Below are 256368 nucleotides of genomic sequence, written 5' to 3' on the forward strand. Positions count from 1 at the left end.
GTAGCTGGGAGCCCCGGGTTGATTTAAAGGCCCTGGGGCTCCCAGCCACAGCTGGTGCCCCAGGGCCTTAAAATCTTGAGAGGCTCCGCCTCTTCTGGTTGAGGCCACGCCCCCCCGGACTCCGGCAGTACCGGTAAGTCCAGTAAGGCCTGGTCCCCACTAAGCCCCCACCTCGGACTAAGGTACGCAAATACAGCTACGTTAATAACGTAGTTGAATTCGAAGTACCTTAGTCCGAACTTACCGCGGGTCCAGACGCGGCAGGCAGGCTCCCCCGTCGATGCCGCGTACTCCTCTCGCCGAGCTGGAGTACCGGCGTCGACGGCGAGCACTTCCGGGATCGATCCGGGATCGATTTATCGTGTCTTAACCAGACGCGATAAATCGATCCTTGACATCGATTGCCTGCCGCCGGACCCTCCGGTAAGTGAAGACGTACCCTAAGTTACTTTCACCCCTGCCGTCCCCACTGCTGTGTGCTGCTCCTGGGAGCCTCCAGCTTGTTGTGCACGGGGTGGGGGGGAAGAGGGGTGCTGATGTCAGGGTGTCCTGCTGTGGCTGCTCTCCTCCTGCTCCTGTATCCATCTCCACAGAGGAGTGGGGGACATGACAGGGCTCAGGACAGAGGGAGCTTGCAGGCAGCAGCTGCTGTGTCAACTTCTTGATCTACTTAAAAAGGCAGTGTACTTAGAGTGGGATCAGTGTACTTAAAGGAGTAATGCATCTCCCTCCCTCTCACACACACACTACGTGTCCCACACGCACACACACACGGCGCTTTGGAAAGTAGAGGGAGTGGTGTGCTCCAGTGGGATAGGGTGGGCTCATCATCACGTTCAGTTTCCACAGGGAATGATGGCAGCCACTGCCATGCGTCTGTTGTGTCTCCTCCCTTTATTTGTGCTGCCTTGTAGAGTGTGAGGCTACATTAACAACGTGTTAACCCTTGAGGGCTCAGTCAAATACTAGTTCATCATTTAGCAGCAAGGCATTTCCACCCTCTGCCACTGACAAAGCTCCCGCCTCTCATTGGGGGTGGAACATTTTTGTCAGCGGCAGAGCTCTCTCCTGCCAACAAAGAGCGGCTACGCAGCACGCCTTTTAGCGGCACGGCTGTGTCGCTAAAAGTTGCGTAGTGTAGACATAGCCTTGGTGTGTGTCTCACTCTGTAACAGCAATGTTGAACTACTGATACAAGTTAGAGTGTTTACTTTCTTCTTAAAGGTGCAGTAGTTATCCCTATATACAGCACAGTACTCTCTTCCAAGTTTCTACCAAAAATATAGTGTCTCTAAAAATAAAAATTATTCAAATCTTAATATGCATATCAAATATTGCAACAGAGAGCAGAGTAGATGTTTCTCCTATACAATTAGAAACTAACTAGCAACATACTGTTGCTTTCAGGTCAGTGCAAAACAAAGCTCATAGCCTGCATCTACACTAGAAAACATTGCAGCTGCAAACATTAGCCAGCCCTGGCAGCAAGAGAAACAGTGGAAGAATTGAGCAGCAAAAAGGTAGCGTGGCCTACTAGATAGGACACTGGACTCAGTTAACTCTCTTCCCATGCATGACTCCAGAGATGCTAAGTAGGGCTAGATGATAAGATAGCAAAAATGGCTGAGTCTCGTCTGTACTATAACTTCCGTCATTGCTGCTAATGGTGGAGCAGTATGAAGCTACAAAGTTTGCTACGATAGACAAGGCTACGTGCAGCATAAAAGATCTTACTATCGCCAGTGAAGGAAAGTGTGTCCCCACCTGTCTTTTGTTATGATTCTACAGTCTCCAGAAAGTGGAAAGGTATGCAGCCAATCTCTCTCTGTACCTACAGAGGTAACCAACACCAACTTCCTCATTGTAAATGTGGTAACTTTGTAGTAGGGAAGCCAGCCACCAGCAGCCTCCTCACACAGATCTTAGCTGCCAAAGAACCTAATGACATTTGCCTACTCATCTGAATTTTGAACAGAATATTAGGATACTGCACTTTTTTTCATAACTACAATCTGCCTGAGTCATTGTGTTGGAGGCTGACTCCAGTAGGCTGTTAAGTTAAACTTTACTGCAAATGAAAATGCTCCCGATTACTGATACAACAGAGCCTATAAGCAGCATTTAAGAAATCGGGAACATAAAGCCTATGGTCCATTTGCTCCTGCATCTGCCTTTGTCCTTGGCCAGTACCTACTGTTTAGGGGAGGAATATGGAATGCTTGAGAATGGAAGATGATCTGGTGGCACACTCCAGCAGGAGTGCCAGAACCTCCCTGGTCCCACCTCGTCCCCCCAGTGTCCTGCCCCCATCCACTCCTCTGACTGCCTTTCCCCTCCTACCCCTGCCCTGGATTTAAAAAGGGCTGGGTCATTTTATGACCAATTGGTAATAACTTTTGTCCCGGTACCAATTAAAGCTAATCTCTTTCATTGCAGAGCGTAAATTGATCCCCTGCAGCTGTTGGGAACAAATCCTTCTCTCCAGGGCACAGTTGCCCCAGTAGCCAGCTGCATTGCAGTGGAGTGTGCTTTGCTCTAGTCTGAAGAATTGCCAATAATACATACACCTTCCAGCCAAGGATCAGGGAGAGTTTAACAAACGTGAATTTATCCTCACGGTCCCCTAGTGCAAGATAGACCAGTGTTACAGTCTCCAGCTGACATACATGGAAGGTGAGACACAGAGAAGCAACCTGCACAGCATCACACATTGTCAGAGACTGGGACATGGGCAGTCATGCCTAGTGGTTGGAACAGGAATTGGTAGCCAAGAATGGGAGCTGAAGGTCAGAGCTGACCCAGCCCTTTTTAAATCCAGCCCCAGTAATTAGCTCTGACCCCTTGGAGCAGGGAATGCCACAGGATGGCTATAGCTTTTGTGAAGTATTTCCCTCTATTGCAGTGTTTCCCAAACTTGGAACGCCGCTTGTGTAGGGAAAGCCCCTGGTAGGCCGGGACGGTTTGTTTATCTGCCCTGTCTGCAGGTCCGGCCGATCGCGGCTCCCACTGGCCACAGTTCATCGCTCCAGACCAATGGGGACTGCGGGAAGCGGCGCAGGCCTAGGGATGCACTGGCTGCTGCTTCCAGCAGCTCCCATTGGCCTGGAGTGGCGAACCGCGGCCAGTGTGAGCTGCGATCGGCCGAACCTGTGGACGGGGCAGGTAAACAAACCGGCCCAGCCCGCCAGGGGCTTTCCCTACACAAGCTGCGTCCCAAGTTTGGGAAACACTGCTCTATTGGTTCTAAATTGGTGGAGAGTTAACTTCATTGAGTGTCCCAGGGTTCTCATATTATCAGACATTATCCACGGGATGCACTGTTTGACTGATTGTTAATGGAATACAGAATCATTCGCCTCTAGGTTATTGTTTCATATCCAGCCTAGGTCAGTGGAGACTAAAAGTTCTTGCCAGGCGTTGGCTGTTCAGTGGCCTTTGTGAAATGAGTTTGGGGAAGTAGGGGTTCGGTCTCAGTCCAATTGCAATGTAAACAAATGTTCACATAGGGAAAGTCACCGCCACAACTGGATTAATTAGCTGCCTCAGCAGAGAGGACTGACTGACTGGGAATGAAGAATGAGGAACTTCTGGAATTGGTCCCTCCAGGTCAGAGGAGAGGCACATACATAAAGCTGCCTGATGTCTTTATTCTGTACAGAGAGGAGTTCGGTTTCCGGGGTTGTAACAGAAATAGGGCTAGGTCCTCAGCTGGTGCAACTCAGCACAGTTCCACTGAAGTTGCAGTAACAGATTTAAATTTTATTAGAGAATATTTAAAAAATAAACGATACAGAAAGTTTGAAGCATCAATTATTGGTCATTGGGGGTAACATACAGAGTATAGGGGTATGTTGGTGTTTTGGAGTTGGGCAGCACACATAGTATATACAGACTGCAATGTCCCCAATGAGGGGTGGGTAACCGGTGGGCGGGATCAGGAAACAGTTGATAAGCGGTGAGGGTCTATCACCCATACGGAAAGTAGAGACAGTCATGGGTATAAGTAAGCGGGCTGGGTAATGGGGATGGGGTGACCCTCGCGTGGCGGGATTCAGTTAGGTTTGGTGTGTTCAGGGCTCAGGGGATAGAGTCCAGCGGGGGGGGGGGGTGCATGAGGTCTCCCCGGCTCACTCTCGGTATTGGCGGTGGCCGGTGATGTGCTCGATGTAGATGTCCCGGGACCAACGGATAGTGTCCGAGACCATTAGGCGTCTCATGAGCCGTGCGTAATGACGGCCCACCCCACAGGTCCTCAGCACGCGTTCGTTACACGGGTCCCAGGCACCCAGGGCCCCAACGAGCAGAGCGTCGACGTGCACCTCGTAGCCCTTAGTCCGCAGGGTGTCAGCCAGGGGGGCGTATTTTTCGAGCTTGCGGGCTCGGGCTTCGCGGAAAGCCGGGGTCCTGTTCTCGAACGGAATCGTTACGTCGACCAGGATGATCTTTTTTCCAACCTTGTCCGTGACGACGATGTCTGGGCGCAGCGGGCTGTCGGTGCCGGGGACGGCGTGGTTGACGGTGATCTCTCCCAGACGCGGGTTGATGGCCTTCACTAGACGGTCCTGGATGGCGTTGTGGTGTAGCTGCCAGGCTCTGGCATGGGGCTTGCAGCAGCATAGGACGTGGGGCAGGGTTTCGTTGACGTACCCGCACTTCCTGCAGCGTTTGTCCCGGTTCCCGTGGCGGATGGCACCGTTGAGAGGGACGCAATTCAGCCGGGCGCGGTGAATGAACCGCCAGTCGGCGAACCGGGTGAAGCTGCCTGTGGGGAGGAAGTGGTTTTGCTACAACACTGTCCCTACCCATGACAATATTTAAATCAAGACTTAACCAGTTACAGCAAAGTCACACTCAGGCAAGTCAGCTTCCTGTCTCAATGTTCCCAACTGCATATCTTGCCTAATAATAAAAATGCTGTGCCCGTACCTGGCCCTGTCTACACTACACTACATTTTAAGGGGTGTTTTTAAAATGAGGTATCCCAGCATAAGGCAGTGTCTTTTTTTCTTTTTTTTTTTTTTTTAACCTCAATGTAGCTTTGAACCACCACCTCAGCTGTACTCCTCCAAGACAATACAGCTCACAAAGTCCAGGCCTAAGCACTTGAGAGCTAGAGACAGCATTCTCAGTGAAGGGGATCTGGCTGTGGAACAAACTTCTGGAGCTCAGATGAATACAGTTTGACCAAAGTGAAGGAATGCTGTAAAACTTTCCTCTCTGCAAAATCTTTTCCCCTATAAGACAGACATTCACAATACCGACACTCCCATCTGTCCTTGACCCCTACCCCAACCAGCCAAAAACCAAAACCTGACCCCAAAGATGAAGAAAAGCCAGAGACTCCAGGAAGTGGACTCAAAATTAGCTTTCGCTATTGATCTGATGTGGAAGATGGGTGGTGAGGTAAAACCCTAAGACAGATGTGGCTGGTTGAGGGACACCTTCCCCTCCCCCCGTAACTTACCATCCACATCAAGATAAAATGACAACTTGCCTTGTCTATACCAGGATTTTGCACCATAAAAAAACCACTTTTTCCTGGTGTAAGCACAAGCCATGCCCTGCACCTAGTGCAGTCATTTACTGCCTTGCAAAATGGGGTGAAATGCTACCAAATCAGGATGGAAGCATTTAATTCCCTCCTGGTGCCGGTATAAATGTCTGGACAAGGTGCAGGGTAAGAGAGAATCGGGGCCTGCTGTTTCTGTATCTGTAGATCTCAAAGCACCTGACCCAGTTGAGTATGTTTTACAGATAACACAAGCACCGTTAGATGTGAAGCTGTTTATCTGAGAGGGACTGTGGTTCTGTGGATGCAGGTGGGGCCTATTGCCTCAGAGAGCGGTGCTCTCTTCCCAGCTCAACCACAAACTTCCCGTGTGACCTAGCACAAGTCACTTAGCCTCCCTGTGTGACCTAGCACAAGTCACTTAGCCTCCCTGTGAACGGGGGAAGTACTGTTTGCACTATGTTACCTTCCTCCTACACGGACTGTGCAGAGAAAAATGAAAGTAAAAATAGCACCTTCTTATTTAGCCGGACTGTTCCCCATGTGGAGTGAGTCACATCTGCTGACTTAAGAAACAGAGCCTGATCTAGGTCACTTTTTCCTCATGTTTATCTTGCAGAGCCAATGCAGAGTGAACTGGAGTCTGTTCTGACTCACACGCCATCCACAGAGTCGTTAACTAATGTTCCTGCTGCAGAATCATTATCATTGGTTGCCAGCGCCCCGACTGCACTCCCGGCCAATGACATGCAAGATAACTGGAAAAATGTAAACCTGGAAGCTGACAGATCTAGAGTTAAGTGCAGCACAAGGGAGTACACAAACTCAGGAAACAAGATGGTAAACAGCTTGGGAGTCAGGAAGAGGTGATGGGGACAGGATCATCCAATGGTCACAAAATAGTTTCTAAACATAAGCAGGCCTGACTGTCTGTCATTCACAATAAGGACTCTACACCACATGTAGAATAAAAGGAACTTTAAGTCCTAGAATCGGACTTAAATCTGGAGATATTTAAGAGTAGGTTAGATAAATGTCTGTCAGGGATGGTCTAGACAGTATTTGGTCCTGCCATGAGAGCAGGGGACCGGACTCGATGACCTCTCGCGGTCCCTTCCAGTCGTAGAATCTATGAATCTATAGATGCTGCCATAAATCAGCAAAGCTTAAATTAAGTCAGTGGAGCAACCCCTATATACCCCAGCTGAGAGTCTGATCCTGAGTCAAGTTCAGGGCACTCTGAAATAATGGCCGTGTAGCGAGGCGGTGGGATACCCCACAGCGCCGCTGAGGGCCGAACCTCCCCTAACACCAACGTGGGCGGAGCCACTGGGTCCAGCGCCCACCCCTCAGAGGTCACGGCGCGGACCCGGAAGTATAAAAGCCCGCCCGCAGAGCTCAGTGGAGAACAAGCTGCCGGAGAGAGCAGACGTCTGTGTCTGAGCTCCCGCTTGGGAGACAGCAGCAGGCTGCGACCGGCCTGAGGACTCACCAGGCCAGCCGAGCAGGCCTCTTGCCCGTTACCCCGAGGAGGAGCCGAGCCTGCCCCTTTCCAGCTATCCCGAGGAGGAGCCGAGCCTGCCCCTTTCCAGCTATCCCGAGGAGGAGCCAAACCTACCCTTCGCCACCTACCCGGAGGAACCGATGCTGGTGGAGACCATCGAGGGCACTAGTATGGCCTAGGTACCCTACGAGGGGGAGTGTGGAAGTAGCCCAGGGAAAGCCAACCCCAGTCTGGCTGCTGCACTGCCAGAGCCTATGTCAGTGTGTTGCGGCCAGGATCCCCACTGACAGCAGCGAGTTTCCGCCGCTGCTAGGGTCCCGGGCTGGGACACAGTGGAGTGGGAGGGCCTGCATCCCCCCTGCCACCCACTCCTTGGGTGGCAGACTCCCCCTTTCCCTGACCTAGAGAGGCTGGGACTACAAACCCATTGACTTAGCCCCTGCTTAAGGGCCTGGGTTCCTGGCTATTTGATAGCTGCCCTGCCCTGACCTAGGGCCTGGGCTGCTACAACCCCATTGGCTCAGCCCCTGCTTAAGGGCCTGGGATCGTGACTTATTGGCTCAGCCCCTGCTTCAGGGCCTGAGCCCCTAACCGTGTGTTTGCTGTCCCACACTACCGCCGGACCAGGACTGACGGCGGACCAGAGCGAGGCGGTGGGATACCCCACAGCCCCGCTGAGGGCCGAACCTCGGCCGAGACTTCTACAGGCCCTTTTGCAGTCTGATTCTCACTGCAGTAGAAAGAGAGAGCCTGGAGCACGGCGCCTGGTGCGAGGCCTGAACCAAAGTCCGCAAAAGTTATGTAATGAGCAAAAGTCAGGCCCTGTCAAAAAAGCAGATGCTTGTCTGCAAGTTCACTGTCTGGTACATGAACTTGGCCCAGGTAATGTTAGCATTGCTAAAACAAACCGAATATGTAAACACATTCCAGACTAGCACAACTACACCCCGACCAAACACAAGATCAGTGGTTTGGCGGAAGTGATGAATACTGATGTTTTGTCTGAAACATCAGGAGTAAAGTGCAAATTCAGGTGGGGGGAGGGGGCGATCTCGCCTTAACCCTTTTTCAGCCAAGGGGTCAGCAAAAAGTTCCATTGCTGACTGAGCAGAGTCCTTGCCACTGGGTACTCGTGTGCTAGTATACCTGCAGATATTGATCCAGGAAGCTAGGACTGTATCTTGAGGGCAATAGCTGGCTGAGCGCCTTTGCCACTGAACCGAGTCTGTGGTCTTTCTGGGTAATACTGTCAAGGTCTGTTGGGCTAGCGATCTGCCTAGAGCTGAGACCGCACACAGAGAAAACACACACACATGCATGCCAACTGACAACAGTCACAAGCACTCTATAACACAAACCTGAAAGCCAACCATGACCAGCTTATTTTTTTTAACTCTGCTTTCACTATCTTTACTATGCCCAAAATCCTGTTTGTTTGTTAGTTAAAACATGTTATGAACACATTCTAACACAACTTGTTTTCCTAGTCTGGATGCAACCTTTGCATTGTCACTTACATTGTACAAAGTGAGTGCCAAGTGGGTATATGATTTGCAAATGATTTACACCCATGTTGCAAAGGGGTAAAAGTCTACAGAACATGCAAGTCAGTGGAGAATTGGGCCCAGAATTTCTAGCCTATGTTAGTCACAAGCATATATGCTCTTGAACAAGAATTTTGATGGAAAATTAATCTGATGCAAAATTTGATTGATACAAGCAATTCACAAGAGCGAGTCTATTTTCAGAACTCCAGCAAAAACAGCGGGTCTCTCAGCAGCTTCAGCTGTAGTTAAATCTATCTAACCCCTGGTGTAGATGCAGCTAGATAGATGCTTCTGTCCTTCTAGGTACTGTTGCTTGGGAGGTGGTGTTCTAACAGAGACAGATAAACCCCTTTGGTCACTCTAGGCTGAATTTACACTATGAGGTTATGACAGTATAGTCCCCGTAGTAGACATGGCCTGAGTCAGGGGACCCAATTACCCCACAGTTGGTCCCTGACTCAACTGCAACAGGGTTAAAATATTGCAAGGACTGGCCAAGACTTTAGCCCAGTTACAAGGACAAGGTTAAATCCTGTCTGTGCTCACGTTCGAACTGTAACTGGGTCAGAGGACAACAGTGTTGTAATGAGACTAGGGAACAGCAGTGTTTGTAAGCAGGTCTCCTCACTGGGTTAAAGCTGAAGTGTAGATGAGCCCTTTTTGTTTGGGACAATTTGGACAGAGAGCGGATGGCTCAGTTACAGGTGTATTGTAGACAAGGGTTAGGCCTCTGTGAGTTTAACTCGGCCCCAAACACATTAACAGTCACTAGAGCTGGTTGAGAATTTTTTGCCACGATATTTATGTGTTGGAAAACATCAATCTGTCTAAACAGACACTTTCCACGGGAAAGAGTCAGTTTTGACGAATTTTTCAACTTGAAAAATGAAATAAAAGTTTTGAAATTGTCAAGTTGGTTCCTTTAGACACTTCCAAAATGAAGAATTCCAGCTTTCCACTTCAAAGCAAATTTGTTTTGAAATTTAAGCTAATTTTCAAAATTGAAAGAAGACTGTTGAAATTACAGAAATAAAATGTTTCAATTTATCTGAATTGATGGTTATTTTTTGGTTAATCACATTTTTAGAGATTTCAAGTCTTCTTCCTGATTTGGGATGGGAAATTTTTTCAAAATCTTGTTGTTTTTTTTTTTTTTGGTGGGACAGGAAAATTGTTTCCAGTTCAGCTAAAAGCCAGTCTTGTCACAAAGCCAGCTTTACTACAAGAACTACTACTTGGCTTTTCCCCCAGAAACAGCTACCTTCCCATGGCCTCAGTCTTTCATTCTGGGTGTTGAGCAAGTGGCTGGCCCAGTTGTTTAGTCATTGCCAGTATGTCTGTGGTTAAATTGCAAACAAAGAGGAAGTCAGTTCAAGTTATTACATTAGAAAGGACTTCTTGTCTCTTACAGAATGGTGTTGAAATGCTCCATTGAAATCTTAAACACTGGTCATCAGCCCAGTGCCATTCTGATACTGAGGGCTTATCTATCTTAGTGCTGCCTACACACAAAAGTTACAGTATATTGGTTTAGTTAAATCAACAGACCTATTTGAGCTGAGTGCATTCACACTGTTAAGCTTGCATTGCACAAATGACATTGCATTTCAAGGCTTGTGTTCACAGGACATCATGCAGCATTAGTTTAACACTCTGAATGGGTAACACGAAGTCCCTTGCACTGCCTCTATGCCCACTGCATTTTGGGAAACTTGCTGTGGACTGTGGGATACTACAGTATCTGAGGGAATTATGGGAGCAGAGGTCAAATGTCCATTCTCACTTTCACAGGATTCCAGAATTCACTGGTGGCTGAACTATTTCCAAATTGATCTCTGCCCCCAAGGATGAGGGCCTAATCAACGTAGTGCTTGCTAGAGGAATCTGCAGACTGGTAGAAGAGAACCTGTGCTTTGATGTTGCTCAGGTATTCCTATAAGATCTAGCTTTGGAGTAGTTCTACTTGGTGGACCAATACTTTTGGGCTGGCCAATGAACACTGAATGGTGGAACTAGATCACTTTGGGGGCCAACAGCGGCTGCAGAAGGCCACGTTCCTGGATTTATGGGCTGAGCTTGTCCCAGCCTTGAAGCACAAGAACACCAGAATGAGAATATCCGTCTGCTTGGAGAATCCTAGAATATCAGGGTTGGAAGGGACCTCAGGAAGTCATCTAGTCCAACCCCCTGCTCAAAGCAGGACCTAATCCCAACTAAATCATCCCAGCCAGGGCTTTGTCAAGCCTGACCTTAAAAACCTCTAAGGAAGGAGATTCCATCACCTCCCTAGGTAACCCATTCCAGAAGCAAGTGGCAATCGCACTATGGAAGCGTGTCACCCCAGATTACTGTCAGTACTCGGGAACCAGTTTCAGTGACGCAGTTGCAATCAGGGCCGGTGCAAGGAAGTTTCACGCCCTAGGCGAAACTTCCACCTTGCGCCTCCTGCGGCAGCTAACCACGCCCCCCCGCCAGAGGAGCCCCCGCCATGGCAACTAACCCAGCCCGCCACACAGGGAGCCCGCCACCCCCCGCTGCAGCAGCTACCCCCCCCCGCAGCTAACCCCGCCCGGGGAGTCCCCCTCTACGGCAGCTAACCGCTCCTGGGTAGGCCGCTAACCCTGCCCGGGGAGCCCGCCCCAGCTCACCTCCGCTCCGCCTCCTCCGCTGAGCCCGCCGGTGCCGCTCTAATTCTCCTCCCCTCCCAGGCTTGTGGCGCCGATTGGAGGAGAATTAGAGCAGGGGCTGTGCACTCAGCAGAGAAGGCAGAGTGGAGGTGATCTGGGGCGGGGAGCGGTTCCCCTGTGTGCCCCCCCCCTTACTGCAGGTGGCCCTCCCCACGCCAGCTCACCTCCACTCCACCTCCTTGCCTGAGCGGGCTTTTAGGCGCCCTCAACCACTAGGCGCCCTAGGCGGCCGCCTAGTTCGCCTAGTGGTTACACCGGCCCTGGTTGCAATGGATGTCTACAAGGCTATTCAGCTCCTCTGGGGTTCATTTTGACCAGCTAACACATTTTCACATACAACTTGCCCTGTCTACATTAGAGTTTTACAACTTGTTTGTTAAAACATTTTGACATGTTTAAAAAATACACTTATCCTAGTCTAGACATGCTCTGTCTTGCACTGGGTGTTATTTCCCTCTGTGCAAAGTGGATGTCAAATGCTACCAAATCAGACCCTGTGACATTTTACACCCTATCTGCATGCACTTTGCACAATTATAAATGGTGGCACATTTGAAAGAGCAGGGACGAATCAGGAACAGAAAGTTCTTAGGTAGTACAGTGCCCTCACTATGACTCTGTTAGGGCTGGTCTACACTGGGAACTTTCATTGGCATAGCTACGTCTCTCAGGCCTGGTCTACACTACAGATTGAGGTTGACATAAGGCAGCTTATATTGACCTAACTCTGCAAGTGTCCACACTACAATGGGGCTCCCACCGATGTAAGTCGCCCACTACATCAACTTAACTCCACTTCCGCAAGAGGCATAGTGCTTAGGTCGATAGAGTTAGGGCAAGACAGTGTCTGTGTAGATACTGCGTTAGTTACATCACCTGACAGCTCAGAGCCCCACCGCCAGGGCTGAGAGCTCGCAGTGGTGCTGCTGCCTTTCGTTGAAGGAATGAAAGGAGAACCTGAGCACTCCCCCTGCCCCAATCCCTCACTGGGAAGCAGCTGGGCTCAGGCTCTCATTCCCTCCCCCCAATCCTTCACTGGGAGGCAGCAGCGGGGCTTCCGGCTGGCAGCTGGTGGGGCTCCAGTTGTCAGTGCCCCACACGGTCAGTTACATTGGTGGAAGAGCTCCTGGTGAGGACATGCACCGCCGACGGAAGGAGCTAGTGTGGACGTGAAAAACTGCAGTAATTACTGCGGTGGCTGTCTGTCAGCCTCATGTAGGTCGACTTAATTTTGTTGCGTAGACAAGACCTCAGGTGTGTGAAAAATCCACCCCCCCCCCCCAAGAAATGTAGCTATGCTGACCTAACTCACAGTATAGACCAGGGGTCTCAAACATGCGGCCCACCGAGTTATTTCCTGCGGGCCGCCAAGCTCCCCTCCCTTGCCACCCCCCATCCCCCTCCCCCCAGTGCACCGCGGCCCCACTCCTCTGCCTACCTCCAGGTGCTTCCTGCCACCAAACAGCTGTTTGGCAGCGCTTAGCACTTTCCAGGAGGGAGAGGGGAGGAGTGGGGAGCCGTGCGCTCAGGAGAGGAGGCGGAGAAGAGGCGGGGCAGGGGTGGGGATTTGGGGAAGGGGTTGGAATAGGGGCAGGGAGGAGGCAGAATTGGGGTGGGGACTTTGGGGAAGGGGTTGGAATGGGGGGCAGGGAAGGGGGGGGAAGAGGCAGGGCAGGGCCTCATGGAAGGGATGGAGTGGGGGTGGGGCCGGGGGCAGAGTGGGGGGCTTTTGTATCTTTATATTAAAAGGTGTTAGTGATGCAGCCCTCGGGCCAATGTACTAGTCCTCGTGGTGATTTGAGTTTGAGATCCCTGGTATAGACAGTGCTAGGTTAATGGAAGAATTCTTCCATCAACCTAGCTACCATCTATCTGCAGTGACGGGGGAACCCCTTTTGTCGGCATAGGTATGCGTGTATACTGAAGCCCTACAGAGGCGCAGGAGCATTGGTGCAGCTGAGCCACTGTCGTGTTTTCAGTATAGATCTACCCTTAGCATGGCTGTTGAGGCCTTCAGCATTGGAGCTAGTTGAAGAAAGGTTTTATTTTGAGAAAAAAAATTGAAAGCGATGAAATGTTTTTGTTTCATTTGAAACTTTTCATTTTTTTAAACAAAAAATCCAAACATGTTTTCAGAAAGTTTCACTTCAGCCATTTGTCACTTTTTTTTTTTTCACCTTGGGAAAAAAAGGAGGTAAAGGGTAAAAAAGTGAACGAAAGTAGGGTGCTTTTTCCCTCCACTGATATTAAAACAATTTTTTAATGTAAGTGAGACAAGGTGAGTGAGGTAATATCTTTTATTGAACCAACGTCAGTTGGTGAGAGAGACAAGCTTTTGAGCTACACAGAGCTCTTATTCAGGTCTTTTAATACTTATTTTTTTCCACAGAAAAACTTGAAATTTCAAAGGACCTAGCATGATTCCACAAAACATTTTCATTTCTTCAAAACACTTTCTTTTTTTTTTTTTTTTGGCCAAAATTTGTTTTAAGTTGAAACATTTCAACCAGTTATATTGAGCACACATTATCCAAGGGACTAGATTTTACTCACATTACAGGTCACTTTTAGAGAGAAGTGTGCCCTCTTGTGTCTGACTGGTACAACTGCAGTTAACTATCCAGATACAGGGTATGGTCTGTTTTATCTACCCCCGTAGCAGGAAGATCACTGGGTTATCATTAATAATTTTCTAGAAGTAGAAGACTTTCATTAAATAGATGTTGGTCCTGAAGGGGCTGGAACGGAAGTGATAAGATCTGGCTTATGCAACAGGTTCAAGAAATGGAAGAATTTACTATAGTGACCAGCTTGACACACAATGAAGAGCTTTTATTTAAAAATGATTAACAAACCTATGATTACTACCCAGTTCCCAGCAAGAAATTGGCTAACATCCCAGGCTTTACTGGAGGGATTTACTAAGGGATTGTGTGCTGGACATAAGGGAGCATTTCTGGCTATTACGAGGCAGGATGGGGCAGGGCAGGTGCCCGATTCTCCTCTACCTTCCATCTCATGCAGGGGGTACAAAATGCTACCATCTCAGGATGGAAGTACATGTAGATATGTCTACACAAAGTACAAAGCATGCTCTGAGACTAAAGTACCATTTACCCCTGTTTTACTAGGACAGACCCAATTTTTCATAGTTTTTCACTTAGGTGCCTGTTCCATTATAAAAATGACAAAGGCATTTAATTCACTTAGGCATTTTACCCATAATAGCCCAGTGTCCCAGGAACATCTGGAGCACCTGAAATGTCCCACCTGTTCATTTCATCAATCACAACATTTGAAGTTTTTCCTAACCCAAAATACTTATTTAAGATGCACGGCTATAAATATGGAGAACATGTTCTGTGTTTGCCTGGAACAAACGTGTTTGGGGCAAAGAGAAAACCTGAACAAGTACATACACTATCAGAGCTATTTTGTTTTCCAGAGTGAATGTTAATGATACTTGTTCAGTGCTTCATGATTAAGACTGCATGTCTGTAACGGAGGTCATGGAAGTCACAGATTACATGACTTTCCGTGACCTCCGTGACTTCTGCAGCAGTTGGTGTGGCTGGCTCCGCGCCGCTTCCCGCAGCCCACATTGGCCCGGAGCAGCGAACTGCAGCCAGTGGAAGCCGCGATCTGCCGAAACCGCGGACGCAGCAGGTAAACAAACCGGCCCGGCCTGCAGGGGGCTTATCCTGGTGGGCCGCGTGCCAAAGGTTGCCGATCCCTGACCTAAAGTATGTCTACACTACGAAGCCTATGTCAGCATAGCTGTACTGGCATAGCCCCCTTTCTCTCCCCCACCCTCCACCCCTCCCCGTGCACATGTAGCATATGCCAACAGAAGGAGTTCCAAACAATGTTAACGGACACCCTCTTCTGTCAACATAGCTGCATCTACACTGGGAGTTTTGTCAGCATGCCTACGTAGGTCAGGTGTGTGGTTTTTTTCACACCCCTAACATAGCTATGCTGACATAACTTTTAAGTGTACACCAAGCTTGACACAGCCCAAAAATGTGGAGAGTACAAAAGTGGCTTAAAGCTCTGATCACAGTTCAAGGCAACAGCACTTGTATTCCCCTTCCATGGCCCAGCAAGGGCACCCACTCCTAGGCTCCTCAGCTGTCACCTTTTTTGGGCAGAGACTAGGGTGATCAGATGTCCCAATTTTATAGGGACAGTCCTGATTTTTGGGTCCTTTTCTTATATAGGCTCCTTTCACCCCCATCCCGATTTTTCACACTTGCTGTCTGGCCACCCTAGCGGAGACCCACGTCTTGTTCTGTCCTCATCAGGGCTTTTTCCAGGCTGCACAGTTCCCTGCCTATGCTGTGAGAGCCCCAGAAAGCCAGACTGCTTAAACCGACATGCAACTCCCATTTGCTTTCTCCTCAGAGACTATAAACAGCATAATTGTCCACAGTTGTGTTCCCACACAGCTTTTTCTAAGGAAGCACATTTATTCTTAAGGAGAAAGTAGTACTGAGAAAACAACAACTAGGGATGTAAAATATTAAACGGTTAACCAGTAAGCATTAGTCTTACCAGTTAACCCACCTTAACCATTAACCCCCAGCCCCGGGCCAGCCAGCCCCTCTCCCTTTAATTGGTTAACTGATTAAACAATATAATTTTAATCGTTTAAATGGTTAGCTTTTAAAACATCCCTAATAAAAAGACCTACATACATACTAGAAAGCTTACCAGATGTCTCCTCAACTTCAGTCCTTACGACCCTTCTCAGAAAGGATTGAGGCCCTCCTGGACAGAAGGTCCTATCTGTTTGCTGGATCAGAAAGGAGGCCTGCCTCTGAGTCAGTTTAAATTCAGGCTATTTTATCCAAAAGCCATTTCTTTGTCCGTTGGTCTCTGGAGAATCCAGTTTGAACCAGCATATATGAGCTTCCCCAGCAGTGGTACTTCTCTGGAGGTGTTACAGCCTGAGAAAATTTGCTAATCACCCCTCAATGTTTTTAGTTCCTGGAAGGCTGTGGTCCACCTCCCCCGTGGTATTACATACAATCCCTGGCCCACAATGATACATAAACTTAATACAAACAAAATCTCCCAAAGATATTGCAGGAAATTGCCATATCTATCACAGCTTCCAAACCCAAACACAGCAATGGAGCACCTGAGAAGGTTCACCGACCTTGTTCGCTGCGTGTGTGCGCGCACGTGGTGGTGGGGATGTCTTTCAGAGAAGACTTCAAAAATTAAGGGCCTCTGTCTATACTGCATGGAGATTAAAGATTCCAGGTCCTGACTCTCCATCATTCGCTACCTTGTGCGGTCATTTAAACCGTTGCAATGCAAATGTAAAATGCTACACCCACTTTACATTTGCTTTGCCTGTTAGAAAGGTCTTCGTAAGGTGCACTGCAACAGAGAATCAGCCTCCACTTCCTCCCCCACTTTTTTAAAGCTAAAACTCCATTTTCCTAACTCCGAAGGATGAAGCTCTGAGTCAGCCCTGCTGGAATTACAGCTTGCAATTCCCTGGCATTTAAGGATGTCAATCCTGATGTCTAGGGTAAGCCACCAGCCTTGCTGCACATCAGTGTGTGTACGTTTTATAACATGGAATGAAGAATGGGCTATCTGCCATCATTGAAAACTATGTAACAGTGACTTTACAGATCTGATTTAAGATAACAAATTAAGATAATATTGTCCCCAGGATGCTAAATATGGGACAATTATGCATTTGGGCAGTTCTGGAGCAGTTATGTTTGATTTGTCCCCATGGTGAGGCAGTACATGTTCCGACTTATTTTTAAACCAACCTACATTTATAATCTCTGCTTTAAGAGCAAAACTCAATTTAGCCTTAACCATGAAACCATGACTAGTGCCTCCATAATAATAAGACTATAAAGACCCCTTCATTGTAGAGAGAAACTTTTCAGAGTCTAAACCGGGGTGGGCAAACTTTTTGGCCTGAGGGCCACATCTGGGTATGGAAATTGTATGGTGGGCCTTGAATGCACACGCAACTAGGGTTGGGGGGGGGGTGAATGGGGAGGGTGCGGACTCCAGCTGAGGGTGCAGGCTCTGGGGTGGAGGTGGGGCTGAGGATGAGGGGTTGGGGGTGCAGGAGGGTGCTCTGGACTGGGACCAAGGAGTTCAGAGGGTGGGAGGGGGATCAGGGCTGGGGGTTGAGGCACAGGAGGGGGTCAGGGGTACAGTCCCCAGGTGGCACTTACCTCAAGCAGCTCGCGGAAGCAGCGACATGTCCCCCCGCTGGCTCCTATGCGAAGGCGTGGTCGGGCGGTTCTGTATGCTGCCCTGTGCACAGGCGCTGCCCCTGCAGATCCCATTGGCCGCAATTCCCAGCCAATGGGAGCTGTGGGGACGGCACTTGGGGCAGAGACAATATGCAGAGCCCCCCTGACTGCCCCTACACATAGGAGCCGGAGTGGGGACATGCCTCTGCTTCCGGGAGCTGTCCAGAGCTACAGCACATGTGGAGCGGGGCAAGTCCCGGACCCCGTTCCCCAGCGAGAGCTCGAGGGCCGGATTAAAATGTCTGAAGGGCCGGATCTGGCCCCCGGGGCGTAGTTTGCCCACCCCTGGTCTAAACAGTGGAACCATTTTAACCTTCCCAAGGGTTTAAACCTGCCACGCATCATGAAATATAAAGGAGAATGACAAAAAGCAATGTCAGTGTTTCCATCAAAGACCTCATTTCTCAGGGAACAGTTAAGAAACTGCAGCTCAGGTGAAATAACAGAAAATAAGGAAATTTGGCCATTCGTTGTAGAAACTCAGAGAATGTTCCCAGAACATTGTTAGGGTCCCTTCCTCTGCTGTGCAGTGATGGTCTATAAATGGGTTATGGGCTATTCTTTGCCACTAACCTGTGAGACTGCAGAATCTAAAGAAATCTGCAAAATGGTCCGGAGGTCCATGTTACATTATCAGTTGGGGGTGGGTCTCAGTTCCAGTCCTTTTCTCTCCAAAGCCAGCATGAGTTGGGAATGCTGCAGGTGGTCAATATTAATAGCAATAGGAGTTACTCTTGCTACCTGGAGAGGTCTATGCCTGCTGATTTGTTTTTATAGTGAACAGAATGCTAATTTCTGTCCTGCTTAGAGGATGCTGCCAGGGTGGGCATGTTCCAAGAAGGAACAGGACTTGTGTCCTGCCTTATTGCAACAATATTTTTCCCTCCCAGGAAGAGGGAGTATAGCCTGTTATTATGGGCCCAAATCTTCTAGTCTCCATGCACTCAAAACTCCCAATGGTGTCAGTGGAATTTCTGGAGGTGCACTGATTGGAGGACTGGGCCCTAAGGTGTTAGGTTAAGGCTTCAAACAGCCCTCTTCCCATTTCACACAACGAAAACCTGGCCAGTCTCCATGGGGGGATAGAGAAGATCCTCAGGAGGTAGGAGGAGTGCAGTGTCAGCAGCAGACTCTCCTTTCCTTTGTGGCAGTCCCATCATGGGCACTCCATGGGGATGGGGCACCTGTTCAGTTTGGGGGGTGGAACAGGGGCAGTCTTTGCCATTCTGCCCTCCCCTGGAAGGGGAAATCCACACTTAGGCTGTTATTGTTTGAAGCAGTGGTATCTCAGGCTGCATTCACCTTTGAAGAGAGATTTGCACAGGTGAAGGCAGCCTGCCTAGAGAGAGAAGGGTCCAGAGAAGCAGGAAGGGGGGATTCCTGGGATCCAAAGAGTGGGCTCTTGTGTCCCCATTTGAGGATGGGGTTTCAGGGGAATTCCATGTGATGACGACCTCTGAGTTTCCAACCTCTTCAAGGAGAGCACAGGTTAGCCTCTTGTTGGGTAACTTCTACACTTACACTCAGTGCAGAGGAATTTGTACATTAAAAATAAACAAGAATAAGAACCAAGGTGACTTCAGCTTTTGAGAATCTCTTTGTCCAAAGGTTAGAGATTTAGGTCCTGCCTGTACAGTTTGGTGTTTGTGGGTCTGTTTTTCAGCCCCACAGTGCTAGGCACTGCACAAACATATAAATAGTCCCAGTGAGCAAGCCTCATTTTGCAATGGTGCAGTATGTCTACATTAGGTGTTTTCATCAGGATCGTTATACTGCTACAAATTTTCCTAACTCTAGACAAGCCCTTTTGAAATGTGCCTTAGAAGGCATTGTGCAATCTCAGCCAGCAGATGTCTCCTTAATACACACTCTAGCTCAATTCACACACACAGCTTAACAGGGAAATGGACTTTCCATTAAAGCCATTCAAATTATATAGTCAGACATTCTGTAGAATATTTCCTGGCTGGCTCATGAAAACCCATAATGCATATTCCACTTAGAAACAATTCTGCCGACAGATCATTTGTATCAAATGATAGTTTACACATTTCATCCAGAAAGAACCCTAAACCAAATTATAAACACCATGCGCTGGATGTGCCACACCCAGTGCTGAAATGCAGCCTTCTCTGGGGTGAGAATGGCAGCTGTTTAACAGCCTACAGCAACACTACACAACAGTATTTGCTCAAATGTTATTTCTAAGGACATTTGCATTAATACAGATCTCTGCTTTCTTTCTACTTTGACTGCTTGGCCTCAACTCAAACTAATCCTCTGCTTGTTGTTTGTGACTTCACAATCGATTGCTATGGAAACAATTTTGATGTCATGGAGAATTATTAGTTCAGGTAGGGAGAAATAAGCAGCAAGAGCAAATACATTCTTAAGAAACAAAGAGCCTGTTTACATGCAAATGCCCATGTGTGGTAAGGGGGTGAGGGAACAGAAATGCAGCTAATCTATAAGCAGACCGTTTCCAGAGAGATTTGGCAGTTTCCAATAATGCAACAGCAGCTCTTTAATATTTAACTGGCAAGAATTTCACTTGTAAAAAATGCAAACAAACTGAAAGGTGAAGATTCAAATATCTAGTCAAATCTATCTATCCAACAAGCTTATCCATCAATAGTCACTGACCTGCTGGGTGACTTTGGGCAAGCAAGTCCCTTCCACTCTCTGTGTCTCTACTTTCCCCCAACCTGTTACCTGTCTTATCTATTTAGACAGTAAACTCTTCAATACAGAGACCATCTTTCACTATGTTCACATACTGCACCTAGCACAAGATCTTGGCTGAAGCCTTTATGTTACAATTTGTAACAAAACAGATGAATTTAGGGAGAAAGGTGAAAAATCATAGTCAATAAGGGGAAATTAGGACTCATGGCTGTAGGCTGAGAACTTTGCATGTCTGACAAGGTAAGTAGGGGTCAGTTCTAGTCAGTGCGTGGGTAAAGGAACACCCAGGTGGTGCTGGTTATTTAGAAGGTGATGCTCAGCACTGAAGCTAATGCCACAGCATGGTGATGGAGGAGTGTGGAATGGGCTGTCTTTTGGATGAGAAGGGAAATTGAAGTCCTCACCACTTATCATCATTAAACAGCTTGCGGTTCTCTTCACAAGAATAGGGGCATGAACCTGTGTCCTAGAACAAACGCGGGTTCTGTCTCTATTCCCCAGCCTACTACCATCCACTTCAGTGCCTGCCCCATTTTGTGTTTCCCTTTCAGCCCCCAGAGCATCCTCTCTCCCAATTAGCCTGTACCCCATTCTGCTCCCACAGCCCCAGACCTGCCTCCCTATGGCCTTGATTAGTCCTCACCATTAATTAGCCCCCACCAGCTCCAAACCCCATTACCCCCTCATCCTGCCCCCACCAGCTCCAACCCCCATTACCGCCAGCCCCACCTGCTCCAACCCCCATTACCACCAGCCCCGCCCCATTACTCCCCCACCCTGCCCCCTTACCCTCTCACCCTGCCCCCCTTATCCCCTCACCCCCTAGTCCCTGCCCCCTTACCCTCTCACCCTGCCCCCCTTATCCCCTCACCTCCACTAGTCCCTGCCCCCTTACCCTCTCACCCTGCCCCCCTTATCCCCTCACCCCCACTAGTCCCTGCCCCCTTACCCTCTCACCCTGTCCCCCTTATCCCCTCACCCCCACTAGTCCCTGCCCCCTTACCCTCTCACCCTGCCCCCCTTATCCCCTCACCTCCACTAGTCCCTGCCCCCTTACCCTCTCACCCTGCCCCCCTTATCCCCTCACCTCCACTAGTCCCTGCCCCCTTACCCTCTCACCCTGCCCCCCTTATCCCCTCACCTCCACTAGTCCCTGCCCCCTTACCCTCTCACCCTGCCCCCTTATCCCCTCACCCCTAGTCCCTGCCCCCTTACCCTCTCATCCCTACCAGCTCCAACCCCCATTACCACCCCATCCCATTACTGCCCCCCTTCCCCTCACCCCCACTAGTCCCTGCCCCCTTACCCCCTCACCCCCTAGTCCCTGCCCCCTTACCCTCTCACCCTGCCCCCTTATCCCCTCACCCCCTAGTCCCTGCCCCCTTACCCTCTCACCCTGCCCCCTTATCCCCTCACCCCCTAGTCCCTGCCCCCTTATCCTCTCATCCCTACCAGCTCCAACCCCCATTACCACCCCATCCCATTACTGCCCCCCTTCCCCTCACTCCCACCAGTCCCTGCCCCATTCCCTTCTCATCCCCACCTGCTCCGACCCCTATTAGCCCGTTGCCCTTTCTCCCACAGCAGCCCCACCCATTACCCCCTCAATCCGGCCAGCTCCTGCCCCCATGACGCCCTCACCCGCCCCAGCTGAGGCTGTTGCCCGGGGGGAGGGGGGCAGCAGCCGACTGGCTGAGGTGACTCCCCGGTTCCCGGGGCTCCGCGCTCACTGCGCGCCGCCGCCCCCGCGCCGGGCGGAGAGGAGGCGGGGGGAGGGTCATGCCCCAGAATGACGGCTGAGGTGACCCCGCCCCCTTTTGGCCCCTCCCGCCCCTGAACGTTCTCTCCTCCCTCCAATTGAAGCGCCAAAGCGCGCGCCAACTCCCGGCCCCACCCTTACCCCCACATGATTGGCCGGAGCCCGCCCCGCCCTCTATGTGAGCGACAGCCCTAGGGCCAACCAGGGGCCGCGGAACCCAGGCCGCCTCCTTTCCTCGGGAAGAGGGCGAGGCCTGCATGTGACGTAAGACGAGAGGGTAGCAACAGTTGCCTCGAGACCCCGCGCGAGGCGCCATAGTGACCGTAGTCGTGGAGACTGTTACTTGCCAACGGTAGCAACACGCAGCCCCGGCAGCCGGAGCCCAGCGCAGCCCGGGGAGCCCGGCGGGGAGGGCAGGTGAGAGGGCAGGGATGGGATGGGGTCCCTGAGGGGAGGCGCCCCCATCCCCTTTGGGGTGCGACCAGACTGGCCCAGGGGCTGGAGTGACCCGATGTACGGACTGGAGTGAAACTGGTTTGGGGGGGGGGGGGGCAGGAGTGACTCCGATTTGGGTGAGGGAGGAGGGGGCAGTGGTGGCTCTGGTTTGTGCTGCGGGGCTGGAGTGACTTTGGTTTGGAGGCATGGAGGGGGCTGGAGTGACTGGACTGAGGTAGACTAGTGTGAATCTAATTCGTGGCAGGGGGCAGGAGTGACTCCAGTTGGGGGGGTGGAGGGGGCCGGAGTTGCTGGATTGGTGTGGACTAGTGTGACTCTAGTTCGTGGGAGGGGGCTGGAGTGACTGGTTAGTAGGAGAGGGAGGCTGAAGAGCCTGTGGTGGGACAAGGAGGCTGGAGAGATTCTGGCTTATGTGGGTGGGCGCTGGACTGACTGATCTGGAGGAGTGGGGCTGGAGTGAATCTTGTTTGTGTGGCAGTGTGAAGGAGGGACCTGGAGTTTATCTGACTTTAACTCCAGTCCCACCTCCTCTAATCTAGTTTGTGCCATGGCTTCTCCCCTGGCTTTTGGCTGCATGCTACTTATTATTAATGTAACTTATTTTCCTGCTGCCTCTTTGCAAACTTTTTCCTGTGGGTGTTGGGAGCTGTTGCTCAGAGGTTTCTCTGCCCAGCCCCTGCCTGAGGTATTTTTGATGGGGGAGGCTTATTATCAGATGATGTACACAACACACTGGCCTCTTCTCTGTATTGGAGGGAGCCTGCCACAACACCACTCTCCTCCCAACACTTTCTCCTGCCTTTTCCTTTTAGTGAAATGTTGCCTTTAACCAATTGCATAGCGAAGGTGAATTAATTGCTCTTACCCTTTCTCATAATACAAGATCAAGGGGACATTCAGTGAAATGGAAAGGTAACAACTATAACTTTGATTAAATGCTTTTTTTTACCCAATGCATATGTAACCCGTGGAACTCACTACCACAAGAGTTTAGCAATATTTTACAGAGGATTTGACATGTATGTAGATATTGAGAGCATCTGCTGTTTTCATTAGATAGGATAAGATTGTATAAAGTATCTATACCCTTGTGCTTCTGGGCATAAATAAACCTCCACTGATCGAGGTTAAGAAGAAACTTCCCCTGTGGGTAGATTATTCCTTAATTGTCCACTACAGAGTTTCTTGCGCTTTCCTCTGAAGCATCCAGTTCTGGCCACTGTGAAAGACAAAGATACTGGATGAAATGGAGCCATGTTCCTCTGAAACATTTTTTCCAAGGGTTTGGGTTTTACATTTTCTCTCATTTATTTTCTTTCTTTCTTTCCATTTAATTTTAATCTCTTTACTTCCCTTTCTTTTCTATCACTCTTATTCTGTAACTTTTCCAGTAACCACCATCATGCAAAATGATTTAATAGATTTCTTTTAATCTTAGTTACCTTCTCTTTAAAAAAAAAAAAAAAAAAAAAACAACAAATAAAAATCAGCCTTGGGACTCCAGTGTGGCAGTGAGTTGTGTTTCTTTACCCACTGGTTATCTTGGAGGTGGGAGAATGGATACAAATGTTAGGGAGTTCAATATCTCTAATGATGATAAATTATTTCTTCCTATTTTTGTGCCCTGAATTTCACATTTTGATGTTTTGTTTTGAACAAAAGTATTCCCTGAAAGAACAATTAGTTGGTATATAGCACTGGCCAAAGTAACCCATTCCTTCTTCTCCTTTTCACATTGTAAGTTTCTGGATGCATGGCATGAATGTAAATTAAAAAGAAGGAAAAATGGTAGCTGATTCAAGTAGCTTCTTTTTAAAGAACTTGCATAAGCTTTGCTCCCTATTTCCTCCTCCCCTTTTTCTCCTGGGCTTTTATATTAACTTCACATGGTTTCCACCTGTCATTTATTTGATTCAATTCTCTGGAACTAGCAAGTCTCACTCTCTGTTTTCCCTGCAGTTTGAGTAATATGTGAAAATCTAAATAGGAACTTTGTGAAGCAGGTGCAGGCTATTCTTCACTTGATTGCTCCTGTTTATTTTGAATAACACATGTTGTGATACACCAAATATCAGTGTAAGAGAAGATCCACCTCAAATGGGTCTATTTAAGACTGAGTTCCTGTAGACTGACTACATCATTCCATTCTTTAACTTAGATACTAATCATCCTACCTTTTAATCTTTTTTGTTGAAAGATGCAAAATCTTGTTTGTTTATAGTACTTGAGGTAGAGTTGAGCGAATACTTCACAACAAATGATATACATTATTTTTCTGCACTTGGAATATCCACAAACAGATTATGGACTTCTTCAATTACATTGTTCAAGATTATTTAACGTGTTTTTGTTCAGTTTGTTTGAAAATGTATGAACTCTGGACTAAGAATAGTTTCCTGTGAATATACAATAATCGCTACTCAAAATAACTTGATTAGTGGTGACTGGTCAGAAGGAAAGATAAGCTTGTGCTTACAGCTTTGGACTTGGACTCCAAAGACCTTGCTGTAGTCCCTTAGGGCCAGGTTTTCAGTATCCACAACTGGAAGCAGACTTTTAAAAGTACCTAGCACTCAGTAACTCCTCCTGTGATACTTATAGCCAGGGCCAGCTTTAGGACGTGCGGGGCCCGATTTGAACAGTTTCGACGGGGCCCTGGCAGGGATGACTTAAAAAAAAAAAAAAAAAACACGTACAAAAAAACACGTGGGGCTTGTACTCACCGGGCCGTGCTCCTAGTCTTTGGCAGCGGGTCCTTCACTCGCTCCGGATCTTCGGTGGCAGTGAAGGACCCGCCACCAAAGTGCCGCCAAAGACCCGGAGCGAGAGAAGGACCCACTGCCAAAGTGCCGCCAAAGACCCGGAGAGCCGCCGGGTGAGTAAAAATTTAAAAAGCGCCTCTAGCCAGGGAAGAGATTCTCTGCCACTTGCCCCCCCCACTCTGGGTGGCCCTGCCACTGGGCACGGGGCCCTGTTAGGCACAGGGCCCGATTCGGGGGAATTGGTGGAATTGGCCTAAAGCCGGCCCTGCTTATAGCTACATTTTGAAAACTTGGTGCTGAGGTCTTTTTGAAAATCTTGATATTGTCAGCACTGTGAAAAAGTCATGAGATTAATTTAAAAAGAAACCAACATTTATTGTTTAAAACGTGCCTTCTGTTTTTAGAGCCTCTAGACTTCATGTTTTCAAGCTCCTCTCTGAAACCATGAGGGCTAGAAATGGACTCTTTTTAAAGGAAAGGTAAGAGTCTCATGTAATTATTTGACTGAAGGAGCTGGGGCTTTAAGAAAAACAACAAATATAGTGAGAGTTGGCAACACTGACGTATTTCTCTGTGCCTTGGCTCCCAGTCTGTAAAATGGGAATGACACTAGTGCTGAAAGGATAATGAGAGGATGAATGTTTGTGGGCTCTTCCAGTACTACAGAGGACTGAGGGAGGGGCATAGAAGGTTGCATGGTATTGTTTCTGTTCTCTGAAAGTCTGCACAAGCCCTGCTGGCTTGGCTATGCACAAATTAGAAATTCATTTTCTATATAATCTTGGGTATGACTTGGAAACTTGTTTTCTGTGAAGTTTTGTGCCAGTTCCATATATCTCTTAAATCTCTGCTTTATCACAATAATATAGGACCAGACACAGGGAAGTTCTGAGCACCCACAACTTCCACTGAAATCAAAGGACGTTGGGGTATTTGGTATCTCTCAGGATCAGACCCTTACATTGCAAATTTATAACATCAGTGCTAAAGGGAAATAAATCAGTTACTTATATTTAACCGAGGCTGTTTCTTTTTATCCTCCACTCATATGATTTCTAAGCCAAACTTGTTCAGGACTGATATGAGAGTGTCTAATCTCAATGGTTAACAACTGTTTCTTTTCTTGCTGGTTCAAAATTAATAATTGCATAGAAAAACAAATTACTTTGGTAGTTTTTAAATAGCTTGATGTTTGTAAAACTCCAGAAGACTGACAAATCTTAACTTTAATAGAGATCTGGTTTCTTTTTTTAAATACAGTCTGAAAACATAGATGACTGAATTTATATTTTGCCCAATTGTCCAGAATTAGTACTGAAAATGTTCTCTGAATCCAAATGTATCTTATGGAGCTCAGAAACATATAATGAAGAGGGCCTTGCTGATTTAATAGCATATCTTAATGCTACGCTCTTCAGCAAAAGTTTCTGGTGAAGACTGCTGAGATATATTTAAACCAGTTTTCCCCCTCTGCTTTTCTAGAAACAAATGCCAGCACAGTTAAAGTCTGGAAGCATGCCAGCTGGAGCAAAAGGGCTGTCCTGACCAGCATGCCAGGACTTGAAGTGGGGTGCTGAGTAGACAGTCTAACTTACTTGAGCATTGGTAACTGCAATCCTGTGACTTGAGATTATATTTCTGATATGTGAAACATATGGATTTTTCTTTTGTTCTGTCTGTGCTTTGAGACTAGGTATTTTATCTTATTCCTTTATTCAGTTCTTTATTTCTGTGTTCAAACACTTACAAATCCACCTTATTGTCTGAGAACGTACTGGCTTTCTTCAGTTAAACTGTCCCAGTGTCGGTGTAGCATGTGAACTAATTATGATGTGAATCTGTTAATGGGCAACATAATATATCTTTTCAGGCTGAACCATGTACACCTTAATACATTAGGTAACTAGGAATCCTAATGTGCAGGGAACCCACTTACAGGGAATTTGTGTTCATAACGAAACAATGCAAGACATGAATGATTCCAGTGCACTGCACTGTGCAAATCATATTTCCAGCTACAGGGAATCCTCAGCTTTGAATGAAGTTGTTCTATGAAAAACTGCTGTACTTTTGTCTTAACTAGCTATTAAAGAACAAATAGAAAATACCAAAATTCTGCAGACACCACTCAGCTGTTTGGTTTTTTTTTAAGCGTGTTGAGTTGTGTTTAGACATATGATTTCATCTCTTCGATCAGTGAAGGAATTCTGTTACTTCCCCTTGTTTAAAGAATGTGCTTTCTATTCTGTATGAAATTGAAGAGCGTGGGACACTTTTGAGGTATGGTGATGAGAATAGAGGGAAACACTTCAGGAGATTTCTGTTCAATGTAAAAGTGGTAGGACTTCTGCCAACCATGACCTTCAAAATTTTTTGATTTGTGTTCTGTTGATTTGGTGCTAGGTAGGGTTTGAAGATCTGTACCAATGCCAAATAAGGGCATTTGTAAAGTAATTTACATATCATAATGGGTCTAGATTCTTTTATTATTGTTTAGAAGAAAGAAAGTTTATTCTCCTGAGCATAACGTTGTCTAACATATATACAGGAAGACTTCCCAGCCTAGTTGACTTCTACTATACTTGTGTTAATCTCTGCTAGAAATTTTGCCTTCTTAATAAGTGGGCATCGCAGTTACACTTTCAAAGGGACCAGTATCACAAAACACTATGGTGAAGATGAGTGTGTGGAAGACATGTGCAAGTGTAATGAATCATCTATGGATACATAATGCAATCATATGTGGCTACACACCCTATGTGGGTATTTACAAAGTAACAACAGACAAAGAAAACTGATGTTCGCACATTCATCTTGTTCTCTTTGGGACATTTGTTAGAAGAATTATTTAAACGAGGAATAGCTTTTGGGACTGGGGATAGACTGTATAGATGTGATAGCACATGTGTCCTCACCATCACCATGTACTATCACTCATGATGAAGATGGACCGACTCGACCAGATTCATCCCTGGTGTAACTCAGTGATGTCCTTGGACTTATCCTATGGGTGAATCGGGCTCACTCTTATTAACAAATATCTGGGAGCTAACTTCCAAAATCTTGCCCTATGTGTGGGGAAATACATATAGATGTGTCCTAGGCCAAAATTGAATGTAGTCATGATCTTTATGTCAGAGTTAGTATGTTATCCATTCAACTTCAAAGAGTACAACTGATGAGACTGGTTTTTATTACCATCACAGTTATTTGCATGTTACAACTAAATCTTCTGATGGGCTTATTAGGTTTTCTTCTGATATTATTAAAAAAAAAAAAAAAAAACCTGGGAAGCTCTGATTTTTTTAAGGGATGGCTGGTTCCTTTGAAAGGAATGTGTTTATTTTAGTATCTTTTGAAAATGGCTTATTATGCTGAAATGGGCTTTTTAGATGAGATGATCCTATATTAGTGAATTTAGGCTGGAGCAACTGCACACCTCTTAGCCACCCACGTGTATCCAGAATGGCTAGTAAATATAGACCCTTGAACCCTAAACTAAGAATTAGTTACAGGAAAAGACATGGGCAGGATGCAATATTGACCTTATGAAATTTTAAGTCTGCTTACTGGAAACAACCTTCAGTGTAGTAAAACATGTATATACCTACTGAATATATATGAATATGCTCTCTGTTGCTTCTGCCTTAATGGAAATGTTAATTTTCATTGTCTGATTCTTTGTCTGTATTTGTGTGGTTTATTTTGATACCCATTTAGTGTGAATCATGTAGCTTTGGCTGCATCTGGCTCTAAACACAGATGGCTTCCCATTCCAGGACTAGATTTTAAAGTGTGCCCAGCTCGTATGCAAGTCGCAGGATGGAATTAAGATGGGTCCTGCATTAATGTACAAATTGCTGATGGAACTTTATTTCTGCAGAGGTACTAGAGTTGCTAAAAGAAAGTGTCCTGGGTGACTTCATTATCTGTGTGTCTGACAATTCTTAATTATTTGGATTATGGTAATGCCTACAGGCCTCAATAAAGGATCAGGTGCCCCATTGTGCATGGCACTGGTACAGAGACCTAACTAAGGCCATGTCTTCTACGCTATGGGCACTATGGGGCTGTAGCTATGCTGTTGTAACCCTGTAGCGTAGACACAGACTACAGCAATGGAAGGAGTTTTTCCATCAGTGTAGGAACACCACCTCCCTGAGCAATGGTAGCTAGGTTTACAGAAGCATTCTTCCATCAACGTAGCTGCGTTTACAGCGGGGGTTAAGTCTGCAATTTTTACACCACTGAGCACTGTACCTATGTTGACCTAAGTTTTAAGAGTAGACCAGGCTTAAGAAAGTTCCTGCCTCAGAAACCTGACAGTCTAGGAGTGTGACAAGATACAGCAGATAGAAAAGGATAGGGGACAAGGTGAAGTAATGTTAAAATGAACATGGTAAGCATACTAAGTAGTAGCCGCAGCTCACCACCTGCCTAGGCATTGTCAGACAGCTCTTCAGAGTTAGCTTAAGATCCTATGGCCACCATGACAACCATGGGACTGTCCCAGGTAGTTTCTGGCTCAACATTCAGCTGGCCAAACACTGGAATTTGGGTTTTGGGATAGAATTAGAGGTAACAGGGTAACTAATCTGTGGAATTTGCTGCTGGATGACATTGTTGAGGTCAAGACTTTTAGTAGGATTCAAAAAAGGATTGGCCATTGATGTGGTTAAGAAGATCCATATTTATGTTAGATGGGGTGCAAAAAGGGATATATATATATATATATATCTTTCTGCTTCAGGGCATAAGCCAATTGTTGACTGATGGGGGTTGGGAAAACAAGGATTCCCCTACGGCAAATTATTCCATAGTGTTGAACTTTGGGTGGGGAGGAGGTGGTAGTTTGGTACTCTTCTCTGGAGCACTTTATACTCACCAGTGTCAGAGGCAGCTACCAAATTAGATGGGTAACTGGTCTGACCCAGTATAGCAATTCTTAGAGGTCATAGGCTGACCACCATCTCTTCAGTTCTGGGACAAGGGTAAAGGTCTTCTTTTGATAGCCCATCCTCAGTGACTAATGGGATTGTGCTAGGTTTCAGAAGTCTCTGAAGGAGAGAATTACCTTATCCACAGGCCACTCAGCCAGTGGATGGTGAGGCATTTTATAATGAACTGTTAACCTAAACTATTGATGGAGTGGGTGTTGAAGTCAGGGAAGTAGCCATTTAAATTTGCTGGTCACAGTGGTATTTTGATTGTCTCCTGCTGATGAAACAGGAGGAGACAATGATATGGCATTGGTGGCAGAAGTCTTTCTCACTGTGACCAATGGTATCCAAAAAGGTTTTGAAAAGATTATTCCCTGGCTTTGAAGAAGAGTAACTTCACCTTCACCATAGCAGAGCATTTGTTGGGCAGAACTGTACAGGGTGGTTAATCTAGCTAATTTGCGTCTGGTGATGGAGTATCTCTCACTGAGGAATTTTCATGTTATTTTGCAGGTAAGGTTTCACAGAGTCTGCTTGAACTATCTACCACTAACTTAGTAGAGCCCTGGGTGGCTGGCATAAAAGCTTTCTGCTTGGGTTTCAGCAGTGCCTCTCACTGAGGTTCTGGCGATGATAGAGGATGTGTGGGCTGAGAGTTGAGAGGGACAGGGATTTGGCTGGGGTAAGCCAACGTGGAGGTTCCAGGGCTTTACTAGAGTTGATTTTCAATTATTCCTCAAGGTGGGGAAAGATGTAGCATCTGGTAATGGAACAATTTTAGATCTTTGTTCAGTTAATTGCTTGAGGTCAGCAACCTCTCCAGTTATCATCTTGTCTCAAATATACCTTATCAGATTGAAAAGGTGAGTGTGAAGAAAGTCTAGAGTCCTTGGATTTCCTTGGCCCTATTTAATGTGACCTTCATCCTGAGTATGGTACAGAGATAAAGCCTGTTTTCATTATTATTATTATTATTATTATTAATTTGTATACCAGGGATAGGCAATCTATGGCATGCGTGCCGAAGGTGGCACGCAAGCTGATTTTCAGTGGCACTCACACTGCCCGGGTCCTGGCCACCGGTCAGGGGGGCGCTGCATTTTAATTTAATTTTAAATGAAGCTTCTTAAACATTTTAAAAACCTTATTTACTTTACATACAACAATAGTTTAGTTATATATTATAGATTTACAGAAAGAGACCTTCTAAAAACGTTAAAATGTATTACTGGCACGCGAAACCTTAAATTAGAGTGAATAAATGAAGACTCGGCACACCACTTCTGAAAGGTTGCTGACCCTTGTTGTATACTTTAGCACCTAACAGCACTAGTCATGGACCAGGACCCCATTGTGCTTGGCTCTGTACATACATAGAATCTTTTCCTAGTGATAAATAAAGATCAGATATTTGTGCTGATACTTTTAGGTCTGTCAGATGCCTCTAATACCATTAAAAAGAACAGGAGTACTTGTGGCATCTTAGAGACTAACAAATTTATTTGAGCATAAACTTTCGTGGGCTGCAGCCCACTTCATCAGATGCATAGAATGGAACATATCTCTAAGGTGCCACAAGTACTGTTCTTTTTGCGGATACAGACTAACACGGCTGCTACTCTGAAACCTGTCATCTAATACCATTGACCATGAAGTATGGATGATGAGTTTGTAGAACCAGCAAGAGAAAATGGAATTGCTTGAGTGCTTTCTCTTCTTTGTGGGAGATCTGAGTAGTATTGGCCAACTTTTCTGCCTCTTCTTCTGAGTGTGTATGGGATTTAAGAAGGTTAGCAAGAAAGTGTGGGCTGCAGTATTTTCAATATGCAGATGACACTCAACTCCATATTCTCCGATCTGTCATTTGGGGTAGAGAGACTTACCTGATATCTATTAGAGATTAAAAGCTAGCTGACTGAGGCTCAACCTAGATAATGCTGGATAATGCTGATAAGGTGAAGAAAGCACCAGAAGGAATGGGAGAGATTATATCAGTCCCTCTGACTGCAGGAATTTGTCTTTTGTTATTCTCCAGAGGGTCTTAGTTATGGACAGTCTGGGCCACAACTCATTGAGGGAAGCTGGAAGAAAGATTTAGCAAAATGTGGCAGGTGGGTAAATCATCCTCCTCCTCTCCCCCTCTCCCCGCTCTACAGTGGCATTCACAAGGAAACTAAGGCAGGCAGCCAGATCCAGATTTAATTTTTCTCTTAGGCCAGATGTAACGGTCAATGAATCTATCCAGGTTCAGGAGTCTTTCAGACAGGCAGTAAATTAATAAATTTAATTTATCAAGATTGTTTTTGCTTGGCTAGAAAATAGAATTCTACACTAGCCTCTGATTAAGGTGAAGATCACGAAAAACACAAAGCAAGGAAATTCTGAGATAAGACAGCACTCCTTATCTCAGCTACTTTGTGCTTGGGCATTGCAGTTCTGAAGGTTCTGTGTGAGAATGCCCTTCTTTTTTCAACTCCTTCCTCCTGAGTTGTTTTGGGATGTACTGACAATAAATTAACAGAACTTGAAATCCTCTCTGTGGCCTAAAGACACTGTGTGTGTGTGTGTGTGTGTGTGTGTGTGTGTGTACGTACACACACTCTACTCATCTCTTCTTCAATCTCTGAATTTAAACATATTTCCTATTTTGTTTCAAATCAAAATCCACCCAGCACACGAAATGTGGATCTTATCAAATATGCATGACATCAGGGCCGCCCAGAGGGGGGCAAGTGGGGCAATTTGCCCTGGGCCCCGCAGGGCCCCCCCCAAGAATATAGTATTCTATAGTATTGCAACTTTTTTTTTATGGAAGGGGCCCCCGAAATTGCTTTGCCCAGGCCCCCTGAATCCTCTGGGCTGCCCTGCATGACATTCAGGATGAACAACCACGGGGGGAGGTATTTCTTTAACAAGTGCAGATAATAAGAGGCAATAATGGCTTTTGGTCACCAAGTTAATTCTACAGAGTTGCCTTCTGCCTGACAAATATTTATTCTTTTTAATGTGATAGACACATTGCATTGTTCTCAAGGTTTACACCAATGAGGAAGATGAAACTTCCTTGCTTTCACCCAGGTCTTGAAACCTTTACAGAAGTAGCAGCCTGCCTGCTGACTACATAGTTTCCACAAAGGATAGGAATAAATGGTCAGATTTCACAATGGAGAGAGATGAACAGCGGCGGGATCAGCCAAGGATCTGTACCGGGACCTGTGCTGTTCAACATATTCATTAATGATCTGGAAAAGGGGATGAAGAGTGAGGTGACAAAATTTGCCGATGACATGAAATTATTCAAAACAGTTAAGTCAAAAGCCGACTGCGAGGAGTTACAGAGGGCTCCCACAAAACTGGGTGACTGGACAACAAAATGGCAGATGAAATTCAATATTGATAAGTGCAAAGTAATGCATATTGGAAATAATAATCCCAACTATATATATACAATGATAGGTTCTAAAATAGCTGTTAGCACCCAAGAAAGAGATCTTGGAGTCACCATGGATAGTTCACTGAAAACTTCTGCTCAATGCGCAGCAACGGTGAAAAAAGGCTAACAGTATATTAGGAACTGTTAGGAAAGGAATAGAAAATAAGACAGAAAATATCATAATGCCATCCATTATATAAGTCCAGGATGCATCCACGCTTTAAATACTGTGTCCAGTTCTGGTTGCCCCATTTCAAAAAGGACCTAGTGGAAATGGAAAAGGTGCAGAGAAGGCTACCAAAGATGATCAGGGGCATGGAATGGCTTCCATATGAAGAAAGACTAAAAAGATTAGGGCTATTCAGCTTAGAAAAGACATGACTAAGTGGGGGTATGATAGAGGTCTATAAAATTGGGAATGGTGTGGGGGAAAATATGAATAAAGAGGGATCACCCAGTGAAATTAATAGGCAGCAGGTTTAATACGAACAAGAGGAAGTACTTTTTCATATAACGCACATCTAGCCTGTGGAACTCATTGCCAGGGGATGTTGTGATGGTCAAAAGTATAACTGGGTTCAGAAAATACCTGGTTATGTTCATGGAGGTTATGTCCATCAGTGTGTAACCAAGATGATCAGGGTTGCAACCCCATGCTCAGGCAACTTTAAGCCTCTGACTCAGAAGCCGTGACTGGACAACAGGGATGGATCACTCCATAATTGCCCTGTTCTGTACACTGACCCTGAAGCTCTGGTATGGGCCACTGCCAGAGACAGGATAAAGGGCAAGATGGAGCATGGTCTGACCAACTGTGGCAGCTCTTGTGTTCTTATGTATTTAAAGTGGAGGTTTTCCTAGGTTTACTTCCTTTCCCAAACAAATACAAGTAAAGTTAATCCCTCTTCATGGTCCAGGCACCATCTGTGCCATTTGTTGCCTCCTGAAATTGATGATGCACAATCATTATTTATTAAGCACTGAGAATATGCTGGGCACTGTAAAAGTAAAGACAGCCCTGGCTTTGCAGAACTTACAGCCCAGGGTATTCAAACATTTGCTACCAGGCATAGAGTTTACTGTTGCAATTTTATTGTCTTTTATAAGATTCCTTCCAACAATAGACTCAGCAGTGTTTACAGATAGGGCCCTAAAAGACAGAACACTCTGGGAGATCCAGAGCAGGGAGATAACTTGATTTTTTTGTCGATTATTATAACAAACTCACTTTTTGCTTGAATCACAGAATTATTTGCTCGTACACTACAGCTATTAGATATAAGTTACTGGGCTTTAGGAGAATTTTTATATAAGTTACTGGTCTTTTAGGTGTGTTAAAAGTTCATTATTATAATAGAATTGTTATAGCTTTAAAAAAAACTTCAGATATTTGCATTTCCATTCTTTTTAGTTGCTTCTAGATGCTGTTCATATTGGTATGATGCCTGTAACTTTAAGAGAAACCATTTCTACTGGACAAAGCAGTAGTCTTCAAAATTCCTATGGAATCTCCTTGACCCATTAAATGCAAGGGCTTTTTTTTTTTTTTGGTTCAGTATTGACTTGGTTTACTTATTCATAGTACAATTTTAATAAAGTGAGTTGTTAAACAATTAAACAACTGTCCTTGGTATACATTCCTTAAAATGATGGAAAGACAAGTTGTCCATTAACACCTTCTCTAGTGAAGGGGGTGAGATTTCAGTGCAGTCAGTGCTAGATATTATTATTAGTATTTAACAATTGTATATAGATTGTGTATTAGGTTTGCCTGGATTCTGGAATTTTGAAAGCAAGTCCAATGCCTAAGCATCATATATGAGAGGGATGTAACAAGCAGGAATAACTTTCTACAGATTCATTCTTTAGTGCTAATTATTAACTCAAATAAATAGCATTATCATTTTGTTATCATCGTGCTGAGAGGCTCCAATGGGGGATTGAGGCCATGTTCTACTAAGCGCTGTACAGAAATATAATGAGGCATCGTCCCTGCTTCAAAGAGTTTGCTATTTAAATGGACAAGATAGAGAAAATAAATTCTTTGTCAGAGATGCTGGTTAATTCCCTTGTTCTAGCAGTCGTGTTTTGTTGGTCAGAGAAGCAACCTTATGGGATTGCAAGTCTCCATCCAGTGTTCTGCCTCTTCAACTGTGCTTAATCTTCCCTATTGATGGGGGTAACAGCTACAGACTTTTAGTTATAAGGAAATCAATGCTCCTCTACCTCCTGGGAGTGGGAGGTGGAAAGAGGAGATGGGTTGGTTTGTGAAGGATTAATTGAAGTTTCTAAAATACTTTTGAGATCCTTGGGTGACCGATGCTTTATACATGCAAAGTGCCTTGTAGCACCTAATGACAAAGCCCCAAGCCATTTGAATGACCAATCCCTCTTTTCACACATTTGTAGATTTCTGAAATATTTACATTTTGGGCTGAAACTTTCCAGCTATATAATAGAAGTGTGTGTGTGTGTGTGTGTAAGTGAATATAAATATTATAAATGTTTGAGAAAAGTTTATAGCAAAGTTTACAGAACATAATATTGTATGGACAAGCTTTTTCAAAAGATGAAAACAAAACACTGGTACATGAAACCATTCCAAAAGCAATCTAAATAGAGATAATTATTTCCAATCTAGAATTATTTTAGATTCCTGCCCTAAAACAGCAGTATTTCTTTTTCTAAATGTCATCAGATAACTGTATTCAGATATCCTTCATACTGTAATCATTATTCATATTCCCTGAAGACTTATCTAATGCTTTGACTTGTGATAAATCTCCTATTAGTCTATTGTTATGGAATTTGTTATCATAGCTTTCTTTTTGGCAGCTGTTTAGTTGAACTTGTGTTCTGATCTCAGACATGCAGAACATTGTTCATGTTATACATTCTGTGAATCCCTCTTCAAATTCTCCTCCACCATTATATAAGACTACAGAATGTCATATGTAGTCAATTTCATTCTAAAATTTAGTTTATAGCACCTTTTGATTTTTATATCTCAGCTGTTATGGAATATAGACCCATTTTCCACTAAGTCTCTAGTTCAAATCAGTCCTACACTGGCAGTGACTGAAAGTCATTATTACTGACTAATAACTGGTCTGTTTGAAATGAGTTGATGATTTTCTACCAGGTTCCTAAGTGCCACTTATTCACATCACAAAACCATGTTTATAGCACCATTGTTGGTACCCTCAGCAAAGCATGAATGGGTGCGGAGCTTGAGCAACCCTCTTGCCTTTGGAGATGGTGCTTCCAGGTCAGCACTGAGACATGCTAATGGGTTACAAAGCCCATGACTCACTAAGAGAGGTATGTAAAAACTAATAAGATCAACTAATGTAATAAATATTGTATGTACATTGGAAGTTCTTTTTCCAGAAACCTTAGTCTAGTAGAGTACAATGGGTTAGTGTATTTAAAGCCAACAGTGAGTTGAAAACAAATTTTGGAAGGTAAAAAATTCTCTGTATTAATCCTGTTTTATGAGTTTATAAGAATACTTTTATTTTTCTCCTGTAGAAACACAGTGTACACACACAAAGAGGGATTTACAGAACAGGAGATCAAGGCTGTGGGCCAGACTTTTCTGTTCTTCACAAACTGCTTCAAGCATCATTGCTATAATTTTCTTTAAGGAAGAGAGCCAACAAAGACTCTTATAATAAATCACTTAAAATGTTTCCATGCATCTCTTTCTTGAGTAGCACCTTTGAGAAATCTCTCCATAGCTTTCTGAAAACATGTCAGAGGTTGAGACTAGCTGGCTTTGTGGCACATAATGTACATGAAAAATACATCTTATATTAATACTTTCCCCCAACAATGTGTCTATTCCCACTGGAGTATCTGTCGTATGAGCAATTTAACTGAGAGTGCAAGCTAAAGAAGACTGGTGGTTTTGTCTCTATTTCTGGTTGAATATATATAGGTGCTTCTAAAGTTCACATCAACACTATATGTGTGATGAATGACTGACATTCCCTAACGCCCATTTCTGTTACCGTGCTGCAGTTTATATTTAGCTGTGTGGATCTGTGTCTTGGGTGATTTGGGATGTGAGAAATGGTCTGAAGAAAAGAATTCTGGTGACTAAATCCATCCTTGAAATATACTTATGTCCTTTCGATCTTCAGCATCCTAGATTAGAATGACTAATTTCTATGCTTCTGTGCTGAGGTCATGATGTCTTTAATTACAGATCAGATCTTTGAGTTCACATGGTTTTATTTTGTCTTCTGCTAGCTAGCAGCTTACACCAAATGTACATGCAGTCTAAAGTCATATTAACATATTACATATTACCTGAGTTATGTTTTAAAAAAACCCCTCTCCTCATTAATAATAAACGAATAACATAATTTGACAGTCTGATTTAATGATCTTGTCAATTAAAAATATACACTTGATGAAAACTGTCACAGAAGTAAAGAAAGAACATAGTTTCCCACAGGCATGTATAGAGCAGTTTGTCACATTATTTGACAATAACTTTACCTTTTCTTTAAAATACTAGCTTGGGACTACTTCACAAGCCATATAAACTTTAAGGTTTGACTACTATGCATGTATGTAGGTAGGCAGGCAGTGTGTGTGCCTAAACTGTACCAGCTTTCATTATTTTATTGTGAAACTCATTATATTTGTTGATTTTTCATAATTCATTAGCTTCTCATACCATGTGATTATATAAAAATGCAGGATTCTAACTCCTGTGGTTGTAGAGAAAAGCTTGAAAACATGTCCTGAGTATCCTAAAGCGCTCATAAGCCAGAAGGCAAATTTAAAAGAACCCAAAAATGTGTTAACTTTTTTAATTCTGATTTTTTTTTGGATTCTGGTTCATGATTTTTGAATGCTTTAGGTTTGGCAATAGTAGGTTCTGTTTCTGACTGACTCTGACTTGCTATTTGAATTTTAGGCTATTAGGTATTGTGTCTGCGTTTAGCAGAATGGTTTAATGGTAAAACATAGTAGTCAAGGAAAGCCAAGCAATGGTGGGTAAATAGTATAATGGCTAACGGGGTCGGGCTGGAGACTCTTGCCTATATGCTCGGGGTCTTACTGATCGCCACATTTGGGGTCGGGAAGGAATTTTCCTCCAGGGCAGATTGGCTGAGCCTCTGGAGGTTTTTCGCCTTCCTCCGCAGCATGGGGCAGGGATCTCTAGCAGGAGGGTCTCTGCCGATTGAAGTCACTAAAAACAGGATTGGGGACTTCAACAGCAGAGTCCAGGGAAGGGGTAGGGACGGTTTTATGGCCTGCAGCATGCAGGGGGTCAGACCAGATGATCATAATGGTCCCTTCTGACCTTAAAGTCTATGAGTCTGAGTCTATGAGCTTCCCCTAATAATGGGGATATCTACCTCATAGGATATTGTGAGGTTGAATTAATGTTTGTAGATTGTTCCTCACATGAAAAGTGCTAGACTTATTCTTAGACAAATTAGCATTATGACATTATTGGTGAATCTGTCTAAAATCTCATACTAAGACATTCATATAATGCTACTTCTCATACCACAGCACTCTATATGTGACTTCTGTATATTGTGCACTTCAACCTAACACAAAAGATATTCTGGCCTTTGATCCTGCCCAGTGCAGGTGCAAGGTGCTGCACATATAAGTGCAACGTAAAAATGCTATACAAGACATGGAACACAGCGGGCTCCAGTCCTGCCTGAATAGATTGAGAGCAAATGTGTGATGATTGAGAAGTTACTTCTGCTTAGTAGCAGGTAGGGTGACCAGATAGCAAGTGTGAAAAATTCGGATGGGGGTGGGGGGTAATAGGAGCTCATATATAAAAACAAACAAACAAAAACCTCCAAATATTGGGACTGTCCCTATAAAATCGGGACATCTGGGAGGACAGAAGTCCAACAGGAGTTAAGTCTCCCCACCCCCCATGGCTCCATCGTGTAGACGCACAAGAGTCCAGGATGGACTTGTGTGATCGACTCTCCTTTGTGGTGGTGCTGTTTTAAACGCAGGATAATCGAGAACAATTAACAATTAGATGGATGCCACCATTCTGATAGGTTGCAGAAGAAGGTTGAAAGATTTGACTTCTCCTTTCATGAGCACTGGAAATCAAAACTGTCATGGGTGTTGTATGGTAAGTACTGTCATTTGGCGTTGGGGAGTTAGTTTAACAGTATTTTCTTTATTTAAAAAAAAAAGACAACCTACCTTACAGGCCATGTGGCCTAGTGGATAGACCACTAGATTGGGAATCAGGAGATTTTGGATTTATTCTAATCTCTGCCACTGGTTTGTTGGGTGACCTTGGGCAAGTCACTTCCCCGTCCCATGCCTGAGTTTCCCCATTAAACCCATCTCTAAAATAGGGGTAATCCCAATAGGGAGCCCTCCTTTACAAAGCATTTTAAAATACATTGACAAAAATTACTACGTGAGAGCTAGGTAATATTATTATTATTTATTATTACAATGGTGAAAGATTTTAATTTTCAGTGCCTTTAAATGATAAAGCCAGTTCTTTGTGTTCCACTTGTATTCTTATTTTAATTACAATGGAGTAAATAACTTGACTTCAATTAATTTACACTTGATTTTACATCATGTTAAAAAGATCAGACTCTGGCTCTTCTGTTTTGGAAAATTGAGCTGGAAAAGGATTAGAAAAATCTACCCATTTGCCTACCAGAAATGGGAAAGGCAGCTGGCGTCATCTGACATATCTCTTACTACAGTTTATTTTGACTGAAGTCTGATATCAAGTAGCATCCCAAACAAATATTTAAAGAAGAAATTACCATATTGTTGATTTATAACTCTGTTGCGATCCTTCGCTTGAATTAACAGTGGTTCTAAACTTGTTCTTATTGGCATGAGTTCTATTTTATATGTTAGTTGTTAACAGCAATTATTTGTGTGTAGTATTTTAAGCCAGTTGTTTCCTGCTATCACATTAATGTGAAGCATGTTTTCACTTTTCCTCCAGCTCAATGACTAACTCATCTCCGATTTGGAATTGTTTGTAAGTGGCTGCAGTGCAGTAAATATCTTTCTTTCCTTCTCCCCCCCGACTATTTTTCAATGTGGAATGCCTTGAATCTTTATCTCATAATCCATAATGGCAGGGGGGATTAACATATAAAAGCAAACTAATAATTTTATTTTAAAACTGATAATGAAGTTGATGTAGCCTGCTACTTGCAAAGACAGACAACTGGGCTGAAGGTCTCCAGAGAGATGTGATACTCATAGTTTAAATATCCTACAATTCTTGAAGCACACTTAGTACTCAAATTCACTTGTATTAGATCAGAGTTTCTCAGCCTGTGGGTTGCGACCCAAAACTAAGTCACTGGAATATGTCAAAGGATTGCAGGGCTGGGCTAGGCTCAGTTCCCTTCTGTAGGTGTTGCGACCTGGTGCACAGGATCACAGCACTTCTTAGATTTGGCTCAGCCGTCCCTATGTCATGACAGGGGGGCCAGCTGGGCCAAATGTGAGTGAGTGCTGCAATCACATGTGCCAGCTCATGACTCTACTCTCACAAATTTGGCCTAGTCGGCACTCCATCAAGGGGACTGGACCAAACCTGAGCAGCGCTTCAATCCCAGATGTTACAATGCCTGGAGTGGGGAGTTGAGCCCAGCCAGCCCCATGGGATAGGGGCCAGGAGAGAGCAGTTTGTGTTGCATTCTCCAGTAAGTACCAGCCCCTCGATGTACCTCCCACCCTGCAGCTGTGTGACACCCCATCTTCCATACCCCCTGTCCTGTCCCCCCCCAACCCCAGCCCCCCAGTGTGCCTCTTCCCCATAAGTAGGCAACTTCCCCTCTGTCATCCCATGCATCCTAGCCCCCAGCCCCCCAGATTTTCCCCCACTGCACCTCCAGCCCCTTCTGTTCTCCAACTCCTTCCCCCAGCACACCACCTTTATCCCTAGGACCCAAATTCTCCCCACCTCTTTACTCTCTGTCCCCCATGGACCATGTACGGGAGCAGTGTGGTTTTTTTGAGGGTGTTTTAGCTTGCTACCCTTCCCCCTCAGTTGCCAGTTGGGGGATTCTCCAGCTATTCACATCTGGCTGGAGCATCTGGAATCCTAGCTCTGAGCCCCTTTCCCTGCCGAAGGATCCTGCAGGAGAGGGATCCAGGTCTGGGACCATCTCAGGGGGTCGTGACAGGTCATCAAGATTTACAAATGGGTCCTGAGCCCAAAATGATTGAAAAACCACTGTATTAGATTACAGTGATCTCTGTGTCAATGACAATAGAAAAGGGACAAATATGAAGTTGAGAGGAACTGAAGTCTAATATTTTCATAAATTGATTGAATTAATGTTTCCTTTGACTGTCCCAAAAAAGATACTCTAAATTCAACACTCCTTTTCTTCCCCTCCTCTTCCTTTCATCTTCTTTGCCTTTTTGGTGCAGAACACAAAGGTCCATGGTTTGACTCCCACTGATCACCTATGTTGATTGGGGGGGAATTAATGCTTTCATGTCATAGAATTCTCTTCCCATTTTCTTTTAAAAAATGGTTGATTTCAGAGTAGCAGCCGTGTTCGTCTGTATCCGCAAAAAGAACAGGAGTCCTTGTGGCACCTTAGAGACTAACACATTTATTTGAGCATAAGCTTTCGTGGGCTACAGCCCACTTCTTTGGATGCATCTTTTTTTAAAAAATGGTTTCTTTAATGCACCCAATGAGAAAACATCCTTAAAATGAAATTTTGAATGTAGAGAGTATAATAAAAGCTTTCCTCCTAAGGTCTTGTACCAACTGCACGGCACAGAGGGAGCAGAGGAACAACAGCTAGTTCATGCGGGATGGAAAGGGGAATTAGGTGACTGGGGTAAACTCTTTTGTAGCAAAAAATGCATTGACAGTTTTAAGGTCCACACCAAAAGAGACAGAACCTTGGTTTTTCAAATCTCCTCTGAAAGGACCTCCCTTCTCACACAACCACCAAACTTCATGGTACTCAGTTTATCAATAGCAGAAGAATGGTTGTTCAAGGGAGTCCAGGTATTTCTAGCCCAATGCTTGCACAACAGAAGGAACTGCATCGGGTGGTGCTGAATACAGTTGTGGAAGATGCCTTCAGATCCTGCGTCTGATGCTACCAGTCTCCAGTTGCCACAGCTCAGATGAACATCCTTCTACCTCGTTTCTTCTTCCCAGAATGAATGTACCACTCACAGATTCATCCAGCTTTGATGTAGATTTTGTGACTCCCTTTTAAGCCAATGCTGATGTCATTTCTTCGAGTAACACTGAACTTCCTTCTGCAGGGAATACAACAATAATCAGTTTGACTGACCTCTGAACTGTGGAATATGTTTCTGTTGTAAACTTGCAATCCCTTGGCCAGACTTTCAGGAGAGTTCCCCTTCCCTTCCAGCACCTAATTTATGGTTGCTCCATTTAGCTGCCCAAAAGGGGAACTGAGCTCTTGAAAGAGCTGGATTCTTGTTCCTGTTCACGACATTATGCAGATGTCCCAGTTACACAAAGAAGGCTACCGTGTAAAGTTGAGTCTCTTGACTACTGGAGTGATCTGAAGTTGCCAAGCTGTTATGTTTAAGTAGGTGAGATGGGGTTCTAGCATAGCATGGCAAAGCCAGCCCAGCCCATGGTGTTCAAAATGTAGGAGACAGTGCCAGAAACTAACAGCTATTGTGACAGGCTGTTGCTGTCTGAAATATGTATTAAAAAAAGAAACAAGACACTGTCCCAACAGTCATGTTTTGAATTATTCAGTGCAATTTTCTTTAGACATGTTAATTTACGGCGATCACCAGGTTGACGTACGCTGTTTAAGAACTCGCTTCTTACTGAGCCGCCTTTTCCTTCTGTTTCCCTGATTAAAATGCACTATCAGTGTTTTTGTTGTTAGTCTCCATCACCGAAGGAGTCTTTTTTGTGAATGTTGCTGTGCTCATCCATTGTTATCAGCTCTGCTGATTAGTTGTTGCTGCAAGTACAGTAACTTTGCTTTCAGCAGTGTAAGGCTAGTCTCGCCGGGGAAGATTAGTTTGCTTTTTCTCCCTTGCAAAATTTAGTTACTGCACTGCTTATAGTCTTCAAAAATGTATTCTGCAAGGTAACTATAAGTACTTATGACAGACTGCACATGAATATCCGCTTCCAATGCCATCTCCACATGCAGTTCCACAGAAGTAATTTACTAATGACCTAGTTTAGAACTATATATTAGATTTTAGTTAACACCGAGACAATTCATTTTATGAGTGGGGGGTAATACTTAAATCTACAGGTTTGTCGACAGCACCATTTCATAAATAAGCAAACAAATAAAAATGATAGACTGTTCTGGTTCCAAATGTGTCACTATGGCGTGTTTTATTAATGATTGCCTCTCTTTTCCCATCTATAAAATGGGCGTAGCACCACCTACTGCCCATCACTTGTGATGAAGCTTGTTTAATTGGTACTTTGTGATCTGCTGCTGCAAATTGCTATACAGGTGCAAGATACTGTAATTGCTTATTAATTCAGACACATAATCCAGGAAATGTCTCTCTTTATTTGTAAAAGAAATTTTTTGGTTTGCCTTTTAAAGGAGTAGTATAGACTGCAAACTTGCATTAAGATTGTGATCCCAATAGAACCTAGGATACTTGAAAGTGAAGGCAAATATTGCATCTTTATCTTACTTTTGCGCCAAGGAAATAGGACATGTATGGTGCTACGTAATGGCACCAGTGGGTCCCTGGTGTTTGGGGCACAATGCGGGGAGTTAACAGAATGTTAGGAGCCATTAGGAAAGGGATTGATAATAAGACAGAAAATACCATAATGCCAGTATATAAACCCATGGTACATCCACACTTGAATACTGCGTGCAGTTGTGGTCACCCCATTTAAAAAAAGATATATTAGAATTGGAGAAAGTACAGAGAAGGGCAACAACATTGATTAGGGGTATGGAACAGCTTCCATATCAGGAGAAATTAAAAAGACTGGGACTGTTCAGCTTAGAAAAGAGATAACTAAGTGTGGGTGGGTGGGTGTAATATGATAGAGGTTTATAAAATGATGAATGGTGTGGAGAAAGTGAATAGGGAAGTGTTATTTATTCTTTCACATAACACAAGAACCAGGTGTCACCCAATTAAATTAATAGGCAGCAGGTTTAAAACAAACATAACAAAGTACTTCTTTGCACAACGGCACAGTCATCCTGTGGAACTCCTTGCCAGGGGAAGTTGTGAAGGCCAAAAGTAAAACTGGGTTCAAAAAAGAACTAGATAAGTTCATGGAGGATCGGTCCATCGATGGTTATTAGCCTAGATGATCAGGGCGGCGACCCCATGCTCGGGGTGTCCCTAAACCTCAGACTGCCAGGAGCTGGGCCTGGACAACAGATGGATCACTCAACAATTGGCCTGTTTTGTTCATTGCCTCTGAAGGATCTGGCACTGGCCACTGTCCTAAGACAGGATACAGAGCTAGATGGACTTTTGGTCTGATCCATTATGGCCATTCTTATGAGTTAAAGACAGAATTTGAGGATTGCCTTTGGATTGCTTTTTCTTATTGGTTTGTATTTTGAACATAGTGGGGTTTTGTGTGTGTGTGTGTGTGTGTGTGTTAGGGGGGAGGGAAGGGATATGCGCCTACTAGTAACATCTTCAATCTGATTCCTTTTAAAACTCTGTAGCGGTGCATGTGTGTACATTCTTTACAACTCCCAGAACACATGCTTCAGCTTGTGGTCTCTTAATGTTGTTCCTCTACTTGTAAGCAAGTACATTCTTAGCATTCTTTCCAGTTTGTATCGTGGCTACACAACATCTAATTATATTTCTTGACAACAACTAGCCAGGGAAGCTAAGAATTAACATTATAATGGGCCTTAAGGTTTTGCAATTACTCAAAAATGATCTGTGTGGGGCCTGTAGAACATTTGGCTAAGTCCTGTCAACATCCTTTCTTTGTGGAGAGAGAAGTCTTTCATTCAGATTTTTCTGGTCACTCTGCTGTGTTTCTGCATTGGAAAATTTACTTGCAAATTCTCCATGTGAATTTATTGCAGTTACTATTGAGCTAGTAGTATATAGTTGTGTTGTGACTGGGTCTGATCCTTTAATGATTTCACACATGCGAATAGTCCCACGGACATTTAGGGTTACACTCACCAGTGAATTTATTCACATGTGTAAATCTTGGGGTGTTTGCAGGATTGGGCCCTTTTGAAGTAAAGTGTGTGTTTGTTAATAGAATTCCTTGCTGTTGCGAAGCATTTGTAAGACAAAACTTCATTCAAATGACAGACTGCTAGATCCTGTACAAGGCTCTCTGACTCCACGGCTGTTTCAGCAGACTCCCAGTTATGAAAATATTTAGCACAGAGCCTGTTGCTTAAAGCCGGAAAAATCCATTTCCTTTTTGCTTCAGAGGTAGCAGCTGTTTCACTTTCCAAAAAGCTGTTTAATTTTGTTGTTAGCTAAAGAGTTGGGGTTTGTTTGTTTGTTTTTTATTCTCCTCTGTGGGGAGAAAAGGAGTAAGGGTAGATCTGTTGGACTTGATGTGTGATCAATCAAAGTGTGATCTCCTAGAAATGCAGCCGTGTAAGTATATTAAAGTGCATAAAGAGCTGGAAAGATACTAGAGAGGGCTGAAGGAAAGGTAAACAATGAAGACAAAAACATTTATACTAGTATTGATTTATTTTATAGTTCATATAGTGCTACATAAGATCTTTACCATAAATGCTATGCAGTAACACTTATTATTCATTTGTTTCTGGTAGGACACCATTTAATATTTCTGACTATAATTTGTATCTGAAGCTGCCAAATAATTCCAAGATTGATTACCATGTAAGCCTACTGTTCCTAAATGGTACGATATCTAGATATTTCTGTCTTCTAACTCAGTTTAATGCCATAATTACATGATAATGCTGGACTGTGAAATTGCATAGTGAGTATCTAGGAATTTATCTTTGCTCTGTATAAAATGGCACTAGTACTTCCAAACATGGGCAGCCCTAAACCTAGAAGACGCTTTAGGTGCCAATCCTTTGATCCTTACTCAAGCAAAACTTCCACTGAAGGCAACTGGAGTCTAGCCTGAGCAGGGCAGCTTATTGTAGCTTATTCTTTATAATGCCTATATCCATATTGTTAGATGTACAATTGTACATCTATCTATCCCTCCCCCTCAGTTTGCAGGCTTGAAGGTGCTTCTAAAAAGCATATGCTGACTAGACATGAATGGGCAAATCCAAACTTCCGGAGCCTTGCCTGAATATCTTGGTTGCATGCTGAGGCACAATTCATGGGGAGAAGACGGGAAGGAGACCTCCGCCCAAATCTGCAGACTGGCATCAGATCTCTTTCACTGAAAGAAGGAAGGATCTGACTCACCAACCCTCCTGCCCCCCTTCACTCTTTATGCAACTCCCCAAATTCTTCCCTTACAAGTCTTTGGGTAGGGGAACTGCACTGATGTGGCCTGGGCCTCCTCTGCATACCAGCAATGAGGTAGTACCAGCATTGGAATTTAGAAACAAAATCAAAACAAAGGTAAAAATCTTTAATGGATGCTTCCATCAAAGGGCTGCTGTATTGTGGCCCTTGGAGGCAATCCACATGGGCAGCACCCACTGGCATCAGTGTGCCCACACTATAGGCAACATGTGGGCTTGAATGATCAAGGTAACTTACCAGATGCATCTGGGGGAATCTCAGCAAACTTTAAGTGGCCTTTAGTTTTGGTCTTTCCAAATTAGCCTACAACTCCGCTCACTTTCAGGAGAGAGCACATTCTGCTGTAAATCGATGTTGTCATCCTTTAAAAAAAATTGGAACAAAATAATAGTTACTACTTAATGCATATGAGCAACAATGCTGTTCTGGTTGCCTAGCAGCCAGCTAGACACACTGGAGAATAAAAAAGCCTGTCTGACTAAGCAATGTGGTTGGAGCTGGTTTTTAGGTTTGCGGGTGGAACCTGACCCAGGGAGCTCGTATTTTAAGGATGGGGAGGAGGTGGGTGGAATTTACCATTAATGGATATTTTAGTTCTAGCAGGATCATCAGTCTTCCCCTCCCCCCTGTTTCTCCTCTTCAGTTTTTAATGCTTTAGAAAAGGAATGAGAAAAATCTCCAAATTCGGTGCAAGAAAAAGCCAAGGAGACTCTTCCTTGTGCAGCCTGGAGATTATTAGTATTTCATATTTTTTCAAGATACAAGTCCGCATTTGCTGCAAGCTCCATGTGTGCTAGGAAGTGGCTGCTGTAGTCACCTTGGCCTAAACCATCCACCCCTTTGCAAAAAGAAAGGAAAAGAAAACGGAGACTCTTTCATCTTTGTCTTTAGAGCATCTTTGTCTAAGAGCATATTTTCCTCCTGCTTTTATATACACAAAAAGTTGGACTGACATGGTACATGCATAGACCTATTTCAGCACTGCCAACCCCAAGCCTTTAAAATTCATGAGTCGGACCCCAACAAATCATGTGACTGGTTTAGAAATCATGAAATTTTAAAAACAATAAATGTTTGTTATCAAATTTGCAAATTAACTGAAGCTCAGCAGTTTCTCTTTGGAGTCTGGTCCTGAAGTTTTTTTTTGCTATAAGATGGCTACCTTTACATCTGCTATTGTGTGGCCAGAGAGGTTGAAGTGTTCTCCTACAGGTTTTTGTATATTGCCATTCCTGATATATGACTTGTGTCCATTTATCATTTTACGTAGTGACTGTCCAGTTTGGCCAATGTACATAGCAGAGGGGCATTGCTGGCACATGATGGCATATAGAACATTGGTGGACGTGCAAATGAATGAACCGGTGATATTGTAGCTGATCTGGTTAGGTCCTGTGATGGTGTTGTTGGTGTAGATATGTGGGCAGAGTTGGCATCGAGGTTTGTTGTATGGATTGGTTCCTGAGTTAGAGTTGTTATGGTGCGGTGTGTGGTTGCTGGTGAGAATATGCTTAAGGTTGGCAGGTTGTCTGTGGGCGAGGACTGGCCTGCCTCCCAAGGTCTGTGAAAGAGAGGGATCATTGTCCAGGATGGGTTGTAGATCACTGATGAAGCGTTGGAGAGGTTTAAGCTGAGGACTGTAGGTGATGGCCAGTGGCGTTCTGGTGGTTTCTTCCTTGGGCTTGTCTTGTAGCAGGAGGCTTCTGGGTACGTGCCTGGCTCTGTTGATTTGCAAATTTGATACCATCAGATCAGGATTAAACAAAGACTGTGAATGGCTAGCCAACTGCAGAAGCAGTTTCTCCTCCCTTGGTGTTCACACTTCAACTGCTAGCAGAGGACCTCACCCTCCCTGATTGAACTAACCTCGTTATCTCCAGACTGATTCTTGCCAGCATATTTATACCTGCCCCTGGAAATTTCCATTACATGCATCCGACGAAGTGGGCATTCACTCACGAAAGCTTATGCTCCAATACTTCTGTTAGTCTTAAAGATGCCACAGGACTCTCTGTTGCTTTTTACAGATCCAGACTAACACGGCTACCCCTCTGATACTTGATACCAGAGAGTTGTCCATCTATTGGCACCCATTACCCTGCTCATTGGTCGAGAGGCTAAGAATTAGCTGGAGATAGAGGGGGAGTTTGCTCTCTCTCTCTCTATGAGCTGGCTCTTCCTGGTCAGAGCTCAGGCACGTTGGTGAGGGCAGCATGATGGAAGGTCATGCCACTTTTGCCTTCTCTCCTTCAGGGTTAAATAGAGGTCTCTGTTCTTCAATTTTCAGTCTAGCACCTTTCATAGAGTTGTCAGAGGTTCCCTGTTCTGCGTTACCCTTTGGATCCCTCGTTTTGACGTTATGACTTACACCTCCATTCCTCTTTGTTCAGTTTTTGACTCCCATACTAGTTAAGTCATGTTAAATCACCTGACCGAAAGGGCCTTTCCTTGCTTTGGAGTGGGCTCTTAACCATTGATCAAAGTCATCAAATAGGCTGGCACCTTTCACCAAAGTTCAGTTCCCACCTCCTCCCCAACAAAAATCAGCTATCAGGGCTGGAGGCTCTAGCGATAAAGATGTCCACTGCCCACTCAGAACACTTTTAAATAATGTTTTCTAGGACTTGGCATTTGACTGGTCCAAAAATAATTGGTCAAATATTGGTCAGATAATGTAAAAAAAAAAAAAAGTCAGATTATTTTAAACCACTAATTAATTTGTAACAAAAAAGAGTAAGACTTTTTGATCTCCATTAGGCTTAGCCTTAAATAGATATGAATGCGGAATTACAACACAACATGTAACTCAGAAAAATGTGAAACACAATGAAATGATGTTCTAAAAAATGAAAGAATGGTACCATGATGCAATCAGAAAAGTAGGCTGCTGCCTGCATCAGGGCATTTTTGCTGGAATATTTGATAATATTTGACTGTTACCAAAGAATAGAGGGTCAGTTGACATTATTTGATCAGTCAATTGAATGGCTTGCCAACCTTAGCATTTTCTTCTTCACACTCCAAGTCAATCTGCTGAAATAACCTGAGCAACATCAGGCCTGGTTACAGCTGATTTATACATGGCTGAATATTAAAATGCTAAAGGATCTTATTCATAGATGACCCTAAGTTTTTAACATCTCTGTGCTGTCCTGTATTGCTGGATATTCTATTTCAGTACCAAAATTTACCACTAAGGTGAGTGTTAGAGATTAGTTCAGGATAATATATCAGGCCTGATTCTCCATTACCCTTCACCTTGTGTATTCATTTACACCTTTGCAAAGTGAGTTTAAAAAGCATATTGGTAACCGGCCCCAATATGCATTTTGTCCCATTGCTGGTTTTATGCTTTTGGGGTATGTCCTCCAGTTTTGTCACCTCTTACTTCTCTCTTGCTGTTTCAGTGGCCCGGAGCTCTGCTGACCTTCTGTCTGATTTACAGAGATAGGATGAAAGTCACTCCAGTTTCTGTTAACGCCACTCGGAACATCAACCAGAAAGTGGTCACATGCTCCCTCTACAGTGCCACTAGGCCAAGTCATCTGTGGGAGCAAAGGACTGAACTCGGATTTCCCCCTCACATGGGATTGAACACAACTAGATGGCAGAAGATTGCTGAGCACGTTGATTTGTGTCAGTGATAGTATTTAAAAAAGCCTATACAGTGCAAGCACAAAATCTTAGTTCAAAGCATTAAAGCACAGGTTTTTCTAGGGAGTTTAATGCAATGATTTACGATCCTGTGGATTTCATTTCTGCTACTTTTGATTTCCTGTTGCAGAAGACAGAATGCCTTACTGTAGTTCTGGCACGTTACATTGGAAGGCTGAGCTATCATTGGATAAGAGTCTGAAAAAAATCGGTTCCATTTTCATGACACATTCTTTAAAAACTCATAAAAATCTCAAATATTTAGAAGTAGCAACTTTTCCTATAAACTCAGTCTTTAATGAGTGTGAAGATGAGCCAATGTCATGGTGACCTTAAAAGTGAATGAACTTTGGCTTCAAAGTCTAAGCTATGGGACAAATGCTGCAGACACAGCTCCCACTGACTTCGGAGCATCAAATAGCAGCCTGTGGCTTTAATAATAATTAGCAAGTGCAGCAGAACTTTTATGTTTCGGTTCATGCCATCGTACCTATGATCGTGTTCTTATCTAGCAAAATAAAATTTAAAAAATATCCTGTATTTTTATACCAGCCATCTTAGCTCTTGCCTAAAACACTTGACTTATTATGAGCAATGAATTCCAGCTTTAAATCTCACTACAATAATGCAGAATGTGGAGTTCAAATTAGTTTCACATGTTCACAGAATTCTGAAAAAAATATTTTCAGTGCATTTTCTCTCCGAAGCATTACGGTTACAGGACACAAAAACAGGCGAAAACTTTCTCCTCTAGGGTTTGTTTTGCATGGTAGTTCTGTTTTTGCACTACACTTGCTGTGTTGTAGCCTATACTGTATACTTCCTGTAGAAGCTAGAAGAGGAGACAACTGCTTTCATAATGACTAGTTATTATCACCTCAAAGAGAGGTTAATTTGTTGATATTTTTAAAATAAAAGAGGGATTTAAAAGTGCTCCTTTCCTCGACATTTGCTTCTAAGAACACGGTCTGCCTGGACTGTTTTATTATTTCAGAATAAATAGAATAAACCTCTCCCCTCTCCCCACCTCCTTAGTTACTATAGAAAAGAAATTATTTATCAGTCCTCCCAGGGCTTCTGAAAATAATCACTGACATATTAAGTGCGTTTTCGATCTGGTTAATGTGTGATGCGGGGGGGTGGATAGGCTGGGGGATAGCATTGTTTGGTTTGGGAAGTATTCTCTCCGTCGCTGAGCAACCAGCCCTTGGAAACGGGAGTGGACTGTGTCACCCATAGCAACCGTTGTTACTCGACAAACAATGTGGGCCAGTGCAAACAGAGCCAAGACTGTAGGCTCCAGTTTTTAATTGAACATCTGCATGTGTTTTTCTCTGATTAAATGGTGTTTCAGTTTGATTTGTCCGTGACAGATATGCTTGGGCCAGTTTTGTGTGGTTATTTACAAGGTGCATGATTATCTTGTCCAAATTAATACCTTTTGTTTATTCTTATGTGAAGTCGAGAGGGCATTTCCCCCTCCCATCTCCTGCAATCCATAAAAATAGTCTCAAAATAAGAACTTTTATCTATTTCTACCAAGAAATGTCTCAAGTTTCCTCCTCGCTGGGTATGTATTGCATAATTACTTAAGGTCTCTTAATCAGCTTGATAAATTATCAGCACAATCTTGATATATTAACATTGTGACATATGAAACTTTTATTTCTTTTTTAATCCCAGTTTTATATGGCCCTTTATTGGATATATAAAATGGAAGGGGTTTTGGTTATCTGAATCCCTCTTCCCCTCCACAAATTTGGAACCAGAGAGGTGAATGGGTCAAGGCTCCTCTCGTAACCCACAAAACATTAGCTAGAAGAATTTTTTGCCTGGGTAAATGATACAACACAGTATTTACTTCAACCTCGGTGACACAGTTCATCCTTTTTTCTGTAGATGACACAGCTGTTAAGGGAGGACTGTTAGACCAGTGCACAGTCTCACAGGTCTTTTATCTTTTCTTGTTCATCTGGAATGCAGTCGGTCTTACTACCATCCTAACCCAAAAGGCTACACTGGCTTCTTCTAACTGAACAGCATTAGAATGTGCCCTGCAGAACTGCATCTCTAGTGTAGCTAAAGCAGCCCTTCCATTCTATCTTCCTTCCACGAAGGATCACATCTCAGTTTATGGCTAATACAATAAATAGCCTTGTATTTTCCTTTTACTTGGGTGGGTTTTGTTTAGCCCTGAGTGTTACAGCACATGCCTAGTTACCAAAAGCCTAATGAACAGCTCCAAGGATCTAAACAGGCTTTAACTTTCCCTCTGCTTGTAACGGAGCAACAGTCTGGAAAGTGATTTCTCTTGTGGCATTATTCGCATTTGGTCCAGCAATGAAACAGGTTAAGGAATTAGCAACCAGTTGTGACTGGTGCCGCTGGGACCACAACACACAACCTGGGATTCTGAGATGAATGCACTTTTAAAAGTGATATGTACTTTCTCCAGCTGAATTTATCGCAGAATTATTATTAGTTAATTTATACATTAAAAAAAAAAAACAAAAAAACCTCTTACAAGAAGAGTTTCTCTTCAGCATCCTATTGGTCTGGTCTGATACCAGCCCCAATTCCCTGGATGGACTTTACCATGCACTCTGATATTCTTTTAGTTGGTTGGATGTGTTTCTTTGAACTGGCCCACCCCTTCCCAGTTCCACTCCATAATGGAACTGTCTCTGCTTGGTTTGGGCCACACCTGACAAATGGGTTTTGAGCTTAGTTCAGGCTTCAAGAGGAAGCACATCTATGTGTTATGTGCAAGTGGGTAGGTTGAGAAAGAAGGGACAGAGAAGTCACCCAGGCAATTTAAATGGACAAAGGAAAGAAACTTGCTCCCAGTGTCAGAAAGTAAACAAGACGGCTTACCCTGCCTGGAAAAGGGGCTTTAGGAACTTTTCTCTTAAATAAAGCAGTTCCTTAATTGATTCTATCCTTGCTTAGTCTGCCCTGACTGACTTTTGAAGCTGTCCAGCACAGGCCCAGAGTTTATGTAATAATAATACTGCTGCCATTTGCTCATCCCAAATACCATATTTTTCAAACCTTTGCTGCCCCTATGGTAGAATCTCTCCCCAGAGAGCTCCAGTTTGCTGGGCCAGTTGCTATTTTAAAATCTAATTTGAAGATTTCTTTTCATGAATGACCACAATTTATGTTTGTGGTTTGTTCGCCCGAACTCTGAGCACTCATGAATGGTGCTATATAAATATAAATAACAATAATGTGTTGGCAGGAGATACTTCTGTGTTTGTTATTCACCAGATAGGCATGACAGGGACAGCTGCTGTTGCCCACATCTAAATTGAAATACAGAACTGAGCCTTCCGCTTCACACTTAACTTGACCAGGGGCTGGCCAGCTTTCCTGCTCACTTAAAAAAAGATTGTCTGACCTAAACAAGCATAAACCAAGTACAAATGACCAGATAGGTTTAGATCAAGCTGGACTGTTGGACTCAAAATAAATAGAGCAGCAGTTGTCAAACTTTTGGACTAGTGACTCCTTTCACATAGGAAGCCTATGAGTGCGACACCCCCCCCCTTATAAATTAAAAACACTTTTTAATATATGTAACACCATTATAAATGCTGGAGGCAAAGTGGAGCTTGGGGTGGAGACTGACAGCTCGCGACCCCCCCCCATGTAATACCCTCGTGACCCCCCCGAGGGGTCCCGAGCCCCAGTTTGAGAACTCCTGAAATAGAGTGACTACTATTTCTCACCATGTGTAATCATCCTATAGAATTCTCTGCCATAGGAGAACCTAGAACAGCAGGGTTTGAAAAGGGGCTCAGTTTTATAGCCAATATTTGTAGTTATGCATCCTAAAATGAGGGTAATCAAATTTCACGTTTAAGAGGATAAGTTGACCACCACATGGCTCAGGAAAGAACTTTCCTCACCTTGGGTAGTGCATTGCTCAATTAGCCAGGGCCATTTCCCCCTCCCCACTTCCCTTTGAAATATCAAGTACTCTTCACTGCCTAAAGCAGGATACTAGACTTGAAGGACCAATGGCCTGATCTGTGTTCCTGTCCTGTCAATATCTTCTTGTAACATGTACAATGCTATTCTGCTTTCTCCTCTTGTCTCATTGTGATGTGATAACAGTTCCTGTGTAGTTTGTATTGAAGTTAAATATTATTACCAGTATGAGGATCTGAAACCTACTCATTGGCACCTATGTATCCCATGTCCCCTTCCAGATATACTGTATATCCAAAAATAAGGTTTCCCTCCAGGATTTTAGTAAAGGAAGGAAGGCAAGTCACAACACAGTCTAATTGTCCTTTCCAAAGTGGGAGATGTTTAGAAACGTGAGAGGCAAGCCTGTTCAAATTGCTTAGAGTTGGTACTGTGATTTGGGAATGCGGAGGGGCAAATAAGTGTATGTTAATTTCTTTGGGCGAAACCTTGGAGGCTTGGAAAAGGGAAAGAACAACCCAATTACCTTGAGCTTCATTGTTTCTGTAAACTTTCATCCCAATCTATTTACTTTCAATGCAGTATGTGTGGCTATGGTATGGGACACTGTTGGGTAGTTGGGTCCAAAGTTCTACAGAAGCTAATCATTATTAGACATGTTTGCAAGTGTATAATCAATAAATTCCATTTGTTTGTATTTAGACATTCCTCTGCAGTATTTGCAACCTAAAATTGTGCTAGTGGAGAAAAAGGTAGAAATTGAGACCGACTAGCTTATTTTTCTTTGTCTAAGATAAGAGAAGCTTAAAGAAAAAGAGCATGAATGGTGAAAAGTGAATTAGATCTTTAAAAATCTTCCAATATGAATACTTTTCAAATGTTTCTCGTAACGCAGGTGAGCAATTTTTAACCCGACAATGTGTCTTAAAGATGTATAAAAGTGTATTTGAAGAGTAATATGTTGATTTATAAACTGCTCTTGATTAGTAGCTGTGTCATTATCATAGATACAGGATAAAGAAACTATACTGAAAAGAAGCTATGCCTTAAATATAAATGTATGGAAACAAAACAAAAAAAAATTAGTTTGAGACTGCAGCACTTTCTCCATCTGCGAACTTTCTCGTTACCAGTAACTACAATTTAAAGGTGAACTGAAAGGCCTAGGCATACTGTACATCTGAGTGCATGGTTCTGGTTTCCCTAGCTACAGCTGATAACCCCACTGACACCCAGTACAGCACAAGAAGTTGCATTTCTCATGCTACATTAGTTGCCTTCAGTTGTAGCAAAAGAAACCTCTCTCTGAAATCAGGACTTGGCAGGCCTATAGAAAAGGAACAGACTTATTCATGTATTCATTTATCAAACATGCTCAAGTCTGCGTATGTATTGTATTAGCAATTTGGGAATTGCTTCTGTGTCTATCTTTAAAAAAAATAATTCAATTTTCCTTTAAAATTAGAACCCTTAATTTTCTGTTACTTAAAATATCACTGTAACTTTCTTTTAAGGGCACTTCGTTTTAGTCAGTGGAGTACTGTGGTTGGATGAATGGTTGGACAGCACAGTGGTGAGATAGACAATGAGCGTTTGGCACCTGATATCTCTTGCAGTATCATTTTTGAGTCTTCTGAGCCCTGGAGTTCAGATAGTTTAGGGTACTGATAGCCTAAGGTTGAAACTCAGCATGGTAGCAAACTGGGTGCTCGTTAGCTTCTGTACTTCTTACAGCCACTGAAGTGGTGTGTTCTGAATATGGCTACTAGAATTCAGGTCTGAAGGAGTTAAGTTCTCCTTCTGACATTTTTAAAGTTCTCGTCCTCAAAAACGAAAAGCATGTAAAATGGATCACTTTGTGTATGGGAACTTCCTTGTGATTTGACTGCAGCTCATAGTTACTCTCCTTGCATTTAGGTTTGAGATACCACACGTGGGGAGTCGTCAACCATCCTCCTGGCAGCATATGCTGTTGCTACTTCTGCCACACATTCAACTGACTCATAAGGAAACCCCTTTTAAATTATCAACACAAAAAAGTTCCTAACACTCTTCCACATCAGTGAAAGGGAAACTTAAAGAAAACAATGAAGACCATTAAATTTCCCTGGCTGCATGATAATAGAATATCTATATTGCATGATTCAGTTCCATGAAATCCAATTCAAGACTGAGAGTGTATTTGTAGTATTAACTATTGCTATAAAAAGTTCCTTCCAAGTTTGTATTTTTCCATGAGGACCATGTTCCTGAAATACAGATATACTGCTTGTTGTCCTTGAAAGCCTTGAAACCTGTGTTTTGGGTTCATCTGTGTTTCCAGGTAACTAGAGCTCTTACAGAAGCAGTGTTTTGTCTCTTTTAATTTAATTTAACTTAATCAGTGGAAGGTTCTGGTGCCTTCTGTCTTTATAACATTCTGAAGCAATTTAATCAATTAAAAAGCAACGATTCCAGAATCAGCTCATTATCAGGTTCCTTGCCATTTTCACCCTCCACTTACCTCAGGCTGTTGAAAGAGTAAACGCCATAACCCATAATTCACAAGAGCCCTTGGATGAGCCTGTTTTGCATGCCATGATAATGCCACCTAATTTCTGATTTTGAGGAACAGAGAGGGAAAGATCAGCTACAATTGAGTGAACGATTTCAAACAACATAACAGTGTGCTCGGATACCATAGTGAAGGGCACGTTAAAACCACATAGATATTTATAAGTGGCTCCAACCTTCACCCAACTCTTACGGTGAATCAAGGGAAGGATTAAGGAAGAATTGTTGGGACCTGGACCCAGTGGTCAGGGCCGCCAGATGCAACCATAGGTCTGTGAATAGCTGGTGGCACATGAGTGCTGCTACTGTAGGACTTGCAGACAAGGATCTTGGGTGCCCTCCCACAACAAAAGTTGTGCGATCTGATGAAAGTAGAGAAGCACTGGCCAATGATTGTTCACTGCAGACACGGTTGACTGGGCTGGGGTTGGGGTGGCAGATCTTGGCATGGAGGCCAGGATTCTGATGGGCCTAGATTTAGTATGTTCTTAACGTACTGCTGCATTTCCTGGTTTTATCTGAAAGGAGACATAGGAGAGGCTATTCTTTCCTGTTTTTTTTCTTCAGATCTGTCCATAAATCAGGAAATACTGTAGATCTCGTGAGCGTACCTGATCTTAGGATTTTCAGGCACATTGTGTTTTGCAGAAACATTAAACCTCAGATGCTTAGCTGCCAGACTTCCAAATATTTTGAGGTGTGCTTATTACTAACAACCATGCTGGGAGCCTTGTCTCTTTATAGGCACCCTCCATGTTCTCTTAAACTGGAAAGTAACCATACTGATTAGCTTTTATAGATTGGATCCATAGGTACCGAGCTTTGGCTTACTTCAGCTGTCAGAAAGTAATAAGGGTTTCGTTTCAGGTCAATAAGCTTTTAGAAGTGGGTAAACTGGAGCCAAACTTTGCTAAAGTTTTGGGGGTGGGGGATTTGGCCCTGGATTCTGGTTCAGAGTCATTTGTTGGCAGTTTGAAAGTATTTGCTAATGTGCTCCTCCTGCTTTTAAGTTCTATGGACTGTGGAAAAACTTTCTTCCCTTGATCTGAGTTTTAGGGAAACTCCTTGTATTTTTGTGACTGTGTGCCCTGGAGAAAAAGACAGATGAATGTGTTGGGTTGAGGATGCAGGCAGGGAATAATCTATTTCTGATGCAGATATCTTACATAGCTCTGTCTTAAACTGGCTTAATTACTTGAGCTGATCTTGGTTTCATCCATTGCAAAATCATTGAAGAAGGTTTATCTCCTATACTTTATATGCTTCAGTCAAAATGCAATTAATTCCATTTCAGGGCAGTTTTTTAAATAGAGCGCAGGCCAAAAGTGGCAAGTGAAGTGGAAAATATTTGTCCACATGATACCTTCTTAAATAAGTGTGGCATAGTTGCTGTTGGAGATGCATAGTAAGCATTTATTGGTGAAGGAATGGAAAAGCAGCAAACCTCTGCTTCCTTCTTACTACATATTTTTGATTACTGTGGAGGGTCTTGAGAACTAATATCTTCCATGTAGCGTATATTTTGAAACCGTTTTAATACTTTTCATTTTTATATATGTACATGGCTACAGACACACACTTTGGAGAAAATACCCTCTTAATGCCTGTTGAGAACATGATGGCCTGATACTTGAAGTTATTTCTTCTGATTTCAGCTGTAACTGGTTCCTTCTTTACAGAAATAAAAAAATGCTCTAAGCAAACTAAACCTGGATAAAAACTGCAGAAGCTGAATAGCTTAGGGGTTTTTTTTGTTTGTTTTTTGTTCTTTTTAAAATTTACTCTTCCTTAAAAGTTCCATGCAAAGCAAACCCTGGTGTTAGTTTAGATTCTAGCAGCCAGTGTTAACGGTGAGACATCGTTCAGGTCAAGTCATTCTAAAAGTTAAGGCTGTACTTTACATCCGTCTACATATACTTTTCAAATATGATCTTTTAACATAATTTTATGGTTTTTGTCAAATGATATGGATAATACAGACTCGGTCTTGCTGACTCCAAGCATTCAACATCCATGAGCCAAGCCCCCTGAAAATCATGACATTGGCTTAAAAGTATTGAGATTAAAATATATTATTTACCTTCTGGCTTTTTAGCATGCACTTGAATCACATTTTCAAGCTTTTCTTTGCAACCATAAGGGCTAGAAATCTTTAATATATTTTTTTTTAAGCGAAAGCTGAGATTCTCACATAACCCACTTGTTTCCAAGAACTGGGGCTTTAAGTAAAATGCCAAATATTGTGAGACTCAGGATACAACCGGAAATTCTTTATACAACCTTGCATGCAGTGAGCATACTGGACTAGAAGTTTAACTAGACTACTTTAAATTACATTGGGGCCGTTTTGGTCTCTGGATGGCTCAGACTCAATGAAACAGCACAGGCTCTGCACAGCTGAAAATCTGGTATGTACCTTGCAGTTAGGAAATATTACTTTAAATTAACCAATGTTAATGATAAAGACAAAGGTTATGTGCAGCATTGTTTTAAAGAGAAATTGAATACGAGGAGGTGTTCGGAAATGCTGATCTTGACCTTGCATTATTGAATATGGATGCTGCTGAACTGTTACATCTTTTTGTTGCTCTGTCATGTCTACCTGTCCAATTTTCCTTCCTATTAATGTTTATTTAACATGGCTTATGTTTTTCCTTGGGACTCTATTGTGAACTGAAATTAAAAATAGGCAAAGGTCTGTGTCTGAGAGCCTCTGCTGTCAGCTACAGGTGGAGTACAGCACTTCATGTGAATAATTGTAATTGGGCTGTTTTTCCACTGTTCTATCTTAATTTGAAATCCTCAGATGAAAGGCATGAAGTGAAGACTTAGTATTTTTTTAATATTCTACAGTTCTAAATATTTAGCTTTGCTACTGGCTCACTGTGTTTCATTGGGCAAGTTGCTTAACCAACTGCTTTTTATGCCTTAGTTTACCATCTGGTTATAATAACTTGTCCTCAAGGAGATATTGTGAAGCTTAATTAATAGTTGTGAAGTGCTTTAAAATCCTTAGGAGAAAAGAATGAAATATAAAGTAGTGGCATTCTTTAGTATTCTGTAAAAGTTTCAACCCAAATCTGCCCTCCCACTACTGAATTGTCCTTTATGTGATGTTCCACTCTACAAACTTTTCTTTAAACATTTGCCAAAATGATAAGAAAAGGATTAAAAATATCCTAGAAGTTTAAAGAAAATCTGGTCGCCAAATAAACTTTAACATAAAGGTGAACTGAATTTTTTCCCCCACAAAATAGTTTAACATAAATTTTGTCTCCCAAAATGCTCCAGTAACTTTCTGAAAAACAATATTAATTCTTGTACTTGATAATGTGATATCTACATTGATTGATTGTTTTGGATTGGGGAAGGGAGACATTCTCTCTACTGCTTGATTATTTTTCCTTATGTATTTCAGGTTAAAAAATAATAGAGAATAAATTAATACCGTTGCTAAGGTGTATGTCAAATCTCCTATTGGTACTCTGGTTTCCACGGGCATCAGTGTTAGTGCCTCCCAACAATATATAATCCTTGATCTCTTTTGATATTTATATATTCAGTACAAATGGCAATACCACAACTTTTTTCATATGCTTCTTTGTATACAAATAGTGTGTAAATAGGCACACCATTAAAGGAGTACCACAACGATTCACTTATGCCCTGGTTGCGAAAGGAGCTTAAGCGAATGGGACTACTCTCCTGCTTAAAGTTAGTCATGTGGTTGCATATGTTGCTGAATCAGGACCAGAATACTGGAGTTAAGTGAATGAAATATTTTCTTATAGGCAGACTCCCTGCCCTGCCTCCAATCAGCAGTGATATTATAGGTTGGAGGCCTCAGCATGTAGCTTAGGCTAGGTCTACACTACCCGCCTGAATCAGCAGGTAGAAATCGATCTCTCGGGGATCAAATTATTGCGTCTCGTCGGGACACGACAATCGATCCCCGAATCGACGCTCTTACTCCACCAGCGGAGGTGGGAGTAAGCGCTGTCGACGGGGAGCCGCGGAGGTCGATTTTGCTGCCGTACTCACAGCGGGGTAAGTCGGCTCCTATAGGTCGAATTCAGCTACGCTATTCGCGTAGCTGAATTTGCGTATCTTAAATCGATCCCCCCCTGTAGTGAAGACCTGCCCTTAGAAACTTTAGTTTGGGTATTTGGGAGCTGATGCTCTGTTAAAACATTCTGTAGACAGATCCTTGCAGTTCTTCTTTAAGGCCCCAATTCTGCAGTTGGGTATCCCCACACAGAGTCCCATTGACTTCAGTGGAGCGCTGTGTGGGTGCTGGGGTGCACCCATAGACCGTCAAGTGTAGGAGCAGGGCTAAATTTACCTTTTTGTTTGTTTATTTGTTTTTAAGCCTGGGAATTGGTAGGGAGTGGGGTTTCCCTTGTTACAAAGTTAAAATAGACATGCATGAGGAAAGCTATGTAGTATTTACTCCTGAGTAGTCTATTTTTACTTTTATTTTTTCCTCACTGCAACACTGTGTGGAAAGTATTTTGAAACACTCATCTTTGTTTTCCTAGCGTTTTAAGGCACACCCAGACAAGATGGATTAAAATCGACAAGACCAATCATACTAAGGCAGTGTGGTTTATGAATTAAACAGTAAAAATTGGAATGTATGAAATCGCCCTGTGTCAGCAATTTTTGAAGTTTTTAATATTACTAGTCTTTCTCTAATGCCTTTGGGTGTTAACATTCTGAGGTGGATACCTTAAAAACACCTTAGATAGGAAACTAATTATCCATTTTTTCTTTACAAATGGGAAAATTGAGACATAGGAGAGGGGAAATGACTTGCTCAAGGTCAAAAGCAAGTTGGTGCTAGAACCAGAAATAGAACCCAGAAGTTGTTAGCTTTTTCTGTATTTCCTTTCCTGTCACTGCTGTTTGCTTGGATACCAAGATAGCTGTGTGTAAACAGAAGGTTTCCAGAGTACAGCAGCCTTCTGCATCTGCCTTATTCATTTAACGATGTTGCAATCCAGAGTTTAGACCTTTCCAATCACTTCCATAGTGGGGAACTGTGATGTCACAAGCACTGTATTGTCACATCACTTGGTGAATTGGACAAGCAGAGTTTTAAAGCTTGCCTTAATCTGAAAATGAATATTTTTAAAAAGGCCCCTTCTTACTACAGAGCTGTTCCCCATGTGAGTGCTCAGAATCTGGTCTGCTGACTTTACTGACAACAATAATTGACTTCTTTTTACTCCTTAGCCATGCAAGAGCCAACACAGCTGAGAGAGTCAGTTTTGGATTCTATTCCTTCTTATGCATCATCAACTGATTGGAATTACAGTTGTTAACAAATCATTTTCACCTGTACAAATCTATTCAGACAAATGGGATTGCATAGGTGTCACTTCATTAGTTGGCTACCAGGGTCCATCGATCACTTTAAATAGTCCTGTTACTCTTTTCTGCTGATAGCTAACTTCAGTGTCCTCCTGATATCAAGATCATATGGCTAATGTGGCTTGGCTGTGTGCACCTTTCTATTCTTTATGCCAAAACTAATACGGATAGTAGCAAAATTTGCATCATTGAAATGTAGCAGAATTTACATTTGAGCAACTGAGTCTGCATTAGGCACAATTGATCTAGAATGCCATGGAATTGGTGCGCCGAGGACAGGTCAGAAACCAGATAGAGGGATAAAGTGAGTCCCTTTGCAACTTGTAGCAGGCATCAGTTTGATAGAGGTGAGCAGAATTTCCAAAGGCTATGTGAGAAGTTAGCAGCTGTACTCCTGCTGACATAAATCCGGGTAGAGCTGTGGTTCCCAAACGGGTTCGTGAACCCTTGGGGATTCGCGAAATGTATTGGGGGTTCTCAGAAAAAAAATTCTGTAATGGCAGACAAAGCCATCCCTAGGGACCCCAAGCGCCAGCAGCCCGAGTCCTGTGACCATGACTTCCTGGCAGAACAAGTTTTAGCTTTGTTGTAGTTGTGCGTTGTTTGCCTGGACTGCTCAAGACCCGAATGCTTGTGGGAGGAACTCTTTATTTGAGTTGGCTTCTCAAAGACCTTCATGCTGTTTCATGTCTGGTACTCCTTGATGAAACATGTAGGAGGCTTAATCGAAGTGATATGAACTACAAAAGTGAAATCTTAGAAGAGTGTTGCCATTTTCATAATGTAATAAAATTAATAATGTAATGATAAATAATAATGTAATAATAAATAGTGTGTAATAAACTTGTCATAAAAAAACCAAATTATTTCCAGGATCACTATAATTTATGCTCAGGTAAGGGAGAAAATCCCTGGAAATATTCATTTTTAGGAGGGGGTTCATGAGATTTGATATTTTCGTGAAAGGGGTTCGCGGGTTGTTAAAGTTTGGGTACCACTGGGGTAGAGCATCTAAGACGAGGCTCTTCCCTTTAACGCTTAGGCTTTGTCTACACTGGGAGATGGTGTTCCGACAGTGACAGAAAAATTTCTTCTGTTGGTATATGCTGCGTCTACACTAAAAACATAGAATCTCAGGGTTGGAAGGGACCTCAGGAGGTCATCTAGTCCAACCCCCTGCTCAAAGCAGGACCAATCCCCAACTAAATCATCCCAGCCAGGGCTTTGTCAAGCCTGACCTTAAAAACCTCTAAGGAAGGAGATTCCACCACCTCCCTAGGTAACCCATTCCAGTGCTTCACCACCCTCCTAGTGAAATAGTGTTTCCAAATATCCAACCTAAACCTCCCCCACTGCAACTTGAGACCATTACTCCTTGTTCTGTCATCAGGTATCACTGAGAACAGTCTAGATCCATCCTCTTTTGAAGCCCCCTTTCAGGTAGTTGAAAGCAGCTATCAAATTCGCCCTCATTCTTCTCTTCTGCAGACTAAACAATCCCAGTTCCCTCAGCCTCTCCTCATAAGTCATGTGCTCCAGCCCCCTAATCATTTTTGTTGCACTCCGCTGGATTCTTTCCAATTTTTCCACGTCCTTCTTGTAGTGTGGGGCCTAAAACTGGACATAGTACTCCAGATGAGGCCTCACCAATGTCGAATAGAGGGGAATGATCACGTCCCTCGATCTGCTGGCAATGCCTCTACTTATACAGCCCAAAATGTCGTTAGCCTTCTTGGCAACAAGGGCACACTGTCGACTCATATCCAGCTTCTCGTCCAATGTAACCCCTAGGTCCTTTTCTGCAGAACTCCTGCCTAACCATTCAGTTCCTAGTCTGTAACAGTGAATGGGATTCTTCCCTCCTAAGTGCAGGACTCTTCCGTCCTAAGTGCAAACACTAGCAGGCTAGGTCAGCAAAGTTATGCCAACAAATCTATGCCAGTTGAGGCTCTGTAGTGTAGACATAGCATTAGCTCTAAATGACGAAGGGGGAGGGCGGGCTTTCAATGGCATAAATGGGAGTTACGCATCCAGCCTGTATTGACTTTCAGTGGAAATTGGGTGCTTGACTCCTATTTGTGCCTCTGAAAATCTCCTGTTTGGCGCTCGATGCTTCTTGCCGCTGCCCTGGAACATCCAGCTCCTGTGAGTGCAAATGTCCTCCCAAGATACAGGGCAACATTTGTGTACAGCTCTTCAGAGAGTAGGAATCATCACTCCGTGTAGGAGTCTGTTTATGTTCTAGCCTTGTCAGCAGCACAAGTGAATCTTAGCAGCAGGCATCAACATATTTGCCTCTTCCGTTCCCAAGAAGCATGGAACAGCTTTGAAGGAAGGTGGAAATTATCCAAGGAGGTTTTCACTCTGTTTAAAAAAAATCACTATGTAAAATGTCATTCTGGAGCTCCAGATCACATTTGCTCAATTTACATATCAATGGCTTTTCTAATGGCCAGTGCCTCAAACTTCACTTGGGATCTGAAAATCCTGCTGGGTTCTCTGTGTTTATGGCATCATCCTCAGTAGTAAAGAGTCTGCAGTTGTAACAAATCTGACAGTGTTGATCAGGGCCGGCTCTAGGCACCAGCATTCCAAGCATGTGCTTGGGACGGCACTTTTCAAGGGGCGGCATTCTGGGGTTTTTTGTGTAGATTTTTTTTTTTTGCTTCGGCGGTGGCTCTCCGGTTGTTTTGTTTTTTTTTGCTTGGGGCAGCAAAAAACCTGGAGCCAGCCCTGGTGTTGATGATGCAAGTGTGAGGAAAATAAGATCCAGCTCCCACCCTCCTTCCTATCCCTTTTGGATGTTCAGAGTCACTGGGAGAGAAAAACTTTTCAGTAAAGGAGAGTACATGTGACTTGAAGGCACAGGGAGTAGCAGATACTTGAGATGGTGCCACTTTCACATGGTTCCTCTTACAACTGTATCTACACTTTACAAATATTTCTTATAGACCGGGTGCTTCAGGATCTGACCCTGCCAAGGTCCTGAGCATCCCCTGCAAGCATCAGGCTCATAGAGGGCAATTTGATACTGGAGCAATATACTACTACTCCACTTGAGACGTAGGCTCATACAACACTGTGAAAAGTCCTTAGGAAAAATGGAAATGAGATTAAGGTGCATTTCTGATCCTACTGCATTATAAAGGAGCTCACAAATGAGATTGTTTCTTCTCCTTGAGACAGTTTATTCCCCTGTTTGTATTAATGTATACATTTATCTTCTTCACCAAAGGTCTTGTGCTGGCCAGCTGTTTACTTGCAAATAACGTGGGCCCCAGGACTAGTACAGATGTGATGCTATTCCGTAACTTCGGAGAGAGAATTATTCTTATATCTATAAATTTGTCACATTGTACTGATGCAACTGGAATCTTTTTATAAATAAATTTTTTAGATACCTTTCAAAAATACATTCAGCCAGGGAGGCAAAGCAGCAGATACTTGATATAATGGAGTTGTATGTAGGGTTGTCAACTTTCTATTGGCACAAAACCGAACACCCTAGCCCCACCCCTTCCCCTGAGACTCTCTCTCCCCCACCCTCACTCACTTTCACTGGGCTGGGGCAGGGGGTTGCATTGCAGGAGAGGGCTCTAAATGGGGGTGTGGGCTCTGGGATGGGGCCAGAAATGAGGAGTTCAGGGTGTGGGAGGGGGCTCTGGGCTGGGGTAGGGAGTTGGGGTGCTGGAGGGGGTGAGGGCTCTGGCTGGGGGTGCGGGCTCTGGGGTGCAGGAGGGGGCTCTGGGTTGGGGGGGATGGAGGTTGGGGTATAGGAGGGGGTACAGGCTCTGGGCTGGGGGTGCAGGCTCTGGGATGGGGCCAGAGATGAGGGGCTTGGGGTGCACAAGGGGGCTCTGGGTTTGGAGGTGCTCAGGGCTGGGGCAGCTGGCTGCTTCTGGGGCGCAGCGTGAGACCCCAGGACAGGTAGGGACTAGCCTGCCGTGGCTCTACAGCACTGCTGACAAGACTTTTAACGGCCCAGTCGGCAGTGCTGACTGGAGCCGCCAGGGTGCCTTTTCAACTGGGTGTTCTGGTCGAAAACCGGACACCTGGTCACCCTAGTTGTATGCAGGGCCGGCTCCAGGCACCAGCTTCTCAAGCAGGTGCTTGGGGCGGCCGCTCCGGAGAGGGGCGGTACGTCCAGGTATTCGGCGGCAATTCGGCGGACGGTCCCTCACTCCGCCTGGGAGTGAAGGACCTCCCGCCGAATTGCTGCCACAGATCACGATCGCGGCTTTTTTTAGATTGCGATCGCGGCTTTTTTTGTTTGTTTTTTTGTTTTGGCTGCTTGGGGCGGCCAAAACCCTGGAGCCGGCCCTGGTTGTATGCAAACCTATTCTGCACACATTTCCCAAGGAGAATGGAGTGTATATATGACTTGGTGCCTAGGAAGAGAATATGAACTATGATCAAGAATATGACTTGGCCATCTCTTGTATCTGCAGTATTTGGTTCTTGGTCCTTTAGCTGTATTTTGAGCAGTGAGCTGAGAATATATTATTCCTGTAGCAATTGTCTTGTCCTGTCCCTGTCCAGGAGAAACATAAAAGAGAAAATGACTCACAAGCTGTTTGGGGCTGGGTGGAGTTGAGAGAGAAAAAACATGATTGCGCAGGGTCAGAGCTAGTTAGAAAAATGGAAAAATAACTCTGAAAAATATTGAAGTTGTTTCTATTTTGCATGGTCAAAACAGAACAATCTCTTGTTCAGTTCTCCAGCTTCCCCAACTTTTCTGTGACATTTTTGAATTTTTTTTTTCATATTAGATATTTTAAAATGTCAGTGTCCCATCCTTCCCCTTGCTTTCCTTTTTTCCTCTTTGTCATGGAGTGCAATAAAATGAATAATATCCAGAGTTTGGGTTTTTTCCTCCATTTTCCTTTTTTTCCTTTTGCCTCAAACTTTTTTTTCCAGAGTTGAGGAAGTTTTGAGACGTTAGTGTCCGACAGAAAGATCTAAATAAAGGGGAAGAATGAAAGAGTGTTTGTGTGTGAAGAGACTCTAGAAGTCTTCATTCTGTTGCATTCAGTGGCAAAAGGGGAAGAAGAGAGAAAAAACAAAACCTCAGGATTTGGAATTTCTAAATCTTTGGTTTTGATAAGAAACCCGAAAGGAAATATTAGTGTGGGTTTTTTTTATTTATTTATTTGAAGCTTTCAGTTTAGAGATAAAAGATCACTTTGAATTTTTTTTTTTTTAAACAAAATCTGCTCTAGTCAGGGTATCCTCACCATTGCAGGAACATATTACTGTCAAAAGGGGCATGGCTCTAGTACATGTACCCCAGAGGGTATGCAGAGGTCTTCCAGGGGGTCCATCAACTCATCTAGATATTTGCCTAGTTTGACAACAGGATACATAAAAAGCACTAGCGAAGTCAGTACAAACTAAAATTTCATACAGACAATGACTTGTTTATACTGCTCTGTATACAATACACTGAAATGTAAGTACAATATTTATATTCTTATCGATTTATTTCATAATATGGTAAAAATGAGAATGTGAGCCATTTTTCAATAATAGTGTGCGGTGACACTTTTGTGTGTTTTGTCTGATTTTGTAAGCAAGTAGTTTTTAAGTGAAGTGAAACTTGGGGTATGCAAGACATTAGACTCCTGAGAGGGTACAGTTGTCTGGAAAGGTTGAGATCCAGTGCTCTAACCCACTGTGTCATTGTTACATTGCTGGGTATATAATCAAATTGTTTGGCACTTGGCTTTGTTTACACACTTAGCGGTAGCTAAATGTGCTAAGACCGGGTAGGAAAGAAATTGTAGTTCTGGATCTTCGAGTATACTTCTGTCCCAGTGAGGAGTAGTTGCACTTCTGCTATGACACAACAATTTCCCAATGCTATTTTTTGTTGTTGTTATATTTATATTCAGAAACACATTTTCTGCGCCTTCCCTTTTCTTCTTTCTGTGGAACAGTTGTGTACATTTATCTTAATATAATACAGCAGTAATATAAGAACCCAAACTGAAAAGAATCCTCCAAGTAGGCTGGTAGTTACCTTTCTCTGACTGGTCGTAGACCTTCTCCTGGGATTTTATTCGTTTGGACTTTGATTACATGAGCTCCTTTTCTTTGAGAACTGCAAATTAGTGAAGTTGTCTCTTCTCTATCTGATCTCCTCTGTGCTCTCTCTTAGCAGTGAGCATGCAGAATTCAGAGGGCGGATCAGATTCAGCGACTTCTGTGGCATTGCGTACTTCTGCATCTGCTCAAGCTCCGGTAGTGCAGCCAGTGCCAGCCTCCCAGCAGGTAACGTTGCTACAGCAGTTAATGCTGTCTCCATGGAAAATAAACCTAATTTTAATGCTGAATATGCTTTAACTCTTGGCTCAAAGGATTTTGTTAAAAAATCAACCTGAAGTGTGTGTGTGTGTGTGTAAGTGGTGATGAAGCCTACCTAGATATTGCATTGATAAATGCCATCGAAATGTTTTTAATAAAAACATACACTTTGATTTAAGGCATGAGACTTGGATTTTAATTTAGCCACGTTGCCAAGAAAACTCTTTCCTGCCAATTTGGGTTTTTGATCCATTGCAGTGTCCTGATGTCTTTATTTGATGTGTCAATAAAAGCAATAAAGATGCAAATTGTACCACGTCGTTTAAAAAGGCATCTCCTGGAGTTGAGATATATCAAAATCAGCAGAATTTTGTATATGTGTGTGTGTGTGGGGGGGGGAATCAGAAAAAAAAACATAGTTGGGTTTTTAGGTGGAGAGGGGGTGATTTTGGAGGTATTTTCTTCACTTTTTGAGTGTGTATTGCTTTTGACATGTTTACATACATATAAAATGTCTGAAAGTTTTTGTGATACTAGAAATATTAGGTTCTAATTTCAATCTGTGAATTAAAATTTTATTTGAAAATATTAAAGGGAAGTGATGAGAAAATTGAGGGTCCACTTATGTCTCTTAGGGAACCATGAGAAAGTTTTCATAGAACTGTTCAGAAAGGATGGGGAACAGGTGGAAGGATGGAGTGATTGATTGGAGAGTGAGGTGTAGCTAGTAGGTAAAATTAACTATCATTGGATGTTGAAGAGGGGAGTGGATGGAGTTGGGGACTGCTTGGAGTCTTGCTTGGCTAGAATCTTGCGCTGCCCACGTTGCAGAGTATAATGTGGTCCTGTTATGAAGTTGGCTCGCTCATCATATTTTTTGATCTTCAGTGTTGATTTCACCAGAAGGTTGTTTCTCATTCTAACGATTAAAGGATAGGAATATAATTAATGCCGTTGACATGATTTAATGGAAAATAGCTCTTGTCAAGCAAACCTGACTTCATTCTTTGAGATTACAGGTTTGGTTGTTAAAGGTAACTGCGTAGATATAATAAATGTTTGTATGGCATTTGACATAGTGTCACACAAAATTCTGATTTAAAAAATTAGCCTGGTAGAATATCAATCAAGCACACATTAAAATGATTAAGAACGGGCTAACTGACCGATCTCAAAAGTAGTTGTCAGTAGGGAATCATCATCAAAATGTGGGGTTGTTTTCTAGAGGGGTTCCACAGGAATTGGTACTAGACTTGACGCTCTTCCACATTTTCATCAGTTGTGGAAATAAATATAAAATCGATGCTGATAAAATTTGTGGATGACACAAAGACTGGGGGAGTAGTAAATCATGATGAGGACAGGGCAGTCATGCAAAGCAATCTGGCTCGCTTGTGGACCTGTTTGAACAAAATGTGTTTTAAAACAGCCAAGGCAAAGGAACAAGGAATACAGGCCATACATACAGAATGGGGAACTGTATCCTAGAAAGCACTGAACAGGATTTAGGGGTCATAGTGGACAAGCAACTGAACATGAGCTCCCAGTGTGATGCTGAGGCAAAAAGGGCTAATGTGGTCCTTCAGTGAATTAAGAGGGGAATAGTAAGTAGGAGTAGAGAGGTGATTTTACCTCTGTATATGGCATTGGTCAGACCAATACTGTTCACACTTTTGCTGTCCATATTTGAAAAAGGATTTTGAAAAATGGGAGGGCATGGGGAAGAAGAGCCACAAAAATTATTTGGGGGCTAGAGAAAAGGTCCTAGAGTGAGAGACAGCAGAGTTCAGTCTCTTTAGTTTATCAAAAAGAATGAAGTGACAAGATCAGTGTATAAATGCCTTCACCAGGAGAAAATACTGGGTACTAAAGGGCTCTTTAGTCTACCAGAGAAAGGCAGTACAAGAACCAATAACTGAAAGCTGAAGCCAGACAAATTCAAATGATGATAAATAAGATAGAAATTGATGACGGTGATTAACCATTGGAACAAGCCACCAAGGGAAGTGGTGGAGTCTCCATTTCTTAATGTCTTCAGATTAAGACTGGATGCCTTTCTGGAAGGTATACTTTAGCCATATGTACGTTATGCCTTAGTCAAGCACAAGTTATTGGGCTCAACACTGGGTAACTGGGTGAAATTTAATGGGCTGTGACATGTGGCAGGTCAGACTAGATGATCTACTGATCCTTTCTGGCCTTAAACTCTATGAATCTATGAAACAAGTGTTTGTATGGAGTGAAGTCATGAAAACAGATGACTCTTCTTAAGTAAAATGTAAACTTTGTCAAGAGTCCAGCAGCAAGATAGAAAAGAATCACGCTTCTCTTGAAAAAGCCTAGTAAATCAGTTTATTCAGATTAATTCAGTGGCCCATTTGACCCGGAAGAAACATTGCTTATTAAAGGATCAGCAGAATATTGCTCTGGAGGAGCAGAAATATTGAGTTTGATCCTGGAACATTGATTTTGGATGCCACAGATGTCGTCGAAAGATACCCACACTAAACATGTAAATTCCTCTTCCAGGCCTTCCAGCAGCTCTTCAACATTAGTTTCTTTCTCAAGCAATCTCTGTTCATCATCAACAGTTCAAATGTGTCACAGGTCAATCTGTGATTATGCCATTAAGAACAACTGAAAGGCAAAGCCTTAAAGGTTTCAACTTCTTATCGAGTTCTTTTATGCTAACATCACTTTTAATGTAGCACAAAAAGAGCAATTTGAAGAAGTGATTGTCCAGGTCAAATTGCTTCAATCTCCTCCAGACAGACTTAAACTTGCAGACCCACTACTAGCTTCTGCAAGCGAATAATAAGAGAAAAAAAATTAAAGGAAGCGGTCGGAAAATCAACTTTGACATTAGTGTAGAATGGCTGTTCGGACATGGCAAATTATGCAATAATGGCTTCAAGGATCCAGAATTAAAAATGCATTTCAATTTAATGTTGTTGGCTTTACATCTGAAAAGAGAGAACTCAGAAGGGGTTAGTGCTCATCATGGCACTGAATGGAGATCAATAAATGTATTTGCTTTGTTCCTTGTAGGGATTATGGCAGAAGTGAACTTTGAAAAAGGGTAGTGGCCTGGGGTAGCAGCTTTTGAAGAGTTTTCCCTGCATAGGAGAAATGCAGGCGTGGGGAAAGATGCAGAGATTTTCCACCATAGTTGTGGTTGACATTTTGTTTTAAGACCAGTTTCTGCTAGTCCCTGGGGTGGCTGCTTAAACCAAGTTTCACTTAAAGATGGGCCCAACCAAACCATTTGGATCCACATCTGAGCTCTCCTCAAAGTTTAGGGTATTGGGTTTGGGGCCCATGTCCAGTTTAACTGTAGTTTAGACTAAATGGAAAATGCGTGGAGGCTTTAGGAGAGGGAGCGTATGTGGGTAGCCATAAAGTATGGTGGGGCTGCTGCCTTTATTTGGGGATTTGGGGCAAATCCTCTAGTAAGTGTATTGCAGGAAATGGCCTAGACAGAATGGGGTGTTCTTGGTCTAACTGTAACACTGTGTCTAAATGCATATGTCTCTTATTTATTTTTTCAGAGGGTTTTGGTTCAAACAACAAGCTCTCCTCCCAAAGGAGCACAGATGCAGCAGATCTCCATTCCCAGAGTTCAGCAGGTGTCACAGCAGGTAAGATTAATGGAGTTGGGGAGCAAATGCTATTGCTATGCAGTCATTTGAAAGCAAAAACAACCTGCAGCCCCTCCCTTACCCACATGTCCAGCATGGGCTGCTTGAAACTGTATAGGCTATCTCTTTAATCAATTAAAATATGGATTTTTTTTGCAGGGAGAGCTGTTTCCTCTGTTATTTCATGTGATTATTCTCTCAAAGTTGTTTAAAGTTTAAAATCAAATTCTCCTCGTCACCTGTCTTGCATCAGGTTTTACTTTATAGGGAGAGATTTATTTTAAAATTATTTTTATAAATATTAAAAAATAATTATTTCACTCTTCTGTAAAGGTGACTGTCTAGAGCCAGTGGTTTTTAAAAATATCCTGACTTGCATACACATAGTAGGCCCAAACAAGCAGCTGTGTTGGCGAAGTGTGTGTTTGCATGTACAGAACGGATGGGTGTGAGAACAGTGTTGTTTGTGCAAAGAATTGTCCATGTGTATTTTAGTTGTGTGAACTTTGATGTGAAATTTTAAAAAAGGAGGGCTTTAAAAAAATACATTCCAAAAATAGGACAAATATAAAGTTAAAAGTTAATATTCATTCTTAAACAGCTTTGAGTGCTTTTTAAATGCTAATTGCTTGTGTGTGCAGTGTCTTCCATAACTGCTTGTCAATAATTCATCTATAAACCCAGGATTGTCACATTTGTTTCAGGTGCAAACTGTGCAGCATGTATACCCAGCCCAGGTCCAGTATGTGGAAGGAGGAGAGGCTGTCTACACCAATGGAACCATGTAAGAGTCTCTGTCATTCACATTACTAGGGCCAATGAATGCCACCCTGACAGATGTAAAAGTTCATTTTTCTTTCTTTGAGAGACAGAGCACAATTGTGTCTGCCCTGAACGGTGGAGAGAGAGTACACAAAAAGCCTTATTCTCCACTTCATACACCCACCTTGCAGCTGGGTACAGTGTCGGTCCTTTCGCTCGCCCCTGTAACAAGGTTTGCTCCGTTCTAGTGCTGCTGCAGGCACTAGCTCCCATAAAGGGGAGAGTGAGCAAGAGGAGAAGCAGCACGCACTACCCTGTGTAACGGGTGTGGCAGTGGTCATACTGCTTCTTTGATGCTGGAGACATTGTGTGTGAGAGAGACACAATTCCTCAAGGAGATCCCACCCTAAACCACATGGAGCTCACTCTATGGGCTGGTCTATACCACCTTGGTAAATCGATCTAACTTACGCAACTTCAGTTACGTGAATAACATAACTGAAGTCGACATAGTTAGATCCACTGACCGCGGTGGCTACACTGTGCTGTGTCGATGGGAGAGCGTCTCCTGTCAACTTCCCTTACGCTTCTCGGGGAGGTGGAGTACACAAATCGATGGGAGAGCACTCTCCCATTGATTTAGCATGTCTTCACCAGATCCTCTAAATCGACACTCGCTGCAATCTACTGATAAGTGTAGACATGCCCTATGTAAATGGATCCTATATTCCTTCTCCAAACCCTTTTGTATCTGTTAGGGAGCTGGGGTAAATAGAGCACCTAAAGGACTTAAAAACTTCAGTCTCATTTTCGAAAGAGACTTAGGAGCTTCAGGCCAGTTCTACAATAGAAATTTTTGCCAGGACAGTAATGTTAGTTAGGGTTGTGAAGTTTTGTTTGTGTTTTTTAAAACAACATTTCTATACCAGAAAAAGCCCTGATATAGATGCAATTTTTGCCAGTTTAGTGTATTTCATTTGGGGAATTGATACCAGAATAAGCCCTCTTTTGACTTTATATAAACTGTGTCTGCACTGAGGGTTTGTTGGTAGCAAACATTTGTCAGTGTTGACTAGGCCTCAGTCTCATTTAGGCATTTTTGGAAATTTTCCCCTAATTTCTGAAGAGCCAGGCTGTCAGAAGGCTCCTTCTTGGGCTCTGTGCTCTCTCATGCTGTACCCAACATTCCACCGCTGACAAAGCAAATGTTCCAAAGGGCTCTGGCGTGATGCCTGCTTCAGGGCTGTCATTGGAGAGATTAATGTTGTCAACTGACTTCTATATCTGAACTAAATTTTAGTAGAGCAAATCCCGTCTGCAATGGAGTCGAGGCTTTTTAAAAAACTTACTGAAGATCACAGTGTGAGAGTAAATTAGATATTTAAGCTCCTCTCCGTTCACGTGTGCTTCACATCCTAACCGTATTGTTCCTTTGACAGCCGAGCCGCCTACTCCTACAACACCGAAGCTCAGATTTATGCCCCCAGCAGCGCAGCTTCCTATTTCGAACCGCAGGGAGGTGGAGCACAGGTGACTACAGCGGCATCCTCTCCTACAGCCATTCCCTCTCACAGCATGGTGGGCATCACTATGGACATTGGGGGAAATCAGATCCTCTCCGGCTCAGGAGCCTATCTCATTCATGGGGGGATGGAAAACACTAGACACTCTCTGTCACTAACTTCACGCTCCTCTCCAGCAACGGTATGTAGCCCTGAAGGTATTGTCACTACAGGGCCAGGAATTGTTCATGGGAAACTGAAAGGACTTCAGAAAATAAATAAGATGTGTGTGTAATATATATACTATATAACATGAATGAGAGGAAGAGAACACATGCTGGTGTGGTGCAAGTGTTTTATTAGCATGAGCTTGGGATGTCTCCTTACTCATGAGGTTAAGGGGGTAACTTGATTACAGCCTCTAAATATAGACTTGGGGAAGAAATATTTAATAATGGGCCCTTTTTTCTGGCAGAGAAATATATCCCGATCCAATGGCTGGAAGTTGAAGTTAGACAAATGCAGGCTGGAAATAAAGTGTAAATTTTTAACAGTGAGGGTAACTAACTGTTGGAACAATTCACCAAAGGTCGTGGTGGATTCCCCATCACTGATAATTTTTAAATCAAGATTGGATGTTTTTCTAAGAGATCTGCTCTAGGAATTATTTTGGGACGTTTGATGGCCTGTACAATACAGGGGGTCAGACTAGATGACCACAATGATCCTTCTGGCCTTGGAATTTCTGAGTCTATTGGTTTGTTAAGTAGATCATCTCAAACACATGTTGATATCATCTTTATGCTGCCCTGTGCCATCATGTCGTCTGTATATGCCATATAGCAAATACAATTTCAGGATATTTTAGAGTTTTAAAACATTTTTTATTGGGACTATATTTTTTGTGTTCCTCCACCTTTGAAGTCTCGTGCCGAGTTCCCATGAGGCCAGCTGTACTGGACTCAATGGGATAAAAAAGCTTTTTTCTTTAATATTTAAGAATATCAGGGGTGATATGTCAGAACTTTCCAGTCTTAAACGCAAGTGCTAATTGGGTGCTAATGTCTTGTTAGAACACCGGTCATCTCCTTTCCAAACGGCTGGTGTGTGTATATAGAAATATGTAGGTTTTATTAGAAATGTATAAGGCTAGCACCCGCTCCATTGAGGAAAAATGGGAACTGCTAATTGGAGAACGCTCTTGAAAACATGGCCAATAAAATTCTCATTTCTAGCCCTGCATAGTTTTGAAATAAGACTTTAAATTTTTTGCCTTTTCATGCCTAGAAGAGCTGTTACTGATCCACGGCTGATTTTTGCCTGGTCTGGACCTTGGCAGGGGTAACTTCTTTTTGTTTTTTGGTGGGAATTTCCACATTTCTGGAGAAAGAAGGAGGAAACTTCTCCGGCAGATTGTTTTTGAGATGAGGGGGGGAAGCCGTTGTTGGAAGCTGTTAGAGTAAATGCCAGGTGGAACAGGAATGGTAGGAATTCATTTAGCACATGGATAATCGCCTCCACCTATGTGGCTTGTAGGTGTGTGTAAATACATAGATTTAATTTCAAATGCATTTGAAAAACAAAATACAGGGCCTTCCACTTATTTTGATCATGTCTGTTCTTGTCATTTTGAGTCAAATAAGTGCTGATCTTGTCACCTGAGTAGGGATGTATTTTAGTCTGCAGAGCAACATGGGATTAGTCATGTGTCAGGTGCTCTGTTACAATGGTGATGGATACAGTACGAGAACCTTAATAGAATTAAATGTCAATAGCATCATCTCACTGACAGGTCTAATTGCTGTAGCTGTCTTATTTTATGGGATTTTTCTTGGCTTTCTCTCTTCTTCTTTGGCTTCATTCAGGATTTAGGCCCCTTACTGTTGAGACAGACCAGCAGGAACAATTCCTGCTCTAAATAGCTCACGGTCTAAGGACAGATAGACAAGAAGGCAGGTTAGCAGGAAGAAGAAACAACAAATAATTTTTTTAAAAGCGAATATCCATGCGAACTAGATTCACTGTAGGTAGCACAACAGAGGTGGGGCTTCAAAAGGGATGTAAGTGTGGCCAGGATAGGAGCCTTGCAGAGGGGCTCAAGAAGGGAGCACTGCATATGGAGCAGCAAGGAAGAAAGTGCAGAAATGTTCATGTGGATGGTTGAAGGTAGGAAAATGAGTGTAGTGGATAGATGTGAACAACACAATGTGAGACAAGTGAAAATAAGTGGACAAGACAGAGTTCCCTAGAAGTTTGAAAGCAATGACAAGGAGCTTGGATTTCCTGCAATAGAAGGTGAGGAGCCAGCAGAAGGATTCAAAGGAGGGAGTGACCTGATCAAATTGATTATCAAGGAAAACTACTTTAGTTGCACCATTTTGTATAGACTGAAAAGAAGGCAGCGTGGATGTTAAGGAGGAAGATAGGATATCTTAGGATATAATGAGGCCTGGCATAAGAGATTCAGCTGTGGGGATGGAAAGAAAAAGGCAGCTCATGGTCATATTGAAGAGGAGGAAGCAGCAGAATTTGGGTGTGGCCTGGGTGAATGGGAGAAGACTAGGAGGGTAGTGGTGCTGTCAACAGTGACAGAACGGGGGAAGATGAGTGTTTGGGAGGGGAGATGAATGAAGCCGACAGCAAGACATTCAAGAGGAGAGGACGAATTATCTTCATACGTGAGATCTGTGGTCAAGAGCCAGCAGTCCCGAACTGGTAATAGCATAAGGAATGTTTCTGGTCTTAACTTGATCTTTGCTAGTAAAGCCTACTGAAATCCTGGCAAAGGGTTTACTTGTAAAGATTTTTGTGAACCTAAAAAACAAATAAGCCTGTAAGCCACCCCCCCACACACACACCTCATAAGAACAGCCATACTGGGTCAGACTAATGGTCCATATAGCCCAGTATCCTGACTTCCAGCAGTGGCCAATGCCAGGTGCTTCAGAGGGAATGAACAGGACAGGTCTTCATCAAGTGATCCATCCCCTGTCGCTCATTCCCAGCTTCTGGCAATCAGAGGCTAGGGACACCAGCCATTGATGGACCTATTCTCCATGAATTTGTCTAGTTCTTTTTTGAACCCTGTTATAGTCTTGGCCTTCACAACATCCTCTGGCAAAGAGTTCCACAGGTTGACTGTACATTGTGTGAAGAAATACTTCCTTTTGTTTGTTTTTAAACCTGCTGCCTATCAATTTAATTTAGTGACCCCTACTTCTTGTGTTATGGGAAGTAAATAACACTTCCTTATTTACTTTCTCCATACTAGTCATGATTCTATAGACCTCTATCATATCTCCCCCTATTCCTCTCCTTTCCAAGTTGAAAAGTCCCAGTTTTATTAATCTCTCCTCATAGGAGTATAGAACAGTTTCCATATCATTTTTGTTGCCCTTTTCTGTACCTTTTCCAATTCCAATATATCTTTTTTGAGATGGGGTGACCACATCTGCACGCAGTATTCAAGATGTGGGTGTACCATGGATTTATATAGCGGCAATATGATATTTTCTGTCTTATTATCTATCCTTTTCCTAATGATTCCCAACATTCTGTTTGCTTTTTTGACTGCCGCTGCACATTGAGTGGATGTTTTCAGAGAACTATCCACAGTGACTCCAAGATCTCTTTCTTGAGTGGTAACAGCTAATTTTCATTTATCAACTTCTCTGCATGACTGTGATTATGGCTGGAATAGTGATATTTTCCATGGTCTATAGCTAGAAGCTCTACCAGATGGGCTGAAAAGTAGGAATCAGGGCCGGCTCCAGGCACCCATGCACATGCTTGGGGCGGCACCTGGTAAGGGGCGGCGGGGGGAGCGTGGCGCGGCATTCCGCGGGGGGGGGGGCGCTCCAGCAGCGCGGCGCTGGGGGGGCAGGCTCCGGTTGCGCGGGGCGCGGCGCTGGAGGGGGGTTCCGGCGGCGGGGGCGGGCTCCGGCGGCGCGGCGCTCGGCGGGGGGGGGGCAGCGCGGGGCTCGGCGCTCGGGGGTTCCGGCGTGCGGCGCTTGGTGGGGGTGCAGCGTGGCGCTGGAGGGGGGGTTCCAGCGGTGCTCGGCAGGAGGCGGGGGTGGGCTCCGGCGGCGTGGCACGGTGCTGGGGGGGAGGGCGGCGCGGGGCTCGGCGCTCGGGGGGGGGGGTTCCGGTGGCGCTTGGCACGGGGGGGGCGGGCTCCGGCACTCGGCAGGGGGCTCGGGGGGCGGCGCTTTTTTTTGCTGCTTGGGGCAGCAAAAAAGCTAGAGCCGGCCCTGGTAGGAATCATATGAAGTCATATGATGATGCCTATTCTAGGACAGGGGTGTGTGATGTCTGTTGTAGGAGAGGGTGTGTGTGTAATCAGATGTCCAGAGGCAAGAGAGCCTGATATTTTCATATCCATAGCTCCCCAGAACCCTTCTCTTCCTCTGGTCCTTTCTGAGCCCTAGTAATCTAGATGATTTTGCTCTTTGCTCAGGAAATGGGTTTGTACCCATTTTCACTCTCCACCAATTAGTGAGTAGCAGTTAATAGAGAACTGTCGTCACCTTATACACCAGTGTTCATGAAGTGAACCAGCAAAATCTTAAATAATGCATGTCTCTGGCTTGCCGGTTGATCTTTCTTGTTAGATAACAAAGATCTAGTTCCTTTCTGTCCTGGGCTAAAGCTGGGATGGAGGGAGGGAAAGATACAGCAGCCGATTTTCTTAAGGCGCTCTGCTGAACCACATTACCTTACACAACATATTTTTGGTGGCCGCACTGTGGCCGCTCTGAGAATTTTTCCTAAAATACTTAATTAACTTTAGGAAAAACAAATAAATATGCACATGTACATGTCCAGATCATTGTAATTAATTTATGTAGGTTTTTTTGCAGACTCGATAATAAAAATAATGCGCAGTTGTCTCTGCTCTTTATTTTTGTTTCTATTCTGTTTAGTTTCCAGTAAAGTGCTTTGCATGCTTTGATTTTTTTTTAGATTGCTAGGTAATACAGGTCTGTCTCATCTTACGCTGGGGTTACGTTCCGCGGTCAGCGCGTAAAGCAAAAACCGCATATAGTCAAAATTACATTGAGTGTAATGGTGGGCGGAATCGCCCGCACTACAGGAACAGTATTTAAATTGTTATTTTTCTCTTTTTTGTTTTGTTTTTGCCGACCGCGTAAAGCTGAATTCGCACATGTTAAATGCGCGTAAGATGCGACAGACCTGTAATTCTGCTACTGTGAAAAGCGATATTTGTATATTTGTTAATATCACTTTTCACAGCACACTTACTCAGCCCTGGCATGCTGGGGGACAAATTAAGCCCTGGATGAGGAGGTGGGTAAGGAGGCAGGGGGGCCAGAGGCATTGGGGGTCTGGGGGAGGCAGCAGGGGTTGAGGTGATGGCCGGGGGTGAGTCCAGGGATGGAGCCCAAAACCCTGCGGTTGGGGGACAGAGCTATGCCGCCTGGCCAGAGTCTGCCGCCCACCACCCCAGGGCAGAAGCCTGAACCCCACCACCCCTGAGAAGGTGGGGAACTCTCACTGGTTGCCTGTTCCTACAGTGTTTGTGGCTCCGGAAGGGGGGTAGGAACCAACCCCTGCAGGCAGCCCCAGGGGAGGAGCCGCCATTTTGCTGCCTCCGCCTCCCCATCACAGCCCAGGAGGCTGTGGCTTCAAGAAAAGCCCCTGGTGGCCGCATGCAGCCACGGTGGCATTTGAGAAACGCTGCTTTAGGCCACAAAAGCCCTGTGGCAGCCCAAAGCAATTGATATTTCGAGTTGCCCGAACTTCAGTGTCTCTTCCACTAAAGTAGCAAATCATGGCGGAGCTGTTGTTGCCATTCTGATTAAAAGCATGCACCTTAATGCGGGGCTGTAAATATATCTAGGCACTTCCTACCAGCCTCTTCTTTTATTTATTTTTTTGGAAGTGTAAAACGTAGCATGCACACTTCTTTAGGGCTGCGTTTATCACGGCATGCCTTTGAGAGAGACTTGCTGCTTGTCTCTGCATTATGTGGGTGCATATACAATACAGATGCTCCACTGTCTCCCTGTCTCGAACAGGGGAAGGAAACAGTGTCTTCCTATGACATTTTGACTCATTTCCTCAAGGCTACATCAGCAATCTGCCTGTGCTGATGAGTTTTGGTTCTTCCCAGTTATCACAGGATGCTGGAAATGTGTCTTAGAAACCACTGAAGCCTACCGAGTCCTTGAAACGGGCCCTTTTTTGAGCTAGATAGTATCTTGTTAAGCTAAGAAGCACCGTAGTCTGCATACTTTGTACTGTATGTCACTATTTTCTGAGTGGAAACAAAGGAATTTATTGTGCAGGGTAGTGTACAGGAGGGAGGGGAGAACACCTAGGCACAGACGTTGTGGAAACCACCTCTTTGGCTACTGAAGTAACCAGATCCATTCTGCTCATTTAGGACTCTGGCAGATTTTGGCTTTGAAAATGGGTATTATTCTACTTTACCTTATGGCCCCCTTCTAGCATGCACTATAAACTGCAGCATAGGGAGTAAGCTAACATAGATAAAGGAGACCATAAGCTGGGTGATCTCCATTCGGATAACAAATGCAAGGCAACAAATGGAGCAAGTGGGCTGTCAGCAACATGGTAACATTTACACCTGCAGTTTCACCCCAGCGATGTTCTGCATGTGTGATCCTGTAGAATTCTCTGTACCGTACGACTGCTAAATGGTGGCAGATGCAGGATTGGCCAAGTCACCTTTGGGAAAGAGAATTTGGTAATGATGCTTCTTCCCTGGATATGTGTTGTTAGTTATTATGATGACGTGTGCTGCCTTATCCCATTGCCACTAATGGGCCAGGAATAGGGCCCTACCAAATTCATGCCATGAGTAACGCAACGCAGACCATGAAATCTGGTGTTTTGGGTGCTTTTACCCTATACTATACAGATTTCACGGGGGAGATGAGTGTTTCTTGGGGATCCTGACCCAAAAGGGAGTTGCAGGGGGGTTGCAAGGTTATTTTAGGAGATTGTGGTATTGCCACCCTTACTTCTGTGCTGAAGTCAGAGCTGGGCGGCCAGAGAGCAGCAGCTGTTGGCCGGGCGCCCAGTTCTGAAAGAAGCGCCCTGCAGGCAGCCGCGCAGAAGTAAGGGTAGCAATACCATACCATGCCATCCTTACTTCTGCGCTGCTGCTGCTGCTGGCGGCGGCTCTGCCGTCAGAGCTGGGATCCTGGCCAGCAGCCACCGTTCACCAGATGCCCAGCTCTGAAGTCAGCACTGCCGCCAGCCACAGCGCAGAAGTAAGGGTAGCACTACCGCAACCCCCCTACAATAACCTTGCAACCTTCCCCCCCCCCACAACCCGTTTTTGAGTCAGGACCCCTACAGTTACACCACTGTGAAATTTCAGATTTAAATAGCTGAAATAATGAAATTTATGATTTTTAAAACCCTATGATTGTGAAATTGACCAAAATGGACCGTGAATTTGGTAGGGCCCTAGCCATGAATAAAGAGTTGCTTGGCCCTTCTCTACTACTGCACATCTAGCGGGGGAACTGGAGGGTGTGTACCTGCCAAGACCTAAGCTTGGGTCTTATTTGCTTCACTTGTAAACAACCAGTGCCCTCTGTCACTGACCGCTTATACAGCCCAGGGAGCTGCATCCCTCTGTTACCAAGGTCACCAGTTGTTGCAGAAGATCCGAGAGCCCTCTGTCCAGGTCTTGGCCGGTGCATAAAGGGAGGATGCTTTTTGACTATTTTGTTTTAAAATGTATTTATTTGTAATGTTTGGCTACAGTTTACATAGGGGCTTTAGGAGGTCCCCATGTGGTAGAAACACCACAGTTCAGTGTCAGTGGGCATGCCAGGGCCACACATGTGATGGAGCTCGGCACGTACGCCATCTCTGTGTAGTCTGGGTGCATGGGGAGGTGGGGATGTGGCCATGAGGCCCATGATTACATCGATCCAGGTTCCAAACCCTCCTGGGCATTCTGGGACCTGGAATAGCAGCTACGGAAGTACGCTGTGATCCCCTGGCAGGCTAGGAGCGGTGGACTCTGCTCCCTGCCCTAAATATCTGTGCCATTCTCCGTCTCCCCCCGCCCACCCTCAGCCTGTTTCTTTGGGATTGGCAGGAGGGGTGAATTTGACCCTCCCTGAACTGGGCTCTCGAGCAATTGTCTTCATTGTTGATTTATTTAAACGCCTTTTCTGTTCCCTTTAAGAAAAGGCCCTTAAAGCAGCTCCAGCCCCACCCCATGAGGAAAAATCCAAAAGGGAAATAGAAAACAAGCTGAAAAGTATTGTCATCTGACCCAGAACGAGAACGGTGAGATCTCTGTTGGAGGATGTATACAGGAGCAGTAGCGTCGGCCTGACCCCTCCCTGTAGGATTGTCTCACGAGGCACTGAAATCATTTGGGATAGGCTGGGCAGATACCCTTAATCCTGGCTGCATTTCAATCCCTGCTTACACCGTGTTCACGGCTAATGGCATCCCCCACCGTTAGGGAGAGCATGGCTACCAACATGGAGGGTTATTGAAAACGTGGGTCCCAATTCTCCATTGTGTAGTCAGTGACTCCAGCGCAGAGGTGCCATGAGACACCAGATCAGAACAGCAGCATTGTCCCCCCACTTTGCACTGATGTAAATGACTGCACAAGGTGCAAGGAAATGGAGACTCGGACCCGAGATGGCCAAGATCACCGGTTCTCAAACTTTTCAGGTTGACGATTTCCCCTACCCGCCCCCACATTGACTGTGAAAGTGAGAGGAAAAAAATGTATCCGTGAAATAAGCTCATATCATTTGTATGTATTTTGAGAGATTGACAGATAGTACTTGGCCTTGAAGGGCAAGGGAGAGGAAGGAACAAGATTTTATTTGCTTTAGATTGTAACAAATTTTTCAGTGCCTCATGACCCCACCCCCCCTCCCCACATGTGCCTTTTGTAACCCCTCTGGGCGTTGCGACCCACCAGTCGGGAAATACTGGTCAAAGTGGCTGTTTTCCTTCCCCAAATCCTGAGGAATTTTGTCATCTGGTTGGGGTCTCCCCTTGCAGGAATACTCAGAAAAATGTTCTAGGAGATTTGGGTTCCTCTGCTGCCTGTGGTGGGAAACGCAAAATACACCTTTAAGTAACCAAATGAAAACTGCAGAGCCGCTGTACAGACCGTGAACCTGAGTATTCCAGTCTATTGCTGGATAGATTGCCATCCCCAAAAGAAACAGCTCTCACAATTAAAGGTGAATTGGCCTCTACGTCAACTACTGGGGGTCTGCCTGTTCTTGAGCTTAATAATAGTCCCCTATAATTACATAGCAGCTTTCATGCTGAATGCTTTACTACAGACTGTCTAAAGGGGCTCCCCCGCCGTTGGTTTGAAACCAGCAACACTACACAGCAGTGTATTAAATGAGGAAATGAAGGATAACTTCTTTAATTAAATGTGCATGGACATCAAGGTAGGCGGAATGTAAATACTCAAGGTGGAATATGGTCAGGGTACCAGTGCTAATGTGCCTTCTGGTGGGTAGAGTGCCATGGGATGGTGACCATGGATGGTTGAGACATTGGTTTAAACTCTCACCCAAGGGCTGACACCATTCTGCAACTCTGATTCAAAGGGGAGAGTGCCCCATACAGCATGCAGGTCTTGCATCCAGCCACTGACCAGGCCCACTTCTGGTTAGCCAGTAAGATACAATATGGCGTACCACCAGGCTGTATGATTTTAGAGTGACACCTTATGCCCATTAGTGCATTATCTGTAGTAGCTCTGCTGGATTCAGTATTTTGTTCAACTACTCTTCGTTTGTTGTTTCTATTAGTAGTTTAGGAAATGCTAATAAGCAAAGCTGTTAATTTGGGTTTCACAGAGATGGGTCTGATGATAGAATGCACCATCTTTATGTGGTTCTCTATTTCATGCAGTAGCTCATTGCTACCAATGAGAATTTTTGGAGGAGTGATTCGCTATATTTGTGGAGGGAAAGGGGAATTTAAAATGCAAGTTCTGAAATGATCCTAGCTCCGTTCTTTCATCCTTAATGTGTGTCCCAGCTGCACCGTTAGTTTGCATGTGTTATAATAACATTTCTCTGCTGCACCTTCAGCCCATAAGGACTGTACCTTATCTCCCTTGCATCTTTGTCATGAACCTATTTATAGAAAGCATTAATCATTATTCAGATTATTAATAAAGACAAATCTTGGCTGTTGCTAACTATCTGATTTCCTTTCTTTTCTTTTTTCTCGTGCACGTTTTCTTTAGCTTGAAATGGCGATTGAAAATCTACAAAAAAATGAAGGGATTACATCACACAAAAGCAGTTTGCTCAACAGCCATGTAAGTTACTATTGGACTTTACAACCTCTTCCCTGCTTTGTTAGGAGCATTATTTATAGCCGTTTTGTACACCAGCTAATCTGGGCAAATCAAAGCAGCCTATGGTTTGGTTGCCAGCATTCCCCATGGCAGCCCTGTCCATAGAAACAATAGTGTGCAAAAGCCTGCGATGATTTTTATGTATGTTTGTCAAGATGCTCTGGATTCTGTTATCTGTCTCTGCCCCATGTTTGTTTATTTAATCTGCCTTGAAATGGAAACTGCAGGCACTTAAATAAATGCATTGAGAGGTTTGTCTCCCTTCACTGGAAGTTTGCTGGAAAACAGTTTTGTAACGCTTAGCAGCAAACCCTCTGTATTGAATCCTAACAGATGGCCCCTACACCTGTGTAACAAAAGCATAGTGTGTGTGTCTGTGTCTTGGAGTGCGTGAGCCTGTATTTCTTCTTTATATAATCAGGAAAAGCCTTGACTGTTGCAAAGCTTTGCTAAACCCACTTGCTGGAACTTTCTATTTCATGCTGATAGCAACCATTTCTTTGCTTTGGGTGAAATTCACCCCAGTCTTCTGGGCCTATGCAAGGCCTTCTGTGTTATGTCTTCCAGCCTTGATCCAGCAAAGCTTAATTTTTAAGCACATAATTATTTGGGGCTAAAAGGCTCTAATCCAAACCACGCTGAAGTCAATAGGAAGGTTCCCATTGAATTCAGTGGGCTTTGGGATCAGGCCCCAAGTGTGGTTCTACACGGAAAAGTCCTGGTATAAAAATGGCGCCTTCACCCACAGTCCTGGTCTCTCTGTGCATTTAAAGTCAGATCTGTTGACCCTGTTGGGGAACAAAAGGATAACTACCCCCCACCAGCCCTGGAGCAGTGGTGTAGCCAAGATGGGACATTTGGGTGGGCCCCGACTTCAGGTGGGCGGGCAGCGATGGGGGGAAGGAGGATCAGGGCCTACCTCCCGCACCACCTCCAGCCGGCCTTGGGGGTGGGGGGGTGGATGCTCTGGCCAGGGGATCTCTGGGGCCCCTGGCACACACCTAGCTCTGGGAGGAGATGCCGCTCTGCAGCGGCAACGGCACGCCGGGCCTGGCTCTCCAAGCGGCAGGATTCCTCCGTCGCTGTGGAGTCACCTAAAGCCCAACCTCCTCCCACTGGCAGATTAGTCACTGGGCCAAAGGGACATACCCAGGGGCCCCAGCCAATTGGGGGGGGTTCTAGAAAGATGGACGCCTCCACCCAGTGCTCCTGCTGGAGAGCGGGGTTGGGGTGCAGGGCTTGCCCCGCTCTCCAGCTGGAGCGCCGGGAGGAGTGGGGCAGGATCCCACGACCCAACCCCACTCCCTGGCAGGAGCGCCGGGCTGGCAGAGTGGGGCAAGCGCCCGACCCTGCTCCTTAGCTGGAGCACCTGGCAGGCGAGCAGAGTGGGGCAAGCTGGGGCCAGATCAGAGCTGGGGCTGGGGTGTGGGCCTGGATGCTAAGTGGGTGGGCTGTGGCCCACCCAGGCCCACCTGTGGCTATGCCCCTGTCATGGAGAACCAGCACAGTTCTGCTGTAGTGAACTGGACTTCTTTTTGGTTCACACATCAATGAAACTGTTAATTTAATGGTCCAGTCCGTCAAGGTGCTGAACTCCACCCTTTCGGCTCTGAGCTACCTCAACTCTCGTTTGAGTCAGTGGGAGCTGAGATCACTTAGCTCCTTGCAGGATCAGGCCTTCAGATTCCTGTGTCATCAGATTATATTCATGGTCACACCCATGCAACTCCACTGAAGAGCAGCATAGATGAGACTATGAGAACATTTGCTGTACAGAGTTAGCCTTATTGATGATGGTGCATAAGCTGGAACTAACCCAGCTGTTAGAGCACAGGGTGGTTTAGATGACCTGGCAGTAGGAAAAATACACACTTGTCAACTTGAGAACATTTTGATGTGGAAAAATATTGCAATAAATGTGGAATCCCACTCTGACCAATTTTTAAACTAGTCATGTCTCTGAGTAGAACAGTATTAATTCTGTGTAGCCTTTGGCCAGGCCTGGCTATTCTGCACTAGGGTGAATTTCACCAAAAAATAACAAAAAGAAAATAACTCTACCAGTTTTTGTCAAGTATATCAACTTTATTTCTGAGTTATTGTAGTTAGTGTTCTGTTTGATCAGATTTTAGAAAAAAATCTTCAGAATTGCCTTCCCTAAGTGATTGTTTAAAGCAATCATCAGATTTTTTTTTTAATTGATTCTTTTTGTTGGATTTTTCGGTTTGAACCATTAGGAGTCACGTTTTTAAGCTTATTTCTGCAACCACAGGGTTAGAAACGTACTTTAAAAAGAATGAAAGCTGAGATTCTCCGAATCACATCATTCCAGGAACTGGGGTTTTAAGATAAACACCAAAAATCATAAGTCCTGCGATAAAATCATGGGAGTTGGCAACACTGAATCTCTTCTAGTATTTCTGGGAATTTCTAAAGAGCACTGCTGATATCATAATTTTGACTCTGTGAAGTGCTGTAGGAGGACAGAAGGCCAAAGGGTCAGAAATTCCAGCTACCCAGCTGTGTCTGGTGATGATTTAAATGTCCATTACCACAGGCATGTTCCTCTTTTTTTCTGTGTGGAGGCTTCTGACCTCCAACATTAAAAATAAAATAAAATAAATTTTGAATCAAGAATCCTTTGATAGCTTCCTTGCAAGCAGGTCTTTTTTTGAAATCCCTGGTAGAGTAGATAAAGTAATTGGCTGGTTTGAGTTTCCGTTTTCCTTCTCATGAACAAACAATTGCTGTTTCTGCAGAGACTATGTTAAATGGAATTACCGGTACTTTACAGTGTAGAAGTAAAGAACAAGAACAAAGATTTCTTTAAATTGTCAGTAGTTTATTTAGGTTCTGTTATAAATAAGTTTTTACAAAACCTAATATGTATAAGTGTTTTCATGAAAACATATATACATCTTAGTGTTTGCATTACCCTGCTGTTAGAAACCCAAATACAACAGCATTGGGCTTGTGCATGAGAATCAGAAAGTGAAAGGCAAAAGGAGGCAGCGGTCTGCCCAAGCTGAATGGGTTGGGGAAAAAATGAACTTGGCATAAATCATGCAAATAAAAATAGATTTTTAAAACTCTTTGTTTTGCTTATTCCAAGCACTGTTAGTATCATGAACAAGGATTGGATTTTTCTCTTGGCAGTTTGCCTCGGGCCTCCTATTTTAGCGAGTCCCCAAACCAAATGGTATTGCAACCTGGTGCACAGAGTCACAGCACCACTCACATTTGGCCTGGCCACCCCATGGGGAGTGGAGAGCTGGGCCAAACCTGAGCAGTGTAGCCACCCCCTGCACTATGTTGCAGTGCCTAGAGTGGGAAGTTGGGCCCAGACCTATAGAACAGGAGCTGTCACTGTGGAGCAGTGGTTCCCAAACTGGGGTTCGCGAAATGTTACAGGGGGTTCTTGGGGGGGGGGGAAATCCCTAATGGTGGACAGAGCTGTCCCTAGGGACCCCCTAGGACTTCCAAGAACTAAGCAGATCAAAGCAAGCATATCTATCACACTGAGGAGATTTAAACTTTGAGACTCCTTATATGAAATGGAAAAGGAGGTGGATATTTTTTGCTGTTTTTAAAATTAAATAGGTAGCTAGTATTGTTTTTAAAATTATTATGAAGAACAAGTTTAAGCTTTGTTGTAACGTGCGTTGTTTGCTGGACTGCTCAACACCTGAATGCTTGTGTAGGAGGAACAATTTGAGTTGGCTTCTTAAATACCTTCATGCTGTTTCACATCTGATACTCCTTGATGAAACATAGGAGCGTTGTCTTATAACAGGCTTATTCAAAGTGATACAAGCTATGAAAGTGAGACCTTGGAAGAGTGTTGCTGTTTTCAGAATGTAATAAAAATACTGTAATGATCAATAATCATTAATAATAAATGGTGTGTAATAAGCACGTCATAAAAACAAATTTTATATTTCCAAGATCACTGCTTTTATAATTTATACTCGGGTGAAGGAGAAAATCCCTGGAAACATTCATTTTTAGGAGGGGGTTCACGAGACTTGACATTTTAGTTAAAGGGATTCGTGGGTTGTTAAAGTTTGGGAACCACTGCTGTGGAGGGAGCTCACTCTCCACCCTGCCCTCCCAGGGGGCCTCCCCTTAGTGGTAATTTTTTTTTTTTGAAGCTGGGGGGCCTCAGTTTCAGATTTTGCCCCGGGCCCCCAAAATCTTGGTGTGGCCCTGAGTGTGTCTCTAACAAGGAAACAAGCTCCCCAGGGAAGTTGTTAGCGAGTGACAATTACAGTATTAGCTAGGGCTTAGTTGCTTTCTTTGTTTCCTCTGCAAAGTTTCATTAAGGTTCTAGAGAACGTTGCAGAGGTTTTCATTAAGTTCATTAAGTATTCTGTTGAGGTTCGTTTTACTTCTTCATCCTTCATGTTACACAAATCTGTAAATTGCTAGGATAAAGATTCCTATATTACCGGCAGCAACTGTATCATGTCAAGATTTCAAAAACCAGTAAGTTTTATTTATCGGGCGATCATTTTATCTACTCCCTTAGGCCCATTCCTCTAAAAACCCTTCTTCACACAATTTATGCTATTGAAGTCAAAGACACTGTTCACATGACTAAGAGCTGCTTTTGGTAGCAAGTCTTTTTGGGATCAGATCCTTGCCCTCCAAAAAGTTCTTGTTGCATATGGTTATGTATACTTGATGGATCAGAAAGTTAGAAACTGAGGCTAAAGTTATAGCTGCAGTGACACATTAAAGTCTTTTATGAAATGATGTTTCATATAACTATATAAGCTATAACTATTGCTGAGACAGCACTAATCACATGCGTAGCATAAGACAATTAGGTCAGCGGGAAGGCTCTGTGGAGGTCAGTTATATGAATTTTCAGATGATGGGAAGAGACTTAAATGAGGCTACAATTTTCAAGTGTGAGTATCTGAAGTTAAGCACCTAAATCCATATTTAGGCACCAACTGGCCTAATTTGCAGAGGTTCTCATAGACTTTAAGGTCAGAAGGGACCATTATGGTCATCTAGTCCGACTTCCTGCACAACGCAGGCCACAGAATCTCACCCACCCACTCCTGTAACAAACCCCTGACCTATGTCTGAGCCATTGAAGTCCTCAGATCATGGTTTAAAGACTTCAAGGTGCAGAGAATCCTCCAGCAAGTGACCCAGGCCCCACGCTGCAGAGGTTCTGAGCAGCTACAGGTTCTGAACACCCACAACTTTCAGGGGTGTCAACAGGGGATGTTAGTTCTCTGCATCTCTGAAAATCAGGTCATTTCTTTAGGCCCCCAAATATAGATTTGCTTGCTTAGTGTCAGCCAACCCTATTTGAAAATCTCCTGCTGAAACCTTTAAGGCGAGGAATCACGTAGGGTTCTATAACTGGGTATAACTAATGATGGGATAAAGCTGAGCAATGCAAAATACGCAGTGAATATCAGGAAATGTTTCATGGCCATGAAATTAATCTCCTATGGGAAATGGTAGAAACTGAAATTTTGCCATTGACTTCAGTGGGGCCAGGATTTTACCCCAAATTCCTTTTAAAACTAGACTGGACAAAGCACTAGTAAAACTACTTCAGGGAATAATTCTCCATGGATAGAGTAGGAGGAATGCAGTGAGCTAAAGAAGAAAGAATCTTCACTTCTGTGACAAAAAAATCAGTAGATCTAGTCCTTGAGACAACGTCTCAGCAAACAATTGCGTAATTGCAGGTTGCCGCCCCCTATTTTCGGTTACTTCTGACACATGAAATAAATGCTAGGACTTTTCAGGAGCTAAAAAAGAGAAATGCCAAAAATCTTTGTAACATCTGCTTCCCGAGGCAAGTCCTTAGAAGTTATTAGCAGCTAACTTCCTGAGTGAGTTCCTTGGAATGGAACATTTTTAGAAGGTCAAACCTAGTTGTGGGGGGAGGGATAGCTCAGTGGTTTGAGCATTGGCTTGCTAAATCCAGGATTGTAGGTTCAATCCTTGAGGGGGCCATTTGGGGATTTAGTTGGGGATTGGTCCTGCTTTGAGCAGGGGGTTGGACTAGATGACCTCCAGAAGTCCCTTCCAACCCTGATATTCTATGATTCTGACACCTAGTTGGGCCTACAGGACAAATGGAATTAATGAAGAAAAAGGTTAACTTATGGCCAGTGAATCTTCTAAATACATGGGACGGGCTAAAATGAACATGGATACAGACTCATTTAAAACAGCACTACTTATCTGTGTGCTAGGAGCGCTTGGGTTCATCTCTTGTTCTAGATGGCTTAATCAGTAACTTAATGGCTTCAGAATTGTAAGAATTTAGTGTGCCGTTCTTGTTTCAGGGATCCATGGAGATAGGACTCCCTCTGCAAATAAGGGTGTGAAGTGATGTAGGTCACCATACTCTCAATATCCTTTTAAAACAGAGCTTGAGCCTGAAGGTTTAGATTTTGAAAAGTCTTTATCTGTGGGATGTGTATAAAAGAGCAGATAAGAGGTTAATGGGAATGATGTTCCAAGCGGCCCTCCAAAATACAGGGTTCAGAGCAAATGACCCAAGTAGTCTCTTCTGCCCCTGGTATCTAGTGATCTGACCCAAAGCTCATTGAAATCAATGGAAACAGTTCACTGAATTTCAAAGGCATTTGGGTCAGGCCCTAAGATTTCCTGTTAATATAGAGAAATAAAGCCTAAAATATAGCGTTTACATTTTTCTTGTATGCAGTAGCTCATAACAGGCTGAAGTTTCAAATTTTAGGCACTCAACTTGCAGCTACAAAACATGTGCATAGATGCAATTAGCTCATCCTGTGCATAAAAGGAGCATGGTGCATACTTCAGGTCTGATTCTGCTCTGACAGAAGCATACGTTGAAAATACCTCAGTTGAAATAAATGGGCCTGCTTCACCACTGCACACTTGAGTTCTGATTTCAGTGGAGTTACTGCTGTAAAACTTGAGTATCAAGTAGTGAAGTAGGCTGCTAGAGATGCACTGCTGTCAGGAAGATACAAGCCTTTTTGTGTGTGAGCAGGTATGTGTTTGTTGAACAGAGACCTGCATGCACAAGTGTACACTTGGCATGTGCTTTAATACCATTGACTTCAGGGACAAAGCATCTGCTTAAGGTTAAGCTCATACTTGAATGCTTTGTTCTATCAGGGTCATATTTTGCAGCTATGATTTTGACACACAAGGCTTGATTCTGCTCTCCTGTTAGCTTTACATCAATGTAACTCCATCTGCTTCCATTGAGTCACTCCTGATTCACACCAGTGTAAAGGGAGATCAGAATCAGGCCCTAGTTTTGAAAACGTTGGCCCAACGTTTCATCAGGATTCTCCTCATTTTTATTAAAGGAAGTACCTTATCAATATTTACTCCTGGTTGTACATCTAGCTTTTCGCTTGCTTTTTTATTTTATGAGTCAATATTTGCTTTAAAACTGTACTTTTTTTATTTTTCTGAATCTGCCATTTAGCCAATTAGAGAGGCTTTACAGTCTAATTCATGAACTGCAGTTGTGTGACTGACCTGCCCTTTCAAATTGGCTGAACGTAAATAATTTATATCTAATTGCAAACTCTGATCAAGATAAATGTCAAGAGAAGTAAAGTTCAGACAATACATTTTGAAAAATAGCTGGTAACGTGCCAGATTTTAAGGTAGGGTTTGGCAACCGTTTCTTTTGTTGTGAAGCGGACAGTTGTAAACATTTCAAGCTTGAAATTAAGATACATTAACTCAAACAAGCTTTGCCTGCTGCATTAGCAGTTGACAACTGTGAATAGACCGAGAAGCAATGTATTCAGATTCCTCTGAGATCTTTCTTTCCTCGTAAATAGCATCAGGTACCATAGCCCTTGTTCTCCTTAACAGTGAGCTAATGAGATTTTTTTTTTTTTTTTGGGCTTTCCATGATTCGTATTCCCCTTGCATTCATGTAATTGAGTGAAGGGAAGACACCAGCATAAGTGGCAATGTATACTTGGGTGCTGTATGTGACCGCCTTTTTTGATTTCACACTTTTCCGACATCATGGAGGACATAAATATCAGATTGAAACACACCAGAGTTAGCTGCAGTTATGTACTAACTACCAACCACTGAAGTCCTCTTGAACTCTGATCACCTCAAGAAGGTTCTCCTCCCTTTTAAATGTTGTCAACTTTTTAAGCAGGCCATTTTAAACATCTTTAGTCTTTCACGTGTGTGGGTTTTTAAAAAAATTACATTTTTGTACATAAAGCTCCAGTGGCTGTTGGACAATTATGAGACTGCTGAAGGTGTGAGTCTTCCCAGGAGCTCGCTGTATAACCATTACCTGCGGCACTGCCAAGAGCACAAACTGGATCCAGTGAATGCTGCTTCCTTTGGAAAACTGATTCGTTCTGTGTTCATGGGGCTGAAAACTCGGCGCTTGGGAACAAGGTTAGTACAAAGGGGGTTGAGATTAGGGTTCAGTGGTAGCAGAAGCACATTCCCACCTTTCTTTGGCCCCTGTCTGTTTCACTTTACCGCTGTTTCTGCAAGGTCATGGAAAGGCCAATGAGCGGAAATGCCACTTCACTCAATTAGATGCTAAATACCATTGACCTGGACACTCGCTGCATTCAGTGACGTTGCAATGAGTAATGGATGAATGTGCAACGACTTGCCATCTTTTTTTATGGTTATCACCATTGTAATAATGTGGTGTGGATTACTTAAGAGGCTTTGTTGTTTAGTGATCGGAGTATCAGGGCCGGCGTTTCCATTTAGGCCACCTAGGGGGTTACCTAGGGCACCAGGATTTGGGGGGGTGGCAATTCGGCGGCGGGGGGTCCTTCCGCGCTCCGGGTCTTCGGCAGCAATTCTGCGGCGGGTCCTTCACTCGCTCTGGGACCCGCCGCCAAAGTGCCCCAAAGACCGGGAGCACGGAAGGACCCCCCCGCCGCAGAATTGCCGACGACGACCGGGATCGCGGAAGGACCCCCACCTAGGGCGCCAAAAACCCTGGCGCCGCTCCTGCTGAGTATTAGGAGTCATGGATAATTCCCAGCTCTGCCATAGACTCGCTATTGGGGATTTAGGCGAGCTCCTTCACGTGCCTATATATATTTTATCCATCTGTAAAATTGGTTTAATACCTCCTTCAGAGGAGTGTGTGAGGCTTAACTGAAGTTGGTAAAACCTCCGAGAGCCTCATAAAAGATGTTACAATAATTCAAATATTAGTCGTCGTCATAGTAGTAACTGTTTTCAGTGGTTGCAGATTGTCCTTAAGAACAGTGGCTCTTGACTTTACGTTTTGCAGGAGGGAGAACTACTGCCCTGTTCTGCCGCAATCTATACCACAAAACGCTCCTTCCCTCCTGTCACTGGTGCTGCAGACCCACCCAACATTATTCACCGGTAACAGCCGTTTATTCCTAGGTCTATATAGTAACAACCAAACAATATCTCAAATGGAAAATTGCTACTTTAAGCAATATAAGTAATCTTAACATGTCATAAGCTGTGTCAGGTATTTGAGGACAAAGTTTAATTACTGTGGTGTTCCTGAAGCTGCTCCGAGGCGGAGAGGCAGCCATTTTGCTGAAGAGATCTCATTTGGGATGCCTGACCATGTGGGGAGTGAACAGAGCTCATAGGCCAGTTTCTTAAGCAGTCTTTATTCTGTTTTGAATTTTGGCTTACCAATAATAAACCCCATTGTTTTAGTAGCTAAACAGTCAGGTTTAACTTTGGCTTCATGGTTCAGTGTTACAGCAGATGAGGAAACTGGTTTCCAATCTCACACTCTGTTCCACTCAACCCAATCCGTGTCACAAATGAGGTCCCTTTTCATCAAGATTGCTATCAGGAGCTGGAGACTTAGAGAATCGTATTGCAATTAAATGATTAGATTCTGATCTCACCGAAAGATTACACCAAAAGAATTCTGTTGATTTCAGTAACGTTACTCCAGGTTTTTACTCCAGTGTAACTGAGATCAGAATCTGAGCCCAAACCTTTAGACACAGACATGCTGCTCAGAGTTTTCTAATGCAGAAGTAGGCTTCTTACCTATAAAACTTCCAGGGTGCTGGGCTGAGTCTCGTGAGCGGAGTGTTCTTCTTTTTAAAAAGTGGGAGGGCCCTAACTAAAACAGAATAGGTTGAATATTTGTGCCTAGAAGATAGTTAAAACCCCAAATATGCATAGGGTGACCGTATTTCCCTATATACTGAATACGGGACACCTGTAAAATTACTCGTATTCAAGCAAGTTCAATGGCAATCAATCGTACAAACGTTCAAATTAACATCAAGTTGACTGAGCCCCTGTTAAAAGGAAATACTATATAGTTGGATTCTTTTTATTTACCTTCTTATCTTTAAGACTTTAGGGTTCATATGGGAAGGGGTGACACACACACACCCTTGCCCCCCGCCCCCACACACACACTGGGGGAGGTGACACACACACACACACACTCCTGTACACCTCTATCACACAGTGGGGGTGACCGACTGACCCTCCCTGCCCAGCGCTCTCTGCCCTCCATGCCTGGCTGTGCCCCCAGGACGGACCTGCCTCTCCTGGTATCTGGCATCGCTTCTTCCCGAGGCAACATATGGGCAGGGGGCATGCAGGGTCACATGCCCACCCTCCCCAGATTTCTGCCAGGGTTCACAGCAGAATGTGGCCAGCAGCAGCCTTTCGGCATTGTGCAGGAGGGAATGGATGGGAGCTGCTTCCAGGTGCAGGGAAGGAGGAGGAAGGGAAGGGATGACCTGGCCCGTGTCTTTGCAGAGCTCGTCTCTTCCCCCTCCCCCCCAGCTTGTCCCCTCCTGCCCGCACAGTGTTGAAAGGCAGCTAACATCTCCAGGCTGGCCACCGACATAACCCAGCCACCTCCTGTGCCCTGGCTACTGTGCGGGCAGGAAGGGGTTAAGCCCTAAGGATTCATTGTGCACCAGGGCCCAGGGAACCTGACTGCAGGGGCTTCAGCGAACCGGACCAAAGAGGTGGCTCAACAGAGGAGGGTGCCTAGGGGATGGAGCAGCCCCATGGTCCCTGGGGGCAGGATCTAGGGTGAGGGGTGGGTGAAGAGGGTGCTAAGCCCCTGCCCCAGGGGCTGCTGTGGCACCTACAGGTTTGGGGCGTGAACAGGCTGGAAATTACTCCCCCTCCAGAGCTTAGCTGTGGGGCGGAGAGTCTTCCTCGTGCCAGCGCTGAGCAGGGCTTTGGCATATGCCAGGCGTGGCTCCTCCTGACCATAGTAGTTCTTTAACTTCGAGTCACAAGTTTAGGTCCACTGAAATGACTCCAATCCCTTTTTAACGGGTTAAGACAATAGCTATGTAAAACATATTACAATAGCTAGGCAGATAACACAAAGCTTGCAAAATCCTTCATTTCAGCAACAGAGAGGGCTAAGCATTCCAAAATCTTTCCTTTATAAACCTGAAGAGAATAATTCCTACCCCAAGGAGGGTTCCATGTAGAAAAACAGTTGTCAGACAACAGTTCCTTTTTCTAAATTCTCTGTCTGTGGTTGGGCTGTGAAATCATCATTAAATTCAAGATGTGTTCAGACTCTTCAATACAGTGCAAATCATCACACTTCTGAAGAGCACCAACGCGGGTGTCTCTGAGGCTGTAATGAGTGCTTTCCCAGCTGTTTATCCTGTCCCAGTGAGGACCTGCTTGGCCATCATTAGTTCCAAATTGACAACTCTTGCTGCCGTCTGATTGAGCAGAACTACTATCTTCGGACATCCAGGCTGTGTAATTATCATCCTCATTCCTATAGCCAAGCACTGGGTAGATCTAAAAGGAATTCTAGCTTAATGGGGATACTTTAATTGAGTCATCCATGTGCAATGCTGAAAGCTTAGGAGACCCTACAGATCTGCACTGATCAGCCAGAGAAGAACTCACAGCCATTCTTGCTCTTTCGAAATCTTGTGTAGGCTTAATTCAGCCTCGCAAAACTATCATGAAAATTAACTAGTGCAGGTATAAAATCCACCTTCTGCCATGGTGACTGAAGATAATTTGGGGGCATGGGGTAAAAGTTAGGGGAACCAGATTTTTCTCACCCCCTGGTGAGGGGTCAGTTAGGATGGTTTTATCCAATTTTATGTGCAGAAATCTAACCCCTACAGTGAAGTTCTGTTGCTGTATAAAGCCAATTCAGATTGAAGGGTAGAATGACTCCAAGATCTCTGTGGCATTCTATATAAATAACAGTTTGTATTCTGAAACTTACCTCTTATTCTCCAGTTGCCACTGATCACTTAAAAGACAAGTCTCACCGGAAACCACCCTGTAATTAAAATGAAAGAGTCTGTGACCTGAAATGTCAATTGCAATTTTAAAAAAGTAGTTACATTGATATCAAATGTGACACTTTCAGTTCCCAGTTGATACAGGAGCTGAGAAGATCAGAACAGTTCCTTTTTGAGTGAAGAGGTACATTTCAGCATCACTGTGGCTCCAGAGTGCAGGCTGAAAGCCACAGGTGAGGGACCACGGAGGGCCACCAGCTAAGAGCATTTCTCACTACAACGGTCAACTCCTGGAGTGATATCTTGGCCCCATTGAAGTCAATTGGAGTTTTCCCATTGACTTCAGTGGGGCTGGGATTTCCTTCTTGGTGCTTTAAAGCACAGTATATTTCTGGATACCACAGTGAGGAGCATGTTATAAATTTTTATACAGAAAGAAACCTTCACTCCGTCACTACAAACGGTCATGTCTGGCTACCACTGAAGTCAATGGTAATATTTCCATTGCTTTCCATTATTAAACGTAGATTTGGCTCAAAGTATTTTGACTTGGATAATCCCTTAGCTGCCTGTGAATAAGGTTTTATGACTAGATTGAAAACAAGGCTGAAATGGGTCTAGGCTGCAAGATTTTCAACGTAGATGTCATTGAACTGTGTTTTGAGACACATGGTACCATATTTTCCCAGAGATAAGTGCCGAGTTCAAACAAATCTTGTAAAAGGGATCCTGGACTCTTGATTGCTTTCAAAGTTTGGGGTATAAACCCTCATCTCCAGGAACTTAGTTTCAGCAAGATTTGAAAATAACATGTACACCTCTGAATGTGAAATTAGGTTCTCAATATGCTTATTCAGCAAAGTAAATCCATGCTAAATTGGCATCTGGGATTAGACAGAAGTTATAACGCATATTTATGATCCACAAACCATTAGCACTGTCAAATGTTTCACTGAAGCCTAAAAGTAAATTGCAATGCTTGTGTGTCATCTCCATTAAATATCTGACATCTATAGATTTTAATGTTATGCTTGCAGGGGAAACTCCAAGTATCATTATTATGGGATCCGTCTAAAGCCAGAATCTCCACTGAATCACTTACAGGAAGACACCCAGTATATGGCGATGAGGCAACAGCCCATACACCAGAAACAAAGGTATGTGCCCAGGGCTTCTCAGACCTGCTAGTTGTGGCAATGGAAGCTGCGAGGAGTGGTTTCCCCAAAAGAGCAAAACACGGGGTCCCACCTCAAACAGCAGCACCAGGAGCTTGAGACTTTTAGCGCTGGTTTATTTGCAAAGGGGCCATGTGCTGAGGGATAGCTCATGGCATAAATTAAAAAGCAACAGAGGGTCCTGTGGCACCTTTAAGACTAACAGAAGTATTGGGAGCATAAGCTTTCGTGGGTAAGAACCTCACTTCTTGCATCTGAAGAAATGAGGTTCTTACCCACCAAAGCTTATGCTCCCAGTACTTCTGTTAGTCTTAAAGGTGCCACAGGACCCTCTGTTGCTTTTTTACAGATTCAGACTAACACGGCTACCCCTCTGATACTTGGCATAAATTAAGAAACTTGGTGATAAGGTAAAGTACATTCTATAGGGAAGGAGGAAGGCACTGCACTTAACAGAGCTTGAAGTGGCTGATACTGAACAAGGATAAAGAAGGGTCAAAGAGAAATTCGGATTCCACAAACTATTCCTCTTCGCCTTTTTTTGTGCAGCAAAGGCTTGGACTTGGGCTGCCTGTTGCTATGGTGAACACTACAGAATATCCTTTTCACTGTATCCCAATGACTCAACATTTTTAAGACCTTAGCTGTACAGTTATTTGTGTTTAACCAGTGGAAGGGGTCTTGTTTTTCTTTTCATAGACCAGCTAGTGCAAGAGGTTCAGATGGGGCCCAATCAGACTCGCATCTGGTAATTCTGGGTAAAATTAAATGAAGGTCATGATGCAAAGCAACTCTTGAATTACCTCTTGGCAGCTTCAGCACTCTTGCTTCTGGTTGGAGTGAAGGCATGGAAAAATCTCAACTTTTTTAGTTCCCAAACAGCAAAAAAACAAAACAAAACACCTCTGCTGCTTATTTCACTGTCTGACCTTGAGCAAATCATGTAACCTTTCTCTCAGCCCCGGTTTCCTTGTCTATAAAATGGGGAGGATGATACTTATCTCAGATGGATGATGTGAGGTTTCATGAACATGTGTATATAAAGCATTTGGAGAAGGTGCTACAGAGACATGAAATATTTATTGTTGTTTCCATCCTATTTTTGCCTGAAGCTTCCATAGTATTTTTGAGTATTTTGAGTATTGGTATTAGGCCTCATTTGCAGTGAAATCTCGCTGCTATTAAAGAACAGTGTTTTTACTTGGTTTAAAAATAACCTGTGTGTAAAACAGTGTTATTTATCTTGAACACTTTTTTAAAACATTAACCTACCCGTGTTTGGCGCTCTGTTAGAAACAGGCTTGTGAAACCATGCTTAAACATTGTTTAAAACACAATTATAAATAAGTGGTAAAGCTCTAATGCAGGCAGCCGTTAGACTTTTACTGGTACTGCCTCACTTCTTTAACGGATCATCCTAACATTTATTGCATATCTGATACGTTCGGAGCAGTGGGGAAGGCCAGCTCTCCGTTTTACACAGCCCATTTGTAATATGAAGGAGAAGTTAATGTGCTTCATATTCTGTCTTGTAAATGGCATCCCAGGCACTTAAGACACATTCCTGATTGTTGACCCTCAGAGGTACAGTAAAAGCAACTAGTGCAAATAAAAGAAATACATATCCGAGCCCCAGTCCCTTCACTGGAACCAAATGGTTTTATTCATTTTAGCATTTCCGTCCCCCAAGTAAATGTAGGCAAACCATGAATGCACATGACGCAAACTGGGACGTCCGTTTCACATCAGCAAAGTGTAGCAATAAGATGTTAGGCCACCAAACAAGGTTGGCTTCCCCACCCCAATGTGAAATTGATTGGTCATAGGCCATTCCTAGTGGGAGCTGTCATTGTCACCAAACTCCACACCACAACTTGCTTTGATTGTCCCCTTCCCTCACTAGCAATATCAGCAGAGAAGCCCAGGGCTGCCCAGAGGATTCAGGGGGCCTGGGGCAAAGCAATTTTGGGGGCCCCTTCCATTAAAAAAAAGTTGCAATACTATAGAATACTATATTCTCATGGGGGCCCCTGTGGGGCCTGGGGCAAGTTGCCCCACTTGCGCCCCCCCACCCCCGGATGGCCCTGGGGAAGCCAAGAATCAAATAGAGCATAGGAACTGAATTACCCACAAGCCCTAGTAGCTGTTTCTCTGGGTCAGGGGGCTGAGGGGGGAGCATCTACTCTTCTGCTTGTACTCCATGGATAAGAAGACTCCAGGCCCCAGGGCAGTCAAACGAGAGACATCCACCTGCTCTACGTTCTCTTCGACATCTAACAATTAAAACAAGCAGATACAATGCTTCTCTGAGGTTAGTCAGGAAATGGCCAGTACTAATATTTATTATTTGTGTTGGAGTAGCACCTAGGTGCCCCAGACAGTCGTGGATCAGGACCCCACTCTGCTAGGCGCCATACAATTGTGTATCATTTTATTTTAAAAGCAGAGCAATATAAATGACACTGTTGCCTTCCTGTTATTAACTCTGTGTAGAAACAAGCTGCATTTGATGCCACTTACACAATCTATTTACCTCTTTGGGATTATTTGAGATGGATAATTTGACCACATTTTATACTAAGAATACGTTTATAAAGACTTAATAAATGCTGAATAGATGTCATAAGCATATCACAGATATGAATAATATGTGTTATAGTTACAAGCATTTCAGCAGAAGGTTTGCAAACCCCGTGATTATAAACCACCTGTTGATCTAACAATTGATTAACCATTTATTAAAACAATTATTTAGAATTTATTAACCCTTTAGAAGCTATTTATAAATGTACGCTGACATATTAAGCGACTTGTTTGTTTGTTTAATGCAGAAGTGTTATATGGTATATGACTTTGCCAGATACCTCTTTCACTGTGGGTGTGTTTGCACATTTTAAATGTGCATACTACCAAGCTGTAGTCTGAGGGTTTTTTATATTCCTAGGTATAGACCTGCACAGAAGATGGATGGCATAAGGGAGAGTGGATCCAACAGTAGCCTGCACACTACTCCAGAACAGTCAGTTGCAGCTCAAAGTCAACACCATCAGCAGTTTATAGGTGAGGAAATTCAACTCAAATTCCATTCTTCCTTTCAGTTTTCTCATTTCTAGGAAATGCAACTGATTTCTAACTTGAAAAGGCTTCACAACCCTGCTCAGCAGGCCCAATCTATTGCCGTTCTAGGTGTCTGTTTATTTTCAACATTTGCCAAAGATATCCTAATAAGTGCTTAATATACCGTATCTTTTATTTTTACATTTGCAACTTCCCTCACTAACCCTATTACACCCACAATCTGCACAGCTTTCCTCAGGCATGCTGCGAAGATGTCATGTGTCGCATGCTTCGGTTCTTAAAAATAGCATTTATTTATATATATTACTTAGAAATCGCCATCTTTTCTTGAAGAAAGAAGAACAGGAGTACTTGTGGCACCTTAGAGACTAACAAATTTATTAGAGCATAAGCTTTCGTGGACTACAGCCCACTTCTTTGGATGCATGAAGTGGGCTGTAGTCCACGAAAGCTTATGCTCTAATAAATTTGTTAGTCTCTAAGGTGCCACAAGTACTCCTGTTCTTCTTTTTGCGGATACAGACTAACACGGCTGCTACTCTGAAACCTGTCATCTTTTCTTGAAAATTCTCCCTGCAATCTTAAGAGTCTACCTCTGCTGACTTCTGTGGGGCTTCCCAGGGTGGGAAGCACTACAACCAGAAGAATGGAGCCCTTAACTAGTATTTTTTTTAATTATATTTGCTTGCAGCTAGGTTTCCCATTCATTGAACTTTTCTGAGCCTCAGAAAGGCTCCGGTTTAAGATGAGTTGGGGGCAAAGGTTAAGATTAATTTTACTGGAAGTTTTTATCCTGTCCTTAGTGTTGATGTTATGGCATTCAAATCAATAAGCTCCACGTTCTCTTTTGGATCAGGGGGATAGCTCAGTGGTTTGAGCATTGGCCTGCTAAACCCATGGTTGTGAGTTCAATCCTTGAGGGGGGAGGGGCATTTAGGGATCTGGGGCAAAAATCTGTTTGGGGATTGGTCCTGCTTTGAGCAGGGGGTTGGACTAGATGACCTCCTGAGGTCCCTTCCAACCCTGATATTCTATGCTTCTATTCCTCTTGATAATGGAAAAACTAGCAGCCCTGCAGAACAAGGGTAACAAAAGTCTTAGTCCTAGCTCTTTCTGTGCGGATGACTCAAATGAGAGAGCCTCCAAGATGGTGGATTTGTTGTGATTGCAATGCATACACACATGATAGAAGCATGCACCTTGCAAAGTTTGCATTCAATTCTTGGGGAAGCTCATATTTCCTATGACAAAGACATACCATTCAAGTCCCACTACTCTGGGTGAGGATCATGTCCAGCAGTGCACGCATCTATTACATCGAAACCTTAAGTAACCATTCAAGAGATCAACAAATATTTACTGCTTAATGGAGGTGGCCTTCTAATAATGGTGAATCCGAACTGTACTCTGTATATTTTGGGCAATCTTTTAAGACGGGAGGTTGCCTAATAAGGCTGGCCTCCAATATATAGATTTCCATATGTGTGGGAGGAGAACTGGATGCAAGACACACTGCCTACTAGTTGCCACAGTTTGCTGCATTTTTTCTATTTAAGGAAAACTGTGTTAAGAATTTGCTGGATACCAGCTCCTCCTTCAAAGGAACTTAAGAGGAATGAAAGTGGGCACAAACAAGTGAGACCAACAGTTTACCCAGTTACTTCCCAGTCCAAACTGTAGGTGCGGGGTTGAGGTTTTCCACCCCAGTGTTTCTGAGTAATGACACACAAGAACATGGACCTCTCTGAGCAGTCTCTAAAATGCAGTTGTGCCTGTGATGTCTGCCATCCAATTAAATTTTCCATTGTACTCTCAAAATACCGAAAGGATGTAATTCAGACTTCAGAGAAAATCTAATGGGAACGCACATTATAGTGGTACAAAGCATTCATGTTTCTTTCCTCCTAGTTGCAATAAAAACATTTTCTTTTCTACAATGAATAATTGGGCAGTGGTGTTCTTTTTTGGAAGTGACATGTTGAAGTATTGGACAATCGGTCTCAATTCACTAATCTCATTGTTCGTTATCTGAAATATGAAATGTAGCAACCGGCTGCTGCAAAATTGCATCCTAATTCATAGTCTTATAAAACTATGAATGCCTGTTAAAGTTTGCCATCTTTCCCAACTTTTCTCCTAGATGTAACCCATGTCTTTCCTGATTTCCCGGCACCTGATCTAGGAAATGTCCTCTTACAAGAGGGGATCACCATGAATGATGTCAAGACGCTACAGCTTCTTTACAGACGACACTGTGAGGTAACTATATAGGCTCTGTTTGCTTGATCTAGGATCTGATTCCATAGTGTGCTCCTTCTACCCCAGTCCTGCTCTCTTGAGGAGTGGATTCTGAACCGGAATGTTTTTGATTGGCTTGATAACTTGAACTATGCTAGTTCCTCCCTGTGTGATCTGCTTATATTCTGTGTGTTAAAACAACACATTGCAGATTGTTCTACTTTTGTATCTAATCTAATCCAGGTGGTAGGGTATTCCACTTAATGAAGAAGCTGTGTGACTGAATGTTATCAGAGCATCTTATGAGCTGTCATCTTTAATTCTTAGGCAACTTTGGATGTTGTAATGAACCTTCAGTTTCATTACATTGAGAAGCTGTGGCAGTCCTTCTGGAGTTCTAAAACACCATCTAGTGATGGCTCTACCACCATGCCTTCCAGGTAAATGGTTACACACTTATCCTTGCTAACCTTTGGATGACCTAAGTTTTACTAGTGTTTTACCTTAGAGATCATGAGTGATACTGTTTTCAGCTTCATGATTGTATTGATCTGTAAGAGTTAAGGATGTTAACTACCTACCAGGAGAGGACCCTATCTTAGGGATAGAGATAGAAGTATACTATTGTAATTGTACACCAGATGCAGAGGATTTTAGTATCTGTTTATTTGATGTGCTGTCACCTTTGATTACAGATACTAATCTAAAACGTGTTATTTTGACTAACAGGAATGGGTCACTGCTTTTGTAGAAGCCCGGTATAGACAGACATTTAGAACTGCATGTCATTGAATGTTGTTACAGAATGACATCAGAGGAAGCCAATAAGAACTTAATGACATTCAGCTAAATGGGGACTCGTTCTTAATCAGGTTGCCATGAAAATTAAAAAAAAAAAAAAAAAAAAAAAAAAAGCCTTGTGTTCTGGGGCATAATGACAAAATGTGCTGCTTTGATCTTTTAATTGTATTCTTGCCTAGTTCTCTGTTATTTCCTATTCTTCCCTGTTTATGCGTTAGTAACCTGCCGCCAAGGGACAGGGAAACGGACAGTGAGTGAAAATAGAGGAAACTGAAATAGTTGGAATGGTAATGAAAGTCCAAATAGTGTCCACTTTCACTGACTGTATATAAGGATTTCAGGTCCTAATGTTTTATATTCAGAGCAAGGACTGTAAAAATTTGGGAAATGGGGAGAAAATCCCCTCCTTTCTCCTAATAATCTTCAAATTCTAACCCGATTATCCTCCTCAGATAGTGCCCAATGGATGGATCGCTGCAAAGAAACACTGTAACTGTAGGTTTCTTTTCAGATGTTTAGTTTAGAGAGTCAGAGATAGGAAACAAAAGTAGGGGTGCATCGTAATTGAGATACAGTCATGGAACATTAAGGTATTGTTAAAAATCTTACATCCCCGAGAAAATTATTACAGGTGGGCTGCACAATCAGGGAAGACACAAACATCAGTTTCATGCATTGGGGCTGCAGTCTCGCAAGATTTTACTCCTCAGGAAATTCTGCGCCAAAAATATTAAAAATTCTGCACACAATGAAATTCTACATATTTTATTTGCCAATAAATAAATGTGGAGGCTCCTGCATGGCAGTGGGGAGCACAGGCCACTGGCTGTGGAGATGAGAGGTCATCCTGCATCCCTCCCCCGGGACACGGACTTGGCGGTGAGGCTGTATCTGACCCTAACACAGCGCAGGGCCGAGCCTGTCCCAGAAACCCCCTGGGGTCCTGCCCCTCTGCACCAGGCACACCAAGATCATAGAATCTCAGGGTTGGAAGGGACCTCAGGAGGTCATCTAGTCCAACCCCCTGCTCAAAGCAAGGCCAATCCCCAACTAAATCATCCCAGCCAGGGCTTTGTCAAGCCGGGCCTTAAAAACCTCCAAGGAAGGAGATTCCACCACCTCCCTAGGGAACCCATTCCAGTGCTTCACCACCCTCCTAGTGAAAAAGTTTTCCCTAATATCCAACCTAAACCTCCCCCACTGCAACTTGAGACCATTGCTTCTTGTTCTGTCAACTGCCACCACTGAGAACAGCCTAGCTCAGGGGTGGGCAACTTTTTGGCCCGAGGGCCACATCTGGGTGGGGAAATTGCATACAGGACCATGAATATAGGACTGGGACAGGGGGTTGGGGTGCGGGAGGGAGTGCAGGGTGTGGTAGGGGGTGCGGTGTGCAGGAAGGGGCTCAGGGCAAGGAGTTGGGGCAGAGGAGGGGTGCAGGGTGTACGAGGGGGCTCAGAGAAGGGGGTTGGGGTACAGGAGGGGGTGCACAGTGCAGGAGAGGGCTCAGGGTGGGGGTTGAGGCGCAGGAGAGGTGCGGGGCAGGGAGTTGGGGTACAGGGTGCAGGAGTGGTTTGGGGAGTGGGCTCCAGCCCGGCGCCACTTACCTGGAGCTGCTCCGGGGTGGCAGCAGCACGCACCGGGCCAGAGCATGTTCCCTCAGCCTCTCCTCGTAAGTTATGTGCCCCAGCCCCCTAATCATTTTCGTTGCCCTCCACTGGACTCTCTCCAATTTGTCCACATTCTTTCTGTAGTGGGGGGCCCAAAACTGGACGCAATACTCCAGATGGGCCTCACCAGTGCCGAATACAGGGAATAATCACTTCCCTCGATCTGCTGGTAATGCTCCTACTAATGCAGCCCAATATGCCGTTAGCCTTCTTGGCAACAAGGACACACTGTTGACTCGTATCCAGCTTCTTGTCCACTGTAATCCCCAGGTCCTTTTCTGCTGAACTGCTGCTTAGCCAGTTGGTCCCCAGCCTGTAGCGGTGCATGGGATTCTTCCGTCCTAAGTGCAGGACTCTGCACTTCTCCTTGTTGAACCTCATCAGATTTCTTTTGGCCCAATCCTCCAATTTATCTAGGTCACTCTGGACCCTATCCCTACCCTCCAGCGTATCTACCTCTCTCCGCAGCTTAGTGTCATCCGCTTAATAAATGATCCAGCACTCACCATAGCTCCTCTCCCACTAGCAAGCAAGTGGGACAGAGTCTTGAACACATGTCCAGCCCTGGCCCCCGATCCAGGTGTGGGGCAGGCAGGTTCAGCCCGGCAGGATCCAAGTGTGGAGGGCTTAGTGTGGGGGGATCCAGGTGTGGAGTGAGAGGGTTCTGGTGGGGCAATCTGGGTGCGGACAGCTGGGGGTAGATCTGGATGCACAGGGGCTCATTGGGGGCTTTGGGTGCAGGGGAAATGAGACTGCGGGGGGTCCAGGTGAAGATGGTTGGACTCAGCGGGGGCGGGTCTCAGTGTGTGGGAGGATGGGGGCTCAGCAGGAGGGGTCTCGTGGGTGGCTCTTGCAGGGGGGTCGGGGCTGGGGGAGTGGGGCCTAGTGGGGTGGGGGTCGGGTTCGGGGGGCTCGGCAGGGTGGTCCAGATGCAGGGGGGTGGGGCTCACAGGGGAAGAGGAAGGCCTGTCCTCCCCAGCCCAGCCCAGCCCAGCCCCAGCTGGGGCTAGCAGCTGAGCACAGCGCAGGGCATCCTCACCCCCCCAGCGCAGTGATTTCCTCCTCACCTGCTGCTCCAGGCGCCTGAAATGATGTGTCCGCGCCGCTGGGGAGGGGCACGTGACCACTCTTGCAGCTTCCCTTTGCTTCCCATCAGAAAGTCATTTTTCTCACCTTTTCCTAAGATAGGGTCTTGTATTTATGAGCAAGATAATGTACGGTTTCCAGGGTGCCATCTCAGGAGAAATAAAGTTACTTAAAAATACTAAAAAGAAGAGTAAAGACCCTTCTGCCCATGTGTAAAGAGATATTGAGGCAGGTTAAATTGACCTCATTCACTTGAAGACAATGCTGTGTCCTTGTCACAGCATGGGACTGGCTTTTCCTCCATGAAAATGTTTTCAGTATTTGTTTCCCGGGCAAATTTGGCACTGCTCGTATGCAATACCGGGCAATACAACACGTCACAGCAGTCCGCTCAGTGGCAATGTGATAGTCAAAAGGAGTAGGTTGGACAGCAGAAAGGAGAGGTGTGGATGTCCGGGAATGGCCAGCCTCACCGTGAGGAACCAGATGAGCACTTGCTTGTTGAAAGGAGTGGAAAAAAAATTGGGTTTTGAGCTGCATTTGTTTTAGAAAGAGGGGAATGGGGAATCACTGAGCCAGAAGGAGGCAGGCAACTGTTGTGGGTGGTTGAGTTGATGGCAATGAAGGACCAGCCTCTGAGAGAGGACTGGAGGAATGAGAGGAGGTCCGGACGGGGTGTGTGGATAGGAGGTGAGATCCTGGCCAGAACGAGCAGAGACACGATACAGAGAGCTGAGCTCCCAGAGCTGATGAAGTCCCTACAATTGATCAAGCACCACTTCCTCAGAGAGACTCCAGAGGTTGTCTTTCACTAAAACCCAAAATGTGTTATTCTAATGAGAAATATGGAACAACTGTACGTGCATAAAGTGAAAGGTGCCGTTAACACTACATTACTCTTTGCCATGTAGTGAAGAAGAACACGAAGGGGTCATCTCAAAGGACAAGCTCATCACTCTGTGTAAATACGATCCTATCCTGAAATGGATGAGAAGCTGTGATCACATCCTGTATCAGGCCCTGGTGGAGATCCTCATCCCTGACGTGCTGAGGCCGGTGCCTGGTAAGTATGTTGTGAAGTGATCAGAATGGCATGGGGAGCTCTGACTCTTGACCAACTTTCTTCTTTCTTGTGTTTTTGTTGTTGTTGTTTGTTTTTTTACTGTTTCACTCCATATTGTGCAATAGAAATAGATGGTTCACTGAGGTTGGCTACCACTTGCCATAAAGGCTGGCGTAGAAGGGTTTTGTTTTGTATCCGAGCTTGTCTGTTATGGCAACAGTCGTCTCCTCTATATGGAATGATTCCCATTTGGGCATCGTATCATGGCTCCTAGATGTATTTTTCCGTCTTTTAAAAATTCAGTTAATCACATTATCACAGCCTCAGGCTTTGGCCAGGAACCAAGTTGGAAAATGTAGGCTTAATACGCATAGAATGTATTTAAGCATAATTAATCTGTGCTGAATGCTTCCTTAGAGATGTGTGTCTTTCTGTTCTGTCACATCATTCTGGCCCAGACTGCACATTATGGATTTTTTCTCTCTCTGTATATATTGACACTGGTTTGGGAGATTAGCACAGGATGCAGAGGCTTTTACCCCCAAGGCCCTGATTCAGCAATCACTGAAGTCTCACTGAACGCACCGGGAGTGAAGCACATGCTTATGTTCTTTGCTGGATCAATTCCTCATTCACTAGCTCAGACTCTGTTCAGGTCAATAGTGACCTAATGGCCTCAGTGCAGTCCCTAGTGGCAGAAAACCACCACCGTGTGCCCTCCTGTTGGCAGGAGGGTCTGGAGGGTCTGGAGGCTTGTGTGCTAAGCTGAGACTCAGGAAACATGAGTTCAGCTCTCAGTTTTGCCACAGACTTCCTGTGTGACCTTGGGAAAGTCACTTGAGGCCAGCTTTTTAAAAGTATTTAGGTGACTAACTCCCATTGAAATGAGTGTGAGTTAAGTACCTTTTGGGCCTTTTGTCTCTCTGTGCCTTGGGCCCCGTTCTGTAAAATGGGGATAATAGCACTTCCCTACCTCTGAGGGCGGTGAGGATAAATACACAAATCATTGTGAGATGCTCAAATACCACCATAATGGGGGCCAGGTAAGTACTTTAAGTGTTCAGTTTTAATGGAAGAAGCAAGGACCAAGTGGGCTATAAATGGCCCCTGTATAGGTGGGGTTGTATATGTCAGGATTGATATCTAGGCGGCATGAAGAAAACTCTTGCTGTCACTGCCTTGTCCGGGAATGAACAAGAAGGTTTGCTTCTTTAGCACTGCCAGGCCCGCCCCTTTCACAGCATTACATTTCCTGAAAATGAAAACTTATTTTTTTGAATGCCTCTTTTTCCTGTCTGTGATTTCTGTTGTTCACCACAAACCCAGCAAAAATACATTAAAAAACATGTTTATTTGCTATTGTGACCTAGTAAATAAAAAGGAACAAGTTAAATTTGTTTTGATGCAAAAACAACCAAAAAGGCACTTTAAGAAGGTAGCTTTACAATGGAGACGAGGCTCAACATTTGCAAACCTGGGTACACCAAGTTGGGCTCTGAACTCCATATTTAGGCAACTGAATAAAAGTGACCCAGTTTTCGGAGATGCTGAGAATTTGCAGCTTCCACTCACTTCACATCTTTGAACACTGGGCTACTTTTGTTTAGTTGCCTTAATATGGATTTAACAGCCTGCCTTCAGGCACCCAGCTTTGAAAATGTTAGCCCAGGTGCTCGGTAAAAGCCTGACTCCACAAGTACCGATAGCACGGAAGCTTAATTGTCCTTATTGGTCCATTCTGCATGATGTTGGGCCTTATTGCTAATGACTATACTATACATGTGCATATCAAACAAAAGAGATTCACAGATTCCAAGGCCAGAAGGGACCATTGTGATCGTCTAGTCTGACCTCCTGTATAAGACAGGCCACGGAACTTACCCAAAATAATTCCTGTTTGAACTAGAGCATATCTTTTAAAAAATTATCCCATCTTGTTTTAAAAAGGCAAATGATAGCTTCAGTGCTATGAACTTCTAGTTGTCTGTGATTTTCATATCCTGGCCCACACATGCACTTGAACATTATTATTATAGATGCCAGTGATCTTAGAAAAGTTTCACATATGCCTCAAATAAGAGGGAGCTATTTAATTTGTTGGACAAAAATCACAGCCCGATGAATATATTTCAGTCTCCATTTTTTTTTTTTTTTTTGCAAGACCCCAATGGACTGCATTCATCTGATTAATCTGTAACTGCACTAGGCTCCCATGGTACAATTTCTGATCCAATAGCTATTATCTTGATTTAGTATCTCCCAGAGTAGATCTAGGCTGACAGGTCTCATTAAAGCAATTTGGAAAAGCCTCTCTAACTATCCTGACTTCTCTCTTGCAGGCACCTTGACGCAAGCCATCCGCAATTTTGCAAAGAGTTTGGAAGGATGGCTGATGAATGCAATGAGCGATTTCCCCCCACAGGTAGTCCAGACAAAGGTAAACAGCGGGAGTTTGTTATAAACAGAGGGGAAGTGTTTTGTTACAGTTTCGTGCAGTGGTTCCAAGCCACTGGAATTTCAGGCTTTGGTGACTGGCATTCTGGGCCCACCTTAATGACATGCCTCTGCTGGGCCTTGTTACACCATCACTGCTCACTTGGCCAGTTGGGCATATTCCATGCTCAACTCAGCAGAATAAACAGGCAGTGTTGAGCCAGAATACAAGATCTGGGGAGAGGTCCATGTCATGTTATCATGGACCTACGGATGGGGCGATATCTCCTCATGGAATATATGGTCACAGCCACTTCATCTCATGAAGCATGTGTGCTGGGGCCTGGATTTGCTATTTCTAACTCCAGGCTTCAAATGCAGTACTCAACAGCGATGATTAATTGTTCAGATACTGTGTTCATCAAGCGCTTACCACACCCTGTAGTCGCAGATAAAACAGTCTGCAATTAGGCATCTGCAGTGGAATGATGCTCTACTGGAGAGGGAGCCGGAATGCCGGCAGTGACCAAGGAGCATTGGCGGGCCTTGTTTAACTGCAGTGTCTCCTCTACTTGTCAGTTCTGCCAGCCTTTGATTTACATAAACACTAAATTGTCCAAGCTGATAAACATGATCAAAGCTGCTCATTTTCCTCCTCCAGTCATATGTTTCTGTAACACTCTCCCCTGCTGCTGACGTGGAGCCAAGGGTTCCACTCTGGCAAATTGCCTTGGGAGGATCACAGAAATGTAGGGATGGAAGGGACCTTAAGAAGTCATAAAGTCCAGCTCCTGTGCTGAGGCGGCATCGACTATGTCATGTCTACTCCTTCTCCTCTATCCATTAGGCCAGTACCCTTTCAAAGAAGAAAATTAGGTTGATACGAGGTAGCAATGAGCTATTACAGTGAAGAGTGCTAGCAAAGATTTATAAGTAGCAGCATCAATAGAAGAGTGTTGTGCCTTTACGCAGTAGCGAAGAGTGGCTTAGTGCTTATGTCCTAAGTGTTTTGAAAGGGGTGTGTGTGTGTAATCGGTATGGCCCTGTGGTGGGTGTACCTTTTACAGGTTGGAGTAGTGAGTGCCTTTGCACAGACGTTACGGAGATACACTTCCCTGAACCATCTGGCTCAGGCAGCGCGCGCTGTGCTCCAGAACACCTCCCAGATAAACCAGATGCTCAGCGACCTCAATCGAGTGGACTTCGCCAACGTGCAGGTGACTTTGTGATGTTTCAGTTGAGGCCATGTGACGTGGTGCAAGGATTCCTAAACTACAGTGGCCCACAGAAATCTAGCTGGTCCCCTAGTGCTCGCTCCTCCTTAGTGCCAACTACCAGATTGCACCACAAGACAATGAAGCATCCATTAAATGCTTTCCCAGGATCGCTTTTCTAGGAAAGCAGTTGTTATAGGTGTCAAAGGGATGTCCTTCAGTGGTGAGCAGGAAAGGAGGTGTCCACAAGACCATCACTTTATAAAATGGGGCTCATGCTATGGACACATTTGAGAAGCCTGGATTTTAGTGATTTGGGCAGGGGACTGGGAGTCTCCGGAGTCTCAATCCTGATTTTTTAGCAGGTCACAACCTCTCTGTGCTTCCGTTTCCCACCCAATGAAATGGGGACGCTAGTACTGACCTGCACCATAGGGTGGGTTGAGAGGCTTATTAATGTTGGAAAAACCACATTGATATTGGTTGGTGAAAGGGTGAATGGGTGGGATTTTCAGAAGTGCCTGTGTGATTTAGGCGTATAGGTCCCTTTGAAAACCTACAGGACTTGTGCTCCTAAAGCTTGTAAATGCTTTTGAAAATCTCACCCAGGACTAAAGAGTTAGGTGCCCAAATCCCATTTAACTCAGTGGCAGTTTAGAACATAAGAACGGCCATACTGGGTCAGACCAAAGGTCCATCTAGCCCAGTATCCTGTCTACCGACAGTGGCCAATGCCAGGTGCTTCAAAGGGAATGATCAGAACAGGTAATCATCAAGTGATGCATCCCCTGTCATCACTTGATGATGCATCCCTGTCATTCCCAACTTCTGGCAAACACAGGCCCCATCCCTGTCCATCGCAGCTAATAGCCATTGATGGACCTATCCTCCATGAATTTATCTAGTTCTTTTTTTTAATCCTGATACAGTTTTGGCCTTCACAACATCCTCTGGCGGAGTTCCACAGATTGACTGTGCGTTGTGTGAAGAAATACTTCCTTTTGTTTGTTTTAAACCTGCTGCCTATTGGCACCTAATGAGGCATCTTTTGAAAATCCCAGATGTTGCTGGTACATACAGAAGATCTAGTCATGGAGTCCCGTGAGCCAGAACGTTGTTCGGCTGACTTGGAGTCTTTTCCTTTGCCAGATACATGAGTCAGGATGCACCAAAAGCCATGAGATGGAATGAACAGCCGTTTTGCTCAGGCATGTAAATATCAATTTCTAATTTCCTCTTGTGCCCTTGGCAGGAGCAAGCCTCCTGGGTGTGCCAGTGTGAAGAAGGCACGGTGCAGAAGCTGGAGCAGGATTTCAAACTCACCCTACAGCAGCAGAGCTCCCTCGATCAGTGGGCCAGTTGGCTGGATAACGTTGTCACCCAAGTTCTAAAGCACCATGAGGACAGCCCCAGCTTCCCCAAGGCAGCTAGGCAGTTCCTGCTGAAGTGGTCCTTCTATAGGTACACCTCTTTTTTTTTTTTTATCCTGGAAGTGTATATGCATCTGCTTGGGACATCTAAATACCTTTGCTGCTAAATTTTGTCCATCTGCAGGCCAGACTTCAAAAAGCAAAGCCATCCAAGGTCAATATCCTAAAACCTGGCTGCCGAAAGTTTGGGTCCTAAATCACTCTACCCTGGCATGAATGACTACATGAGTGTTTAGGGCAATGGAAAATCAGGCCCTGATTCTCTGTCTTAGTTCCCCATCTGTGAATTGGGGATAATAATCCGAATCTCCTTTGCTAGGGGCTTTGTGAGGCTAAATTAACTAATGTTCCTCAAGTGCTTTGAGATTTTTTGGGTGAAAGGAAGAATTTAACGATCGCGTATTAGGTACTGCACAGTATGACTCAGCATTTCCCATGATTCTTCCCACTCTAGAATTCACACCAGCCAATCTGTGGTTCTAAAATGTGTCCAAAATGTTTTGTTTCCTAACCGTTCTCTAGCTCTATGGTGATCCGTGACCTCACCTTGCGCAGCGCTGCCAGCTTTGGTTCCTTTCACCTGATTCGCCTGCTTTACGATGAATACATGTTTTATCTGGTAGAGCATCGTGTTGCCCAGGCAACAGGGGAGACACCAATTGCTGTAATGGGAGAGGTAGGTGAGCACTATTTATGCCCTAGTAACAGAACCCAAACTGAGCAGTGGTTAAAGGGACACCATCAGCACAAGCTACACTGTGCTCTGAACATGTTGTATCAGCCACTTTTTCTGAAGGATTCACTAATTTTTGGCACCTCTGTTTTTGGCACCTAACATAAGACACCCTGACCTTTCAGTTTCTTCCTATTGAATTACTAGGAGTTGTGAGTGCCCAGCACCTCTGAACATCACACACAAATTGTCTCAAGTTGGGTGCCAGAATATGGAAGCACCCATTTGATGGCACTTTGCGGGAGTGTGTCTAAGACATCCCTGCAAGTTACATACCCAGATCCCATTAGCTTTTACTGGGATGGAGTCCCTAGCTGCTCTATCCCCTCAAAAACCTCAACCTCTGTGCACAGTCAACCACTTTCCCCTCTTTGGGTTTTTGAAGGAAAAGCATTTTTACAAATCACAACACTTAGTCATAAACCCCCAAAGATTTGGCAGTGGGCCCCAGACACAGATGCTACACCTAAAGCCACTTCCAAATCATGTTTTAAACCGGCTGGATATCAAGTTGATAGTGTCCCCTTAAAGCTTGCTGTCCACATAGAAAATATTCAGTAAGAAAGTTTCGTTGCTAACATTAACATGCTAGATTAAAACAAATACATTTAAAAATCTAATTTGCTCTTTGGATTTATACTGTTTGTTTCTCGTCCCTTTTCCTGCAACTGACACAGTGAAACTAGATAAATCAAGTTTCACCATCTGTTTAGTTAGTTTCACTTTCTAATTCTGACCCATTAGCCCCAGTGCTTAATTTTGTTAGGTCCTCAACACTGCAGCAGATTGTTTTAAATACACAAAAACTTGTTTTAATTAAAAAAGAATTTTTAAAACGATATGGAATTATTTCCGTTTATACTTTTTAACAAGCCCCAATTGTGGGCTTTAACTGTTTGACAGTTTGATTTTCCTTCATTAGACTCTTGTAAATATTTGTATGCACCATAAACTTCAGAAGGAGAAGGATTCTTCATAGCATAAGAGAACTAATCCCATCTTTTCATGTACATCTCCTCAGTATTTTATTGCTCTTACTAACTTATGTTCCTACTACAGCTTTGTTTTTCATGGTCTTACCCAGCAGTTCAGCTGATGCCTCCATTAATATAAAGTAATAAGGCACTGCAAGAAGTCAGAGAGAAGTATTTATCATTCCAGGTGACTTACTAAAATAATAGAGGCAAGCAAAGTAACTAATGCAGCTGACTTAAAGTTGCTCTTTAAAGGCTGTCTAAGCCCTGGTCTACACTGGGGTGGGGATTGATCTAAGTTACGCCACTTCAGCTACGTGAATAACGTAGCTGAAGTCGATGTACTAAGATCGACTTACCATGGTGTCTTCACCGCGGTGAGTCGACTGCTGCCACTCACCCATCGACTCTGCCTGCGCCTCTCGCCGAGCTGGAGTACAGGAGTCCACGGGAGAGCACTCGGGGGTCGATTTATCGTGTCTAGACTAGACACGATAAATCGATCCTCATTGGATCGATCGCTGCCCGCTGATCCAGCGGGTAGTGAAAACATACCCTAAGTGTCCATGGTAAGGTTGCAAGGCCTCACTGTAACTCTGCCACCTCTTTCAGTTGCTGGATACACACGTGCAACGTGAATGCTATTTATTGCAATCCAATGACTGCCGCTAAGAGTGGAGTAGACAGGCAGCAGAGAGGGAAGGTGCCATGTGTGTGCCTGTGAGCATAGAGAAACCCAGCATCGTGCCATTTGATGCTCTGCACAAGTTTGCTCTTGGTTAGTGCTTCAAGCCTAATTACACAAGGAGCTCACAGATTTGCAGGCTGAGTTTAAGGTCCTGTAAGGTAGAAGTTTAGGCCTCATAGCTAGATACATTCTTTAAAAAGGGATCCTGTCTTTGACAAGGACCAAGCAGTTATCCAATCCAGGATACTCTATCCTGTTGGAGCAAATTCATGGGGGATAAAAAATAGTCGGGTCTGGTGTCTCAGTGGCCTAGAGGACTGGCAATAGGAGATGGAGCCTTTCACCTCTGACGCCACTGCTTTGAATCTAGCCCAGGTATATTCGTCCCTGCCCTCTCCCAGCTGTGCAGTGTTGACAATGTTCCTAGCAGACAGATGTCCACATTGCCAGCACCTCAACTGGCACTAATTGGCCCCCTTAATAGATACATCCGAAGAGAGGCCAAGCATTGAATGGGCCATGGAGACTGAACCCTCCTCTCTGTCCTAGTGAGGCACTCTGAGGACAGAACACGAGGAGCTTTAGAGCTCTCAGCACGCGTGGTGCCTTTGACCAACACTGACTCTCAGCAGCTCTCTTTGTCCAGTAGGCGGCACTGTGGCCATTCCAGCAGAAGAGTACTTTTTAAATGAAAGAAATTGCATTGCCCAGAGAGGTCTGATCCACAGATGTAGAATAACAATAAAAACTCGAAAGAGGCAAATCTGTTTTGCTTGTTTGTGATAGAGCAGTTTGCTGACTGAGATTTACAGATGAAGAGCGCCATAAGAGGGCTAGCTATTATTAGCTATTACTGGCGCTAGTGGGAACTACAATAATACAAATAATAATATAATAATGCTCTGGGTATTACATTTTTTTAAAAAACAAAATGTAGGTCCAAGTCTATAACAGTGATGGTCTGCTCGCGATTTCAGAAATGGATAAGCAAGTTTCTCCTCTTACTTTAATAGAGTCAATTTCTGCCTCTTGAGCTGTGTATGGGGTTTTGTGCATGTTGGATACAAGTTTGCTCATTGACTTAAATGGGAGCGGTGATGGGTTCCCCCCGGGTTGCCACCTGGAACTGGGGTACCACTGAGCCCCCTGACCCACCAGCCTGGGCTCCCACTCCCCCTGTGAGGCTGTGACAAGCTGCACACACGCTCCCAGTCTCACACTTTCACCAGTGCACAGGTAGAGACGCACCCAGCTGTAGTAACATGCAGACAAGCGTTCGGACCAGCCCCTGCAGGGGAAGGGTATACAGCTATGGCACTTTCCAGCTTCTCAGGCGCACCCCCCTCTGGAGGGTAAACCCAAAATTATACCATCTTGCGCTGCACAGAGAACTGTATAGAGTCAGCGTATAAAATTCGCCCTCTCCCTCACTGTGGAGTAGGGAGACCAGACAGCAGGTGTGTAAAATCAGGACAGGGGTGGGGGGTAATAGGAGCCTATAAAAGAAAAAGACCCAAAAATAGGGATTGGCCCTATAAAATCGGGATATCTGGTCACCCTAATGTGGAGAGAGATATGTAACAGCTTTCTGCCCCACATTATGATTTCCACACACTGGTTTTAGACCAAACAAAAACAAGTTTATTAACTACAAAAGATAGATTTTATGGGATTATAAGGGATAGCAAACAGATCACAGCCGATTACCTCGCATATAAACAAAAACGCAATCTAAGCTTAATATACTAAAGAGATTGGATATGAGTAGCAAATTCTCACCCTAAATGATGATTTAAGCCAGAGATTCTTAAAGGGCAAGCTGCACTTGCTTGCAGCTTAAAACCCCAGGTATTTCTTTCGCAGGCTAGAAACCCCTCCAGCCTGGGTCCAACCCTTCCCACTAGTTCAGTCCTTGTTCCTCAGGTGTTTCCAGGAGTCTCTTTGGGTGGGGAATCAGTGAAGAACCATGATGATGTCACTCCCCTGCCTTAAATAGCTTTTGCATATGGCGGGAACCCTTTCTCTCCAAGCTTGGTTCCCACACCTTTCAGTGGCAAAACACTGGTATTCTAAGATAGAGTGCAGTACCGGGTGATCTGGTCACATGCCCCTGTACTAGCATAGTAGCCGTGACTAGGAGGCTGTTTGCAGAGTCCTCAGAAAGGTTCCCTGGTGGGAGATTATCTTCTTCTAAGACCTGTTGTTCTCCCTAATGGCCCTTCCCAGCCATTCATCCAGACTGATTGCATTCTGCCTAGTGGGCGTACCCCAGGTGTAAACACCTTTGTAATAGATGCATAAACAATAGTCCTAACTTCAGATACTAAAATGATACAAAAAAGAAGAACAGGAGTACTTGTGGCACCTTAGAGACTAACAAATTTATTAGAGCATAAGCTTTGTAGTCCACGAAAGCTTATGCTCTAATAAATTTGTTAGTCTCTAAGGTGCCACAAGTACTCCTGTTCTTCTTTTTGCGGATACAGACTAACACGGCTGTTACTCTGAAACCTAAAATGATACATGCATACAAATAGAATAACCATATTCAGTGAATCCTAACCTTTCCAGTGATCTCTCACATGACCTATCTTGCATAAAATACATTGTAGTTATGCCATAATCATATCATCATCATATTACTGTGAAGAACACCGGGTGTAATGCCAAAGGAGCTATACACACTCATTCATACGAGGCAACCAAGGCCGGAGGGGCCTAAGTATGAATGACATATTGCAAAAAAAAAAAATGAAGAAGTCATCAAACATTTCTCTACATACACATTTACATATTAATTTATTTATGTAAAATGAACAAGTTTATTCTACTCACGACACTCATTCTTCAAACAGATACTTCTGAGTAAGAGATGGCCAGCGTAGCATACCTTGTGCTTTCTCCTGGCCTCCTCCTTCCTAGGTAGTGGAGTGCTCATCTGTCAGAGGATGAACCTGCAACATTCCCCAACCTGCTCACCTCTTTCTACCTTGTGCTTCTACCCTCAGCTCTCCCCTGGCACAGTGCAAAGCCAAGCCCTGCAGGTGTTTCCCCCAAGCTATGGCCTCTACCCCCACACACCCCATCTCACTCTCACTGCAGTCTGGGAGACAGCCAGCTGTTATTATGTAAAATAAAACCACTCTGGTGTAAAATCCAGTGAAGTAGAGGAAGGAGTAGTGGGAAAATGACACTGGGTGGCATTGTATTTTTGCCTGTCTTGCTCTGAAAGCTGCCCCCCAGAGTTGCACTGGCTGAGGACGGTGAATTACTGTTTTCACATTGAACCCAAATATTATTTGTGGGATGATACCCAGTTTGTGTAGTTAATCTCCAGTGATTCACCACATCGGGCTGCTTGGTCACCAAGCTCTGCCACAATTAGAATCATTGAATAGAATCGTAGGACTGGAAGGGACCTCGAGAGGTCATCTAGTCCGGTCCCCTGCACTCATGGCAGGACTAAGTATTGTCTATTCTAGAATGTGAGATCAGTAGCTGTGACATGAGGCTTTTTAACATGAGTTCTGTCTGCACCAGCCCCCTACGGTTTGCATTTGTTTGTTTTAAACTTTCTGAAAGGAAAAGGTAACAGCTAGAAATGAAACAGATCTTTAGATGACTGCCCAGTCATGATATTTAGCACTTCTGTACTATGTTAGCTCTTCAGAATCATGATACAAACATTAAACAAAGGCTCTAAAGCTTTTCAGCTTTTGAATGACTAGGAGTTGACAAAACAGAGCTATTCCCTGTTGTGTTCTCTGCCCCCCTGAACAAAAAGACTTCATTGAAAATTAGCATCTTAAAAGAACCATTAAGGATCTTTCAAAAGAACAGTCCAACCATGGCTGCTGTAGTGACACCCTTGTTACATCAGGTCTGGTGTTTAAGGCTGGTGTAGAATGAAGGGAGAGCTTCCAGTTTCGTTTGCATGTGTAAATCAAGCAGTCCTCGCTTATTTCTTTTCCTTCAAGTGCTCAGAGTTTAGGGGAGGAAAGGGAATGAGATTCTGCTTATACCGGGTGTGAAAAAGCAGGAGACACCAGAATCTATTCTTGTGCAAAAATCTGTTCTCCCCGAAGTCAATAAGACTACACAGGTACTACTCTATGCATCCGAAGAAGTGAGGTTTTTACTCACGAAAGCTTATGCCCAAATAAATCTGTTAGTCTTTAAGGTGCCACCAGATTCTTTGTTGTTTTTGTAGATACAGACTAACACGGCTACCCCCTGATACTACACAGGTCTGACAGTCAGCAGGTCTGTGTTCTCATTCCCTTCTCTACTCACACACATTCCATGTTTACCCAACATTTTCCAGCTGGGAAAGAAGCTACTTTGAGTTGGGGCAGAAAAATGAGGACTAACTTCAGGTTTATTTAGCTTAAAGTTTTTGGAATGAAACTCAAAAGAACTGTAGTTCTGTCTGGAACTGGATAGTGTGTGCAGGTTCTGTGCAAGCTTCCCACCCTACCGCTCTGGTACTGCCTCTTCCCCCCGCTCGCCCTCCCCTTCACCCCCCCCCCCCAGCACTCACCAGTTGTCCAGAAATGGGACCCAGCACGCATAGAAGAGGATGGTGATGGGCACTAGGACCAAGGAGGCAACGTCCTGGAGCTGCCTGCCAGTCTCAGCCCAGGAGCGGGACAGAGGGAGCCTCTTCCCTCTAGGGTGACCAGATGTCCCGATTTTATAGGGACAGTCCCAATTTTTGGGTCTTTTTCTTACATAGGCTCCTATTACCCCCCACGCCCCCGTCCTGATTTTTCACACTTGCTGTCTGGTCACCCTACTTCCCTCCCTGACAGCTAAGCAGAGCTCTGGAGAAATCAGGGGGGCAATGCCCATTCAAACTACACCCACGGCTGGCACAGGTTGCTGTGGTAACCGGATTTTTAGTGGCCGGTCACCAGTGTTAACCGGATCCCTGGCAATGTGTTCCTGCAGCGTGGGGAGATGCCACAGGCTGGCTGCCAGCTGAGCTCCTTCCAAGCAACAGGGGACTGCTGTGCCTTTCCTGCTGGCAGGAGCGCTCCAGCCGGGCTGCATGAGCAAGTTCCCGCCACCCTGCCTGACCAGTAGGGCCTAAAAATAGGAGAGCCTAAGGCTATAGCCTTATTAGTCTAATGGTTCATCTGGCCCTGGAGGCAACCTCTGGCCTGAATGGTCTTGGGCAGCTCAAGATCCCTGACTGCTCAGCACCCCCCTCTGTGCTGCTTGGGAATTAGCTGCCAAGATTTGTAACCTCTGTTAAGTTCTTAAAATCAGCTATTAATTACAATGGTTTTGAAACAGCTGAGCACTGTCTGTGCAACCAGGGGACTCTCTAAACCTCACTCATCCAAGTTGTTTTCTCTTTCAGTTCAGTGACCTTGCATCCATGTCCTCAACACTGCTGGATAAAGGTATCTTCCGGCTCTATTCTTCTCTCTTTCTCCTCTAGAGGTCGCTCCTTTAAGTCAATATTCAGGTTCATTTGTTGTGGGGAGGGGAAGCTTGACCATGTCCGCAGACCACAGTTTCCAGGGGGCCATCTCAGGAGAAATAGTTACTTGAAAATACTAAATAAATAAATAAATAAAAACTTGGCGCAAGCCGTCCTCTGGTTTAACTGAGTTGCACCTTTCTATCCCCCGCAAATGCTGATACTGGGAATTGTCCTCCACAGATGACATTAGCGACCTTGGAGGCGAGGCAGATGCAGATTCCCGAAGTGTCGGCGAGCCACTAGTGAAGCGCGAACGTAGCGACCCTGGCTACTCGCTGCAAGAGATCTAGAACAGGGACTTGGGTTTCCTCCAGCCAGATGAAATGTCTGAAGACTTTTGGACCCGGGTTTGAAAGTCAAGCCTGAATTGCCTAGTACGCGGCGATATTAGTGCCTCTTAGTTTATCTTAACGTTTACTTCTGTTCGAGAAAGGGTTTAAGGGCGTGTGAGCATGTGTAAAGGATGCAGCGGTTTGTGAAGAGGGTAGCAGTTTGTCCGTACAGGAAGAGCCGATTGGAAGCCTGCTTTCTCCATCTTTCTACATGTAAAAGGAGCACAATTGGTAGGTGAAGGGTGATGGTTCAAAAAAAATCCATGAAGGACAACTGCTTCATGGTTGACAATGAATTGAACTCCCTGGCCTTGGGATGCTCCCAGGACGGGTTGCTTGAGCCCTGTTCACCTGATCAGGTTGCTTTGGAGTAGAGGGGGTCAGATTAGGGGTTAAGGGGGCTTCTGTTTCAGGGGGCAGGGTTTGGGTTTCTTCTCCACTTTTTCAGACTTCACTGTGATATGGAACTTGCACCAGTCAGTGCCCAAGAAGAACCCTCCTATGCCCTTTTGGGATGGGGCGTCCAGCCTGGCCATTCACACTGTGGGATTACAGTACAACCTTCTCTTGTACCTACTTGGAGAGAAGGGCCCTGTGCTGTGTCTCTATCTGACCCGTGCAGGGTGGTGCGTAGTGTGTAGTTTGGGCTTTGCATGACACAACTTTCCTACCCGATCCTCTGTTACTTGCTGTGTATTGCTGCTTTTAGTCCCTGAATGATTCTGTGACCGCCCTGTAAATGGTTCAGAACTCTGACTCTCACGGGAGCGTCTGGGACCCTTTCCGTCTGATTTGAGATACCAAAGGACTTGGAGGAAGCAGCAGCTGGTCACAACATTTGTTCTTTGCCCTCCACGCTCTAATGCGAACAGTAACTGTAGGGAGACAACAAAAGGAATAAGGCATGCGCATCCTCACCAGGATATTTCAGCGTAAGGCAGATTTAGGCCCAGAGCCTCAGCACCTGTTATAATTTTTAACAGTCAGATCTGCCATGCTGCCCAAATGTTGAATGTAGGGTCTGGGGGCGGGGTGGGGGGGGGGAAGAGCAGCTAACCCAGGGCACAGGCCCGGGGCATGAGCATGGATGCTGGGGTTACATTGCAGTGCCTTAGGGAGGACTGGCATACCTGCTTTCCTCTGCCGTTCCAGTTTAAACTGATACAGTAGTGCCTGTCGCTCGGAATACGAGGTCTGAAAACAGTAAGTTAACCAGTTTCCATGTAGCATTCGTGAGCTCCGTGTGGGGCACTTTGGCCAGGTTCATGCTCCACCCCACAGTGGCAACTCCCAGCCTTGTATCATTTACCACTGCAGATCATTCTCATTGCTGTGACCGAACACTGCACATGTGTGGCTTAGAGAATCTGTCCCAAGGTGTTTGTGTACACTGCTGGGTCCTGTAGGGCTCATGTTCTGTCATTATCTACGCGGTGTGAGAAGGGACAAAATTCTAGCATCAAACCAAACGGCGCAAAAAAAAAAAAAGTGCAAATTTTTGTGAATAAATGCGGTGTCATAACTAGCTTTCATTATCATTTCTGATTTATATGAGTATTTACTGTGAGCTTTCCCCAAACTCTCATGTGCATTTGCATATCAAAGTATAATCTATCCACCATCATTAATTCCAAAAGGTACTAACAATGCAGTAGCAATTTTTTTTAAAGTGTGAGAGCTAAGGGAAAGTTGTCTAGTGGCAGATCTTCCTACACTAGGCTACAGTACAGTTGTCCATGCGAGGGTGCTGTGTCTCTAGAAATATGTCACAAACTCAGGGAGAGACATGGCAAAGCGTGACTTGTTTGCAGAACTAAATTTGTAAAGACTGGCAGTGTCTAGTGTCCTAGCCACTGTCTGAACCTCAGATGCCGCGGCTTAAAAACAACCAGCACAATCTTACATTCCCTTGCTCTTGAAGAATTTGATGTTAATTGCAGCTGTTATTCTTTGCAGCTTGTAACCGCTGAATACATCAAACTTCTGCTTGCCACGTAAGTGCAAATGAGAATACAAGTGAGGTAGGCCAGCTATTTTGATAGATGCCCAAAATGGACATGGCACAAAAATCCCAGTTAATACATGTTTATTACTGTTCTTTTTTTAAGGGCTCAGACCTATACAAGAACAAATTCTTATGGCCCCCGTTTCTTCTTTATTTACCCAAACCCTACTGCTGTAGCCGCTCAGAGGGCAAGCATGGGCTCCACAGAGGCTGTCAGCTTAAAGCAAACCTGATCACCTCACTTTTCTTTGAAGTTATCTGCTTCAGCTAGGTGGTTCTGTGCTGGGGTGTCTGCCGTGAGAGAAGAGGATAGGACCACACAGTGAGTTGGCACCTCAGAGCCTTAATTAGAGACTGCCTTACTGCCCCCCCAGCCTTTAATCATTGTCACGGGATGGAAGGGAAGTGCGGGAGAGACACTGAAGACATGACAGTCCACCCCCTGGAACATATTCTCCTCCAAATACCATATAAACATGGCTCACAGAGGCAGGGGTGGAGGGAAGGGAGGGGCCTTTGTACCTATATCAAACTATCTTTATATAGCCTCCCATGTGGTATAGATACAGCTGCAGGGGTTTGGCCCTGGCCAGGGAAGCTTTCCCTCCACATGAGGCTGAAAAACAATAGAGAACAGATGCTAAAAAAGTTAGTGATTCTGTGCTGGCCACATGACCAGGGTGCACTGAATGCTCAGGTCCCTTTCACGCCTGCTGTCCAGCAGACGTACTCCCAAGGTGCTACTGTGCTAGCCAAATAATGAACACGCTCGGTGAAATGTCCTGTGCATGAGGCTCCCGCATCATCTCAGATGCTGAGGGATTAAACATCTACCTACCTAAATCCTGCTACTGTCATCACTGGAGCCACCTGTGGGAAGGATGGACTCGGGAACTCCCATTGAGCTTAACCCCATAATCATCCATCGCCTATGGAAACAGAGCAGAGGGGAGCAGCACTTTCACATTGCCATCAACCTGCCCTTTGGCAGGGACACAGCCCCTAGCATGCAGCTGCAGGACAGGAAGGCTGAGAAGTTTTCTGGCCCCTGTGTTGTGGGCCCTGTTTCTAAACCCTGTTTGTAACACCCTAGACCGCAGATGCTGATTTGCTCACTTCCAGTAGTTTCTACAGAATACAGTCTTGCTGGCTGGGACTTAATTCTCTTTTATTTGGCAGCTGCTGAAATATGTAGATGAGTTGTTATTAACGATTAAAGCGTCAGAAAAAGGCCAGATTTGGGAGTGTGTAATTTTTTCCCTTCCACAAGGAAAAAGGCGAAAGTTCAAAGCAAAAAGGCTTACACACTTGAATCCCCGAGAAACAAATGAAGCCGCTAGTCTGACAATATGCACACGTAACTTGCCAAGGGAAGGTCCCGCGAGTTGGGGCAGGTTAGGCAGAAGGAGGCACAGCTTCTATTCCTTGCTCTTATCACTCACCAGCTCAGTGACCAGCATCAAGTTCTGGCTTTCTCTCTGTCTAGTTGCAGTGCAAGCTTTTGTAGGATGGAGGAGCTGTAGCTGCAGATGTGTTCAGTGCTCAGCACCCACGTACACCCCTCTGCCCACTGGAGCCACTCTCTTGGTTAGAACGTCTAGATGCAACTGTCCTAATTAGGGCCCTACCAAACTCCCAGTCATGAAAAACACGGCACGGACCGTGAAATGTGGTCTCCCCCTGTGAAATCTGGTCTTTTGGGTGCTTTTACCCTATACAGATTTCACGGGGGAGACCAGCATTTCTCAAATTAGGGGTCCTGACCCAAAAGGGAGTTGCAGGGAGGTCAAGTTATTTTAGGGGGGGTCATGGTATTTCCACCCTTACTTCTGCGCTGCCTTCAGAGCTGGGTGGCCGGAGAGCGGCGACTGCTGACTGAAGGTCGAGCTCTGCAGGCAGCAGCGCAGAAGTAAGGGTGGCAATATCATACCAGGCCACCCTTACTTCTGCGCTGCTGCTGGCGGCAGCTCTGCCTTCAGAGCTGGGCTCCCGGCCAGCAGCCGCCGCTCTCTAGCTGCCCAGCTCTGAAGGCAGCACCACCACCAACAGCAGCAGCGCAGAAGTAAGGGTAGCAATACCACAGCCCCCCCTACAATAACTTTACAACCAACCCCCCCACTCAACTCCTTTTTGGGTCAGGACCCCTACAATTACAACACTGTGAAATTTCTGATTTAAATACTGAAATCATGAAATTTACAAATTTCTAAAATCCTACAACTGTGAAATTGACCAAAATGGACCCTGAATTTGTTCGGGCCCTAGTCATAATGAATGGTATTTTCAGAGCACTGCTCACCTGCCCCCTCAAATTCCATCACCCTAATGAAGTCACAGAAATGCTCTGATTTTAAAGAGCACCAAAAGTCAGAAGCCAGGTCTGCCCTCCTGCTGGAGCTCACAGGCTTGACCTAGAGAGAAGAACATCCCCGTCTGAGACCACACTGCCTTAGACACGCAGCAGCTGGGCCTATGAAACACGCAGGGGTTGGAAAAGCTGGGTCTGTGCAACACCTGGATTGCACGCCGAGTTAGTAAAGGACAAACAGCTAGAATTTCAAAATGCCACTTCCTTCCTTTGAGGTCTTCCTGCTGGTTCCCCATCAGCTAGTTCTCATTCTCACGCTTTGGGGAAGCCTCGGGGCATTTCACCCTCCCCTCCGTGAGAGTGGGATGCAGCTAAGTCTTATTTTATAGAGAAAGGAGCCATGCTGGCTTTTTTCGATAAGCCAAAAGCCTCTTCAAGGGCTGGAGCCTGTAGCTGCCCCTTGTAACCGGCGCTCCTCAAGCGGTTGGTTAGGAAGTTGTTCCTGAGTTACCCTGGTTTTAACGATTGCTTGAATGTTCCTGGATCGTTCACCCGCACAGCCGTGAGCAGCATAGATTGCATAGAAAATGCCAAAGGTCATTTTCAGCTGGAGCCCACGGTTGTGAAATGCATCCCCAGGAAAGACGTCTGTGGCCATTACACTTCATGCTCGGCTCTAAGCCTTTATCTGCAAGGCCTTCCACGTGTTTTGGCCAAATCTCAATGTCTCAAGAACAACTGAGTCACGGGAGTGGGGGAGGGAGAAGAGAATGTGTTGACCTTGTACAGGAGTTGGTGTCACGCGGCCCCATTGCTGTTACACACTGAGGAAACTGTGACCTTCAGGAACCGCAGCTTGGTGCAGGGTGTGACCATTTGCTGCAGGTGCTTCCTACTGCAGAAGAGCTGAATCAGGGTCTTGGGAAAGTCCTACTTACAAGGGCTATGCAAATCTCCTCCCAGAAGTGTGGCTGGGGACTAGGCCAGGGAAGTGGTTTGTATCACTGAAAACCCATTCAGATTTGTCCAGGGTAGCAGCTCTCAAGTCATCAAATCCCATCTCTCTCTGGTGCTCATCACTGGTTCCTGGTTTGCTGCTGCAGGCGATCAGGTCTCCACTCGCACTGCGCAACAAGCCGCTTCCAGTCTGGCATTTCCCCACAGTCACGTGCTTGATTCGGAAACCTTTGTATTCTTTGAAAATAGTGTGTTTGCGCAAGCGGTGCTAAGTCTGTGCTGCCATTCTCAAAGCATTCTGTACACACACTGCTGTGGTCTCACAGCCTCATTCCCCCATTCTTATACAGATGGGGAAACTGAGTCACGGAGAGAGGCAACTTGCTCAAGTCCACGGCAGAGCAGAGAATAGATCCCAGGTCTCTGATTTAGGGGATACAGCACTGGACTGGGACTCACTAGAGCCAAGTTCTATTCCCATCGCTGCCACTGGCCTGCTAGGTGACCTTTGGCAAGTCACTTTGCCTCAGTTTCCCCCCCTGTAAAATTGACTTCTTCCTGTGTAAGTCACTTTATCGCTAAGAGCACGGGATCATCACCACCACCACCGTAAAATACACATGCAAACCGGGGATTCTGATTCTGACAGGACGCAGGGGCAAAGCTGAAGAGATCTGGCTTGGCATTTTCCCACATTTCCTCCTCCAACTCTTTCTTTTTATTAGACTCCCTTTGTCTCTTATTTAGAAAAGAAAAACCAAACCGAAGTGCAGCTGTAAAAAGCAGGGGTGGGGAAGGAAAACCAGGCGTACATAAAGGCCTGGATATACTACGGGACCTTGGTGGTGCAACACCTAATTTTCAAGCACCTAGCCACGCAGAGGAATCCACAAATCCTGGGTTAGGCGCCTGGGCTGCCCATTCAATACATGGGGAGATAACTCTGAGCCCAGGCGTACGGCCTATCAGTGCTCCTCCTGCACCGGTCCTTTGGTGCAGAATCAGGAGCCCTCAGAGACTGCCATGTTTGTGTTCCTCTCTGGCACCAGTTTACTCCTGACACCATATCACATGCATCTTGTCACACTACAGTTTTCAGGGCTGCCTCCAGCAGGTCAGGCTTCTGCACCACCTATCTACAGAGCTTCCTTCGCAGACAGATCACACCAGCCGCGTTCACTACACGATCGTTGATGGACTGCCAAGCATGGCTGAGGTTAGCTTCAAGAAGGGTTACACACACAGTATCACCCAGTGGCTGAACCATATAATACAGTTTAGCCTTCCATTACACCTGCTGTGTGCTGGGAGCCAGGCACTGGGTGCCTGCCTGATGCAGCAGTGGGCATGCCCAGAGGTAGAAAACTTAGGATTCTAGAGGGATTTTTAGAGGAAAAGTTTAGGTGACAAGTGAATTTAGGTGCCTACAAGTTTAGGCCACAGCCGAGTGGGGGTTTTGTGGATCTCAGTCAGTGCTTAGCTCCTAGGTTTAGGCACCGAAGTCCCTGTGTGGATCTGGGCAAAAATACCCTTTGGAAAACGGGGCTGGACAGCCTGGGGCTTCTGCCAAGCCAGCTGCAAAGGTGAGTCCTTGGCACCCTCTACTGGGTGTTTGGCCAGCAGGAGATTAACAGGTTCAGGAGGAGCCCAGCGGCATTCTGGGATTCTGCATCATTGGCCGCAATGAACAAGATTTTCCAAGTCAGAGGAAGCTGAGAGTGGCTGCTGCCTTTTCACAGATGTAGTGGAAAGGTTGGTCACACGGGGCATCATTCCAGTTACGCGGCGGGGTTTGTTTGGCTGTCAGAGACGCACAATCCTCCTTGTCCTGATGATTATCTGGCTGGGAAGGGTACCAAAATCTGGAGGGGAAAAACAAACAAACAAACAAACACACACACACCATGGAACTTTCAGGATCTGTATTTTAGAAACTAACGATGCAGATTTCTCTGCATCTCAGCAATCCTGCCTGTGATGGGCCTTCCCCTTGCTGCAGCACCCAAGGGAAAACACGGCTCTGTCCCATCCCACAGCATCAGGGTTGTATTGGCCCAAGAGGCCTCTGTACATTCGCACTCGTGGGACTGCGCGGATACTGCAGCCGGCCCCATGCGTGGGGAGGTGCAGAGGTCATCTCATCGCTTTGGTTACAGGGGAGCAATCACAATTTTCTGGGTCCAGATCACATGGATTTAGGGTGGATATCAGGAAAAGCTTTCAAATGACAAGGAGAGCTAGTACTGGAACAGGTGATTTAGGAATGTTGTGGAATCCCCACCACTGGAGGTTCTTAAGAACAGGTTAGACCGTGGGTGAGCAAACTACAGCCTGGGGGCCACATCTATCCCTTCAGAATTTTTAATCCGGCCCTCGAGCTCCCCGCTTCACATGTGCCGTGGCTCTGCATGGCTCCCTGGAGCAGATTCATGTCCCTGCTCTGGCTCTTACACGTAGGGGCAGCCAGGGGGCTCCGCATGCTGTCCCTGCAGCTCCCATTGGCCGGGAACCACGGCCAATGGGAGCTGCAGGGGCGGCGCCTGTGGACGGGGCAGCATGCGGAGCCGCCTGGCCGCGCCTCTGTATAGGAGGCGGAGGGGGACATGCCACTGCTTCCGGAAGCTACTTGAGGTAAGCGCTGCCCGGAGCCTGCACCTCTGACCCAGTCCTGCGCCCCACACCCCAACCTCCAAGCCTGATCCCCCTCCCACCCTCTGAACCCCTCGGTCCCAGCCCAGAGTACCCTCCTGCACCCCAAACCCCTCATCCCCAGCCCCACCCTCAGCTGGAGCCCCCCTCCCTAACTCCCTGCCCCAGCCCGGAGCCTCCTCTTGCACCCTGAACTCCTCATTTCTGGCCCCACCCCAGTGCTCGCACCCACAGCCGGAGCCCTCACCCCCTCCTGCACCCCAACCCCCAATTTCGTGAGCATTCATGGCCCACCATACAATTTCCATACTCAGATGTGGCCCTCCGGCCAAAAAGTTTGCCCACCACTGGGTTAGACAAACATCTGTCAGGAATGATCTAATTAACTTAATGCTGTGGGGTGGGGGGGAGGGATGGACTAACCGACTTCTTGACACCCCTTCCAGCATTACATGTCTAGTCACATTCCTATTTCTCCCTCTTCACCAAAATTACTCCAGATTTACACCTACATAGCTGAACAGAATCTGACCTGCAGCATCCCAAAATCAGGCTGAAATTCCACACCCTGTTTCCCCATCAAAAAAATAACACCCCAAAACCAAAACACACCACTGTTTGATTTTGGCAACATTTTATATTTTTCAACAGGAAAAAAAAAATCAAAGACCAAAACTAAAGTGAGGATCTTTAAATTCAAAATGGACAAATTTTCATTTAATTTTTTTTTCACTCAAATTGCCATTAAAAAAAATCTAATGAAATAGTTGTTTGAAATTTTTAATGGAAGTAACTTTGGATTTTGCAGCTAGCCTTGGTGTCCGCCCAGCCTGCGTTTGGCTCGGGAGCAAACAGCTGTGGCCAGTTCTGGTGCCCACAGCGCAGGAATGATGCAAGGGTTAGAAAACCTGCCTTATCGTGATTAGCTATAGACTGAGCTCCTAGCGTCTAACAAAGAAAAGGTTGCGGGGTGACTTGATCAGTCGATAAGTACCTACATGGCCAATATTTGATAATGGGCTCTTCAAAGTAGCAAGCAGAGGTAGAACACAATCAAACGGCCGGAGGCTGAAACTAAGCAAGTGCAAACTGGAAATAAGGTATACCCTCGTTGATAAAATTGATTAAACAAAAAAACAAAACAAAAACAAAAAACATTTGAACAATTTTCAACGGGTCGTGGTGGGTTCTCCATCACTGACCATTTTTAAAATCAAGACTGGAGGTCTTTCTAAAAGATCTGCTCTTATTCAAACAGGAATTGTCCTAGGGCAGTTCTCTGACCTGTGTTATGCAGGAGGTCAGACTAGGTTGGGGTCAGCAACCTTTCAGAAGCGGTGTGCCGAGTCTTCTTTTATTCACTCTGATTTAAGGTTTCGCCTGCCAGTCATATATTTTAACGTTTTTAGAAGGTCTCTTTCTATAAGTCTATAATATAGAACTCAACTATTGTTGTATGTAAAGTAAATAAGGTTTTTAAAATGTTTAAGAAGCTTCATTTAAAATTAAATTAAAACGCAGAGCCCCCCGGACCGGCAGCCAGGACCCGGGCAGTGTGAGTGCCTCTGAAAATCAGCTCGCATGCCACCTTCAGCGCCTGTGTCATAGGTTGCCTACTCCTGAACTAGATGATCTGGTGGGGGGAGGGCAGGAGGAAGAGGGGGACACATTATCCTGTTTGTCCCCCTTTGGTGCAGCTGTTGAATCAATGCACGCTCCCTCCTGCTCCCCTCCAGCGTTTCTTACAGAGCTGCTGCAGGGCGGAGTGGGGAGACGTTTAGCGAGTGTCCTCCAGCCAGAGCGCGCTATGGAGGACCCTGCTGTATTACACTTACTTCTCCATTTGGTTTAAGTCAGTGCCATCCACCCACTTCCAGGAGCCTTCTTTGGCCACATCCGTCAGACCAATCCAATAATCCACCTGCCCTTGCCGCTTGCTGAGGAAGGCCTGGAGAAGGTTACAGACAGCGCCGCATCAGAGACGCTTCAATGTTTCTACTAAGAAGCTCCATTCTGCTCTCAACCACAAATCGCACCAGGCCGCTGAACTGACAAAAAAGGGCCCTTTCCCCAAAGCATCCACTGCAGCAGGGGGACGAGAACCCAGCCGGCCCTGTTAATCTAGGGGATGAGGGGTCCTTCACTGTGGTACGTGTGCTCCCCGCTTTTCATTCCCAGAGATTTTAGCCCTGTTTTAGTTAGTTTGTTCTGTGACCCCTGGCATCCCATAAGTCAGAACCGACTCCTCTATTGCAGTGGGTCTTAAGCTGGGGGTCAAGAACAGGTGTCAGGGGGTCATGACCGCCCTGCCCTTCCCATGTCTGTCAACGAGGGAAAGGGCACGATCTTGGGGGTTCCTGGTATGGACAAGGTCAAGACTTCCACCAACAAAGTCCCCCAGCGGCCTCAGAACTGAGGCAGTTTTGCTGCTCAGTGCCTGGGCTGGTGCTCGAACGTGGCATTCCCCCACCTACCTCCCTGTGGGGCCTGAGCTGGTAGCCATTGTCAGAGGCCACCTCAGAGCGCTCCGCTCAGAGGGGGCCCACACAACAGAGCTGGAGGAGTCCAGCGTAGTCCCTTCCTTCAGCACTGGGGCCATGTGAAAAATTCAGCTAGAATTTGGGGCGCACAGGAAAAGCTCCCCTCCCCCCCCCAGAACATCAACCTGGGTCAACAGACCAATGGGGCCCTAGGCTCCTATTCCTCAGGCAAGCCCCAGCCCCTTGGGGCCATTCAGTGCCTTGACCACTACCCACGCACAAGGCAGAATGACCAAGTGGCAACCCATGCATTCACCCCCTAGCCTGGAAGGAGATGGAGGCAGGAAGCGGCTTAACCCTTGCCCCCAGGGGGAGGGGGGAGGGAACAATCGTGCCCCAGCTGCATCAGCTCCTGCACAGAAGTGGCTGCAGCCTGCGCTCTTAAGCCCTACTGCAGTAGCTACGGAACAGGCAAGCCCTGTGCTAAGGGTCCTGGGACAGCCCAGGTGGGCAGGGCCATTGACATGGGCGTCCTCAGCACGTCCTCAAAGGTCAGGCCCAGGGTGGGCTTGCAAAAGGAGGCATAAAAAAAACCAAACAAAAACAGAACAAAAAACCACCAACCAAAAACCCCACAACGTCCCTAGGAGGCTCCATGATAGTAAGTAGCTCATGTTACCTGCTCCTCCCGATCATTAATGACCACTAGATCGGCCTGTTCCTTCTGGCAGCGGCTCCTGCTGGCATTCCACGATAATTTATTTAGAGAAAAGTTGTAGCATCTTCCTTGGTTTGAAATCCATTGGCAGGGGCACAAGGAACAGCTGATGTCTGAGGAGGGAGGAGAGGGAAACTGAGCACAGCTTGGCTCAGAACAGGGGACCGCGTAAGGACAACCAGCACCTGAACTAGGCCGTTGTGCCCCTCCCGCTGGCTGGGTAGCTGCTGTCTCAGCTCCGGACCTTTGCCCGAGACGGCAGGAGAGAGCGGCCTTCACAGCTCAAGTGGGCAGCAGCGCATCTGCCCTTTCCTTAAGGCCCATCCAACAGGTGGGCATTCAGAGCTGAGACTAGGAACCTGGACTCCTGGGTTCTCCTGCCAACCCCACCATCTTAAGAGTCACTTCCCTGCTCAGGGTTTCAGTTTCACCCTCTGAACCGGGGACAATGGCACCGTACTCACTGCGGGGCTCTGAGGCGTTGGAGGACGGGGACTCCAGGGTGCAGATATTTGTGTGTAATGCCCACTGCAGTAACTGGGAGTATCTCCCTTCCACTTGCTCCATTTTGCTTTTGGCTTGCTTGGATTCCTCTAGAAGCCGCGTGTTGCCAGCCAGGAGCCGGGAATCTAGCAGAGGGAGAAGACACCACGTTTGAGTGGGGGCGGCCCCTTCCCAAAGGCAGTCTACTTCAGCATCTGTCTCAGCACCGATATGAAAGCTAGGCCAACTGTGGCCTCAATCGAAGGCCTCTCCTGGCCTTTAATCAAGAGGCTGAGCCGGTCTGAAAGGTCTGTGTGAACAGTGTGGACCTTGTGGGAGCTGCCTCTGAGCCCCAACCTTCACACCGGCCATCTGGTTTTACTGTTGCATTAAACTATTCTCGTTAGGTTGATCTAACTGACCCCTCCAGCCTTGGGGATTTGTGGTGCCCATCAGTCTAGGCACAGATTGGTAGCCCACACTAGAAGCCAGTTACACTTGAGGAGAGTCATTAGGGATGAAACTGGGGAGGTGGAGGAGATGCTAAGGGAAGAGGATGCATTTGCTGGAGAGTTAAGATCTCAAATCTAGGACTTGGGGGCAGAGATCTTCCTAGGAAAGGAGGTTCACCTAGACAAGAGGGACCATACTTGGCAGGTCGAAAAGTGTTGTCCAACTGTGTCACCATCGAAAAGTTGTTACCACGTGACACATGTCGAGTCACCCTGCCAGCTTCTGACACAATAGCTTCCTGGGTACACTGCTCAGAGGCAAGGATGTCCTGCCACCCACTAGCTGACGGTTGGGAACGAGTTGATCATGAAATAGCGAACCAGAGGACTTAGGAGGAGTGTTTCAGGGAGTGGGGAGGCCCAGCAGGCTTTCGGAGCACACTTCAGCAGGGAAAAGCATTGTTCTCTCCATTTAACAGGGCCGGGGGGGAACCAACCCTCATCCTTTCCATCAAAAGTACTTACACAAGATACTCAGGGAAATTAGCACCACCAGGAACAGCACGCAGAGAATCACCGCTATCGCTAGCCAAGGCCACAGAGACGTCTTCTGGGCGGGGGGCTTTGATTCTGGGTGTACTGAGGGAGAAAGGAAAGAAAAAAAACACCACATCGGTGCGCATCTGGTACAGACCCTACGCAGTATCCGCAGCAGAAGGGAGAAAGTCATAGGCCAGATCCTCACCTAGCGCAACTCAGCGCAGCTCCTCCAGCGGCATATGGTAATTTACACCAGCTGGTCCTTAGCATTCATAAATAGCGACCGCAACCAGGGTCCTGGGGCGACAGGCTGGGCTTGGGAGGCCCGAAGAGAATGTCTTATTTGAGCTTATTATTAGTGTTAGTTAGCGTCTAGAGACATCCTCCCCGCCCCCGAGCCCTGCCTCCCAGCGTGCTAGGTGCTGCACATGCACATCGTGAGAAGCAGTCTCTGGCCTGAAGAACTTCCAATCTAAATAGCCAAAATAGACAGAGGGTGGCAGGGGAAACTGAGGCAGAGAGCAGCAAAGGTGCTTGCCTAAGATCATCCAGCAAGACAGCGGCAGACCCGGGAATAGAGCCCTGTCTCCTGGGTCCCAATCCAATGATCCATTCACTGGGCCATGCTGTCTCTACGTAACGTAACACATGGGGACGGTGATATTCCAAGCCCCTCCCCGGGGCTCCCACCCAAGAAGCACCTGTCAGGGGCTCTCTGTGGATGACTGTTACCTGCTTTCTTCACATCTGTTTGCTGCAATCTGGGAGGAAATTTCAGATCCGCGTAGGTGACCTCATCTTCCTGAACCATCTTTCCTTTTCCCCACAGATCTGGGTTTCAGCTTCCTCCCCCTGTCAGGCACTAGGCCGTGGCTAACGGAGACGGAGCACCACTTATCCCTCCAGAGCAAACAGCGAGCTAGGATCAAGGTAAGAGATACAGTTAAAGGGCTGGGGTTTGTTACTGAATAATAAGATCAGCCACGTAAGTGACCGACCTCCAGGCCAAGGGGCGCTGCTTGGGCCAGGAGGGGTTTTCTGAGTCTGGGAGGGATTGGAACAGGCCAGCTGGTGGACACAGGTGACAGGCCCCCAGGAAACGTGTGTGTGGGAGACAATAGGAGAAGCAAAGTTAGCTGAACCCCCTAACGGCTCGTTTCAGCAACTACACGGATACCTCAATTCAAGCAGCCGAGGCCAAAGCCTTCGCTCGCACATCCAGATGGACTAGTAAAAAAACCAGCAAACATCAGAGAACTTGATTTAACACCACCACCTCTTAACTAGCGCTTTTCCTCAGTCGATCTCAAAACACTTCACAAAGGAGGCCAGAGACATAGCCCCCATTTTACAGATGGGGAAACTGAGGCATAGAGAGAGGAAGTGACTTGCCCCAGGTCACCCAGTAGGCCAGTGGAAGAGCAAGGAATGGGACTTAGAAAACCTGGGTTCTAATCTAGTGATCTATCCCCAAGGCCATCCTGCCTTCCCTAAGACTAATGGGAGGCCATGTGACCCCGTGCATAGGGCACTAGACAAGGACTTGGGAGACCTGAGTTCTGTCCTGGCTCTGGCACTGACCTGCTGTGGGACCTCGGCTAAGTCACTTTGTCATTCTGTGCCTCAGTTTCCCCATCTGAAAACCAGGCAGACTAATATTTGCCTCCTTTGTAAAATGCTTTGGGGTCTCTGGATAAAGAACGCCAGACAAGAACTAGGTAGATCAAAAACTCGACCAGAGAAGAAATATTACAGCAAGAATCCCAAAGAGCTGCCCCCATCACAGGGCAGGAAAAAACCAAACAAACACACAAACGCCCTGCAAAGAAGAGACGCGTGTTTAATTCTGCACTCTCCCACCCTCCTCAGATCTATGGGGAAGTGAAAACGGTCAGTCCCGAAAGAGGAACAGAAGACCTCTAAATAAAACCAAGGAGGACAATGGCTCCCTCTTTCTTGAGGGCCCCTAGCAGGTGGCTGTCAGCGGAGCTCCCACCCAGTCACTGGGAACAGAAATCTTGCATGGGGCAGCTCCACCTCGGCAGCTGAACAGGGCTGGAGAAAGAACCCTTCTGAGACCAGAAAGCGGCTGCAGAGTCACCACCATGGTGGCGCCGAGATGGACGTTAGTAACTGGCTGGCATTATTGGCTGGAATCGTTTTATTCCCGTTTTCCTTTTAAGATGGTATTTCTGGAGTCGGTTGAGCTCGAGGCCTGTCACATGCAGGGACATTTAGTCACATGGAGCCAGAAAATAAAGCGTTGGCTTCTTGCCAGCACCCCCGGGCCTTAGGTCCTTATTCCACATGGCAAATCTTGCCATCAGATGGTCACTGCTAACTTTGGCTGGACAGGAAGCAGCGAGTTAGCCAGAGGGAGGCGTGGCCCATCTACCCAGACACTCTGTCAATACAAGACACAGGAGGCAGCCATTCTGCACCACTCCGCACCAGCAAGGCCTGAGCGGTGTCCAGCTTTGGGTACCGAACTTCAAGAAAGATGTGACCGAATTGGACCCAGTGTCCGGAGGAAAGCAACAAGAACAAGAAAAGGTTTAGCAAACTTGGACTCTGAGGAATGGTTGAAAGAAATGGACACGCTTAGTCTAGACTCTAGAGCAGTGTTTCTCAACCTTTTTGATACCAGGGACCTGCTTCGTGCCTTCCTAAACTGTGTCAGGGAGATCTCAGGGACCGGCCGTTGAGAAACACTGGTCTAGAGAAGAGAAGGCTGGGGTGGAGGGACCACATAATAACAGCCTTCAAATATAGAAAAGGTTGATGTCAAAGAGGACAGTGATCAGTTGTTCTCCATGTCCACTGAGGGCTGGAGAAGAAGGAATCAACTTAACTTGCAGCAAAGGAGATTTAGGTTGATAATAGTTTTCCTATCTAGGAGGAGAGCCAAGCCCTGGAACAGGTTATCTAGGGAGGTGGTGGAATTCCCATCCCTAGAGGTTTCGAAGAGCAGGTTGGACAAACGCTTTTCAGGGAGAGTTTAGGTTGACTTGGTCCTGCCTCAGAACAGGGGGCTGGACTAGATGACCTCGTGAGGTCCCTTCCAGCCCGGCATTTCTAGGATCATGAAATAGCATGTTTCTGCCAGGGTGGGAGGCAGTTCAGTGCCTGAGTTATTCAAGGCGAAGGAAGGAAGGAAGAGAACTTTAACTGTCAGTTTCCCCCAGCACCGGAAACCCCATGCACCCAGGCTCAGCCAAGCGTGGAAGTTGCAGCAACAACCGGTCACGTTGTGAGTTCCCCATGCACCGTCTCCACAGGTGCAGTGGGGCGAATTCCTCTTTCAGTAGACACCCGTCGGGCTGGTTTGTACAGGCCCTTACCGAGGGAAAGCAGTCGCATTTCCGACTCTTGGAAGAGTGAAATCTTCCTTTGCCCAAATCCCATCTCGGAGCTGGCTTGGTTGGAAGGTTTTGCCTCAGATTTGTAGTTCCCAAGGAAGAAAATGTACAACGTGGTGCTTCCCCACCCCCATGTGCCCAGTGCAGTCCGGTGGCATGGGAGCATCTCAGACACACCCGTCCCAATGCCCCTCAATCCTGTTCTGCAGCGCCCCACTCCGCTCTTCCAGCCCTGGCCTCCGCATGTACGTACAGCTCATCCAGCCCCCCCATACAGCTCTGCCAACGCACTTCATATCTGACTCGCAGCCCTCTGCTATCCCAGCTTGACCCCTCTCCAGCAGGGCCTAAGTCCTGTCCCACAATGCCCCCAGCTATCTTCCCCTCGACCCACAGAGCTTACATGAAATACAGCCTCAGGCTTGATCAGTTTTGATCAGTTTTGATCATGGGAAGCTGTAGAAATCCCCCTCCTAACATGGTTTGAATGGAGAGCGGCTACCAGGGAGAGGTTGGGACCAGGGGCCAGAGCTGCTGAAAGGGTACATGGCTTGTGGGCACATGGCCACGGCATCACACTGATCCTGGGGCCTCCCCCAGGGGTGGGTGCACACACACAGGCCGTGGGGTACGGCGATGTTCATGGCAGACTTACAGAGAAGATCAATACATAACTACTCTTGCTGGACAGTTGCAACATAACACTACTTTATTCTTAGAACACAGCATCATTACAGACAAGAACCCCAAAACAGAGAGAGACAAAGCAGACTGCTCCTTAAAACAGAGAGGCATAACTCACCCCATCCACCTTACTAGCCTGGCTGTCTGCAGACTGACTGCTGCTAGCTCAGAACACATGCTTCCCTACAGAGCTTTCTAAGCTGCAAGCAGGGCCAGGAAAACCCTCTGAAATTTAAAGTGACAGCCTACAATTTAAAAACCATTTTCAATGCACTGCAGGGACAAATCCCCCTGACAGCTTAAGAAGAGGGAATCTGTGTCCTCACAAGGAGTCCTCTGTCACTGGTTTTGAACAAAGAAGGGGTGGATCTGGGCCATGGGTTTTTCTCTCAAGTCTTAGTGGCAATGTTGTGGATCATCACCCCTGGGTCCTGCCCTGAACAGCATGGCCAATCCTTTCCATTATGTTGCCAGGGTGAACATTAGGCAGGTAGTAAGTGGTGCATCCTGGGCTTTACCTTGGATCTAGAGGGAAGTGAAGAGTGCAGAATTAAACACGCATCTCTTCATCGCAGGGTGTTTGTGGGTTTATTTTTTTCCTGCCCTGAAGCAAAACCCAGCTGGGATCCCATGACCCTGTCTCCACCAAGCAATCAGTAAGACACTACATCTGTAACTGCAATCCCCCCAGACACAGCACTTCCTGACAATAGTGACAACGGGAGGAAGCATCTATTCGCTCAACAGCATTAGGAGAACAGTTATAAACATGGACCACTGAAAGCCAGGGCATTAGTATTTAGGTCCCATCAACAAGCTGAACTCAGACCCCATATCTGCCCCTCCCACCCACAATCCAGCTTCACCCTCAAGCTGGGTAAATCACGCATCCATCCCCCAGCCTAACTCAGATCCGTTAGCGCTACGGTCCAATCCCCATGCCCACCGTGGCCCAGAGACCGCCCTCCCATTCCAAATGCACAACATGGGTATCTTTCTTACCTGCCAGAAGCTACCACAGAATCAACTCAGCTTTAAACCTCCCCAGCTGAAAGCTACGAAAGGGTTTAAAAGAGGGAACGACTGGGGGGAGGCAAGGGGGTGCATGGTTTGGTGGAGGCAGTGTTGTCTAGTGGTAAGAACAGAGGACTGGGAAGGAGGACTCCCAGGTTCTCTTCCCAGCTCTGCTAGAGGAGTTGTGTCTCAGGCCAGAGCATGCGTAAAGCAGGACTCCTGGATTCTATCCCAGCTCTGTGAGGGAGCCCAGCCATGGGTTAGAGCTTCTTATTCTGGCTGGTTCTGCACCCCACTTCCAGGCTTGGAGGTGCTCTGCCCCAAATCCCCAGCCTGGAGATCCCTCTCCTTTGGCAGAGCTCGGACCGGGACCTGCCTGGCTTGGACTCAGCTCTACTTTTTAACTGTCTCTAAAACGCAGACAATGGTCAGCGCCTCCTTGTCCGTATGCCCAGCAAACCCCAGCACTTACTTGGCAATGGCGTTCTCCCGTCTTCTGCTGTTGTACGAGCCGCGCAGAGCGAGTACTCAGCGGGGCTCTCTTCCCCCCTTGGTCAGCGGAGCACCCTGGGACCGCAGCTGGCTCTTGACAAGGGCAGGCCGGTCACCCCAGAACGTGTCCTCCTGCTCCCTGAGCTGTGTCCAAAGCACCGCGGGGAAGAAATTGAAGACAGGAGTTCTTGTTTCTTCAGCAGCACAGTTCCTCTTTCCGGAGGCAGAAGGTGAATTACTGATGTGGAAAAGCCCTTGAGTAACCAGCTCTGTCCGACCGCCCAAACGAGCGCTGAGTCCCAGAGACCAAGACCGGAGAGCCAGGGTCACACAGCTGGTCCATCACCACCAGACTCATCAGACCAGTGCGGATGATTCCCCTGGGGTCCGTTCCCCCGCTCCCTTGTTCCACAGCCCAGCAGAGCTCAGCGCATGGAACGTTTTCCTGAAGCGCCGCCTCCGTGTCCCCGGTCCGAAAGTCAATGCCTCACTCTTAGTTCTAGCCCCTTCTATTGCTCCAGCTCGGATCCGTCCTGGTCATTGCATCCGGCAGACAGGTCACACGCCCGGCCCCAGCACATGCTTACAGCTACGTAGCTCATTTGGTTATTTTTCTATTAATACGCTCTCAAAGGCGAGCTGGAATCCAGGCAGACAAATGCACTTGTGTGGCACTGGGGGACAGAGCTGGCTGGCTGGCAATTCCCTGGGCGTAGGGGTGGGGAAGTCCAGTCTGGCATCCAGCTAGCCTGGCTGGTATACAGGCAATAGGAGGGATTACCAAGGGAAGAGGGCCTGGTGGAATTTAGAGCAGCCTGGGCGCTGCTCTGACCTGCTGGGAGATCAGCCGGGGGCCAAGGCTCCAGGGAGCACATTTGTGCCCCGTGACTGGCACAGGTCAGACTGGGCCCACAACGGTGGGGGTTGTGTTTTTCTTTCTTCCCCACCCCTTTCCGTACTGATTCCATCCCAGGGTTTCCCTCCACCCACCACCCCCAAGACAGGAAAAGGCACCTGCTTCCCATATCTTCACTCCCTGCCCATCAGTGAACGCCTTCCCCAGCTGAAGGCCAACCCCAGCAGGCAGCCGCTACGGAGCGACTCCTTCTGGTCAAAGCAGGGAACTTCCTGCGACAACAGCATCATCTCAGCTCTAGGAGCAGCGCGCAGGCCTGGCCTTTGTAGGTTTGAGCAGAAACCAGCTGCAACCAGGTTTCCTTTGGGTGGGAGGAGATGCTGCTGGAGCTATCAGAGCAGGGCCAGCTCCACTCCCCTGCTTGAGTGCATTCCCTGCCCTTTAATAGCTTGCTTTTCACTGACAGGAGTGGACGCTGCCTGCCTGCCTGCCCCTTTACAAATGGGGCATGTACTAGAACCGTGCTGCCATCAGCATCACCCACCAGCCCACAGGCATCCAAACAGAGGAGCCTTAGAATGTGGGGTTCTGCTTCTGTCTCCCAGCCCTTTTCTAGCCTCCACAAAGGGCAAGAGGCAGCATTTCAGCAGCTGATCTAGATTAATCATTTAAATTAGCGCTGGGGATGCAAAAGGCCCCCACAGAAAGTTCCCTGTCCCAGCAGAGTCACGGCCGGGGCTCACCAACTTCTCCTGGTCTTGAGCTCAAGGTGCATAACATGCCTACAAAGGCAGGGTTAGCTCTGTAATGCATGCATGCATGCATCCACCCAGCTCCAGCTCCCCCATCATATACCTGGTCTCAGCTCCCAGGCACACCTACTAGGAAGCCAAAGGCCTCTCCTCAGGCTGGGGCCCTGCCCTATTTCCTGCAGGAGGCTCATGCAGAGCAGGTGAAGCTGTTTAACTTGACAACACATTTCACCTGGATGCTCGTTTGCCTCCTCTTAGCAGCCAGGGCAGCCCCCAGAGCTCTGCTGTGTGGCTTCCTGGGTGGGTCTGGCTTTTATTATAAGCCAGTGGCCTTGGGGATTCTCTCTTTGTATTGTTAGTAGGGCCAGTTTGTGGGGGGAGGGAAAGGAAATAACGTAGGGGTCTCCACAATGTAGCAGAAGGAGCTGGTGGGCTCTTAGTGCATCTTCACCTGGTGAAATAGGTAAGAAGCTGGTGTTTGCACCTGCTTTCTCCTGCCCTTAGGCTCAACCCTTTTCTAGAGTCCATCATATGCTTCTTGGGGTGTAGTGTTGATCCCTGCTGGGGGAGGGGTGGGTGATATGTGCCCTGGGCTCCCAATCACATTCTCATTGTAGTGCTGAATTTGTAATGAAAGAAGTGCCGGGGCTCAAGCAATTGTCTTATATTCATAACCCACGTGCCAAGCCCGGAGATACTGGGGCTATGAACTCCCAAGCCCAGAGGTGTTAGGGCTTAGCCCGATTGCTAATTAATGCTCCTTCAATATGAGGCATTTAAGCTGCTTGTGATTGTCCTCTGTATTTCTTCTACCTTGCCAGATGAAGCACCATGTCGTCTCATGGTTCCTTAGTGGCCCTGGGGCTTGGTTCCCAGCCCAGGTGCAGCACCCCCATGCAAGTGCAAACGACTCCCTTTTCTACTCTGCACTTCCTTCCGCACAAGGGCCAGCCTCTCCCCCCACTCAGCCAGGAAGACTTCTTTGAGAACTTTGATGGGTATGTGTCTCTCTATCTACTGTGGGGCTGCCCCTCCCTGATAGCCCTGGAGATAAGGCCTTAGTTATCTCCAGATTCCTAGTAGTGCAGGCAGTGCCCTGCCATATGCTGCATCTCCTAGAGGAACCAGCTCCAGGAGAGAGAAGGGAGTTGAGGGCTCCCTTCAATTCTCTGTCTCTGCTGAGACTGCAAACAGAGGGGGCAGCTGGTGCCCAATGTGAGCTGCTGGGGGTTAGACCAAGACCCCAACACACTTTACATGATCCTCCGCAAAGGCCTTTGATATTATCCGCTTCTGTTGGCTACTGATCTGGACTTGGGCTAGTGCTCTCGCGTTGAAAGTTCCCCTCTAACCTAGCGCCAATAGGCTGGAGTGGGCTAGTTCCCAGCCGGCTTGGCTCTGCAGTGTCCTGCTGCTTGGGTAGCCCTTTACCCCAGGGCACAGCGGGTGTACAATGCTCCCATGCTGAGTTATTACATAGCACTAGCAGCTCAAGACCATTGGGGGGGCCCCTTGGTGCTGGGTACTGTCCAAACGCAAGGTGAGATGGCCTCGGGCCTGACGCGCCCACTGTCTAAATGGATGAGACCGAGGTGCAGAGCGGGTCCTTGCCTGCAATCGCACAGCAGATCAGTGACCGAGCTGGCCAATGGGGAAATGACCCCATTATGACTTTTAACCTATGGCTAAAATCTGTACTCTTCTCACACGGCTTTCTCATGCAAGCAGGGAGCTACCCGCTCAGTGCAGGCTGGGTATCCATGGGACCCGCTTCCCTGCACTACACCTATGTTTGTAACTTGGAAGCTCTCAGCGGAACCAATTCTCTGTGGGCTTCTGGTCCCCCTCTATTGTAGGTATGCTGACCAGATGCATGGACATGGGGGAGAATCCTGGGGGTGGGGAAGGGAGTTAGTATCAAATAGGAGAAACTTCTTCCTAGCCTCTCCCTTAAAGCGCCTCGCCCCAGGGTGTCTCTGCCGGGGAGTTAGGTACAAGCAAAGAAATGTGAGACTGAATCTGGGACAACTCTCCCATTGCTAATTAAGGTTTCAGAGAAGCAGCCATGTTAGTCTGTATCCACAAAAAGAACAGGAGTACTTGTGGCACCTTAGAGACTAACAAATTTATTTGAGCATAAGCTTTCGTGGGCTACAGCCCACTTCTTCCCCAGGGCTCTCTTCCTATGACTACAGCAGAGATTCCGCCCTCTCCCCCCCGCCCATGTTACAGGCTGAGAACTGTAACGTGTGAATGAGATCCAGGCCTTATCTCACTCCCCACTCCTTCAAAGTGACCCAGTTTCAGGACATGGGGGACTGAGGTCATAGAGGGGGAGTTAATCAAGAAACTCGCCCTTCTAGGGATTGTGGGAGGGAGCCTGACTGACGCAACAGCTTGTCCCTCCCAAATGTACCATTCCCTGGGCTTCTCTCCTTAGTCACGTGCTGCCAAAACATTACAATGATGATCTTGCTTGCAGGGTATAATTAGTGGGCAGCAACAGAGTCAGGGTGAGAACAGGTCTTATGGGTAATACACTGAGTATTTGCACCACAGCTAGCAATCAGCATTTTTTTCAAGAGTTAAATGCTCGAATGTCTGGTTAAACAAAAGCTTAACACTGTTTACAATAGCACCAGCGGTTTGCATCCTAATGTTGCAGTCATTCCAGAGACTATTCCGTCCCCTCTTGAAACAAATCCTGGGTATCTCTTGAGTGCCTGTCTAGGGTGTTTGAACAGCCTTCCCCCAGGTGAGCACCTCGACAGCCAATCTGCACAAGCAATAATAATAATTGGACCAGAGCTCTGGTGTCCCAGTTCTGTTCCTTTAGCTGCTGCACCACACTCACTTCCCTAACCTTGTAGCCCAAACAGGTAGGGACATGCGAGTATCTTTCTATGTCCACCCAGTAGTAGCACTTCCAATCCAGAGCTGCGCTACTGGTCTCTAACCCAGCCACCCCCGTCTCCATGGCTGAGTGATGCTGATCCAGTCTGCAATGCTGGTCACTTCCAGGAACGGCAGTGGGGAAAGTGCTGTGTTTACCGGCATTGGAAGCCCCTCTGAGATTTCCTTGTATTCATGATTCCTAAAGGCGTTGCCTCGATTGCAGCCACACCGGGGTACCTGGGTGTTTGTCTGTAAGTGGGTAACCCAGCTAGTGACAGGTGCCCACTGTAAGTGATCCAGGCCTGTGTGCTTGTTTATCCCAGCTGCAAGTGCAGTTAACTTTGGGCGGGATCCCGGCTGTCTTGCTTGTAGGAGCTTCTATGACCTGAATGACATTTTTGGGGCTGACTCGTTCGAGTGCGACTCCCCGGTGCCCGACGCACAGCTGATCCAGAGGATTGTGTCTCAAGTGGAGTTCTACTTGTCTGACGAGAACCTGGCCAAGGATGCCTTCCTCCTCAAGCACGTTCAGAAGAACAAATTGGGCTTCGTCAGCATCAAACTGCTGACCTCTTTCAAGAAGGTGGGTGGTTCCCTCTTGCCCCTCACATCCTGGTGCATGTGACTAGAGCAGTGTTTTTCAAATGTGGCCACTGAGGCAGCATGCAGCCAAGAGGCTTTTCTTGCGGCCACAGCCTTCTCGGCTGTGATTGTCCTCCCCACCCCTTCCAAAGCAGGGCCTCCTCCACCTTCCCTTCTCCCTGTTGCTCCTGGATGCCCCTGTTGCTCCTTGGTGTTGGTTGCTGGGGCCACCATCAGGGGTTGGGCCCTGCCCCCCTCTGGAATCACCGGGGGCACAACGCTGGAGGAGCAGGCAGCCAGGGAGTCCCCCACCTTCCCAGGGGCGGTGAGGTTCAGGCTTTGGGCTTCAGCTCAGGGGTGGCAGGGCAGCAGGCTCTGGCGGTGGGGCTTCGGGCTCCAGCCCCAGGCACTGGCTTTGTGGTGGCAGGCCCCAGGGTCCAGCCCATTGGCTTCGGGCTCCATCCTCTGGCCCCGTCCTCCAGCTGTGGGACTTTGGGCTCTAGTCGCAGGGCTCCAGCCGTCACTGCCTCCCCCAGCTCCCCACCCCCATCTCCCTTGGCCCTCCCCCAGGACTTAATTTGTCCCCAGGCTTGCCGGGGCTGAGTAAGTCTGCTGTGAAAAGTGATATTTGTATGTTTGTTAATATCACTTTTCACAACAGACTGACTAGCTAGCAATGAATAAATTACAATGATTTGGACATTCCTATGTGCATATTTATTTGGTTTTCCTAAAGCTAATTAAGTATATTAAGAAAAAGTGAGAGAGTGGCCACCAGCCAGAGTTGGTGGCCGCACTGAGGCCACCAAAAAATTTGTCCGGAGAACCCCTGGACTAGAAGGAAGCTAGGACTGGATCTCAGTGCTGTAGCCTTTAAGAGGAAGGACCAAGCCAATATCTTGATCACGTGCTAAAGTTTAGCTTGACCTCCTCTGGCCCTTGCAGGGCTCAACTTCGACCTGGGTCATGGCCTGCCCCCTGGCCATTTCAAATGGATACAGCATTCCCCGCCCCTCCTCCTCCTAAACTGCTGTGCAGCCTCACTCTGTTATCAGTTGTGCTTCACCCCAGAGGTGGCTGCATTTCAGAGGTAGATGGCAGTGGGTAGCTTGTAAAGTCTTTTAGGATCTTTCGGGATGAAAAGTGATCGATGTAGATGTTAAGATTTAACTGTTTGTTTGGCACAGATTTTCAAAAATGGGGGGGCCTCAAATTAGGTTCTTAAATTGCGTGACCGGCTCTGGGGAAGAGAAGCAATCTAATTTTCAGAAGTGCTCAGAAAGAAGCAACATTCATTGCCTGCTCCAGGCGGTAGTGGTTGCCCAGCATTGGTAGAAATGGGGTCCTTTACTTGTGAGACTAACCTCAGGTTCCTATTTTGAGAAATCTTGGCCTAAACAGACACATGTCAGCAGCCTTCTGTGGAATTCTGCATACTCAAGTTCTGACTCATGTTTAGCTGTTCTTGGCTTGTGGGTGAATAGTGTGTGTGTGTGTGTGTGTGTGCTCTGACCGTACACAATCAGTCTGCTCGAACGCACACAGGCCTATCCAAACTGCTTCAAAGTGGGTCAAACCATCCTCTGCTGGCCACAGACTGGACACACTTCACTTGAAGCAGGAAAGACCTCGCTTTTTAAGGGTGGAGTGGTACATCCTGCTGGAAAGCGAGTCTTCACCTTAGCCATACCCAGTCAGCTTTCTGTCCATATTCAAACCAAGCAAAGGCACCTAACAGAGGTGAGGGGGAATCTACCAAGGGAAGTGTTGGGTTCTTCATAGTCTTCAAATAAAAAAAAATACTGGAAGAGGAGGTTTAGCCAAACACGTTACTGGGCTCAGTACAGGTGTAGCTGGATGGAAGTTTCTGAGGTGTGTTAGACGAGTCCAACCTCCTGCCTAACGGTCCCTTCCAGCCATACCATCTATGAAACCTCTGCTCCCTTCCTCCCCTTGAAAATAAGTTAGAACCAACATCCCCAAACTCTGCACTGCAGACAGCGGAGCTCTTCTCATTTCTGGCTACTGGTGGGGGGGACCTAGTGCTAGCCTGGACTTCTGTGAAAGCAGCTACGAGCAAAGAGGAGAAGCTTTGTTCCTAGGGGCCCCTGTGCCACAGTAGGGACAGGAGAGGTGAACAGATGGGCTTTAGAACCTGACAGCAGTAGGAGAAGGGAACAAGGAAAGCAGAGGAATGGGGGGGGGGGGCGGGGGGAGGAAGACATAATTGTATTAAAAGACCAGTTATAAAACATCAACACTCGGCATGTCAGCATGTGCTGGTCTTTCCCCAGAAATGTGACCTGATAACTAGTGGGAGGTTAGGGCAATCCTCTCTGGATGAGGCATGCTATGGAAAAGCTATGAGAGCACCAAGATGAATATTTTGTAGCTGGGAAGTGTTCTTTCCTCCCCTTCTCCCCCCAACACCCTGTTTCCATGACTGGTGTCGTTTTAAGATGGAGCTTAATAAACCTTTGGGATTCTATGACAGGATTGCCTGGGGACTGGCCTCCGTGACCCAAGAGGCCCCTTCCGGTAACTCTCTGGGGTCTCATGCCCTGTTCCATAGAGCAGCGTGCGCTTCCAAGGCTCTGTCCGAATAACCAAGGGCCAGGCGCATGGGTACATTCCTCCCCGGCAACATGCTTCAGCTCGGAGCGGGAGGCTCCCCTCCAGCAGGAAGAGGTGGGGAGTCGCTCTCCACAGAGTGTTTGGATCAGGGCAATTTCCGAAGCTCCCACCAGAGCAACATTTTTATTCATCTTTCCCCTGGCGCTTCCCTCCTGGATCTGTTCCATACGCAACTTTCCCACTGCCTCTCTTAGCACAGAGGCACTGGGGGTGAAATCCTGCCCAGGGCTGGGATGGGGATAAAGAAGGTGGGAACACCATTCTGACTGGCTGCGGGGTGTGTGTGTGTGTGTAAGGAACCGAGGGCATGTGGGGAGCTGTGCCCTCTTTCCATAGCCGCACATGGACAGTACCAGAGCTGGTGCAGAGAATTCTGTGCAGGTACATCCCAAGAGTAGGGGGAGTCTTTGAATATCCTCATGGCAGGAGAATATTGTTTCCCTTCTCTCTTGCTGACAGGTGAAATACCTAACTCGAGACTGGAGGCTCACTCTCTACGCCCTGCAGTTCTCGGAGCTGCTGGAGGTGAACGACGAAGGGACTAAAGTGAGAAGGAAAATTCCCATCCCGGAGTCTCTCCTGAGCATCCCGCCAAGCAAACTGCTCCTGGCCTGGAACCTCCTACCCCAGGAACAGGGAGTGTCGCCACCGCTCCAGAAGAGCTTCATTGAGACCATCACTAAAATGTTCAGCCCCTTTGGTGCCATCGCCTCCATCCGCATCCTGAGGCCGGGCAAGAAGCTGCCTTCCGACGTGAAGAAGTATTCCTCCCGCTACCCCGAGCTCCTGACCAAGTGCTGCGCCTTGGTGGAGTATGAAAACCTGGAGAGTGCTAGGAAGGCTTATGAGGAGCTGAGTCATGGCCTGGGCTCCCCCGGCAGGGAGAGCATCAAGGTGGTCCGTCTCTCCGGGAAGGGCTCCAAGAAGAAGAGCGGGGATGACGTGGAAGAGGTGGAGCTGGTGGACCAGCTGGGCAGGAAGCAGCAGGTGTCGGAGACGCTGGCCTATGCCGCGGGAAACTCTTTCTTCTGCAGCTCTTCGGAGTCCGACAGCATGCCGGCTTCCCCTCCCATCCTGATGCAGAAGTATCTCTCCGCTCCAGTGTGGTCCGCCTGCAGCCTGGGCATGAGCTTCAAACCCGGCTTCTTCAGCAGCCCTCACGCCAGCCCTCTTCTCTCCAATAAAAGTCTGGCTCACCCCCACTGCCCTTCGCCCCTGGCTGCTGAGCTGGGCAACGGTGGCTCCTCCAGCCCAGACACGAGTCCCGAGTTCCGAAGATTGTCCGATTCCTGCTGGGACAGCGGGATTGGCTCTGGTAGCTCCTGGGTCCAGCGGCGACGGGTGGCTGCCCATAGTCAGTCTCTGGAAACCAGAGCTCTACCCTGCAGCTCTCTGGCACTAAGAAAGATGCCAGATTCCTTTGGCCTTCGACCTGGAGTGATGCGCCTGCCCCATGGGCCGGATGGCACCAAAGGCTTCTACAACAGCATTGGGAGAGGAAAGCTGGTCCTAAGACACTAGTGTGTCTCGTTGTGGTTCTTCTGTGTGGTTTTTGTTTTTGTTTTTTCTTCTCTCAAGTAAATTAGCCCAGTGACCCTGGAAAGAGGTTATCTGCTAACTACTTAAGCGCAGCCCTGCGGGAAGCTGGAGTCTGAAGTATTAGGAACTTAGGGTTTAAGAGGGATGTTCAACGACTAGTCGGCTTGGGAGGTGAGATGCTGAGGAAGAGGATGTATCAAACAACCACCATTTCTCTCTCGCTGTAGTGGCTGCTTCTGTCCATGTGCTGTCTAGTATCTAGACTTTCTAAGCCGAGCCATGCTGCTGAGATTTTATTGTAGCTAAGGGTTTTATTCCACTAACTCCCACGCTATCCGCTACCAAATAGTTGCATGTGTATCTCAGCCTGCACCTATCGCTAGCAAGACTCAGGGACTTGTTCCTCTTTCTGATCCAGTAATGTAGCCTTCAGTTCTCAGAGCAGTGTCACCTAGGGGTGAGTTTATACCCTTTCAGAACCAGACTTCCAGGATGTGGTATTCTGTAACGGCCCGGCTTGGCAGCGGATGATGTAAATAGGTTGTTTCTAAATAGAGTCTTGTGTGTTGACATGTGAGGTTATGCAGATGGAATGTTAAAATGATCAATAAAGAGAGTTGAAGTATTCCAGGCACCTGCTGTACCATTCGAGCCATTGCTTTCTCCTCGCACATCTTTCCTGGGTTCTCTGCGGGCTGCAAAAGTATCTCCCTCTTTGGAAAACTTTGCTTTCAAAATGAGTTTCCTAGCAAAGAGACGCTCATTTCATCCTGTACCTAGGCTGTTTCACTGCCTCCTGCCAGGGATTAAATTCAAGCCCTCCTACCCCAAAGGAATAGACACTTATCCCCCAGACTCGGAGAATCTTCACTAGTGGTATGGGTTCTAGGACACAATGAGCAGGTCTGCCCTCTCCAGGATGGAATCAGGACACTGTTTCAGCCACTGGCAAGGTAATTTTGGGGTAAGAGAGTCCCTTCCCCACCCATATAGACTTTGTCTCCAAAGCAGTTTGTTTTGTTGATTCAATAAAAAGGTGTCACATTCTCTTCCCTAGAACCCACATGGTTGTAGACACTACTTCTGTGTCCGCTCTGAATACTGATCTTGGTAAAACTTTTAATAGGAGATCTGCAAAGGGGAAAAAATACTGGGGGATCTATGGGGGGTTAGGCTCCTTGCGGGGATAGATAAGTACTTAATAATCTACCTTCCAGGGCTATAGTAAGGTTGAAATCACTAGCTTGTAAAACGATGCAGAATCCTCATTTGCAAAGGGCTTTCCTACAGCCTGGTTAACACTTAAAACGTAACGTGCCTGAGCTAGGTTGCTCAGTGGTATGACAAATTCACACCCCAGAGTACTGTACCCCTGGTGTAGATGTGGCCAGGCCCATAGGAGAATTCTGTCAATCTAGCTCCGACCACCCAAGGAGGTGGATTACCTACCTCAGTGGAAGAACCTCTTCCATGGCAGAAGGAAGCATCTACCCTATGGTGCTACAACAGCATAGGGTAGATAGAACCCTATTTGCACAATAGTGCTTTGTACATAACAATGGGGTTTCCCTAGGGAATTTTAATGTGGGTGCTTAATCTAGGGGCATCCCAGGCTGGGAGCACCAGGGGGGATTGCACCAGGGTGTCTGTGCTGTGAGCCTCCACTACTTAAGCGAAGAGGAAAAGTCCATTAACGCAGTGGTTCTCAGCCTTTCCAGACTACTGTACCCCTTTCAGGAGCCTGGGTCATCTTGTGTACCCCAAGTTTTACCTCCCTTAAAAATGATAACAGGGCCACTGGAACAATGTATAGTGGGGGGTGCTGAGAGTCATTGAACCAAACTATAAACCCTTTATAGGATGGAAACCACTTCAAGCCAGGGGGTGCTGCTGCAACCCCTCGTTCTAGCACCTATGAATGATAGTGTCACCTCCTGACTCAGCGAGGCCCCCCGCTGCTCAAACAGAGTGAGAGACCGTTCTTGCCTTACAGAGTTTACAGTCCAAACGAGACAAATATTAGTAAAATGGATCCTCTGTTGGACCACATACAACTGCACTGAATGAAGGTGTTTACAAACCCACCCTGTGAGTGCAGAAGCCAGGGTGCATGATACATGCAATTGCTATTAAACAAAAAAATTCAATAATTATTTCATCAAAAAACCTGGTAAATAATAAAAAGTTTCATGGGGGGGCAGAACTGTATCAGTTTCAAAGCCTGCAACTTGGAAACAACGTCCCACTTTCAAAATGGTGTGTGAATTAATGTTGTGAGCAGCCCTACCATGAACGTGACGGTAATTGGATTTGATGCATATCATACAACGGTATCTATTTAAGGGACAGTTGTAGCAGAGCTGGAGAGGGGTAAAGAAGCAGAGGCATCTGAAATGCAATTTTGGGAACAGGTTTGAAAACAAGTGATTTTATTGTATTATACCGTTTTTTCTTGCATTATAAAGCACCTCTCCAGGGTCCTAGGTGCTCGTAAAGCAAAGCTGTATAAGGTACATATGGTTATATAAATGATCTTCACATAAACACTTGCCCACTGACCCTGTCTTTTGAAATATAAATCACCCAGTTCACTGAACTTCCACAACTTAATTGGCTCCTCCATCCAACCAATCCTTGTCGCTTAACTCGCCCCTTTGAGGAAAAGCTGGGGCACTAGATAAGTCTTGTGTTTGCTCCGGAGCGCATCCATTCTGGGTTGGAATAAAGGAGGAGTAGTGAGTACCTGTATCTAGGCTCCCTAGATGGAAGATGCCCCCTGCCACCGGCTTAAGCTAGCGGGCTGTTGGCTTCTGGGCCCCCTGCAAATTGCAACGGTGATGGTGTAGCCTGGAGACATTAGGAGTAGGAATGTCCCAAACTGTTCAGGGCTTTACGGATCAAAACTGCCGCTATCAATCAATCCCACCTAGAAACCAATTGGGAGTCTCCGTTGCCTTCTGAGCGGCGATGTAGCAGCGTGTCTGCGTGAAGCAGTACTCTAGGAAGGAACGACCGTCAGGCCTGTGGTCCATCTAGTCCACTATCCTGTCTCCAACAGGGGCTAGTTCCAGATGCTTCAAAGGAAGGTGCCAGTGAACCCCTTGGAAGTGGACTGGTTCCTTTAATCTCAGATGGCCCATGGAAACAGGCTCTCACCAAGTGAAGGACCAGTCTGCCCATGACGAGGATGTAACCTCCACCTGCTCTCTGAGGGCCAGCTTGTGGCCTGCTCTAGGTGAGAGACAGAAAATGGCTGGGTCCTCCCCCCGGTTGTCATGGCAGCCCTGAGATACTGAACTAACCCCCCACGAGTCCTTATTTGCATGGACAGCGAAGTCACCAAGGACAATGATCCTCATTGGCTCCAACACTGCAGCAGAGAGAAGCTGAACCACCCCTGCCAGGCTCTGCAGTGGGGTGATCGATGCACCAGGCCAACACAGCGTTCGCGCATTAAATGCACCATCGGTTGCACCCCAGAACCAGCTAGCAAGAAGCAGGACGCAAGATCAGGCAGAGGCACCTGCTGCCACCTGCAGCCTCTCCCCCAGCCTCCGGGCAGTAGGGTGACCAGATAGCAAGTGTGAAAAATCGGGACAAGGGTGTGTGTGTGTGTGGGGGGCGGTAATTGGCACCTATATAAGAAAAAGTCCCAAATATCGGGACTGTCCCTATAAAAATCGGGACATCTGGTCACCCTAGGCAGTAGCAGCAGCACTACTTCCTCTTCCTCCTCTTCCCTTTGCCTCCATCTTCTCAACTACCTCTGCTGGGCCCAGAGGGGAAGAAGGGATATCCCCTCCCCACGGCACACACCAGGCGCTGCCACCTGGCCCAGCACCAAGGATCTGGGGCCTCGTTGTGTGCCCAGGGCCCATGATGTGACCAGTTACATCCCAACTGTGGGGCACGTGGGTAAAGGGGAGTCACAGAGGAGGAGATCCTAGGGGTGGGCAGAGAGGAGCTGCTGGGAGCTAATTTTTACACCCTGAGTTGTCCCTATCCGGCTCCTCTAAACTTCATTCGAAGGGAGCCCTGTAATAGTTACAGAGTCCAATCATCAGTGGCAGCTCCAGGCACCAGCGCTCCAAGCGCGTGCCTGGGGTGGGCAAGCCGTGGGGGGTGCCCTGCCGGTCCCTGAGAGGGTGGCAGTCAGGCAGCCTTCGGCGGCGTGCCTGCGGGAGGTCCGCCGGTCCCGCGGCTTCGACAGCAATTCGGCGGCGGGTACGCCGAAGCCGCAGGACCGGCGGACCTCCCGCAGGCATGCCGCCGAAGGCAGCCTGCCTGCCGTGCTTGGGGTGGCAAAAAAGCTAGAACCGCCCCTGCCAATCATCATGCACTCTGAGACCATGCCTAGTGCTCCATTTGCTGGATCCACACTCCCACGCTAGCTCGGGTTAGACCCCCACCGCTGGCAATTCACTGCCATGTGTTCCGGGCGGGGCAGGACTGCGGGGTTCCGTGCTTTCATTGAGGGCCTCCTTTTCCACTGCCCAGCACCTTGGATAGTCCAAGGGAGGGTGTCCAATGGGGGTGTCTACTCTGACCATCCTGAGCTGTACTTGACACACCCACTTTGCAAGCTCTTAAGGCACCCACGGCTGGAATAAATCCCCCCCCCCCCTTTGCACTGACTAATGCCGGTTTTTGTTGAAACCGGCTTTCTTCGAAGAAGGCAAACCAATTAATTTCCCCAGGGACTTTCTGCACCTCTGGGAATCAGCCCCCAATGCACCCCCGAAAGGCAGTTATGGTAACAGTCTGAATTAGTCGTGCACAGCTAGATATATATTCTAAGAGCCCTGTAACTCATTGACCAACTGTAATATCTGGGAATGATGAATGACTGATGTTGGACTCAATCTGCAGGGTTTCATCACCCTTGCAGACACCTGGCCCATTTTCATCTCCTTCCCCTCTATTGCAGCATGTGGGACACCCTTAGAACCTTCTCTTAAATGCGGGCACAGAGTGGGTTTCCGGATAGATCGCTTTTAATAGAATAATAGTAGGATGGTTCATTAGGCTCAGTCATTAACTGCAATCACCCAGCCCTGCTCCAGCCCAGTTTTGCTTCCGTACAGCTGCTCCGAATGGGCTAGTCAGACGCCTGTCACCGGGCATTCCTGCCTGTCCGACGTGCTGCTCTCCTGTGCAGAGGCAGGCGTATTTTTGCTGTCTGTCTGCTTTTCTTTCTTTATTGATGCACTGCTGTGCTTCTCTTTTCCTTGGGGCTCTTGCCTGGGGTCCTGGAGCGACCTGCTGTCCTGGGGAGGCTGCAGTACCCGCTCCAAATCCCACTTGGGGTCCTCAGTGAAAGTTTTGAGGTCATAGAAATAATCCATGCTGGCCACTGTATTTAGGATCTCGGGAACGCTATAGTCAAAAGACAGCAACTCATCAGGCAGATTGAGGGACCGTATGTCGCTGGACGAGTCGTCACACGGGAAGCAGCAATCTTTGCTTTCGCTCTCGCTGGACGTTAAGGTGCGACTCAGGTTATCTCTGGAAACCTCCGAGTCCGAGTTAGCTGGAGAGCAATCAAACAGCTTCATTGCATCTTCCAACAAAACCTTCTCAGGCAGATCGAAGGGCTCCTCTGTGTCCAGCCCCTCGCTGTCTTCAGCGACGAGGCTGTCCTGCAGGGGACATGATGCTGCCTCCGCCATCACCTGTGCGTTTGCAACACTGGGACTGGAAAGAGGGTTTTGATCTTCGATGCAAATGTCTGGGATCTGTGTATTCACTAGGAGGTTCTGGCTCATGTGATTTTCTTTGAGTTCTTCCCCTTCCAGCTGGAAACTATCAAACCCTTGAAAGTCTGGGTTGTGGGGACTTGGCCTACCCTTAAGGTGGCAGTAGGTGCTTATCTGGAGGCTTTGCTCATTCTGGCTAAGTCCAGGCAGTGATACGAGGAGCTGCGGCAGTTTGTTGTCATTGTTCTGACCATCTTCCTGTGGCTGAGGCATCTCAAGAAACTGGGAGTCGTGGAGTGGGTCAGGGACCAAATTACCTTGTTCTGTCCCATTGGCGGGGCCCTCCTGATTGAAATAAGGCATGATGTATTGGGAGTTGCTCGGGATCGGGTGGTAAGCTGGGTAGGGGACTGTCTGGACAGGACTCTTGAGGTATCTGTGGGTGTCCAGAAGGTAAGCGTTTGGTGAACTTGATCCACCCGTGAGTTTATAAACCGACGGTTGCACGAAATTGGTCATTGCCCATTCTATGCGATATATCCGGGGATCGAAAAAGCACCCACAGGGTGCCATCTGGAAGCCTGGGCAACGGAGATAAAAACATCATTTGTGGGGACCCCGGAGCCGACGAGTAAATAAATCCTCCGGGAGCGCGTGACTCACCCCCGGCCAAGACCCGCCAAAGGCCAGATCCTCAGCTGGTGTCAATTGGTGGGGTAGTTCCCTTGACTTCAATGGGGTTGAGTTGGTGTACACCAGCTAAGGGTCCGGCACAAAGGATCAAGGCACAAGTCTAGGCTTACGAAGATGACATGAGCATAGCTAGGTTGCCGTATCTGTGCCGGCCCAACCCCGTAGTGTAGACACAGCCTACACTGCTGGAAGGGGTTTTTCCATGGGTGTAGGAACACCCCCACCCTGAATGATGGTAGCGTTCCTCCATCGAAGTAGCTGCATCTCCACTGGGGGTTAGGTCGGCACTGCGACGTTTGTTAGGGATATATTTTTTCACACCTCTGACTGATATAGAATCATAGAAACTCAGGGTGGGAAGGGACCTCAGGAGGTCATCTAGTCCAACCCCCTGCTCAAAGCAGGACCAATCCCCAGACAGATTTTTACCCCAGTTCCCTAAATGGCCCCCTCAAGGATTGAGCTCACAACCTTGGATTTAGCAGGCCAATGCTAAACCACTGAGCTATCCCTCCCCCAAAGCTATTGCAACCTAACTTTTCCAGGTTGACTAAGCCACAGAGTAGCTTGCACTGATTTACCATTCAGATGGTGTGTGTGCGTGTGCAAAATGAGGGGAGCTTACACACCAGGGAGGGAGTATAAGGATGAGCAACCAACAAGAGAGTGGAAGGGAAAGCAGATCTTCTCCCCGGACACCAGGCAGTTGTCTGCCTAGCACCCTTTGTTATCTTTTACAGATGAGATTTGCAAAGGGCATTAGGGGCCTGTCATGGGCTGTCCACACCAGCCCCTGAAGGGGTTAAGGTGGCTAAATGGGCCAATTAACTGCCAAGGCTGCACCTGGAGGAGGAGCCAGAGAGCCAGGAGGACTAATTGAAAGCTGAAGCTCACCTGAGCGGAACAGCCAGGGCTTGTATAAAGTCAGACAGCTGGAGGAAGAATGGGGCTGCAGGGAGGAGGTTTGCAGTCACTCTTCCTGAGACTAGGGAGAGAAGGGAGCTAGGCTTGTAGGGAAGGACATGCCTGGAGGAGGGTGGAGAAAGAGACGGATAGAGGCAACATAGGAAGTAGTCCAGGGAAACTGCAGCAAGGTGTGGGACTGTACAGACCTTAGCGGCTGGGTGTAGGGTCCCCAGGCTGGAACCCAGAGAAGAGGGCAGGCCTGGGCTCCCCTACCAGCCAGTGGGGAAGTGGCACCATTGAGGCAGTGAACTGGAAGACTGCCTGGGACAGAGAGACATTGGTATGCACCCGCAGAAAGGGAGAACCAAGCCAAGAAGAGGGAGCAGTCAAGTCCCAAGAGAAAGTCAGAGTGAGCATCTGCAGGAAGAGGCATCAGATGGGCAGAGCTAATCCTCCTCTATGGCCACAAGGAGGTGCTCCGGTGGTGAGTAGCGCACCCCTGGACAGTGCCCAGGTCTTATGAAAATTCCAGTCTTAATTCTTATGTCTGTAAATCTTATGTGTCCTAAACATACCTGCAGGGGGTCCAGTGAAAACGTCTTTCTCTTGACTTGGGGGATGGTACAGGTTGGATGGTCCTGAAATAGTAACACAGAAAAGTCACACGGCCCCATTTTAAAATGATGCTTTATTTGATGAGTATTTTGGCAGGGTGTAAAATTATTAACTTCAAAAGATTAAAGAAAATTGGAAGAGAACGAAAAGGAGAGAATCCAGCAGTATATTTCCTGAAGAGAATACCCAGGACTGATAAATCTGAGGGGGGAAATTTAAAAGAGGAATAGACAGCAGAACAGAGAATTAGTTCTCTTACCTACTGATGCAGGGTTGTTTGGAAGGACAAATGTTTGGAGTGGCCGGTTTGACTGGCTCTCCGATTGATCTAAGGGTCTGGGACCATAGGCATCATGTTGCTGGTAGAACGGTTTTGGTTGCTGCATAATTGCTGTGTCAGTCTGAAGGACAGTCAGGTTACACGACTGCTCTTTGGATGTATCTAGGAGAATTGGCTCCAGTGTTGCCACGGCTGAGAAGTTCTGTTTTGATGGTTACTCGGGAAAGAATTCCAGGTAACAACTGAGGTTCTAAGTCCCCTAAAAGTGCGGAGATAGTCATTACCTTTGGAGTAACCTACCTGAGTTTTATGGTAGGAATTTTTTATTTTTTTTAAATCCGGCAGTAAAAGTTTGATCCTAGGATTGCCTTGTCTGGGGAGAATGGGTGGTGTTGCCATGAGATGTTTCAACAAGGGTTGGTTAAAGTGTGACCTATAGGACATGGAGCTCTTGCAAGATGAGAACTGGTGCCTCCTCTTTAATGTGGCGCATGCAAAGCGCCATCTCTTGCAGCGCAGCATAAAACGAGTGTGTTGCTTCTTCCTTTAATCCTTCAACACCTCAGCTAGTTCATCAGGTAAATCTCCGCTCCGTCTTCTCTCCCAGACTCATCTGCATGTGCACTCCCACATGCACTCTCTCTAGCTTCTCTCTCAGCTGTGTCTGGCACAAGCTTGCATTTTCCCATGGAAAGTTCCCCAAGCGCACAAGTTCCCAGGAAGTGCAGGACACCAAAGGGGTCGGTGGGTGCTAACGATCCTTCACGCTCGCCGAGAGCTCATCTCCAGGGGTGGGATAGTAACCCATGTAGATCGCCCCTGCCCCTGGGAGGGAGCAGAGGCCAAAATGGGCTTAAGCCGCTTCTGAACGAATGCTCCGTAGCTGCCATCTTAGCTCCTTTGCTTTGCCCAAGGCGAGAGCTTCCTTCCTGGTTGAGGCTACTTGGCGAAGTGGGCAGTGAGATCAGTGGCCCTGACACTGAATACCAGGGGTGTGGTTCTCTGTTCACTTACTCCGCTGCACCCACTGCAGTCCAGGGCGTTGTCCTGGTGTGAGTGGATGGAGAATCGCCCCCCCCCCACACACACACAAGTGCTTAGCGTTGCTCTGCCTGAGGTCCAGCAAGCAGGTGGCTCTGCTGTGTTGAGTTGGGAGCTTCCCCACATCCCAGGCCCTCCGGGAGACCTGGCTCACACCAACATCCCATAGGCCTGTGACATCACAAGGGCTCTGCTTATTCTACAGATGGAACTGAACGACTGCAGAGGGGAAGGGGAGGGGAGGAGCCTTGCAAGGCTTGGAGATGGTGGCCTGACTGGCCAGGGTGAGAGGAGACTTTGGCATAGGAGGAGGATGTAATATTATTACCTTGATGTCTTTAGGGAGTTTTTATGGTGATGTCTCACACACCACACAAGACCTTCCAGCAGCAGTTCCGGCTTCCTGTGTATTTTCCACAGATAATCACTCTTATGAACTCTAAGGAGTCTGGTGGCACCTTAAAGACTAACAGATTTATTTGGGCATAAGCTTTCGTGGGTAAAAAACCTCAAGCTTATGCCCAAATAAATCTGCTAGTCTTTAAGGTGCCATTGGATTCCTTGTTGTTTTTGTGGATACAGACTAACATGGCTACCCCCTGATCATATGAACTCTGCTGCAAATGTTCTTAAATGTCTACTCCTACTTTAGCCAGCTAGTCTTAGATGCATCAGATAGCCTGCCACCACACAGCAGAGAGGTCTGTCCTCTTCGCTGAGGGCAGCTTGGCTTCACTCCCACTACTGCAATGGGAGAGAGCGCGATCACCTTAATTTAGGGCAACTTCTGGTCTCCCTCCACTGAGAGCAATGGCTGATGGCGGCCATTACAAAATAAGGCGAGTTTCTCTAAAGCAGATGTTATGTGCCAGTCTCTGCTTAAGGAGAAACTTTGGTTGCTGAAGAATAACAGCAGAAAAAACAACTGTTCATCCTAAAGAATTAAAAATAAACCACCCAACTACACAATTGCACCAGCTCTACTCAAGATTCACCTCTCTACTAACTTTTGTGCAGATAGAAAATGCCCAGGGAAATGACCAGGGACAAAAAGCTCTGACAAAGTGCAACTTTAAAAAAAAATTAATATTAAAATTACCTGACTAATTAATGGATGAACTCAGAAAATCCACTCAGTACTTACAAAGTAAGTGGTGTAATTTTGGGGAACATACCCTGTACTCTTCATTCTCTGCAAAGAAAACACATCCCTACTCTAAGTGGAAAGTGGTTTTAGATACATTGGACAAGTCTGATACGGTTGGTAGGCTGGGAGGGGGAATGAGAGCCCGATGATTAGGGATGATGTGTACTGTTCAGTGTGCTTTGATAAAGGGGGCAGTGCATGGCAGTGCTATATTCAGAGAATAATGGTTGGAGTTTCATTTCTCTGGCACCCAATGTGGGCAAGTCCAAGGACATCTCCGATCCTGATAAGAGGTTTGAAAAATCAAAGCCTCTACCTGGAGAGTGATATTAGCTAAAAACAAAGGCGTGAAATGGGGGAGGTGAGCGTCCGTCAGATCTGCCCAGCCTTCCCTAGCAAGAAGAGCTCTAGCAAAATCAGGGATTCAACACTTAAGGGATAGAAATAAAAAAAACACATTCTCACAAGTAATATTTTTCCCCAAGGTTTGCAGACCACATAAATGTATCCATCAGCTACATCTGGTCACCTCACATAAATTCATCTTGCTAACCGACTTAAACACTGCAAGGGATTTTGCAAATTCGGGTGTTAAGGATAGATTTACAGCTCCTATTTGCCTTCTTTACAAATGTTTTTAAATATGTAAGAGGGATATTAAAATAATTCCTTGAATACACATTGGCTTTATAGTTCAGGCAGCTGGTATTAATTGTTATTGTCATACGTGGTTCTTATTGTTCTTTTTTATTGAGATCTCAAAGTGTTTTATAAAGGAGGATCAGAATCATTATCCCATTTTACAGATGGAGAAACTGAGGCCCAGAGATGGGGAAGTGCTACAAATGGATCTTTTTTGCATTTCATTATTCATTCTAAATTTGTGGTTTTTCATGATTTTGTGTGTGTGAAATTTCCAAACAAAAATGAAACCTTTGAGTGACCTCAATTTCACTGCAAAAAAGAAATGAACAAAAAGTGAAATTAGTGATTTCACCTGTTTGTTTCCAAATCAACTATTTCTGCAAATTTCCCCCCTCAGAACAAAAGATCAGGGGACGTGGAATCAGATGAAATGAGACTGTGGACAATTTTGCAAAATAATTAGTTAAAATCCTATCTGCAGTTTCACCCTACTCTGAAAATAACACTATATTTACAACACATTGGACTACCAATATTATCCTCTCCCATGGAGATTACTGTTCGGGAGATGTCAGCCATGGCTCTGTAGTTACAGCTGAGTTGAATTTTGCATTTAAAGCAGAGATTCGTGTTCTTTGTATGAAAAACACCCTGTATCCTCAAGAAAGTTGCAGCACTTACTCCGAGTACCAAAAAGAACAAGGAGTCCTTGTGGCACCTTAGAGACTAACAAATGTATTTGGGCATAAGCTTTCGTGGGCTAAAACCCACTTCATAGGATGCATGGAGTGGAAAATAAAGTAGGAAGATATATACAGAGAGAACATGAAAAAATAGGTGTTGCCATACCAACTATAACGAGACTCATCAATTAATTATCTATAACAGTCCACCTTAATTGATGAGTCTCATTATAGTTTTGACATGTTCTACTGGGGGACCAGTCCATTGTGCCAAGAAGTGTCCCTAGTCATATGGGTGGTTTGGATCCTTCTGCTAAACCTCCCTTCCCAAATTGGCCCAGAATCCCCCCCACTTTCTGGAGTGAAGCCCAGAAAGTGTGTTTGTGGGGGGGATTCTGGGCCAATTTGGGAAGGGAGGTTTAGCAGCAGGTATTACAACTAAAATTGGAAAAGGTACAGAGGAGGGCAACAAAAATGATTAGGGGGAATGGAACAGCTTCCGTATGAGGCGAGATTAAAAAAGACTGGAAAAGAGACAACTAAAGGGGGATATGATTGAGGTCTATAGAATCATGAGTGTTGTGGAGAAACTGAATAGGGAAGTGTTATTTACTCCTTCACATAACACAAGAACTAGTGATCACCCAAAGATATGAATAGGCAGCAGTTTTAAAACAAAGAAAAGAAATTATTTCTTCACACAACACACAGTCAACCTGTGGAACTCATTGCTGGGGGATGTTATGAAGGCCAAAAGTATAGCTGGGTTCAAAAAAGAATTAGATCAGTTCATGGAGGATGGGTCCACCAATGGCGATTAGCTAAGATGGTCAGGGACGTAACCCCATGCTCTGAATGTCCCTAAGCCAGGGGTAGGCAACCTATGGCACGGGCGCCAAAGGCGGCACGTGATTTTCAGTAGCACTGACACTGCCTGGGTCCTGGCCACCGGTCCGGGGGGCTCTGCATTTTAATTTAATGTTAAATGAAGCGTCTTAAACATTTTAAAAACCTTCTTTACTTTACAGACAACAATAGTTTAGTTCTATATTACAGACTTATAGAAAGAGACCTTCTAAAAGCGTTAAAATGTATGACTGACACGCAAAACCTTACATTAGAGTGAATAAATGAAGACTCGGCACACCACTTCTGACAGGTTGCCGATCCCTGCCCTAAACCTCTGACTGCCAGAAGCTAGGAGTGGGTGACGGGATGGATGACTTGATAAATTGTGGTGTTTTGTTCATTCCCGCTGAAGCACCTGGCATTGGCCTCTGTCAGAAGACAGGATACTTTTGAATCCCTTTGAGCCCCTCCACTTGCTCTCCAGGATGGCTCATTTGAACAAACCGCCTCCAGCCAAATCACTGTTTTCCACCTGGTAAAGAGTCTTGTCTGCTTCCTTCCAGCAATGACCTGACTACACCTGGCTGAGTCCAAGGCTTTCAGACGTGTGCTCTTGGCACTGGCCTCTTAAAACAATCCAATTTGAGGAGTTTAAACAAATAGCCGTTGCTTAGTAGGGCTTGGCATTACATTAGGCTGGGATGGTTTCCTATGCTGCCGCGGGCGTAAGTGTCATGTGACGAGATTAGGGTTTTACTGCTCTGGTGCCTGTGAATAACTAATTTGGAGCAATTGGCTTGCAGTGACATATGTGAGTTTGATATTTCTGTAAGTGTCACAGGAAGTTTGAAGTCCCAACTTTCTGGTGTGTTGGAGGAATTGTATTTTGTCAGCATTAGTGGAGGAGACGGGGGTTCAAAGGGTTAAAATCCTGCCCGTTTATATTGCTGGAGGGTTTACTGGGTAAGGACAAGAAAGAGAACTAGCATTCTTTGCAAGGTGCGTGTGTGCGCGTGTGTGCGCGTGTGTGTGCGTGTATACAAAGCCACTGTCCTGGATGCACTCTAACTGCTCAGTTGTGTGCCATAGTTCCCTGCACTAAGAGCTAGCAGAGAGTCCCCGTCAGCTCAGTTGACCGAGGCCTGTGCTTTTTGGGAATAGGAGGATGGCAGTTACATGCAATTGCCACAGTATATGGTTAGGGTGACCATAGGTCCTGATTTGATAGGGACAGTCCTGATTTTGGGGTCTTTTTCTTATACAGGCTCCTATTACCCCCCCCACCCCCATCCTGATTTTTCACATTTGCTGTCTGGTCAGCCTATATATGGCCTAATGGAGCCCTAAAGTGGTCATGAATTTGGTCCAGCCTCACGGTGCTGTGGTTGGCTGTCAATATTAACACCCTCTCGCAAGCCTCCTAGAATATAACCTGGATTATTTCCTTTTTAAAATGACCCTTTTCGCACAATATTGTCAATCATCAAGGACTAGACACCCAGAGCCTGCTTCTCCGTTGCCCTGGGCCTTATGCAATAGGTTACACCAGTGCAAAGTGGTGGTGAGAGGCTGCCGTTCTGATCTGGTAGCCGTTCGCACCCCACTGCACTGGGGTAAATGACTGTGCCCGGTGCGGTGCAGCGGAGAATCGGGTCCACTGGCACAGGGTGCGGACGCAGACAATGCGACACTTCGAGGGCTGCCCCAACCACTGGGTAGGGATTCTGGTGGGGTAGGGATTCTAAGAACCCTTGTTAAGCATCCCCTGCCCTACTCAGTTGGAACTGGATTTTGACACATTGGCTGGTTCCAGTCCATAGGCTTCATTTAACTGCACCCCGCACACGGACGCAAGTGTGTGCCTATCCAAGTATCCGTAACATGGTCTCCGCCGTGACAGTATTTTAATGCAACCAACCACCAAGTCTCTAATAGGATCCTTTCCTCCCTGTATTGTTTCTCTGTCCCTCTGGACCCTTGTGATTGTATCGTTAACCTGAATGTGTGCGAACCATTGTTCCCTCTGAGAGCAGTTCTCACCGTGCATCCCTCCGTGCTGTCAGGCTCCCCCCGTCGGTCTCTACTTGCTGCTGATGTTGCTGGCTTGCTTCAGGAAGGTGAATTCTCATGGTGTAACTTCTCATGGTGTAACACATCTGCAGGTAGTTTTCCTGGACCTCGTCGCTGGGTGACATGGAGATAATGTAGGGTGACCAGATGTCCCGATTTTATAGGGACAGTCCCAATTTTTGGGTCTTTTTCTTATATAGGCTCCTATTACCCCCCCACACCCCCTGTCCCGATTTTTCACACTTGCTGTCTGGTCACCCTAAGATAATGTGGCAAGGGGAAAACTATTTTCCTGCTGATCTGAGGCACGCACAAGGATTTCCATGGTGGCTGTGTCAGAGAATTCTCGTTCTGCGATCCACAATGCTACGGGTTTGTCGTGCCGGGAAGGGAGCACAAATTTCACCACATCAAAGGCTGCATTGGTGACTTGCTAAGAGCCTAAGGAGCTGCACTGAATGTCAACTCTCCTCCGGTACAAAGCTTTTTCCACCTTGAAGAAGACTGGCCGCATTGCATGCTGGGATCTACATATGGTCCTGGTTCTCTGTCTGTTTGCACTAGTGCAAAGCAGGAATAACTCCAGAGAAGTCCGTGGCATTCAGACCAGTGTGAGATCAGAACCAGGCCAGTCCGGTAGCAGGCTCACTGTCCCTGCAAGCTGCCGCGCCATATTAAGGGCGATGGTGCCCATAAGCCACATGGTAGAACTTTATGGACGACGTTTTGCCCGCCACAAGCTATGGTGGACTTTGCATTTGTAGAACTGCTTTCCACCATTGATCTCAAGGCAGGTAAATGTGATTCCTATTGTACTGAGAAACCTAGGCAGCTGGTGGTTCAGGCCTGACAGTGAATTAGTGGGCGTTGGGCACAGAACCCATGAACCCTTGCACTTACTCCCCTGGTCTAACCACTAGACCGTGCTGCTTGCCTGTATACGTACACTTAGGGCAGGTCTACACTACTGTTTAAGTCATCTAACTTACCTCGCTTGGGGGGGGCTGTGTGTGAAAAAGCCCCCTCCCAAGCGACGCAAGTTTCATGCTGTCCACACCGACAGACGCTCTCCTGACGACATAACTTCCGTTTCTTGCCGCGGTGCAGTATTTATGCCAATGGGAGAGCGTTCTCCTGTCAGCACAGCTCGTCGTCACCAGATGTGCTCCAGTGGTGCAGCTGTGCCGATGTAGCACTGGAATGGAGACGTGCCCTCGTTTAATGTACTGATAAAACAGGCGTGCCGTGCCTCAGCCTGATTCGAAACTTGAGAACTGCAATCTAAAAAAACCTAGAATTAGTTCATTAATTATTTTTCAAGTCACCCGGTTAGCATATTCGCCCACTGCAGGAGATACTGCATCAGGGACAGACAGGTTTCTTTTTGCCACCTTTCTCATTTTAGAAATAACACCCCCCCCCCCCCCCAACCCAACCCAACTAACACCTCCCAGCAGTCTGGATCTACCTGACCCCATCAGGTCCTGCTCTCTCCCACACACCTTTCCTGCTTCCTGTGAACCTGGGCTACTTTCCAGCTTCTGGTTCTGTTCAAGAGTCTATGCTGGGAGCTTCCAAAGCTGTTTTCCTGCCAGCAGGGAAGCCAACTGATGCCGTTAGTGATGGGAGCCAGATTGAGATCCAGCAATACATTTCACATAGACCATCAAGTGGTAACCGCTAACCGGGGCCATGTCTGAGTCCGTATCTCCTAAAGATGGATCTATCCAGTTCCCTCCTACATGTGTGCGCAGTTCAGCTGCCAGCAAATATGCTTTTCCATGGCACAGAAGCTGCTAACAAAGATACTAAGGCAGTCCCTTTCCTCCTCTGAGTAGCTGCATTAACCCCTTCATCTCCTCAGGATGCCCAGTGAAGGACTGGGATGAAGCTCTCAGAACGCCCTTTGGACATACCTTATGTTCCTATAACTTCAGACTGCCATTGACATGGTCCTGCTGTGTCCATGGACTCAATGATATAGAGAGACCTAGGCATCCCCTAGTATTGGTTCAGGTAGGGCCAACATACAACTGTTGAACTTGAAGGAGCTCTCTAATTCCCTCTATGTGGCTGGAAAGCTCATTTGCAGCATAAGCCATTTCAAATGCAGGTAGTGCTGAAATGCCTTACCGGTTCCTATCCACCCGAGTGATTCACAGACACGGTCAAGGGATGTGTCAAATGGAAACACCTGCAACGTGAAGAGCAAATTGCTACCAGATGGAGCGTGCTTCTAAGGGAGGAGAAAGGCCAAGTTAAAGGATGCCCAACTAGGAGAGGAGCAATTTCTCCTGTACTCTGAGCATGGGAGGGGAGTGGCTGTAATGATGTCTGGAAAGAAGGGGAACAAAAGGTGTTGTGGTTGGATGCAAACCTCAGCTTGCATGAGAATTGTGTTTTTGTTGTGTGGGGGTTTTTTTTGTTTTGTTTTTAAAGGAAGGAACAGAGTTGAGGGTTTCCCCAGGATCTCCAGATCTCTGTGTGAACTTCACACAGTTTCAGGAGCTGTGAACTCTTGAGCGATACTTGGTGTCTAGGGGATTTCAAACTACCCCCTGCTGTGTAATAGGGATGGAAGAGGCCTCCAGACCAAACTAGTTTAGCACAAGCAGATGCCCCTGTATATACTATAAACTGTGGGCCCGATTTCCCCATTGCCCTGCACCTTGTTCAGTCAGTGCAAAGTTGGCATGAAACACTGCCCTGCTGATTTGCGAGCGTTTTACGTAAGGTGCAGGGCAACAGACCATCAAGCCCCATGTGTCTATATTTTCATTCAAAACTCTCCTCTCCCCTTCTCTCTGCTCCCTTCCTCACCTGATTGAAATGCGAACCATGAACATGTGACTCTGAGTTCAAGTCTGGAACCTACATTGGTTAGTACAAGGGTTGGCAACTTTTCAGAAGTGGTGTGCTGAGTCTTCATTTATTCACTCTAATTTAAGGTTTTCCATGCCAGTAATACATTTTAATGTTTTTAGAAGGTCTCTTTCTAACGAGTGGGGTACTGCAGGGGTCTGTTTTGGGACCGGCTCTGTTCAATATCTTCATCAACGACTTAGATATTGGCATAGAAAGTACGCTTGTTAAGTTTGCAGATGATACCAAACTGGGAGGGATTGCAACTGCTTTGGAGGACAGGGTCATAATTCAAAATGATCTGGACAATTTGGAGAAATGGTCTGAGTTAAACAGGATGAAGTTTAACAAAGACAAATGCAAAGTGCTCCACTTAGGAAGAAAAAAATCAGTTTCACACATACAGAATGGGAAGACTGTCTAGGAAGGAGTATGGCGGAAAGGGATCTAGGGGTTATAGTGGACCACAAGCTAAATATGAGTCAGTGTGATGCTGTTGCAAAAAAAGCAAACATGATTCTGGGATGTATTAACAGGTGTGTTGTGAGCAAGACACGAGAAGTCATTCTTCCGCTCTACTCTGCTCTGGTTAGGCCTCAGCTGGAGTATTGTGTCCAGTTCTGGGCACCGCATTTTAAAAAAGATGTGGAGAAATTGGAAAGGGTCCAGAGAAGAGCAACAAGAATGATTAAAGGTCTTGAGAACATGACCTATGAAGGAAGGCTGAAAGAACTGGGTTTGTTTAGTTTGGAAAAGAGAAGACTGAGAGGGGACATGATAGCAGTTTTCAGGTATTTAAAAGGGTGTCATAAGGAGGAGGGAGAAAACTTGTTCACCTTAGCCTCTAAGGATAGACCAAGAAGCAATGGGTTTAAACTGCAGCAAGGGAGGTCTAGGTTGGACATTAGGAAAAAGTTCCTAACTGTCAGGGTGGTTAAACACTGGAACAAATTGCCTAGGGAGGCTGTGGAATCTCCATCTCTGGAGATATTTAAGAGTAGGTTAGATAACTGTCTATCAGGGATGGTCTAGACAGTATTTGGTCCTGCCATGCGGGCAGGGGACTGGACTTGATGACCTCTTGAGGTCCCTTCCAGTCCTAGAATTTATGAATCTCTCTATAATATATAACTAAACTTGTTGTATGTAAAGTAAATACACCTCTACCCCGATATAACGCTGTCCTCGGGAGCCAAAAAATCTTACTGTGTTATAGGTGAAACTGCGTTATATCGAACTTGCTTTGATCCGCTGGAGAGCGCAGCCCGCCACGCTAGAGCGCGGCTTTACCGCGTTCTATCCGAATTCCTGTTATATCGGGTCGCATTGTAGAGGGGTAAGGTTTTTAAAATGTTTAAGAAGCTTCATTTAAAATGAAGTTAAAATGCAGAGCCCCCCCCGGACCGGCGGCCAGGTCCTGGGCAGTGTGAGTGCCACTGAAAATCCGCTCGCATGCCGTCTTTGGCACCCGTGCCATAGGTTGTCTACCCCTGGGTTAGTAGGTAAAACAAGTTTGCCTAGCCTCTACCCCAGGCCTAAGGCATGTTAGGGTAGCGTGGGAGGGGGATGCAGATTGATTCCACTTCCCACTCTAAAGGCGGGGGTCCCTCTGAAGATGCAGACCCCCTCTTCCAGGGGAGTTTCACTTAAGGAGGCAGACTCAGAGGTCTGGTTCTGCCGGAGAAAGCTCTTGCAGGCCTACAAATCTCTTAGTAGCCAGCAGTGAGTCAGGAAGAACTTTCTCTACTGGACAAGCCCAGGGAAACAGACGCTGGGATAAGTGAGATCATCTCATTATGTTTCTTGAAGGGCTGATCCAGCAAACACCTACTCATCCATGGAATCCTTTGAACTCGCACACAATGGGTCTGCACGCATAAGGATTTGCAGGCTCGGTGCTTTTGTAGTGTTGGATCTGAGACTCACGACTGGGTCCAGTCAGGCTCTGACAGCAGGACTGTCACAAATGGCCACTGATCTTGAGTGCCTGACTGCACACACCTTAAGGGGTCCCCAGTCAGGGCACCCCAAATCAGAGGCACCCACAGGCAGTGGACTGATTATTATCCCCATATTGCAGATGGGGAATCCAAGGCCCAGAGAGGAAGTGACTTGACCCCAGTTCTGCGGGGGCTCAGTCCACTGTCTTTTAGCAACAACCCAATCGCAGCGTTTGCATCCTGTAAATATTACTACAGAAATCCCACATCTATGTCCCACCCCACCCACGTTCCTGTCTGGGACTTGCCTTGTTGTACGACAGCAAAGGAGCAGAGCGCTGGGGCGAGAGGAGGGAGTTTGGACTCTCCCTCGCCCATGAAACTGGGCCAAGGTGAATACAGTTGTTCCATATGAATCTACTTGGAATCAAATGCCTTTCAGGAGAACCATTCTTTCTGAGGCATGAATGCTCATTTCCCTGCTATTGCAGGGGGCCTTGGGCCTATTCTCTGCCCGTGGCACATGTCTAGGCTCCCGTGGGTTGTCATACTTTGGTCACTGCGTTTAGTGTGTAGGTGCTGGATGGCGGAGGTGGCCTGATATATAAAAATGTCCAACTAGATGATTTGGTGGCCTCTTGTGGCCTTATATAGCAGTTACCAGCTCCATGTCATGTCAGCGTGGAGAACTGGATTAGTTCTATGGATAGAAATCTTTGGCCTCTAGTCTTGTCATGCCAGTCAGCACATTTATACAACCCTTTATTCTGCATTGGCTTCTGTGGACCAGAAAGGCGCATGCAGCCCTACCAGAGCCTATGCGCCTTGAGGAGTGAGAGTCTTGCAAAGGTCAGAGCCTTTTACGTTGATCATCATCCTTGTGCATGGTCCCCTGCTGTTGGAGTTGTATTTAAAGGGACTTAGGGGTAGATTTAAAAAGGTATTCAGGCACCTAAAGGTGCAGAAAGATACGTAGTGGGATTTTAAAAAGCACCCAACTACGTTAGTCACCTCGCGCCTATTGATGTCAATGAAAGTTAAGCACCTAACCTGCAGACTTACATTTACAAGTGTTATTTCTGTATCTGAAGAGACTTCTGCTTCGGTAAGTTTTTACCATTGCACTTTCTTCTGATTTCTAAAAGACAAAAAGCTCCTCTCCATAGGCCGAGGTACCCTTATATCAATTTACCAAGGCATTTCATGGTTAAAAGCTCAAGGGCCTAGCCCACAGAAAATACCTCCACCTGGCTCAACAGTTTAACCTAGGAGCCCCCTGTGTAAAAACCGTCATCTCTAAGAGCCCTTGCAGATGCACGAATGGAGCGGTGACATATCCAAGCTGGCTGCATATTAACAAAACAGTGCAAAACCGAGTCTACTATAGTTTCTCTCCCCTGCCGTACAAGCACCAGCATTGCTTAGCAGTTTTGCTGTATTATACAATATCTGCACAGGTGCAGTTTCAGCAGCATTTTTATGAACTCATTGCCTTCGAGGCAGTTGAGAAATTAACTTTTAATATTAAACACTAGGAAATTATTAAAAAGGGGGAAAGGGAAACCCCCTATTAAATCTCACACCTTTGATTCGTGTCATTAACGTTTCATGCTGCCTCATCGCCTTTTCTTGCCTGAGTTGCTTTTAGGCAAGATTTATGATGTGCCTGTGAAATGCTCGAAGCGTATTGTGTTTTTCCCCTCCCATGACTGACTACAATCTAGTCACCATGGACAATGATTTACATTTCATTTCCTTGCCTGAAAAGGTTATGAAAATATGCCCGTTCATGAGCTGCTGGAAGACCCTAGAGAACAGGGAAACCGTTTATTTAGATAACTCTACAGGGGAACACGGTCATAATTTCAAAAGTGCTAAGTACCCCAAACTCCAATTTAAGTCACTGGGAGCTGCAAGTGCTCAGCCCCTCTGGAGAAAGACTCACCACTGTTTAACATCTGCATGTGAATACTATGGGCCTGATTCTCTACTTGCTTGCATATGTTGTCATTTGTCTGTGCAAAGTGAGTGGGAAAAACTCCAGATTTCTGAATGGGGAGCATCTTTACTCTAGCTTTGCACAGGTGTAAGCCATGACATATGAAAGACAATGGAAAGATCAGGTCCACTGTTTCATTCACAGACTTACTCAAGGTTAGAAGTGACAGGTGTGGCGCTAGCCAAGGTATTATGCAACTGTTTTATGGTGTTGAGTCTTGGGGTGGGATTTTTCAAAAGCACTGAAGAGTCCAGGTCTTGAAAGTTAATAGGATTTAAGTGACTTGGATTTTCAAAAGCATTTAGGCTCCCAACTTTTTATCTTAACAGGGCACAGGAATGTCATTAAACCCCAACGCTTGTTGCTCAGACAGTAGCCATAACAACAGGTCCATTTTAGGTATTCCCATCTCTGCAGTGAAGAGTGGCATTCTTAAATGTAAATTCTCTGGTCCAAATATCTTTTCTGTACACAGTGATTAAATATGTACTGAGGGGAATCTGTTCAGCTGTAGTTCTACTTGGAAAAGGGGCATATGAACACCCTTCTAGAAGTAATTCTGGAAAGGCAGAGGAACCCAGAGGGGTTAACACCATGTGCGAGAGAACAACTGCATCCACATTTGTCACCCTAGTCATTGCCATTTCTGCATCAGTATGGCACATGGCTTGTATGGACGAGAGAGGGACTGGAACTGCACCCTCCTTTCCCACTATAATCCAATCACCGTGCAAGTGAGCCAGCACCACAACACTGATTCTAGAGTGTTTGCTGACTCCTTGTATATAAACATCAATGTGAGACTCCTACCTCACTTGGAAGGGATGTAGGTAAAAGTGGCACTTTCTGAATTGACAGATCTGCTCTAGATATGTATTTAAGGTCATATGTGGCAAACTGACTGGCTAGAATCAATTTCTATGGCTTTTACTCATGGTAGAATCTGCAGACCCAATGACAGATATGGGAGAATGAGCTCCATTTTGTTCTTGCCAATACATCTTTGACAGATCTGTTCAAATCCCAAGCGCAGACTCTTTATTGCTGTACACCAAGTGCAGTTGGGAGAGTTATTTGTATCAGGCTGGGAGTTTGTGCAATGTATTTATTGAATGTGTCAAAATAATATACATCTGAATAAAACCTGGAGAGACTAAGGGGAAGGCTCTCCTGGGAGAGGATGTAGGGTTATTAATGGTTTGTATTCATCCAGCTGCCACTCAGACAAAACACAAAACAAACCCTTCAACCACTGCACAATTGCTTTCTTTTTCAGTAAAAATGTAAATTGCCTCAGCAACTCTAGGTGTCCACTCTCAATGTGGAAAGAATCTCTTCCCCTGTCTGAACACCTAGAGGAGCTGAAGAAATTTAAATGTACTGTGAAAAGAAAGCACTTGTGAAATGGTTGAAGGTGTGTGTGTGTGTGTGTGTGTCTCTCTCTCTCTCTCTCTCTCGCAGCTGGACCAAGCAAGGTTACATTGATGCTAGTGCTCACACTCTCAAGGTCTTTATCAACCCTTGCTACAGAAGCACCTACCCAAGAGATGTACAATGTGCACATGTAAAAAAAAAAAAAGCTCATGTGGTGAATTGAGGCAAGCCACTGACCAACAAGCACTTCATTTTTTTGCACCAAAGGCCATGAGAAGGCTTTGGAGAAAATGTAAAAGTTACAGAGATGATGGTCCAGTGGTTAGGGCACTAGCTGTGGGTCTGAGAGATCCAGGTCCCTGCTCTGCGATGGACTTCCTGTGACAACCTGGGCAAGCCACTTGGCATCTCTGCCTCAGTTCCCCCACCTCTAAAATGGGAATAAAAAAAACCCCACTACCCACCCTCCTGGGAGCTGAGCACATACACACATTTAAGATTGTGAGGTTCTCAGAAACTATGGGTAATGAGGACTACAGAAGTATTCTAGCTAGAGAGATCCTTAGATGGAAGATGGGCAGCTCTCTCAGCCAGAACAGGCTGAGTTGTGACACTTGTCCAGTTATCGGCTTGTGTAATGACAAACATTAACTAGACATTAAAAAAACATAAAATTTTATTTAATTCCCAGCAGCCAGAGGCAGATAATCCATGTATCACCAAATACAGCTCTATTGCCTTCTCTTGCTGTGCCTGTTTAAGGACTCTTCCAGTCAGTCCTATCTGTAAGAATTTGCCTTGTGTTTAGGCAGGAAGGTAAAGTTTGTAGGTACAGGCCCCAAAAGCATCTCACTGCAACAAAACAGATTTGTATTCAAATACATTCAGATTCTGACAATACCTCAAACTAACACACAGTCATGCAACATACACTCTGTGGTAGGCTAGGCTCTCTTTGCAGTAGGAACTAGAGGGTAGATTTTCAATTTAGATGCCTAACTCCCACAGACTTTCAGGTGCCTTATTCTCAAAAAGTTGAATTTGTGTCTTGAAACTCCCCATCCCACCTCTCCTTCTGCTTACGCTGAGCTCGAGACACAGTTGGTGCTCATATGTTAACGACCCAGATCCCTCAGTTGGTGTATCCTGACATAGCTGGTGTAGATCTGTGTAGCCCCATTGACTTCAATGGAGTTGAGGATCTGTCCCATCAATACTACAGAACTCTAATATATTTAAGTACTAAAAGTTCACATTAAGGAATATTATGGTTTGTTGTCTTGTATGTAAAATGTTTACAACCAAAATTCCCAAGAAACCAATGTTTTATTAATGCAGTATCATTATAATTTCCCACAAGACAAGACATGTAGGCAGTGAAATCCAGTAGAGTGAGCAACTATGTACCAACAGCTATAGACCTTCAGCATGAATATAAATCTATCTGAATGCAGAGCAGACACTGTGTATACATTATAACCACACTTCTGGAAGCAGGCTAGTACTTATTTTTTTACCTTGAAGGTGACAAATATATTTTATTAAAGTGCAAAGAGACTTAAAATATAAAGTTTTAAACGTTTTCATACTTCCAGTGAGCAGTATAGAACAAAGGAGCTAACTCAATACTGAAGTTGCAAGGCTCTGCTTGGAAAATGGCATTTACAAAACTTGGCTGAAATGTAACGTTCTAGTAACTTGGTTGTAGGCAGCTGTTTCCAATACTAACAAAATGGACAAGGATTAGCTGCTCTCCCCCCCAAAAAAAGGACAAGGCTGCTGCCATGTTCCATTTTTGCTGCTTTTCTGTTTCCACGGGATGGGATATAGCAGCTGGCTACACTCTCAATGCCATTTCAGTTGGGGCTGAAAGTCTGCAGAGTCACTTTTCAAGCAGTGTCTGTAGACTTTTGGATGCAAGAAAAAAGGCTCCTGAATTCTAATTCTGAATTAATTCTGAAAGCCTGCAGTGGATTGGAGAGGGGAAAGTCCAGCAACTCCCCAAGCTGTGGAATTACCTAGACTGGAAGCTCGTTGGGGCACGGGCGGTCTTTTTGTTCTGTTTTGTACAGCACCTAGCACATGACTGGGGTTCCTACGCACTACTGCGAGACAGATAAATAATATACTGGGTACTGTGCAGTCAGTAAACTTGAAAAAAATCACATTAATTTTTCTCCTTGGTAACAGCCTTCAAATCATGGTGTGGGAAGCACACTGTGTCAATTCCTCTAGAAAAAAGAACAGGAGTACTTGTGGCACCTTAGAGACTAACAAATTTATTAGAGCATAAGCTTTCGTGGACTACAGCCCACTTCTTCGGATGCATATACTAAAGTGGGCTGTAGTCCACGAAAGCTTATGCTCTAATAAATTTGTTAGTCTCTAAGGTGCCACAAGTACTCCTGTTCTTCTTTTTGCGGATACAGACTAACACGGCTGTTACTCTGAAATTCCTCTAGGTTTATATTAGCATCTCAGATACGACTTCTCTCAGTATAGGCATCTGTGGGCACGTACAAACCAGGAGAGAGTAATATGGCAATACAAGGCTTAACTAAAAACCTACTGAAGTGAAGGTATTGCACCATTCTAGTCAGTCTCTTACTGTCACTTACTGTGTTGGGGAAGTAGACCACGATCCTAACCAAACCTACAGAATTCTCATATTGAGTTGGGAGGTGGGGAGAGAAGGCAGGATAAAATATGAAGTTCCCATGATCTTTCCATGCCAGTATGATTGTGCCTCATCTGGTATTTGAATATTAGGTTGCAGGATGAAATCACTATGACCAACTGTCTATTTTATGACAACTGTTAGCCATTTACCTTATTTTAATCCAGTCGTCCACGTTTTGGCTTGCCATTAAGGTCTCCAGATAGTCTCTTCCCATGTAGTAAGGAGGCCGCTCATTGATTTTCTGAGGTAGGTACTCCAATAAGCCAGCTGGAATATACCTCACAATGCAAATACATATATTAAATGTCACTGAATTTTATTATTCTACAGTAGAGGCAGAGACCCAACAAGAAAAGTTTCTACCAAAGATGTTTGTGAAAGCAAGTTACCTGCACAAAAAAGACAGCCATTCCAGCATGAACTTCCTGGTTTTCTCCACCCCTTGGGTATCCGAACCCCAGTGTTCAAGGCCATAATTGGTGAAGTCTTTGAGAATATCCAATCTTTCATTGGAAGAGATGTCCCAGTGTCGTTGTTCTTTAACTTCAGTGAAAATCCAAGGTTTGATCAATGCCCCTCTGTGGTCAGACAAGATTGGATCAGAAAGGAAAATGCTTGTAACCAAAGACAGGGCTTTCCAGCTATAAAACTGGAGTTTAGCTACAGACTTGTATATGTGAGACATGGGATGACTCCAGCCAGACAGCATTTGAGTTACTGAGTTACCTCCCCGTGGGCACAGGAAGACTGCATTTCATTTTCGAGTTAAAGCCTCCTACAAACACAGCTCTGAAGGAGGATCTGACCACTAACAAGACAATCCAGCCTTTTCAGGGAATCTGCTGGTTTTCACTTTGACCTTTTTGGGCTCAATTCTGTACTCTTATATGATCAACTCCCATTGATTTTCCTGGACAACGCACCCTGGCAAGTGAGAATAACTGAGCCCCAACTATTGTTTTTTTTCCCCATGTGCCCCATTTATTTATACTCCAGGAGCCTGCCTAGAGCCAAGACAGAACATGAAGTAATGATGTACCAGCATCTATTTAACCTCAGGGATAACAGGAGGTGTGGGAAATTGACTAATAAATATTACACACCTGAGGGATGAAAGGCATTAGGAAGTCTGTTTCTAAATTACTTAAGCCTTAGAAAATTCCACCCAGAGAGGTTGTGACTGAGCTAATGTCACACAGGAAGCAGATGCCAGAGAACTAGATCAAGGTTTTATTCCCTACTCAGGTCTGTTCTTTAACCACAAGAGCCCATAGAAGTGAGAGTCAGGGCAGAGCAAACATAAGGTTAATCATCAGGATTACTCTAAGGCTGGGATCTGAGAAGTGAAATTGGAAGTAGCTTCTGAAGGGGGAACAGGGTCAATTCTCCAACAGATAAAAGAGAGGCCAAATTGATCAGGGATTAGACAAAATGGTCCCCAGACCTCCAAATCACTTGTGCTGTGCTGTCCAATGTCAGAACCAGTTTAATCTGCATTGCAATATCAGAAAGGGAGATCATCAAGGCTGGAGCTTTGGATCTAAAGAGACTTGCGTTTTTTCAACCTGCTAGCTGATTAAGAGTTATGCCAACCCTATGAGCAGCAGCTTCTATCCCACAGATTAAACAGGAGTGTCACCCAAATCATGTGCTCAAGAGCCTGGTTTGACTGCGAATCATTTGCAATACCATGCACTTCTGCTTACAGCTCTCTGTAAGCTGATGGTGCCCCCTTTAAAGGCTACACCAGAAGTAGCAAATAGTGCTGTAGCTTTCAACTCCCATGGGAGTCCTCTTATACCAGATACACTAACAAGCCTCCAAGAACAGCCTTGCCAAGGAGGAAACCCTTGTTGTCGTGGTGGTTTTTTTTTTTTTTTTTTAAACCTACATGCCTCCAGCTTCCATCCAGGACACACCACACGATCCATTGTCTACAGCTAAGCTCTAAGATATAACCGCATTTGCTCCAATCCCTCAGATAGAGACAAGCACCTACAAGATCTCTATCAAGCATTCTTAAAACTACACTACCCACCTGCTGGAGTGAAAAAACAGATTGACAGAGCCAGACGAATACCCAGAAGTCACCTCCTACAAGACAGGCCCAACAAAGAAAATAACAGAACACCACTAGCTGTCACCTTCAGACCCCAACTAAAACTTCTCCAGTGCCTCATCAAAGATCTACAACCTATCCTGAAAGATGATCCCTCACTCTCACAGATCTTGGGAGACAGACCTGTCCTCACTTACAGACAGCCCCCCAACCTAAAGCAAATACTCATCAGCAACCACACACCATTGAACAAAAACATTGACCCAGGAACCTTTCCTTGTAACAAAGCCTGATGCCCACTCTGTCCACATATCTATTCAAGTGACATCATCATAGGACCTAATCACATCAGCCATACCATCAGGGGCTCATTCACCTGCACATCTACCCATGTAATATATGCCATCATGTGCCAGCAGTGCCCCTCTGCCATGTACATTGGCCAAACCGGACAGTCTTTACACAAAAGAATTAATGGACACATCTGACATCAGGAATCGTAACTCAAAAACCAGTGGGAGAACACTTTAACCTGTCTGGCCATTCAATGACAGACCTGCGGGTGGCTATTTTACAACAGAAAAACTTCAAAAAACAGACTCCAATGAGAGACTGCTGAGCTGGAATTGATATGCAAACTAGATACAATCAACTTAGGCTTGAATAAGGACTGGGAATGGCTGAGCCATTACATACATTGAATCTATCTCCCCTTGTAAGTATTCTCACCCTTCTTATCAAACTGTCTGTACTGGGCTATCTTGATTATCACTTCAAAAGTTTTTTTTCTTACTTAATTGGCCTCTCAGAGTTGGTAAGACAACTCCCACCTGTTCATGGGGGTGTGTGTCTCCTCAATATATGTTCCATTCTATATGCATCCGAAGAAGTGGGCTGTAGCCCACGAAAGCTTATGCTCTAATAAATTTGTTAGTCTCTAAGGTGCCACAAGTACTCCTGTTCTTTTTGCGGATACAGACTAACACGGCTGCTACTCTGAAAAAAGTAAATAGGAAAGGCAGCCACTTACCTTGCAATCATAATTCCTGAAACTCCAGTCTGCATGGCTCGATTAGCATCTTCGTAGGACAAGATATCTCCATTTCCTGTGTTGGAGAGGAGAGAACCCAGGAGGTCAGAGTGGTGCACAAGATCAGGTCAAAATGAAATGGCACAGGATGAAACTCAAAAGTGCCCTTATACTCTGAAAAGTGATCCTGTAAAATGGCATTGGGGGCTCCATGTTTATTCTCTCACAGGTACTACAGATTATATTTACTCTTTTTACAAAAGGATTTTTTCTAACTGCCAATCTTGAAAATTCAACCTGGGACCTGAGGGTCACGACAGGTTTTTTGCCTTGTGTCACTGCCCAATAATTCAGAGATGCCAAGCTTCCTTTGAAACATTTAGAACGTTTATTAAAAAAAATTAGGGAGGTTTCTTGGACCTCTCTCCCCTCTCTGATCTCCCTGCAGAAAACAGGACCTCTCCCCTCCCCCAGAGAAGCCAGGAACAGTTCCTCCTCTCCTCGCTGTCTATGGCCAAGGGGAGGGCAAGGACCCTCTAGTCCCCACCCTCAAACAGGGAGAAGGGGAGGATCAACCCTAGGAAAGCTGCCCTCCTAGGGCCCTTAATTACCTTGGCAGTGCTGGGCCTGAACCTCCATCCTGGAGGATTCTTCTCCTTCCTCTGGTACGTTCCCTCTTTTCTGCCATTGCCTCCTTCTGCCCCTCTGGCTTCTCTTCCTCCACAGACTGAGCAGTGAGGGTCTGAGAGGAGGCAAGCCGCAGTGATTGTTAGTAGGGCTTGGGGCACTGGATTCACTGCCCAAGCCACAGGCTGTGTTGCGCTTTGACTGCCCTGCATGAATCCTGCGGACTAGCTCTAGATACCTAGAGCATGTTAACACAGTCCAGCAAGGTCTGCATGGGGCAGTAAAAGTGTAGTACACAACTTGTGGCTGGCACGGTGAATCCAGCAGCACCCCAAGCCATACAAAATCACTGACTCCCCTCCTATCGGACCCTCACTGCACAGTCTTTGAGTGAGGGGGTGGAGAAGAACGCCCTTCACAGCTGCAGCGCAATTTGTTGCGTTTCTCAGACCCGAGTGGTGGTGACTGACATGCACACACCTATTTTTGTGTGTGTGTATATAATATTTTACAGGTCAAGTTCTATCGTCAGTAACTTTCAAATTCTGCTCTGTTACACCTGTGCAATCATATTATCTTGCCCTGGGGTTTCAGAAGCATGAGGATAGAACTGTTAGACAATAATTCAACTGACGATTCATGAACAGGAATGAACTACAGTTCACCCCGCCCAAGCCCTCATGGCTCCACAACACTAACAGGAGTTTAATGGTAGATAATACTTGGAATACACAAGGGGACTGTGGGGGAGATTCATCTGTCAGTTCATTGACCTGAATGGAGTTATACTACAGTCGAACTGTTGGGTAATTTTTCAGACCAAAACTGCATTTTAAGCTAAGTGGCCAACCACTACTGGTGACAGCCGATCTATCACCTCTCTGACATCACTTTAGGGACTTGTCATTAGTTCTCTCTCTGCTTCACTCTTCCCTGCCAAGACTGAATGTGCTCAGGTCTCAACTTTCCCTCAAACAAATAATGAAGACAATCTCACTGAAGGAGATGCAAGTTTGGAGGAAAGACAGATTTTATGTTAATTGGACCAGTAATATTTTAACCATACACAGATCACATTTCAGAAAAACAAACTGTTTTAAAATAACCAAATCATTAAAAAGTTAAAAAAATAAAATCAGCAGAGAGAAACATACCAAACAGAGGCATTGGGCTGGCTAATTTAGCACACTCTGCTATATACTCCCAGTCTGCAACCTTTGTGTAACGCTGTTCTCTAGATCGGCCATGAAGCTAACAGAAAGAAGAGTTACAATTAGTACCTCACCAAGTAATCTAAAGCTAGGTCGAGATACTACAAGAAAGGCAACAAGTTCAAAATGGATAAGAGTGAAACGCTTTGATAGCACAGAAGCTAAGCATTCGGCAGAGGTCAGTGCTGCAGTGAACAGTAGGGGAACTGGTTAGCAGAATTCAAAAAGACATCATGAACAAACATAACATTGTCAGTGCTTGCAAGCTAGAGCAAGAAGCCAGAGGGATTATCAATGTGGACCGAGACCAAGGTGGTATTAATGATAATGTGTCCTCAATGTAGTATCTCCTCCCCTCACAATACAACTTTGCACAGATGTCTGGGTTCATGCCTCTATCCTGATGCATCAGGCACAGGCCACTACCAAAAAGGATGATTGGACTAGATGCACTTAAATGATAGACAAAGCATCATGGACTCTGGCCAAATTCCTGACATCAAACACAGGCAGGGGCCCATACCGTGACCATGGAAGCTCCCCACCTCCGGATGTTGGGGATTACTTTATGAGCCAGGTTGACTTTTTCTTGCACACCAGTCCTTATCTTCACTGTCAGAGGAACATCCAGTACCTGCACAAAGGGAGCAGTGAAGCTAAACCAGACAAAAGAGCTCTGTTTGGAAGCTCATTCTTCTCGGCCAGGGGATGCCTGGTACTCACCGAATTCATTCCTCTGACTATCTGTTCAAACTTGTTGGAACGGTTCATTAAGGCACATCCACCCCCCTATGGGATAAAACAGGCACAGTCAGAGATCCTTGTATTTTCACCTAACCCAAGAGCCTTGCTGAAATTAACCAGACAGCTGCTTTTCATTTGTATAAACTAGAGAAGATTTGCACTTTCATCTTGAAGTGCAGTCAAGATTGACAGTGCAACTGCATGCTGTAGCTTTGGGGGACTATATTGTATAGGGTGACCAGATGTCCCGATATTATCGTGACAGTCCCAATTTTAGGGGACTTGTCCCGCGTCCCAACCTTACATTGGTCGGGATGTCTGGTCACCCTATATGAGGGAGACAGCGGCAAGCAGGCGCCGCCGGCGCCACTCACCTTCCCTCCCTGGGCCCTGGGGCAGCGTGCAGCTGAGCTCCCGGCGCAGCGGCGCCAGCCCACGGGGCCCGCCGCCTGGCCGGCACGAGCCTGCAGAGCACAGCCCTGCCCCTGCCCTGGCACACAGAGGCAGCGAGGAGGTCTCGCTCTGCTGTGTGCTGCAGCGGGGCGGGGCCTGTAGACTCCAGCAGCAGGCAGCGGTCGCGGGGCAGAGAGCCCCCCCCCCCCCCCTCCCCTTGACCCAACCCTAGGAAAGGGCCAGAGGGACTGGGTGGGACCTGCCTGCTGGCTGCTTCCTGGGAGCTGCTCCAGGTAAGTACTGCTGGGCTCACCTGGCCCCCTGGCGGGGCCCTCTGGGGGAGGGCTCCCCTCAGACCCACTGCCCTGAGCCCCTACCCTGACCCTGTTCCCTCAGCCTCCCCCACAGTGTCCCCCCCCGGGCCCCCCACCCTCAATCCACTGCCCTCAGTCCCCGACCCTGTTCCCTCTGCCTCCCCCGCAGTGTCCCCCGTGCCCCCACCCTCAATCCACTGCCCTCAGCCCCCACCCTGACCCTGTTCCCTCAGCCTCCCCCGCAGTCCCCCCTGTACCTCCCACCCCGAACCGACTGCCCTCAGTCCCTGCCCCACCCCAAATCTCTTCTTCAGCCTCTACCATCATCCCACTCCATCGCTCCCCCTGCTGTCCCACCCCCTCAACTTCCCCCCAGTCCAGTCCTGCTCCCTCTGTCTCATCTCCTCCAGACCCTGTCCCTCTCCCAAATCCCCCGACCCTCCCCAGCCCAGCCCCATTGTCTCCCCCACCCCACTCTACACAGCTCTCTACTCTGTCCCATTCATGCTCCCCTCAGCCCCTACCCTGCTCCCTCCATCCCAGTCCTGTCCCATCCCCCTCAACCCCCCGACTCCTTCAGTCCCAGTCCTGTCCCCCCTCAGTTCCTCCACCCTGTTTCCCCTGGTCCATCCCCACACACCCACCGACTTCCTCGACCTCCCTCTCCCCAATCCCACTGCCTGGACTCACCCCCATCCCACTCAGGACATGCAGGAAAAAGAAGCAATGGGCTTAAATTGTAGCAAGGGAGATTTAGGTTAGACATTAGGAAAAACTTCCTAACTGTAAAGGTAGTTAAGCACTGGACAAGTTACCTAGAGAGGTTATGGAATAGCAGTCATTGGAGTTTAAGAAGTTAGACAAACACCTGTCAAGGACGGTCTAGTGTTGTTGTTACGCACTCCTGCCTCAGTGCAGGGGTTTGACTAGATGACCTGTTGATGTCCCTTCCAGTCCTACATTTGTGATTCACACTGAATAGCCTTGTGCCACTGTTTAGTAGTAGTGGCACACAGTTCTCTGACATGCAGGTTTATAAAATTGTGGTTAATATACAGTTTAGAGCATAGCAGTTTTAAAGCTCTGCATGTTCAGACCAACTGAACTGAAAATTGTGATCTATAGTATTCAAAACTATTAAGATGTGGACTGAAATAAATAAAATCAGCCTGAATTGCTCAACAATATCAATGGAATCAGCATTGCGCTGCTATATATTGTAAAACATTACAGTGAAATCTTGCAAGTATTACATAGCACGCTGCCTTGCCCAAGTGGTAACTAAGCATAACATCTTCCTGTTTCAACATTCTTAACTTGTATCCCATAGCTCCTAAAAGTTGTTTTTTTTCCCCAAACACTGAATACTTTTAAGTTTTAACAGTTTTTTTTTCTTTTAAACCACAGCACTGAATGTTATTCTAAAATTGTTTTCCAAATATTCTTAAACTCCCAGTTTATCCCCCGCTGATGTTCATTGTGAAAAGTATTGCAGGTCTAATAATAATATTTGGCACTTTTGTAATTCACTGTCCAACCTGTGTTTTGTGCCCTCCTCTGGTGGATTTTTAGAGGATAACTGTATAGCTACCAGCTAAGGGAGTTATCTTGAACTCAAGTAGTAGAAGCTCATGCTTCTAAGTCTGGATGGCTCAGGTTCAATCTTTGGTGACTAGCTACGATGGAGGTTGCTACACTTATCCCTTTAATCAGAGCTTCTGAATATGCTTTGTTGTAGGCAGAGCTAGCCTATAGTTAAGCAACCGAAAATTTAGAATGGGAAGTGTTGAAATGTTGGGAAGCCTTATAATTTTGCCAGTCTGGAACGAACATCCCATCTGAGGGATGGGGGTGGGGAGAGAGGAGAGAGAGACAGGACCAGGAAACTGGGACAAGGAATCCAGAGCGGTATAGTGGGGGGCAGTTGAAATCAGATGAGGAGCTGGGGCGGGTTAGACAGCAATAGGATAGACATAGACTGGACGGGACGGGGAAGAAGGGTCTTTGACTACTAGAGACCACTCCATTCAGGAGCCTGGAATTCACAGTTCCTCTTCTGTCAGCAGATATCTGTGAAACCCAGTGGCCAAAAAAAGTGTCTCATCCCCCTATAGAGCTGATCTATCACATATAGGATGACAACCTACTGCCTCTGCCATCACTTACTCCATTAGCTCAAGTGGCAGAAGTCTGTGCAGTGGATCTAAAGGTTCATCAGCAGGGTTGGAGCCATGTGAGTTTCACGATAATTCCACATGCCAGAATTTCTGGGGCAGTTCAGTTTTGATTTTTACAAAAAAAATCTGGGGAAATGCATACAGAAATAGGGTGACCAGATGCCTAAATATCGGAATCTCAAGCAGGAGTAGAGAGGTTATTTTATCTCTGTATTTGGCACTGGTGCAACCACTGCTGGAATACTGTGTCCAGTTCTGGTGTGCACAATTTAAGAAGGATATTGATAAATTGGAGAGTGTTCAGAGAAGAGTCACAAGACTGATTAAAGGATTATAAAACATGCCTTATAGTGATTGACTCAAGGACCTCAATCTATTTAGCTTAACAAAAAGAAGGTTAAGAAGTGACTCGGTTATAGACTAAGTATCTACATGGGGAACAAATAGTTAATAATGGGCACTTCAGTCTAGCAGAGAAAGGTAGACATGAGCCAACAGTTGGAAGTTGCAGCCAGACAAATTCAGACTGGATATAAGGCATACTTTTTCAATGGTAAGAGTAATTAACAATTAACAATATACTAAGGGTTATGGTGTTTTTCTAAAAGCTATCCTCTAGGAATTATTTTGGGAAAGTTCTATGTCTGTGCTATACAGGCGGTGAGACCAGGTGATCACCGGATCCCTTCTGGCTTTATAATCTCAGAACTAGGTACATCAATTCACATGCAAAATTCTCATTGAATTCAATAGGTGTCCTTGCCCTGTGGCTTGTGGTGCGGGCTGCAGCAGGGGGCCGTATAACCCCTCTCGCAGCTTCCTAGGGCCCCCTCTCATGGCTCTGTGCACCTGGGTCTGTCATTGTCGTCGTCTCCCCTCCCCCTGCCCTGCTCGCCCAATGTGTCCTGATATTTCACTCTTGTGATCTGGTCACCCTAATATTGTATAGGAATGGTTTATGTATTATTGTGGGCTGGGGATTGTATGTAGCTCGGGGTGGGAGCATTACCAGTTCCTCCAGGAACTAAAAACAGTGGTGGATAATTAAGGCGAAATTAAAACCACCCCAGAAAGGTTGGACTATCCCTGCAAGTGGCTCACACATACTGGCTCAAACTGGATTTTCCAGAGACCAACAGACAAAGGGCTTTTGGTCTAAAAAGGCTGAGTTTAAACTGACACAGGGCTTTCTTTTTGATTCAGCAAATGGACAGGACCTTCTGTCCACAGGGGGTCCCCAGCCTTGTGGAAGGGTTAGGAACACTTTGCCATGCCCCAAGAGTCTTGCGGTGACTGACCTCTGGTAAGCCTTTTAAGATGCGGATAGGGACTTATTGGTTTTTTATGTGTTTTCTCTGTAATGCTTTTGCCCTAAGAATAAATGTATTTTGCTCTGTAAAGGTTGGTTGCTTTGACAACTGGCTGATAACTGGTATACACTGTGGAAACACCTGGAGAAAGGCTAATCACAGGTGCTGGACCCCAGCCAGACCTGCTAGGGAAATCCCAGTGAAGTGCAGAGGGACTGCAAGCCTAAACACCCACCTGGAGGAAAAGAGACACAGGTCTCCACATGAGAAAGGTGACAGCTAGGAAGCCTGAAACCTTTAAGTGGAAGTCCTGGAGGAAGACTGGGGTGGAGGGGTGTCAAAGGTGCAGTTAACCCTGAAACTGTGACAATGATCAGAAAGGCCACTCTACAAACTGCACCTCTCTCTTCAACCGATCTGCTCCTGGTGTAAAATTTAGGGTTGTGGCTGCTGAGGTCATTGACAAAATAAGCTCTCACTAGTGTGTTAGGCCTACAGAGCATGAGCTGCATTCTGGCCTGGCTTGCACACCCGCAACAGAACTAACTTGTGTTAACAATTAACACAAGTTATTGGGCTCCCTACAAGAGTAACTGGTTGAAATTCCATGGCCTGTGCAGTTGATCTAACGGTCCCTTCTGGCCTTATTTTCTATGACCTAGGTTCCAGTTGAAGAAGATTTGTTGCTGAGATGCTGCAGGATTCAGAATAAACCCAAGCTTGACTTTCAGATCCCAGGCTGAGTTTGCAGAGCTGACAGTTAGAAAAGCCATCTTATTATTTGTAAGATGAACACATTTGCTATGAAGTCATTGAAACAAGCCTTGGAATAGAGGTTACTCTGTGTGTAGAAATAATAGTCCTTAGACTGAACAGGCAGTGGTGACATTTAAGTTGTGTTGTGAACAGACAAGGGATTGGGAGGAAAAGCAAAGGAACGACACCTGCTCAGAGAAAGGATGGAGGATATTGTTAAATGTTACCTTCTTATACACCAGATCTATTGGGCACCCAACGTTGATGTCTACAAAATCCATCTCAATGGTCTGGTTCAGAAGCTCTGCACATCTGGTCATAGTGTCTGGAAATGCTCCCTCCAGCTGAAAGGGAAAACAGGACAGATTCAGCCAGAATGAGGTGAACTCTCCAAAAGAAATGTCCGAGTCTCAGCTTAAAGCCACAAGGGCAGTTCACCCACGGGGAAAGTTACTCCCTGCAGATGCCCAGTGGACGATGTTTCCCCAAGTAAGAAATACATGAGTTGTTCCTGGATTCCCTCATGGCTGAAGTGACAATACTGGACCTGCACTCCAAAGAGATCTTCTGTGTAGTGTCGCTTCAAGAGAGCCCATTCAGATGACTGGCCTTGGAGCAAGTTTGTGCACACAGCCATTTCTCCACAGGTGACATCCGCTCCAAAACGCTTGCATATTCTCCGGAAAGGGAGGTTACCACACTGAAACCCAGAGCAACAGGAGAGAGTTGGCAAAAGTTTTGACCTGCACCACTCACATGAGGAACTTGTCCCATCAAAGTGGGTTTACAGCAAATTTTCACAAGTGGGAAAAAAACAAATTCTGTTAGAACTATTCGACCTACCGTTGTTAAGGGAGCCAGGTAGAGTTTGCCTTGGATAGCCAACTGGAAAACAAAGACAAGAAAGGCATATTAGAAGAGCTAAAATAGTGAAGGCCAAGTGGGGAATTTCAGTTATACACACCCTGGGAGTTTGGCTTTTACAGAATTCATCACATTTCCTTTTAGTTTCCATGAAAACAGTATGTTTTTAAATTAAGCATTCCTCTGCAGCATTTGAACCCCCACACTGCAGCACTGCACTAGGGCAGGAGGACTAGAAAATTAAACTGACTCATCTATTTGCATTGCCCAGCTAAGTGAAGTGAAAAAGAGCTACAGCAATGGGGAAAACAACATTTTAGTAATAGCAGGTGGTACGAGAGAGAGAAGGGAGCTAGTTTTTCTGAAAAGCAATGATTTATTTCTTAGCCTGACAGCCTTTCTGGGTACATTTCCTCTTAAACATCCTGAGGCATTTGCCAGGTGAGTTCAGATCAGGCAGAGCTGGCAACACCTACAGCTAGGTGGGTTTCACATGAGCAAGACAAAAATGTTTTTCTGAACAGCGGACCTGAAAAGCATTTATTACAAAATGACAATTAACATCAAAACCTTCAAAGATCCAAATCATTAACTGTCTAACCATGTTTGAGAACAAAACTTGGGGGAAGCGGGTAAAGGGATTTTGGATAAGCAGGAGAGCAATGTATGATGCACGCTGCAGCACATGGGGGTGGCAGCCATTTTCTGACTTTCAGGCTGGATAATTGGGGTTACTCGGTTTATAAAGAGAGAATCACTGAAATACATTTTAAACCAAAGGCTTAGACCGGAGCCCTAGGAGTTCTCTAATCACAGCAGACAGCATCAGTAGATAGCTGTGTACGGAGGCCTCTCCCCTCACTAGGGGTCTGAGATACCAACTTCCACTGCAGTACGACCCCACAAGTAAAAACCTTTTTCTTGTTTAAATGCAGAACCAGAAAGACTTCCCCTCCACCCAAGAACTAAGGGCATGTACACGAGGAATACTTCACCAGCACCTCACCTCAGCCAAGACTGCCAGTCACCCTGGCTGAGGCTTTTCAAATGCAGCTTTAAAACTACCTGATTGTTGCCCAGTACCACACGCACCCACAGAATAAGACCCCCATCCTCAGCTTTAGCACTTACTCTTTTTTTCTCACACAGCCGCAGTTTTATAACATCTTCATCGGTCACCGGGCCTATTGTTTTGAGAGTGGAATCCTTTGATGCATCCGCTAGGCAGGAACTCTGCAGGACCATTGATTCAGGAGCTTCTCCCTTTTCTGACACTGCGAGACATTCTGGTGCCTCTTCTCCAGGAGGTAGGACATCCACGCCCTCGGCATTCCCTTTGGATGCTGTGCAGTTTGTCATCCCTTTCTCCCCCATTGAGTTGCCTGCTGCCTTGTTTCCCGCATTGCCTGTGCTGCTGGGCTTGCCCAAGTGACGAAGGTACTCACTGGATTTGTCAAAGCAAACTTTTTTCTTGCGCAGTCGCTGCTGGAGCTCTTTGCTGAGGCTGTTTCTCACCAGTGGTTTCCCTTCCCACTGCTTTACAAGGTCCTCATTAATGATGTTCCTGTAGTCCTCCCCCAGGTGCGCCCTAGCAAAGCGGCATGTGACTCCATAAATGCACTTTCCGAAGGTCTTGAAGAGCACGCAGCTATCCCCGAGGTCTGAGGGCTTTGCAGCCATGTACTCCCCAACATCATGCAGGAAGCGGCACTGGGAGCCAAAGTAGCACTTCTCTGCACATTCCTTCAACGACAAAACACACTTTCAATGTAAAACCATCCCCAACCCTTCTGTGTAACTGGGCTCATTTTTACTGTGTGTGTCAGCTTTGTTTCCAGGAGGAGTTCCATGGACTTCAGTTACACACACTCTGACCATTCCTGATCGCTTGTCTAGTTTAGAGAAACTAGCATCAGTGTAAAACATCAATGCAACTTCACCAATGCAAGCTCCTAATGTAGACACACTGGACCAGTGCAAAATGGGGCTTGCACTCATACAACTTACCCGTGACTTATGGGGTTATGTTGCACTTGTGCATATTCCGTATTACCCTCTTGCAGTACATCTACTCTGGGGGGTGCAGGAGTTGTGCCAGCACAAAAACTACCAGACTAGACAGGGCCTAAATAAAGTGCAAGCTCTCTGAGGCTTTATAGCTGAATTACCCCCTCCTGAGAATAAATAACATCCATTCCATAGGTACGTAGATTGCTCGTTCATGACATATTATTAGGAATCCAAATGCATGCTAGGTGTTTTACAGCTAAAGATATTCTTATCTAAAGAACCTGAAGTTGCCAACCATAGCAGGCCAGCCACTTACCTGGATTACTGATTGGCACAGCCTGTCCTTTTCATAGTGATTTGGCTTCATACATGGCCGACTCTTATTCTGGCCTCTGGCTCTCTTCCGTTCCTGGGGTTTCTTCTCCTCCTCTTTTACAACTTCCTCTTGGCTTCCTTGCTTCCTAACTTGATCACCACCATCTAGCTTCATCTGTTTTGCTGGAGGCTCTGTCTGGTCATTGCTACTAGGATCTTCCTCCCGGACATCATCTTGATTGTTTTCCTGATTCCTGGATTCCCTTTCTGCTTTGAGATAAGCATGGAACTGGTCTTTCGAGGTGAGATACCTACAGCGCAAGAGAGTGCTCTCATTAAACTTCTGACTGATCATTTGACATGTGCTACATTAGACAGCAAAGTTTACTGATGAGAGAACAGGCAGATCGAAAGAAGCATATTCTACACTAAGGAAATTAAAACCAGCATTAACTTTTCTGACCACAGGGATGCCACAAAGCAAAACGTGAAGTAGGATCATTCTTGAGCTAGTCTTTTCGTCTGCTCCACAGACATTGGACTTACAGGGTTATTGAAAACCAAGTTAGGGCCCCAGTTCTCCACTACACTGAGGCTATGACAAGACACAGTGGGCAGTTAGAGGGGTCCTACTCTAACTTGCACTGCGGATGCCAGGTGATCCAGCAGAAGGTCGGGTACAACAGAGCTCAGGTCCCCCTTCCACTGTATTCTTCCCCTTATACCAGAATAGGGGGATAGCTGGCAAAGGAAAGAGATCCACTGGGAATCCCCAACTGTGCAAAAATAGGGCGGTTTATAGCTTGCCTCATGTTCAGTGTGGACATGGAATCTGTGGACATAACAGCTCCCAAACCACTTGGATTAAGGCAGTGGGATGTAGGCTGTCGCATGTATACTGCCTCTCTGCATTAAAGATGTACAGTGTATTCCACATCTCCATGGTAGATCTTTGGGGTTGGAAACCACTGAAAAACTGAGGAAGCACCACAGGCACCTTTGTAAGTAGAACAGACAGCCTTTATTACTAGCATCTTCTACAGAGAGCAGCAAAATACAGTGAAACTTGTCGTAAGTGACCACTTATGCCAACTTTATCGATACCTCCTCCTCCCAGTTTGTCCATTTCTTCCACTTATGATGTTTTGTCATAACCCTTGATTATGAGCTTACTGGGGCAGAGACTGTCCATACAGCGTATAGCACCACAGGACCCCAATCTTTGACTGAGGCCTCTCGGCTACACTGTTCATACAAAAATTTATTCACAAGACTGACAAGAGACTGATTGCTTAATGAAGGTGGGGCAGAATTATAAACCAAACATTTAAGGATACTTTAGGATGGTTTCCTAAAACAGAAGGGTGGACCAAAGATCCATCTTTAGGCACCTAAATAAAAGTGGTGTGATTTTCAGAAGTGCCAAGCGCCTTCAGCTCTTGCTGACTTCAATGATAATTGTGCGCGCTCATGACCTCTGAAAATGTAGCCACTTTTAATTAGGTACTGACTTTTAAACATGTAACTTCACAAAGCTTGCTGTGGTCTCTCACACAGGTTTCACTAACTGACTGGTAAGCTGAGGACAGTAACTTAACTCATCCAGGGCAACAGTCACAAGGCCAGTAACGTTTTCCAGTTCTCCCATATTTGTGCTCTCTCCGTAGTTTGCAAGGCCTCTTATGAGCCTTCCTGCAAACTGATACGGTCTCTGCCAAAGGCACCTGTTGATATTTGCTGGGTGTTGAACGGCCAGCTGCTTTAACTACCTCAACCCACAAAGTCATGCAGGATGAAGGGAGGGATGGGGACTCCAGGGGCCATCTGTCATGGGAGCAGCCTGGGGAAAGACGCTGTGGTATTTTAACAAGGCAGCAGGTCCTCTGTTGCTGATTCTTTTCTTTTAAGTACCAAGTAACCAAATAACCGATTTTCTTTCAAGAGAGGTGAGCGATGCGGCCTCCCAAGCGAGTCACCCCAGCCCGGGAAACCAGAGCACCCGGCCCAAAGCCACCCAACTTCTGCGGCCCGAAGGCTCCGTCGACCACACATCAGGCACCCAAAGGCCAGAACCAGATTGCATGAAGGGAGTGGGGGGGGGGGGGAGGAGGATGCTGGGGTAGCACAGGAAAGGGGTGCTGGGAAAGAGGGAGGGGGCCTGGGAATGGCGGGTGTCTCAGGGGGGGTTCCCTTTGGAGGCAGGGGAAGGGGACCCGGGGGCGGTCCCAGGGGCAGGGAAAGGGGTTTGGGGGCTCCCTGAGGAAGGGGACCCTGGGGAGGGGGCAGCGGGGGAAGGGGACCCTGGGGAGGTCTGGGGGGGGTTCCCCGAGGGGGCGGGGGAAGGGGAGGGGGGTTCCCCGAGGGGGCGGGGGAAGGGGACCCTGAGGAGGGCGGGGGGGGAGGGGGCTGAGGCGAGCCCGGCCCGGGCCTGGCCGAGTGAGGGGGCGGGGGCGGGGGCGGCCCGTACTCACTGGGCTCTGATGGGCGCCACGCCGGCTCCCGCCGCCTCCATGCCGCGCGCCAGGCCCCGGCTCGCTCGCTGGCTCCACCCACCACGGCGGGCGCGAGCACTGAGCTCCTAGAGCGCGCGCGCGCCCGCCCGCGCGGGTCACGCGCACGTGAGGGCCGAGGCCGGGGCTGGCTTGAGAGGAAGGTAACAAGGGAGAAGGACCGTACCATGTAGTCTAGGATTTGGGGGGACCCAGGTCATACCATGTGGCCTGGATAGTAACAATGGCCTGGTCTGGTGGCTCAGAGTTCCAGGCCCAGGCATGGGGCAGAGGCTGCAGCAGCCCCAGACCAAGCGAAGGGCTTGGAGCAAGGGGCGAGCCTGGGGCAAAGCCCAGCAGCCAGTGGGTCGGAGGGTGACCCTGGGACATTGCCCCAGCTGCTGGCCTTGCAGCACCCACCCTGGGTATTGCCCAGACTCTCTGCTGGGGTTTGCCTTTATGCAGCTGTTTGGGGCTGCACCCTGGCCATGCGGGGCTGGCTCCGTCATTTGGCTGGCCCACTGGGTTCTCCAGGCACTGGCAGGCTGGGCACTCAGTTCATCTGTGCTGGCGCCGACAGACCCCACGGTGCTGCCAGCTGGTGTGAGTCCGCCACGAGGCTGGTGATATTTGGGGTTTCTATTAAAGCCCCAGTCCCCGGAGTCATGTGCTCCTGGGAGACTCCGCTTTCATTCCATTAAAAAAAAAATAATTGTCTAGCCCGTATGGTTGTGGGGGAAGAGCTTGAAAACATAATGCCTAAGGACTCAAAAACCAGAAAGGGGGGGGGGGGGGGGGAAGTCCCAACATTCTTTTTTTTGGAGCGGGGGGATCATGATTTTTAAGGCAATCTCTTGATTTTGGGGGGCCTGACTCATGACTTTGGATGCCTGGGTTTGGCAAACTGAGCAAGGCAGCCCTGCCTCTCTGTGCAGCATCCTAGCACCTGCTGACATCTTGTCCCAGGAAGGTAGAGGTGAGGAGTTGATGGGGCTAACCCTTCTCTTTGTGGGTTTGGGGGGCTTAGTGGTTGGATGTGTCCATTCAAGAGGCTACAGTGTGGGTTTGTGAAAACTCTGGAAAGGTTGGTGTCCTGGAAGAGCTGTGGTCCTGTGGAAAGCACACAGTGGGGTTGTCTTCATCATGAGTATGTCGGCACCACTGGTATTTACCCAGACAGGGGTGACTGCTGCCTTTGAGGACTGAGAATAAATTGGTTGAGGCGTAACTCTTAAACTCAGAATCTCATCTCCATCCCTGAAATTCATTGTAGTCTAACAAGAGCTCTGAGTACCTTGAAAGCTGTTCTCTTTCACACAGGCGCCGACTTTCCAATGCTCTGCCCCAGGCCCTGCCCCCACTCCACTCCTACCCCCAAGGCCCCACCCCACCCGCCTCTTTCCACCCCTGCCCCGCCTCTTCCTGCCCCAGTCCGCCCCCTCCCCCAAAGTGCACCGCATCCTTGCTCCTCCTCCCACTGCCCCAGAGCCTCCTGCAAGCCGCAAAACAGCTGATTGCGTCAGGCTGGAGGCGCAGAGAGAGAGGGGGAGAGGTGCTGACCTGTGGGGCTGCTGGTGGGCCGGAGGTGCTGCGGGGAGGGGGAGGTTTTGATAGGGGGCTGCTGGTGGGTGCTCAGCACCCACCATTTTTTCCCCGTGGGTGCTCCAGTCCTGAAGCACCCACGGAGTCGGTGCCTATGCTCTTTCACCAGCGGAAGTTGGTCCAATAAAAGATATTACCTCGCCCGTCTTGTCTCTCTAATATCTAACATAGCTACAACAACACCGCAAAGATAATTTGATTGTTGATTAAAACCACTGGCCCAAGTAGGAGGTGGAGGATGGGTGGCTGAATTGATGGCTGGCAAGGAGTTAAATAGTTGCCTGTTTTCCAAAAAGTGGAGCAAAACTCAGTCAACCTCCTGTTTAATTCAGAAGGGATGCTCAGGCAGGGTTCCCTGAGGAGGAGGAAGGGGACCCTGGGGAGGTCCCTGGGTGCAATGTTCTCTCCACAGGCTGCTCCTCCTTATTAAATAATAATGATATTTCCATCTTCTCTACAACTTACCAGCTAAGGCTCTCAAAGCCCTTGATGCTTCCTAGTACTCTTGTGGAGTGAGACAGTATTATTTATCCCCATTTAGATCAGGAGAGGTGGAGTAACTTGCCCCATTTCATACAGTCAGTAAATGGCAGAGTGGGGAATAGACTCTCAGTGTTCTGCTGGAGCTGCAAGACTCCTTCCCCTCTATCCTTAAAGACAACTGCAGCTTCGGACTGTATTATGGAGCTCCTCGCTAACCCTGCCCTAAAAGACGCTTTGCTTTTTAAGGTCATTTCCCAGATTTCTATACATCTAAATTTGCTTATGCTACATCGATCGTTCTCTTTAAGGTGGCAAATGCAAGCCATAGTCCAGTTGCTAATCATTTATCTAAACTGAGGGTATGAACTATCCCACGTTGAGCGGAAAAGTAAATCCAACTCTTGAGAGTTCCCATGGGCAGGATTTCACCGCCCGTTGATCTGCTAACAGATTTTTCCATATTACCATTTAGAAACATTTTCCATTTCAGTCCAAGCACCAAGCCGGGAAGGTTTCGTATTTCTGTCCCTGATGGCCAATGGGAAGAGGTCGTCTGCTCTCCGCACGCTCCCTTCAATGACCTGTATGGCTTAGTGCTTTCCTCCTAGAGATGGCTCCCAAAGTGCTTAGGTAATAGGATACATTGAGAGGTCACAAGATAATACCCCCAGGCCCTGGGAATCAGGATCATCTTCTCATGGAGGTTTGAGCCATCACATACATTGGTTACAGTTCTGTGGTGCTGCCAGAAATCCTAAAGACTAAGGCTCAGATCCTCGAAGGTATTTAGGTACTGAAATCAATGGGAGTTAGGCATCTAAATACCTTTGAGAATCTGGGCCTAATACATTATACACCTGCCCACTCAACAGGGCAAGAAGGCACTGAGACTCTTCTCAGACCAGCTAAAGAGTCATTTCTAACATTGTTTTTGGCCTGCTGATGTCAGTTCAGGATGCAAAATAAAAATGATCAATGTTCTCTATTTCTCCCCTGAGCACTGAGTCCCGAGAAAAAGGGTTGGACCTGCTACTGAACTACTGAAATCACATGCTGCCCATTGACTTCAGTGAGTGCTGGAAATCAGGCCCCAAACTACAAATTCATCCCTGTGCCGGTGCAGGCACCAGAACATGGCTAGAGAGGAGGCATAAGAACATAAGAGCTGCTGTACTGGGTCAGACCAGAAGCCCATCTACCCCAGTATCCTGTCTCTGTAGCAATGGCTAGTACCAGAGTTACAGGGAGAATGTACAGAACAGGGCAGGTTTGGCGTTTTCCAGCCCAGTCTTCCACTCCTGGCTTCTGGCAGGCAAAGGTTTAGTATTGCCCCGAGCATGGGGTTGCATCCCTGACCAGCTTGGCTAATAGCCGTTCGTGGACTTACCGTCCATGAACTTATCTAGTTCTTTTTTGAACCCAGTTATACTTTTGGCCTTCACAACATCCCACAGCAATGAGTTCCACAGGTTAGTTGTGCATTGTGTGAAAAAATACTTCCTCTTCTTTGTATTAAACCTGCTGCCCATTAATTTCATGGAGTGACCTCTGGTTTTTATGTTGTGTAAAAGGGTAAATAATACTTCTCTAGTCACTTTTTTCATGCTGTTCCTTATTTTACAGACCTCTGTCATATCCCCCCTTAGTCACCTCTTTTCTAAGGTGAACAGCCCTAATCTTTTTAGTCTCTCATAAATACCCAAAATATAAGACCTAGTAGTAATGTGGGACTTTAACTACCTAGACTTCTGTTGGATAAGTAATACAGACGCTCCCCGACTTACGCAAGCGTTCCGTTCCGGAAGGCCTTATGTAACTTGAATTTTGCGTAAGTCAGAAATGTATCTCCAACCATTATGCAAAAAAACCTCCAAAAAACAAAAAAACCTCCTATTTCTAGCTTACGGAACTTTTTCTCTAAGCTTGGATTTGCATACGTCAGGTTTACATAACTCGGGGAGCATCTGTATGGAAAACACAGAATTTCCAGTAAGTACTTGGAATGTATTGGGAACAAATTTTTGTTTCAAAAAGTGGAGAAAGTAACCAGGGGGAGAGCAATTTTAGACTTGATTCTGAGCAATAGGGAGGAATTGGTAGTGACACTAAAGGTGGAAGGCAATGTGGGTGAAAGTGATGAAAAAATGATAGATTTCACGATCCTAAGGAAAGGAAGGCATGAGAGCAGCAGAATAAGGAAAGTGGACTTCAAAAACGCAGACTTTAACAAACTCCAAGAACTGGCAGGTAAGGTCTCATGGGAAGAAAATCTAAGGGAAATAGGAGTTCAGGAGAGCTGGCAGTTTCTCAGGGAGACAATATTAAAGGCATAACTGCAAACTATCCCAGTGCAAAGGAAAGAGAGGAAGAATAGGTAGAGGTCAATATGGCTCCATCAGGAACTCTTTAATGACCTGAAAATTAAAAAGGAATCCTACAAAAAGTGGAAACATGGACAAATTGCTAAGGAGGAGTATAAAAGAATAGCAAAAGATATAGGGGCAAAATCAGGAAGGCAAAGGCACAAACTGAGTTACACCAAGCAAGGGACATAAAAGGCAATAAAAGGAGGTTCTTTAAATACATTAGGAGCAAGAGAAAGATGATGTAAAGTGTAGGTCCTCTACTTAAGGGGGGGAGGAGAGCTGATAACGGATGACATCAAGACAGCTGAGGTGCTTAATGCCTATTTTGCTTGACTCTTCACTAAAAAGATTAATGGTGACCAGATATTCAACACAGTTCATATTAACAACAAGGGGGAAGGAATGTAAACCAAAACAGGGAAAGAACAGATTAAAGAATATTTAGGTAAATTAGATGTATTCAAGTTGGCAGGACCAGATGAAATTCATCCTAAAATACTTAAGGGAACTAGTTGATGCAATTTCAGAACTGTTAGCAATGATCTTTGTGAACTCCTGGAGGATGGGTGAGATCCCAGAGGACTGGAGAAGGCCAAACATAGCACCTGTCTTTAAAAAAGGGAATAAAGAGGACCTGGGAAGTTATACACCAGTCAGCCTAACTTCGATATCTGGAAAGATACTGGAACAAATTATTAAACAAGCACCTAGAAGATAATATGGTTATGAGGAATAGTTAGCATGGATTTGTCAAGAACAAATCATGACAAACCAACCTAATTTCCTTCTTTGACAAGGTTTATTGGCCTAGTGGATGGGAGGAGGCAGTAGATGCGACATATCTAGATTTTAGTAAGGCTTCTGACACAGTCTCACATGACATCCTCATAAGCAAACTAGGGAAATGCGGTCTCGATGAAATTACTATTATGTGATGTGACGGGGTGTATAAACCCCTCACTGGACAGGTGGGGGTTAAGAAGCAACTCTGGGCTTAGGAGACCCCGCCCCTCCGCCCATGCTGAGCATGCTCAGGTTGGAGGTGGGGTTTAAAAGGCCACCGGACGGCTCAGTTAGGGGTTGGCAGGCCAGAGAGAAGGATGTGCTCTGGGAGCTCCAGGCCAGGATGTGACTTGATTTCTCCACTAAGCCTGGGGATGGAGGAGTCTCAGCTCCTGGGACCAGGGTTGGAAGCCTGGAATGCAGTGCTACCCAGGGATGGCCGGCAGCCAGCTGGGATGCAGAATGAAGTAGGAATTGACCTAAGGAAGCTGACCTGAGGCTGATGCAAAGCACCGCTGAGTGAGTGAAGCTGAACCAGCCTCCCAGGGCTCTGGGTTGGAACGCGGTGAAGTGGGAGGGCCAGCTAGGTAGAGCCGCTGCCTGCGAGCCTCCAGATCCATTGGGGGTGTAACTGCTGCCTTGGGGTCTAATCACTTGGCAGGAGATTCTGGCTCCCACCCACAGGTGGGTGCACAGCTGGTTGAAAGACGCCACTCAAAGAGTAGTTATCAATGGTTCGCTGTCCAAACTAGGTGGGTGGATCTAGTGGGACCCCACAGGGGTCAGTCTTGGGTCCGGTATTATTCAGTATTTTTGTTATTTATTTGGGTAATGAAGTGGAGAGTATGCTTATAACATTTGCACATGACTCTTATCTGGGAGGGGTTGCAAGCACTTTGTCAAGTTTCTTTTGGATTCTAATCCTGTCCCCCCAAATTGGAGAATTGATCTGCATTCAACAAGATGAAATTCAATAAAGACAAGTGCAAAGTATTCCTCGTAAGGAAGGAAAAATCAAATGTACAACTATAAAATGGGGGGAAAACTGGCTAGGCGGTCATACTGCTGAAAAGGATCTGGGAGTTATTGTGGATTACAAATTGAATATGAGTCAACAATGCAATACAGCTGCAAAAAAACAGGTAATATCAATCTGGGGTGTATTCACAGAAGTGTTGTGTGTAAAACACAGACGGTAATTTTCCTGGTGAAGCCTCAGCTTGAGTACTGGGTCCAGTTCTGCACGCCATGCTGTAGGACAGATGTAGAACAAATTGGAGAGAGTCCAGACGAGAGCAAGAAAAATGATAAAAGGTTTTGAAAACCTGACATGATGAAAGGTTGAAAAAACTGGGTATGTTCATTCTTGAGAAATGAAGATTGAGGAGGGGGACCTGATAACAGTTTTCAAATATGTTACGGGCTGTTATAAAGAGGACGGTGATCAGCTGTTCTCCATGTCCACTGAAGGCAGGACAAGAAGTAATGGGTTTAATCTGCAGCCAGGGAGATTTAAGTTGGATATCAGGAAAGGGTACCTTAACTATGAGGGTAGTGAAGCTCTGGAATAGGTTTCCAAGGGAGGTTGTGGAGTCCCCATCATTGGAGGCTTTCAAAAACATGGGCAAACAGCAGTCAGGGATGGTTTAGGTTTATTTTATTTTGTCCTGCCTCAGCACATAGGACTGGACTTGATGACTTCTTGAGGTCCCATCCAGCCCTATATTTCTATGATTGTGGTGTTATATTTTCTGTCTTATCTTTTATCCTTTTCCTACTAGTTCCTAACATTCTTTTAGCCTTTTTAACCACTGTTGTGCATTGAGCTGACGTTTTCATGGAACTATCCATGGTGACTCCAAGCTCTCTTTCTTGAGTAGTAACAGCTAATTTAGAATCCATCATTATATAGGTATAGTCGGGATTGTGTTTTCCAATTTGCATTACTTGCACTTATCAATGTTGGATTTCATCTGCCATTTTGTTGCCCAGTCACCCAGTTTTGCGAGATTCCCCCAGTAAGTCTTTGCAGTCAGTTTTGGACTTCTCTATCTTGAATAATTTTGTATCATCTGCAGACTTTGCTACTTCACTGTTCACTCCCTGTTCCAAATCATTAATGAATATGTTGAACAGCATAAGTCCCAGTGCAGATCTTTAGGGGACCCCACTGTCTAACTCTCTCCATTGTGAAAAGTGATCACTTATTCCTAGGTTTTCTTCATATCTTTTAACCAGTTACTGATCCATGAGAGGACCTTCCCTGTTATTCCATGACTACTTAGTTTCCTTAAGAGCCTTTGATTAAGGATCTTGTCAAAGGCTTTCTGGAAATCCAATATCAACTGGATCACCCTTATCCACACGCTTGTTGACACCCTCAAAGAATTCGAATAGATTGGTGAGACATGCCTTCCCTTTACAAAAGCTGGGTTGACACTTCCCTAACCAGACATGTTTGTGTCTGATAATTCTGCTCTTTACTATACTTTCTACCAATTTGCCTGGTACTGAAGTTAGGTTGACTGGTCTGTAATCGCCAGGATCGCCTCTGGAGCTCCTTTTTAAAAAAAAAATCAGTGTTCTGTTAGTCACCCTCCAGTCACCTGGTACAGAAGCGGATTTCAGTGATAGCTTATATACCGTGGTTTTGCAATTTCATATTTGACTTCCTCCAAACTCTTGGGTGAATCTCATCTGGTCCTGATTACTTACTACTGTTTAATTTATCAATTTGTTCTAAAACATCTTCTATTGACACATCAGTGTCGGACAGTGTTTCAGATTTGTTACCCACACCACAGGGATCGTTTTTGGGCATCTTCCCCCATCCTTTGCAATGAGCACCGATGCAAAGAATTCATTTAGTTTCTCTGCAATGGCTTGGTCTTCCTTGAGTGCTCCTTTAACATCTATGTCATCTAGTGGCCTCATTGGCAGCCTTCCCACTTTGGCTATACTTCAACAATTTTTACTGTTAGTTTTTGCATCTTTTGCAAGTTGCTTCTCAAATTCCCTCTTGGCCTGCTGTATTATAGTTTTACACTTAACCTGCCAGAGTTTGTGTAAACTTCTTATCCTCATTAGGGTTTGACTTCCAAATGTTAAAGGGTGTCTTTTTGATTCTAACAACTTCCATTACTCTGCTGTTTAGCCATGGTGGCATTCTTTTGGTCATCTTAGTGTCTTTTCTGATTTAGGGTGTAGATTTACTCTGAGCCTCTCTTATGGTGGTTTTTAAAGAGTCCCCATGCTGCTTGCAGACTTTTAACCCTGGCTACAGGTCCTTTTAATTTCCATCTAATAAGCGTCATCATTTTTGTGTAGGTCCCCTTTTTAAAATTAAATGTAACCCTGGTGGGTGTTTTGGAATTATCCCCCCCTACAAGGACATTCAATTTAATTACCGTATATACTCATTCATAAGCTGAATATTTTTGGTAAAAAAGTGACACATCAGAGAGTGGGGGTTGGCTTATAAACAGGTCTACACCAAAATTTGATGATTTAAAACTCTATGGCAGGGGTTGGCAATCTGTGGCACGTGAGCTGATTTACTGTGGCACGCTGCTGCCAGCCTGGGGTCCCCGCCGCCGGCCCCGCTCAGCCCGCAGCTGGCCTGGATGGATGGAAGCCCGGGCCGGCAGCGGGCTGAGCGGGGCCGGTAGCCGAGACCCCAGCTGGCAGGGGCCGGTGGATGGAACCCCAGACTGGCAGCGGGCTGGGGTCTCAGCCGCCGGTCTGCCCAGCCTGCTGCCAGTCTGGGGTTCCATCCACTGGCCCCTGTAAATGTAAAATGTATGACTGGCACGCGAAACCTTAAATTACCACGAATATATGAAGACTTGGCACACCCCTTCTGAAAGGTTGCTGACCCCTGCTCTATGGAATCATTGAATTGAATATCTAATACATTGTCGTTTTGTTTACCTGGGGCGTCTGCAGGCATGGAGCCCCTCAGCTCCCTGTGGCCGCGGTTTGCCGTTCCCAGCCGTCCTGGCGCCATTTCCCGCAGCTCCCATTGGCTGGGAACAACGAACCGCGGCCACAGGGAGCTGAGGGGCTCCATGCCTGCAGATGCTCCAAGCAGGGGTGAAAGTAACTTACAAGATTTACCGGTGCTGCTGGAGTCCTGAGGGGGCGTGGCCTCATCCGGAAGGGGTGTGGCCTCATCCAGAAGAGGCGGGGCCTCTCAAGATTTAAAGGCCCTGGGGCACCAGCTGTGGCTGGGAGCCCCAGGGCCTTTAAATCAACCTGGGGCTCCCAGTTGCAGAGGTGGCTAGGAGCCTCAGGGGCAAATTAAAGGGCCCGGGGCTCCAGCCACCATGGAGCTCTGGGCCTTTTGAATCCCTGCCTGAGCCCGGCTGGGGCCGGGTTTTAAAGGACCCGGAGCTCCTGTCGCTGCGGGGAGCTCCGAGCCCTTTAAATCCCGGCCCCAGCCCGGCCGCCGGAGCTGCAGGCGGGATTTAAAGGGCTCTGGGCTCCCAATCGCCGCCGCAGATTGGGAGCCCAGAGCGGTCCGGTACGGTGAACCAGCTCTTGCCGGTATGCCATACCGGACCGGACCGGCTTACTTTCACCTCTGGCTCCAAGTAAACAAAACGTCCTGACCTGCCAGGCAAAGTTTTCCAACCCCTGAAATATAGGGTCGACTTATGAAAGGGTCATACAGTTTTTGCTATTTTTACCTATCCATTTTGGGGGGTCGGCTTATGAACGAGTATATACGGTACATTATGGTCACTATGACTGTGCGTTTCAGCTATAGGTACGTCTTGAACCAGATTCTGTGTTCCAATTAGGACTAAATCAAGAATCACCTCTCTCCTTGTGGGTTCCAGAATTAGCTGCTCCAAGAAGGAATTTGGGCCTCCCATATGTAGGTGTTGGTGGATTTGACCCCCGGTACAGTTAGGGTGACCAGACCCCAAAATCCTGACTGTCCCTATAAAATCAGGACATCTGGTCACCCTAGGTACAGTCTAGGGCTCTCCTGGTTGCATTTGAGAATTGGCATCAGATCATGTTAAGGCTGCGATTTTTGTCATGGACATTTTTAGTAAAAGTCATGGACAGGCCACGGGCAATAAACAAAAATTCACGGATGCCGTGACCTGTCCCTGACTCTTACAAAAAATGTCCATGACAAAATGGAGAGGGAGGAAGGTCCAGCGTCTTGTCCTGCTGTGGCTGGCAGCTGTGCCCCCTTCTCCTGCCCAGTGTCTGGGCGTGATCCCCGCCCACAGCGGCTGGGTAGCTCCAGGGGATCCCCCACCGCCCAGAGACTGGGGAGCTCTGGGGGATTCCTGCCCTAGGCTGGGGAGCTGTGGGGGATGGGCGGTGGGGGGTATCCTGCAACTCCCAGCTGCTGTGGGCTGAAGTCACGGAGGTCTGCAGAAGTCACAGATTCCACAACCTCCATGACCAAATTGTAGTCTTAGTCATGTATTCAAGACAGTTGTACATGCACACAGGGGCGGAGTTAAGGTTGCCCCTGCAGCTTTATCCCTGGTCTTTCTTGACTTCTGAGGACTTAATGGGACTCCTCCCTCAATGTTCCATCAGAATCGTATTTGGGGTGGAATTCTTGGTGTAGCAGAAAAGTTCTTTCCTTCTCTGAGGGGGGTAGGTCACATGCTCAGGACTGGCTGCCAGGAGAAGAGGTTTTGATTGATTGGATCTTAATACATTTCGGAGAGAAATACAAGAAACGCAAGCCTCTATTTTCAGCTTCACTTTGGCTGAGGAACGGAAGGAAGGAAATGGGGCCCTAGGGACTAATGAAGTAATTTCACCGGTGTTATTATGGAGCACTAAGCCCAAAGTCAGAGCAATCCACTTTTGACTCTTATCTGTGGTTGGCTGAGGTCAGAGACCTCCATGTCTAATCCCTTCCAGGGCAGCACAGGAAACTGAATCTAAAGTGACTTTCCTGAGGGACTCTGGTTTACGGTTTTTGAGAATGGAATAAGGAGCCTCCACGTGGCCAGTTCAACTCAAGCCCATGTTGGTAGTGCTTGAAATTAATCAATGGCTGCTTAGATGCATATGGAAAATGAGTCAGTGGGTCTCCATCCATTGCCCTTCTTGCTGGCAGTCTCAACAGGGATGTGCAGAATTTAATTGGCCCCTGAGAGTTAGCTCCCCACTCACCCCTACTGCTACCCTGGTCACACTGGGGTCCTGGGGCTGGTGGATGGAGCATGCCAGTATGAAGCTTCCTGTACTGCTACTCATGCTGTCTTGGTTCTGTGGATAAACATGGGGCTTGACTCTCCAGGATTATCAACTCAACATCATTCATGAGCACTAAAGACATTTGAAGTGGGTAGGGGAGTGTTTCCCCCCTCCCCTCTTCATTTGCCTTGAAAGACCAAGTCAGAAAAGGGAAAGGTCAGACACAGGCAGAGTGATCTACGCAACGGGAACCAAGTTAGAAAGAGTTCAGCCAGTTCAATGGCCAAGTTAAACGACATGTTTATTAATGAAAATACACCTTCCACCGACTCCCCTGCAACAGTCAGATGTTAGCGAGACAAGATGGGTGAGGTAATCTTTTTTTATTGGACCAATTTCTGTAGGTGAAAGAGACAAGCTTTCGAACGTATACGGAGCTCTTCTTCAGGTCTGTGTAAGCTCGAAAGCTAGTCTCGCTCCTTCAACAGAAGTTGGTCCAATAAAATATATTACTTCACCCACCTGGTAAGATCCTGGGACCAACACGACTACAACATCACTGCAAGCAATAGTCAGATGTGTCACCCGAAGTTCAACCTACATTCAGACTTTAACCGAAAAACAGAATCGGTATGAACCACTAGGGGGCATCCATACAGCCTATAGCAGTGAAATCGAAACTTCTGTTTTGGTCTTTAGCGTACGTGCTACAATGTTCAGACAAATGGCATTGCCTAGTGCTTTAAATGTTTGGCATGTCACAGACAAAGATGTCATTTATTCTGCCTATATACAATCCTATAAGTTGGGCATCACATCTACACTACAGCTGCTACAACAGCACAGCCTATGACACTGCAGCAGGGCGGCTGTACCGTCACAGTGTAGTTTGTCCTATGGCTGGTGTGACTTGGAGCCAAAGAACATCATTTGATTTATAGAATTGCCCGTGGTTTGGTTTAGCTTATTAAAAGAGATGGGGTGGAATGGCCCCCAGACAGATACGTGGCATTTCCAGTGATAGGGAACCCAAACCCACACTTCGAAGCGCTCCAGATGTGTTCTTTTTTTTTGGTCCTTCCATTCTGGATGTTCTCTGGCCACAACAGCAGCCCTTGCAATCCCCTCACCCACTCAGGGCTAGTGATTTCTCCAGAAAGAATGGGGAGAAAACGAGGCCGTGACCGTCTCCTTCCCTCACCTCCACACCAGCCAGCTGCAGAGAGGAGCAATTGCAGCACACTCCAAAAGCACATTTTTTTCCCCTGATACTCCCCCTGCTTCTAGTTTAACAGAGCTGATAGCTTGTTGGACCTTAGCGTTCCCATGTACAACCTTTCCTCCTAAGGGCATCCAATATGGAGGGTGGGTTTTGCATTGCCAGCATGAGCCTGTTACACACGGAAGTGGTGGGAACTCAGAGAATCGGGTCCAGACTATCAGATTGTTTTGATATCCTGCAAGCCGCATCTCCCCCTCCAGCTCCATCTCTCCTATTACACACCATAAAGAAGAGGAACTCGTTAAAATATTAAATCCAGACTAAAGACCAACTTCATCTCTGTTTACAAAACTAATAATAATGAAAAAAAAAATCTCAAATTTTAGTTGGGTTGGGAAAAAAAATCCTAGAGGTGAGACAAACCCAGACCCTTTATGGAACCCCCTCATCTCCGACGTTGTGGGAGAGGCAAGTAAATGGAACCCCAGTTGATTTTCTGTCTCCATATTCGACTGAAAGATGCAGCAGCCTAGACCCAAAGTTCTCTGAACCCCGAGCTACACACGCTACAATCGGGTTCATTCCTGTGGCAACCGTCGAGGTTTTGCAAAAATCAAAACCACCCCCAGTTTTGCCTCTGGCTTGTCATCTCGCTTCCCAAATGTAGGGACAACCTCTCATCCTATCTCTGGTCCATAGGACAAAATAGTACAATAGGTTAGCCACATGCCTTTAAAAACAAAATCAAACTCAGGCCATGTTTACGTTGCAGGGGGGAGGTCGCCATACAGGCGCTAGCTCTGTTTGAGCTAGTACACAAAAAATAGCGGTGGGCATAGGATGGCCAGACAGCAAATGTGAAAAATCGGGACAGGCGGTGGGGGGGTCATAGGAGCCTATATAAGAAAAAGACCCAAAAATCAGGACCGTCCCTATGAAATCGGGACATCTGGTCACCCTAAGTGGGCAGCACAGGCAGCTGTGTAGACCTGCTGTCAGCATGTATTGTGAACTGCGCTGCTGTGTGTCATGGGCCCTTTTTGCTAACGGAGATTCTCCTTTATCTTGAGTGGCTTTGTAGCCAGTGGGTCTCATGTCTCTGCCCCACTGTGTCATGGGGTTAGGAACTCCTGCGAAATCCGAGGCGGTCACAGCTTTATCGTAGCATTTGAAATGATTTCTTGAAAAGGGCCCGATTCAGCAAAGCACTTAAGCACTTCAATGGAACTTAATCACATGCTTAAAATTAAGCGCATACGAAGTTAATTCCGTTGCTGGATGGGGGGGGGGCGTATTCCATATAATGCAAACCCAATTATATGCAAATGCAAAAATAATAATAATGAGAAGCCAGTGTTTTGCAGTGAACTTTAGTTTTACTGAGGCAACAGAATGTCACCTGACCTCCTACCCAGCCCCTAGGAGAGCAATGAAACTGCCTTGGTTGAGCAGTCCTAATAAATATCATATGGTAGCTTTAGGATCCCAGTGTGTTTATGTGGGGCGAGTGATCCTTTCTGGCTTTTTGTTCTCCTCTTAAAGCCGCTGGCAGCTTTGCTCTTGCTGCTGGAGGGTGAGGAATTGGCAGCGCTGGAAACAGTCGTTCGCTTTTTCCAATTAGGCCTTGGCAAGCTGCGGGTTGTAGAAGTCGAGCAGCAAGCAAAAGGGCTTTGGCTGGGGACTTTGAATCTGAACAGGAGCCGAAGCGCGAGAACTTTTTCAGGGCTGTCCCCTCGGCTGTGCTGAGCAGAGGATCCTTTCACCACTTGTTTCCCTCCCTCTGCCCCCACTCCCTTCTTGGACAGGGTGCCGTTCGCTATTGCTTTTGTGTAGTGTTCGGCCAATGGGAGGCCCCAGTTCAGCACAGCAGTTAAGCATGTGCTTAATTTTGAGCCTCAGAGCAAGACCCAGAGAATACGCACGTGTTTTAAATTAAGCAGGCCCGCTTAAGTGCTACACGGAGAAAAAGGGGCATAGACGTGAACCAACCGAGTCTGTTCATGCTGTGCTCTGCCAATAACGCAGACTGACCAACCCCCAGTGTTCAAAACTCAAAACTCCAGCTCCCCAAACCATGAGATTGGCTTAAAAAACACGAAGGTTTAAAAGTTATACACGTTGGACCCTTTTTTGTCTCCAATGCAGGCTGAGCTTTTCAAAGCAACCGGAGGGGCGTTAGATGCACTATTCCCTGTTAAAATGGCATCCGCACTCCCTAGGCGCCTTTGAAAATCTCAGCCGTCTCTCCCTAAAATGAGAACCGTTTGAGGGGCGCGTTGCGCTGGGCAGTGTTTTCTAAACTCCGGCTCCAGGGAGTCTGTCTCCCCTCGGCTCCTGCCTCTCTGCAAATCGTCGGTATTCATGCGTTGCAGCGCTCTAAACAGCCCTGGGATCCGAGAAAGGCCTGATCCCGCGAGATGCCGAGCTGGAGGAGCAGCCCGGTTAGAGGGCTCAGTGAGCAGTGGGTTGGTTGTTGCCGCAGGCGGGAGCCATGAGCGTAGTGGAGTCGTAAGGGCCGGGGCAGCAGGTCAGGTGCCTTGACAAGACACCGTAAGAACAGCTCCTCACCTGCAGCCTGTCTGCACTCGGCAACCATGGAATCAGGCCAAGGCCTCATCTTCACCAATCGCTTAATTTCACAGCATGGGCTGAAGGGCAGCGAGCGGCTTTCCGGCCCTGTCGCTCGCCTTTTTCCCACAAGGCCCTGCTCCATCGACTGCTGTCACTCAGCGGGGTGCTGAGGAGGGGTTGCCAGCATGGGTTGCGGATGCCTCCTTCCTTTATCTTGCCTGTCGTGGCTTCATCCCATTTTCCCTGAGAAGGGGGATGACCAGGGCTGGTGCTACCATTAAGGCAAACTAGGTGGTTGCCTAGGGCGCCAAGATTTGGGGGCGCCAAAAAGTGGTGTCCCCATTTTTTTTTTTTTTTTTTTTTTACAGCGTTCCTGGGCTGGGCTGCCGGCGGCGCGCTGACACGTGCGGCTCAGACTCCCTCTCCCAGCGCAGCGGCCGCTCCACTTCTTCCACCTCCCAGGCTTACGGCGCCAATCAGCTGTTTGGCGCCACAAGCCTGGGAGGGGAGGAGAATTAGAGCGGGGGCGGCGTGCTCAGGGAGGAGGCGGAGCAGAGGGGAGCTGGGGTGGGGAGCTGCCGCGGGGGGGTGCCTCAGGGTGGGTGGGGAGCTGCCGTGGGGGTGGGGGCGCCTCAGGGCAAGGGGGGGGCGGGGAGCTGCCGCAGGGCTTGGGGGGTGGGGCACAAGGTGAAAGTTTCGCCTAGGGTGCACCTTGCACCAGCCCTGTGGATGACGGCAGATTACGAAGGGACGTGCCCTGATACGTGTGGATGCTGCTGACCTGCTAGTCACTTTGTCTCTCTGTGCTTCCATTTCCACTGTCCCTCTGTCTTGTCTGTTTAAATTGTTAATGTTTCAGAGCAGGGATTGTCTATTAATATATGTTCCTGTGTGTTTCCACCTAGCACAGGGGGGGCCTCAATCTCTGTTTGAGCCTATAGGCACTAATGTAATACAAATTATTATTTTAATTATTTAAAAGCATGTCAATTTCCCTTTCCTGCTCCGCCATGCCCTTGTGTTCCTTTCTTCAGAGATAGGGCTGGGTTCTCAGGGGGAGATGTGTGGTGTAATTTGAAGTGTAGGAAATGATAAACAGACTTTTCCTAGTCATTCCGGTTCGGTGGAAGATTGACTAATTCTGTTGACAAGAAAGGATTTTCCACATTTGTCCCTGCACCATATCCACTTTGAATTGTTCTAGTCTCTCCATATATAAACTGAGCTCTGTTTGACATTAGTTCTATCCATCTGTGTGTGTCCAGCTCTATCCAGGCTTAGATGGCGTTGCTTCCTGTCACCTGCGGGTGGATGGCTGGATAACGTGTTCACAGCCAGAGTACATAGAGACAGAGGTTAATCGGGGTGGGCAAATGCAAAACTTAAGAGCTAGATAACATGAAGCTGAACGTAAGGGGCTTGACTCTGATCTTATTTACTCTGGTGCAGTTCAGGAGTAACTCCCCATTGAAGGCAGTATAAATGAAGTAATGAGGTGTAAAAGCAGCGTGAGGGCAGAATCCGGTATGTCACGTGCAACAGCAGGTTGAACTCTTCTGTGAAATATATGTAATGTTCTGTCTTCAGCCCAGGGATAAATAATAGTCCCCAGCACCAATCCATCAAACATAATTACGTCTCTTTCCTAACAATCCCTCAGAACTGCTCACAAGGGAGTTGACAGGGAGACCGAGTTTCTTGTCAGTGGAAGTTCCTTCCTGCCGTCCAGGAAGGATGAGGATTAAAAGCCCCTTTCATTAATGTTGGCTCCAGAACTGGCTCACAAGTTAGATGCCGAGACTTCTAGAGTTTCCTACTCCCCAAAAATCACAAGCACAAGTGTCTCCCCAGAAATTAGAAAAGTCCATGTCCTTCCAGGATCACAGAACCCTTGTGCTCCTGGCTTTACAGAGGCTACCTGGGCAGTCCAGTAGGTAGGGTGCTGGCCTGGGAAACAAGTAACTTGGATGCTGTTCCTGTCTCTGCCACTGATCTTCTGTGTGACCTTGGGCAAGTCCCTTCCTCTCTACATGCCTCTGTTTCCCCTTCCATATTGTCTATTTAGATTGCAGGCTCTTTGAGGCCGTGACTGTCTCTTACTATGTGTTTGTACAGCACCTAGTGCAGTGTGGCCTTGGTCTTGGTGGGAGCCTCACGGCACTACTATAGCCCACACAACAATAATACAGATGGGTAAAGTGAGGCAGAGAGAAGGGGATCCCATCATTTTCAAGCCTGGGTGCTTAAGTTCACCATCAAAATACATATTGTCAGGCATTGTCACTGTGTGATGGAGCGTATACCTTAGCCCACTTTGTTCCATCTTCTTTCCTTATACAGACCCAGCTAAGGAGACTTATGTGGGCCAGACCTAGGAGAAAGGGGTCTAGAGTTCCCTCTCCCTGGGAATGGAACCATAGGGAAGCCGTAGGAATGGAGTATCCCTGTGCTGGCTCTTCCAGAAGAGGAACAGAATGCTGGGGAGGGCCCTGAGGGTCTGCAAGCTGAAGCTCCAGGCAACGTGGCTTAAATGGTTTAGTTTTATGTGATGTTCGTTGAGGGAAAGCTGGCACTGAAGAGGAGCCAGACATGATATTGATGACCACTATTGTTCTGGACACTTTATTTGAGACATGATACATTGGGAAGGGTGAACTGTCTGTGAGTTAGCTGGAGGTTGAATCACTGGAACCAGACCATCACAGGGCCTGATAGCCAACAGGACGAGGTGACCAAGAGGGAAGGCCCAGCAATGCCACATCCAGCCAAGGTCACTCTTCTACAGATGGTCATGGGACTTAATTTCAAGATAGACCTATCTCATAGAGCTGGGAGGGACCTTGAAAGGGCCTTCACAGCAGGACCAAGTACCGTCTCTGACAGATTTTTGCCCCAGATCCCTAAATGGCCCTCTCAAGGATTGAGCTCACAACCCTGGATTTAGCAGGACAATGCTCAAGCCACTCAGCTATCCCTCCCTCCTGCTGCACTTCTGCCTCCTTTCTGGGCTCTGAGTGCAACCAGCACAGGTCTTGCACTTGAGCCTCTTGCCCTTACCCGTCTCGGGGTGGGAATCTCTGGTTTCTTCCACTCTCAGACCAGGACCTGGGTACAGTGCCCCATGCAGTCAAACCATTTATCATGTTCTATGTCTGACTGCAGTCTGGGCACCCGTGTGACTTCCCTTTGGGAACCTGTGACCAGTGATATAGTGACCAACAACAGCCTTCTCAAAACAAAGTGTTTGTATGCAGTGGTTAGAGGAAAGCATTAGAGAAAAAGGATTTTAAACGGACAGAGTACACCTGGCTAACCTCCTCTGCTCTTATGCTTCACTACTGAGAAAGTAGGGCAATTGGTTAGTTATCTGAGGTGCCTGTACACGAACGCAAGAAGCCTGGGAAACAAGCAAGAAGAACTGGAAGTCCTGGCACAGTCAAGGAACTATGATGTGATTGGAATAACAGAGAGTTGCTGGGGTAACTCACATGACTGGAGCACTGTCATGGATGGGTATAAACTGTTCAGGAAGGACAGGCAGAGGAGAAAAGGTGGCGGAGTTGCATACAGTGCAAGAGAGCAGTATGATTGCTCAGCGCTCCAGTATGAAACTGGAGAAAAGCCTGTTGAGAGTCTCTGGATTAAGTTTAGAGACAAGAGCAACAAGGGTGATGTCGTGGTGGGCGTCTGCTATAAACCATCAGACCTGGAGGGAGGAGGTAGACGAGGCTTTCTTCGGACAACTAACAGAAGTTTCCAGATCACAGGCCCTGGTTCTCATGGGGGACTTCAATCACCCTGACATCTGCTGGGAGAGCAATATACCAGTGCACAGACAATCCAGGAAGTTTTTGGAGAGTGTTGGGGGACAACTTCCTGGTACAAGTGCTGGAGGAACCAACTAGGGGCCATGCTCCTCTTGACCTGCTGCTCACAAACAGGGAGGAATTGGGAGGGGAAGTAGAAGTGGGTGGCAACCTGGGCAGCAGTGACCATGAGATGGTCGAGTTCAGGATCCTGACAAAAGGAAGAAAGGAGAGCAGCAGAATACGGACCCTGGACTTCAGAAAAGCAGACTTTGACTCCTTCAGGGAACTGATGGGCAGGATCTCCTGGGAGGCTAATATGAGGGGGAAAGGAGTACAGGAGAGCTGGCTGTATTTTAAGGAGGCCTTATTGAGGGTGCAGGAACAAACCATCCCGATGTGCAGAAAGAATAACAAATATGGCAGGCAACCAGCTTGGCTTAACAAAGAAATCTTCAGTGAGCTTAAACACCAAAAAGGAACCATATAAGAAAATGAAACTTGGACAGATAACTGGGGAGGAGTATAAAAATATTGCTCAAGCATGCAGGGGTGTAATCAGGAAGGCCAAAGCACAATTGGAGTTGCAGCTAGCAAGGGATGTGAAGGATAACAAGAAGGGTTTCTACAGGTATGTTAACAACAAGAAGACTGTCAGGGAGAGTGTGGGACCCTTAGTGAACGGGGGAGGCAACCTAGTGATAGATGTGGAAAAAGCTGAAGTACTCAGTGATATACCTTGACTTTCGGAAAGCTTTTGATATGGTCTCCCACAGTATTTTTTCCATGAAGTTAAAGAAGTATGGATTGGATGAATGGACTATAAGGTGGATAGAAAGCTGGCTAGATCGTCGGGCTCAACGGGTAGTGATCAACGGCTTGATGTCTAGTTGGCAGCCGGTATCAAGCAGAGTGCCCCAGGAGTCTGTCCTGGGGCTGGTTTTGTTCAACATCTTCTTTAATGATCTGGATAATGGGATGGACTGCACCCTCAGCAAGTTCGCAGATGACACTAAGCTGGGGGGAGAAGTAGATACGCTGGAGGGTAGGAATAGGGTCCAGAGTGGCCTAGACAAATTGGACAATTGGGCCAAAAGAAATCTGATGAGGTTCAACAAGGACAAGTGCAGAGTCCTGCACTTAGGATGGAAGAATCCCATGCACTGCTACAGGCTGGGGACCGACTGGCTAAACGGCAGTTCTGCAGAAAAGGACCTGGGGATTACAGTGGACGAGAAGCTGGATATGAGTCGACAGTATGCCCTTGTTACCAAGAAGGCCAACAGCATATTGGGCTGCATTAGTAGGAGCATTGCCAGCAGATCGAGGGAAGTGATTATTCCCCTGTATTCGGCACTGGTGAGGTCACATCTGGAGTATTGCGTCCAGTTTTGGGCCCCCCACTACAGAAGGGATGTGGACAAATTGGAGAGAGTCCAGCGGAGGGCAATGAAAATGATTAGGGAGCGGGGGCACGTGACTTATGAGGAGAGGCTGAGGGAATTGGGCTAATTTAGTCTGCAGACGAGAAGAATGAGGGGGGATTTGATAGCAGCCTTCAACTACCTGAAAGGAGGTTCCAAAGAGGATGGAGCTCGGCTGTTCTCAGTGGTGGCAGATGACAGAACAAGGAGCAATGGTCTCAAGTTGCAGTGGGGGATGTTTAGGCTGGATATTAGGAAAAACTATTTCACTAGGAGGCTGGTGAAGCACTGGAATGGGTTTCCTAGGGAGGTGGAATCTCCATCCTTAGAGGCTTTTAAGGTCCATCTTGACAAAGCCCTGGCTGGGATGATTTAGTTGGGGATTGGTCCTGCTTTGAAGCAGGGGGTTGGACTAGATGACCTCCTGAGGTCTCTTCCAATCCCAATCTTCTATGATAATCTAAATTAGGCCTTTTGGTTAAATTACTGGGCCAGATCAGAAGCCACGTACATTCTCTAAGCCAGCGCTCATCCTCCTTGTCTACATGGGAAAATTGACCAGCACTGCGACCGCAGAATAAGCTATTCTTGTGGAGTAAAGATTCTGGAATAAGGTGACTTTTATTCCAGAACAGTGTCGGCATGGGCAGTTATTCCAGCAGAGCTAAAGTGGAATAGCTTATCCTGTAATAGCTATTCGGAGCAATTTCCCTATGTAGAAAGACACGCCCTCAATCTGGTTCTCTCTTGTTCAAACTCATTTGGCTGCTCCCCTGGAGAGTGGGCTAGGGCCATTAATGCTGCTCACTTTAGCATTGTCCCTTAATGACCCTTAAGGGTAAGCTGTTAGACAACGATTAGAAAGGCCTCCTCTCTTTTCCCAGGCTCTGCTACCCGGACAGACTGAAATATCCACCGGCGTTTATGCTACAGTCACACCATGCAAGTAACAGATCCGGGCACAGTGTTAATCACCAAAGAGCACCCCTAAATTTGACACAGGCATCTAAATAAAAGTGGCCTGATTTTCCAAGGTACTAAGCACCCACTGCTCCCAGGGACTTCAGTGGGAACTGCAAGTGCTTAGCACCCTTAGAAACCATGACATTTAGGTGTTGACCTTCAGGTCTCTGGCTTTGAAAATGTTGGCCTATTTGAGCTGTCCAAGGTCATGTGGCAAGTCAGTGGCATGCCTGGGAACAGAAACCAGGGGTCCTGACTCCCAAGATGTAGTTTAACCGCTACATTACACCCTCTTTTCACATCGCAAGTTGCTAGCAAGCATCCCCATTCTTGGCCTTTGGTGTCTCCAGGCTCTCGCCAGTCGAGATAGTTAACAAGGGCAGAGTTTGTAATTCCGAGCACAGAAGCCGCATTAATGGATTTGTGTGATTTCCTTTTATCAGCCTCTCCAGCCTGCTGCTTGGGGAGGGCTGGGACGGGATTAAGGGAATGCGGAGGCCTGATAAATGGAGATAGAAAACCACGAGCCAGGGGCTGATCGATACAGGCCCAACATCAAGCGCTGCAGCAAGCTTCCAGGGCTATCTAATTGAATGGACCTTGTCCCCCGGGAGCCAGACTGAAATGGAATGACCTGAGTGGAGCACAACGTTCCCAGCGGCTTGCGGTTGGTGCAGTCATTAAACCTGTTGAGCTGGGTGGAAGGGGAATGCTTGTGAAGGCATTAAGCTTTTGGCCTCTTGCGAATCACTTGAGTTTTCCTGACTCAACAGTTTATGTAGGTCTGATTAGTGTCTTGGCATGGGCTAAACTTTCCCATGCTTCCCAGCAGCACTAAGCCTCCTGGGTTTTAAGGAGCTGGGTGTTTTTTTGTTTGTATTTCTTTCAGGGAGTTTGAATAATAGTTTCTGAACACATCGATCGCTGCCTAGTAATGCAACCCATGCAGAGGTGAGCTTTTAGGAACGCGAGACGGTAGAGGAGTTTGAAGTTTGGCTTTGGATAAATATCCTGAAGTCTGGACGTCTCACCAGACCATCTAGAGCACCCGGGTTTGCAAAATGAGCTGAAAAAGAAATCTGATGAGAGCAGATTCTCTGCATCCAGAGCAGTACCGGGTGAATCAGTGGATTCTGGGCAAGTCATTCCATCCCACTGTTATGGGCATGTCTTCACTGCATAGTTAACCCAGGTTCTTACCTGGGTTTTAGCCCAATTCTCCCCACCATCCACACAAATAAACCTCTGACCCAGAGTCACGGGGTGCCCGACTCACCCTTGGAGCGCCTCCTTGTGGCCACAGCTGGGGATTAGCTCTGCCAGTTTGGCATCTCTTTCTTCAGGTGCTCACTATCAGAACTGCACCATCTTCCTGGCTTGGTCCTTCGGCCAGGTCACTGTAGTTTTCCCCCTCTGGGGTGTGTACCAAAGTCTCTCTGTACCAACTGTCCCAGACAATCTTCCAATTTGTTGCCCCTCAATGGTGGCACTTCTCTAGTGGCTGGGAGGGGAACCCACCAGGTTCCAGCCCAGGGACCCTACAACCAGCGTAGGGTCTGTACTGTCCCACACCTTGGTGCTGTTTCCCTGGACTGCTTCCTACCGTGCCTCTGTCGGGCTCCTTTTCCACCTTCCTTCAGATATGTCCTTCTCTCTAGGCCTAGCTCCCTACCCTCAGGGTGAGTGACTGCAAACCTCCTCTCTGCAGCCCACTTCTGTCCTCAGTTATCTGGCTTTATACAAGGCCTGCCTGTTCCTGCCCAGAAGAGTTTCATCATAGAATCATAGAATATCAGGGTTGGAAGGGACCTCAAGAGGTCATCTAGTCCAACCCCCTGCTCAAAGCTCCTTTAATTAGTCCTCATTGCTCTCTGGCTCCTCCAGGTGTAGGCAGTTAATTGGTCCTCCTAGCCACATTAACTCTTTCAGGAGCTGGTGTGGGGTGAACACCCCATCACAGCCAGGTTTGTACAAGGTTTAAGGCCGGGCTCCTGTTTAACTTTGGCTAGATCCTCTCCATTACGCAGTGAGGCTGCAGGCTCACTGGAGTTCTGATAGTCCTCCAATGCCTTCCCCCAACCTGGAGGACAGACACGTTCTCCTGCAAGTGACTGTGGAAGGATCCTAGACTAGCTCAGCATAAAGAACCATGGGCTATGCCCCCAGACACACATGGGCAGATGCAGGAAGAGTAAGGACATGGGGACATGGGTAAGGCTTTGCAGTGGTGATGCTCAGCCAATCACCTGAGTTAACTGTGCAGTGAAGACCTGGCCTGTGTGCTTCAGTTCCTTCTCCCACCTTGTGTCTGCTTAGATCATCAATACTTTGGGGGAAGGTACTGTCTTTTACGATGTGTCTAGCTCAACGGGGCCAGGATTTTAGCCTCTAGGTGCTACTGTAATGCAAACAAAGATACCATTTAATATTTGAAAGCTCTGGGCCTTCTGTGCTAACAAGGATCATGTGAGGACACAGCTGCCCATTAGCTGCAGGGCAGGGGTTGTAGATCCCCTTGTCTGGAAGGCTGTCACTTGTATTAGGCAGGGTGAGGAGACCTCTCCTTTAGCAAGGCCTGGGGGAATATTGCCCCCAGTTCAAGCATGTCTGGCAGCAGTGCAGGAACGGCTTTCGGTTAGGCTTGGTGCTGACTGGCTCCCGGTGACTGCTCTGTGTTCCAGCTGAGCAAACCCCACTGGAAAGGAACCCAGCAGCAGGTCAGAGTGAAGACCAGACACCAAGCCATCTTCAGCCGCATCCTCCTCGTCTGCTCTCTGGCAGCAACCGGTGGCAGCTTCTGCTGGTTTATGGCTCCTTGGTTCACCCACCCAGCAGGGAAGCAGTTAAGAACTGTGCAGTACTGTCTGCTCCTCATCCATGCCAATACGTGGGGCCCTTCTTTCAGATGGCTCTGGAGATCTTCACTCATTTCCTGTGTTCTCTCTCATAGGCCCCACAGGCCGTTTTCAGGCCTTTCCCCGTTAATCTCTCGCAAATGCATTTGAAGAGCTTTCTTTTCACCTGAAATGGTTTGCCAGTCTCTGTTCAGTCCCACTCCCTCTCGCTGTCTCATTCCTCTGGTTCCCCTTTTTAATTTGCCTTTGCTTATTTTAAATACATAGCTCCTCCACGGCAGAGTGTTTATAGTTATAAAAGCCTTCTGCTGATTGCTTATGCTGCTCCTTATATCCCTACTTAACCGCCTTGGCCTCTGGTGCCATTTCCTCTTTTCCGAATGATCCAGGATGAATCTCCGCCCCAGTCCCCAGCTGTTTGCTAGATTGTTCCCATATCTCTGGACCCCTTTTTCCCAGACACTAAAGCAGTCCAGTCAAAATTCCTTCCCTAGAGTGTTTCTCATCTCTTCAGTCACCGTCCCTGGAGTCAGAAACATACACGCCACTGAGTCTCCTTCATTACCAGATGTTTCCTTCCCCTTCCCGTGCCCCTGCGTTGCTAGTGCCGCCTAATGCCAGAAGCAGGGAAGTACCAGATGCCTGTGGGGTGGTGTAATGTTAGTAACCTAAACTAGGACCGTATAGATCATTGTTGCAACCACTGTTCTATATTTGCAGCAAATCTTGTACAAAGGTTGTCGTGTGATGTGTCTATAAAGAGGTTATGATTTGCTGGTTATGATTCTGCTATCTGTATGTGTGTATCACTTTTGTATTTGAATTCTGAATATGGGCTATGTACTTGTATCTCAAATGTATTTGATTTCAAGTAGCCAGAGTGAAGCATTTGGTCAGCTTCTTGAGAAGGGACTATTCTCAGTAAGTGCCCAATCAAGAAACGCTTAACTGACAAGGGACTTCGGGAGACACCAATCCACATCTGAGCTTTCCTGGGAACATTCAAACTAACAGGTAAACAATGGTGTCGGCCTGTAAAGAACTGAGTCATGCATGGACATGTGACTTGCCATGTGACTACAAACTCCATCTTGCTGTGATTTTCCACAGTAAGAACAAAGTGGTGTTCTTCCATGGGCAGAGGATATAAAAGGCCCTGAAAAGTCCTCCATCTTGTCTTCAATCCTGCTTCTTACCTCTGGAGGGACTTTGCTACAAACTGAAGCTCTGAACAAAGGACTGGATGACCCATCCCACCTGTGGATGTACTCCAGAGACTTCATTTGAACCTGCAGTTTATTCTATTACTGCTACAAGCCTGAACCACGAACTTTGCCATTACTGTATGTAATTGATTCCATTTAACCAATTCTAGCTCTCATCTCTATCTTTTTCCTTTTATGAATAAACCTTTAGATTTTAGATCCTAAAGGATTGGCAACAGCGTGATTTGTGGTTAAGATCTTATTTGTATATTGACCTGGGTCTGGGGCTTGGCCCTTTGGGATCGGGAGACCTTTTTCTTTTACTGGGGTATTAGTTTTCATAACCATTTGTCCCCATAATGAGTGGCACTGGTGGTGATACTGGGAAACTGGAGTGTCTAAGGAAATTGCTCGTATGACTTATGGTTAGCCAGTGGGGTAAAACCAAAATCTTCTCTGTTTGGCTGGTTTGGTTTGCCTTGGTGTGCAGAGGTATCCCAGCCTTGGGGCTGTAACTGCCCTGCTCTAAGCAATTTGTCCTGAATTGGTACTCTCCGTAGTTTTCCACCAAGGGCAGCATCATTACAGGTGGCAAGCAGGATTCTTTGGAATGCCCCCTGGGATCTTCCCTGGACGGGGCTCTCTAGCTTTACAGAACTCGCAAAGGGAGTTCCCGTTAGGTTTTATCCTGCCAGTGGAAAGGTCATATGGACCCTGAGAGGGCTTCTCTTTCATCCAGGCCTCCTCCATGTCCTTTTTCCTGCTTCATGCTCACTCTCAAAAAGCCCCATTTCACACCAATGCCGATCCCCTACTTGGCCAGAGGGGTCACTATTGAGTGATGCGAGATGCTCCAGCCCTTCTTGGACTCCCAATCCAGCAAGCAAGACCAGAAATGAGATCCAGGTTTTCTGGGCTGTGTACATAGACTCTATAGTCATCAGCAGGGATCGAACCCCGGACTTTCAGCACCAAAAGCATAAGCCTCTACAGGAGTGATGCCTTTAAGTGTGAGTGGAGCTGATAAGGAATATGCCATCAGATGGACTATGGCCCCCATGATGTCTCTCTTCTGGTTGAATCAAGGTAGTGCATCACTGAAGTCCATGAGATCATGGGAGATTCGGCCCAGCTGGGGAGCTGCCTAGAGCAGAGAATGGGGGCAAGGGGCACCGGAGTTATACCTGGCATGAGGCACTCAGGGGGACACAGATTAAACTTTTGGATACAGGGGATGTTATCGCCAAGTGCTTTGAATAGAAACTTTCCCAGAACTTTCTGAAAGATTTCAACAATTCCACTTTTTTCATTCCAATTTGGGGCAAAACCAAATTTGGAAATAGCAGCATTTTCCACAGGAGGGAAATTCTGATTCTCCCCCTCTCCTAGCTCTGACTGTGAGTCTGTTGAACCAGCCACCAGGGGGAGCGATGTTCAATGACACAAATCCAGTGTGCTGCCCGGAGCCCTAGCCAGCCAGAGCCATCCCTCTCTCCATCCCCCTGTGCGTTGCCTTTCTTGGTTGGTTTCGAGGATAAACTAAATTGAGCCACTATCTGTGTTGGCGGCCAGAGCAGGTCCTGGGATTGTTATCGCCGCAACCCTGCTGATAGGGAGCATTCTGTAGCGCAACACGCATTTCCCCCACGCCTGCCCCAGGAGCAAAATCCACCGCAGCCTCTCTGCCTGCCTTGGGAGATAGCTGGTTTCTGCACTGCAGTGACACTGGTGGCCTGGGAGCGGCATCTGGCTGCAGCAACCCACCAGTTTCTGGACCCGTCACGCTGGCACCTTGTAAATGTCGTCAGCTCCCTCATCCGGCATCCAGCGTATCAGCTGTTAGGATTGTTTTATTTTGTTCCCAAAATAGGCTGCTCTGTAGCAGCGATGCCCCGGTTTCCATCCACGGAGGAATGTGACACGTGAGCCCTGGCTAAACCCCAGCCCCTCGTTTCCCATTGTCGAGAGTGCTCCTAGTGACTCAGCTTATTACTGACACATGCCTTCCAAGCCTGGGTTCTCCTTCCAAACAAGTGGAGCAAGGGAATCCATGTGAATTTCCCTGTCGGGACCGAGGTAACCGAAGCATGAGTGCAAAGCAGGCGGAAGGGTGAATGACTGAGTGGATGGGTGAAGGAATTTGCTGCAGGTGTGCACAGGGAGGGAGAATCTAGTTTTGAGGTTAAGGCACCAGTGTGGGACCTCAGGAGGTCAGGGTTGGAAGGGACCTCAGGAGGTCATCTAGTCCAACCCCCTGCTCAAAGCAGGACCAATCCCCAGACAGATTTTTTCCCCAGATCCCTAAATGCCCCCCTCAAGGATTGAACCAGTGTGGGACTCCACAGTCCGAGTTTAGTTCCTGGCTCTGCCACAGCCTAGTCCCAGGTTTTCTCAACATGGGGGTCGGGACCCAAAATTGGGTTGCCAGAATGTTTCAAAGAGTCGCGTGGCAGCTGTTGTCCCACAGGGCACTACAACCTCTGGGGTCCCAGCGCTGCTCAGGTTTGGCCTGGCTGTCATGACAACGGGAGTCCAGGTTGGCCAAATCTGAGTGAGTGGCACTGCCACCCCATGAGCCTGGTCACAACTCTACGCACAAAAATGTGGTCCACTTGGGGGAGGGTGGGGGGTGCAAAACCCCAGAGGTTGCGACACCCGGAGTGGAGAACCAAGGCCAGCCAGCCCCAGGACAGGAGCTGCAGGCGCTGCCACTGTGAAATAAGTGCTGGGCAGGACCTGACTGAACCACCCAGGGCCTCCACCCCAAACTATTTACTGGGTTGTGACCGGCCTTAACCATTTACAATTGGGTCCTGAGCCCCAAAAGATTGAGAACTGCTGGTCTAGTCTGTCTGTGTAGAATATCAAGGTTGGAAGGGACCTCAAGAGGTCATCTAGTTCAACTCCCAGACAGATTTTTGCCCCAGATCCCTAAATGGCCCACTCAAGGATTGAACTCGCAATCCTGGGTTTAGCAGGCCAATGCTCAAACCACTGAGCTATCCTTCCCCCGGAGCAAGTTCTAGCCCACATCTCTAAAAGGTACAACTGCCCGGCCTGTGTAAGCTCTGGAGTAGCTCGGCAGATTTCAATAGAGTGATGCTGGATTTATGGCTATGTAACTCAATTTACACCAGTCCAACTGAGACCAGAATGCAGGGCCCGATTCTCCTCTCCTGTCAGTGTGCGTCTTGCAACACCCCCATTGGAGATGGTGGAGTTACTCCAGTGTAAAAGTGGGGTCAGAGGAGAATCCTGCCCATTGAGTCACCTGGGTGAGGATGGCAGGGTCAGTAGCTCATGGCGTCAAAAGAGCTTTGGCTTCTTTTGGGATAAAAACAGCTATGGTAGATGTCAGATCCCATTGCGTTAACCTGTGGTCACTGGGATGCCATGCTAGCTGGGGAAAGCTCTGTTCCCTTCCCTCTCTCGGCCCCAGAACATAAGATTCTGACCTCAGGCTGGGAATCGGCAAAAGGAGCAGATGGAACTCTTGAGCGGCAAGGTCCCATTTATCATGCAGTTATCTTCAGGAGGAAGGGGAGGACAGAAAGCAGCAGGAGAGAAGAGCCAAAGACTCCCTAAATAGAATGTTTGTACGAGTTTTCCACCAGGCAGTAAAAGCTCTTTATCTGCCCCCTCCTATCTACAGACCCATCTCCGTTCTTACGTTGTACAAATTGCAGATGGAACGGCCCTGCCCTGCCAAGTATTTTCAGTAGCCTGCAGCTTTACATTGCTCGAGCAATGATTAAAGTACAGCTGGGGAGGGGGGGGGGAGTGAACAGCTGATGTGTGCACCAACCAGCCCGTCTTTAACAGAAGAACTAATTGGATAAAGTCCATCTGGGAGGAAGTGATACCTGTTCAGCAAATGGATGGAATGTAGGGATCAAGAAGGTGACGGGAGCTTTAGCAGATCTTTGGCATATGGGCTTCTTAAGCTGTTCACAAAACACTTTATTGGCTGGAATTAGAGGGCAGTAATCTCGCAGAATGGTTTGCCTTTTGCCTCTCGTTTGGGCAGGGGAGCCAGAGGTTTTCCTGACGTGTGAATCCTAGACAAGGGGAGTATTTGGGGGAGGTGGGAATTTCTTTGGAAAATATTCCCCTCTAGACTATTCTATTCCATAGAGCTGCTTATAATCTTCCTAATTGCTCGAGTATCTGAGCACTTTCTGGGAGTGCGTTATGCGACATGACTAGCATCTGTCATGTGAGGCTTGGTCTTTCTCCCCAGAGAAGAAAATCTTACCTAGGAACCAGAACAGAACAATCGGTTCCCTCTTGTTTGACGTCCTGATGAGAATACTAGATCCACGGTCTGCCTCTTGGGTTCTCAGCCATGGGGTCACGACGACCCCCAGGGGTGTTGCAAACAGGTGCCGGGGGTTGCGATTACCCTGGCCTTCCAAAAGAAGCAGCAACAAGGCCTCATTGAGAAGCCTCTGAGCGACAACACAGGCCTTCCGGTTCCCAGGGCGCAGAGATCTCTTCGGCGCAGAGACTGTCTTTTTGTTCTGTGTCTGTCCAGCACCGAGCCCACTGGGTGCCCCGTCCATCACTGGGGTACCTAGATGCTGCCACCGTACAAATCACCATTGTCCTCCTCCTCTCCAGGGTTTGGTTTGACTTAGCTAATGGCAGCTGGAGAACAGGGTTGGTGGTATTAGCATTGTGGGAGCACCTAGATCAAGACAGGGCCCCCTTGTGGGAGGTGCTGACAGACACACTGTACCTGGCAGACCTTGCCCCCAAGAGCTTATAGTATAAAAAGTTTGCCCCTAAAGCTTTTCCCCTGGTCCGAGCTCCAGCAGTGGGCCCCTTTCCTTTACTTGGTGGTTGAAGTTTTGAAGACAGATTGCTGTGAGTCTGGGATCCCCGGTGGCTGCCGTCCATCCGTCCAGCTGAGCTCAGCAGAGCAGGATTTCTTGCCGTACATCTGCAAACCTGCTGGTAATGCCCTGCATTAAGGTCGGGGTCCACCAGACCCTTCCTTGCTGACACACACCGAGGCCTGGCTGTAGATCGGCCCCTGACACCTTTCTGCAAGCGGCCATAGTTTCCCCCCGTTTCTCCCCCGTTAGCAAATCATGAAGATCTTAGGAACATGGGGCTCCAGCTCCTATGTACCTTAGAGATGCTGTCCCAGTGCACAGACCCAAGACCAAGCACTGAATTAGGTAGCTCTACAGAGGGAGGAGATGTCTCTCCAAGGCTCCTGCAGCTCTAACATGCCCCCTTGCATTGGGGAGCGGGGCGATAGCAGCACCTTGCTTCCCCTGCCCTCTGCATCTATGGTTGGTCCTGATTCTGCAGCACTTTCTCATGTGTGGTCCCTCTCCCGCTGCAGGATTGGGCCCAGCCCTTGGGCTTTCTCCATCCATTTGGATGCTTCAGACGCGTGCAGAACTGGGCTGGGAATCTCTCTCTCTCTCCCTTCACGCCTGGCGCTTCCTGCTTCCGGCAATACTGTGAAGGCATGAGGGGATTTGGGGATCGGCCGGAGCTGCAGAGCGCAGGCGGAGAATGAGAGTGAAAATCGATGGTGGGGAGAAACATTCTGGAGCCTCCGGAAGGCGTGACGGAGGGGGAAACCGGGGAGGGAGGGGTTCTAGGGTATCCCAAGTGGTTCACTGAGCCGTTACCGGAGCTGCATTCAGATTTCCACAGCAGTGTTGGAGCCCATGGAGCAAGGTAGAATTCAAAGGCCGACTCTTCGATCTCTGGTTGGGAGATGATTCCCTGAACATCTGTCCCTCCCAGTGGCCCCCAAGCCTATTGCATCTGAAGACCTCTGTAAGGAAGGAGTTCATGGAAGATTTACCAGTATCTCCTTGTAGGAACCAAGGCCCTGGTTTTCAGCAGTGACTAGTGATTTTAGTTGCCCAATTTTGGCACTTTACAGGGCCCATGTTTCCAGAGGCTCAGCACTTTCTGAAGATCAACCCCCTCCCCCCACTTTCGGTGGTATCCAGTTGGGCCCCCCAAAAAATCATTTGGTCCTCACGTTGACTACACAGGCTATAAGTCCTGATGAGGGAACCTCCAAAGAGGGACCCTTCCGATAAGCAGGTGAATGTTTAAATGCTGCTGTGGGTAATGGTCTTGGGGCAAAAACAAAGGCCGGGGAATCAGAAGATCTGCCTCTGTGACCTTGAACTAATTGCTGTGTGCTGCCTCCTGACTAGTAAATGGGGGGAGTATTTATAATGCGATATTGCACTGGGTTGGGGCTGCATGCAAGCAGACTCAGCCCCTTGGAAAGGACGGTTTGATTTATGGAATATACGTTGATGTCGGTGTGTTTGAACGCTCACATGAACACCTTTAAACATCTCCCTAATTCCTGCAAAACCCAGGGGAAGCTTTGATCCCTCAGGAATTCTTGAGGGCGTGATGTTTGAAGCTCTTCCGGAGACAGGATGAGCTAGAAAAGGGATAATGGTAAAGCCGCAAATCTTGGAAGTTCCTTGTTTGAGACAAATCTACCCTAGGATGAGATGTAGCCTGCAGCAATTAGGGGGAGCCGTTTAGTTTGGGTGAAATTGGAATAGGCAGCAGGGCCACCCAGAGGATTCAGGGGGCCTGGGGCAAAGCAATTTCAGGGGTCCCTTCCATAAAAAAAAGTTGCAATACCATAGAATACTATATTCTCGTGGGGGGCCCCTGTGGGGCCCGGGGCCTGGGGCAAATTGCCCCACTTGTCCCCCTCCCCCGGGCAGCCCTGATAGGCAGTGGTTGAAAACCACAACAGCCAGTCTCTCCTTTAGCTATGGAAGGCCCAGCACCCCTTTACAACAGGGCCTAATTCATCCTTCTATATCTCCACTGACTGCAGTGGAGGAATTTGACCCAGATAGTGTAACGCCTAGGAAGTGACATTTTCATGATCCAGCACGACTTCCTTATTGCCTTATTCAGACAATTGCAGCTGTTTAGTTTGTTTTATTCCATTTCCTTCCCTGCTTGGTTCGCCTCCTTCAGCTCTGCAGCCTGGAGCCGCTACTGATTCTCCAGCCACCTCTTTAGGAGCTGGCAGGCAGTAGATCTGGCCGGCTGGGGCCTCTGTGCAGAGCATTGTTGATTTCCTTCGCTTCTCAGCATTTTCCCTCTTGTTAGGACCTGATTCTCTGCTGTCCTGTGCCTCATGAAGTCACTTGCACCAGTGCAAGCCAGGTGCGAAACACCAACAAATCAGAACGGGGGCATCATACGCCCGCTTTGCGCTGGAGAGACTGACTGCCCGTGATGCAAGGCAAGGGAGAATCAGGCTGGTGGAGTCCAGTCCCACCGAGATCCGGGAGGGTGGGGCAAGGGGGCACCATTGATTTCAAATGGAGCAGGATCACGGCCATCACTTGGAACCCGAGATTAAGACGGAGCATGATTTTTTCACCAGAGCTTCCCTACAGTCAGTTCTCTGTGGCAAGGGATTACAAGGATTCTCACAGCGGGATGCAGTAGTCAAACCAATTTGCTTTTGCTGTACACCGTGAGGAGAAGCTAGCAGATGCGATGGTACTTGGAGGTCTGTAAATACCGGAGCCATATTGCCAACCCCAAGCATCCAAAAATGGGGAGTCAGGACCCACTAGGAAGTCATGAGAGTTGCTTAAAAACCAGGAGATTATAAAAAATAAAACCAAATTTGGGTCCTTTTTTATTAGTCTTTTGGTTTTGGACCCTTCAGGGTCGAGTTTCCAAATGTTTCTCTGCATTCACAAGGGCTAGAACCCTTTTTTTAAAAATAAAAAGATAAAGGCTGAGATTCTTACTGATTCCCATGACTCCAGGAGCTGGGGCTTTAAGAAAAAAACACCCAAAATCATGAGACTTGTGCTGAAATCTTGAGTCTTTGCCTCATTGACCCAGATCAGATAAAACCTGGAAAGAGAGGCTCTTTAACAGAGGTGTTTAACAACAGCCTTTGGCGTGAGCTGCCAGAGCTTCCTGGTTAAGGCCCTGCCCGCATGACAGAACGGTACCTCAAGGTAGTGACATCAGTGCCTACCAGGGGGTGAGCTGAACCAGCACGAGCTGGAGCTCACCTTAGTGCAGGTCACTTTGGGATGTTAGTGGTTGAGGCTGTAATGGTGTTAGTTCTGCTTTGTGCCCTCGCAGGATGCCTTAGGGGCACACCCAATTACAGCCACTGCACATTTCCTGAAGTGGGGATGAGCGAGTGTGTTTGATACATCTTCCCTCTGCCTCATCCACAGAGGATGTGAGTCTGTTCTAGCCCCCAACTGTTTTGCCTGGGTCTCTCGCTCAGTTATAATAATCCCTAGTTCTTATCCAGCGTGTTACATCTTATCCCCATTATACAGATGGGGAAACTGAGGCACGGAGAAGCAAAGTGACTTGCCTAAGGTCACCTAGCAGGCCAGGAATAGAACGCGGTCTCCCTTGTCCCAGTTCAAGGCTCTATCCATTAGGAAATACTGCCTCAAGCTATAGCGTCTTAAGCTTTCTAGGCTGGAGGTTCAGTCTGTGGTCTGGGGGTCGCCATATCGGACTGGAAAGTGTCAAAAGAAAAAGCCGATGTCAAGCAGCTGTTTAGTCCTCATTATGCAGGAATAAGCTTTTAATTTTAGGTAGGTTCAGATGATCAGATCGTCTAACAGGACAACTGTTGTGCAAATGTATGGGAGACATTTAATGCATTAAAAATACTTCATGGGGGGCGGGGGTTGTGGAACAATTTCACTAGAAACGGCAGCTTTTTATGTTTTGGTGACTTCATTTATTCAGCTAATGTCTTTTGCTGACAGAGATTTATCAGCCTGAACTTGCTTTTCCTGGCCTGGGAAAAATTAAAGGCTTTGCTCCTGGCTCAGCTGAAAAACCCAACCCAACATCTCTGAATGAGTTAGGCTGAAGATCAATCCTTCTCCTGATATCACAGCTCGGAGAGTCATGACAAGGAGAAGGGAAGTGGCCCAAACTGTTGCGGCTATATTGTACTGCCTCAAAAGCAAAGCCAACCATGGTTAAAAACAAAAGGGCCTGGATTTTTTTCAGCTAGAAACGCCCTGTGTTTAAGGAGCTGGCTGGCATAGAATGCTCACCTCTGCTCTCTAGTGCCATGATTCCCAAACTACGCTAGGCCGTGACCTCCTTTGGGCTCACCTCTGTTAACATGACCCCCTGGGATCTAAGAGCCCTGCAATTTGACCTCAACCCCATGGGACCAGGCAACAAGTGTGGGGTTTGGGTTGGGTCAGACAACAACCCGACTCCCTCGGGCTCGGTTTGGGTGGGCTCCCCTCCTGCCTATGGGGTTGGCATGGCCGTGATGGCAAGCCTCCCTCCAGCCAGCCATTGCCCCAGTGCCTTTCCCCGCATAACGTGGCAGTGGTGGGCGGAGTACACAGCTGCTTCTCACGGCACAGCATGCATGTCCCGTGACCCTCCTGGTACCCTTTGGTCACAACCCACGGCGAGGGAACTCTAATGGATGGGACCAGAATGCCCAAACTGCCACAGCCCCTATATAGCTTCATGTACATTCTGCTTTACCTGCAGTGGAGAGACCCACCCTTCTAGAGCAGGAGGATCTGGGATATCTTTTATCTGGGATATCTGGAGCAATATTGGTGACTTCTTCTTCCCATATTTCCTTCTCATTGGGATAGTTTCCTGTTGTGCCTTTCATAGTGTCTCTTTGAGAAACTGCCAGCTCTCCTGAACTCATTTTTCCCTTAGATTTTCTTCCCATTGGACCTTACCTACCAATTCTCTGAGTTTGTCAGAGTCTGCATTTTTGAACTCCGTTGTCCTTATTCTGCTGCTCTCGCTCCTTCCTTTCTGTAGAATCTTGAAATGTCACTTCGCGGTCATGTTCCTCCAACTTGCCTTCAACCTTCAGATTTGCAACCAATTCCTCCCTCTGAGTCAGAATCAAGTTTAAAATGGCAGTCATAGAATCATAGAAGATTAGGATTGGAAGAGACATCAGGAGGTCATCTAGTCCAACCCCCTGCTCAAAGCAGGACCAACACGAACTAAATCATCCCAGCCAGGGCTTTATCAAGCCTGACCTTAAAAACCTCTAAGGATGGAGATTCCACCACCTCCCTAGGGAACCCATTCCAGTGCTTCACCACCCTCCTAGTGAAATAGTGTTTCTTATTATCCAACCTACACTTCCTCCACTGCAACTTGAGACCATTGCTCCTTGTTCTGCAATCTGCCACCACTGAGATCAGCTGAGCTCCATCTTCTTTGGAACCCCCCTTCAGGTAGTTGAAGACTGCTATCAAATCCCCCCTCACTCTTCTCTTCTGCAGACTAAACAATCCCAGTTCCCTCAGCCTCTCCTCATAAGTCATCTGCCCCAGCACCCTAATCATTTTTGTAGCCCTCCGCTGGACTTTCTCCAATTTGTCCACATCCCTTCTGTAGTGGGGGGGCTGAAAACTGGACTCAATATTCCAGATGTCGCCTCACCAATGCCGAATAGAGGGGAATAATCACTTCCCTCGAACTGCTGGCAATGCTCCTACTAATACCGCCCAATATGCTGTTAGCCTTGGCAACAAGGGCACACTGCTGACTCATATCCAGCTTCTCGTCCACTGTAATCCCCGGGTCCTTTTCTGCAGAACTGCTGCTTAGCCAGTCGGTCCCCAGCCTGTAGCGGTGCATGGGATTCTTCCTTGCTAAGTGCAGGACTCTGCACTTGTCCTTGTTGAACCTCATCAGATTTCTTTTGGCCCAATCCTCCAATTTGTCTAGTCACTCTGGACCCTATCCCTACCCTCCAGCATATCTACCTCTCTCCCCAGCTTAGTGTCATCTGCGAACTTGCTGAGGGTGCAGTCCATCCCATCATCCGGTTCATTAATGAAAATGTTGAACAAAACTGGCCCCAGGACTGGCACTCCGCTTGATACTGGCTGCCAAATAGACATTGAGCCGTTGATCACTACCTGTGAGCCCGACAATCTAGCCAGCTTTCTATCCACCTTATAGTGCATTCATCCAAGCCATACTTTAACTAACTGGCAAGAATACTTTGGGAGACCGTATCAAAAGCTTTGCTAAAGTCAAGATATATCACGTCCACCGCTTTCCCCATATCCACAGAGCCAGTTATCTCATCATAGAAGGCAATCAGGTTGGTCAGGCATGACTTGCCCTTGGTGAATCCATGTTGACTGTTCCTGATCACCTTCCTCTCCAGGTGCTTCAAAATGGTTTCCTTGAGGACCTGCTCCATGATTTTTTCCAGGGACTGAGGTGAAGCTGACCGGCCTGTAGTTCCCTGGGTTCTCTTTCTTCCCTTTTTAAAAGATGGACACTATATTTGCCTTTTTCCAATCGTCTGGGACCTCCCCTGATCTCCATGAGTTTTCAGAGATAATGGCCAATGACTCTGCAATCACATCAGCCAACTCCCTCAGCATCCTTGGATGCAGCGCATCCGGCCCCATGGACTTGTGCATGTCCAGCTTTTTTAAATAGTCCTTAACCTTCATCTTTATCTTCATCCAAAGACTTTCAGCTGGTCTGCCTCTCACCTCCTTCTGCACCTTAGAACAAGTGTATATATTCTTCACATATAACACACCACCTCCTTCTTTTCCTCCCTCCTCCTTCCTGAAGAAGTTATGACCCTCTCTCCCCCTATTCCAGCCATGAGATTTATCCCACCAAAGCTATGTGATGCTAATTAAGTAATAATTTAGCTTATGTCTTAATACTTCCAGTTCCACCTGTCAAGTCAGGTGATGATGGCCAGTGCTTGGTGATAGGACAGTCCCTCTCTGGAAAAGTTTACTCTCCAGGGACATGAACAGGTGCTAGACAGAGATGAACAAACCCATTCTAGTATGGGATCATGGGAGCTGGAGTGTTTCCCGGGAGATGTTTCTCAAGCAAGAACATTCAGACTCAACTGATGATATTGTGCCCTAGGTATGCTATTCCTCCCCAGGTGTACTTGGGTCTTGATTCTGATCTCACTCACTCTGATGTCAATCAGGAGTAACTCCACGGAAGCTAGTAGAGGGCTCTAGTATAAAACTTGTTTAGAGACCAGAAACATTGACGTATGCTCCTGCTGTTGTACCTAGCCGCTGTATGTATGTCATCAAGTATCAGAGGGGTTGCCATGTTAGTCTGTATCCACAAATACAACAAGGAGTCCGGTGGCACCTTCAAAACTAACAGATTTATTTGGGCATAAGCATCAGATGCATCCATGTAGCTGGAGAAGGGGTTTTTTTACCCACAAAAGCTTATGCCCAAATAAGTCTGTTAGTCTTTATGTATGTCATGGGTCTGATTCGCCTCTCATGTGCACGGGTTTTATACCAGCATTGGAGACAATGGAGTCACTCCTGACATACATATTGGGGGGAGGGATAGTTCAGTGGTTTGAGCATTGCCCTGCTAAACCCAGGGTTGTGAGCTCAATCCTTGAGGGGGCCATTTAGGGATCTGGGGCAAAAATCTGTCTGGGGATTGGTCCTGCTTTGAGCAGGGGGTTGGACTAGATGACCTCCTGAGGTCCCTTCCAACCCTGATGTTTTATGATTCTACATTTTTGAGGGCTCCACGGTGCTTAAAATTTACGCAAGTGCTATGTTACAATTAGTGCCTGTCGGTTTAAAATTTTCATACATCGATGGAGTCCAAGAAGGTTTTATACACACACATACTGAGAAGAAATCGCCCCTATTGTGCAGGACAGTGATCGGCAAGTTCACGTGGTGAGTATTTCGTGCCAGCTATTAACCATGAATAATACTTGGAATAATTTTTGTAATTAAATTGGCCTTTCTGAGCTGCCGGATTTTGGCCACCGTCTTGCAGGGGAAGTAAAATGACCTCATGTGTGAGAGTTACAGCGTGAAATAAACCAGTTTCCATCCTGCTTGGTGACTAAAGCATCCGCAGAAGAACTCAGCATTTCACAGGGCGTGGTGAAGTTTTCCCTGTTTATCCAGGATGGAAGCTGCGTTCAAGCTACCTGACATCACTTCCCATAACGTCCAGGCCGGAGGGCTGTCTGGGCCTGATATTGACGCCTGAACCGTGCCGAAGCCAAACTGCGTAAGTTGAATTGTTTTCTGACCTGAACCTGAGTCTGCATTGCCTCAGGCACTGGTGCATGCAGTCCCCTGCCATGCTGTGTTTGTGCTGGGCAGTGAGAGGCGCTGTGCCACCTCTACGCACTAACTCCGCTTCACGTGTAGCGCAGCGAGGTGTCAGCGGCTGGCAGGAACGGGGGGTGAAGCTCCCACACCCATCCCGGGGTAGGAGGAGGAGAACTGACCCAAACCAAGCCTGAGAGGGCTGGGTTGTGTTCTGATTCGACTCAAACCTAACACGTGGTGTTGGGTCCTGTCGGGTTCAGATGGGGCTGTAGGACATATAAGAGGGACAGTGTCATGTTGGCCAATAGTTAGGGCTCTGGATTGAGACTTGGAAGAGTTGTGTTCTAGTCCTCACCGTGACCTTGGGCACATCACTTTGCCTCTCACAGCCTTTGTCTCTTTTGTCTATTTAAACTCTAAGCTCTTTGGGGCAAGGAGCATCTTTCACGATGTGCAAATACAGTGCCTAGCACTCGGGCTGGCCAGCAAACAAGAATTGGGTTTCATGAAAAATGTCAGAGGCTCTGTTCCGTGTCAGGACCAACCCAAAAACCTTTGGAAATTTTTAATGAAAAACCAGCAAGCGAAAGATCCCAGTCTAGGCACTCACCTGGAACGGGAGAGACCTAGCTTCAGGTCACGGCTCTGAAGCAGGCAGAGTAGGGACCGGAGATAATATAACTAAGCAGGCCCTGGGTCTCATTCACGCTGCTCTGACCGTGGAGAGTAGCTCTAGTGTGAATGAGAATCGGGCCCAGTTGTGGATCTAGCACTTGTTTCTTCCGGCACATGAGCTGTTGGGGCCAGACTGCCCCCGGCCTGTGTGGGTGCAGGGTGGGGGTGGGGTGTGTGAAAGGGGTGCAGCTTGCTTGCAAGGTTGGGTAAGGACTCTGCCCCCGGGGGAGGCAGGGATGCGGCCTCTCTAACTTGAGAACAAATTGTGCCATAACGCTCAGCCGTTTGCTGTACAACGCCTTGGGGCCTGATCCTATGTTCTACCCTGCCCCCTGCCCCTTTCATCTTCCTCACTTTCCATCCACCACATCTCCTCCCCTTCTCTTCTTGCCCCTTAGGGATGGGGCTCCATGTTCCTGTCCCTTTGAGCACAGCCCCATTCCCCAGCTGTTGGAGCGGTCTCAGGTACCCCCTGGGCCCCTTCCTGGAGGACAGTGGATCAGTCTGTCCCGTCCTGGTGGAGCTTGCAAAGCCACTGATGGGACTTGGATGCCCAAATCTCGTCCATTTAAATGGGAACTGGGCACCCAAACCCCCTAGGCAGCTTGCACAATCTCAGCGACCCCCCTCCCCCCAGTGTAACTGCAGCCAGTTCAGTACGATGACACCGAGGATGAATTTGGCCCTCTCCATTCATTCCATTCCCTCTCCTACTCCGCACGATGGTGGTCCAGGCTCTCCCACAATCCCCAGCCGTCCACTGAAACAAGGGTGTTTTGGTTGTAGATGCCTGAGGGGGTCACAGCTGTCGTGACTCACTGGTATTTCTTCTCCCTGCTCTGCCTCTCTTCTGGAGGAAGGCGCTTGGACCGGGCTCTCCCTTGAGCCCCCTCAGTGCTGTGGCAGGGGTTGTGAGATGTGTGTGGGGTGCTCTCCGCTCTGGAGGGGCCGAGCACGTGGCCTCTGCAGCAAGCCCATCCCTGTGGGGCACGACAGCGGGGATGGGTGTGGAGCTTGATGGGGGCCAAGTGTCAACACCAGGCCCTTGGGCGGACCCTGAGGCTGACCCCTCATCTATCCAACTGCAGCCTAGGGCAGAGTCAGGTTCTGAATACTGCCTGTCACGGGTGTAGCCAGGACCACGGCGGCTTTGGCCAATGAGACTCTGGGTATGTCTACGCTGCAGGGAAAAACCAGCCATGCCAGCCGAATCGCGGTCCTAGGGCTCAGGCTAAGGGACTGTTTAACTGTGGTGTAGATGTTTGGGCTTCAGGCTGGAGCCCGGGCTCTAGGACCCTGCAAGATGGGATTAAACAGCCCCTTAGCCCGAACCCCACGAGCCAGAGTCAGCCGGCGAGTTTTTCATTGCAGTGTAGACGTATCCTCTAAGTTCAAGGGAGCGCCTGAGACCTTGTAGCCATGTAGCCTGAGACCTTCTACCCCGACGGCCTGCTTAGGTGTCTAATAGTGCACCCCTCCTGTCGTTTGCGCACGCAGCGTGCGAGGGGAAGGTAGAGAGGGGGATTCAAAGCCAAGATAAATATTCTCGGGCTCTGGCTGGGGCGCTAGGAAAACAGAAAGCGCCATGAGTAATTTAGTTAATAAGTTTAGAAACACATCATTAGCCTGTCAGCACTTCCGGCAAGTGAAACGTAGCCAGCCAGAGCTTGGCCTGCAGCAGCTGACTCACACTAGACTTGGGGTTTCAAGTGCGAGGCACTAGGAAGGAAGGGCTGCCTCATCCCCGTGCCACGAGGCCGGCGTGACAGGCTGCGCTGCCCGTGGAGCAGAGCAGGGACTGAATGACAGCTCATCAGAGGCCTCATCTACCGCCTGCTGCCCCTTGCTCCATGGAGCTGTGGTGGCTCTTACAATGGTGCAAAGCATTACTTCCCCTGCTGTGCCATTGGCTGGCATCCCAGGGAGGTGGAGCCAAGGGTCTGGCCACACCCTTTCCCTGCTTTCCCGGTTCCTGTCCATCTGGGCCGGAGAGGGAGGAGCACACGGTTCGGTGATGCCGGTAGCCTCAAAGGGACTGGAGGGACAGGCCTTTCTCCCCCAGGCGGGTGCACAGTCAGGGTCAACATGGGAGAAGTTTTTCAGACACGGCTGAAAAATGCACTTTCGGTCAACCTGGAATTAGTCACAAATTTGACTAGTTTCAGACTTTTTGGTTTTTCATAAGGCAGCCGCTAGGCAGGGGTAGCCTTTACCTCCGTGGTTAATGCATTCAGCTGGGCTGTAGCAGACCCACGTTCAGTTCCATCCCCTCCCTCACGTAGAGGAAAGGTTGGCCTGTGCGTTTCCCATGTTCCAGGAGAGTATCTCACCTCTGGGTCTCCTTCAAACTTTCCTGCTGAAGCTGTTTCACTTTTTATAAATAATTGAGTAGTCACTGGAGCAGGGACTTGCGTCTCTCACATCCTCGGCGGATGCCCTGATCACCAAGCTATAGAATCATTCTCCCACTGCTCCCTTGGCCCAATGACTATTCGTTGTCACTATGAGTGACTATGAATTGCCACCACGAATTGCCCTGAGCAGCCACGTGGGGTGAGATCACTGAATACATGTTAACGACCTGCCGGGGAAACTGCAAATATGACGGTGCCAAGCCGCTGCATACATCGGGGGGAGCAGCAAAGGACAGGCTCCTCACTTCGGCTCTAGCAAGCGAGTTATCAGACAAACAGCAGATGCACGCTGCTTGGCAGCACGTGGGGTTAGCAGAGCGTGAGCACCTCTCCCCGCTGTCTGATAAGAGGGCACAAGAGGCCTGATGCATGAAGGAAGAGCCCAGCTTAGTGAATGCTAATCTCTGAAAAGCTTCCAAGAAGGGCACTGGCAAGGTTAAAGCATGAGGCAAGAGAAAGCGAGACAGGAGCTTTCAGAAACATAATGAGGAGGTGCCAGTATATAGCCAGGATACAGCTCTCCCGGGAAAGAAAGAAAACTTTGCAGCAAAGCAATTAAGATTCCCAGACAGAAGTGTGGTGCAGAGTTATGGCTGTAATTAGTTTCAAGCAAGGGTGTCAAATTCATTTCATGTGGCGGGGCCTGCTCCGATGGCCTGCCGCTTGGCACAGGCCACATTCAGCAAAAGTTGTTAAAATAGAAAGAGATCAAGATCAACCATGTTGGTCGTTACTGGCATTGATTTTTGATTTTAGGGACTGCTGCTCCCCGATCCCTGGCATAGCATGAACCAGTGCATCAACATTTGAAGCAAACCACTGGGCTGAGGCTATCTTGAGTATCGAGTTCAGGAGTAAGTCAGTTGAGAACATAGTTTAAATGTGTTGATATTTACGATGGAAAATAATGATTCACGCACATGTGTGCTCCCAACCGTGGAAAGAATTCTTGATAATTTGATCCCAGATATTGATAAAACTTGGGAACACTAATATTGGAAAGTTTGCCCTTCAACAGAGTGTGGTACTGCAGTTCAACACGTTCCCCTTGGAATAAGTTGCATTAAACTGAAGCTTAATTTCAAAGGCATGAATGTCGTCCTAACATTCTGTCACTACTTGGGTGAAACCCTGCATTCGTGTCTTGAGCATGTTCAGGCGCTCTGTAATATCCACCATGAAAGCAAGGTCAGGAGCCCTTCATTGTCCTGCAGTTCAGTGACATCTTTCCCTCTGTGAGCCATGAAAAGTTGGATCTCACCATGGAATTACAAAAAAAAAGTGCATCAACACAGCTCCTGGACTTAGCCACCGAACTTCAGTGTGATACAACAGACCACGATGAATGTCACATTCTTCCAACAGCTGTCAAGTATCAGAGGGGTAGCCGTGTTAGTCTGAATCTGTAAAAAGCAACACAGGGTCCTGTGGCACCTTTTAAGACTAACAGAAGTATTGGGAGCATAAGCTTTCGTGGGTAAGAACCTCACTTCTTCAGATGCAAGAAGTTTGGGGCCATCTTGTATCTCCAATACTTCTGTTAGTCTTAAAGGTGCCACAGGACCCTCTGTTGCTTTTTCCAACAGCTGGCGGATCGGCTGGTGGTTGAGACCTCGAGCTCAAATAGAATTGACAGTTTTAATAACCGCCTCCCTCGCACGATTCATTTAAACTTTAAAGCAATGTTATTGGGAGGGTTCCTCAAAACAGACTTAACTCGCATTCCCCTTTGCTCTGCTGAATGGTTGCTACCTTGGTCAATGCACCAGGGACTGAATCAGGGCACACCAAAGCTGAAAGCACAAGTCTCTATGATTTGAGTGAAAGATCCAAGCTCTCAAGTGGAGAGCAGTAGCAGACTTATATCCTCTGTGGGACTGGCTCAGAGTGGCCTGACTAGTGGGTTATATATGACTTACAAAGATCTCCACAACCGCTTCCTATCCAGGCACGGGGTGTCTGCTTCATCTGCCTCCTAGATCCTCCAGGTGCCTTTGATACCATTGATCAATCTTTTCTCCTTGGCACTGTCCAACTTGGCTTCCAGGGCCCTGTCCTCTCCTACTGCTCCTTGCTCCTCCAAAACAGCCTCGTCTGATGCCACTCCCCCTCTCTGTCGGTCTCCTCACAGGGCTCTGTCCTTAAGGCCCTTCAGTGATGGTTCTTTGGGATATCCAGGCCTGTGAGTCACCTTGGGTGACCCCACCCGCTCACACGGCTTCAGCTTCCTGACTCTGACTCACAAATTACTCTCTCTGCCTTGATCTGTCCTCTCCATCTAGCTTTGTGCCTATTGCACGTATTGCCCTGGGTACTGTAACACCAACTCAAGAGTACCTTGGCTCCCCATCATCTGTCCCAAGCCCTCTGTTCTTGTCCTCTCCATCAGCACTAACAGAGCTGTGCAAACAACTGATTTTTTTTTGCTTCCCCGGCAATTCTGAAAAATCAGGAAAAAAAATAATTTGGGGTTGACCCGAAAACAAATTTTTTTGCAATGTTTTATTGAAAATGTTGGGAAAAAATTGTATCAGCTCAAACGAACTGTTTCCTTATCAATTATGAGCCTTTTAAAAAATAAAATGTGGAGGCCATTTTGAAATAAGCTGTCATTTCAGAATGAAAAATCGAAACATTTCGTTTGGGAAATGTTGAAACATAGTGCTTTAGCTTGCTCAGGATATTTTTCTAAACTGGAACAATTGGGGTAAACTGATCTGAATTCATGAATCTGCATTTTTTTTTTTTTCTGGAAAAAAGTTTTGGCTGAACATTTTCACCCGGCTCTTGCCACTAACAACACCAGCATCTCCCCGTTACTATCTGGCAAATGAGGATACTGTCTACTCCTCTCTCTGCATTCGATTCGCCAGAGCCCTTATGCAGATGCTTAATATTGAACATCTGAGTAGCCCCATTGACTTCACATGCTGGGCTTGATGGGGCTGGTCCCACGTGCTTTCAGTTAAGCATGTGCACATTAGGGCATAGCCCCCTCATCCTCCATGCCTTCCAAACCCACTGCCACCTTTCCTCTCGGTATTTACCCTCTTTTCCCACTTGAAAAAAGTCTCCCATGCCCACTGCTTCTCCTGCAAAGGAATGTGGCAGCTCAGGCCTAAAGCTGTGGGAAGGAAAAGCCGGGCTGGTGGAAAGACTTTTTGGCTATTGTAACACTCTGTACCTCGTGGGAACATCCTACACCCCCATGTTCATCCTTATAAAATGATTGTGTGGTAGGCAAAGTTTGTCATGTCGGGTGTCTTTGGGAGGCTCGTGATGCACTGAGCATTGTTGTTATAGTGATTGTTCTTACAGTAATGTTGTAGCAATGTGATAGGTTGTAATTTCATGTATATAGTTATGAGGCTGAAAATGTGTCCTCGTGGCTTAAAACAGGCCCAGACAAAACTCTCCAGGAGCAGAGGGACAGTTCACACCTCATCAGGGCAGGTATGGGACAAACTCAGCCCAGCCTCACAGGAACAAAGGACACTGGCCTAGGCAGCAACAAAGGATCTGTTGGACTCTTGAGTGAATCACCCCGCTTCCCTTGGTCAGTTTGGCACTGCGATGAGGTAATGCTCACCTGACTCTGAAGGGGGGGGGCAAAGCCAAGAGGGAAGAAAGAACATGATAAAAGGAAGAGACTCGTCCTCTCTTTTCCACCTCCATCTACAGCCACCACACCAAGTGACTGAAGCGCTGCTCAAAGGGGAGAGCCTGGCTGAAGAGCAACCAGCCAGCCTGTGGTGAGAAGCATCTCAGTTTGTAAGGGCATTGGAAGTGTTAAGATCAGCTTAGAATGCATTTTGCTTTTATTTCATTTAACCAAATCCGACTTGTTATGCTTTGACTTATAATCACTTAAAATCTATCTTTGTAGTTAATAAATCTGTTGCGTTGCTTCAGGTAGAATAAACTGTTTGGTTTGAAGCGTGTCAGAAACTCCCCTTGAGATAACAAGCCTGGTACATATCAATTTCTTTGTTAAATTGACGAACTCATATAAGCTTGCAGCGTTCAGTGGGCATAACTGGACACTGCAAAACGGAGGTTCCTAGAGTTGTGTCTGGGACTGGAGATATTGGCTAGTGTCATTCGGTTGCACAATCCAAGGAGCACGTTACATGTCAGAGGCTGTGCGTGAACAGCCCAGGAGTGGGGGTTCTCACAGCAGAACAGGGTAAGGCTGGCTCCCAGAGTCAAGGATTGGAGTGACCTAGCCGGTCACTGGTCCGGATAACACCAGGGGAACGCCACAGCTACTCTGGCACCAGCTGGCCCATTCCACCCGCTGCACAACAAGACAGACTTTGGGAGCCGGACAAAGAGCAGTACAGTGAGATTTTTGTCTCTGGCATCTTTCGCCATCGGATCTGTCATTGTTTGCAGGTTGGAGCCAGTGGGAAGCTGATGCGCCCCTAACTAGTCCTGCACCTCTGGATCCATAAACAACGTTTGGCGACGCCGAAGAAATGAGTGCAATGAAAGAGAAGAGGCCGGCGCTAATTCTGTGGGAGTCAACACAGGAGAAGCCATCGTCCTGGTGGTCAGTGTGCCCCTCCCAGCTCAGCCATGTCACAGGTGCAACTGCCCTTGGTAGTGTTAATGCACACTCACAAACGTTCAGCGTCCGAGTAAGCTGCAACTGTTGGACTGCTGGTGGCACTAACTGAGCCTTGCTTCAGAACACAGCGGGGAATGTCCGACTCTGCCTCGGGTGAAAAGTTACAGTAACTCCTCGCTTAAGGTTGTAGTTCTGTTCCTGAAACATGCGACTTTAAGTGAAACGATGTTAAGTGAATCCAATTTCCCATAAGAATTAATGTAAATGGGGGGGATTAGGTTCCAGGGAAATTTTTTTTGCCAGACAAAAGGCTTTATATACATTTTAAACCATTTTAAAGAAGCAATTTAATACTACAGTCATCACTGCTGAGTATGAAGCTTGGTTGAGGTGGTGGAGTCAGAGGGTGGAAGAGGATGGATTGTCCGGCTGCTCCTCTTACTGTTCTTGCAAGCACGGGCACTGACTTTGCCGGGGGCAGGGGGCTCAACCCCGGCCCATCCACTCCACCCCTTCCCCCAAGCCCCCACCCTTGACCCGCCTCTTCTGCCCCCCCCACCTCCTCCCCCTTTACTTCGCACACTGTATCCTCCCTCTCTCCCCTCCCTTCTGAACACTGCAAGCCAGCTGATTGCCGCGGGCAGAAGGCAGGGGAGGGAGGGGGGAGGCGCGCCGAGTCCTTGCTCCTCCCTCCTGCCTCCTAAACACTGCAAGCTAGCTGCCTGCCGTGGTCAGGAAGTGGGGGAAGAAGGGGGAAGGTGCTGATCTACGGGGTCTGCCGGTGGGCGGGAGGTGCTGGGGGGGAAGAGGGGGACTGCCAGCTGTGGAGAAAGCAGGCAGCCAAACAACGTAAGAGTGGAGCATTGCATAACTTTAAATGAGCGTGTTCCCTAATTGATCAGCAACGAAACAACGTTAACCGGGACGACTTTAAGTGAGGAGTTACTGTACTCAGAGGAGCAAGTTGGGGCCAAACCATCAGCTGGTGCAAATAAGCATGGTTCCATTGACCCCAGTTGCCTAGGTACACCAATTGAGGCTCTGGCCTTTTATTTTCTGGCTTCTAGGAGGGCTTTGCAAAGGAAGGAAGGTAAAACACCAAGTAAATCAACCAGAAAGTGATTGACCAGCACCTTGGAAACCCCCTAATCCTGCGCCATCAATTGCACTGGCAGTCGAATCCCTGAGTCTCAGCATATCCAGTGGGACACAGCAATTCTGTGTCATCAGCTGCTCTGATCCCATGTAGGGAGCTGTAACACCATGCCCCGTGGTAGGTGATCAGCAAATTCTGTTTGTGTTGCTCGCTGAGCGTAATCAAGATCTTTCCATACACGATCTTGTCTGTGGGCTTCTCTTTTGAGGTTAGGGCCAGTGGACAGGCCTTTTCTTCCTCTGGCATTCCAGGGAAGAGTAGGTGTTTTTCTGAATTTCTTAGACTGAGTTCAGAGTCTGAATAGAGCTCCAGACGGCGAGTTCCTCCTTCTTCCGATCAACTGGAAAGAGGAAGACCCTTGGGGAAGTCCTCGTTGCCCCATGGAGCTTGGTGGAAGCTGTGCTGCATGAATTCCTTCCCTTGCAGCAACCTCGAGAGCCGTTCAGTTATTTGAGGGCTGACCCAACCCACAGTGATGTTACTGGCAAAATCCCCATTGGTTCCAACCTGAGCAGCACCCTGTGTCCTAAGAGACTGATCTAAGACCCATTAGAGTTAATGGAAAGACCCCCATTGACTTACATGGGCTTTGAATCCAGCCTGTGAAAATCAGACCCCTGGAAGATGTCTCCAGTTGGACCCCCAAAACACTAATTATGTTTCACAATCTTGGTCCATGTAATTTAGGGGCTTCTTCAGTCCATGTTCAACCGGGCTGGCTCCCACCAGGGAAATGTGTCCTGCGCGTTTGAAGCACTGGCTAGCTAGTGCAGGGATATCCTTTTCTTGCTCTGGAGGAAACCGGTGTCCCTGGATGCACAATGTACACCTGCCTTTGGGAAAATTACTTCCTGGGGCAGGAACTGGGTTCTGGTGCTTATATTCTGAATCTGGTGTCAATCTGGAGTAACTCCATAGAAATAAATGGAGTTGCCCTGGTGTAAGTCAGATCAGAATCAGACTCCTCTACTTAGGGGAGTCACTCTGGATTGACACCAGCATAACCTAGCAGAATCTCTGTTCTGTACATTTGTCCACCACATCACTTCCTAGCAGAGCTGGTGCCTGTGCTTTGGAAACCCGGTGACACTGAGGGGATGTCTACCCTGCAGTCACAGGGTGTGTGTGCAGCCCTTGTAGACATACTCGTTTCGTTTTAACCTACCTAGCTCGGATACTGATAGATGCGGAGCCGCGGCCGCACAGATTAGCTGCCTGAATAATGTTCTGGGGTTCTGGGGGCTTGTACAGCCTACACTAACGTGCACTGCTGCAGCTTCACCGTTCCAATACCTGAGCGAGCGAGAGCAAAGCTAGCTCCGTAACGTCTACGTGAGCTGCAAACACTCCCCGTGACGGCAGGGTAGATGTACCCAGAGACGGCATCAGCGTTCTAAATCACAGGTTAGATCCGGTGGATGCGGGACTCTATTCTCTCTGGACAGAGATTCCAGCACCAAACTGGGGAAGGAGCAGGGATACTGCCAGTGTCTTGACTGCAGACATGTCCTATCAGGGCCAGGCTGGGCTCCATTTGTGCACATAGTGGTTTTCTCTGCATTTTGTCAGGCAGGATCGCAGGGGCTTTCCCTCGCGCTTTGCCCACGGAGCTTGACTGAGGCTGAGACGCATTTCCAAGTTATGAAGAACAGTAAGACACAGGCCAAGGGTGGCTGTTTTCCAGTTCTTTCCCAGCTGTGCTGAGGGGGCCTGCGATTCCACAGCCACTGCACGGTAGCTCGAGAGAAGAGATCTGCAGGTTCTGTTTCCAGGAATTGGCGGGACCTATTCTTTGGAACCGCAGATTTACCCGCTTATGAATAAACACAAATTATAGCTGGTCTGCCCTCAGTTACAGCTGATTTTTATCTACCCCACCCTTACATTGCAACCGGAAAGAGCACTTGGCTGGATTCTCTCTCTTTCCATTTCCAGTCCCTGCGACATACTGAGAATTTGGAAAGAGGACAGCCAGGCTTGGCCTCTGTGAAGTGCTGACTGCCCTGGGTTTCTCCTGCCTAGGCATTAGCTATGCTCTTCAGTTCAGTTTGTTTTAAGGCCTGGAGGGACCATTGTGGCTTCCTGCTTCTACTGGGGCTTGACACCCCCCTCCCCCCCCCAGGATATTCTGTATGCAAAGCCAAGCCGAGAACCGCTATGCTCTGGAGCCACCCAACCAAGGGCAACGATCCCCCCTTTACAGCTGGGGAACTGCGGCATAATGAAATGAAGTCAGCGGTCCAAGGTCACACAGAGCTGGGAACTGAATGAAGATCTCCTGCAGCCCAAATCGGTGCCTTAACGACAAGATCATCTTTAAACTAAGCCCATTTGGTTTCCACGCCCTATTCCAGCCTTCACGTCTCTGCGGTGACTACAACATTAGTGCTAATTATGATGGTGGATACTTGCCTAGTAGGACATGAACTGAGGGCTACACACGCACTTCCTGGAGGCCAATGCTACCAACCTGGACTGGATTCTAGCTGGTAGCTTGTAGAGGAAAAGGCGCAGTGGGGCCTTGCCAACAGTTCGAGCCATTCAGCCGCCCCAAAAGGAGGGCAGCTATTAGGCCAGAAGGCTGAGATCGTGTGGGATGGGGTGTGTGAGCTAATTGGACCAGCCCCTCCTCTAAGATGGAAGTGTCTCTTTCCACCAGCAGTAGGAGACTTGGCCTGTATCCTGCATATCCTGTCCCTGAACTTCATCACCTCACTTTGTTCACAAAGCGCTTCAGATAAGCCCATTGGCAGAGGCTCTGTGTTCTGCTGAGGCATTAAGAACTCAGGGCGTTTTTTTCATTAACCTCTTGAGACCCTCAGAAAACAGAGCCCACATGCAGGCCCTGGAGCTGAGACAGCAAATACAGGCCCTGTTCCCTGGAAACATAGGAGTTACAACCGGTGGCTGTCTAGTCCAGGATCCTATCTGAAGCAGTGACCAATGTCAGATGCTGTCAGCCATCTTGGCTGAAGAAAGCAGCTCATGAGACGTTAGCATCGCCTAAGCCAAACACAAATCCTAGCCCTGGTTAAACCTCAAACCTCCAGCTAATGAATAACTGGAACCAAGCCCCTCTCCTTGGTTTATCTCAAGGTGAAAGGGATTTCACCTGCCCCTCCTCTCTAGGGCTGAAGGACATTTTCGTTGATGACCAGAGGCTGACTGTGTGTTTCGAGTTTGTGAAACTTGTGGGGAAGTGGAACCATTTTTGGAAAGTTTAAAATGAATCGAAGGGATCTCGTGCCAGATGTTTGCTTCTCTCTGGGTGTTTTTTTTTTTTTTTTTTTTTAAGTTGAAAAGCCACCTTTGGCCAAAACCCCCTCCCACATCACCCCCCTAGCTCTTGCTACTGCTCCACAGAAACATCTCACACAGGGAGCTACCGTGGGATCCTAACACACATCCTGGAGCGCGACGGGCGCATCCTGAACGTCACGCATGAGATAAACACGGGACTGTCATGCATGGGACATGTCCCCTATGGGACAGCTATGGAACCATCTCAGGTCCTTATGCTCTTGTCCCTTGATTGGTTGTGGCTGGAATGGAGACGTCATGAAGCTAAGAAAGCCCAGGATGCCGAGCTGAGGGAACGTCCACTGAAAGAGTGAATCTTCCCCCAGCTGTTTCTCGTCTCTGCTATGCTCCATTGTGCTTGATGGCCAAGATTTTAAACAGGGACTTGGGATTTTGAATACCCAACCTGAGATACTTGCAAAGGCCTGATTTCCAGGCAATGCTGAGCACCTGTCTCACTCAAACAAGGCCCCTTTAAAAAGTGCCAGCAGGAAAGTGATGTGTATTCATTTCATGATGCTTTCCTGGCTGGAAGTTGCTCCACCTCCTACTGCCACTCACCTGGAGTTTATTTGCCTTCATTAGTCCTGCACGGCGGCTAAACAAGATGGAATTGGCCAGAGGCGGCTGGCTCCTCCACCTGCTAAGAGAGGAAGCTCAGGCTGAAGCCCTGAATCTTGCTCTGGTACCTTGACGAAGAAAGACCATCCTTCTTCATGATTGTCCATCTAACCCCCATGGGCTCATGCGTTTGTCTGTCCATTTCTGATGTTCATGCCTCACTTTGCTTTTCTACTTCCTCCACTAGCACCGAGAAGCCTCAACTGGGATCGAGGCCCCATTCTGTCAGGTGCCGCACAGACTCAGTGAGAGATAGGTCCCGTCTCAAAGAGCTTCCGATCTAGACAGAAAACGGGTGGGGAAACACACAGAGAGAGGAGGTGACTTGCGCAAGGCCACATGACCACTCAGAGGTGGAGCATGGAGTAAAATCCAGGTCTCGTGTTCTGTGCTGTACCCACTAAACCACGCTGCCGTCTAGCTGTATCTCTTTAAGAGCTGATGTTATTTAGCTTGATCCGAGTTTTAACAAAAAAATGTTGAACAGATGGGCCCCTGGCTGCTGACAACCAGCTGTCACAAACAGGAAAACACATGCGTTTTCCAGCGTGCGCCAGCAGCATTTCGCTTAACAGAAAATGCATTTTTCCTGCTCTGGGAAAGGCTGTTTGATGTAATATTGTCATAGGAAAAAACCCATATGTTGCCGTTTTGAAGAACGTGGGAGATGCTCTGGGGACAGTGTCATCTCTGAAGGCCTTTAAGAACCAAGCATCCTGAAGAAGGGAAGCCCAGACCTAGTAGGAACCTCTGGGTGTGTGTCTTAGCATTGCTGGGTCCCACAGCCAGCAGCTTCCAGTAGCAAATGGTTGTGCCAGCGCATGCCCCAGACCCGAGCCGATGTGCAGGACAGTGTGTGCTTTGTGCGTTGCCTGACAAGAAGCAACACGTTCAAAGTATGCTGGGGCCTGACGTTCTACATCGTGTGTTGCTGGGGCCAGCCGGTTGGAATGGCCCTGGTGAGCCTGAGCAGGGATGGAGGATCGGTGATGAGCCAGCCCAGGGTGCTCCTGTCCCAGGGTGGAGATGGGCCCAGCCCCACTGGGGACAGAGCCAACTCGCCTTCTGTGGTGTGGCATTCTTAAGGGGTCCTGAGCACAAGGGGAAACTGAGGCAGGGCATCGCAGAGCCATTGCAGGCCACAATGGGACACTTGGGAGAAGACTGACCCAGGTACAGTTCCCCTCAGTGAGGCTCTGCTGTGGGAGGGGAGAGGTGGTTCTTTGCCTTCCCACTTGGCTGACGCGTGTATCACACATGCATGACTGTGGGGAACCCTCACACACGCCTGAGAGCACGCAACCCTCTTGAACATGTGAGAACACGGAACCATCGTGCACACCTGAGAGCACGGAACTGCTGTGCACGCCTGAGTGTGTGGCACCATCACAACGTTCACACGGTGGCCATTTACATAGGTTGGGCGAAGAAGAGCCCCAAGCCCTGTGCATGGGTTAGCGTCTTCCTTGCTCCACCTGCGCTGAGGATAACAGCCTGCTGCTTACTCAAGCTAACCGCTGCTCCTTGTATTCAAGTGCCAGGGGCTTGTGAGGCTGGTGCCGAGGTTCTTGGGTTCTATATCCACTAACGAGCCATGCTGGCTTTTAAAAAGATAGCGGTGACAATCCCCAGGATTGTCGCTGGTTTTAATGAGAGATTGCACGCTATTGCTAGCCATTTGGCCACTTTGTTCTTCGGCGTGGTGTGCGCTTTAAAGCGATATCAACAAAGATAGATCGGGAATGTGAAAAACCACCTCCCTGATCGACAGCTATGTCAACAAAAACCCTACTGTAGATGCAGCTGTGTTAATGGAAGAGGGCTTCTGTCTCCATAGCTAACATCGTTTGGGGAGGTGGCATTCCTACACAGGCAGAAAAACTCCTGTCGATATTCCCTGCGGATTTCTACCACCCAATCCCGGGGACTTGTTGCTATTTAACATAGCCCTGTGTTCCAGCTCCGCCTCTTTTGACATCTCTCTCTGACAGCATTTCAGCCGATTGCCTCAAGCTCTGGCAAGCGGGCCCCAGACATTGGGCTGCACACCGCGCAGGAAGTGGGGAATGATTCTGTGGTGAACGGACTGGCTGGGGCAGGCACAGATTCTGTTAACTAGCGTGTGTGTGTGTTCAGTGTTTGGTTCTGGCTTCCTTCCAGGCCACGTTATGGGAACGCCAAACAGCTGGAGGGCACCTCAAGGTCACGGCGGAGTCACTCGGGGACACTAGCTCCTCTCACACCTGCTTTCCAGGTGATGGGAAACAAAGGAACCCCAAGCATTTGAGCCGGAAGCTGGGCTCTGGAAACCGTCAAGGAACGTCTTCTCCAGAGGCGAGATTTCAGTCTGGCTCCAGGCCCGAAGGAAAGGGCGTGGTAGTGAAAGTGAGAGTCAGAGAGAGCGAGATGAGGGTGAGGGTGCGACGGATCTCCAGGCTGCTGCTCCATGTTATTCTGCTAAAGCTCTGCCAGACCTGAAGCTGCGTCCCCCCCGCTGCTCCCGCAGCCCTTAGCCGAGGGGTTCCCAAACTGTTTGTTGGCACAACCCCATTTTAATGAGCTATTTCCTCCTGGGACCCCGGACAGCACCAAGGACAGCGTTTTGTGGAGCAAAATGGCATCCGTCCTCCATGCATTGTTGTGATAAATGAAAGAGGGGGTGGGGGGAGCTCCCTTTGCTGGACACCCAGGGCACGTCTTCACTACCCGCTGAATCGGCGGGTAGCAATCGATCTATTGGGGATCAACTTATTGAGTCTAGAGAAGATGCGATAAAATCGATCCCTGATGGCTCTGCCGTCGACTCCGGAAATCCACCGCGGCAAGAGGTGGAAGCGGAGTCGACGGCGGCGCGGCAGCGGTCGACTCGCCGCCGTCCTCACAGCCAGGTAAGTCGACCTAAAATACACAACTTCAGCTACGCTATTCACGTAGCTGAAGTTGCGTATCTTAGGTCGACCTCTCCCCCGTAGTGTAGACCTAGCCCCAGCCAGCCAGTTAGCTGTAAAACCCCTGTTAGTAGCTGTTCTCTATTTGCTTTACCTGGGAAGGGTTAACAAGCCCACAAGTCAAAGGAAAGGAGTGGCCACCTGACCAAAAGAGTCAATGGAAGGGCTAGAGCTTTCTAAAATTGGGGGAAAAAACTTCCCTTTGTCTGCGTGTTGTTTTTCCGGGAAAGAGGGGGACAGGGAACAGTTATGCTGGGAGAAGCTGAAAGCCAGGTATGAAAAACCATCAGAACATACCTAAAGATTGCATATCTAAAAACCCCCAAAATGTAAGTAAATTAGGGAATATCTAGGAAGACGCGATTAGGGTTATTTCTTTTATTTTTTATTGGCTTGTGGATTCCTCTGGGCTAACCCCAAATGCTTTTTTGTTTTGCTTGTAACCTTTAAGCTGGACCTCAAGAAGGTTATTCTTGATGTTTACATTTTGTAAGTGGGTTTTTTAAATCTAGCAAAAGCCGAAGCTCCAGATGTATTTTCTTTCTTTTTGTTTTTAATAACGTTTACCTCTTTTTAAGAACCGGATCGGATTTTTGGTGTGCTAAGAGGCTTGTGCATATGTTATTTCATTAGCTGGGGGGAGGCGTAGCTCAGTGGTTTGAGCAGGGGGTTGGACTAGATGACCTCCTGAGGTCCCTTCCCACCCTGATGTTCTATGAACAGCTGTTTTCCTTTCTCAGCTCTTCCCCAGGGCATGGAGGGGTGAAAGGGCTTGAGGGTACCCCACAGGCAGGAATTCCCAAGTGCGCCTTTCTGGTTTTAAAAGTTTTTTTGCATTTGGGTAGTAGCAGCATCTACCCATCCAAGGTCGGAGAGAAACTGTAACCTTGGGAGTTTAATACAAGCCTGGAGTGGCCAGTATTAATTTTTAGAATCCGTGTGGGCCCCCACCTTCTGCACTCGAAGTGTCAGAGTGGGGAATCAACCTTGACAATTGTGATCTTACACACACTGTACAATGCGAGGTGACGCTGTGTGGAGCAAAATGTCATCCTCTGCACACTAGGGATCACCGCAACCCCATCTGCTGACGGCCTGACCCCATTTGGCCCATATGGAATCAAAGCATAAAGAAACCAAGGAGTCCACAAAAGAGAGGCCTAGAGTCCCCAAACCTCTTAGTAAAAGTACCTTGTAGCTGGCCAGGAGAGTGGAAGCGCCTGAGAACCGAGCCAGGTTTCAGCATGTCCTCCACATCCCTGGAATATGGGTGCTATTGATCTCGGGCCATAGGAAAGCTCCATCCTGACCTCCTGCAACTGGCCAATGAGTGATCTCACCCTGTGATGGGGTGTCCACTCCCTGCTTGCCCTGAAAGGGTTAATGGAGGCCCAATGGGCCAATTAACCTACTAAGCAGCAAACGAGGGAGATACAGGCTGGGCGGAGAACCTTGATTAGAAGGAAGCTCACCTGAACAGAGGTGGACTGGGCTCGTATAAACCTAGGAAACTGGTAGCAGCGAGGGTGGCCGGGGGAAAGTTTGTGGTCACCCTCTGTTTAGTAGAAAGGGAAGGAGGGAACCCAGGGAAAGGGTAGAATCCTGGGGGCTGGCCCAGAGGCAGGACGGAGAAGAGAGCCCTTGGGACGTGGGGTAGGAAGCAGCTCTTGGTGTAATCAGCAAGTCTGGAGACTGAACAGACCTTGGCTGTATGTTGTAGGATCCTTGGGCTGGAACCTGGAGTAGAGGGCAGGCCCAGGTCCCCCTATCCGCCCCTGGGGAAATGATACCGGTGGGGCAGTGAACTGGAAGGCTGCCTGGGTCACTGTGGGAGTCGCAGAGACTTTGAAGGACTCTACCCCGGAAGGGGGGGAATGCTGAGCGACCTGGCCGGAGGGCCGAGTCACAAAGAGGACGCTGTGGTTCCTGGAGCGAGAGAGGAGCCGCAGGTTGACAGGGAGACAGCGTGCAAATGCAGGAAGGGGCGTTGGCCGTGCACAGCTAATCCCCAGAATAGCCAGGAGGAGGTGCCATCCCTGCGGTGAGTGGAGGACCCTGTCACACGCCCAGGCAGGAAGCAGTGACAGGATCCCGCTATGCAAACACAGCGGACACAGAGGCGAGTGTTGATATAATTACCCTGTCTGACATACAGGCCAGGAGCAATTCCTCAAAGTGGATTACGCTCTCACAAAACCCATAAGATTGTGTTCTCCTGGGTCAGCCGGGCACTGTCACAAGGATCCTGTCCTTTGTGATGCGAGATACTGGTGTGTTGGAGAGCCTTCCTAAAGGTAAAACACCTGGCAAATGAATACACAAAACCACTGGCTTCTCCAAACCTCAGCATCCTCTGGAAAACCATTCGAGATTATGGAGCTTTCACTGAAGTTTACCCAGTCCTGTCCTCGTCTGTGTACATCTGGGCTAAGTTGGCACAGAATAGGTGGGGGGGAGGGGAATGGTTTTTAGGCAGTAGGTGGCAGGGTAGGCAGAGCTGTCTGAAATTTTCAGAACTGAAAACATTTTTTCTTTGCAAAATGGCCTTGTTGTCCCTAACTCATCCCTCCCATTCTGTCTCACCTCATGCCACCGGGGACAGCGTCACAACCAGCTGGGATTCACCCAAGCAGTGCAGGGAGGTGGGCATCCAACTCTGACCAAATTTCAGTGGGCGTTGGATGCCTAAGGAATGCCTTTTCCCAATGAGGTTAATCCACTTTGGAAGCAGATTAAGCTAAATCGGGAGAAGGAGGTCTGTACTTTAGGTGACCTTGAGTAGGGAGGTGCAGCCTGCAAGTGACATAGGGTATGTCTGCATCACAGCTGGGTGCATATTTCCCAGCATGGGTAGACAGACGTGATCTAGCACTGCTCGAGAGAGCATGCTAATAAATAGCAATGTGGCCATGGCAGCCCGGACTAGCCTCCTGAGAACTTACACAAGGTTTCGGGAGGGTTTGTACTTGGGTGGCTATCCCAGACCATTGCCCATGCTGCTATGACCACACTGCTGTTTTTAGCACGCTGGCTTGAGCAGAGCTAACGCGTGTCTGTCTACCTGAGCGGGGAAGCATGCTCCCGGCTGCCGTGTAGACATATCCGTAGATAGTTTTACAATTGGCACCAGCTGAAGCATCCCAGAGACCCAGGGAATTCCAGGTGGGAGGGAGCGCGAGAAGCCACCAGATAGAAAAGTAGTAGAGCTTTCCTGGGCCTACCTTGCTGGCTGCCTCTGGATCCAGGGCCAGTTATAATATTCCTTCTTTAAAGCCAGTCACTCAGGGTGGCAAAATCTTCAGTGACTCTTTGCTGTGGGAGCAACTGTGGGCTTGGATGGGTAGCCATTTCCCACTTGGCCTTGGCCAACGTGAAACCTACAGCCAGTGCCATTTCATCAACCCATGTGAGCTGTCAAGGCTTTCATGTTAGACAGAGAGAGACACGTCCGAGTCCATTGGAAGGTCGTGACCCCTTCAGACTGAGTCCATGCTCGACTTCCAGAACATAATTGTGTGCGGATGTGTTTAAGCAATGTCCTAGATTCCGTGTGTCCCTCTATCGCAGCCATCACGTCAGCACTTCCCAGTGTATGTAGAGGGCTAGTTCAACTGGACGTTGTATCGATCAGCTGAGTAGCATGTTACCCATGAGCAAGGCAATGCAGTCGGAGTTTTCAGACATGGGAGTCTAAACTTAGACACCTACAACCTGCCTTCAGGCATCTCAGTTTGAACATTTTGGCCAGGACATTTCAACTAGAGCCGATCCTATAACAGGCAGGGAGTTATTGGATTCCATTAATAGGTCAGTGGGGACTAAAATTTGATGCCCCTGTGGAGTGAATTGGCGAGGGGGGAGACATTCCAGTTACCAGTGGACAGGTGGCCGCCTCACTGGGTCCAAGGGCTGGGATCCTCTGGAGAGTTGCAGGGAGTTAGGCGCCCAATTCCTACCAAATTTCAGTGGGAGTTGGGTACCTAATCAAGTGCCTTTCCCCAGTTTAGGTTAATCTACTTGGGAAGCAGGTCAAGCTAAACTGAGAAGAGGCACCGTGATGGGGCAGCTGCCCCTCACTGGCAGAAAAGAGGTTGAAAGCAGCCTACGGAGGCTGTGCTGGAGGCAGCCAATTAGGAAGGGGCTGAGAGGAGCAGCCAGTCAAGGCCCGGCAGGCTCATATAAGGAGGGCTGCAGGGAAGAGCAGAGTTTAGTAGCTGACTGGAGCTCGAGGAGAGAAGACCAGGCTTCTGGCAGGAGGAAGGAGCACCGGTACCTGGGACACAGCAGTGCTGCAAGCAGGGACCCGGGGAGCAAGAGAGAGCTCCCGGCTGGCTGCTAGGGCTTACAGGCTGACGCCTTGAGGTAAGGGCAGAAGAGGGTGCTGGAGCTGCATGGGAAGTGGCCCTGAGAAATTGGACTGCAATTGCCACTGAGGCTGGGAGTGGCTGGACAGAGATTGCAGGTCCTCCAGAAGGGGGGAACACAAAGTGTGGCAGTGTCACTGAAGACGATGCCACACTCCTTGGAGTGGCGTGGCTCCTGGAATAAAAGTGACAGCAGTGAGGCACCACCAGAGGAGGATGCCCTGGAGAGCAGAGCTAATTCCCATGACATCCGGCAGGAGGCGCCAGAGTGGTGAGTCACACTCCATCACAGACACTCTGATTCCCAGAATAAGGGTACCAGCACGGGGAGCTATGCCGGTCAACTTCCCCATGTAGACAACCCTAAGACAACTCTCTTGGGCTTCCTTGAAATTCCCAGCCTAATTGCGTACCCCTTTTTGGCAGTGGCAGGAAGAGAGACCAGCATCAGATGGGATATTAATAATCCTGTTAATAATAATAATTAATACCTAGTGCCTTTCAGCAGCCGATCTCAAAGTACCTAAATAAAAGCCACATTTTTAACACCACTGAGCACCCTGCAGCTCCCGTTGTGACGCTTTGCGTCTCCAAAGAGGTCAGCATTACAGCTGGTCAAAAGCGTTCATTTGAAAAAAAACTTTTTTTTTTTTTAAACTGAAAAACGGCTTTTTTGTCAAAACAGAAATTTCCATGGGAGATGGCTGATTTTGACTTTTGGGCTTTTCATCAACACGCCCTCCCCAAAAAACTAAAGACCCCCAAACCTGAACAATTAAAATCCCCCCCCCCAAAACAAATCCAAAAAACCGGTGAAGAAAAATGAAGTTTTTCATCTTCCTTGATTCGTTTTGTGGGAACAACATTTCCCAATGAGCTGTATTCAGCACCCCAAGTGCTGAGCCATTTGAATATCTAGCCCTGGGGGTACAGACCTTTCCTCAGCGTTGCTCAGCTTGTAGATGCCAAACCACCATGCTCCACGGAGAAGAAAACCATGGTGTGGGCTTCTCTTCTCTAGGCTCTCTTGTCTCAAGTTAATGGATTGACTCAAGGTACTTTATCGATTTTTAAAGGGGTGGATGCATCCCACTCCAGGGCCTCACTTTAAAGCCCAACCTGGACTTGACCCAATCCCGAGTCATTTACGGACCTGATCCGTTCTCCCCAAGCCTGAGTCAGTTCCGCCACTGCGGCTGCTTCACCCTTGGCCTTCTGCCTGCTGGCCACTTAATGCCCATGCCCGCCATCACTCTCCAGCTGCCTCCTGCCCATGGGCACAGTGGGGGCTGCATGCGTCGGGGGCTGTGTGCCCCACTCCTACTGGCTGCCACCTCGCAGTACTGCGCAGGCTCGTCGGCACGCTCACATGCTCCATCGCTGCGCCAACCCCATGGGCAGGAGGAGGTGATCCGAGTGACCCAAGCTGAGCCCAAGAGGGTTGGGTTGTGTTCTGACCCAGCCCACCCCGCAACACTTGTCGCCGGGTCCCATTGGGTTCAGGTTGGGTTGCCAGGGTCTACACCCCACACCTTCAATCCAGTTACCAACATTTGTTCTTTACTGGTAACCTGGATCTAACACCTGGAGAGCGTCCACACTCATCTATTCAATCGTACCAAGTGCCTCCAGATAATTGGCAATCGGTTAACTTGAAGTAAAAAAGACCAGTGTGGACATACATGTTTGCTTGACGGCAGCTATAAAAACTACTGCACTCAGAAGGGTAAACTTCCCAGCCAAGGGTTAGTCCAGAGCAAAAACGTCAGCTGATACAGACAGGCAGGGCTGGCATGTGGATAGACCCCCTTCTCCTTTCCCCTCTTCCGTTTCCCCTCTCTATCATTCTGTTCATTTTTGCTCAGAAACAAATGTCAAAACAGTTACCGAGAATCTTAAGGTTGCTTTTGGCAAATGACTTGAGAGAACGGGGCAGAAGAGCAGAGCTGGATAATTCTGTATGTAATGAGCTCTGGTTAAAATTAATTACTGCCATGCAAATAAACAATAAAGGGCAGCATTAGCCTGAAGGCATGTGGGCTTATGCAATCTCTGCAAAACTGTTATGGGGCAGATTGCATACACTCAGGGCTGACGAAAGGGAGGCCGCTATGCCCCCCGCCCCCGCAAAAGTCTGAAATGTCTGTGTAAATAAAATGAAAACGGGGCAGTGAAAATGAGGTACGGGCACCCCACATTTCTCTCAACAGGCCTGCGTACCCTAGACCCTGAACCTTTAGAGTTTGGAGCATAGTAGGAGCAAATGCTTAATGACGCTGACTCCCTGACAGAGAAACTTGGGAGACGCAGGAGCAATTTAGGTAAATGGGGAATCAGGTAAGCAGGGGAGAGCCTGGCTGAAGGGCAACCAGCCAGCCTGTGGTGAGAAGCAGCTAAGTTTGTAAGGGCATTGAAAGTGTTAAGATCAGCTTAGAATGCGTTTTGTTTTTATTTCATTTAACCAAATCCGACTTATGTTTTGACTTATAATCACTTAAAATCTATCTTTGTAGTTAATAAATCTGTTTGTTTACTCTACCTGAAGCAACGCGTTTGGTTTGAAGCGTGTCAGAAACTCCCCTTGGGATAACAAGCCTGGTACATATCAATTTCTTTGTTAAATTGACGAACTCATATAAGCTTGCAGCGTTCAGTGGGCATAACTGGACACTGCAAGACAGAAGTTCCTAGGGTTGTGTCTGGGACTGGAGATATTGGCTAGTGTCATTCGGTTGCACAATCCAAGGAGCAGGTTACATGCCGGAGGCTGTGCGTGAACAGCCCAGGAGTGAGGGTTCTCACAGCAGAGCAGGGTAAGGCTGGCTCCCAGAGTCAAAGATTGGAGTGACCTAGCCAGTCACTGGTCCGGATAACACCAGAGGAGGAAGTCACAGAGGCATGCAGTGTTTGTACCCTGCATGTCCCTATAAGTGAGCAGAGAAACCCATCGGGAGGAGATGATGAGTGAGAATTTCAGGTAATCGAGATTTGGAAGGACAGGGTTTGACACTAGTCCCAAAATAATGCTCCAGTAACACTGTGGCTAGATTCTACGCTGTCCTGCACCTTGATCCATCACTAGAGCCCCTGGGTTTTTCGTAAATGCAAAACAACACTGCAATGCAGAGGCCCACGGGTGGTTCGCTACCCAGTGTCAGCAGCTCCTATCAGGCCTGACAAACTCACTACACACTGTTTTCAAAGTGCTTATCCGGAAGTCATCTTGTAAGGTAGCGAAGAGAGCTGGTGACATGCCGGTTGCTAATATTGTTGTGAAATGTGTGTGTTAATGCTATATGTGGATCCCTGCTGATATTATGGTTGAAAGTCTGTCCTCCAACACCGGGGGAGACAGGTTTTCTTCCAGACAGGAGGGAAAGGAGTTATTTCTTTGCCTCCAATGTATATTGAGCATTGGGAAAGCAACACAAAGAAAGCTGCATTTGCATGTGAGTCAACAGGAAAAGCCAGGTCAAGGAGGGGGATGTGAAATCAGCATGGGAGAACAGCAGAAACTGAAGCTGCTGGGGTTGTCTGGTCACTGGGGTCAAAACAGGCAGTTTGGGGGAAATATAAGGAGAAGCAAAAAGAGACTTTGGTAGCCATTTCATTAGTGAAAAACACAGGGCTCCAGTAATGGAGAATCAAGTCCTCTGTCACCAGTGGAGTAACCCCTTTTTAGGCCAACTCTGTGATCAAAGTAGCCTGACCCCTGGGAGTGGCCCTTTCCACTTCAGTAGGATTATTTGCAGATTCCTTTTCTGAGCAAAGGTTGCGTGATTCGGGCATGATACAGCTCAACTGAAGGTGATAGCAAAACTCTCTAATTTCAATAGGTCCCACCGTGCCAAAAGCGTGACCCAGGCCAACTGCTTTCCTAAGACACAAATACCTTTTCTCCATTCCCGGGCAAGTTCGCTCCAGCGGAGCTGTCCGAAGGCAGAGCAGAAAGGCTTTTTAAAACTCCCTAGCCACAAAGCAGAATTTAAAAACAAATATTGCATTATTAATGTTTTCCATGTAAAGTAACAAAGACTCTCTCCCCAACAATGCAGTGAGCAAGACATTGGAATTCATACAATGGTCATTATTAGTAACACCAGGAGAAAGGAGTGCAAACATGCCCTTCGGCGTGGGGTTGCGGGGATGGATGGTTTTGTAGCTAAAAGGCATTTATCTGGCTCCAGGAGATGTGGGTTCGAGTCCCATCACTTTTTTTTTCAATTTTCTTCTCTTTGGGCGAATCACTTACTCTCTCCGTGCGTCAGTTCCTCATCTGTGAAACAGGGAAAACAACATTTCTCTTGTCTGTCTCGTCGTTTGAGCCAGGAACTCCTGTTCTGACACTGAGGTTGTGTCGACACTTAGAATGCTACAGTACTTCCGCAGAGACACTCGCTACAGTGACGAGAGGGGGTCTCCCATCGCTGTAGTTAATCCACCTCCTGGAGAGGGGGTAGCTCGGTTGACGGAAGAATTCTCCTGTCGCCCTCGCGCTGTCTACACCCGAGGTTAGGTTGGCATAGCAACTTCTCTCGGGGGGTGTGGATTTTTCACATCTCTCATTGCCATAATTAGGCCGATGTAAGTTTTCAGTGTAGACCAGCCCCCGAAAGTACGTCTACACTCTGGAGCCTATACTGGCGTCGCTACGTTGGTGCAGCCCCTTTGTGTAGATGCAGCCTGCACCAACAGAAGGGGTTTTTCTTTCTCCGTAGCAACGGAGACAGAACAAAGTGAGCTATGTGGACAGAAGCCCTCTTCTGCCAACACGGCTGTGTCTCCACTGAGGGTTATGTTGGCATAACGGTATCCGTCAGGGGCACAGGGTTTTTCGCACTCCTGACCGATGTAGCTATGCCGATATAACTTTTCAGCACAGAGCAGGCCTGACTCCCTGTGTAGCCATAGGCAGGTCATTTGACCCCTCTGCCTTCATTTCCCTGTGACGGTGGGGTAATGATACTGACCATAGGCACTGACTCTGTGGGCGCTCTGGGGCTGAAGCACCCACAGGGAAAAAATGGTGGGTACAGGGGGGAGGAGCGAGGACCTAGTGCGCTCAGGGGAGGGGCAGAATGGGGTGGGAAGAGGTGGGGTGGGGCTTTGGGGGAAGGGGTGGAGTGGGGGCTGGGCCTAGGGCAGAGCCGCAGGGGTCGAGCACCCCCCGGCACATTGGAAAGTCAGCACCTGTGATACTGACCTACCTAACAGGACTGTTATGAAGATTCATTAGCTAACAGGCCAGGTTCTCCGCTCCTTTAATGGCCACCTTGATTTGGCATCTCCTCCAAAGCATCCCGCTCAACACCGCGCCCCCGGCACTGTGATGGGAGAACGGTTCAGTACAGATCTGGAAGGACCCAAGTTAGCTATTGAATTTCCTTTACCGCTTACAGCAGCACTCGGGGGTTTCTGCTCTGCTCTCCGGGCTTTAGCATATCCAGTCCAAGGTGATCAGATAGCAAGAGTCCCCACCCCTCTCCACTCACACTGCCTTGTTCTAACCTGGACCTCCCTTTGGCCTCCCATAAGAACATCAACAGGAGCGCAACTCAACTTCACGGGGGTGTCCCTTTGCATAGAAAATGCTTTGTAACTGTCTGTACAGATGCTTGGGCCTGGAGGTGTTGGGGAAGTGATGTTGAGAGAACAATATGTCCTCAACATCTGGTTAGCATCACTCTGAGTTTGACATCAAAGGTAACCATGCACTCAGCTCTTCTGCTTAGTATGAGGTTGCGAAGGATGTGGGACAATTATTGGCCTCTCTTTTCCCCTGAACCCTTTCCAGCTATCCTTGGCCAGTCAAAGCCCCACACTCTGGCTGCTGACTCATTTAGAGTCTTCTTTCTTAGCTTCATCCTCGCCACCCAGCAAAGAATAAACAAGCCACTTGGGCGCCCTTAGGTGATCAAACCCCTCCTATGTCTACAGATTGAAAGATTGACTTTTCGCAGGGGAACTGGCTGTGACAGGAGATTGGCAATGGGATAAGGAGCCTTTTGTTTCCAACCAGCTGTTCAAATCCAGCCCAAATTGGTCATGACCCAGAGTCATTGCTGTCTGGTAGATGTGGGGTGACCTGGGAGAAATGAGTTGGTAGGTCTCAGGCTAGTTTCCAGCACCGCAACTGGAACTAACTTGCCCCCTGCTTGGCAGAGCTGGCAGTCAGGCCGAGGATAAAGTGAGCATCAAGAGAAAATCCCCTCTTGGCCCCAGAGGGCATAGCCAGTCAATAGGGCTGTGCAGATCCATCTGGTGCCTTATCATAAATATATAGGGTGCTGGCTGCTTTGCTGACAAACTTGCATTCCTGCCCCACTGTAAGTGATTCCTGCATGTATAGGGTTACCATATTTCAAGTTCCCAAATAGAGGACACTTCCGGGGGGAGGTGGAGTTGGAGGGGGTGTGGACGTACCAGGCCACCCTTACTTCTGCACGGCTGCTGGCGGCGGCCCTGCCTTCAGAGCTGGGATGCCGGCCAGCAGCTGCCACTTTCCAGCTGCCCAGCTCTGAAGGCAGCGCCGCCGCTAGCAGCAGCGCAGAAGTAAGGGTGGCAATACCAAAATCACAGACATTGGCTCATATTTCAAAAATCTGCCTGGACAGAGATCGTAGGATCAAAAAAGAGGTCATGTCTGGGAAAACCCCTATGTATGTATAAGAGAATGTATAGTGACCAGTCAGCTGCCTTAAACCATGGTATTGATTATTTTAACAATAGGAACAAAGCATTTTGAGAAAAAGGATTTTAAAACAACAGTCCACAGGCATGTCTGTCTTACTCAGACATGCCTCATCCCCTGACAGTTGCCTTCGATCTA

The 256368-nt window shown here is 46.9% G+C and overlaps 5 protein-coding genes and 2 long non-coding RNA genes across 11 annotated transcripts; 3 read left to right on the forward strand and 4 right to left on the reverse strand.

The window, feature by feature from the left end:
* Positions 1 to 16113: 16113 nt before the first annotated feature.
* On the reverse strand, positions 16114 to 20831 carry LOC128828759 (uncharacterized). Its single transcript, XR_008443229.1, has 4 exons — positions 20633 to 20831; positions 18846 to 19014; positions 18117 to 18239; positions 16114 to 16196 (listed from the first exon to the last, which is right to left on the reverse strand). It is a non-coding gene; the product is annotated as an uncharacterized LOC128828759 (long non-coding RNA).
* Positions 20832 to 22304: 1473 nt separating this feature from the next.
* Positions 22305 to 124990, forward strand: RFX2 (regulatory factor X2). Of its 4 annotated transcripts, none has more exons than XM_054013954.1 (18): positions 22305 to 22404; positions 68701 to 68813; positions 72395 to 72484; positions 73189 to 73268; positions 74686 to 74950; positions 84995 to 85069; positions 93336 to 93517; positions 98382 to 98501; positions 101464 to 101579; positions 103738 to 103856; positions 104163 to 104275; positions 108304 to 108455; positions 110795 to 110892; positions 111956 to 112105; positions 113355 to 113563; positions 114055 to 114208; positions 121293 to 121335; positions 121599 to 124990. In XM_054013954.1, the coding sequence occupies exons 2-18, from the start codon at positions 68709 to 68711 to the stop codon at positions 121706 to 121708; spliced, it is 2181 nt and encodes a 726-aa protein (XP_053869929.1). In that variant the 5' UTR covers positions 22305 to 22404; positions 68701 to 68708; the 3' UTR covers positions 121709 to 124990. The 4 variants fall into 4 exon arrangements, with proteins under 4 accessions (XP_053869929.1, XP_053869930.1, XP_053869928.1 ...); XM_054013955.1 differs by having other exon boundaries at positions 68704 to 68813; XM_054013953.1 differs by lacking the exon at positions 22305 to 22404 and adding an exon at positions 46127 to 46166 and having other exon boundaries at positions 68704 to 68813.
* Positions 124991 to 127546: 2556 nt separating this feature from the next.
* Positions 127547 to 135245, reverse strand: LOC128828856 (hepatic lectin-like). The gene is made up of 6 exons (XM_054013846.1): positions 135075 to 135245; positions 134328 to 134441; positions 133332 to 133496; positions 132829 to 132980; positions 131505 to 131617; positions 127547 to 128882 (listed from the first exon to the last, which is right to left on the reverse strand). The coding sequence occupies exons 1-6, from the start codon at positions 135151 to 135153 to the stop codon at positions 128723 to 128725; spliced, it is 783 nt and encodes a 260-aa protein (XP_053869821.1). The 5' UTR covers positions 135154 to 135245; the 3' UTR covers positions 127547 to 128722.
* A 6635-nt stretch (positions 135246 to 141880) lies between these two features.
* LOC128828889 (la-related protein 6-like) lies at positions 141881 to 149131 on the forward strand. The gene is made up of 4 exons (XM_054013918.1): positions 141881 to 141962; positions 142321 to 142497; positions 144767 to 144977; positions 148070 to 149131. Exons 2-4 carry the CDS (start codon positions 142331 to 142333, stop codon positions 149129 to 149131), a joined length of 1440 nt encoding a protein of 479 aa, XP_053869893.1. The 5' UTR covers positions 141881 to 141962; positions 142321 to 142330.
* A 5120-nt stretch (positions 149132 to 154251) lies between these two features.
* PRR22 (proline rich 22) lies at positions 154252 to 157445 on the reverse strand. The gene is made up of 3 exons (XM_054013392.1): positions 157319 to 157445; positions 157020 to 157082; positions 154252 to 155426 (listed from the first exon to the last, which is right to left on the reverse strand). Exons 1-3 carry the CDS (start codon positions 157443 to 157445, stop codon positions 154252 to 154254), a joined length of 1365 nt encoding a protein of 454 aa, XP_053869367.1.
* Positions 157446 to 172607: 15162 nt separating this feature from the next.
* Positions 172608 to 190993, reverse strand: DUS3L (dihydrouridine synthase 3 like). Of its 2 annotated transcripts, XM_054013847.1 has the most exons (13): positions 190911 to 190993; positions 188441 to 188750; positions 187246 to 187857; positions 186094 to 186135; positions 185798 to 185950; positions 185478 to 185594; positions 180280 to 180345; positions 180080 to 180190; positions 179500 to 179596; positions 177719 to 177794; positions 175019 to 175207; positions 174779 to 174907; positions 172608 to 172801 (listed from the first exon to the last, which is right to left on the reverse strand). In XM_054013847.1, the coding sequence occupies exons 1-13, from the start codon at positions 190949 to 190951 to the stop codon at positions 172729 to 172731; spliced, it is 2016 nt and encodes a 671-aa protein (XP_053869822.1). In that variant the 5' UTR covers positions 190952 to 190993; the 3' UTR covers positions 172608 to 172728. The 2 variants fall into 2 exon arrangements, with proteins under 2 accessions (XP_053869822.1, XP_053869823.1); XM_054013848.1 differs by lacking the exon at positions 180080 to 180190.
* A 21937-nt stretch (positions 190994 to 212930) lies between these two features.
* LOC128828788 (uncharacterized) lies at positions 212931 to 216611 on the forward strand. The gene is made up of 2 exons (XR_008443237.1): positions 212931 to 216194; positions 216291 to 216611. It is a non-coding gene; the product is annotated as an uncharacterized LOC128828788 (long non-coding RNA).
* Positions 216612 to 256368: the final 39757 nt, after the last annotated feature.

Source organism: Malaclemys terrapin, chromosome 24, assembly GCF_027887155.1.
Source record: "Malaclemys terrapin pileata isolate rMalTer1 chromosome 24, rMalTer1.hap1, whole genome shotgun sequence".
Classification (NCBI taxonomy): Eukaryota; Metazoa; Chordata; order Testudines; family Emydidae; genus Malaclemys; species Malaclemys terrapin.

Bases quoted from the DNA above. Each gene is read 5' to 3' on its own strand.
- RFX2 (XM_054013953.1), top strand. The intron at 72,485-73,188 runs GTAAGATTAATG...CATTTGTTTCAG, and splicing joins TTCAGCAGGTGTCACAGCAG to GTGCAAACTGTGCAGCATGT. The intron at 104,276-108,303 runs GTAAATGGTTAC...TTTGCCATGTAG, and splicing joins TCTACCACCATGCCTTCCAG to TGAAGAAGAACACGAAGGGG.
- LOC128828856 (XM_054013846.1), bottom strand. From the start codon at position 135,153: ATGGTTCAGGAAGATGAGGTCACCTACGCGGATCTGAAATTTCCTCCC. The intron at 133,497-134,327 runs GTAAGTACTTTT...TCCCTCTGCTAG, and splicing joins AATTTCCCTGAGTATCTTGT to ATTCCCGGCTCCTGGCTGGC. The intron at 131,618-132,828 runs GTAACATGAGCT...AACCTTCTCCAG, and splicing joins TTAATGATCGGGAGGAGCAG to GCCTTCCTCAGCAAGCGGCA.
- LOC128828889 (XM_054013918.1), top strand. From the start codon at position 142,331: ATGTCGTCTCATGGTTCCTTAGTGGCCCTGGGGCTTGGTTCCCAGCCC. The intron at 142,498-144,766 runs GTATGTGTCTCT...TCTTGCTTGTAG, and splicing joins TTCTTTGAGAACTTTGATGG to GAGCTTCTATGACCTGAATG. The intron at 144,978-148,069 runs GTGGGTGGTTCC...TCTTGCTGACAG, and splicing joins TGCTGACCTCTTTCAAGAAG to GTGAAATACCTAACTCGAGA.
- PRR22 (XM_054013392.1), bottom strand. From the start codon at position 157,445: ATGCAGCAACCAAAACCGTTCTACCAGCAACATGATGCCTATGGTCCC. The intron at 157,083-157,318 runs GTAAGAGAACTA...TTACTATTTCAG, and splicing joins AAACAACCCTGCATCAGTAG to GACCATCCAACCTGTACCAT. The intron at 155,427-157,019 runs GTATGTTTAGGA...TCCGTTGCCCAG, and splicing joins TTTCACTGGACCCCCTGCAG to GCTTCCAGATGGCACCCTGT.
- DUS3L (XM_054013847.1), bottom strand. From the start codon at position 190,951: ATGGAGGCGGCGGGAGCCGGCGTGGCGCCCATCAGAGCCCA. The intron at 185,595-185,797 runs GTCCAGTATTGT...TTTCCCTTTCAG, and splicing joins AAGATCTCTTTGGAGTGCAG to CTGGAGGGAGCATTTCCAGA. The intron at 179,597-180,079 runs GTATGGGCCCCT...TCTTTCTGTTAG, and splicing joins GGGGAGCTTCCATGGTCACG to CTTCATGGCCGATCTAGAGA.